The sequence below is a fragment of the Ochotona princeps genome, chromosome 17 (assembly GCF_030435755.1).
Source record: "Ochotona princeps isolate mOchPri1 chromosome 17, mOchPri1.hap1, whole genome shotgun sequence".
Lineage (NCBI taxonomy): Eukaryota > Metazoa > Chordata > Mammalia > Lagomorpha > Ochotonidae > Ochotona > Ochotona princeps.
The window spans coordinates 38,176,071-38,455,060 of NC_080848.1; the positions used below are offsets into that span (position 1 = coordinate 38,176,071).

Consider the following 278,990-nt stretch of genomic DNA (forward strand, 5'->3'; position numbering starts at 1 on the left):
ACAATGTGTAGCATGAAAAAGGCTTACCACAAATTTAAACCCAAACTTCCTGATGACAGTCAGGCTCAGGGACAGGGAGGCCATCCGCTATGGGACGGTGTAGGAGCAGGTGGGGACAGCTGAGCCACTGCCCTGCCCAACAGGTGGACAAGACGGAAGACAAGTCCCTGGAGGAGCGGGGCCGCATCCTCATCTCCCTCAAATACAGCTCACAGAAGCAGGGCTTGCTCGTGGGCATCGTGCGCTGCGCACACCTGGCTGCCATGGATGCCAACGGCTACTCAGACCCCTACGTGAAAATGTGAGTGAGCGACTACCCTCCTCAGTTCCAGGGAGGCCAGATTCGGGGTCTAGTGTGGCGGGTGGTGGGCGCTGCATCCACAGGGGCATCTTCTCTTACGTGCTATTTTGACAACTGCTGGGCTTGAAGGTGGCCAGCCCATTTCACAGATGGGAAAACTAAGGCTTGCAGCAGCTCAGTGCCTCTATAAGTTCATGCAGATAGAAAGTATTTATTTCTTGATGGTGCATCCAGGCCATGTCACAACCTCAGAACCTGGGAGGGCCAGGGCAGCTGCAAGAGGGTGGGGGGCAGTGCCAGGATATCCCAGAGGTCTGGCAAAGGAACCCTGTCTGTTGCCCATGAGTGGACCTCCCACCCATGAAAGCGACACTAACCAAGCAGGAGGAGGAACTGGGCGCCTGGCCAGGCTGCGGGGGAGCAACTGGTGGCCTTTGAGAAGGTGACATGGGTCCTAAAGGGTCACACTTGGCAGAGGGGGAGGCAGAGAGGGCAGGATTTCGCTCAACAGAAGGGAGGTGAAGGAAGAAGAGGGGTGGGACAGAGGAGTTAGGACACCAAGACAGGAGTGGGCCATGCCAGAAGGGACACTGCCAAGGTGCCATCTACCACAGGGAGCATCACTTGGGCACTGTTGCCATGGCCACTGTCAAACTTCTGTCATTTGTCAAAAATTTGTGCCAGAAATCACTGGCAGTCTCTGAGAAGGCTCAATGCCAAGTTCCTAGTTGACCCAGCCACTGCACACCCCAGGGATGCCCCCCCAAGAGTGACAAGCCTGTGTCCAGCAAGCCAAGGGCCTGTCCACTGGGTAGTGGGTGGACACGATGTGGCCTGCGCATGTGGCCTGCAATAGTGCGTGTCTGTCAGCAGGGAGCTGCAGCACCTGCTCGCTTGGGCACAGATGCGCCTTGGAGACTGGATGCCAAAGGAGAGAGGGCAGCCGTGCAGGGTTGCAGCTCGTGGGGATGGATCTGAACATCCACAAAGGCAGGTCCAGGGAAGCAGGAAGCAGATGAGTGATAACCAGCGCTGGGGGCGTTTGGGAAGAAGCAAGCATCATTCAGGGGACCAGATTTCTGCTGGGAATGACGAGTGCTTTCTGGGGGTCCCTGTGCAGCTCTGGGGACAAACTGAAAGCCACCTCACTGTATGCTATGAAAGGCTCATACCCTGTAGAGTGCATCTCAGGAGCACTGCTCCAGGGGCTGGCCTTATGGCCTGGGGGGTTAAGCCGCCACATGTGACACCGGCACCCTGTATCAGAGTGCTAGTTCGAGTCCCCATGGCCCTGCTTCCAATCCAGCCCCCTGCTGTGGCACCTGAGAAAGCAGCAGAGGATGATGGCCCAAATGCTTGGCCCCCTGCACCCACATGGGAGACCCACATGGAGTTCCTGGCTTCTGTCCCGGCCCAGGGCTGGGCATGGCAGCCATCTGGAGGAGTGAGCCAGCAAATAGAAGATCTCTGTCTCTGCCTCTCTCCGTCACGTGATTCTGCCTTTCCAAAAAGAAAGCTGTTGGCTGTAACAGTCTGACACCCGACTCCAGGAGAGGTGCTGGCACTGCAGGGTTTCCATGTGACACAACATTACCAAAATGATGTGTCCTGCTGCCTGGAGACTGGAGTGAGAGAGCACACTACATGCGGCTGCTCAAGGGAAGCTGGAAGGCTGTGTGTGTCCAGTCAGGTGCAGGGAGTGTACACCCCACACGGTATGACTGTCCTTGCAGTGTGCACCACCACGGAACCCCAGCACAGGAGGAGGGCTGCTCTTGGCAAGGATGCCTGTAACCATGACAACCTGGAAATGGTCCAACAGCCATCAGCAGAGGAAGAGATGAATAAGATGTGGCACATCCATAGGACAGCGTGCTGTGTGGTTACGAGGGACACAGGAGGCCCGGGTGAATTCACACAGGCAGCTTCCCCCAGGCTGAGCCAACAAGCACGCTGCCCATGTGCTGGTGCAGTCGGCTGCCCCTGCTGATTCAACAAGTGGCAGCTCACAAATGCTTGGAGAGGGGCAGGTGTTGCAGCTCCTAGCTGCTTGGGGCACCTGCGTGTCTGGGTTGCAGTCCTGGCTCCAATCCCAAATCAGCTTCCTATTGATGCAGGCCCTGGGAGGCAGCCAGTGATGTTTAGGGGCTCACCACTCTGCCAAGACCAAGAAATTCCCAGGTGCTGGGTTGGGCCTGGCTGTTTGAGGAGTACACTAACAAATGGGAGTGTGTGTGTGTGTGTGTGTCTCCTCTTACATAAGTAGAAAAAAAAAAACTTGTTATAAAATTTAAAGACTTAGGGCTGGTGCTGTGGTATAGCATGTTAAGCTATTACCTGCAGTGGCAACAACCCAAAATGGGCTCTAGTTCAAGTCCTGGCTGCTCTACTTCTGGTCCAGCTCCCTGCTTATGAGAAAACAGCAGAAGGTGGCCCCAGTGCTTAAGCCCCTGAACCCTGAGGACACCAGATGAAGCTACTTGCCACTGGCTTCAGGCTGACTCTGCGTCACTGGAGTGTGACTCAATGGACGGAAAATCTGTCTCTCCTCTTTATTTTTTTTTAATTGGAAAGACAGATTTACAGAGAATCTTCCATCCACTGGTTTACTCTCCAAATGACCTTGTGGCCAGAGCTGAGCTGATCCCAAGCCAGAAGCCAGGAGTCTGCTCTGGGTCTCCCAAGGGGTAGAAGGGTCCCGAGGTTTTGGTACATTCTCCACTGCCTTCCCAGGCCACAGGCAGAGAGCTGGACCAGAAGTGGCACAGCCAGGGCACGAACCGGCATCCATATAGAATGACAGCACTTGTAGGCAGAAGATTAGCCAATTAAGGCATCGTGCTCAACCCTGGCCCCTGTTCCTCTCTTTCTCTGTAACTGCTTTTTAGGTAAACAAATCTTTTCTTATACAGATTTATTTTATTTTTATTAGAAAGTTAGATACACAGAGAGGAGAATTTTCTGTCCAATGACTCACTCCCCAAGCGACCACGATGGCCAGAGCTGCACCAAACTGAAGCCAGAAGCCAGGAGCCTCTTCCAGGTCTCCCACGCAGGTGCAGGGTCCCAAGGTTTTGGGCCGTCCTCGACTGCTTTCCCAGGCCACAGGCAGGGAGCTGGATGGGAAGCAGGACTGCCAGAATTAAAGCCAACACCTAGATAGGATCCCGGTGCGTGCAAAGCGAGGACTTTAGCCGCTATGCTACCATACCAGGCCCAGTAAATAAATCTTTAAGAAAAAAATTGTTTGAAAGGCTTGAGCCAGGGTATAATTCTGCTAAAAACCCTTGGGTGGAAATGTGAGTTTTGCAAAACTGCGGCTTCCAGCAACAAGGGAAACCCTGCTTCCTAGCGGTCAGTGTGGGGTGGTCTAGGGACTCCTCAGGAGCAGAAGGTCAGCTGGTGAAGGGAGCAGAGTGGAGCTGCTGCTGGCCCCTTGTGCCTCGCACCATGCAGTGCTGGGACACGACGGGCCTGGCAAGGGCTCCCCAGAGGCAGACAGCTGCGCCCAGTCCCACCGCCCTGTCTGCACCCAGGGCTCCCCACAACCCTCTGCCTGGCCTTCCTGTGATTCCAGATACCTGAAGCCAGACGTGGACAAGAGATCCAAGCACAAGACGGCCGTGAAGAAGAGGACCCTGAACCCTGAGTTCAACGAGGTGTGAGGGGCGGAGTGCCAACAAAACCACGCACTGTCCCCCAGGGTCACTGTGAGAGCAGCACAGGGCTGGGGGTATGGGGAGGACAGCCCTGATAGGGTATGGGGAAGACAGGGCAGTGAGGGAGGGACTCACGGCCGTGGGGAAGGAGGGAGGGGTGTGTATAGACAACTCCACCTGGGAAAGCGCCTCAGCCTAGATTGACCCCATCTCCCTGGAGCAAGGGTGGCTGGGAACAGAGGGCCTTGGAAAGGCCCAAGCCACTCCAACCATGCCAAGCCAGCGGAGGCTGCTGGGAGATACTTCCAGAAGGGAAGGGGAGCAGTCCAGAAGCTTGAGAGCAGTAGACAAGCAGGCAGGGGGACAGGGTAGACCCTTGGGCAGAATTGAGCAGTGCGGGTGAGTTGCCACCTGTCACCCATGCCCTCTGCATGCCACAGCCCCTAGGAGGCTGAGCGCCTAAACCCTCGCTCTGGCCTGCAGGAGTTCTGTTACGAGATTAAGCATGGAGACCTGGCCAAGAAGACCCTGGAGGTCACCGTCTGGGACTATGACATTGGAAAGTCCAACGACTTCATCGGTGAGGCGCAGCGGGGACAGAGGGCAGCTGCTGGCCTGGCCTGGCTTTAGCCGAGGGCACAGGCCCTGCACTCATCACACTCGCCTTCCTGGCTACCAGGGAGGGCCAGGATCGTGAACCACTTGCCCCTGGCAACACAAGGGCCCATGAAGTAACAGATAGGTCCTGACAATGAAGGGGAGGGGGCAGTATGCAGCAGCTGGGATGGGTCAGCTCCTGGGCCCCTGTTGCCTGAGTTTGGGGGGGTCACTGCTGCATGCAGGGGTGTGCCAAGCCCTTCCTGGTGCCGGTAGAAGGAAGGCAGGGAGCCTAGCCCCTGGTCCAATTCTGTCCACACTCAGAGCACAGAATCCAGGGGGTGGGGGTCCACTGCCACCAGGGCACAGCCTCCCTGGGCTGCTGACGGCCCTCGCACCCCTCCTGCAGGTGGCGTGGTTCTGGGCATCAACGCCAAGGGCGAGCGCCTGAAGCACTGGTTCGACTGCCTAAAAAACAAAGACAAGCGCATCGAGCGCTGGCACACGCTCACCAGCCAGCTCCCGGGGGCCGTGCTCAGCGACTGACCGCCCCGCCCTGCACCTGCCAGACCCGGGGCTTCCTCAGCCGCCACCAAGGGCTGCAGCCCCCACGCTGGGGGAGTCCAGGACACCTGCCCAGACACACAGCGGCTCGGAGGACCCAGGGCGGGGAGGGCAGAGAGGCAGGCCAAGAGAAGGCCTCAGCCTCCATACTCCCGGACACACGTAGAGGTCCTTGAAAAAGCCCAGGCTTAGAGCACAGAGTGTGGAGCACCCAAGGGCCAATGAGGGCCCTGGAGGATATGGGCATGGGACTGCCAAAATGTCCCAAGAGTCCCAGGCGTGGCCACAGAGAGGTTGGGACACACACATTCCTCTCTGGCATCGCTGGGCCAGCAGACAGCAGCCTAGGCATGGGGCGCCAGCCCGTCCACTGAACACAGGCCAGCTGGCAAGAGCATCATCTGCTGGCTGCACCCGGGGCCCGCTCTCAGGGCTCCCCCATTGCCAAGCGAGCCAGGAGCAAAGCACCACCACAATGGACATGCAGTGTCCAGAGCAGCCTGACCCACCTGCCAGAGCCGGAACACAACCAAAGAGAGAGGCAGGAAGGCTTCTCAGAGGAGGAAGGCCAGCTAGTGAAAGGGGGCTGAAAGGACCCTGCAGGTAGTGAGGAAGGTGATGGTGCAAAGAGCTGTGCACACCCAGGATCTGCCCCAGGGCACATGTGTTGGGATAGAGGGCCTGGGGCGTGGGGCTGATGCTCCAGACACACTGCTGCCTTGCCTGCCCAGCCAAGAGCTCCCGCTGGTATTCTATGCTGCAGAGAAGAGCAGGGTGAACTCAGCTGGCTCTGCATCTGGCTTCAGGTGGAGGCTTGGTTACCCCTGGAATGCTGGCCCTCCCAAAGCCAGTGGGACTGAAGAAGGAAGCCTTGGCTGGTGGGCCTTGGCAGGAAACCCCAAACCTGGCAGCCCTGGGCCTTCAGCCACATGGAAGAAGAGACGCAGAATCAAGGGGTTTCGAGCCCACACCCTCATCAAGTTCAGCCCGCTGCTGTTTGGTGCCCAGAGAGAGTGTGATCTGAAGCCAACATCCACGGCTACGCCTGACCCCAGTGCTCCAGGGCACGTGCTGGCCCACATGGGAGGTCCACTGGCTGCCCACAGCGGGGCTCCAGAGCATGAGGACCAAGCTTGTGCTACAGACACACAAACCACGTCACTGCACGCAGCAGGGGTGATGGCTCAAATCCCACCAAGTGCCATTGGCTCCCACCAGCTGTGCAGGGGGAGCCCGGCCGCCCTCATGACCCTTGGAGCCTGGGATGCACATCTCCTGTGGGTTAGAGGGTCAGCATGCTCTCTCCCAGGGGACCTTTTGAGAGCGGGCTTGTCATCCCCAAGTGCAGAGAAAGAGGGCTGAGAGGCTGTAGAAGGGGTGATGCAGGGCTCAGCCCCAAGTCCTGCATCCATCTGGTGTGTAGTGAGATTTGGGGTTTTGTGCCTGTCCTGCTGCCCAGTCCCCTTGCTGGCTCTGAAGCCAGTCGTGCTGCTTAGGATATCCCTGGGAGTCTGTCCTTGAACCCTGCCCTTATGCTGTCTTTGAACCTGTGGCCCAGAGAGCAACAGTATCTCCTTTCTCTGCACAGCTGGAGTGCGAAAGCTTGTATGGGCCCAAGGGTGAGGGGTCAGGCACCCAATCCAAAGCCTGCAGTCGCTTGCAGTCTACACACAGCAGGCTGGTCCTGAAGATGGTTCCAGCTGCACAGGGTCAGCCTGGGAGGCGGGACTCTGGCTAGCACGCAGGTGCAGTGAGTGTGGGATGAGCAGGGAAGTGGGAGGCCCCCTACCGAGGTCTGCAAACAACCCTGCTTGTTTGGATATCAAGCTGGCATCTTAACTTTTTCTGACCTGTCAGACCCACAAAGTCGAGAATGATGCACACACACACACAAAAAAAATCCCAAAGTCAGGAATCGGTAGCCAGGGGACCCTCCCCACCTCCAACCCTGGGCTGCGCCCCTGTGCTCGCCGGGCCCTTCTTCCGCCCCTGAAGCGGTTGCCTTCTGACCCCTAGTGGCGGGAGCGGGGAGCTGCATGCCCTGCCCTTCGTCGCGTCCCGCAGCGAGTGACCCCATGCATGGACGCAGACTGCCCGGCTGCACAGGCCGCGGCCCCACAACACAACTTTTGTACTCTGGTCCGACCTCCCCGAAGGCGTCCTTTTTCTGTTTTACTTGTTAACATTTATAATGACATATAATCCAAAGTAAATGGAGGCATCCTATTGCGATCTTGGCTGGCGAGCCTCTTGCTTGAGTGAGGGGTGGGAGTGGCCGTTCGCTGGGGACACCCACCCCTGTAACGGAGGTGCCCAAGTTCCAGATGGGGCGAACTGGCCGCACGAGGCTCTGTGCAGACGCGCATGGCCGGCCTCGGGCCCGCGTGGGGCGTGGGCAGCACCTCAGCCCACAGCTGTGGGGCCTTATGGCCAATGTCCGGCACCTGCGGTGGAACCGGCAGTAAAGGCAGCGGTGATGTGAAACGATGAGGAAAAAAAGTATGGCAAAAAGGGATCCAGTGGAGCACGGTGACTGTCCCCTAAAGCCCATTCCGCCCCACCATGGGTTATTATGAGTTTGGTCCCTGGAATCATCATTTGGTGGCAATTAAGAGGGTGCAAACGCTCAATCCCGAGCCGCGCAGGTGGGCGGAGGGTGTGGGGCCGGAAGGAGGGCCGCGGGCTGTAATAGGGGCGAGCGCCCGTGGGGCCGGCTATAAGGGCGTGAGGGCGCGGCTGCGGCCGGCCTCGCTGCGTCCCACAACCCGGAGCCTCGTGAGGTTCCCCTCGGTGGCTGGGGGGCTCGGAGAAGGTGACCCGAGAGCGGAGACCCGGTAGGGACGAGGGGGTGCGGGAATGGGGGAGGGGGCAGGACGACCGACGGGGTGCGGGATTTGGGGGAGGGGGCAGGACGACCGACGGGGTGCGGGATTTGGGGAAGCGGGGCAGGACGACCGACGGGGTGCGGGATTTGGGGGCGCGGGATTTGAGGAGACGGCACGAAGAGGGCTGGGTGGCCAGGCTGAGGAGCGAGAGGCTCCCGCGGCTGGACGCGGCCGCCCCGACGGCCGAGGGTGCTGTCCTCAGGGAGGCCGCGGCGGGCGCGTGTGCGCAGGCGCCGCAAACCGGCCACAGCCGGCCCTGGGCTGAGCCGGCCGGCCTGAGCAGGAGGCGCCGCGTTCCTGTCAGCTTCGTTCCTGGCGGCCGGCCCGGGTTAGTGGGCCGCGGGTCACCGAGCCCGCCTGTTGTCTGAGGTGGTGGTCGGGCTACTTCGGAGATGTGTGTGTGTGTGAGGAGCAGGAGGGAGCGTGCCCGAGCGGCAAGGGTTCGAGGCCCGAGGGTGCCATGGCACGATGGGGGAAGGCCGGTGGGCTGCACCCCTTGGTGAGGCCTTCGCTGAACCGCCAGCGGCCCTCCCCGTCCCTCGCTTTCTCGTCCTTTTCACCCAAGTTGTGCGTGTTCACGTCTTCCCCTACTGACTGTGGAGAGTTACCCGACTCACAGGAAACCAAGGCCCGCCGTCCAGGGGGTGGCTGTGAAATGCAAGGGCACGACGCCAAGGGCCTGGGCTGCTGGTGGAAGCAGGCGGCGGTCAGGCCTGGGAGGAGACCCCCAGGGCCCCCCAGGACCGCCTCTGCCAGGGTGGGCGGCCCCTGAGGCGGTGGGCTATGCGGGAAACTTGCTGATGGGAGTCTCACTCGCAGCTCTGTGTCCTGGGACAGGCGCCGCTCAGTGGGGTGCACACCCCGTACCTCCCGGGGTTGCTGGTTGGCTTTGGAAGGAGTGGAAGGCACTCCCTCGGGAGTGAGCCAGAGACGCCACGTGGTCCCGGTCCCCTGAGCAGGTTGGAAACTGTACTCCCAGGGGACAGCCCTAGCCACTGTTGTCCCCTCTGTGCCCGTGGGTCAGGCTGTTAGCATCGAGTAAATGGTATCGGTGGTATCGGTGGTATCCGTGTTGGGGTGTGTGGCTGCCTGAGCTCACTTGACATTGTGACTTCCCTGTTGCCCGTGGTTGAGGTGGAACCGCTTTTTTGCAGTGTGGCCGGGCTGACCGGGAGTGGGTGGCCCTCCCATACGGGTGTTTGCTAGGTGTCTTCCTTCAACCCGTCAGGCAAGAAATGACTCCAGCTCCGTGGATTGAAGAGCAGGGGTGATGTCTTGTGGTGGAACAGTGGCTGTGGGCAGAGCTGGCAGTGTCACACATGCTTAGCCAGAATGTCCCTGAGCCAGAGAAAAGGGGGAAAGAAGCCGTGTCAGCTTAGGGAGAGAAGGGACAGAAGGCTAAGCCCTGGGCAGAAAGCAGGTGAAAAGCAGAGGGGCTGTGGGCATCTGGCCTGGCTGCAGGGCTGCCTGTGGGGAGTCCTGCGTGACGTGTCAAAATGCCAGGGTCTGACACCCGGCCGTAGTGCCTGGCCCCAGCCTGCTGCTAGCGCAGACGCTGGGAGGCAGCCCGGGAAGGCTCAGGTGAGTGGGTTCCTGCCGGCCACATGCGAGAACTGGCTGGAGTCCATGGAGTCCAGGTGTTGGGGAAGTGAAACAGCAGGAGGGAGCCTTCTCTCTGTCTGACCCTGTGCTAGTCTTTGCTTTTATTTTTATTTTTTAATTTAATGATACAATTCTGTAGAGTCTGGGATTTCCACCCCGCCCCCCAAACTCCCACGCCCCAGCTGATTTTTACCATATTAGAATCGTATAGTCCTTCATAAGGAGTTATAATTCCATCAATCTGTTTAGGTGTGCCCCAACATTGCTGGTACAGATAATGTCAGATAAGGTTATTTGTCCATCATCCCATTGCCTAGACATATCCAACAGTTTCATTGGGAGTCCACCTTTGATTTGGAAGTAGGGATGCATGTTGCGTTGTGTCCTCACATCAGGATATGGTAGTCTCCATTACTCCTGTACATTCCAGTTTGCATGATGGCTTCTTTAGATTGGAGAGAATACATGGTATTTGTCTTTTGGGGATTGACTTATTTCACTGAGCATAACGGTCTCTAGTTGGGACCATCTAGTTGCAAATGGTATCATTTTATTCTTTTTAATGGCTAAGTAATATTTCATGGAGTAGATATACCACAGTTTCTTTAACCACTTCTCTTTGGACAGGTAGCTGATCGTTCCCATGTCTTTGTTACTGCAGATTGTCCTGCTGTAAATATAGGATTACAGATCCCCTTCTCATACGCAGTTTTCAGTTCCTTTGAGTATATTTCTAGGACCAGGATAGCTGGGTCATATGGCAGGTTTATTTGCAATTCTCTGAGCACTCTCCATACTGATTTCCATAGTGGTTGTACTATAGCCTGCACTTCCACCAGCAGTGAAGGAAGGTGCCATTCTCCCCACATCCACGCCAGCGGGTGTTGTTAGTTGAGCTCTGAATGTAGACCAATCTCACTGGAGTTAGGTAGAAACTCAATGTGGTTTTCGTTTGTATCTCCCTGACAGCTAGGGAGCCTGAGCATCTTTTCATGTCTGTTAGCCTTTTGAATCTGTTCTCTTGAAAAATGTTCATTTCCTTTGCCCATTTTTTTCAAATGGTTTTTGTTTTTACTATCCCTGGGTTTCTGAAGTTCTTCATAAATCCTGGATATTAGTCCCCTATCACTTGTGTAGTATGCAAAAATTTTTCTCCCATTCTGTTGGTTGCTTCTTCACTCTAAGAGTTTCCTTTGCTATACGGAAGCTTTTTAGTTTGATGTAGTCCCATTTGTTTGTTTTGTCTTTGCCTGTGTTTTTGGTGTCTTTTAAATTTTTTTTAGATTTATTTATTTTTATTGGAGAGGCAGATGTACAGAGAGGAGGAGAGAGAGAGGAAGACCTTCTGTTGGATGATTCACTCTCCCAGTGGCCACAACGGCCGGTGTTATGCCGATCCGAAGCAAGGAGCCAGAAACTTCTTTCTGGGTCTCCCACGCAGGTGCAGGGTCCCAATGCTCTGGGCCGTCCTTGACTGCTTTTCCAGGCCACAAGCAGGGAGGTGGATGGGAAGCAGGGCAGCCGGGATTAGAACTGGCGCCCATATGGGATCTTGGCACGTTCAAGGCGAGGACTTCAGCCACTACGCCATCACACTGGGCTCTTGGTGTCTTTTCTAAGAAGGCTTTCCTCACTCCTGTTTCCTAGGCTATTTCCTAAGCTTTGCTTTAATAGTTTGATGGTTTCTGGGTGTACATTTAGGTGCTTGAACCATTTAGAGCTGGTTTTTGTATAATGTAACAGGTGTGGATCTTAATTCTTCAGGCTGTTGTTCAGTTGTCTCAGCAGCATTTGTTGAGTAGACCAGGCTTTTTCCCTGGGTTGTTTTCAGTTTTCTTGTCAAAGATTAGTTGGCTATACATCTGTGGGCTCCCTTCCTGCGTTTCTGTTCTGTTCCATTGATCTTTTCTGTTTCTGTGCCAGTACCAGACTGTTTTAATGACCACTGCTCTGCAGTATGTTTTGAGGTCTGGAATTGGGATTCCTGCAGCTTGATTTTTATTCTCCAGGATAGCTTTGGCTATTTCGTGGCCTCTTGTGTTTCCAGATGAACTTCTGTATCTAAGAATGTTTTGGGGATTTTAATTAGGATTATGTTGAATCTGTATATTACTTTTGGTAATATGGACATTTTGACGATGTTGATCCTGCTAATCCAGGAACATAAGTTTCTCCATTATTCAGTATCTTCTATCTCCTTTTTTTAATGTTTTATAGTTTTCATCATAGAGGTCTGCCACATTTAGTTTAATTCCTAGGTATTTAAGATTCCTCTATTTTAAAGGGGACTGTACTTACAATTTCCTTCTCGGCCATGAAATTATTTGTATACATTAATTTTGTATTCATTAATTTTATATCCTACTACTCTGCCAAAGTCTTTTATGAGTTCCAATAGTCTCTTTTTTTTTTTTATCCATTTTATTGTATTGTTGTTGACAATCTTTACATAGTTAACTATAGTTGAAGGAAAAACAAGAAAAAGAAAAAAAAAAAGGTTCAGGGGGATAGGGAGGTGGGCAATGCTATTATGTCCATATTGTTTCCATCATGTATCTGAGGTAAAGGGGGATATTGAGGGAGAAGCCCCACCTGGTTTCCCGCCCACCCCAAGTCCCGGATGTGGGGCATGCTCTGAGATATGTGCTCAAGTGGAGTTAATAGTTCTCCAGTTATGAGTCACTGCCAGTTTCGCTCGATGAGGTGGTCCACTGATTGATATGGTCCATCATGAAGTCTCCATTTGTCCCATATTTCGCTGCCAACATGTAGCTGAGATGAATGATTGTCCTATTCTGTCTTCTGTCTTTTCTTGGTTAGAATTCTGAGTCCAGCAGTTCAAGTGGGGAGATCTCCAAAGATACTTTGAGGTATTCCCAGATTAGTTTCTTGTGTGTTCTAGCAAGCACAGGGCCCGGCACAGTCCATCACCCTGATCAGCTGGTGGTTGCAATTGCTGTGTTGGTTCTGTTTTCAGTCCCGAGTTGCACTGGAACCAATGGGTGTTGCAGTCCAGTCTGGTTCGGCCCTTACATCAACCAGTTGGGAGCTGCAGCCTAGTTGGGGCGACCCACAATAACCCCCACCAGACCGCCCCCTATCCTGGTTTGCCAGTATGTGTAGCAGAAGACCAATCTGTCCCCCATCCCATTTGGCTCTGGTACTTGTCAATGGGTATTAAAGCTTAGTTTTATCTAACCAACTCAACCATCCAGCCCTCACAGATATTGTTGAGTACCTCTCTATCTAGCCATCCCAGCCCCCGTCCTAGTTTTCATGCCCTCCCACGGGACTAGTGACCCAAGAAGGGGGAACCCACTTTTTCCCTCCCAGGTCTCTCTGTCCCGGTTTATGCACTCTTTAGGTGGTCCTGTGATTTGACTCGACAGAATTAGTCCCCAGTGCCAGCTTCTGCCAGCTGATGCTGTGGCCCTGGTCTAGTCCACATGCAGCGCACAGGTGTTGTAGCCTTGCTTAGTCGTGTCTGTCTCTATCCCAGCCCATGCTCTCCAGTGGGAGTGCTGTCCAGCGAGGGGGCCAGCCCCTTAACCCCCCGCCAGCTTTGCCCCTCCCTTCCTGGATCTCACGTGTGCTGGATGGGTGCTGCATTCATATCCAGTACAGGCAACCACGCCCTGGCGTTCCATAATGTGTACTGGTTTTGTCGCAACCGAACCCGGCCCATTCCACACTCTGTTCTGGTGATCGGATTTGCCAGAGGATGACATGAACTGATTCAGCCTGGTCTGCTGCTGACCCATGCCGAATGCATGCCAGTGGGAAACTTTCCATGGCCTATTCTGGGCTGTTTCCAATCATGCTTCTCGCGCTTACCTGCAGGGACTGTGTCCTGCCAGAGGAGTTGCCCAGGCTCCTCCATCAGAACCCCTCCCAATGCCAGATTTTGCGCTTGCCAGGGGGTTCTTGAGCCAACCCTACTCAGTTCACCTCCTGTCCTAGCAGGAACAGTGGCTTTTCCTGGCTGGCTTTCACCCCATTCTGACTCTTGTTGTTGGATGTTTCAGCCCAGCCATGGCTCGTCCATACCCACATACAGCTCACACATGGCTCAGAAGGGGATTGAGACCCAGCCTAGTCAGTCCCACATCTACCCTGTTTCTCCATAACACCAGATGGTGCTGGGATCTGAACCGGCCTGGTGCATCCAATCCCAGCCCACACTAGTGCCTCGGGTGACTGCAACTGTTTTCTAGATAGAACGCAGCCCCCATTCCAGCACATACACCCCTTGGTGGGAACCTCATCCCAGCTGTGGCATCCCAGATTGGGACCGTTCCTAGCCGTAAATCACGCACCTGCACGTGGTTGCTCCAAGGACCATTAGGTGCCAGCCTGCTAGACAAGCCGGAGCTTATCTTTTACTTGATAGGTGTTCAAAGCTCAGCATTATTAAGGGATTGGAAGTTCTTCAAAGGAAGAGTTGCTGGTATTGGGAATCTTTGGGATTGACTCAGATCCCAGAAACAGTGGGGTCACTCTAGAGCTATCTCAGCAGCGATTCAGATGTCCAATACCCCAGAGCTCCCCGGCCGGGCGGCCAGCAGGCTCAGCCTGGCGCCAAATGGTGCACTGGCCGCCCGGGCCCAGCCCGCCATGAGCCATGGGCACATGGCGGACTGGGTTCGGGATCCGAGCTAGACGTCCTCTCCCGCAGCCCTCGGCTCGCCTCTGGCAGCCGGAGGTGTAATCCTGCAGGCCCGAGGTTGCGCCCCTCCCCAATCCCGTTCACCACCCAATGAGGGTGGCGGGTGGGCCCCGGACATGCCCAGTCACGGAGGCCTCCCCCCTCGGCGTACTCACCCCAGAAGGAAGCAGGCCCCGCACCCAGGCATGTCCGGGCCCAGCCCGCCATGAGCCATGGGCACATGGCGGACTGGGTTCGGGATCCGAGCTAGACGTCCTCTCCCGCAGCCCTCGGCTCGCCTCTGGCAGCCGGAGGTGTAATCCTGCAGGCCCGAGGTTGCGCCCCTCCCCAATCCCGTTCACCACCCAATGAGGGTGGCGGGTGGGCCCCGGACATGCCCAGTCACGGAGGCCTCCCCCCTCGGCGTACTCACCCCAGAAGGAAGCAGGCCCCGCACCCAGGCATGTCCGGGCCCAGCCCGCCATGAGCCATGGGCACATGGCGGACTGGGTTCGGGATCCGAGCTAGACGTCCTCTCCCGCAGCCCTCGGCTCGCCTCTGGCAGCCGGAGGTGTAATCCTGCAGGCCCGAGGTTGCGCCCCTCCCCAATCCCGTTCACCACCCAATGAGGGTGGCGGGTGGGCCCCGGACATGCCCAGTCACGGAGGCCTCCCCCCTCGGCGTACTCACCCCAGAAGGAAGCAGGCCCCGCACCCAGGCATGTCCGGGCCCAGCCCGCCATGAGCCATGGGCACATGGCGGACTGGGTTCGGGATCCGAGCTAGACGTCCTCTCCCGCAGCCCTCTCCAATAGTCTCTTGACTGAATCTTTTGGTTCTGCTATGTAGAGAGTTGTGTCATCTACAAATACAAAGAATTTCAGTTCCCCATTTCCAATTTGGATTCCTTTAATTCCTTTCTCTTGCCTAATAGCTCTGGCAAGGACTTCCAATACTATATTGAAGAGTAGTTGTGACAGTGTACATCCCTGTCTAGTTCCAGATTTTAGTGGAAAGGTTTCCAATCTTTCCCCATTTAGTAGGATGCTGGCATTGGGTTGGCATGTGTTGTAGAATGTTCCATCTATGCCTATCTTGCTTAGGCTTTTCAGCCTGAAGTGATGTTGGATTGTATCAAATGCCTTCTCTGCATCTATTGATGATCATACAGATTTTTTCAGTTTGTTAATGTGATGTATCACATTTATTGATTTATTTGTGAATGTTGAACCATCCCTGCATGCCTGGGATGAATAACACCTGTTCCTCTTTTTTTTTTTTTTTCTTTTTGATTAGTTGGGCTAGTGGGGAATCTAATTGTTGGTTTTCTCAAAGAACCAGCTGTTTTTTTATCTTCTCTTGGTCTCGGAGTTATTTCCTCCCTTATTTTGATTATTACTTTTTTCCTACTAATCTTGAGATTGCTTTTGCTGTTGTTTTTCTAATTCCTTCAACTGTACGGTTAGAAAAGCACTAAGTGCATGAGCTAGTTTCTCCCGTCCAAGTACTAAGCAGGCCTGACCCTGCTTAGCTTCTGAGATCAGACGAGATCGGGTGTGTTCAGGGTGGTATGGCCATAGAAATGAGCTAGTTTCTTAACATAAGCATCGAGATGAACTTTCCTCTTAAAACTGCCTTGATTGTGTCCCATAAGTTTTTTTTAAGATTTATCTATTTTTATTGGAAAGTCACATATACAGAGAGGAGGAGAGGGAGGAAGATCTTCCATCCATTGACTCATTCCTGAAGCAGCCACAGTGGCCAGAGCTGAACCAAGCCAAAGTCAGGAAGCAGAAGCCTCTTCCAGGTCTCCCACACGGGTGCAGGGTCCCAAGGCTTTGTGCCATCCTTGACTGCCTTCCCAGGCCACAAGCAGGGAATGGATGGGAAGTGGGGCTGTCAGGATTAGAACCTGTGCCCATATGGGATCCTGGTGCATGCAAGGTGAGGACCTTAGCTGCTAGGATACCTTGCTGGGCCCCCGTAAGTTTTAATATGTTGTGTTGATGCCTTCATTTGTTTCAAGCAATTTTTTAAATTTCCCTTTTGATTTCCTCTCTAACCTGTTGCTCATTTAGTAACATATTATTCAGTCTCCATGTGTTTGCAAGTCTTCTTTGGGCGTTTTGACTTCTTGGTTTCTAGCTTCACTCCATGGTGGTCTGAGAAGATGCATGGTATAATTTCAATTTTTAAAAAAATTTGCTGAGGCTTGCTTTGTGGCCTATAACATCGTCTATCCTGGAGAAGGTTCCATATACTGATGAAAAAAAAAGTGTGTTCTCTGTCTGTAGAATGACAGGTTTGGTAGATATCAACTAAGTCCATTTGTTCCAGAGTTTGGATGAATTCTGTTTCTTTGAATTTGTCTCTTCAATCTGTCCATTGATGTTACTGAGGTATTAAGGTCACCCACTATGATTGTATTGGAGTCTATTTCTCCCTTTAATTTCATCAGTGTTTCACATAGCTGGATGCCTTGGCATTTGGTGCATATACATTTATTATGAGTATCTCTTCTTGCTGAATGGATCCTTTAATCATTATATGGTGTCCTTCATCTCTTATAATGTTTTTCACATTAAAGTCTATCATCTGATATAAGCGTGGCTACACCTGCACTTTTTTCCTTGCCATTGGAATATTTTTCCGTCATTTCACTTTCAGTTTCCTCTGACCTTTGTTGGTGAGATGTGTCTCTTGTAAGCAGCAGATAGATGGGTTTTGTTTTTTGATTCAGTTCTCTAATCTATGGTGTTTAATTGAGTTTAAGCCATTTACATTCAGTGTTAATGGAAAGTGGCAGAATTTGATCCTGTCATTTTAGCAATTGGTTGGTCTTTGAGTCTTCTGTTGTCCTTTCAACGGGATGTTCTCCACATTTGCTTTTGGTTTTGGTAATTGCTATTCCTTTTCTCTTTCACGAGAACATCTTTAAGTATTTGTAGGGCAGGTTTAGGAGAGGCAAATTCTTGGAGTTTTTCTCTTATTACAAAAGAATTTTATTTCATTTTCAAAGACAAAGGAGAGCTTTGCTGGATGCATTATTCTGGGCTGATAATTTTTCCCTTTTAGAGTCTGGAATGTCACTCCATTCTCTCCTGGCCTGTAGTGTTTCCTCTGAGAGGTCAGCTGTGAGTTTGGGGATCCTGTATAGGTCACTTGATTTTTCTCACATGTATGTTTGTGTTTAAGGATTTTTTTCCTTATGTTCAACTGAAGAGAGCTCGATTATCATGTGTTGTGGTGAAGGTCACTTTTGATGAACTCTGTTGGGAATTCTGTGCCCCTCCTGTATATTGTTTTCCAATTATTTTTCCAGCTTATGGAAGTTTTCATCTATTTCATTGAATATATCTTTAACCCTAGTTTCTCTTTTTGTGCTTTCTGGAACTCCCATAATTCTTAATGTTGGGCCTTTTAATCATATCTTAATTCTCGGATACTTTTTTTTTTTTAGCTTGACCCAGCTATGCTTCCTTTTTTGATCAGTTCCCCCTGGTGACAGGAAATATCTTCCAATTCTGAGATTCTTTCTTCTGCTTCATTCTATTTTTGAGACTCTCCACTGTACTTTTAATTTGCTTCACTATATTCTTAACCTTTGAAATGTCAGCTTTCATTTGATTCATTTCCTGTGTGACATAGTCCTTAAATTCTTTGAACTCCTCTATTATGTGCTTCTCATGGTTCAGAAGCTTTATAATGAGTTTTCTGAATTCTGTGTCCCCCATTTTCTCAGTGTCTTCCTCAGGTAACTCTGAGGGTAGTAGAGACTTTTGCTCCTTTACCGGAGAGTTTTCAGTAACATTCATTGTGCCTCTGTCTCTTCTTGTAACTTTTTTTTTTTTTTAAGATTTATTTATTGATTTTTTTAAAATTTTATTATTTTTCCCGTTAATTACAATGTATTACGTGACACAATTCATAGGTACTGGGATTCACCCCCTTCACCCCAAACCCTCCCCCCGCCTGGTGGATTCCTCCATCCTGTTGCATAGCCACAGCTCAAGTTGCTCTAGGATTCCCTCATTGCAAGCATACACCATACATAGAGTCTAGCGTCCCATTGACCAAATTCAACGGCCTCTTAGGGAGGCCCTCTCAGGTCCGAAGGCAGAGCCAGCAGAGTGTCATCCCGATCAGCTAGAAGCTCCAACATATCATCAGCAACAATCCAGGTACGATGAGTCTGGTGTAGAGTCCACTGAGTGATAATCTTGTAACTTTTGACATTGCAATCCTGTTTGGCAGATTTTTTTTCTTAGTGCAGGCTTCTAAGGTGTATTACCTACAGGTCTACAAGTCAATTTTTGTGTCCAATCAGTGTCCCGGATTAGGAAGATGCCAATGCCAACTGTCACAAATAACTGGTTTGTAGGCGGTGGCGCTGATCTTGTCTGGATACATGAGATGGTACTGGGGCACTGCTGGAGAACCAGGGCTGTTGGCCTTCAGATCTGGGGACCACACAGATCCTACAGGAGGTGAAGCTGGCACTGTCTTCCTGTGGGATTAGCACAGCACGGCCGGCCAGCAACAACCCCACTCCAGCATTCAGTGCCCATGCTGTGAGCTCCGTCCCACCACTGATCTGCCTTGCAGAGTCCACCACTCCCTCTGTTCATTGCTGAGCCAAATTGTTCAGCAGGATTGGCTGGTCCCAGCCTCCCTTTACCTCTTGAGCTCCCTGTGTGAACCCAAGCTCCCACGTGGCCATAGCTGTATCTCTGGTTGTCACTGGAGTCCAGATTGCTGCTCACTGGTGGCTGGTGGGTTTTCTGTTCCTTGCAACACCGCTCTGTCATCACCACCTCTTCCGTGTGTCCAGGGGGTCTCCAGGTACCCCCCGTTGACTGCTTGACCCCTATCTTTTCCTGTAATCCGCTCCCTGTGCTTTACCCTTGTGTAGTGATGCTCCATCATCCTGAACATGACTGCACCCTATGCCGTCATCTTAATTCCCCCCAGTTCTCTTTGTCAAATTTTCTTATATCCACTTTCCTTGCCCAGCTGGGTTGTTTTTTTTTTTTTAAATGTTTATTCTGACTTACTTGCGAGCATAGGGACAGAGACCTTCATCTGCTGACCCTTTCCTGAGTGCCTGCAACGGACAAGGTTAGAACAGGCCTGAGCCAGGAACCTCGAGCTCATTAGCACCTCCTATGTGGGTGACAGGGACACAAGTTACTGACCCATCAGGACTACTCCCTCTCTCTTGCTTTGCGTGCACCAGGATCCCATATGGGCATTGGTTCTAGTCCCAGCTGCTCCACTTCCCATCCAGCTCCCTGCTTGTGGCCTGGGAAAGCAGTCGAGGATGGCCCAAGTCTTGGGACCCTGCACCCGAGTGGGAGCCCCAGGAGAAGCTCCTGGCTCCTAGGTTCAGATGGGTTCAGCTCTGGCTGTTGTAGCCATTTAGAGTGTGGATCAGCAGACAGAAGATGGGATGCAGCAAGGCTGGGAGCAGAGAGCTCTTGGCAATCTCTCCTGGGGGTTCCAGGAGTACCGCTACTGGAGCCATCCCCTGCTGTCTCCCAGGGTGTGCGTTAGAGGACACTTCAAGCAGGAGAGCCGATGGGGCTCAAACCCAGGCACCCTGATCTGGAATGCAGACTCCCAGGTGGGCTCCCCAGAGCCAGGCCAGCTGCTGCCCCAGATCACCACATTAATGTAGTGTGAAGTACCTTGAGGGTACAATGGAATCATCCACACTGGGTATTTCCAGACCTTTTTCTTTTTTTTTATTAAAGATTTATTTATTTTTATTGTAAAGCCAGATATATAGAGAGGAGAAGAGACAGAGAGGAAGATCTTTCATCCATTGATTCACTCCCCAAGCGGCCGCAACAGCTGAAGGTGAGCCGATCTGAAGCCAGGAGGCAGGAGCTTCTTCTGGATCTCCCACACTGGTGCAAGGTCTGAAAGCTTTGCACCGTCCTCGACTGCTTTTGGAGCCTTTAGAGAGTGAACCAGCAGATGAAAGATCTCTATCTACCAGTCCGTCTCTCCTCTCTCTAACTCTGCCTTTTAAATAACTTCGGAACAAACAATAAAACTTTAAAACAGGACACCCTACTGAGTATAGATGGTATTTTATTCTGGTTTAGATTTGCAGTTCCTTCACCGTGATATTCAGCAGTTCTTTTCATGGGCTATGTATTTCTTTTTAAAATAAGATTAATTATTATTGGAAAAGTAAATTTACAGAGAGGAGAGACAGAAAGATCTTGCATCCACTCGTTCACTCCCCAAGTAGCCTCATTGGCTAGAGCCAAGCCAATCCAAAGCCAGGAGCCTCTTCTGGGTCTCCCACACAGGTGCAGGGTCCCAAAGCTTTGAAGCATCCCCTACAGCTTTCCCAGGCCACAGGCAGGGAATGGGATGGGAAGTGGGGCTGCTGGGATTAGAACTGGCACCCATATGGGATCCTGGCAGTTGTAAGGCAAGGATTTAGCCGCTCATGTTCAAGTCTTGTGCTGTTTTGTGTCCTGGCTGCTCTACTTCCAATGCAGATCTCTGCTTGTGGCCTTGGAAAGCAGTGGAGGATGGCCCATGGCCTTGGGCTTCTGCACCCATATGGGAGAACCGGAAGAAGTTCCTGGCTTCTGAATAAATCAGCCTGGTGCTGGCCTTTGTAGCCATTTAGAAAGTGAACCAGTGATGGAAAATTTCTGTCTTGCTCTCTGTAATTCTTTCAAATAAAAATAACTATTGTAAAATGGCACTGATGGGGTGCTTGGATTGCAGGCAGCAACTTAACCTGCCATAGTGATGGCTCCCGTCTCCTGACAGTACTTTGATATATACACAAGCCTGTGATCGTAATGAAAGCTTTTTTTTTTTAAGCAATGTTGTCAACTTTTTAAAAAATAACTATTTTAGAACCTGGCATGGTGGCCTAATGGCTAAAGTCCTCGCCTTGAATACGCCGGGATCCCATATGGGCGCCGGTTCTAATCCCGGCAGATCCACTTCCCATCCAGCTCCCTGCTTGTGGCCTGGGAAAGCAGTCGAGGACGGCCCAAAGATTTGGGACCCTGCACCCACATGGGAGACCTGGAAGAAGTTCCAGGTTCCCTGGCAACGGATTGGCTCAGCTCCGGCTATTGCAGTCACTTGGGGGAGTCAATCAATGGATGGAAGATCATCTTCTCTGTCTCTCCTCCTCTCTGTGTATCTGACTTTCCAATAAAAAATAGAATAAATCTTTAAGAAAAAATTACTATTTTGTATTACTTTGAAAGGCAGAATTAGGAGGAGAGACTAGTATCTTCCATCTGCTGGTGAACTCCCCACGTGGCCACAATGGCCACAGCTGAGCAGACCCGAAGCCAGGAGCTTCTTGGGTTGAGTATGTTGTTGGCCCTGGGTGGTTCACGAGTCCTGTGTGTGTGCACGTGTGCAAACTTCAGATATTTGGAAAAATAAGTTTATTTTGGTATCAAACATTTTAAAATTCATCAATATTTTTTTCCTTTTGTCTGTCTCTTTCATTCTACCTTCCACACAAATAAATCTTAGATGATGGCTCAAGTGCTGAGGCCATGCCACTAGTGTTAGACCTGGATGGAGCTGCTGCCACCTCGCATCTGCCTGGCCCAGCTGTGGCTGCTGTGGCCATTTGAGGGGTGACTCCACTGAAGGAGCATATATTTCTCCCTCTTTCCCTGTAACTACTCTACCTTTCAAATCATTAAGAAAATTACAAATGAAAAAATTGTAAATGAATAAATGATATATGTACAAGAATGATTTTGTGCCAAGGGGCATTGTGGCATTGCAGGTTTAAGCCACCAGTTACAGCAGTGGCATCACATATTGAGCAGGGTTTGAGTCCTGGCAACTCCACTTCGGATCCAGCTCCCTACTAAAGTGCCTGGGAAAGCAGTAGAGGGTGGTCTGAGTGTTAAGGCCTCTGCCACCAATCTGAGAGAGCCAGATTAAACTGCTAGCTCCTGGCTTTAGCCCAACACATCCAGTGTGGCTATTTGGGAAATGGGTTAGCAAACAAAACATTTCTCACTCTCCTCTCCTCCCGTGTTGTCCCATACTGTCCCCCACTCTCCCCCACATCTGTAAGTCTGCCTTTCAGTTAAGCTAAATTGTTCTCAATATGTTGCACAAAAATAAACCTATGATGGTATTTTTTTAAAATATTTAATAACAGAGGTCCCAGCAAATGGTTCAGTGGTTAAGTCCTCGCCTTGCACATACTGGGATCCCATATGGGCGCCAGTTCATGTCCCAGCTACTTCACTTCCCATCCAGTTCCCTGCTTGTGGCCTGGGAAAGCAGTCAAGGATGGCCCAAAGCCTTGGGGTCTGTACCAGTGTGGGGGACCTGGAAGAAACTTCTGGCTCCTAGCTTTGGATTGGCTCAGCTCTGGCTGTTGTGGCCATTTGGGGAGTGAACCAGCAGATGAAATACTTGTCTTTCCTTTTCTCTATAGATATGATCTGCCTTTCCAATTCTTTTTTTTTAATTTTTTTTATTACAAAGCCAGATATACAGAAAGGAGGAGAGACAGAGAGGAAGATCTTCTGTCCGATAATTCACTCCTCAAGTGAGCGCAACAGCCAGTGCTGCGCCGATCCAGAGCCGGGAACCAGGAACCTCCTACAGGTCTCCCACATGGGTGCAGGGTTCCAAAGCCTTGGGCCGTCCTCGACTGCTTTCCCAGGCCACAAGCAGGGAGCTGGATGGGAAGTGGAGCTGCCGGGATTAGAATCAGCGCCCATATGGGATCCCGGGGCGTTCAAGGTGAGGACTTTAACCGCGAGGCTACCATGCCGGGCCCTCCAATTAATTCTTTAATTAAAAAAAAAAAGAGTAACAATGGGAGAACATTTTAAAAAGCATATTATACTACTAGAACTTTTAGCATTGTTTACGTAGTTGAGATGGATGGATGTCCATGTGGATCTCTGAGGCTGGGTGTTGTGGCTGAGCCCAGGGAGGCATGTTCCCCAGTACTAGCTTTGCATGCACCAGTTGGCAGTGGGCAATGCACTTAGTCCAGCCCAGGTCTCCCTAATGGGCAGGTGCCTTGACCTGATCCAGACCTGCCCTCCAGGTTCCCTCCCTCTATACCAGTTCGTCTCAGCTCCCTTGCCTACCTGTGAATACACTGGGCCAGGTCCATGAAAGAACCCAAAAGTCGCTCATCCCCTGTCTGTCATGCCTTCATCTACTCCCACTCCAATACATCCCCAGGCCCTCTTCTCTGAACAATCTGCAGCCCCCACCTGCCTGGGGTGGCATATCCTGAGCCCATCTGGGATCCTGGCCAGCATTCTCCACCATCCCTACATATCTTAAAGATTTATTTTATTTTTATCACAAAGTCAGATATACAGAGAGGAGGAGAGACAGAGGAAGATCTTCCGTCCCATGATTCACTCCCCAAGTGAGTGCAACGGCCGATGCTGCGCTGATCCGAAGCCGGGTACCAGGAACCTCTTTCCAGGTCTCCCATGTGGGTGCAGGGTCCCAAGGCATTGGGCCATCCTCGACTGCTTTCCCAGGCCACAGGCACATCCCTACATATCTTTTTTTTTCCTATTCATTTATTCATTAATTACATTGTATTACATGACACAATTTCATAGGTACTGGGATTCTCCCCCCCCCTTCACCCCCAACCCTTCCTCCATGGTGAATTCCTTCACCTTGATGTATAACCACACATCCCTACATACCTTAACAGAAAAAGAGAACAAGCATATGCTGGCACATTGGTCTAGTTAACACCAATTGGGCATTAACCGGGCCCGGAATGCCCACCAGCTATTGGCTGCTTTCCTCCTAGCATTGTAACAGTTGCCTATGTACAAGGCAAGCCAGCAGTTGCTTAAATACAGCTGGGGAGAAGGAGAAACTTTGAAACCATAACTGGAGCTGGCATTTCACTACAGGCTACTAACATCCAAGCAGTGACTCAATGCATAGCACTGTAACACTAGTCCCAGCAAAGCTCGTGTGTGTTTATTATTATTTTCTAAGATTTACTTTTTTGGGGGGGCCCCAGTGTGATGCGTAGCGGTTAAAGTTCTTGCCTTGAACACGTCAGGATCCCTCATGGGTGCCAATTCTAATCCCGGGAGTTTCACTTCCCATCCAGCTCCCTGCTTGTGGCCTGGGAAAGCAGTCGGGGATGGCCCAAGGCCTTGGGACCCTGCACCCATGTGGGAGACCCTGAAGAGGCTCCTGGCTTTGGACTGGCTCAGCCCCAGTCATTGCGGCAGCTTGAGGGAGTGAATCGGTGGACAGAAGATCTTCCTTAAAGGTTTATTTATTTTTATTGGAAAGGCAGATATACAGAGAGGAAGATCTTCTGTCCGCCGATTCACTCGCCAAGTGACTATAACAGCCGGTGCTGTGCTGATCCGAAGCCAGGAGCCAGGAACTTCCTCCAGGTCTGCCATGTGGGTGCAGGGTCCCTAGGCTTTGGGGCACCCTCAACTGCTTTCCCAGGCCACAAGCAGGGAGCTGCATGGGAAGCTGGGCTGCCTGGACACAAAGCTGAGCCCATATGGGATCCCAGCACAAGGCGAGGACTTCAGCCACTAGGCTATCATGCTGGGCTTGGCAAACATAACATGTATGGATATGGGTATGCAGTTACCTCACCTATATAACAAACATTTCAAAATAGATTTGAATATTTAAAAGTCCATAATTTTTTTTCATAATATTTTCTGTGGTTTGTGTTGTGTGTGTGGGTGGGTTTTTTAGATGTTCTTTGTTTGAGAGCTTGTTTGGAGGTTCTAGCAGGGGAGCGCAGCTACTCGTATTCCCTTGACCGAAGACCGGTCCTCCTCTAGCGGGGATGGTCGTCCTTTACGACCGAGCGCGCAGCTTCAGGAGGGACGCACATGGAGCGGTGAGGGAGGAAGGGGACAGCCGCCTAGCCGGCCAGATAGCCAAATCAACCCTGGCAATCAATGGGGTGACAGATGTCGCAGCCAGGTCGCCCTCACATCCGATTTTCTTTGTTTGAAAAGGCAGGATCATAGATAGAGAGAAGATAGATCCTTGGGCCCAGCGGCGTCGCCTAGCGGCTGAAGTCCTCGCCTTGAACGCGCCAGGATCCTATATGGGCACCGGTTCTAATCCCAGCAGCTCCACTTCCCATCCAGCTCCCTGCCTGTGGCCTGGGAGAGCAGTCGAGGACGGCCCAATGCTTTGCGATCCCGTGTGGGAGACCTGGAAGAAGTTCCTGGCTCCTGGCTTTGGATAAGCGGAACACTAGCCATTGCATGCACTTGGGGAGTGAATCATCGGACGGAAGATCTTCATCTCTGTTTCTCCTCCTCTGTATATCTGTATAAATAAATCTTTAAAAAAAAGATCCTGCATCAGCTGATTCACCCTGCTAATGGCTGCAACAACCAGCACTGGAGCAAGCAGGAGCCAGGAACAGGAGCTTCTTCCAGCTCTCCCACGTGGATGCAGGGGCCCAGGCACTTGAGCTGTCTTCTGTTTCCTAGGCACAGTAACAGGGAATTGGATCAGAATTGGAGCAGCCAGGACTCAATTAGCACCTACATGGGATGCCAGCACTGCAGGCCACAGCTTAACCTGTTTCCGGCACTATACCCTTAATGTTTTGAAATATCCTTGTGCAATGTTACAATTTCTTTTTTTTTTATATAATCTATTTTATTGTGGTGTTGTTGACAATCTTTTCATAGTTAATTACAGTTAAAGAAAGAAAAAGAAAAAAAATGTTCAGGAGGATAGGGAAGTGGGTGATACTATTATGTCCATATTGTTTCCATCTTGTATCTGAGGTAAAGGAGGATATTGAGGGAGAAGCCCCACCCGGTTTCCCGCCCACCCCGAGTTCCGGATGTGGGGCATGCTCTGAGATATGTGCTCGAGTGGTGTTAATAGTTCTCCAGTTATGAATCGCTGCCAGTTTCGCTCGATGAGGTCGTCCACTGATTGATATGGTCCATCATAAAGTCTCCGTTTGCCCCATTTTTCGCTAACATGTAGCTGAGATGAATGATTGATCTGCTCTGTCTTCTGTCTTTTCTTGATTAGAGTTCTGAGTCCAGCAGTTCGATTGGGGAGATCTCCAAAGAAACTTTGAGGTATTCCCAGACTAGTTTCTTGTATGTTCTAGCAAGCACAGGGCCCGGCACAGTCCATCACCCCGATCAGCTGGTGGTTGCAATTGCTGGGTTGGTTCTGTTTTCAGTCCCGAGTTGCACTGGAACCAATGGGTGTTGCAGTCCAGTCTGGTTCGGCCCAGCATGTACTTGGCCCTCACACTAACCAGTGGGAGCTGCAGCCTAGTTGGGGCGACCCACGATAACCCTCACCCGGCCTGCCCCTGGTTTGCCAGTATGTGTAGCAGAAGACCAGTCTGTCCCCCATCCCATTTGGCTCTGGTACTTGTCACTGGGTATTAAAGCTTAGTTCTATCTAACCAACTCAACCATCCAGCCCTCACGGGTGTTGTTGAGTGCCTCTCTATCTAGCCATCCCAGCCCCCGTCCTAGTTTTCATGCCCTCCCACGGGACTAGTGACTCAAGAAGGGGGAACCCACTTTTTCCCTCCCAGGTCTCTCTGTCCCGGTTTATGCACTCTTTAGGTGGTTCTGTGATTTGACTTGACAGAATTAGTCCCCAGTGCCAGCTTCTGCGGCTATGCCCAAACATCCCTCACCCACTCTAATTTATGCTTGCACCAGCAGGAATAATCAGCCCAGCCTGGCTTTTCCCTGATCTATTCCACATGCAGCGCACAGGTGTTGTAGCCTTGCATAGTCTAGTCTGTCTCTATCCCAGCCCACGCTCTCCATTGGGAGTAGCTGTCCGGCGAGGGGACCAGCCCCTTAATCCCCCCGCCAGCTCTGCCCCTCCCTTCCTTCCTGGATCTCATGTGTGCTGGTTGGGTGCTGCATTCATATCCAGTACAGGCACCCACGCCCTGGCATTCCATAATGTGTACTGGTTTTGTCACGACCAAACCCAGCTCATCCCACACTCTGATCTGGTGATCGGATTTGCCAGTGGGTGATATGGACTGATTGAGCTGGTCTGCTCCTGACCCATGCTGAATGTGTGCCAGTGGGAAACTTTCCATGGCCTATTCTGGGCTGTTTCCTATTATGCTTCTTGCGCTAACCTGTAGGGACTGTGTCCTGCCAGAGGAGTTGCCCAGGCTCCTCCATCAGAACCCCTCCCAATGGCAGGTTTTGCGCATGCCAGGGGGTCCTTGAGCCAACCCAACTCAGTTCACGACCTGTCCTAGCAGGGACAGTGGCTTTTCCTGGCTGGCTTTCACCCCATTCTGGTTCTTGTTGTTGGATGTTTCAGCCCGGCCATGGCTCGTCCATACCCACATACAGCTCACGCATGGCTCAGTAGGGGGTTGAGACCCAGCCTAGTCAGTCCCACATCTACCCCCTGGTTCTCCATGACACCAGATGGTGTTGGGGTCTGAACTGGCCTGGTGCATCCAATCCCAGCCCACACTAGTGCCTCAGGTGACTGCAACTGTTTCCTAGATAGAACGCAGCCCCAATTCTAGCACATACACCCCTTGGTGGGAACCTCAACCTAGTTAGGGTGTCCCGTTACCTCCCCGATTGGGCTTGTTCCTAGCTGTAAATCATGCACCTGCCCGTGGTTGCTCTGAGGACCAGTAGGTGCAAGAGCCTAGCTCGGTATGACCTGTGTTCCATGCTGGTTTCTAGTTTTGCTTGTAAACAAAGGTTTGCTCAGTCCTGCCCAGTAGATTACATTCCATTACCAATTTACACATTTTGGAGCTACTATGCCCTGCTTGTCCGACCCCCAGATCTGGACGGCGTGTTCACCAGCGAGAGCTATGACTCGCCAGGGGAGCTTCCCAAGTACCTCCACTTGATCCACTCCCAAACCCAGTTTACATACATGCCATTGGTTTTTAGGCCAGTACCCGGTGTACTCTGGCCTCCCATTTGGCCTTGTATGAGCTGGTGAATGTTGCAGCCTGGCCCACCCCACAGCCTATTCAGGATGCACATTTGGGTGCTGCTGCCTTGCCCAGTCCAGTCTATGGCGGATCCCTTTACCTGTGATTGATGGCAGGCTCCTTGGTCACACCTAGCTTAGTCCATAACCACCTAAAATTTAGGTTTACCAGTGGGGCCAAACTTTCTACAGGGTGTGGCCCACACATCCTGCACAGAGTCCACCCCAGGATAAGGTTCTAGAGTGCTAGTTAAAATTATGGACCTGCCTAATGTGACCAGTCTCTTGAACCAACATCATGTCAGGCAAAAAAATATCCTGCTAGACAATCTGGGGGTTATCTTCTGCATTATAGGTGTTCAAAGCTCAGCATTATTGAGTGATTAGAAGTTCTCCAAAAGAAGAGCCACTGGCGTTGGGAATCTTTAGGATTGACTCAGAACCCAGAAACAGTGGGGTCACCCTAGAGCTATCTAAGCAGCAATTCGGACATCCATTACCCCAGAGCTTCCCGGCCGGGCGGCCAGCAGGCAAAGCCTGGCACCACATGGTGCACTGGCAGCCCTGGATGAGGCCAAGGACTCGTTCACTGCCTTGCAGCAGTGCCTTTGGCGTGAGCCCCCAGCATTGGGTCCGACCCGGCAGGGGCACCCCCCACAGCCGCCACACTGTGAGGAGCGGCAGTTGCCCCCGAATCCCAAGGCCCGAACCAATGTTACAATTTCTTAAGACTTTTTTTTTTCTTTAAAAAAAAAGATTTTATTATTATTGGAAAGCCGGATATACAGAGAGGAGGAGAGACAGAGAGGAAGATCTTCCATCGGATGTTTCACTCCCCAAGTGAGCCGCAACGGGCCGGTACGCGCCAATCCGAGGCCGGGAACCATGAACCTCTTCCACGCGGGTGCAGTGTCCCAAAGCTTTGGGCCGTCCTCGACTGCTTTCCCAGGCCACAATCAGGGAGCTGGATGGGAAGTGGAGCTGCCGGGATTAGAACCGGCGCCCATATGGGATCCCGGGGCTTTCAAGGCGAGGACTTTAGCCGCTAGGCCACGCCGCTGGGCCCAAAGATTTATTTATTTTTTATTACAAAGTCAGAGAGGAGGAGAGACAGAGAGGAAGATCTTCCGTCTGATGATTCACTCTCCAGGTGAGCGCAACGGCCAGTGCTGTGCTGATCTGAAGTCAGGAACCAGGAACCTCTTCCAGGTCTTCCACACGGGTGCAGGGTCCCATGGCTTTGGGGCATCCTCGATTCCTTTCCCAGGCCACAAGCAGGGAGCTGGATGGGAAGTGGGGCTGAGGGATTTGACCCAGTGCCCAGATGATCCTGGTACATGCAAGGTGAGGACTTTAACTGCGAGGCCACCGTGCCGGGCCCAATGTTCTATGCCATTAATGGGAAAGAAAAGATAGGAATTGAAATAAGCCTTCCCGTATCGGTTTTTTTTTTTAAGTGTCTCATAACATTTATTCCATGAATCAGAACTTTGTAGACGGTGTCGGACTCTGTACTAGCAAACTCACACAAGAATCAGGCCTGGGATCATCTCAGATGAAATTTCTTTGGAGATCCCTCCAACTGAACTGCTGATCTTAGAACCCCAACCATGAAGACTGTTAGCCAGTGGATTCTGAATAGGATTCATTGCGATTGGAACTGAGAGATTGGCAGCAATCCAGAACTGATGAACTATCAAAACTGTATGAGCAGGACCCTCAGAGCGCGCCTCCCGTTGGGGATCTGGGATGGGTGGGGGGTTGGGTGGGGCTTTTCCCTTTGTTTTTTTCCCTGACCCCAGATACAGGGTAAAATGATATTGATGTGGAAACAATGGTATTACCCACTTTCACCCTGTAGCCCTTGACACTTTGTTCCCTCATCAACTAAGTAAGATTATTAAATAATTAAAAAAAAAAAACTTTGTAATTACTGATACTGAATTTCACAAATAAAATCTTAGTTCTTAATCATTACATAATGTTAATGGTTAAAGCATCCAATCATCCCAACGGAATGATCCGCTCTTCTTTACCAAAATGTAAGGTGGCTGAGATGAGGTCTCAGAGGACCAGGACTAAGCAGTACCAGACAGATGTGTGCCAAATGCCAGATGTTGCTGAGTAACTGGAAATGATGAAATGACAGCTTGAGACAGGGAGGGAAAAATCTCCTGGACACAATTCCTAGTGCCCCTGTTGTACAATCACAATCAGCAGTGTCACCACTGTCACAGAGCAAGGGCTCTGACCCTAATACACCTCAGTGGTTTGGAGGATTGAAGCTCCAATTTGGCCAGGTAAATATTTCAACTAGAAAACTTGTTGCATATGTATGTGTATGTAGTAAGGTATTTAAGTGTTTTAAGTTAGTATCGGGCCCGGCGTGATAGCGTAGTAAAGTCCTTGCCTTGCACATGCCCAGGATCCCTTATGGGCACTGGTTCTAATCCCGGCAGCTCCATTTCCCATCCAGCTCCCTGCTTGTGGCCTGGGAAAGCAGTCGAGGACGGCCCAATGCACTGGGACACTGCACCCGCGTGGGAGACCCGGAAGTCTCCTGGCTTCTGGCTTTGGATCGGAGCGCAGCACTGGCCGTTGCGGTCACTTGGAGAGTGAATCATCAGATGGAAGATCTTCCTCTCCGTCTCTCCTCCTCTGTATACATATGACTTTGCAAAAACAATAAATCTTAAAAAAAAAAAAAAGTATCCACACAGCAAGTTCTCACATGTATCCATTGGGGAAAAAAAAAAAAGCATAATCTCTTGGGTGTTTGTGTCATTAGGTGAGGGCACCATTAGCTGACAGGACCCATGACAAGGGTTTGATTTTCAGTCAGTGTTGAACCTGGGTATTCCTTCCTTCACAGATGCTCGAATTTACTTATGACTCATGTTGGATTGTTGGTTCTTGACAAAAAATGAGTTTTTCCAAGCTTGTCTTCATCCTAGTATTTCAGCATCCTCTACTATTCTAGGATCAACACTGGCTGACCTAACACCTGTTTAGAAATCCCACGCTGGCATTTGTCAAATGCAGGAACAAATGTTTAAAAAGTTCGATGTTCACATTTATTCCACACTTTCCTCTCTTCCAGTTACTTAAGTTTGTTCCTAACTTCCTATAAGCAGCAAAACCAACTTTGCAGATGTTTCTGGTCACCTATCCCAGCCCACAGCACTGGAATAAACCCACTTGTCTCTGCTAATGTAAAAAGAAAGTTCTCAGGTTTTATATTTCCTCTCATCTGTAATAAAGACAAACTGCGTTGAAGTTGGAACAGTAACTGCAGTTGGTGGATCCTACAGATTTCCCAGTGCCTTGGCTAGCTCTCCCCTCTTGCAGCCCTGAGACATGGGCCGTGGGAGTGAGCCATTCTCCAGGGCTCACCTGCAGTCGCCCCCCAACGGGACATGTAGCAATAACTTTTCTCCTTCAAAATTACCTTCACTAATTTCTCTGGGTGACAGTTTTTTTTCTTCAATACTCTATCTTTATTCACCATCTGCTAGCTTCCAAGGCCAACAACTCAATCCTTTCAAAGAAAGCCATACTCTGTAAGAACAAGATCATCTCTCTTGAAATTCAGATTTTGGGGACTGGTTTTGGTGGTCTGCAACCCAGGGTCGGGATCCAGTGTGTAAGGGAAGCAGGTCCACATTGTCCCTACGCGCTCTCGGAGGTCATGCCGTACTGAGGACTTCTTTGGTAATGGTCTTAGCTAGCAGATGACTGTGGTTCATAACACCATGACTCATGGGACTTGTTGGCATAGACTTTTGGTCAAAACCACCAGCAGGGTCATTCACCTGTTAGCTTCTTAGCTTCCCAAGTCTGCAGCTAAGAGCTTGTTTGATGTAGGGTCAACGTGTTGTTTCAGGAAAGTGTCTAGAAAACTGTTTACCCAAATTTTACAGCATATGTTCCTCAAGAACTACTTTACATATTACATATGCGATTATCTGGCCAAAACCACTACAAGGATATTCACTATAACACTGTGTCAAACTAAACTGGCTTCAAAATACCAAGTAAGTGGACATCAGCTGGATTTACAGTCCAATGTGAGGTGACCTCTAAGATCTCTCCTCTGGACACCCGCATGTTTCTGGGCGGGGCAGCTGGGAAGTCACTGGCCTCACCTGGCGGGCACCCCGCCGAGACGGGCTTCCTCTGCTCTGCCAGGGCGGGGAGAGGTGACCGGCCTAGAATGGCTGGGTCTGACATACTTGTCCTTGTTTTACTGGGTAACGGAGAATCCCATAATTATGCTTGTATGAAATATGGATGTTGTAATGGTAAACAGCATGTCACGTAATCAACTTTAGTGTTCTTTGGAAAGGACAGATGATTCAGGAAAAGGAATTTTCTTCCCCCCTCACATTCAGGCAAACAATACCGCCAAGGTATTTAGACTGGAGATTTTATTTCAGAAGTATAAAGGATGGAGGCGTGATAATATTTGGCATTTTTAATTTAGGTTTGTTTTTATTTAAGTTTAATGTTAATTCCATGCTGTGTTTCAGTAAGAACAATACAGATTCTGTATCTGTGGCTCCAGTCAGATATCCAGTAGTACAAATTAGCTTCAAGTTACACATACTGAACAAAAGAGGCTGAGCGAGCGAGGGAGGGGAGGGGGGAGGGCAGGGGAGAGGAGAGGAGAAGAAACAAAGAACTGAACACGCATGCAGGCTTTTCCATACCACCTTCAATGCTAACCTGCTTCAGGGAGAGGGAGAGAGGAGGCAAGAATGAGCAGCCACGGATTGTTGAACTGTTACCAGCACCATGCTTGTCAGAAACACTTTTACAGCAAAACCATTACAGCAAACTCCTCGAGCTAACATCCAATTAAGTTTAAACATTGGAGCAAGGCCGACTTAAACATTTCGAAAGAGTAAGATCCTACATATGCCTCTGTGTGCTTCACCTCTCGGCTGCATTACCTAGAAGTCTAACGGCTTTCCAATGGGACTTCCGTTTCTATGGTGACAGCTGGCATGGAGACAATACAGTCATGCTGAAAAAGCCTCTATGCAGTCCTGTTAGTGTCTTAAAGAACCTAAAAGCTGGGACCAGTAACATCCACAGAAATTCACTCTTGCCTTTTAAGAACTTTTGAAAACTGTTTAAAAAAAAAAAAAAACAAAAAAACAAAACAAAAAAAAAAAAAAACAACAAAAAAAACAGGGTAAGAACCTAAACTGAGACCAAATGTAAAAGTCAGATTTGTGGTTCTCAGTGACAACGGGGACCTCCAGGGGTGGGGAGGGGCTGGTCAGAGATGGTCTCTCGTTGGCTTTTGTCTCACTGATTTTCATCTTCCACATCCTGCAGCGCCTCTTTATTCTGCTCTTCACCTGTGAACCAGACAGACGGCGGTCAGTGGTCACAAAGGCTCCTTAAACGAGCACACGCAGGCGAACGCTCCCACCACCCTGGACACCAGAGACTCCTGAGCCAGCAGGGCTGCCGGAGCGCCAGCTGGAGGACAGCCACGGTGACGGTCACTAGTCTTACGTTATATAAACTCTTCACACAGCCAAAGTAACGTTACTCTTAAATGATTTTCAAGCTTTGTGTTTCCCAGGCCAAAATGCTTTTTCAGCAGCTTCACCATGCACCACATGTATTTTACATACAGAATATACTCCTTAAACTCAAGGACCAAGTGGAGCAGTGTTCCTTCAGGGGTGGGCTGGTAATATCTTGGTCAAACAGCAAGCTTTTAACCTGCAGTGAAGTGCACATGCAGAGGTAAGCCATCGCTCGGGTTATTGAAGGGCATTTGGGCCAGCGCTCTCGTGTTATTTCTCTTTACCTTTTGAACAGATGATTAGCCTGAGGAATTCTAGCTACACTCTGATGACATGCAACAGCAAGCCTAGATACTGAAGAATCATCTACCCATTTATACCACAAAGGAAAACATGCAGGCTTAAAGGATGAACAAATAAGCTATGTTCTTTTGTAATCATTTAAAATTCCATGTATAGCTGCTTCAAGTTTCCTGTCAATGCACTGAAATGTTAACTGAAATGTTGAATGCCTTATAATGGATAATTTCTACAAGTTTAAGCTTTATCGTGTTGAGGTTCTTAAATAGTTTCAATCACTTTAAAATCTCTTGTGATGAAGGTCTGACATTCATCTGGGACTAGAGGGCTTGTGTTCTGGTGTAGCAGGTTAACCCTACGTGAAATCACATCGGCAGCCCAGTATCCGCGCCCTTCCAACTCTGCTGTTCCACTTCTGACCCAAGTACTGTACGTCCTTGCCACTTTCATGCAAGACCAGGCTGGAATTCCTGGCCCAGTACTGGCTATAGTAGCCATTTGTTGACTGAACCAGCAGATGGAAGATCTTTGAAAGTGTAGAGTTACAGAAAGGGAAAAGCAGGGAGACATCCTCCATCTGCTAGCTTACTCCACAAATGGCCACACCGCCCAGCTCTGGGCCAGGCTGATGCCAGGAGCTGTGTTGGGACTCCTGTATGTGACCTGGCGATCTCCCGTCTTCCCAGGCACAGGAGCTGCGCTGAGCTGAGCCAGCGGGGGGACGCCAGTGCTGCAGGCAGCAGGTACAGCGGGTACTGAACTCCTCAACAAAACTGGACCAGCAGAAAGATGCCCACAAAGACGAGCATTCTACTGATGGAACTGGTATGCAAACAACAGGATACGTGGGAACAGGCCCAAGGTAGAGTTAACATACAACACTACAACACTCACACTTGAATACTCATAAGCAACCATTAGATTTGCCAAAAGCTCTAACTTTATACCAACGATACAATGAGTCACACCCAATCAGGAGTAGCAGGCCAGTACTGTCCCGGAAGGATTAGCACCCTAGAATGTAGAACAGGCAGTTTTGTAAGCAACTGATGGTCATATGCAGGCGTGATTAGTGAAGAACCAAAACTAAAAGCTGAATTCACTGTGCTATAATAGGACTTACAAAAGTTTTTAGGAAAGGAAGAGTTGGGTTTTCCTTTAGGAATCTATATTACAAAGGAGAGAGTGAAGGAGAACAATCATGAAAGCAAAGTTATATATGTGTGTCACTGACTTTTAAAATATCTACGGCCTTGGTATCCACAGAATCGTCTCTTAACATCACAACAAGCCTGCTTTGCAGCCAAGAGACGGAACCAAGGCCTGTGAAGTCATGTGGTTCCAACATCACTGCAAGTGCAAGTACACTCTATTCCCAAGACGTAAAACCCCCTGAACCTTTGCTTTTAAAATACTCAAGTACTTTATCGTACTGCTTAAGAGACGCTTTAATATTTCTTTAAATGGAAAAGCTCCCAATGATAGTAATTCCATGTTTCCAAGTAAACTCGAAAATTTTAAAGCGTTATTTATTTGAAAGAACTGGAGAACTTTCATCTACTGGTTCACTCCCCAGGGGGCTGGGCCAGTGAGAAGCCAGGAGTTTCCTCGAGGTCTCCCGTGTGTGTGGGTACAGGGGCTCAGCACTGGCCCATTTCTCTGCTGCTTGCCCCAAAGCTTTTTCAGTAAGCAACTGGAGAAACTGGAACCTGAACTGACATCACAGGTGGTAAGATGACCCACTCTGTTACAAAGCCAGTCCCAAGTAAATTCAATTTAGCTTAATATTGTTCTAAAACAATTTGAGAATGTCAACAGACTACCCCCTAAAAAATTCCATCAATAAATATTAACCTTGAACCTGCAAACAATATGAGCATCTCATATTTAAGTCCCAGATGTTCCACTTCTGTCTCTCCTTCTATTGCCCTTTCATCCTCCCCTCTCAAAAGCACAGGTGAGAAGCGAACAGGACCTGTGAAGAGTCTAGAGCTGTCCGACCGTTTCTGTCATTACACTGCAGTAAAATTTTAAAAGCTAAAAGGCACCTTAAGTCATTAGCTCAGAAATGACACCTTGCTTTTGAGCCTCAGTAGCTTCGTGAAACACAGTATTTTAGGTGAAGCATAGGTGAAGCATTCCTGCAGAAAAGTGCCATGTAGCCCATGCCAATCCTGAGTCAATCATCTGAACACTTCATACTGCTGGTGAGCTTAAGCTGAGTCGCCCAGCTCAGTTCTCCAAAGTCACCCACACATCTGACTTGATCAGGGCAGGGGTGCTACTGTCCGACAATGATCCCCGCCTGGAGCGGCATCTTTGAAAGTACAGCCATCCATTCCTGGCGCTGGCACAGATGTGCCATGAGTTAAGTCGCTGCTGACACCTATGTGCTGTCCTTATCAAGGCTGCCTTGGCACTGGGTTCCACGTCTCTGGTTCCTGCTGGGCACACGCTGGGAGGCAGCAGGTAATGGCTCAAACACTGCAAGTCCTGGTCTCTGGCTCGAGACGGACTCCGCTCTAGCCATCTCGGGCATGTGAGAAGTAACCAGGAGGCTGAAGAGCACTCATTCCTTTGTCTTTCAAAGACCAGACAGAATTGTAGTTTAACCAACAAACTTTATTCAGCCCTACACACACACACACACACACACACACACTTGGGTAACATTCTTAAAGGACTGCAGTTGGAATTGACAAACTACTTTGCTTCCCAGCACTTCCCACCACCAGCATCTCAATGCTAACAGGACATCACACCCACCTCCTTCCCACGAAACACTCCATAAACATGAGAGGCCGACTAAAAATTTGTCAACCGTTACAACACAGCCTCCCAAAATCATCAGTTTTGAGAGTAGCAAGCTGTCTGAAACTGAAAACATCTCTGACAGCACCAGACCTCAAGTAACAGTCTGGTTTTCAAAACAGTTCCTTTTCAAACTACCTTACGAAGAAGATATTCTTAAATACTATTAGCGTCAGCCCCCAATGTTGAATCTGAACAAGAGAAAATGAATCATTACCTACAATGCTATGAAAGTAAAGTGAGGTTAGCAATATTTTAACACTTAAATAAAACATTTTGAAATCTTTAAAGACTCCTTTTCCATGTAAGTCTTTGCCCACTGAACTGCACTCTTCATTTTTCTGAGTGATTATACCTTGCTAAAAAAAGGCCCGACAATGAAGACTGAGCCTCAGCATTCACTCACCGTCGCCCTGCATGTCTGAAGTCCATAGTGTCAGGTTATCACGTAACAACTGCATGATAAGTGTAGAGTCCTTATAGCTTTCTTCACTCAGCGTATCCAGTTCTGCAATTGCATCATCGAAAGCTGCTTTTGCCAACCTGAAAGCATTAAAAATGTCGTACAAAACAGAAGTCAGAAGATAGACCTGAGAACAGGAGTCAGCAGTTTCCTACTCGGCCTTTCAAATAAGATTAAAAAAAATAGGACCAGCGCTTAGCCTGGCAGCTACTGTTCAAGTCCTCATCTTGAACACAGCAGAATCCCATATGGGCACCAGTTCTAACTCTGGCAGCCCCGCTTCCCATCCAGTTCCCTGCTTGTGGCCTGGGAAAGCAGTCGAGGAGCTCTGTCTATAAATCTGCCTTTCTAATAAAAATAATTTAAGATTTATTTTTATTGCAAAGTCAGATATACAGAGAGGAGAAACAGAGGAAGATCTTCCCTTCACTGATTTATTCCCCAAGTGGCTGCGACAGCCGGAGCGGAGCCCATCTAATGCTAGGAGCCTCTTCCAGGTCTCCCACATGGGTACGCGATCCCAAGGCTTTTCCCAGGCCACAAGCAGAAAGCAGGATGGGAAACTGCACCTGGGTCATGAAGCAGCGCCCATATGGAATCACAGCGCTTGAAGGGAGAGGATTTAGCCATTAAGCTATTGCACCTGGCCCATAAACTTTTAAAAAGCCATTATGCAAGATACTTCACAACTTCTCATTCCCAACCCATTTCTAACCTGTCAGCTCATTCTGAAATCTACCATACAAAAGATTTCTCATCAATACAGTTATCTTAAAGGTTACTGTATATCACTAGGCTGAGATGGCTTTATACTCTTCAAAGCACTTTTTAATGGTTGTGTGGATAAATCTAGAAAAGCAGTCAACAGACCCAATGACATAGAGAAAGTAGCCGGTATATTTCTTGTACCCTTTTCACTTTCACACACAGAGCTTTCATTCTCTTTCATGACTTACCTGCAGGCACGGTCGGGGGAATTAAGGATTTCATAGTAGAATACAGAAAAGTTGAGAGCAAGACCTAAACGAATAGGATGCGTTGGTGGAAGTTCTGTCATTGCAATATCACTTGCCGCTTTGTAAGCCACTAGGCTGTTCTCTGCAGCCTCCTTCCTGTCATTTCCTGTGGCAAATTCAGCCAGATACCTGTGGTAGTCCCCTTTCCTAAAACAATACAAAACAAAGCAGAAATAGCAGCATTAGGAACAACACTTTTACAGCAAAATCTGTCCTATGAAAAAGGGACAAAGATACATTACTGCATCCACTTTAGGTTTCTGGGAATGACTGACTCATCTAGCTCTTACCACAAGCACATTTCACATTACCCGATACAATCAAGTGAAGTGGTTCCAAAGAACGGCAAACGAGTTTATTAATCATCACATAAAATTTCTATTCATTGTACCATGAAATATTTGACTGCTAATACTGGAAAGTAATCCATACACTCAAGGAACACATTTGCAAATCAGTACTCATAAATGTGAAACGCAATCTCATGTAATTATCCTCCTCCCATGAATACATTCCTGGGGCCAGTTCAAGTCCTGGCTGCCTCAACTCTGACCTACCTTATTGCTATTGCTCCTGCAAAGGCAGGCTCAAATAGCCCAAAGAACTGGGCCCTTGCACGCCCTGGAGGGCACACAGCACACTTCATCAAGTCCTAGGTGGCTTAGGCCTGACCCAACCCTGACTGCTTAGCTATTTGGGGAGTGGGATGTGTCTGCCTCAACTCCCTCTCTGAAACAAAACAATGTTGGAAATCCACTGAGAGGCAGTCGGCATTCTAAGCAAGGCAACTTTTAACCTTACATTTTCTCTTCTAATAGAGAACCTACATTTTATAATAGAAAACCTTGGACTCGCCAGTGTTAGCTGCTGGAATGAGGTGTTTGTCCAGTACATCCAGAATGTCACAACAAATTAACTTTAGCTCAGTCTCAACCTGCAGGAGGGAAAAAACATCAATTAAGTTTAAAAGTTCTATACCGTATTAGAGACACACAAGTGCACACTCACAGAGCTACTACAAAATTACCAGTAACACTGCTTTTAAGTGCTAGGCACTTGCATGAATTAACTTCTTTAATGAGGCTAGCATTTAGCAATCACTGTCTCCACTTAAAATAGATAAGTTACATTGTAGATATTTATAATCACTTGAGTCACCAAAAACAGTAATGCAACCACCATTGGCCATTGTATCAATGTGAAATGCTGAAAATGCACACCTTCCTATTTAGATATTCATTTGCTATTTTCCATTTACAGCCAAACTGTTGGAACTCTACAGAGCTGAACACTCCTTTCACTGTATAGGATCTATCTCCTCTCTAATTCTGTCATATAACTAACTAAAACCTGCCTGTTTCTAAATAACCTACCTCCTTTGCGGCTTCTGCTAGTGCAGACGACCTGGGCAGATCTCTTTGCTCTCAAACCTTCCTTACCTGGGTAACTCCTCTTCCAAACCCTGCTCGGGGCAGGTTCAACTGGCTAATCCTCCACCTCCAAGTGCAGCATCCCACAAGGGCACCAGTTTGTGTCCCAGCTGCTCTATTTCCCATCCAGCTCCCTGCCTGTTTCCTGGGCAAGCAGTTGAGGACAGCCCAAAGCCTTGGAGCCCTGTACCCACATGGGACACCCAGAGGAAGCTCCTGGCTTTGGATCAGCTGAGCTTCAGCTGTTGTGGCCATTTGCAGAGTAACCAGCACATCTAACTTTCCAATACAAGTAAATAAATTTAAAAAAAAAAAAAAGAACCACCCTACATGATTCAAGACTGCATTTCTCAATTTTTGTCATCAGAAGATTCCCAGCCTTGCTCCCACCGTCACTAACAATGCACCCTGGTGCACCTGTCATCACACACTCAACACATCTGTTCCATCTCTGAGATGCTTTAGTCTTCAATTACCAATACTCCTGTATTGCTCTTAACAGTCTTAACTTTTACTGTTGCATTACTGGCCTATAACTTCCTTGGAGACAGGTTCCTTTTAACTTTTACTCAGTAACACAGCAGACCTTCAGATTCTCAAATCATCTCCAGATTTTTCAGCTTCCTTCACGTACTCCACTCAAAAACCGAGTCTCCAGCATGGTCAACTTTGTTTCTTCACCCCACTGGCACAACAATTTACCAATTTAGCATATGAGGATAATGTTAACATCAATGCCAGCTCACCACCAGCTAGCAATACATGGCTTCAGGTGTTTGGCGTACCACCTAGGGTGATTTCCTACCCTCCCAGGACCATTTTAAAGATTGAATTCCTTGGTCAAGTGTATAAATACATAATCATACATAAAAATAGTGCCCTGCTCATAAACGCCTAACACTCGGAGCACAGCTGATGAGCCAGTAACCAAAGTGCCTGCCAACACCTGCCAATCACCTCATGCTCCTTCCAGCCTGCCTTATTCTGTGTTTACATGTGGTCCAGTCACTAAGCTCTTGGTAGTACAGAGCAGTACTACAAAGATGCTGGACAGGGCAACTCCTGTGGAGGGGACTGGCCTGTATACAGCACAGCAGGATGCTTAGCAGCAGCCATGTTTACCCAGTATCAACTCTCTGCAAATGGGAAAATGAAAAATGTTTCCAGACATTGTCAACTACACTGAGGACCAAAATCGTTCAGGTCCATGTTCTAGTTAATGGCTATGAAAATCTTTAGTGAGTTCAGCGCAAGAGCAGAGTGGCTAAAGTCCTCGCCTTGCACGCACTGGGATCCCGTATGGGTGCCAGTTCTAATCCCGGCAGCTCCACTTCCCATCCAGCTCCCTGCTTGTGGCCTGGGAAAGAAGTTGAGGACGGCCCAAAGCCTTGGGACCTTGCACCCGTGTGGGAGACATGGAGGAGGTAGCCTGGCTTCGGATCAGCACAGCACTGGCCATTGTGGCCACTTGGAGAGTGAAGCAGCAGATGGAAGATCTTCCTCTCTCTCTCTCCGTAAATCTGCCTTTCCAATAAAAATGCATCTTACCAAAACAAACAAAAAACACAAAAAACCTACAGCAAGTGCTCAGTGCAGCAGCCTAACCCACCAGTTGCAACCTTGAGGATCAGAAAGTCTTCCCACAATGCACTAGGGAAGGCCCTCGACTTAACTGGGACCCTGCCACCTAGGAGAAACCAGGATGAATTCTCTGGCTTCCGCATGGTTCAGTCCTGTGTGTCGTAGGCATGTAAACTTCAAGGAGTGAAGGTTTCTCTCTCACCCATTCTGTATTCCAATTAAATTAAACAGAACTTCTCAGAAACAATTAGTTGTTACCATAAGGATAATGACTATTTTTTCTCTGTACCCACACAACCTACCAAACATGTTACATACAGAAATTTTCCTCTATAGCGCTCAACACACACACACACCCTCTGCTCTTTCCACAGGTCAACTGTCCTTCAATATCTTGCAGCCTGAGATTTCTAATACAAATGAATAAAATATGAAAAGTCACAGAAGTATAAACACAACATTCTCACCATTTGCCGATACTCCCGAATCATTTTTAGCTTCTCTTCTCCTCCTTTGTTTTCTTCTTTCTGTTCAATGCTGCTGATTATTCTCCAAGAGGCTCTTCTAGCTCCAATCACATTTTTATATGCAACAGATAGGAGGTTTCTTTCTTCAACTGTCAGCTCCACATCCATCCCTGCTACTTTCTTCATTGATTCCACCATTTCTGCAAGGAAAAAGTCAGGTATTACAACACTACAGGCCTCATTAATACATCCTTCACAGCCAAGACACTTCTCACCAGAACAAGTTAATGGAAAACAGACTCAACAAAACCAGCTTCAAGTATGAGCAGAGGGTGTTAGGTGGAGCTGCCACATGCCTCACGTACTGTACTGTCTGTCTGGGCTCCAACTTTGATCCAGATTCCTGCTAATATGGTACACCTGTGGAAGTAAGAAGTAACAATTCAGAGTACTTGGGTCCCTGCCACTATGAAGGTTCCGATGGACGTTCTGCCTCTTAGCTTTGCACTGGGCCAATCCTGACTGCTGCGGGCATTTAGGGAGGGAACCGGCAGATGGAGTATCCACTTCTCTTTCTCTCTCACCTTTCAAATAAACACTTAAATACAACTTTTAAAAAAAGATTTATTTATTTTTATTACAAAGTAAAGACATACAGAGAAGAGAGACAGACAGGAAGATCTTCCATACGATGATTCACACCCCAAGTGAGCGCAACGGCTGGAGCTGAGCCAATCCAAAACCAGGAGCCAGGAGGAGCTTCTGGGTCTCCCACGTGGGTGCAGGGTCCCAAGGCTTTGGGCCGTCCTCGACTGCTTTCCCAGGCCACAAGCAGGGAGCTGGATGGGAAGTGGAGGCGGGGCTGCTGGGATTAGAACCGGCGCCCATATGGGATCCTGGTGCTTTCAAGCAGAAGACTTCAGCCGCTAGGCCATGGCGCCAGGCCCTTAAATAAAACTTTAATCACTGGTATGTAAAATAAAGTCAACATTTCGGGTATCTGTAATATTAAGTTTATGGAATAAAAATTATCGACAATATCCTAATATGCTTATCACAAAATTGAAAGAGGTCTTCTACCTGCTGGACCACTCTTATAGTGTAATATAATAATAGGATTGGAAATGGAGAGCTGGAATCAAAACCAGTGCCCACTTGGGAATGCCCACAGCGCACGCACGCACTCACTGCACCCCAGCCCTGGCCCGACACATCGTGTCCAGAAGATGCATCTCCCCAGCATTACAGAAAGATCCCTCTTAGGGTCTGGCGTCATATCTGTGTGTGTGTTTTAAACATAACATTTTTATTTTGCTATTATTTACCATTTTAATTTTACCTTTGGTAATGAAAATAACAGGCTTTTAATTACAGCTTGGTTAAGTATCTGAAAAATTCATCTTCATGTGGGTGTTTGGCGCAGTGGGGAAGCTGCAAACCTGGGACTCCAGCTCCCTGATGGGAGGCAACAGGGGATGGTTCCAGGACCTAGGCGCCTGCCAGCCACTTGAGCAGTCTATTCTGAGCTCCTGACTCCTGGTGCCTGGCCTGGCCCAGCTCTGACTGCTGCAGAGATTTGCACAACTAGTGATGAGAGATCTCTCTTTCTGGAGTCTTCTCTCTCATAAAGATATTAAGAATGCACACTCATCTACTGCCCAATAAAACTAACTGGAAGTTTTAAAGTTTATAGGTTCCCGGGTCCGGCAGCATGGCCTAGCGGCTAAAGTCCTCACCTTGAACGCCCCGGGATCCCATATGGCTGCCGGTTCTAATCCCGGCAGCTCCACTTCCCATCCCGGCAGCTCCCTGCTTGTGGCCTGGGAAAGCAGTCGAGGACGCCCCAAAGCGTTGGGACCCTGCACCCGTGTGAGACCCGGAAGAGGTTCCAGGTTCCCGGCTTTGGATCGGCGTGCATCGGCCCGTTGCGGCTCACTTGGGGAGTGAATCATCAGACGGGAGATCTTCCTCTCTCCTCTCCTCTCTGTATATCTGACTTTGCAATAAAAATAAATCTTTAAAAAAAAAAGTTTATAGGTTCTGGTCCCAGCATGATAGTGTAGTGGTTAGAGTCCTTGCCTTGCATGCGCCAAGATCTAATCCCAGATGCTCCATTTCCCATCCAGGTCCCTGCTTGTGGCCTGGGAAAGCAGTCGAGGACAGCCTTGCCAAAGCCTTGGGAACCTGCACCCACGTAGGAGACCTGAAGAGTTCTTGGATCCTGGCTTCAGATTGGCTCAGCTCCAGCCATTGTGGCCACTTGGGGAGTGAGGCAGCAGACAGAAGATCTTCCTCTCTGCCTCTCCTCTTTGTTATATGCGCCTTTCCAATAAAAATAAATCTTATTAAAAAAGTTTATAGGTTCTAAAATGTTTTGTCCTACAAATCCTATTTCCCAAAACACAAAGTCATGGGAGAAAAGATCATTCATGAATGCACAACAAATACATCAAATATTTTAAGTCACAAGCACAACTCTGGATGCTTGTACTCCATTATAAGGGCTTTAATTACAAATGCATTCACTAGCAACAGTTACTGCTTGTTACCACTAGATGGCAAGCAAAGAAAAAGGTCCAAATGATAGCCTGATTACAGAAAAAATGCACCAACATCTAAAAGCAAAGAGTTTTTGAAACCAAAATAACCCTGTAAAACAAAAAGCAATACATTAACAACCATGCTTTTAGAAAAGATGTCATCGGGCCTGGCGGCGTGGCCTAGTGGCTAAAGTCCTCGCCTTGAACACCCCGGGATCCCATATGGGTGCCGGTTCTAATCCCGGCAGCTCCACTTCCCATCCAGCTCCCTGCTTGTGGCCTGGAGAGGCAGTTGAGGACGGCCCAAGGATATGGGACACTGCACCCGTGTGGGAGACCTGGAAGAGGTTCCTGGTTCCTGGCTTTGGATCAGCGCCCACCGGCCATTGTGGCTCACTTGGAGAGTGAAACATCGGATGGAAGATCTTCCTCTCTGTATATCTGACTTTGTAATAAAAATAAATCTTTAAAAAAAAAAGCATAAGCATATTTGAATAAATGGAAGCAATGCAGACAGTGAGCAATAATGTCTCACTGCGTATCATAAAAGTACTTCCTAAAAGGGAGTCAGTCCATCCTTACATTTAACCCCAGGAAAACATTTCAAAAACCATCCCTTCAGGAGCGGAGACTCTAGGCTGGACCATGTTAACCAATGCATCTTGGAGGGATTTCCTCAACCTTGGAACAGTGAAAACAGCAGCACCTCAGAACCATCAAAACCACTGAAGCAGGATGACATCAAGAGGCTGCACCACCCCCTCCAGGTACTGATGTGGTTGGGCTGCTGGGAACCACCCCCTCCTCTTGTCTTCCTCCTTATCCCAGACACAGGAAGAAAAAAAAAGTGAAAGCAGCTACAACTATCTCATCCACTCCCCACCCCGTCCCAACCCTTCTCACCCTCACCCTAACAGTGGCCCCCACATGGGCACATGTCCTTCTCAACTATGGAAACACTGTCAAAAACAAATTTTTTTTTAAATAATTTTGAAAAATTAAAATCATTCCTTCAGTAGTAATATTTGGAGTTTCGGCCAATATGCCACTTGCGATGCCTGCATCACATCCACCTGCCCGGGTCTGAATCCTTGCTCAACTGCGACACTCCGTGGGATGCCTACACACGGGGCTGAGGCCCTGCTTTGCTTCCCTTTTAACTTCCTGCTAATCTGCTCCCTGGAAAGTAGATGACAACACTCAAGTAGCTGGATCATTGACACTCACTAGGACTTTGATGCAATCCTGGGCTTCTGGCTTCCACCTGGCCAAACCCCAACCGTTGTGGGCATTTACAGAGCCAACCACCATAGCTCTCTCTTGCGGCTGGCATGTTGGTGTAGCACATTAAGCCCCCAGCTGCAGCAATGGCTATATAGGTGCCAGTTTGAAGGAGTCCCCACTGCTCCACTTCTTTTTTTTTTTTTTTTTAAAGATTTTATTATTATTGGAAAGCCGGATATACAGAGAGGAGGAGAGACAGAGAGGAAGATCTTCCATCCGATGTTTCACTCCCCAAGTGAGCCGCAACAGACTGGTACGCGCCAATCCGATGCTGGGAACCAGGAACCTCTTCCAGGTCTCCCACGCGGGTGCAGTGTCCCAATGCATTGGGCCATCCTCAACTGCTTTCCCAGGCCACAAGCAGGGAGCTGGATGGGAAGTGGAGCTGCCGGGATTAGAACCGGCGCCCATATGGGATCCCGGGGCTTTCAAGGCGAGGACTTTAGCCGCTAGGCCACGCCGCCGGGCCCCACTGCTCCACTTCTAATCCACCTTCCTGCTAACAGCCTAAGAAAGCAATCGAGGATGGCGCAAGTCCTTGGGCCCTTGCACCTGTTGGGGAGACCTGTAAGAAAGCTTCTGGCTTCCAACTGGCCCAGCAAATGGAAACTGCCTCTACTTCTCTCTCTGTATCACTACAAGTAAATAAACCTTTCTTTTTTGTAAATACCTCCTGTAGGCCAAGACTGTCTGCTGCACCAGCATCCCACAGGGACACGAGTTTGTGTCCCAGCTACTCTACTTCCAAGCCCTCCCCTTGCTTGTTGCCTAGAGGATGGCCAAGTACTAGGACACTTGCACCCAGGTGGGAGACCAGGAAGAAGCTCCTGCCTGCAGAGCAGCTAAGCTCTGGCCACTGAAGCCATCAGGGGAGTGAACCAGTAGGTGAGGATAACCTTGCTTTTCTCTTCCTATAAACACAAGCAGGGAGCTGGATGGGAAGTGGAGCTGCCGGGATTAGAACCGGCAGCCATATGGGATCCTGGTGCGTTCAAGTCTGTTCAAGTCGCTAAGACACCAAGCAGAGCCAGAAAGTGTATCTTCACAAAGACTTTTACATAGGTTGATGATAAACTTATGTTAGCAGCAGCTGAAAAGAAGCAACTCAACCAAACGGAATAAACAAACACAGGCACACAGCTACACAAAGTTTATTGAAAAAAAAATTCTTACAGAATATGGATTTGGGCTGGTGCATTAGTTCAACTGGCTAACCCTCTAACTGCAAGTGCCATACCCCACATGGATGCCAGTTCCTGTCCTGGCGCTCCACTTCCCATCCAGCCACCTGGCCCAGGAAAGCAGCAAATAATGGCTGAAGTTCTTGGATCCCTACATCCATGTTGGAAACCTGGAAAAAGTTCCTAGCTCCTGGCTCTGGATTGGCTCAGCTCCAGTTGTTGCAATCATTTGGAGAGTAAACCAGCAGACAGAAGATCTTTGTCTCTCCTTCACTCTGTAAATCTGACTTTGCAAGAAAAATAAATCTACATCCAAAAGGTATCCATAGTCTCAAATATAAATCAGATGTGAATAAGACTAGCCTAAAATATACTTCTAAGGAAACTTTTTCAATTTTTTAAAGATTTATCTTGATTGGAAAGGCAGGATTTACACAGAGGAGAGAATACAAAAAGATTTTTCCATTTGGTGACTGACTCCCCAAGTGGCCACAATGGCTGGAACCGAGTTGATCCGGAGCCAGGAGCCAGAAGCTTCCTTCGCATCTCCCGTGAGGTGCAGGGTCCCAAACCTTGGGCCGTCCTCGACCGCCTTCCCAGGCCACAAGCAGGGAGCTGGATGGGAAGTGGAGCTGCCGGGATTAGAACCAGTGCCCATATGGGATCCTGGCGCTCAAGGCGAGGACTTTAGCTGCTAGGCCACTGCGCTGGGCCCCAAAGGCATTTAGAGTACTTCATTAAATCATCTGAATGTATTCAGTTAAAACATAACCAGCATTCTTTTGAAACCATGATCATTATGCAAGTAGTATAGAGATTCTCACTCCTACATTAGTACTAATGTTTTAGAAGATTTATTTGAAAAGCCAAATTATAATAAACAGCAGGAGAGATGGGGGGTTTAGAATTTTCCCTCTACAAGTTCATTGCCTAAACAGCCAAAAGACATGAACCTTTTCTTTGGTTCGGGGAACCAAACACCTGAGCCGCTCTCCACTGCCGTTCCCCAGGCCGTGAACAAGGAGGTGGATCAATGGAAACACAGCAGTCAAGACCTGAGCCCACTGCCTCAGGGATCAGAGTGTTGCAAGCAATGGCTTCACTGGATATGACAAACACCGCAACACACTGATTCCCAACAACCAAATTAAATATGCCTTAGAGGTAAACCCGTGGGAAGATCAGTCCAAAAAAGTTAATTCATAAAGTAACTGGGATATTATTTTAATTGTAGGGCTCTGCAATGTATGAAAAAGCTACACATAATTACCTAATGTTAGCCAAAATTTGAAGTGACATTACTCTAGGTACTACTGCAATTTTTCCTTGAGATAAATTTATTCGAAAGGCAGCGTTAGAGAGAGGGAGGGAGCGAGATCAGTTTTTTATCTCCCGGTTTACACCAAAATCAAGAGCTTCATCCAGGTCTCCCATGTGGGTGAAGAGGCTCAAGCACCTGAACCATCCCCCAGCCTTCCCTGGCACACTGGCAGGGAACTGCATTCCAAATGGAGCAGCACACTTGAACCACACCATCCATGCGGGATGCCAGATGGAAGATCTTCCCATCTCTCCTCTCTGTGAGTCTGACTTTCCAAATAAATAATTAGCATTTATTTACAGACCAACACCAGGGAGCAAAATATTAAGCCTGTGACACCAGCATATCATATACACACATGTTCCCACTGCTCCACTCAAGCCCTTGCACCCTTATGCAAAAGGAAGGGTGGTGTTCTGGCTTCAGCCTGGGCCAGCCCCAACAGCAGCAGCTATATGGGGAGTGAACTAGTGGAGGGAAGAAAACTGCACCACCAAACTGTCTACCATCTAACTCTGACTCTCCAAAGAAATGCTGTGTGTATGGGCCAGAAGTTCAAGACTCACGTGCTGCACTGCTGGTCCAACTTTCTGCTACTTTGGGAAAGCAGCAGCAGGCCCAACAGCTTTTGGGCACCTGTATACATATGGAATACCACAGTGGAGTTCCAGAATCCTGGCTGGCCTCTGTTGATGCTGGGAGTGAGGCTCTCTCTTACTTTGAAAGCACACACACCAGCAGAGAGGTGGCATCCACTGGTGGTGCCTCCCAGAAATGTGCCACAGCCTTGAGTTGTAGGAAGCCCAGAACTCCACACAGGTCTGTCCCACACTGATTGGCAAGGTCCAAGTACTTGGTCATTCTCCATTGTTTTCCCAGAGAACTCTCATATGGGATACCAGTAAAATCCACACACTACAGACCCTCCAGATCATTTTTTTTCATTTTCATTTTATTTGAATGCGGCACAGATGTCTTCGACCTCCTGGCTCACTCTCCAAAGCCCTGCATTAGCTGGAACTGGGCCAGGACAAAACAAAGAACTCAGAACCCAATCTGGGTCTCTCACATGAGCGGCAGGAATTCAACAGCTGAACCACTTGCTGCCACAGGAAGGAAAGGGAAAGGTGCAGCCAGGACTCGAATCCTATCACTCCAACACGGGATGCGGGTACCTCAAGCAACACCTTAAACTGCTGCCCCAAATGCCGGTTCCTTCATTTTGCTGTGCTCTACAAATTTTCAACAATAAGCATTCAATATTTTTGTGAGACACTTTAAAAACTTAACGATGGTCAATTATTCCAACTAACTACAGTTGCCTTTAGACATCCATAAAACAATGCACAAAAGATGGATGGCAAAACTACAGAAGCAACAGCGAACCTTTTATTCAATGGCAGCTTTATTGATACATAATTCTCATACCCTAACAATGCCTCCCCATTTAGCTTGTACAACTCAAAGTTTTCTGGTATTTGCAGATAATCCTAAAAATATAACAATGAATTTTAAAACATTTTCATCAGAAACATTCCAAAACCATCAGTAGATACCTTTAACATAGCCCATTTCAACTTTGATCCCAAAGCACTAATCTACTCCTGTCTACAAAGTTTACTATTCTGACATTTGCTATAAATGAACAATACGGTGTGCTACTGCTGTTTTTTTTTTTTTTTTAAGATTTATTCAATTTCATTGGAAAGGCAGACTTAAAAAGCAGGGAGGGAGAGAGAGATATCTTCCATCTACTGTTCATTTCCCAAATGGCTGCATCGGCAGGAGCTGAGCCAATCCAAAGCCAGATCTCCCACATGGTGCAGGGTCTCATGGGTGTGGGCCGTCCTCCACTGCTTTCTGTGCCAGCCACAGAATGCAAGTTCTTATGACTGGCCTCTTTCACTAACTGAAAGATGGATTCACAGTGGGGACAGGGAAGCTTGGCACAGTGGTTCAATAGGCTAATCCTCCACACAAAAGCTCCAGCATCCCATATGGGCATCCCATATGAACACAGCAGGTGTTCAGGCTGCTCCACTTCCCATCCAGCTCCCTGCTTGTGGCCTGGGAAAGCAGTCGAGGACGGGCCAAAGTTCCTGGCTTCAGACTGGCTCAGCTCCAGCCAATGCAGTCACTTGGGGAGTGAATCATCTGACAGAAGATCTTCCTCTGTCTCTCCTCTCTGTATATCTGACTGTGCAATAAAAATTTTTTAGAATTAAAAAAACCTGTCGGGCCCGGCAGCCTGGCCTAGCGGCTAAAGTCCTGGCCTTGAACGCCCCGGGATCCCATAAGGGCGCCAGTTCTAATCCCGGCAGCTCCACTTCCCATCCAGCTCCCTGCTTGTGGCCTGGGAAAGCGGTCGAAGACGGCCCAAGGATTTGGGACCCTGCACCCGCGTGGGAGACCTGGAAGAGGTTCCTGGCTCCTGGCTCCGGATCGGCGCAGCATCGGCCCGTTACAGTCACTTGGGGAGAGAGTCATCGGATGGAAGATCTTCCTCTCTCTCTCCTCTCTGTATATCTGACTTTGTAATAAAAATAAATAAATCTTTAAAAAAAAAAAACTGTCTTGAAGGGCTGATATTTATCCTTTACCACATGTGTATGTTATTTATACTAGTTTACCCAACTGTCTGTATACAGTGAAGGATAAGATCATGCTACATTTAGGGACTTATTACATGATATAGCTAATGCTATATAGTATGACCTTGAATCCTACCCATGAAATGATTTACTAAAGGAGAGTCACACTATTTCCTAAAGAGTAAAGATGGGGGGCCTGCTGCAGTAGCGTAGCTGTTAAAGTCCTCGCCTTGAACACACCGAGATCCCATATGGGCGCTGGTTCTAATTCCGGCAGCTCCACTTCCCATCCAGCTCCCTGCTGTGGCCTGAGAGAGCAGTCGAGGACGGGCCAATGCTTTGGGACCCTGTACCCGCGCAGCAGGTCGGGAAGAAGCTCCTGGCTCCTGGCATCGGACTGGCTCAGCTCCAGCCATTGCGGTCACTTGGGGAGTGAATCATCAGATGGAAGATCTTCCTCTCTGTCTCTCCTCCTCTCTGTAAATCTGCCTTTCCAATAATAAATACATAAATAAATCTCTGGGGGGGGGGGGGTTGTTGTTTTTCTTTTTTTGGTAAAACAAATCTTAAAAAAAAAAAAAAAAAAAAGTAAAGATGGGGTCAGCCAGCCACAGCAGCATCCCAAATTGGCCTTTCTTCATGTCCTGCTTGCCTACTTCTAACTCCGCTCCCTAATGTGAGTAGGAAAGCAGCCGAGGACAGCCTAAGTGCTTGGGCACCTGCACTCAAGGACGAGCCAGGGAACAAGTTCTAGACCACGAGCAGACCCAGTCTGCCAGGGAGCAAACCAGCACAGTAAGTCAAATCAGCAGATGGAAGAACAACATCAATCAATCAATCGATCGATCAATCGATCGACCAACCAATCTCTCTGTAATTCCCTTCCAAATAAACAAATGTATCTTTTTTTTTCTTTAAAGATTTATTTTATTTTTTTACAAAGTCAGATATACTGAGAGGAGAGACAGAGAGGAAGTGGAGCTGCTGGGATTAGAACCAGCGGCCATATGGGATCAAGGCGAGGACCTTAGCCACTAGGCCACACTGCCAAGCCCAACAAATGTATCTTAAAAAAAAATCAGGGGCACCAGTTCTAATCCCAGTGGCCTCACTTCCCATCCAACTCCCGGCTTGTGGCCTGGGAGACCAGCTGAGGATGGCCCAAAGCCTTGGGACCCTGCACCCTTGTGGGAGACCCGGGAGAGGCTCCTGGCTCCAAACTAGCTCAGCTCTGGCTACTGCAGCTGCTTGGGGAATGAATCAGCGGATGGAAGATCTTTCCAATAAAAACAAATAAATCTTAAAATTAAATAAAAATAAAATGATGGTATCATGAGAAAAAATAGGGAAGACAGAGCACATTCACAAATTATCGAACTATAGAATTAATCTGTTATATAAAAAAAACACCTTAGTAAAGAGCACCCTGAATCACTTGTTAGTCACAGCTATTTGAAATTATAAGTACTACATCTACCACAGTAATTCTACCTCACATGCACAGAACAAGACTGAGAAAATGAGTCTTTATCTCCCTGAGAATAACAGTGATTTTATTAAATCAGAGCACTTTTAAAAAGTAGATACACTGCTAGAGCTACCACTCTAATTGCTTTCCTTTAATCTCACAATTACAGTAACTGAACCTAAAAATACAAATAACATAAGAGAAAAAGTTAATCAGAGAAAGCCATTCTGCAATAGAAATGAAGAGAACACTTTAAAACCATTTCATTAGCTGCTGTGAGTCTGTAATTCAGTCTCCTTGACCAAGCTAGGCATCTTGGATAGTGAACTAGGGATAGGAGCTGGCTCTCTCCCTCAAACAAAACATAGACACTTCTTCATCTTTGGTATTATGAAAAAGAAAAAAAACAGCTGCTGTGAACAGAAAATGTAAATTCTAAGGCAAACCATGTAAAACAGGCAGTTAAGCCACCACTTTGGCACACCTACACATTTTCTCAGAGTGCCTGAGATTTGGGGGACCATCTCTGCTTCTAATCCAGCTCCTCGCTGTCAACCCAAGAGGCAACAGATAATGGCTTAAAGCACATGGGTTCATGCCACCCATGCTGGGAGACCCAGTAGGCAGCACTCTCAGGATCCTAGACTTACCCAGTCCTGGCTGTTTTAAGGATCTGGGGAGGACAAGCCCTCATTTATTTCTTTCAGTCACTGTTACTTTCACGTAACTTTTTTCTTTTCATTAAAGAAAACAGGGGCCATCCCTGGGCCAAAGCATGTTAACCCTCTGCCTGTGGCCTCAACATCCGATACAGGTGCTGGTTCCAGTCCTGGTGTTCCAATCATGAACCAGCTCCCTGTTAATAAGCTGGGAAAGCAGCAGAGCCCTCACACCCACATGGGAGTCCCTAAAGAAACTGCTGGCCTCACACAGATTCAGCTTCACTACTGCAGCCATTTGGGAAGTAAAACTGCAGATGGAAGACCTTGGCCTTTCAAATGAAAAAACAAACAAACAAACAAAAAAGTTCTATCAGTCACAAGGTGAAATGTTCCCTAGCCATGCTAAATAATACCTACTACTAACACAGTACAAGAAAGGACTTACAGAGAAAAAAGGTTATTTCATTGAGAAGGAAATTGTTGAAATCAACTGACTAAAAATTACATAAAATACAGAAATAGGTCTAACACAATGGCTCTGTTAGTTAATTTTTCCTTGCCAGTGCTGGGATCCCACATGGGTGCTGCTGGTCCACGCCCCAGTTGCTCTGCTTCCCATCCAGCTCCCTGCTTAAGGTCTGGGAAAGCAGCAGAAGACTCAAAGCCTTGGGACCCTGGCTCCCATGTGAGAAACAAGAAAAAGTTCCCGGCTTCAGTTCAGCTCAAGCCACCACAGCCATCTAGGCAGTGAATCAGCAGACAAAACATCTTTTGGCCTCTCCTTCTCACTGTAAATCTGATCTGCTTATCCAATAATATATAAATCTTAAAAAAAAAGACTGGTATAGTAGCACAGAAGCTAATCCTCCCTGTTGCACCAGCCACCAATATGGGAACCAATGCATGTCGCTGCTTCACTCAGTTCTCTGCTTATGCCTTGGGAAAGCAGCAGAAGACGGCCGAGACCCTTGGGACCCTGTACTCACATGGAAACCAGGCTCAGCTCTGGCCATTACGGCCACTGGGGAAGTGAATAAGCGGATGAAAATCCTTTCTATTCTCTGTTCAATCTGCCTTCCAAATAAAAACAAGTCTTTATACCAACATCTGACTTTATGGTACAGTGTGCTAAATTGTCACCTGAAATGTCACCATCCCATGTAAACACTGGCCAAAGTCCCAAAGCTTCACTTCCAGCTGTCTGCTAATGTGCCTTGGACAGCATGAGAGAATAGCTTCCGTATTTGGGCTCCTGCACCACCTGTAAGACATCAGGACGGAGTCTGAGGCTTTTGGCTTCAGCCTGGACCAGGCTCAGCCATTCAGGCCATTTGGAGGAGAAAGCATGGATAGAAGCTCTCCTTCTAATTCTACATTTCAAATAAATAAGTAATCTTTGAAACACCACAGAACAGACTTTTGACATATCTATTAACTGGCCAAGAAGGGTGCCCACATCTAACATCAGAGTGCCGCGGTTTAATACCAGGTCCCAGAGGATTCCACTTCCTAGTAAGACACACCTTTGGGCGGAAGCAGTGATAGTTCAAGAAATTTGGGTTCCTGTCACCTACACGAGAGGTAAGCTGACCAAGTCTGGCATGTTGTACACATATGGAGATTAGACAGAAGCTCTCTTTACAACAGGGCACCCTTCTTATGCTCCTTATTTAATTTCCAAGTTCTTTCATCTAAAAGAATAAATGTGAACATATTCAACAGTCACATTCAGCAAACTAAGAAGAGGATCAAGTCAAGACCTGATATGATATTAGAGAATCTTCCCAATAGGAGAGAATGGAGGACAACTCTAGGAAACACAGAACATGAAGAAAACTTCATGGTATCAAATGGCCTTTCAAAGGGCCCAGGGCGACAGCACAGTGGTTAAAATCCTCGCCTCGCACACTGGGATCCCATATGGACACCGGTTCTAATCCCGGTGGTCCTACTTCCCATCCAGCTCCCTGCTTGTGGCCTGAGAAAGCAGTTGAGGACGGCCCAAGGCCTTGGGACCCTGCACCCACGCAGGAGACTCGGAAGAGGCTTCTGGGTCCTGCTTTGGACTGCCTCAGCTCTGGCTGTAAAGGCCACTTGGGGAGTGAACCAGCCGACAGATGATCTTTCTGTCTCTCCCTCACTCTGTACATCTGCATTTTCAATAATAAAATCTTTTTAAAAAAAAGTGTATTTGAGAAAATTTTTCTAAGATTAGCATGTTTGCCAACATGTAGCCTATTACATCTTCAAAATACAGAAATAGCTCAAGACAGAAGGCAGAGCCAGCTCACCTTGTTTGCTGCTCTCAGATTGACCATCAAGCTCTATTTTCAGCAACTAACACACCCCTGACTTCCCATTTGGCTAGGAGAGGGCCCAGAAAAGGAACTCTCACACCTTATCTATTTTATGTTCTGTCAAATGCTAACTTCATTTGATAACAAAGTCAATCATCTGGGAACTCAGACCTCACCCCTGTACAGAGTGATGGACAAAGTTTTAGCAACTGTCCCCTGAATTTATGTAGGAAATCTCATGGCAGCAAACGGCCTTGCGCAGCATGACCATGAAAGGCAGGCCCTGCACAATCCCCACTTCTGCAGCCTCTCCAGCACAGCTGAGAAGGCCTGAGTGATCAAATGGAGACCTTAGCACTTGAGACAAATTTAGTACCTCTGGATGATCCTCCATAAACTGTGGGATGGACTGAACTACACATTTAATGAGCTCAAACCATTAAATTACACAACTCATCAATTTGGATAGATCAGTAATCAGCTCTATCAGGTTGTTAAACGACCACTCAGTAATTTTTTATTGCTACTCTTTATTACCCCTTAATTGGTTCCAATTGACAGCTATCTAGGCCACTATTTACAACATTTGTGAATCATTTGGCAACCTTTGATCCTCAGTTTTATGAGGACCCAACATTTGTCAGGAACAGGACAGTAGTTATTACAAAAGCACTTGAGGGCCCAGCGTGATAGCCTAGTGGCTAAATTCCTTGCCTTGCATGTGCCGGGATCCCATATAGGTGCAGTTCATATCCCAGCTGCTCTACTTTCCATCCAGCTCCCTGCTTGTGGCCTGGGAAGGCCATCCAGGACGGCCCAGAGTCTTGGGACCCTGCACCCGCGTGGGAGAAGTTCCCGGCACCTGGCTTTGGACTGGCTCAGCTACAGCAGTTGTGGTCACTTGGGGAGTGAACCATCGGACAGAAGATCTTCCTGTCTCTCTGCGTATCTGCCTTTCCAATAAAACTAAATGTTAAAAAGGCAACTGAAAGCAACGCACCGCATCAGCCATATATAGATAAAGCATAGTTTGTGAGGAAGGTACATGATAGAACTGAATTGAACCTTCTTACCTATTTCACCTAAAAGCCAAGAGAGAGTACAGAAGAGGAAAGGACTTAGAGACCTGCAATCCGGTGGTTCACTCCCCAACTGGCTGCAAAAGTTAGTGTTTGGCTAGTCCAAAACCAGCAGGGAAACCCCACGCTTGAGGCATCATCCCCTTCCTTTCCAGCCACATTAGCAGGCAGTTGGGCTGGGAGGAAAGCAGACACAACTCAAATCTCCAGTTACAGGGGCTGGCACTGTGGCACAGCAAGTTAGGCCTTTACCTCTTGCACTTGATCTAACCCTGGTTGCTCACCTTCTGAACCTGATACCTACTGATGCCTGGGAAGGCAGTGGAGGATGGTCCAGGTCCTTGGGACCCTGAATCCACATGGGAGAGCCTGATGAAGCCCCTGGCTGCAACCTTCAGATCAGCTCAGCTCTGGTCATTTAGGGAATGAACAAGCTGCTGGAAGATCCCATATGGACGCCAATGGCTGCTCCACTTCCTATCCAGAGCCCCGCTTATCATGGCCTCGGAAAGCAGGGGACGTTGACGTTACAGGGCTCCTGCACTCACACTGGGGACCCTGGAGAGATCCCAGCATCAGATTGGTTCAGCAATGACTGCTGTGGCTATTTGGAGAGTGAACCAGCAAATAGAAGACATTTTTTCCTCTCTCTCCTCTCTGTAAATCTGCCTTCCAAATAAATATAAAACAGGGCCCAGCGGCTAAAAGTCTTCGCCTTGAACGCGCCGGAACCCATATGGGCGCTGGTTCTAATCCCAGCTGCTCCACTTCCCATCCAGCTCCCTGCTTGTGGCCTGGGAAAGCAGTTGAGGGCGGCCCAAAGCATTGGGACCCTGCACCCGCGTGGGAGACCTAGAGGAAGAGGTTCCAGGTTCCCGGCTTTGGATCGGCGTGCATCGGCCCGTTGCGGCTCACTTGGGGAGTGAATCATCGGATGGAAGATGTTCCTCTCTCTCCTCCTCTGTATACCCAGCTTTCCAATAAAAATGAATAAATCTTTTAAAATATATAAATAAATAAATATAAAACAAAAACAAAAGAAAAAATAACCAGGGACAAGCATTGTGGCCGAGTGGGTTAAGGTTAAGAGTTCTGGCTAGCACTCTAGCCGTTCTGTTTCTGATCCATTTCCCTGGTAATGTACCTAGAAGGCAGCAAATTATTAGTCTAGTACCAGAATCCCTGCGAGCATCTGAGAACAGGATGGAGTTTCAAGTTTCTGACTTGCACCTGGCCCGATGCTGCTGTGGTGTCCATTGGGGAACCAACACATGAAGACTCCTTTTCTCCCTGATTCTATCTTTCAAATACATACATAAAGTTTAAAAACAATTTGGGAGGGCCAGCATGATAGCCTAGTGGCTAAATCCTCACCTTGCACGTGCTGGGATCCCAAATGGGTGCCAGCTGGTATCCCAGCTGTTCCACTTCCCATCCAGCACCCTGCCTGTGGCCTGGAAAAGCAGTCCAAAGCAGCCCAAAGCCTTGGGACCCTGCACTCACGTTGAGAGATGCAGAAGAGGCTCCATGATCCTGGCTGGCTTGGCTCTGGTCGCTGCAGTCACTTGGGGAGTGAACCAACAGACAGAAGAGCTTCCTCTGTCTCTCCTCTCTGTATAGCTGACTTCCCAATAAAAATAAATAAATCTTAAAAGAAAAAAACAACATATATATGAGCCTGATGCAGTAGCTTAGCAGCTAAAGTCCTCTCGCCTTGCACGAAGGGATCCCATATGGATGCCAGTTGTTGTCCCCACTCCGACCCAGCTCCGTTTGTGGCCTGGGAAAGCAGTCCAAAACAGTCCAAAGCCTTGGGAGCCCACACCTGTGTGGGAGACCTGGAGGCTCCTGGCTTCGGATCGGAGCAGCTCCAGCCGTTGTGGCCACTTGGGGAGTGAATCAGCGGACAGAAGATCTTCCTCTCTGTCTCTCCTCTCTGTATTTGTGTCTTTCCAATGAAAATAATCTTAAAAAAAAAAAAAAAAAGTAAAAAATAAAATTACAGATAAAAACAATCTTGGGTGCCCGGCTCAATGGCCTAGCGGCTAAAGTTCTTGCCTTGAACGCACCAGAATCCCATATGGGCGCCGGTTCTAATCCCTCAGCCCCATTTCCCACCCAGCTCCCTGCCTGTGGCCTGGGAAAGCAGTCCAAAACAGCCCAAAGCCTTGGGATCCTGCACCTGTGTGGGAGACCCAGAATTCCTAGCTACTGGCTTCGATCGGCGCAGCCCCAGCAATGCAATCACTGAGGGAGTGAATCATCAGACGAAGATCCTCTCTGTCTCTCCTCCTCTCTGTGTATCTGACTGTGCAATAAAAATCTTAAGAAAAAAAAAGAAAAAAAACTAAACAGTCTTGGGTACCTATTATCGTGAAACAGATTAAATCATCTTTAGAGACGCCTGTATCCCTCGCGAGGGTAAATCCACGCTGCTCCATGCTGCAATGCAGCTTCCTACCAATGCACACAGCAGAGATGGCAGTACAGGACTCAAGTTCCTGCCCCACACCCCTAAAGCAGTTCCTGACTTCTGCCTTCAGCCAGGCAGCTGCCATTGCATGCTGAGTGACAGTGGATGGAAGAAGACCTTTCTTTCTGCCTTGCAAACAAATTTAATGACACCTGTCATTACCGCTTAAACACAAGTCATTTCCTTGAGATAAGGAAAAAAATGCCTGACATTCAGTCTTATACATCTAATAATTTTTTAAAAATTTGTTTGTAAGCAAGACAAAGAACTTTCCATTCATAGGTTCCTAGTCTCCCACGTAGATACAAAGACCAAAGTGTTGATGCTATCCTCTGCTGCTTTCTCGGGTGCACTGGCAGGAATCTGGGTTGGAAACAGAGCAGTTGGGACTCGAATTGCTGCCCATATGGAATGCCAGCACTGTAGGCAGAATCAGCCTGCTACATCACAATGCTCAAAAAAACCATGCATTCAAGGGTGATAGGAGTTCTGGCACTGGCAAAATCACCACCTGAAACATCACCATCTTATGGTTGCCGATTTATGTTCTGGATGCTCCACTTTCAATTCAGCTTCATGTTACATGTGCCAGCAAAAAATGGCCCAAGCACTTGGCCACCCATTTGGGAGACCCAGATGAAGTTCTGGCTTCAGCCTTGCCCAGTCCCAGCTGTTGAGACTGAACAGTTGTAAGTGAACCAGTGCATGTTACATCTGTTAACAACACGTCAAATAAGTCATATTAAAATGTCATGCCAGGGCCAGTGCTGTGACACAGTATGTTAAGTCGCTGCCTGCAGTGCCGGCAACCCATATAAACACCAGTTCAAGTCTCCACTGCTCACTTCTGATCCAGCTCTGTGCTAAGACACCTTTGCAGGCAGCTCATCTGGCCCAAGTGCTTAGGCCCCACACCCATGTGGAATTAGTCCCAGGCTCCTGGTTTCTGGTTGTGGTTGCCAGTCAGAGAATGAACCAGAGGATATCTCTCTCCCTCTGTCGTCTCTCTGCATGTCTTCCAAATAATATTCCTTTTTTTAAACATTTCTGCATTTTTACTGGAAAATCACATCTACAGAAAAAAGGAAAGACAAAGATCTTCAGTCCGCTGATTCACCTCCCAAGTGGCCAAAATGGCCACAGCTGAGCAGAGCTAAAATCAAGAGCTAGGAGCCTCTCCCATGTCTCTCACACAGGTGCAGGTCCCAAGATTTTGGGCCTTCCCTGACTGCTTTCCCAGGCCACAAACAGGGAGCTGGATGGGAAGTGGAGCAGCTGGGAGATGAACTGGTACCCACACGGGATCCCAGCCCATACAGGGCAACAACTTTTGCCACTAGGCTACCATGCCAGGCCCTCAAATAATCTTAAAGAAAAAAATTCACCTCCTTTCTATAATGTGCCTTTCCAATAAAAATAAATTGGGAGGGGCCAAAGTGGATCACTGGCTAAGCCTCCACATACAAGCATGTGATCCCATTTAAGCACTGATTAATGTCCTGTCTGCTCCGCTTTCCAACCAACACCCAGCTTGTGGCCTAGGAAAGCAGTCAAGGACAGCCCAGGGCCATGGGACCCTGCACCCACATGGGATTACCTCGGCCCAGCCGTTTGCGGCAGCAAACCATTGAAAGAGCTTTCTCTGTATCTCCTGTGTGAAAATCTGCCTTTCCAATAAAAATAAATCCTTAAAACAAAGGGGGGGAGGGGGACATTTACCTTTCCCTCTTTGCAGTCTCCACTTCTCTTTCCTATGTGATTCAGATAGGACTGTAGGATGGGGCTCAGAAATGCTCAGCTGGATTTGATTAGCACAGTGATGATAGATTTACTCTTCAGCATGAATTGTCCCATGAACTACAATTTCCTACTCAAATCTGTCCTGCTCCTAAGCACATCTTAGCTCTAACTTCCACGTATCAAGTTAAACAATGCACATGAATCCATCCCAAGTCTCCAGGACAGTTAAACAGAGGTAAAAGCTTAGGCCCTCAGTTCAACACAGTCTATAAAATAACAGATCAGCATGCCTTGATATTGGAAAAAGAAAAATGAGCATGTAGAAAAGTAACATATACAAACACTGCAAAGCAAATCCCGCATCTCACAATTTTTGTCTGGTCACTAGACTGTAGGATCACTCTGTCACCATGAACAAAACTCGATTATCGCGCTCAATTAGGAGCAGGCAGGGGTGGGCGCTGCTGCCTGGGACTGGCTCACTCCCCCCTTGTCCCTGAAGGCCTACCTTATGCCCCATCACAGAAACACCTCTCCAGCTGGGCAGAGTCCACTTCCTTTCCCCTTTAGCTCCTGAAAGGGACACCTAACAAATGAGTAACTTCAGGATTTAGCTAAACAATCTTCAGCTGAACAACCAATAGGTATTTAGCAAAAAAAAAAAAAAAATTCTCAGGCAAACTCGCAGGCTTGTCACTGACCTGCCATTTATTATAAAGCCACAATCATAAGCTTCCAAATGTGCTTTTAAAACAATTTTCAAAATCAAAACCTTGACCATATGCTTCTTGGTTCCCACAGTGAAACGTATTCAGCCTAAATCTCCATAAAACAATGCATTCGAATGTCATTTCAAATTTCCTCCCAAGGGCACGGCAGGGCAGACCAGAGGGGGACCAATCTGGGGATAACGGAAGGAGGAAAGAGCCGCATCCCAAGCACCTACTTGCGCCGGTGCTTACATTTTTACACTGGAAAAAAAAGAAAGGTAAAGCTGACCTTGGGCCGCACTTGCCCACTCCCCCTCCCCCCGCCAACAGGAACCCCATTCACTACAAGACAGAATGCAGTACCTTTAATCAAATTTCAGGGTTAGAGGTCTCCTCGCAATTTCAAAACCCCTAAATCCAAATTTCTGATACTACACTGGGACATGCCTTGTGGCTATTCACATTACCAAATTGGCAAAAGCAAGGAAGGGGCCTTTAGAACACACGAAAGATACGGCGATTAGGTAATGAAGAACCAACAGTACAACTGAAACCAACGAGACCCAGAATCACAAACACAGTAACTCATTTTTCACAATAATGCAGTTGAAAGGATGTGGGGTAATGCAAATATCCAAAATGGGGGTGGGCACGGGATTTAAAGAAAAAAGGTCTCAGACTGACTAGATAAGGTACAACGCACGCTTAGGTAAGGAAGAAATACTTTAGAATCTTTAGGGTCTAAGGAGCAATGAAAAACGGTTATCAAAATCCCTTCCCACCCCCAAAAGGAAAAAAAAAAAAAAAAGGCCTTTGAAAGGAAAACATTTCAACAATTTGCTCACCTACATTCATAATGCAAAAACCCAAGCCTCAACTGAGGGCCTGACTAGATTGTAGGAACAAGCATCCCAAGCCTGGGGAAGTCAAACCAGAATACAAGTTACTTCAACATGTTGAATTTTTCAACCCTTTCCATTTGGCTGAAGGGAAGAGCCGTCGTGATGGCTCGGAGCCTGAGGCACGCACACACGACCCAGACGGAAGAACTCCCGGGAGTCACCGTCTCCTGGTCTCTTCCATGTCGGCCCCGCCAGAAGCCAGAAACACCCGGGCAGCTGGGCGCTCTCGGCGCGCCGAGGGAAGGGCGGCTCACCGAGGGGAGCGGGGAGAAGCCCCCCGAGGCGAGGCGAGGCGTGCCGGGAACCCCGACGGCCGCCCGCGGGGAGCGGCAGGGCTCCCCGCTCGTCCTCCACCCGCTGAGCTGCTTCTCCTTTGTCAGACTCCGCGGCCGCCGCCGCCCCGCACGGGGCCTCCCGGGAAAAGCCACCGCCCCCACCCGCCATATTTCCCTGAAAGGCGCCCGCGCTGCAGCTGCAGGTCCTCACGCCGCCCCAAGAGGCGGCTGCCGCCCTGCCCCCTCCATCACCCCACCCAAGGGTTCCCCACATTCCGACACTGCCCCTCCCAGAAGGCTCCCCGGGGGGGATTGTTCATCCAGAGACGGCACCCGCCATCTCCTCCCCTTCCCCCGCCCGGGGACGCGCCCTCCCCCTCCCAGCCGCCATTTTACAACCAACTCCTCCACCCAGCCGCCATGGCCTCTCGACTCGCCAATGCCCACACTTGAGGACGCCAAAGAGGTCAGACTCCCGGGTCTGGTGCCTCACACCGCCTCAGGAGCCCACAAGCCACCTCCTGCTCCCTCAATCCACATCCCCCTGGCCAGGCGCAGAGACGATGCCGCCATTTTGTCTCCCGTTCCCGGCCTCTGTGGGCGGCGGCAGAGGGTCCGAGAATGCCAGCCCCTCGCTGCCCCGCCAACTCACCGTCGTATCGCTCAGCCTGCTCGGCCAGCTTCGCCTGGTACACGAGATCCTCCCGATCATCCATAGCGGCAGCGGCTCCGGCAGGGTCTGCACGTCGGATGGAAGCGGATAGCGTCTCCGACTCTCACCCTCTCGCTCCGCGTCCGGGCAGCAAAAATGGCGGCGTCTCAATCCGGGACTTCCGCCTGCGCACGCGGACAACTGCTCAGCTCTATGGCAACCGCTCCCTGGCAACTGGCGCGGGGGGCGGGCCCTGCAACCACCTAGACGCCCCTCCTCCGTCCGCTCGGCCGGGCCCGGAGCTCCGAGGCGGGAACAGCGAGTGCTGGAGAGAGGGCCGGGCCCGGGGGAGCGGGGCCCGAGGAGAGTGGATCCCGAGGGAGCAAGGGCCCACAGGAGAGCGGGGACCCCGAGGGAGCGAGGACCCCGAGGAGAGAGCTGACCCCGGGAGAGCGACCACCTGGACTGCGCTGCCAGACAGCCTGGGTCCCAACCTCGGGCAGAGGCAGAGAAAGCAAAAAGCGCCAACTTTTGTCATGGCCAGGATCAGCTTGCTCTTTCCTACCCCGTCAGGGTCACGCTCAGTCCTTGGCATCTTTCAGGCTCTTGCTAAGCCCTGGATAAAGTTAAACATTGGTCCTGCTGCACTCCGCAGTACCAGTGCAGGAGGTGAGGGGGGTTGTATCTGAGCTCTATTATCTGGCCTCATCTTCCCAGTCCTGTACTGTCATCCTTTTCTTTAGTCTTCTTCCCCCTTAAAGCCACCATAGATAAAGAGCCAGGCAGGGGGCCCAGCATGGTAGCCTAGAGGCTAAAAAGTCCTTGCCTTGCATACACCAGGATCCCATATGGATCTAATCCCAGCTTCTCCACTTCCCATCCAGCTCCCTGCTTGTGGCCTGGGAAAGCGGTTGAGGACATTCCAAAGTTTTGGGACCCTGCACCCCTGTGGGAGATCCAGAAGAGCTCCTGGCTCCTGGCTTTTCAGATCAGCTTAGCTCCAGCCGTTGTGGCCACCTCGTGAGTGAATCAACAGATGGAAGATATTTCTATCTATTCTTCTCTCTGTACATCTGACTTTCTAATAAAAATGAATAAATCTTTTAAGAGGTTGAAATATTTAAGAATAAATTTAACCAAAGAACAGGAAGAAAAAATAGAAAATTTGGAAACAATGATTGCACCCACTTTTCCCTAACGTGATCTTTCCTACCCTGATCAACTATGTAAACAGCATCAAAAATAAATTTTTTTAATTTAGCCAGAGAGGGCCCGGTGCGATAACATAGTGGTTAAAGTCCTTGCCTTGAACGCCTGGGATCCCATATGGTTGCCGGTTCTAATCCCGGCAGCCCTGCTTTCCATCCAACTCCCTGCCTGTGGTCTGGGAAAGCAGTCGAGGACAGCCCAAAGCCTTGGGACCCTGCACCCACGTGGGAGACCCAGAAGAGGTTCCTGGTTCCTGGCTTCAGATTGGTGCAGCACTGGCCGTTGGGTCACTTGGGGAGTGAATCATTGGACGGAAGATCTTCCTCTCTGTTTCCTCCTCTCTGTATATCCGCCTTTCCAATAAAAATAAATAAATCTTAAAGAAAAATTTAACCAAAGAGGTGGAAGACATATATATTGAAAACTACAAAACACTGCTGAAATTCAAAACCTCTGAACAGTTCCCTTGTGTACCATGGACTGGAAAGTTTAATACTAATAAACTAATAATGTTTCCAAACATGAACTACAGATTCAATACAGTCCCAAGCAAAACTGCAACAGTGGTTTTAGTTTAGCTTGCAGGGAACAGGAACTGAGTTTGCTGAGCTCATAAAATGATGCGGGGCACCTCATGCTGGCCATGGGCTGAGCTGTTACATTCTTTGGGTTCAATAGCTCCTTCCTGCCCAGGAGTGTAAGATGTTAGTGGGGGGAGAGACAGGAACCAGGCAGAGCCTCAAAGGTGACTTCCTGGGAGCTGACTTTCCAGTAAAGCTCCCCTGGCAATGTGGTACTCACACACTGAGGGGAGCACCACAGACAGGAACAGTGGGAGAAGCCAGGCTGAATCCGGTCTCTGCACACACAGTGTATAGGAACAAATGTCCCAACAGCAGGAGCAGCAGGGGCTCCTACACCCCCTTCCCTGCTCCCCTAACTTGCTATCAAATCCTTGGCAAATTCCCTAGAGACAGTTTCTTTAGAGAACTCTACCTGTGGTCTAAAGCTTTCCTCTTGATAAATCCCACACCCCAAGCCAACAGACCCCTGTGCCTGCTAACATGAAGAGGGAAGCTTGCTCAGCCCCTATTTCAGCCTCAGCTTTCTCATCTGTAAGATGGGAATGATGTTTCCCTTACACAAATAACAATTGAGGGGGCCCGGCGGCGTGGCCTAGCGGCTAAAGTCCTCGCCTTGAAAGCCCCGGGATCCCATATGGGCGCCGGTTCTAATCCCGGCAGCTCCACTTCCCATCCAGCTCCCTGCTTGTGGCCTGGGAAAGCAGTTGAGGACGGCCCAATGCTTTGGGACACTGCACCCGCGTGGGAGACCCGGAAGAGGTTCCTGGTTCCCGGCTTCGGATCGGCGCGCACCGGCCCGTTGCGGCTCACTTGGGGAGTGAATCATCAGACGGAAGATCTTCCTCTCTGTCTCTCCTCCTCTGTGTATATCTGGCTGTAATAAAATGAATAAATCTTTAAAAAAAAAAAAAATTGAGGGATTATATGAAAATGGCTTGAGATCTGATGCAAAGTAGCTGTTTATGCATGCAAATCCTAACACAATTATGTTAAACGTCATAATATACAAGTGAGAAGTGTCTCCAAAATCAGGGCATGAGTCAGTCATATGAAATCCTGCAGACACCGAGGAAAGGCCCTGGACCTAGCGATGATGTCATCAGTACCCTTCAAAGCAGGAGCAAAGGGAGTGGGAGGCACAAAGCGGCAGCGCAGGGCTCTCCAGAGGAGACAGACGATGACAGTGTCAGAGAAGGACTAGCCAACAGGGATTTATTTGGCCCTTGCTCATAAACTCCACACTCCTGCAGGAAGAAACCAACCTCGCTGCCATGTTTGCCACAGCATGATGGCAGACATGCACAGAAAAGCCCAGAATCCTCTGCCGCCTTGGGTCTGTCTGCCTAGAAGCTGCTGGTCACAGTATCTCCCAAGACTTCTTCCTGAGTAACCAGTAGGTTCGCACACTGATTCTCTGACTGTACTGTCTGGTTTCTCTAAACACAAACAGAAGGAACAGAAGTTGTTGAGGGGGAAGAGGAGGATGACTCAAGCTATAGGGATTCTGCATTCACGTTAGAGACCCAGAGGGTATTCATGGCTCCTCTGGATTGGATTGGCTCGGCTCAAAAATACCTGCTGTGGCTATTGTGGGACTGAGCCATCAGACGGAAGATCTCTCTCTCTCCACCTCTGCTTACCTCTATAAATCTGCCTTTGAAATAAAAATAATACATCTTTAAAAATGTTTCTTAAAAAACTATATTTGAAAGGCAGAGATAGAGAGGGACAAAATCTTGCAGCTGTTGGTTCACTCCCAAAAGGCTGCGACAGCCACAGCTCGGGTAGGGAGACTCCAGGAGGTTCATTCCAGCCTCCCATATGAGCGACAAGCACTTGGGCCACCTTCCATTGCTTTTGCAGGCATATTAGTCAGGAGTTGGATCGGAAGTGGAGCACCTAGGTCTTGAACCAGTGCCCATAAGGAATGCTGGAACTGCAGGTGACACTTTAACCAACTTCATCCCTGCCCTGAAATACTTATTTAAATTTTCATTTATGGGGCCAGTGGCTTAGAACACGAATCCTCCACCGATAGGTGCTGGCATCCTATTTAGGTGCTGATTCTCATTCCAGCTGCCTCACTTCTACCTTCTTCCCTGCTTATGACCTGGGGAAGCAGTCAAAGATGGCCCAAAGCCTTGGGACCTACACCCACATGGGAGACCCAGAAAAGATTCTTGGGTCTTGGCTTTGGATCAACTCAGCCACAACCACTGCGGCCATTTGGGGAGTCAAGCAGCACATGGAAGATATTTCTGAATCTCCTTCTCTCAGTAAACTCTGACCTGTTTTTCCAGTAAAAAATAAATACATGTTTTTTTTGGCCCAGCGCAGTGACCTAGCGGCTAAAGTCCTCACCTTACACACGCCGGGATCCCATATGAGCACTGGTTCTTTTTTTTTTTAAAGATTTATTCATTTTATTACAGCCAGATATACACAGAGTACGAGAGACAGAGAGGAAGATCTTCCGTCTGATGATTCACTCCCCAAGTGAGCCACAATGGGCCGATGCGCGCCAGTCCGAAGCCGGGAACCTGGAACCTCCTCCGGGTCTCCCACGCGGGTGCAGTGTCCCAATGCATTGGGCCGTCCTCGACTGCTTTTCCAGGGCACAAGCAGGGAGCTGGATGGGAAGCGGGGCTGATATTAGAACCGGCGCCCATATGGGATCCCGGGGCTTTCAAGGCAAGGACTTTAGCCGCTAGGCCATGCCGCTGGGCCCTTTTTTTTTATTATTACACAGTCAGATATATAGAGAGGAGGAGAGACAGAGAGGAAGATCTTCTGTCCGATGATTCACTCCCCAAGTGAGCGCAACGGACCGTGCTGCGCCAATCCGAAGCCGGGAGCCAGGAACTTCTTCCAGGTCTCCCACGTGGGTACAGGGTCCCAAGGCTTTGGGCCGTCCTCCACTGCTTTCCCAGGCCACAAACAGGGAGCTGGATGGGAAGTGGAGCTGCCAGGATTAGAACTGGCGCCCGCCCATATGGGATCCCAGCGTGTTCAAGGTGAAGACTTTAGCCGCTAGGCCACGCCGCCGGGCCCTGGGCATGGAGTGACTCATCAGACAGAAGATCTTCCTCTCGGTTTCTCCTCCTCTCTGTACATCTGCCTTTCCAACAACAACAACAAAAAACTGGAAAGGCAGATCAGATTTACAGAAAGATCTTCATCTACTGGTTCAATCCCCAAATAGATGCCATGGCTGGAGCTGAGCCAATGCAAATCCAGGAACCAGGAGCCAGGAGCTTACCAGGTATCCCACACAGGTGCAGGGTCCCAAGGATTTGGGCCATCTTCCACTACTTTCCCAGGTCACAAGCAAGAAGTTGGATGGATGGGAAGTGAATCAGCCTGGAAAAGAACCAGTGCCCATAGTGCATCTTGGCGCCTGCCCCGAGCTATTGCCCCGAGCCCAGCCATCATGCTGTATGAAACACCTGACCTCCAACATTTTTTTTTTAACAATTTATTTTTATTGGTAAATCAGATTTACAGAGAGGAGCGACAACGATATCATGTCTGCTGGTTCATTCCCCAAGTGGCTGCAACAGCCAGAGGTGAGCCAATCTAAAACCAGGAACCAGGAGCTTCTTCTGTGTCTCCCACGCGGGAGCAGGTTCCCAATGCTTTGAGCCATCCTCTACTGTTTTACTTTGGCCTGGGAAAAGGCCACATGAAGTGGAGCAGCCAGGATATGAACAGACATCCGCATGAGATCCCAATGGATGCAAGGCAAGGACTTGAGCCCCTAGGCTACTATGCCTGGCCTTCCTGTGTTGCTTCTTGTTTGTTTTTCTGTTTTGTTTTTAAAGAATTTATTTATTTATTTGAAAAGCAGAGGTCCAGAGAGAGAAGAAAGAGCAGGTGCTATCAACTGGTTCACTCCCCGGAGAGCTCAGGATGAGCTGGGTCAGAGACAGAAGCCAGGAGCGTCTTCACGTGGAGCAGCTCGGACTAGAACTGGTGCAGTCATGGGACCCAAGTACCTAAGACATCATCTACTGCTCCTTTAGGCGCATTAGCAGGGAGCTGGCTCCGAAGTGGAGCAAACCGGAAGGCAAACCACTGCCCTTATGTGTGCAGCACCATGCCAGTGCTACAGACTGTGGCTCAACTCACGGTGCCACAGCACCAACCCCTAACATTTACTTCATAATATCTAACATGCAATCTATGTCTAATTTTGTGTGATGACCTCAAATGTGTTTTTCCAAATCAGTTTGCTTAAATCAAGAAACAAGTCCACTAGAGAAAAATCAAGCAAACAAGGAAAAAAAGGTTCCTTAGCACATTAATTGCAGGAACTCTAAAATTCTTTTTATTCGTAGTATCTTGCTGCTGTTTTTCACGCCATTTGACAGAATTCTAAGCCATTTGACTTGCAGACCATCTCCCATTCTGGATAGGATTCTTGGCTTCCTTGTGAGGCTATGTAACTAACCCTATACTTCACATTTCCTGTGCGTCAATAGCCGGATTCAAGTCAGAGTCAAAGTTTTCTGGCCCCAAGGCCCCAGAGGTGGGTGCTTGCAGCGAGTTTCCTGTGGCCTCCCATCAGAGGCACACCGTGTCTCCTTTACTTCCTGGGATGACAAGGAACAAATGGTATTTTCAAAAGCTCTTTTTTTTTTTTTTTGGCAATATAATGCATGCACCATAAAATCCATCCACTTTAAGCTCATGGTTCGATACACAAGTCAATGAATTTTAGTGTATTTAGACAGCGGTGCAACCAGCTCTACAACCCAATCTTAGAAATGTTTCCATCCTACTGAAATGAAACCTAGTCCCAGGGCACAATCAGGAGAGCTACCCTGCTCCCAGCTGGAAGTCATCACGAGTTCCTGAGTTTCTATCTCTACAGATTGTCCCTTTATGCAGGCCTCAGGGGTACACTTTGGCCTTCGGTGGCCTCTTGGGCTCCCTGCGGATGGTAAGGCCCGTCAGGCTGCACGGTTTGTCCTGCCTCCATTTCTCAGCATCCCTGTGCTCTGTGCTGCGGTTCTCGCAGCTGTCCCTGCGGTACACTCTTCTGTTGCTTTGTGCCTTCAGTGCTGTCCTGCATCTCCTAGTCACCAGTTTCCTGCTCCCTTGAGATGGAAACTTCTGTGAGGTCATAATAAGGCTGTCCTGAGGGCTGCTTGTGTGGTGAGCCCTGGCTTGAATCGGAAATGATGGCGCACGGCTGGCACTGCGGTAAACAGCAGGGTGATCCACCGCTTGCAGTGTTGGTGTCCTCTCAGGGTGCTGGTTCCGGTCCAGGCGGCTCTGCTTCCAACCTAGCCCCTGCCTGGGAAAAGCAGTGGATGATCTTCCCTAAAGGACTTGGGGCCTGCCACCCAGTCTGGGGCACCTGGGGAAGCTGCAGGCTCTTGGCTTGACTGCTCTAACTCTGGCCATTTGTGGAATGAATCAGCAGATGGAAGATTTCTCTCTATCTGCCTTTCTTTCGTCCTCTATAACTCTACCTAGCAAACAAAAAAAATGAAAACTGAGGGTTGTGTAGTGGCTCAATTGGCTAATCCGCCCCCTGCAAGCGTCAAGATCCCATATGGGTATCGATTCGGGTTCTGGCAGCTCCACTTCCCAATCAGCTCCCTGCCTGTGGCCTGGGAAAGCAATTGGGGATGACCCAAGGCCTTGGGACCCTGCACCCATGTGGAAAACCCAGAGGAAGCTTCTGGCTCCTGGTTTCAGATCGGAGAGCTCAGGCCATTACAACCACTTTGGGAGTGAATCAGTGGGTGAAGATCTTTCGCTCTGTTTCTCCTTCATTTTGTAAATCTGTCTTCCCAATAAATGTGTCTCCCAATAAATGTCAGGCGTTGTGACACAGTGGATTAAAGCACTGCTTGGGACACATGCATCCCATACCTAAGCGACGGGTTCAAGTCCAAGGTTCCACCTAATGTACTTGGAAAGGAGTGCATGACGGCTAGGGTTCCTACTACTCACAGGAGAGCCAGATGGAGTTCCCGGCTCCTGGTTTTAACCTGGCCAAGCTCCAACTACAAGTACATTTGCAGTATGAACCAGCAAGTAAGAGAACTCTCTGTTAATTCTAACATTTTTTTTTCCAAAAAGGATCAGGTCAAGTATAATTTCTTGCTTTATAAAATAAAAACATAGGATGTCATAGAGCAGACATTTGTGATAGCAGTTAAGATGCTGCTTGGAATACCTACAGCCCATAACAAAGTGCCTGGGTTCGAGTCCCACTCCACTTCCTATCCAACTTCCTGCTGAGGCATACTTTGTCATCAACAGCAGTTAGCTCATGTGCTTCGGCTGCTGAGATCCATGTGGGAGATGCAGTTTCTAGCTCCTGCCTTCAGCCTGGTCTAGTCCTAGTTGTTGTGGCCATTTGGGGAGTGAAGCATCAGATGATAAATCTTTCTTTCAAATAAATTCATTCTTTTTTAAAATAATAAAAAAAAAACATATCCAATTAAACTGAAACTTCAATTATTATATGAGGCATACCTAAAGGAGCAAATTATTTGTTGGTTATTTGAAGTACCCAAACATCTTACTGACTCTACAAAGCTGTAGCTTTTTGTGGCTGCAGCAACTTGCCAGTGGGCGAATTTCTCATCTACCCAGTTAAATCTCTTGTACTAGCCAGACTAGGCTAGCTGCTACAGTTTTTGAGGCTTCAGTAGTTGCAATGGCTGTTAATTTTTTGCCAAGCCAGTCACTACGCTGGAACAGCTGTTCTCCATGTAGTTTTAGGGACTGAGTGGATGAATGCTGGCAGGTATTATATCTCCTCTGGCCAGAGGGACGCAGGAGCATATAGCACCTGTGTGGGATTTCTACAGGCCTGGCCTGAGAGTGGTGTTGGCACTTCTGTCTGCAGTCCACTGTTTGACATTCAGTCACATGGTCACATGGAACAACAAGGCAGGCTGGGAAGTGTAGCGAGTGATACGAACAGAAAGAAGAGACCACGGATCTGGGAAAGCAATGGCCCACCCAGTGTGAGACCTAGGTATGGATGTCCTGGTGGCCAAAAGACGCTGGATTAATTAGCTTTGCTTGAAAAAGAAGAAAAAATTGCTCCTGGCAATGTGATCAGTAATAGAATTAAACCATTTCACATTCATTCCTTTGTTCTGGACACTAAGGTTGTTTCCAAAAGCTGAAAGTGGAACATATTAGAATAGGTCTCACCAGAAGGAATCCAAGTCCCTGCTGGTGTTCCAGTTCTGAGCTGCTGGCCCCCCAACATGGTGTTCTATCTTTCCACTATGATGAAATTTACCACAAGTCATTCCAAACAACAAATATTTTCCCTCAGTTCTTCCTTATATAAATGTCGGTCACCATGACAACAAAAAAAAGACTGCCCTGATCATATGGCTTATTAGGGAGCAAGGAGCTAAGAGCTAGTCCAGACATAAAACTAATCCCACAGGCGCTCTTAGCAAAGAAAGCCAGAAACTGAAGCACACTTTTATCCAGAAGAAAAAGTGAAAGTAGAGGAAGCATTTGATTCTAGTGGGAGAAAAAAATGTGGCTGAAGAACCTCGATAAACCACTTCCTCTTGTTGTATTGCTTCTTTGAGTCAGGATCTAGCTTTTTTCCCGTTTTTTTCTTTTGGTGTTTTATGTTAGGCTCTGAACGGACATGGCCAATTTTTTTTTTAATATTTACCTTTTTATTTGAAAGGTAGGTTTACACAAAGGAGTATCGTCTACCATCGACTGGTTGACTTCCCAAATGGTCGCAATGGACACATCTGAGCCTCCTACAGGTCTCCCACATAGCCACAGGTGTCTAAGGACTTGGGTCATTTCAGCTGGGTATTGGGTCAAAAGTGGAGCAGCAGGATATGAACTGGAACTCATATGATAGCAGGTGGAGGATTAACTTGCTATGCCACCATACTGGCTCTCAATTCTCCATTTTTTTTGAATTTTTTTTTTTTTTTTTTTTTTTTTTTTATTGCAAAGTCAGATATACAGAGAGGAGAAGAGACAGAGAGGAAGATCTTCTGTCCAATGAATCACTCCCAAAGTGAGCCAATCCGGAGCCAGGAGCCAGGAACCTCCTCCAGGTCTCCCACACGGGTGCAGGGTCCCAAACCTTGGGCCATCCTCGACTGCTTTCCCAGGCCACAAGCAGGGAGCTGGATAGGAAGTGGAGTTGGTGGAATTAGAACCGGAGCCCATATGAGATCCCAGTGCATTCAAGGCAAGGACTTTAGCTGCTAGGCCACGCCGCCGGGCCCTCAATTCTCCATTTTTAACTCTGACATTAGCATGCATTTCTATCCGTAACTTTTGAGCATATACACAATTCACCAGACTCCTGCCCCGCCGCTGCTGTCTAGAGTTGCTGCAGATGGGGGTCTGTAAAACCTTTTAAAATGACTAAATCATAGGGCCCGGTGCAACAGTGCAGCAGCTAAAGTCCTCACCTTGAACATGCCGGGATCCCATATGGGCACCAGTTCTAACTCCAGCAGCCCCGTTTACCATCCTGCTCCCTGCTTGTGTCCTAGGAGAGCAGTAGAGGACAGCCCAACACCTTGGACCCTGCATCCACATGGGAGACCCAGAAGAGCCTCCTAGCTTCGGATCAGTGCAGCTCCGGCCACTATGGCAGCTTGGGGAGTGAACTAGTGGACACGGAAATCTTTCTCTCTGTATCTTCTTCTCCCTGTACATCTGCCTTTCCAATAAAAAATATTAAAAAAAAAAAAGGTTGGCATAAAAAGAACATTACACAATACAAAGACACACACACACACACCCCCACACACACATATATATATACATATAAACAATATGCATCATTTATGCCACTCCAGCCCATGTAAGAGCTATTCCAAGTCTTGGCTACTCAGCTTCTAATTCAGCTTCTTGCAGGAAGGCAGCAGATGGCTCAAACACTTGTGGTTTCTGGCTTCTGCCTCTGGCCTGTCACGATGCAAGCTCTTTCCGTTGCCTTGCCTTTCGAGATGAAAATGCACAATACAAAAATGTTTGGAGGGGGATCTGACACATTGTGGTTAACCAGATATGGGGCAGGAATCCAGAACAGGTGGCCAAGTAAGACACCATGCCCAATGAGTTAGTATTCACCACCTTGTGCAATTATGCACAACAGAACTGTTAGGAAGGGCCTGAAATTTAAAACACATGTTTTTTAATTACTATAATAGTTGTGTTTTTATTTTTTTTTAAATTGGAATGACAGACCTACAGAGAGGAAAGACAGAGAAAAAGCATTTCCATTCACTCCTCAAGTGACTGCTATGGCCAGAGCTGAACTGATCCAAAGCCAGGAGCTTCCTCTAGGTCTCCCACATAGGACCAGGGTCCCAAGGCCTTGGGCCGTCCTCGACTGCCTTCCCAGGCTACAAGCAGGGAGCTGGATGGGAAGTGGAGCAGTCGGAATATAAATTGGCACCCACCTGGGGTACTGGCACAGGCAAAGTGAGGATTTAGCCACTAGGCTATCACACTTTCCATCCACATTCCTTATGCTTCGAGCCTGGTCAAATGCTTACCTTTAAGTCACTAGAGGCGCCAATGGATGTTAAAGATACGCACTTTCTTCCTTGTAAATGTTTATGTGAAAGGCAGAGACAACAGCTGGTTTACTCCTTAACAATTGTCCGTAACAATCAAGGTTGCGGCCAGGCTGAAGCCAGAAACCCAAACATTTTGGGTTATCACCTGCTGCCTCCCAGGGTCTACATTAGCAGGAAGCTGAAATTGCAAGGAAAGACGACACTTCAACTTCAGACCAAACAGTTTCTCTCGTCAATTGCCCACCCTGGGTGTAATTTCTTTTCCTCTCATTTCCACATTCTTATCACACTTAGAATTCTGGGCTGTGATTCGGTGTAGGTTAAGCCACTGCTTGGAATGCTGGCATTCCGTATCAGAATGCCAGGGAGTAAGTCCTGCCTTTACTTCGTACCCAGCTTCCTGCCAATGCACCAGAGGTAGCAGAGACTGGTTGCCTCTGCCACTCACATGGGCATTTGGGGAATGAACTAGCCGACCTAACAAATCTGACTTCTTTGCCTTCCAAACAAAAACATTTTTAAAATACTATTGATTCTTAGTTTCCATCACTCCGCCAGCCCTAAAAGCCGAAGTGCCACAAAATATGCAAATAACCCTTCATATTTATTTGATTTTTATACTATATATGTACACAGATTTTAATGCTTTTTTTTGTAGTTATTTATTTTTATTGGAAGTAAGACTTACAGAATAAAGGAGAGACAGAGACAAAGATCATCCATTCTCGATGTAGTCATAACAGCTAGAGCTGAACCAATCTGAAACCAGGAGCCAGGAGCTTCTTCCAGGTCTCCCATGTGAATGCGGGGTACCAAGGCTTTGGGCCATCCTTGACTGCTTTCCCAGGCCACAAGCAGGAGCTGGGTGGGAAGTGGAACAGCTGTATGGAATGCCAGGAGTGCAAGGTAAGGGCTTTAGCCACCAGACTACTGCGCCAGGCCCAACATTTCATATTTAAAGTAGCACCTTTGGGCCCAGCACGGTGGCCTAGTGGCTAAAGTCCTTGCTTTGAATGCGCCCCGGGATCCCACATGGTCACCAGTTCTAATCCCAGCAACTCCACTTCCCATCCAGCTCCCTGCCTGTGGCCTGGGAAAGCAGTCGAGGATGGCCCAAGCCCTTGGGACCCTGCACCCGTGTGGGAGACCTGGAGGAGGTTCCTGGCTTCAGATCAGCTCAGCACCGGCCATTGCAGTCACTTGGGGAGTGAATCATTGGACGGAAGATCTTCCTCTCTGTCTCTCCTCCTCTCTGTATATGTGACTTCGCAATTAAAATAAATAAACCTTTAAAAAAAATAAAGCAGCACTTTTCCTTGGCACTGGAGCTTATCTTCTGGGTTCATATGGATAGAAATTGATGAAGAATGAAGTCTAATTTGCTGTAACACCCTGTGAGGAGATCTCTGGATGCTGTATAACCAGCCAAAGCAAAACTCTGACAGGGTAATCAGCTACAGGACCCTGGGAACCTGTGGGTTCAGGCTGGACGTCTGGTAGGAGAGCAAGGTGGACCCTATGGCAGAGGAGAGCGACTTGGTGCAGCTGTTGAGGTTCCACACCACCCTACTTGGCTCCAGAGGCATCCCCCAGCTAGTGGCAAGGGTAGACATTTCCCCAGCATGAAGACTCAAGAAGCCCATCTTAGACTTCACCTCAAAATTTCTTAGCTCTGTTGCTGGAGCTCAAAACCTAGCCTTGACTAGCCACGTGCCCCTTAGAATGAGGGTAGGAGCTCCACGTTTTCCCAAAATATAGGCTGCTGACTAAATCTGTCTCCATGGGTTTAACATAGTCATACAACCATTCTCTTAACTCTAGAAAGCTAAAATGTCCAAAATTGGGTGCAGCACGATGGCTCAATGGCTAAATCCTCACCTTTGTATTGCTAAGATCCCACATGGTTGCTGGTTCAAGCCCCAGTTATTTCACCTCCCATCCAGCTTACAAACTGGGAAAGCAGTGGAGCACAGCCCAAGACTTGTGACTCTGCACCTGCACGGGAGACCCAGTAGTAGCTCTTGGCTTTGCATTGGCTCAGGTCTGGCTGTTACACCCATTTGGGAGTGAGCAAGATGGAGGATCTGTCACTTCTTCTCTGTAAACCTAATTTGACTTTCCAATACAAATTTTTTTTCCAGTTACCAATAATTCATCTAAGGCCGTTCTATGATGTATTTGAGAGCTCATTTAAATACTGATTTTTTTTTCAATAAATAAAAAGAAAGCCCAGCAAAGTGGCTCAGCAGATAAATCCTCACCTGGCAAGTGTTGGGATCCCACATGGGTGCCGGCTTGATTCCCAGCTGCTCCACTTTCCACCCAGCTCCCAGTTCATGACCTGGGAAATCAGAAGAGGACGGCCCAAAGTCATGGGACCCTGTACCCACATGGGAAACCCAGAAGAAGCTCCTGGCTTTGGGCTTGCTCAGTACCAGCTGTTGTGGTCATGCAGTGAACCAGCATATGAAAGATCTTTCTCTATCTCTTCTTCTCTAAAATCTACCTTTCTAATAAAAATATATAAAAAAAAATTCTTAATGTTCAAAATCTCACACTTTGAAGGATAGAAAAGCTCAATCAAACCCAGTTTACCTTTAAGTGTTAATTCAACATTTACATGTCCATTCCACTTCAATTCAACACTTCTAAAATCTAAGTCACGGGCCCGGCGGCGTGGCCTAGCGGCTAAAGTCCTTGCCTTGAACGCGCCGGGATCCCATATGGTCACTGGTTCTAATCCCAGCAGCCCTGCTTCCCATCCAGCTCCCTGTCTGTGGCCTGGGAAAGCAGTCCAGGATGTCCCAAAGCTTTGGGATCCTGCACCCGTGTGGGAGACCTGGAGGAGGTTCCTGGCTCCTGGCTTCAGATCGGCACAGCACTGGCTGTTGAGGTCACTTGGGGAGTGAATCATTGGACAGAAGATCTTCCTCTCTATCTCTCATCCTCTCTGTATATCCTACTTTGTAATAAAACTAAATAAATCTTTAAAAAACAAAACAAACAAAAAAACATCGAATAGTCTTTGGCAAAGACCATCTGTGTACACACTCAACAGTTGTTCTCTTTTCTCCTGTACCACAAAGCCTCTAGCATTTCTCTAGCTCCCTACCTCCTCTCCAGTAAATAAATTTAATCTGAAAGTCAGGGTCACAAACTGAGAGCTAGAGTTTAAGTACCTGACTATAGATCCAACATTCATGTTCAAACAAGATCTTGGCAGTTCATGTCCATCTGCTGCGGTTTCACTCCCCAAATGCCCACGGCAGCTGGAGCTGGGCCAGACTGATATGAGAAGCCAGGAACTCAATGGGGTGGCAAGAGCTCAAGCACCTGAGCACAAGTTGGGAACTTGATTGGAAGCAGAGGTGGGACTTGAAGCAAGGCATACTGACATGTGATTGAAGCTTCCCAGTCAGTAGCTTAACCTGACGTGTGCAGCCACACAGGAAGTCAATTATTGATTGATAAATCAAGTTCACTCAAATCATCATGCTGGCATGCCTGGATGTGGCAAAGTTGGATTCCTTTAATTTCCTTCGTGTAGCTTTGTGCTGACATCATGCTGTATGTAGAGCCCAAGGCACAATACTATATAAGTAACTAGCAACCCTGTTCCTTATAGGTTTATCAATATCTACATCTAGATCTAGAAACACTTGTATGCATGTCGCTTCAGAAGCACTGAGCTACCATGGCAACACATATAGAAATGTTTAACCTATTTTTTATTTTGTATTTCCTGTACTATCTGAGCAAATGCTCCCTGACTCAAAAGCAAAGAAATCATAGCCCTCTATGGTAACATTTAAAGCCCTACTGGAGACCATCCAAACCTCTCACTTGCTTGGCATGCCCCGACCTCATCTTCATCTTGTCAATGCCAGCTAGACCCACTTGTACATAAGTCTAATATTATCTGTCCTCATCAATCCAACATCCAGAGCTTCACATGGTTCTTCTTATGCTTTTCTCAAATCAGTATTTCATGTCGTCTGGAGACCCTAGAAAATATTACCAATGGTTAATTCCACCTTGACAAGCACTAACAGAACGTGCAGTTGTTTCTCTGATCATGTGACTGCTCCTAGGCTGCTGGGGACATAAACCTGCTAGGCCCTAGGAATTAAGGATTCTGTGAAAAACATTCAAAGATTACTCTTTCCAAAAGATCACCAAGCCAAGTATTTGGCCATATTTTTATTTACTACATATACTATAAACATATACAATACATGCTACAAAAAAACTTTTTAAAATTTAACTGTCAAGAAAGTGTATAGTGTTATAATACAATGGCACATGTTCATATTTTATTTCAAATTGGTTTGCTTGTCACCCATTTCAAACCATTAATAGTGAAATATTACTTGTGGATAATTAAAAATTATCTATTTGCATTATTAACAATAGACAATTCCAACAAATTAATAAGAATTAAACATGTCAAATATTAGTATCCAAAAAAAAATGGGCTTTTGCAGAAATGATTATATAAAATATAGCAGCCAATTTCAGTTCACTTTGCTCTGTGTCAATGTACATATGCACTTGAACAGGAGTCTAGCACTTTTTTGGGGGGTGAAAACACTAATAAGAAGTCCTTTGATTTCTTGAGGTCCAACAACTGCCACACACAGCTAAATCCAACCCAACAGTTCATGTAAAGGCTCCATACAACTGCTCACTGAGAAAGTCTCATGATTTGGGAAGAGTTGCTCACTCCACTAATATTACATAAGATGAAGAAGATATTACAAGGCAATGTCAAAGACAAAATAAAATACAAACATTCAAATAAGCTGTGACAAAGTTTTTCTACAAATATTTTAGATGCCATACTTTCAGGAAAACAAGTTTTAATGTGTATCTGAATGTTACAGTATTTATGCTCTTAATGAAAATTTAACAAAGGAGTCAGATGGAATTATGTCTAACATTGCATATCTGCCCATTTGAGCACCCACCATGTGCATAGCACTGTGCTAACATTTTAAAGTTGAATATTAATATCTTTATCAAGCATTACCTTAATGTGAGGTAAAAATAAATTAGCATTATCTCATTAGTTTCCTTACGGTGCTGTGTGTAGTCCTGTGCCAGCTGGCTTCCTTACGTCATGGAAGAAGCTTCTGCATCCCCCTCAATTACTCACATAAACACCTGCACATGGACTGTGTTCCAATGTGCTAGTCACTGGGATACCACAATTTGGTATATGGTTATAAAAAAAAAAAGGCAAATTCATCACATTAACCTACACAGGACAATTAGAAAGGTACATGATTTTCCTAAAATGAGGTCCAAAGCAAAGTATAAGGTGTTTTCATTGGTCACTCTACACCATAGACCAGGAAGTGCTTTTATAGACTGGGACCTAACTTTTAAAATTAACTTCTGGTGGCAGTCAAAAAAGCCAAAATATTTTTGGTCTCATAGTCTATTCTTTGGAGCATCTGACCCCATATAAACCATTTCATACTTAAAGAGTTTGTAAACCAAATGTGAAGGAAAAAAAAAAAAATTACGGCAGTTTATAATGTGATGTACTTTAAGAACTATTCCAGCCATGTGAAATGAATAATACATAAGTAATTCATGATTGGTTCATATATTTTTCAAAGTGCTAACCCTATCCCCCAATTCACGTAGCTCTACCTTCATTTTTATACAAGCTGCACATAACATAGAGGGCAGAATTTGGCCCCCAAACCTTCCAAGGAATATTCTAAGTGATTGGTCCTTCCACTCTAAACAGAATCTGAGGGTTCCAATCCAAACAGAACACTGCCACTCAGGAGAAACAGCCCTGCTGGGCTCCAAAAGCTGGGAGTCTAGGCAGCTGCTGCAGCAGAGTGAGCATACTGACCCCTCGGAGGAAGGCAGAGAGCTGGGGGTTTGGCTGTCCGCTTTGTGAGTCCAATACTGGCTTAAAGCTATGCACTCAATCAAGTGCTCTGCACATTCTGCTTCTCATCAGGAAGGAAAACACTTATCTTAAGAATTAACCTATTTGTAGTTGGAGGAACAAGAATGACAAGGGTTGAAAGAATCCCAAGAAAAAGTATGAAGCATTGACTAGGAAGGAAGACAAATGCCTCTAGTAGTGTTCTCAGAATTCTCAGGATTTGAAATGTCAGAGTGAGTCATACAACGGTCCCGATCCATGAATGGAACAGCAATCCCACTGGGTACTATTCACACGGTACATGATCACTTCACGGAGGTGGAAGGCAACAGGCTACTGCCATGTGACAGTGTGGTCTCTGAACGAACACAGACTGCTGAGTAAGTCAGGGCAAGCAGTGTGTAATACTCCTCTCCTGTCCATGAGTTTTCCACAGGTTCCTGAGGGAACGGAGGCAATGCACCTAACCCTTCCGGAGCACACGGCATGCATGACTGCTACCACCTGCTCATTCACAAGTTAACAACAAACCCTCCAGTTTCGTACCCTGAATATGGTCAAATAAGACTAGGAATGGAGTAGTTCAATTGAAGAAAGATCACAGGCATTAACAGAATGCTTATATATAAACTAGACTGCTTTTGACACCTGTAAGAAAATTGTATAGATGGCAGTTGGAAAAAAAAAAAAAAAGATTGTTCCCATCTGTCAGCAAAACTGTTGAGCTATACTCAGCTGAAGTCCTCATCAGGGTTCTGTTGATCCAGCAGACGGACATGTGTGAATGGGAAGTGACCTCGTTTGCCATTACACTCCCCTTCCCACTGACCACTCACATTAATCTTCGTAACCTTTACCAGCTCACCGACCTGCAGGAGGAGAATAAGGAGAACACTTTATTTCCAGTAAAGAATGCAAGCTACAAATCTCCATTCTCTGGTTAGGCATCCCCTGCCCACATGATTGCTCTAGGGCTGCTGTTACAGAAATTACCATTCCCTACCTCCCCAGACCCCTCCACCAGACTGATTACTTGTGGTTAATACAGGCAGAAGGAAGAAGTGCTTTAAGCAGTGCAGAAAAATACAGTATTACAGAAAGTAGAAAAGTCTACAGAAAATTACACTCTTCAGAAACCTCAAGTGTCTCTGGATGAGCAATGCCAACATAATGCATTACCCTTCCTTTACCTTGTAGACACTACCCTCAGCTTCCTAGAGGTGCTCGCCCAGCTCCACGGCACAGAGCAACAGCACAACCTACGAGCCCACTCTCTCCAACACATCCAGCCATGTCAGGGCCACTGCTGCTGCAGGAGACCATGGCAAACACATCCTACCTGGCACCCCAAAATGAAGTGTTCCTATCATTTCCCAACCAAGACAAACACCTTCCACTTAAGCAGGCATAGGCGAAAACTCCCAGTCCAATCAGAATCAAAGCAAGCTCACACCTTCTTCAGAAACTACTGGACCAGCTACTGCCTTCGAACTCCTCCCCATCCCACCATCTACTGGCATGTCTTGGGGCACCGCCAGCGTCACTTGACATCTGCACATTATCCAAAATGAGACAGGAAAAAAAATCAACTATCATATTTTCGCCTCAGTCATTTGTTGCCACATCAAACACAAAGTTCAAACAATATAGAATATAACCCTATTCTGCTAGCAAACTCAGAACAGGGTTGGTGTGACGGAAGTATTCACCTTTGAGAAGACAGTTGACAATGATGCAAAAAGGCCCCTTAACAACCTTGACTTCCTTGTGACCATTCCTGATCATCAACGTTTCAAGCTGTGAGCACAGAAGTGGTTTCTAACCACTAACTTCTCATTTTGTTTTATTAAATAACTGCTTGTTAGGTTACTATATAGTACAATAGAGGACACTGAATACAAACTATTTTCTAATCCTCATAATAACCTCATAAGAAAAGAATCCAGTTCATTTCACAGATGAGAAGATTGAGGCTCCGGGCAATCAGCTGACATCCCTGAAGTCACACGGTCAATAGCACAGCCAGGATTTGAATCCCAGACTATCTGGCTTGAAAGCTCATTTGTGTACTTTTTACTGTACCAGAAACTTTCCAGTTACAGTCCCAGGGCCCAGTGGGTCCATAAACATTTCTCCAAGCCAACTGCTGGCCAAAGTCAACTCCATTCCAGGCGTAGGTTTTTCACTAGAACCAGTTTGATCTTACAGAGGGAAAAATTTGCCTATGGCCTGCCTGTAATTTTTTTTTAAAGATTTATTTTACTTTTATTGCAAAGTAAGATACACAGAGAGGAGGAGAGACAGAGGGGAAGATCTTTCGTCTGATGATTCACTCCCCAAGTGAATGCAACGGCCAGCACTGCGCCGATCCAAAGCCAGGAGCCAGGAAATTCCTTCAGATCTCCCAAAGGGGTGCAGGAACCCAAGAGTCTGGGCCATCCTCGATTGCTTTCTTACGCCTCAGGCAAGAAGCTGGATGGGATGTGAGGTCATCAGGATTAGAACCGGAGCCCATAAGGGATCTTGATGTGTTCAAGGTGAGGATTTCAGCTGCTACGACACCGTGCCACGCCCCCTGCCTGTAATGTCTTTTTTTTTTCAAAGATTTATTTATTTTTATTACAAAGTCAGATATACAGAGAGGAGGAGAGACAGAGAGGAAGATCTTCCATCCGAGGATTCACTCCCCAAGTGACCACAACGGCTGGTGCTGCGAAGCTGGGGACCTCTTCCAGGTCTCCCACGTGGGTGCAGGGTCCCAAATCTTTGGGCCGTCCTCGACTGCTTTCCCAGGGCACAAGCAGGGAGCTGGATGGGAAGTGGAGCTGCCGGGATTAGACCCGGCGCCCATAGGGGATCCTGATGCATTCAAGGTGAGGACTTTAGCTGCTAGGCCACTGTGCTAAGCCCCCTGCCTGTAATTTCTTAAAGATCTATCTAAAAACCATAGAGGCCTCAAGTGCTGTGTGTGATGCAGACAGGTAAGGGAAGAGAGAGAAACGAGGAATAAAATATGGGGGATGACAGCGTGGCAGCTGCCTGTGTCCACAGGTGAAGGGAAGGCTGAGAGTGCAAAGGGAGAGCCTGCTATGCAGATGCACAGTCTGGCTAGGCCCAGCTCCCAACAAGCTGCTAGTGGGATGGTTCTTTTTATGTCCAGCAAACTTCAGCTCAATGCTCCTGACATCCAAGCAGGGCAAGAATGACAAGCAAAGACAAGACATCAAAGTATAGTTTTGCTCACTACAAAGATAACCTAAAATTTTACTTCTTTATCTCTGATTCTAGAACGGAGACTATATCTCATCAACTCCCTTTTAAAACACCTTAGTGTTGTGTGGGGGAGGGAGCAACACAATGGCTCAGTTGGCTAATCCTTCACCTCCCATGATGGCATCCTATATGGGTACCGGTATGTATCCCAGCTGCTTCACTTCCCATCCAGTTCCTTGCTTATGGCCGGGAAAAGCAGACGATAGCTCAAGTCCTTGGGACTCTGCACCCACGTGGAAGATTGGGAAGAAGCTCCTGGATCCCGACTAGCTCAGCTCCAGCCTTTGTGGTCACGCTGGGAGTGAACCACTGGATGAAAGATCTTTCTGTTTCTCCCTCTCTCTGTAAATCTGCCCAACAAACATAAAAATTCAGCATTGCAAAGACTGGAAACAAGAGCCCCAAAACTATATCTCAGTGAATATTCCTTATTAAGGACCTGTGATTCTCCATCTCACTCCCTTTTAAAGAAGATTTTAGGGCCCAGCACCGTGGTCTAGCGGCTGGAGTCCTTGCCTTGAACGCACCAGGATCCCATACAGTCACTGGTTCTAATCCCGGCCAACCTGCTTCACATCCAGCTCCCTGACTGTGGCTTGGGAAAGCAGTTGAGAATGTCCCAAAGCCTTGGGACTCTGCACCCACATGGAACACCTGGAAGAAGCTCCTGGCTTCGGATTGGCTCAGCTTCAGTCATTGCGGCCGCTTGGGGAGTGAATCATCAGACGGAAGATCTTCCTCTCTATATCTGACTTCCCAAATTACAAAAAAAGATAAATCTTAAAAAAAAAAGTTTATTTATTTGAAGAGAGCAAGAGAGATTGGTCTGTCATGTGCTGGTTCACTCCTAAATAGCTGTAAGGATTGGAGTGAGGCTGATCCAAAGCCAGGAGCCGGGAGCCAGAAGCTTCTTCTAAGTCTCCCCCAGGTATGCAGGTGCCCAAGCCCTTGGGCCATCTTCTGCTCTTCCCAGTTGCATTACTAGGGAGCTGAATCTGACATAAACTAGCAAGGACACAACCCAGTGCCCTGGAGAATCTGGTGGTGCATGTGGCAGCTGTCCTTGCTAAACCACAGCCCAAAACAAACAAACCTTCAAAAAAAAAAAGTGAGGGAGGGAGACAGCACCGTGGTGTAGCACACTTATCTTCCACCTTGGGCACTGGCATTATACATGAGTATCAGTTTCAGTCCCAGCTGCTCCACTTACAACCCAGCAGTCTGCTTGTGGCCAGGGAAAGCAGTGAAGGACAGCCCTAAGCCTTGGGACGCCATCACCCACATGGGAGACCCGGGAGAGGGTCCTGGCTTCCAGCTTCAAATCAGCTCAGCGCTGGCCATTGGGGCCATCTGGGGAGTTCAGCAGTGGATGGATGGCTCTCCCTGTAACCCTACTTCTCTAGTAAAAGAAATTAATCTTAAAAAAAAAAAAAAAAAGAGGTGTGTGGGCCACCTGATAAGACAACAGTATCCCATATGGCAATACTCAAACATAATTCACACTTCTGGTTCCCAATTCCAGCTTCCTGCTCATGCTGGTCTGGGAGACATCAGTGATGGCTCATGTAACTGGGTTCCTACGAGCCCACAAGGAAGACATGGATCGCATCTCGGCTCCTCATTTCAGTCCTGATTGAATGCCAACTGTTGCAGGAATTGCAGGAGTAAATCTACAAATGGAAGTTTACCCTCTGTCTCTAAAAAAAAAAAAAAAAAAGACACTTGAGAAAAGAGGAATGGTGTTGGTTCCAGGTGTGGCAAGGATGGGGATGGGCCAGTCCCTAGTCGGGCCACCACCACAGCCTTGGGAATCACATTTTTGCTTTTTTCTTTTTAAAAGCAAAAAGTTGTCACATACAAAAAAAAAAAAAAAAAAAAAGGAAACGGGCCCGGCTCAGTGGCCTAGCAGCTAAAGTCCTTGCCTTGAACACACCGGGATCCCATATGAGCGCCAGGTCTAATTCCGGCAGCTCCACTTCCCATCCAGCTCCCTGCTTGTGCCCTGGGAAAGCAGTCGAGGACGGCCCAAAGATTTGGGATCCTGCACCCACGTGGGAGACCTGGAAGAGGTCCCCGGCTTCGCAGCACCAGCCGTTGTGGTCACTTGGGGAGTGAATCATCAGACAGAAGATCTTCCTCTTTGTCTCTCCTACTCTCTGTATACCTAACTTTGTAATAAAAATAAATAAATCTTTGAAAAAAATTAAACTAAGCAATCCTGAGACTAGTGCTGTGGTGCAGCAAGCTAAGTCTCTGTCTATGGCATGAGCACCCCCAGATGGGCTGCTCCACTTCTGATTCAACCCCCTGCTGAAATGTCTGAGAAAGCAGTGGAAGATGGTCTAAGCCCTTGATGCCCTGCAGGCATGTGGAAGACCCTGTGGCAGCTCCTGTCTCCGGATCCACTTAGCTCTGTCTTTTGTATCCATTTGGAGAGTAAGCCAACAGATGGAAGATATTCTCTCTCTGCCATGCTGATTTAAAATTATGAATCATTAAAAAAAAAAAAACTAAATGGTCCTGTTCAGTGCCTCCCCCTCATTATGAAATGCTCAAAGCACACAGTGACTCGGAGTGAGGAACAGATAAATTCCTTGACACTTCAACTATCTGGCACAGAGGGACTGTCACCCAGGAAGTGGGGATGAAGAGTGGAGGAGAGCCGGAGGGAACAGAGTAGCAGAGGAACAACTTGCTTGGCCCAGGAAGGTGCAAATCTTGAACCTGGCAACAGGACGGAGTAGTGTGCTTTCTCCTGACAGGTCACAACTAAGACCAATGCCTTAAGCCCAGAGCCAAGAAGGTGCCTGGGAAAAGCAGCAGAACATGGTCCAAGTGTTGGGGCCCCTTCACCCATGTGAGACACGCCCAAGAAATTCCTGGCTTTGGTCAGACCCCGTCCTATCCGTTGCAGCCATTTGGGGAGTGAACCAAACTGAAGATTCCTCTTCAACTGTGCCAATCAAAAAAAAAACAAAGTTGATGGGCATGACCCTTGTGGAGTACCAACATAAGCCACCAGTTGGGAAGCCCCCATTCCACACCGGGGTGCCAGTTTTGCTTCTGATCCAGTTCTCTGTGAATGTGCCTGCGGTGGAGCGGTGATGGCTGAGGTCCTGGAATCACTGCCATCCCATGGGAAACCAGGGTGGAATTCCTGGCTCCCCGGTTCCTTGTGGCCCAGCCCCAGGATGTTGCAGCCCTTTCCCTGTTGCTCTGCTTTTTTTCTTTCTTCCTTTTTAAGATTTATTTATTTTTATTGCAAAGTCAGATATACAGAGAGGAGGAGAAACACAAAGGAAGATCTTCCGTCCGATGATTCACTCCTCAAGTGAGCCGCAACAGCCAGTACTGTGTCAATCCGGAGCCAGAAGCAGGGAACCTCTTCCAGGTCTCCCACACGGGTACAGGATCCCAAAGCTTTGGGCCGTCCTCGACTGCTTTCCCAGGCCACAAGCAGGGAGCTGGATGGGAAGTGGAGCTGCTGGGATTAGAACCGGCGCCCATAAGGGATCCCAGCGTGCTCAAGACGAGGACTTTAGCTACTATGCCATGCCGCCAGGCCAGCCCTGCTTTTCAAGTAGATGAAAATAAATCAGCAAATAAACATTTGAAAAAGAAACCATTTGTGAAGATGCCAGAGGGCTTGCCTTCAATGTCTGAAAGCTACCTCGGTTACTTCCGTAATCCCTCACACTGAGTGTCTCTGATGGAAAATCAAGATGACCAAAGAGAACGGAAGCAGCAAAGCAATGATTGTCTCCATCAACATTCTAGAAATCTACTGCTACAATTACAGAAAAAGGCAAAGAGAACCTATGAAGCACTTGCAGCTCATATTATCATACCTTCCCCCCCCCTTTAACGGAAGGCTGTATCTCAGGATTCAAATGGCTCTACACGTGAAGTAGAGTTGATGTCATCATTAACGCATGCCACCAAGGACTCAAAGCAGTTCGTATCATCCCCGGGTGCAGGTGGACCTTGGAGATTAGGGGCTAGGCTAAAGAAGATCCAAGACGTTCCTTGGTTACTCTCAAATCTTATCAAAAGCAAAATGCCAGGATGAATCAAAAAGTTACACAACTAGTACATTAAAGAAAAGGAGACTAAGAGGGCAAGTGAGATGGCACATCAAGCTAATCCTCCATTCTGTGGCTTTGGCATCCCATATGGGCGCCAGTTCTAGTCCTAGCTGTTCCGCTACCAAGCCAGCTTCCTGCTTGTGGCCTGGGAAAGCAGCTAAAGATGGCCCAAGTCCTTAGACCCCTGCACCTGCATCGGAGACCCAGAAAAAGTTCCTAGCTCACAGCTTTGGATCAGGTCAGCTTTGACTATTGAGGTTTGGGGAGTCAACCTATGGATGGAAGAGCTCTTCTATCTTTCCTTCTCTCTCTCTCCCTCTGAAAAATCTTCCTTTCAAATAATAATGAATAAATAATCTTTTTTTTTTAAAGATTTATTTTATTTTTATTACAAAGTCAGACATACTGAGAGGAGGAGAGATAGAGAGGAAGTGGAGCTGCCGGGATTAGAACCAGCGGCCATATGGGATCAAGGCGAGGACCTTAGCCACTAGGCCACACTGCCGAGCCCAATCTTTTATTTTTTAAGTGACTGGACAGGGCCCAGCACAGTGGCCTTATGGTTAAAGTCCTCGCCTTGCACACACCGAGATCCCATATGGGAACCAGTTCTAATCCCAGCAGCTCCACTTCACATCCAGCTCCCTGCTTTTGGCCTGGGAAAGCAGTCGAGAATGGCGCAGAGCCTTGAGACCCTGCGCCCACGTGGGAGACCTGGAAGAAGTTCCTGGATCCTGGCTCCGGATCGGCATAGCACTGGCCATTGCAGCCGCTTGGGGAGTGAACAATAAGACGGAAGACCTTCCTCTCTGTCTCTCCTCCTCTCTGTATATCTGACTTTCCAATAAAAATAAATAAATCTTAAAATAAAATAAAATGGTATAGGAGCTAGCACTGAGGTTCAACAGCCTACAATCCCAGTGCAAGAGGAGGATTAGCCAATTGAAGCATCACTCTAGACCCTACCCCACCATGTGTAAGACCTGGGGGAGGCTCCTGGCTCTAGAGCTACTCAGCTCCTTCAGTTGCAGCCACTTGGAGAGCAAACCAATAGATGGAAGATTTCTCTCTCCTGCTCTTTTTGTGTAACTTTGCCTTTCAAGTAAAATAAATAAATAAATAAATAAAACCGAACAATGCAAGATGCTTCTGCGCTATTCTGGTACTATTTCCAGAATTCTTCCTTGGCAACATTAGAATGTCTGAACTTATTTCACGCTTGTTTTCATCACAAGACACCAGAATGCAACTTAGGGTGTCTGTACCATTCATTATTCTATCTCCCCAGAACACAGCTTACTGAACCATCATGGCTAGAATGGTCCCGCGTTGGTAGTTAGTAGTTCATTCCTTCCTTCCACAGCCTTCAACCCTCGAGAGAAATGTGGATCATGGGAAGAGAGAAAACACCTAGTAGGTTGCATTACAGGCTGAGCGTTCTGGAGTAATTGGTTAGGTGGCCAGCCAGGACGCCCACATCCCATACTGAACTGAGTGCTGCCTCTGCTTCCAATCCAGCCTGCAGCTAAGAAGCTGCCACCAGACAAGGGAGACCCGGAAGAAGCTCCTGCTTCCTGGCTTTGGTCTTGTCTAGCCCTGGCTGCTTCAGCATTTACAAAAAACCCAAAGATGGAAGATGCCCTTGTCTCTCTGGCTCTCAGCTTTTTAAATAATAAATATACTGTTTCAGAAACATCTATATGCCAGATGAAGGCGGGAAATTCTTTAACAGTATTTTTGCAGGTCTGGCATGGTGGTCTAGCGGTTAAAGGGCTCGCAGCACACATGCCATGATCCCATATGGGCGGCGGTTCTAATCCTGGAAGCCCCGCTTCCCGCCCAGCTCCCTGCTTGTGGCCTGTGAAACCAGAAGAGGAAGGACCAAAGCCTTGGGACCCTATATCCATGTGGGAGACAGAAGCTCCTGGCTCCTGGCTTTGGATTGGCTCAGCTCTGGCCACTGCGGCTACTTGGGGACTGAACCAGCAGACGAAGATCTTTCTCTCTGTATTTCCTTCTCTCTGTGTATCTTTCTTTCCAATAAAAATGAACACTTTTTAAAAATCTTTTTAAAAAATAGATTTATTTATTTATTTTAAAAAGTCAGAGTTACAGAGAAGGAGCAAGTCAGAGACCTTTCCAACAACTGGTTCTCTTCCCAGGTAGCCACAATAGCCAGAACAAAGTCAGGCTGAAGCAAGTACCAGCAGGTTCACCCAAATCTCCCACAAGGGTGACATGAGCCAAATACTTGGACTATCTTTTGCTGCTTCTAACAGGCCATCAAGAGGGAGCTGAACTGCAAGTGAAGAGGGGAAACAAGCCAGTGCTGAACTGCAAACTTCACCCAATACTGACCACTAATCATCCTTCCTTTTTTTTTTTAAAGATTTATTTACTTATTTATAATTGGAAACTCAAATTTACAGAGAGAAAGATCTTCCATCTACTGATTGATTCCCAAAGTGGCTGCAATTGCCAGAGCTGAGCTGATCCAAAGCCAGGAGCTTCTTCTGGGTCTCCCATGCGGGTGCAGGGTCCCAAGGCTTTGGGCCGTCCTCGACTGCTTTCCCAGGCCACAAGCAGGGAGCTGGATGGGAAGTGGAGCAGCTGGGATTAGAACCAGTGCCTATATGGGATTCTGGCACATGCAAGGCAAGGACTTTAGCCACTATAGACTACCGTGCCAGGCCCTAAAAACCAGTCTATAATCTTATCTCCTGACATTACCCACAGAGATTAGAAACACAAGCGAGTTGAAGCTGTCAGTGAAATTTTACATCTCCCACAGTCAGGAGGCCAGCGAAGCTGTCACAAGAGAAAAAGAAGCAAGATGGAGTTTAAGTCTGACAAATGTTACCAAGATAGATCTGGGCTCATCACATCTCCATCTCAAATAGCTTGAAAATTTATTCAATTCATCTAGACAGTAATTTTTTTCTATCGAGTACAGACTTCTAAGATTATTTCCAGTTCTAGAATTCCATGGCTCTAACTTAATACCATTTTTGTTCCTAAGTACCCAAGAGAAGGTGTTTTAAAGCTATTATTTGGGATATTATTTAAAAGAAGCCATCTCCACCAATAAACATATCTAGTTAAAAATCAATATACAGGGCCTAGTGTGGTTGTCTAGCAGCTAAAGTCCCTGCTTTGCATGCACAGGGATCCCATATGGGCGCCGATTCTGGTACTAGCTTCCCACTTCCCATCCAGCTCCCTGCCTGTGGCCTGGAAAAGCAGTCAAGGACAGCCAAGGGCCTCGGGACCCTGCACTTGCCTGGGAGACCCAGAAAAAGCTCTTGGCTCCTGGCTTCAAATTGACTCAGTTCCGGCTGTTGCAGTCAATGGGGGAAAGAATCAACAGATGTAAGATCTTTCTGTCTCTCCTTCTCTCTGTATATCTGTCTCTCCAATAAAAATAAAATAAAAATCAATATACAGGGCCCGGCGCAGTAGCCTAGTGGCAGACGTCCTCACCTTTTACAAGCCAGGATCCTATATGGTCGCCAGTTCTAATCCCGCCAGTGCTGCTTCCCATCCAGCTCCCTGCTTCTGGCCTGGGAAAGCAGTCGAGGACGGCCCAAAGCCTTGGCTTGAACTTTGGTTTACACCCGCATGGGAGACCCAGAAAGGATCTGGGCTCCAGGCTTCAGATCGGCTCAGCTCCAGCTATTGCAGCTGCTTGGGGAGTGAATCAATGGATCAAAGACCTTCCTCTCTATCTCTCTTCCGTATATCTGACTTTCAATAAAAATAAATAAATCTTTAAAAAAAAAATGTATCCAAATGAAAAAGGAAATCTACTTATATTATACAGAAGTGTTCTACTGAAATCTTTCAAGATTTGTATTTCAAAGCAGCAAGAACAGCTCAACCAGTTAGCCTGAAATCAAGGCAAATGTCATTAAAAATATTTCTCTCAATGAGCAGAGGAAAACTCTGGCTTGGGCTTGGTGGGCTTGTTCCAGAAGGTGCTTTCTCGCTGCAGCAGAGCTAACCACCATCATGTGCAGAGCACATGACAGACCTTATCACCCACTCAACTCAACTGGAAACACAAGGCTAGGAACTTGTCTCCACATCTTCCAAACTTTTAAATGGGAAAAACAAGTGAGGTAATCAAGACAACACACATTTCATTTCACAACAAAGCAGAGACATGATATTATTATGCCAAAAGAAGACCAAAAAAACACGCCTTCAAAAAGTACTCATTTTCAGTCAAACTAAAAAAACTCAGTTCCAGCACAGTAGCATAGTGGCTAAAGTCTTCATCTTGCACAAGTTAGGATCCCATATGGGTTAGTGTCCTGGCTGCTCCACACTTACCATTCAATTTCCTATTTGTGGCCTTGGAAAGCAGTAGAGGATTGCCCAAAGTCTTAGGACCCTGTACCCAGAAGGGGCTCCTGGCTCCTGGCTTCAGATCGGCTCAGCTCTGGCCATTGCAGCCATTTGGGGAGTAACTAGAGGACAAAAGAATCTGTCTCTCCTTCTCTCTATATATCTGACTTTCCAAACAAAATAAAAAACTTAAAACAAACAAACAAAACAGAAGTAGCCTTCTACTTGGCACATTCTAGATCAGGACCTAAATATTTCCAATTCAGTAATGTCAGACTGGTTCAAATGAATCCCAGCTCATTCTGGGACTAATACTTCCATTTAACAGAAGACAGTGCCTACTCTTCAGTGAATGAAAATGTCTCAAAGAAAACAGACACTTAAAGAGGTTTCAGTTTATAAAGACATCTTTATCCTTCTCTGCTAATCTGGGCTCGTGTTAACTCCAGCCTGAGCTAATGAAAGCTGGTTATCCTCATACAGTCAGGTCGTCATATCAGTTCATTCTGAAAATGGAACAGCATGCCACTTCTCGCCTAGCTTTTGCGCCCAATCACTAGCTTTGCATATCTTAGAAAAGGAGGGAAGAAAAAAACAATGAAGAAGCAAAGCACAGTACTAAATAAATAAATAAATAAATGAACACAATGTAATAGTTGGTGAAAAAAAAAATACGGGCTACCAAAGATAACTATTCGCCAGTATGAAGGCAAAAACTAACCCTTGAAGAAGAGGCTGCCTTCTTTCTACAAAACACACTGAACGACAGAGACCACCACATCACAGTTCCCTTTTCTCTTGAATTCTTGCTCTACACACACAGCCAAAGGAGCCTGCTGTCCCTCCAAGTGAAACACTATGCTCTAAGTGCCCTGAGAGAGACCACTTACTACACTCAACTGTGTGAACTCCCCTTCTTCCAAGACAAGGACAGAGAGCAAGACATAGATGAGGAAAAATTTCAGGTTAATTACTAGAAATCATGTTATTAAAGTAATCAAAGTGTGATTAGTAGATCAATCAAAGCATTCCATTATGCAGTTTTAAGCTTATTCATTCATCCTAAAACAGGTTTTCTATAAAAAATAGAAAACCCAACATTAAATGCCAAAACAAGTGCTTAATGTTCAACATGTACAACATTACAAGGTTGGTGCTTGTATCAGAATTCCTAGAAAGCTCTAAGAGGCCTGAAAGGGAGACCTGCAGCAGAGCTCTTCTTTCTACATTTTGCACGTTATGTACCTCCAAAGCCAAGGCTGTCTTGTCGTAGGCATTAGGGACTCGCTTCTGGATTACCCTGGCATAAATGGGCCCATTCTGGAGGTTAGGGAGCGGAGTGTTGACGCTGGGCTGGGCATAGGGCCCAGGCTCCGGCCCACCCATTGGCTGTGGGTGGGAACCCTCCTGGTTACCTCCAATCAGGGCCGATACTGAGGCGGAGGCAGGTCTATACTTCTCGACGTAAGGGACTGGAATCATCCCCCTCTTGCCTTCGCTGTCCTCTGCATTCCACCACTGCTCTTCAGGCTTATCCCGGATTCTCAGGATGTCTCCTTTCTTAAACGGGAGATCTTCTTCATCATTCCCGTTAAAGTCAAAGAGGGCGCGTACATACTCTGCCTCCTCCGGCCTGAGAATCACTCCACTGCCCTGCCTGGATCTGGAAACTGGTTCTATCAATGTTGTAGTGTCCAAATAGTGTATTTTGTAGAATTCCAGTAAAGCAGGCAATGAATCAAACTCTTGATCTCCTATCCGGAGTCTGGAGGGGCTCACCCCTGGAAAAAACAGAGGAAGGTGTTAAAGACGTACTCTTAAATCAGATTTTAAGAATTCCTCACACATATTTAACATTTAATCAGCAAAAAAATCTACTGAAAAAAAAAAAAAAACCTTCTCTTCTGAGCAAACCAACATCAAACTTCAAAGAAACATCCCCTAGAAAAAAAAGACATCCAGCAATGCCTACCAGTCCTAGCAAGCTGCCAACCTACACCAAAGGCTCTGCAATGGGGGTTTTTCTCATCTTCTCGACCTTGGTTACCATCCCACTCAGAGTACCTTTTTTTTTGTTTCTAAAAGACTTATTATTTACTTAAAACACAGTTATAGAGACAGTGCTCTTCCATTCACTGGTTCATGGACAACGGCCAGGGCTCAGCAGAGGTGCCAGAACTCCATGTGGGTCTCTCACACAGGTGTCAGAGGCACTTGCACACCAGCAGGGAGCTAGATCACAAGCAGAGCAGGCTGGACTGGAACCAGAGACTCCCATATGGGACGTGGGCCTCTCAATCACTAGCCTGAGCCACTGTACTGCATGACCTGTCCCAGCAAGCCCTCTTTATGCATGGGTCTCCAAAACTATTACAAGCCAACGTGAGGAGAGTGGCACTATACATTGAGTTCAAACATTTGCTCCCTTCTCATCTAAAACATCTCCAAGGAAGAAAAACATTTAAATTTTTAAAAGTTACTTGAAAGCAGAGACCAACAGATTTTTTCATCTGCTGGTTTGCTCCCAGTTCCTAAATAGCCAGGGAAAGGTTAGGCTGGAGCCAGGTCCCTGGCCCTTAACCTAGTTATCCAGGTGGCAACCAAGCAGTGAAGCACCTGCAGCTCCCAGGCTGTGGATGAACAGGAAGTGAGCCCGGACTCAAACCCAGGCACAATATGGAAAGCAGGTAGCCCAAGCAGCTTTTTCAAAAGGTTTCTTTTATTTATTTGAAAGGCAGAGTTAGAGGGACAGAGACTCATAGAGAGATAGACCTATCTTCTAGCTAAGGGCTCATTCCCAAAATGTTCCCTTCGAGCAAGCATCCCAATCGTCCTCCCTTTTTTTTTTTTTTTTTTTTTTTTTTCTTTATTGGAAGGTATATCCACAAAGAGGGGCGACAGAAAGATTCTGCATCCAATGGTTTACTGCCCAAGTGGCCACAATGGCTGGAGTTGAGACGATCTGAAGCCAGGAGCCAGGAACCTCCTCCGGGTCTCCCACACGGGTGCAGGGTCCCAAAGCTTTGGGTCATCCTCGACTGCTTTCCCAGGCCACAGGCAGGGAGCTGAAAGTGGAACAGCCAGCCCACAAATTGGTGCCTATATGGGATCCTGTAAGGCGAGAATTTAGCAACTAGGCCATCCTCAATCTTCATTTAAAAAAAAAAAAAAAATGGGGGCCTGGCACAGTAACCTAGTGGCTAAAGTCCTTGTCTTACATGCGCTGGGATCCTATACGGGGACCAGTTCATATCCTGGCTGCTCCACTTCCCATCCAGCTCCCTCCTTGTGGCTTGGGAAAGCAGTCAAGGATGATCCAAAGCCTTGGGACCCTGCACCTGCGTGTGGGAAACCTGGAAAAGCTCCTGGCTTCTGGCTTTGGATCAGCTCAGGTCTGTCCATTGCAGCCACTTGGAGAATGAACCAGCAAATGTAAGATCTTTCTCTCTGTCTTTCCTTCTCTCTGTAAATCTGACTTTGTAATAAAAATAAATCTATTTTAAAATAAAAAAATGAAACTTGGAATGTTGGACTGGTGGTACAGTGTAGTGGCGTGAAGTACCACCTGCAATGCCAGTACACCATGTGGGTTTAGGTTCCACTTCTGGCTTTTCACTGTACCTTTCCAATGTGCCTGGGAAAGTAAGTTCTTGGCCCTCTGTCCATGTGGGAGACCAGGAAGAAGCTTCTGGCTTCAGCCTGGCCCGGCCTTGGGTGTTGTGGCCGACTGAGGAGTAAAACAGCAGATGAAGATCTTCTCTCTCTTCCTCTGTAACTCTACCTTTAAAATAAAGGGGCTGGTGCTTGTGCCAGCACAGAAGAAGCTTCCACCTGCGGTGCACACGTCCCATGTGGGCACACTCTGAGTCCCAGCTGCTCCACTAGTGACCCTGCCATCCATGTGGGAGAACCAGAAGCTCCTGGCTTCAGATCAGCCTGGTGCCAGCTGCAGCAGCCATATGGGGAATGAACCAGCAAATGGAAGACCTTTCTGTAACTTTTGTCTTTCAAATAAAAACTTCTTAAACTAAATAAATAAAAGATGATGTAGGATTTGTGGGAATCCTTTAATCCATGTTAACTCTGCCACAGAGCCAATCTTATCATGCACTTTAGATTATAATCTACCAGATTTTTTTCATTTGCTCTTTTCTTCCTTTTTTCTTTTTTTTGAGATTGGAGCCAGGAATATGACTGATACCTGATATTTGAAAAGATACCATTTCTCCTAATTAAAAAGACGGTGTGTATATACACACACATGACTTTGCAATAAAAAAAATAAATAAATCTTTTTTTGTTAAAGTAAATCAAGTCTTTCCATTCTTTCTTTTTTTAAAGATTTATTTATTTTCAGAGAGGAGAAGAGACAGAAAGATCTTCCATCCAATGATTCACTCCCCAAGTGACCGCAATGACCGGTGCTCTGCCGATCTGAAGCCGGGAGTCCGGAGCCTCCTCCAGGTCTCCCACATGGGTGCAGGGTCCCAAGGCTTTGGTTCCTGGCTTTAGATCAGCTCAGCTCCAACCACTGCAGTCATCTGGGGAGTGAACCAGTGTATGGAAGATCCTTCTCTCTGTCTCTCCTCTCCTTTTCTCTGTAAATCTTTCTTTCCCACAAAATATATCTTAAAAAAAAAACAAAACTGAAAAGACATGTCCATCACTGCTCGGCTCATTCTAATTCAGGATGATTTTTCAGGCTGTGGAGCAGGGACCAGTGCTAGCTGCAATTCAGCACTGTGTAGTCAAGAAAGCTCCCAGAAGGATGGCAGGAGCCCACCTCACACCAGCAGGGCATGCACAGCTTAGGAAATGGTCCCACAAAAGGGAGGAATGCTCCCTTGCTGAGTCAGTCCAACTAAATCCAAAGGTACAACAGCCGAAATGGTTTTCTGCTAATGGCCTTCTTCTCAATAGTTGGCAAACCACAGTCAGTGTTCACTAAAAGGCATTTTTAGGGGTCAGCACATCGCCTCAATAGTCTAATTCTCCACCTTTAAGTGCCAGCATCCCATGTGGACTCAGTTTTCTGTCCATTGTTCCGCATCCCATTCAACTCCCTGCTTATGGCCTGGGAAGGCGACAGAGGATGCTCCAAGTCCTTAGGACCCTGTACCCACATGAGAGACCTGGCTTCGGATTGCCTTAGCTCCAGTCACTGTGGCCATCTGGGGAGTGAACCACTGAATGAAGATCTTTTCCTCTGTCTCTCCTCTAAAATCTGCCTTGGAAATAAAAATAAATCTTAAAAAACTGTTTTAAGAGATTCATTATCTGGAAGGAATTAGAGATCGATCTTCCATCTGCTGATTCAGATAGCCACAGGTGGTAGTGGGGGGCCGGGCCAAAGCCAGGAGCTTCATCTGGGTTTCCCATGTGGGTTACAGGGGCGACATTTTTGGGCCATCTTCCACTGCTTTTCACAGGCCACATGCAAGGAGCTAGATTAGGAAGCAGAGCAGCACAGACACAAACTGGCACTCACACAGGATGCCAGCTCTGCAGGCAGAGGCTTTACCTGGTATGCCACAATGCTACCTCCTGCCCCCAAAATTTTGAAAGACAGAGAAAAAGACACAGAAATCCTTTTTTACCTGTTGTTTCAGTTCTGAAATGCTAGCAATAAAAACCCAAATTCTCTGTCACTACTGCTTCTTCCCAGGGTGTAAATTAACAGAAAGTAGAACTCCAAGTGGAGCTAGGACATGTACCCAGATCCTCTGATCTAGGGGTACACACATCACAAGTGGCATGTTGACCTCTGTGCCAGATTAACTGCTCCCAGAAATTATTCCTAATGAGCATAACTCTGAGTGAGGCAAAGAAGCCACACAAAAAGCAATTCCCAGCTCTGAGCAGCTCATGGTACAGTTAGAGACCCAAAGGCACGCCCAGTGTGGCTGGCGAGCAAGAAGCAAAGCTGCATGTCTCCCAGCCACACTGGAGAGGTGTTCTGACCACAAATGGTAGCAACACAACAAATTATGTCCCAATACAACAAAATCACAATGAAAAGGCAACTCTGACTATCCCTGAACATTTTTTTAAAATTTATTTTGAACATTAGAACTTTATGAGAGTGTGGGAGACAGCAGAGGAGTGGGGCACGAGAAGAGACGAGACAGAGAAAGAGGAAGGGGAGGAGGGAGAGCCACAATGGTCAGCACTGGGCCAGGGCAAAGCCAGGATCCAGGAGCTTCAGCTGATCTTCCACCTAGACCGCAGGGGCCAAATGCTTGGGCCATCTTCTGCTCTTTTCCCAGGCACGTTAGCAGGGAGCTGGATTGGAAGTGGAGCACACATGACACAAACCAGCACCCATATGGGATGCTGGTATCACAGCCTACAACTCAACCCACTACAACACAATGGCCCCTACCATTTCCTAGGCATTCCGCATTCCAAGAAGGAAAGCAACCACTCCCTGCCATCCATTGTTATGGTTCCTCTATTACTGTACTCAGCCAAGTCAAATGTGGGGTTTTTTTGTGGGGGAAGATGGGAGGAGGGAGAAGGGTGTTAGAAGAACAGCACTACTGAGCCAAGATTCCTTCAAAGATCAGTAAGGAAAACGGACAGCTCATCTGACACAAAGATAGGAAGCAGCTTAACGCACCTCTGTCCTAACGCCACATGCTGTGACCTGGACTATGACTTGTTTTTTTAAGGTGGGCCAAGGGGGAAGCTTGGTAATCCTCACAGACAAAACACAAGCAAAGCACTGAGGGAAAACCCTAGGCACGCTTTCCCTCTAAGCTATCGCAAAGAAGGCCTTCCCACGCCTGCTGCTGGCAGTCAGCTGCAAGGCAATCAAACTGCATTGAGCCAAACTCCAGAAGGCGAGAGGGGACCAGACTAGACGCCAAATCCCAGACAAGCCCAAACTTCACCACAGCTACCTGTTCCTTTCCCTTCTTCCACTCTGAACCACCAGCAGCTAACAGCAGGAAAGGGGGCAGAAAGGAAGGAGGAGATGCAGTCAGTTGTAAGGAGGACAGAACCAACAGAATTCTCACAGCCAGATGGAATGTGGAAAAGCTCTTGTTCCAAGCTCAAACTTCATGCAGGATTCTGAATTCACACATTCAGGAATCAAAATTAACACAAGCACTGGAGGATACGTCTTTGGTTTTTCTGTACTTTGAAAGGTTTCAGCCCACAGGTTACATCAATTTTTGCAAGTCACTCCTCAAGATTTCATGAATGCCTGAGGGCTTTCTGGGCTAAAACAGGCCAGGTCACTCCAGGCTCCACTGGTGGCCTCTCCTTTATCTCCTCCTTTATTTCCTCCTTTATTTCCTCCTTGCTGCATCTCCACTTCCTGTCCTCTCCCTGCTCTGCCTATACTGTTTACAGAGGCTGCTTAGGTAAACATGCACAACCACTTGGCCAAAACAAAGAGCCCAGCAAGCTACGACTTCTGAGAAGATAACCTACAGACATGCATGACGACCCAGGCAAACAGCACAGACTTCACAGACTGACTGGTGGTCAATGAATTCTAGCTGTCTTTATCTCAGCTACAAGGGCTGTTACCCAACTTCTCCATGCCTCAGTCCCTCATTCTGCAAAATGGGACCAACTCTAGATACTAATCTAGTAAAGATCCTAAAACTAGCTGGCACATTACAGATGCTCAATTAAAAAACAAAAATCCCCTCTCCTCAGCCATCTCAACTCCTCTGGAGTTAACTCATTTCAAAGCCCCAACTCTGCTGTCCTGGTGGCAGAAGGGAAGACTCCAGATGCTTCTCAAAGCTCTTAAACAGTCTTGGCCAACTCCAGCTCAGGGTTTAAGCCCTCCTCGTGCCAGGTGCCAGGATCCCATAAGGGTGCTGCTTCATGTCCTGGCTGCTCCACTTCCCATCCAGTTCCTTGCTTGGGACCTGGACCATTTTTCCACCCTGCACCTGTGGAAGAGACACAGAAGCAGCTCTAGCTCCCAGCTTGCCATCAGCTTAGCTCCAGCTGTTGCAGTCATTTGGGGAGCGAACCAGTAAAAGGAAGATCTTTTCTCTCCTGTTTCTGCAAAATCTGCCTTTCAAACAAAAAAAAATAAATCTTTTAAAATAACAACAAGACCTGCTCTTTGAGCAGTGCTCTCCAGCCTGTGCGCCTCTGGCTGAGGGTGATCGCCCCACAACTCAGTTACAGATAGACACTAAAAGATGGAACCCCTGCTGCGCACTTGCTCACAGGTCAGCCACATCCTGAAGTGCCAGACACACTGAAGCTCACGTAATCTTTACAACCACCATATGCAGTATTACTCTTTTCCTTCTTCCCCAGATGAGGAAACTGAAGCAGAAACCAGTTAAATAACCTGCCCGCAGCCACACAAGCCGGAAGTGCAGGCAAGAAAGCCCCACACCAGGCTCCACGGCTTAGGCTGTTACCTCACCTCCTCTCTCACACTCCTGGTGCCATCCACCCACAGGCAAGGCCTGGCTGGGCTGGGCCTTGGTGTTCCCAAGCCCAAGAGGCCCATGTGGAAAGTCACCCCATTACTACAGGCCGAGCATACCCAGCAGCTCTTGGCTATAGCCCCGGAGACACAGCGAGCAGATTCCAGGACAGCATAGGGACCTGCAGGGACTGAAGATCACGAATAGGTTTCCCAGAAAAGGTGAAGAATCTTTGCCTATTCTAGTCTTGGGTCTCTAAGGTATACCTAAGTTCTCCCATCCAAGGGAATCATACACACTGTAATCCTAAAACGCTGTCCATGCTCAGTGTGCCAAAGGCCTTTAACAGCCTTCCGCTCCCAGACTTTACAGAAGGTGTTTTTATTTATTTATACTGCCTGCATGATAAAGCCAGCTTTGTCAGTCTTTCCTTTTGGGTTTTAAAGATAGCTAGGGCTCCAGGGTAGACGCAAGGGGGTGAGGACAGTACTGGACAGTACTGGACTACTTGGGGTCCCAGAAGCAAGCTCCCACTGGGCAGCACAGTGTCCGAGGGTCAGCTTTTGGTTTTTATTTTTTTAAGATTTTATTTTTACTGCCAAGTCAGATATACAGAGAGACACAGAGAGGAATCCCGGCGCGTGCAACGCTAGGACTTCAGCCACTAGGCTACCATGCCAGGCCCACAGGGTCAGCTTTCTAAGGTCAAAATGCCAAGGTGCAGACTTGATCTCGGTCATTTACTTGTTAGGTAATCGTAAGCTCTAGTCATCGGATCTCAGATGTTTAATTTCTTCCTCCTTAAAATGGAGTCATTTTTAAAAAAACAGAGATTGTAATACTTGTCTCACTACATTGTTACAGACAGTAAATGAGAAGCACACACAGTACTCAGAGAAGGGGGCTGTGAGGAGCTGTAACCAACTGATCCTTAGCCAACAGCAGTGCCATCTCATTAAGCAAGGTTTGTGTCCCGATTGCCCTACTTTGTGATCCAGCTCTCTGCTTATGGCCTCTGCCTGCTATACCCACATGGGAGACGCAAAAGCTCCAGTCTCCCAGCTTCAGATCAGCCAAATTCTGGCCACTATGACCAATGGGAAGTAAATCAGCAAATGGAAGATTCTCTTAAATAAAATAAATTACGTTAAAAAGGGGGGGGCCTAAATCCTCATCTTACACATGCTGGGATCCCATATGGGCATCGGTTCTAATCCTGGCAGCCTTGCTTCCCACCTAGCTCCCCGCTTGTGGCCTGGGAAAGCAGTCGAGGACGGCCCAAAGCCTTGGGACCCTGGACATGCATGGGAGATCCAGAAAAAGCTCCTGGCTCCTGGCTTTGGATTGGCTCAGTTTCTACCAGTGTGGCTACTTGGGGAGTGAATCAGCGGACAGAAGTTCTTCCTGTCTCTCCTCCTCTATATATACCTGTCTTTCAATAAAAACAAATCTTGGACCCAGTGCAATAGTGTAATGCTTAAAAGTCCTCGCCTTGAACGCCCCAGGATCCCATACAGGCACCGGTTCTAATCCCGGCAGCCCCGCTTCCCATCCAGCTTCCTGCCTGTGGCCTGGGAAAGCAGTCAAGGACAGTCCAAGGCCTTGGGACCCTGCACCCGTGTGGGAGACCCAGAAAGAAGTTTCTGGCTCCTGGCTTCGGACTGGTGCAGCACCGGCCGTTGCGGCCACTTGGGGAGTGAATCATCGGACGGAAGATATTCCTCTGTACATCTGCCTTTCTAATAAAATAAATAAATCTTAAAAAACAATAAAATAAAAAAAATTTTTAAAAACCACACATAAATGCTACTCTAATCCCTGGAGATCTCTGTGTGGCTTCAAAAGACAGAACTTGATTGGGGGGTTATAGAGACAGCACCTGCATTAACTGGCTTAAGTGGAAAAGAGTTCATGAGGCAGCTATTACCTCATGCCCATGAACTTTCCACACCCCATTCACAAACCTTGGCCAGTCTTTTCCTTCTCTCCTGGCCCAACTCTTATCTGTTTTGAAAGGTGGCACTCAAACGGGTAAGTATAAAACTATCATGCCAAGATGTGAAGTATCAAGGTAACAAACCTGCCTTTGCTACAGTCGGCAGAATGTGTACAGAAACTCAAGGATGAGAAGTGAACTTGAGTGACAGTCTGCCATCACTACACAACTGCACCAAAGTGCACAACCCAGAGGACCAGACCGGCAGCCGCCGACCAGTACACAGGCTACATCCATATTCCTGGGTTACCTTCCGTTATAATGTTACTAATATAATGTTACTAAATTGCCAGGTGGAGAAAGGATGCTTTGTGACCTTGAAGACACACATTTGTTCTCCTTATGAATTGGTAGTTGGTAACAAGAGAAAGACTGCCTATCCATCTCTGCACTTCTGGTCAGAGTGAGTGGATCTAAATTAGGATGCCCCAAAATGGCAAGCCTGCAGAGGCCGGCTCTGGAGTCTGGCCCAGGTGAACTGCAGCAGCCCGGGGCTGAACAATGACACTGCACCCCTGACGCTGTCACACACACGGGAACCTGGGGATTCCTCCTCACCTCACAGACCACAAGTTTAAGTGCATGTATTTTCTTAGCATTCCAGAAGCAATTCCAATGGTGTTAACAAAGACAGTCACAGCTCAATGCTCCTTTAATGTACCTGTCCCACCTCCCCAATACCTAGTAGATTCAGGGACCCTGTCTGAACCCACCGAGCAGGCGGAGGTTCTTAAGCCCACAACTGGTAACGTTTTAAGTCCAAGGAACTGTCATGGTCCATTGGCTTTCCGGGAAGGAATCATCTCTACTGCTTATTTCTGGTTTGCTCTTTAACAGGTTAACAAAAAAAAAAATAGTTCTCTGCTAAACACTTTGAAAACAAGAAGCTCATAACTGCGGAGAAGTCTCCCACACACTAAGACCTCCTGGTCACAGTTGGCTAGCGACGGACTTCTGGGCTGGACCCGCAAGGTTGGGTTCACCCCTGAAGGCAATTACTTCGCCACCTCCGTCCTCCACCGGGGAAGAAGCCGGTGCAAGGGTTTTGGAAAAATGCCCAAGAAAGGAAAAAGCTGACCGGTTTCCTGAGGGTGTCTCCATCCCTCCCCGTCCGTGTGCCGAGTGACTTCCTACCGAAGGCCACCAGGGGAGTTCGTCCAAACCCTGTTCTGCAGCACTGCAGGAAACGTTTCAAGCCGAAAAGCCACTTGTAGGATTATCGGATTCGTTCTGGGCACCGCTGCCCAGTGATGCCCCCGCAGTGCCAACATCCCCCCCTCAGCTCTTTGTCCCTGCCCTGCCCTCGCGCCTGCCCTGGGCGCTGGCCCCACCCTGGGGCCCAGGCAGTTCCCCTTCCCCCAGGGCTGTCCTCCCACGGCACACCCAGAGGCCGCCCGCAGGGTGGTCAGCGCTGCCCGCAGCCCTCGCGAAGGCGTGTGCGTGTCGGGGGGAAGTGGTCAGCGCGCCCCGCGCAGCCGGCCCTCCGGGCGCTCCCGCGGCCCTCCGTCCCCGCCCGCCTGGCCTCTCCCGTCCCCGCGGTCCCTCACCGGGCGGAGGCTGGGCGGGCGACGGTGTCAGCGGCGGGCGCGGGCCGCTGCTGTTGATGATGTAGTGCGAGACGCGCGAGTTCTCGGAGACGCTCAGCACATAGTCCCCGGGGCTGGTGCTCGAGTCCCGCACCAGGAACACCCCGTGCCGCTGGCCCTGCAGCAGCGCCACCGCCTCCTGCCGGCTCAGCCGGCCCCAGTACCAGCTGCTCCGCTCCTCCGAGTCGAAGTTGCCTGCCATGGCCGCCGCCGCCGCCGCCGCCGCCGTGCGCGCCCCTCCAGCTCCGGCGCCCCGCCGCCCAGCGGACCGGCGAGGGTCTCAGCCTCACAGCACTGCCCGAAATGGCGGCGGCAGCCGCGGGCCTTCCCCACCGGAAATGACGCGCTCCCTGCCCGAGGGAGGCTGCCGGGAAGGCGACAACCGCCCGCCATTGGGAGAAGGGCAAAGGGAGCCCACGCGTGCGCACTGCGCATGCGGCCTCAGGGGCGTCGCCGCCTGGCCTCGACCCCGACTGCAGAGGTTGGAAGGGGCGGGGTCTAAGGCTGAGGGGCGTGGCTTCAGCCGGCAGGACCGCAGAGATTGCAATTTGCGCGATTGACCCTGGTGTCCTCAGCGGCAGGCTTCAAGTTGCTGGAAGGCCCGTTTGTGGACAGAAGTGGAGTGGACAAGAAGGACGTTGGGACAGAGCCTGAGCTCGCGGCGAGACTCCCTAACATGCTGGTCTTTTTCTGCTAGTTCCTCCAGTTGCCCCACAGGCCCGCTGAAGTTTCCATTGATTCATTCTACAAAGTTATGGACACCACAGTGTCCTGTGGGTACAAAGGTGACCAGGTTGGGCCTCACTCACAAAATTCATAGACGAGCAGGCGGAACCAGGAAACAGTCCATGACAAAGGCATGATGAGTGCTGTGCCGGGAAACTGGACCGGCGCAGCCTCCTGGTCCAACCAGGAGGGCTTCCCGGAACAGGTGACCTAGACTCCAAGGCCAGCGTCCAGAGACTGCCAAGCTTGGTACCAATAGGGATTCTCCAGGTGGGAGTTTGGGACAGGAATTAAGGGGCCCACCTCCCACATCAGAATGCCAGAGTTCAAGTCCCAGCACCACTCTGACTCCAGCTCCTTGGGAGAAAGCTGACCGACCAAGGTTCAAGGACGGGGTCCTCACTATCCACGTTAGAAACCCAGATTGAGTTGCGGGCTCCTGGCTTTGGCCTGGTCGAGGCCCAGCTGTTGGGAGACTTTGGGGAGTGAAATAATCAGTGGGAAATTTCTGTTGTTGTCTCCTTTTGTCTTTGTGATAAATTATACAGGAGCGTTGGCTCTTGGGTCCCCTGCCAGGTAGTTCCATCCCATCAGCATAGCCTAGAGGGCCCCTGTTCTCACTGCCTACGAAACCGTCTCTTAGCTATGTGCAGTGACCAGCCTGCCGGGCAGCACTCTTTACTCTGGCTAACCCTAACTGCACTGCCCACAGCTTCCAGTGGGAGCTGGCTGTAGCTGCCCTCCACAGACTGCCAGGCTATCCCCAGGTGTGAAAACTCTCAGCTGAGAGACGCGCAGCGTGGTTCCTCATGCCCTCTCTTCATGGACCACGCCAGGTCATGATTTCCTTGCCACTGATTATCCATCATACTGTTCTTTCTCTGTGCAGGCCTACCCATCCCATGGTCCTGTACCAGGGTTCTGCAAAGATCAAGCATCTAGCCTAGGAGGTACTGGCAGTATGCTAGGATAATAGCCCACGTAGCTGGGGGATTACTGCCTGCTAGGTGCCTTGGGAAACAGCACTCATGTGGAAGATCGGAAGAAGCTCCTGGCTCCTAGTTTAAAACTGCCTCAGGTCCAGTCTATTGTGGCCACTTGGGGCGGGGGTGAACCAGTGGATGCAAGATCTTTCTGTTTGTCTCTCCTTCTCTTCGTACATCTGCCTTCCCAATAAAAATAAATAAATCCTTAAAAATATATATTACGGGGCCCGGCGGCATGGCCTAGCGGCTAAAGTCCTCGCCTTGAAAGCCCCGGGATCCCCTATGGGCGCCGGTTCTAATCCCGGCAGCTCCACTTCCCATCCAGCTCCCTGATTGTGGCCTGGGAAAGCAGTTGAGGACGGCCCAATGCATCGGGACCCTGCACCCGCGTGGGAGACCTGGAGGAAGAGGTTCCTGGTTCCCGGCTTCAGATCAGTGCGCACCAGCCGTTGCGGCTCACTTGGGGAGTGAATCATCGGACGGAAGATCTTCCTCTCTGTCTCTCCTCCTCTGTGTATATCTGACTTTGTAATAACATGAATAAATCTTTAAAATATATATATATATATTACGTGCTCACTTGGGTAGCACATATACTAAAATTGAATGATACACAAAAGATTAGCATGGCCCGTGTGCAAAGATGACATGCAGATTCATGAAGCATTCCATAAAAGAAAAATCTCTCTCTCCCCATCCCCACCCTCACTCTCTGCCTTTCAAACTAAAAATTTAAGTAAAAAAATAAAATTAAGGACCCAGCATGGTAGCCTAGTGGCTAAAGTCCTTGCCTTACACATACCAGGATCCCATATGGACACCAGTTCTAATCCCAGCAGGCCGCTTCCCAGCTCCCTGCTTCTGGAGAAAGCAGTCAAATGATGGCCCATGTGGGAGACACAAAAGAGGCGCCTAACTCCTGGCGTTGGATCAGGGGAGCACCAGCCGTTATGGTCACTTGGGGAGTGAATCATCAAAAGGAAGATCTTTCTCTCTATTTCTCCTCATCTCTGTATATCTGACTTTCCAACAAAAACAAAGAAGTCTTAAAAAAAAAATGTAAGTCATCAGCCTGACACAGTAGCCTAGTAGCTACAATCCTCGCTTTGCATACACTGGGATCTCATATGGGTACCAGTTTGTCTTGGCTGTTCCACTTCCCATCCAGCTCCCTGCTTGTGGCCTGGGAAAGCAGTCGAGGATGGCCCAAAGCTTTGGGACCCTGCACCCGTGTGGGAGATCCAGAAGAGGTTCCTGGTTCCCGGCATCGGATTGGCGCGCACCGGCCCGTTGCGGCTCACTTGGGGAGTGAATTATCGGACGGAAGATCTTCCTCTCTGTCTCTCCTCCTCTATATATATCTGGCTTTGTAATAAAATAAATAAATCTTTAAAAAAAAACAAACAAAAAAAACTGTATGAGCAGGACCCTCAGACCGTGCCTCCCATTGGGGATCTGGGATGGGTGGGAGGTTGGGTGGGGCTTTTCCCTTTGTTTTTTTCCCTGACCCCAGATATAGGGAAAAATGATATTGGTGTGGAAACAATGGTATTACCCACTTTCACCCTGTAGCCCTTGGCCCTTTGTTCCCTAATCAACTAAGTAAGATTATTAAAAAATAATAAAAATAAATAAATAAATAAAATAAAAATTTTAAGTCATTCATTTATTTGAAAGGCAGGACCTAGGAGTTTCTTCCAGGTCTCCAGTGCAGTTGCAGGGGCCCAAACATTTGGAGCTTCTTCTGTTGCTTTTCCAGGTGCAATATTAGCAGAGAGTTGGATGGGAAGTGGAGCAGCCAGGATTCAAACTGGCACCCATTTGGATTGCCATTATCACCTAAGAGGTGGCTTTACTTGCTACACCACAGCCACAAGGTTGGCCCTTAGCAGAGTACTTTCCAAGGGCAATCAGTCCCATGCTAGGGTTTAGTGACTAACACAGGAACCACCTCACCCACCCTAGGCCTGCTCTGGGAGGAGGGGGACAAGGTGCCCTCCCTGCCGGGATGACTCATACTGACCCTGGTCGCTTAGTCACAGCGTGTCACTGGGTACCAGCAGCAGAAACCATCCCAGGGAGGCCTGCTCTCCCTTGACCAGGATGACTAGGCTTGGCTGTAGGACCTCACCCACTCCCACACACTGCCTGTGGGTGGCAAGCTCCATGCTATTTCCCTAAGGCATATGGCTATGGGAGAAAGGTTTTTTTTTTTTTTTTTTTTTTTTTTTAATAAGATTTTGTATTTTTATTGAAAAAAATCACATTTATAGAGAAAAAAAATTTCCACCCACATTTCACTCACCAAATGGCCACTACATCCAGGGGAGTACTGGCCAGGCTGATGTTGGGAACCAGGGACTCCATGGGGTCTCCCAAGTGGAAGACAGGGATCCAAGCAGTTGGGCCATCTGCTGCTGCTTCCCAGATGCATCCCCACAGATCTGAGTCAGAATCAGAGCAGCCAGAACTTGAATTGGTGCTCATAGGGAATACCAGCATTGCAAGTAGAAGCTTAACGCACTGGGCCACAACCACGTCTCCTGTATTTCTTTCTGATGTTTGCATATTCTATCTTTCACTGTCTGATTTAATGTGCTGTTTCTCCTGTAAGCTGTAAGCTCCATAACAAAGTCTTTAGGTTCTTTTTCCTGTTTCTGAAATATCCCAAATGCCTAGCACACAGCCTGGCACTATAGCACTGAAAATGTGAATGGATACATGAATGGAAGGCCCAGAGGAAGTGCTCCTCCATTGCCGAAGTCGACTGCCGGCAACTGGTTGTCTCCCTCGAAGGGCATGGGTTTCCTGCATAGAAGCTGAGGATGCAGACCTTTTTTTTGCCAAACTGGTCAGAGTGTCCTTGGCTGAGGTCCACCCATGACCAAGCTCTCCTGCACATCCTTCACTGCAGAAAGGAGTGCTGGTCAGGTTATAAAGCTGGTCATTGCACCTAACTCAGCGCCTATCTTATCTGCTCATTTCCTGGAGCCATTGTTGCTATCATTAGTGTGGGGGGAAAAAGCGAGTGTGAAGCTTTCACTTCTCTGTGAATTGATTCTAAATGACAGCTATCAGAATTAGGGTGTGTGCTCAACCTGGCCTCAAGCCCAGGGTAGCCAGACTTGCGCCTTGTCTTATTCCTCTAGAACGTCTGCCTGTCTCAGACGTAGCCTGACCCCACTCTGAACCTTGTCTTGCCTTTGAACTAGCAGGTACTGTTCCATCCACTCACAATTCACCTGCCTTTGAGCTGTCTGCCACAGGGTTCCATGGTGGCTGTCACTTGCCCCTTTTATTCTGAGGACCACCCTCTTTTTTTTTTTTAAAGAATATTTTAATTTTTATTGCAAAGTCAAACATACAGAGAGGAGGAAAGACAGAGAGGAAGATACGTCTGATGGTTCACTCCCCAAGCGGCCACAATGACTGAAGCTGGGCCAATCCGAAGCCAGGAGCCAGGAGCTTCTCCAGGTCGCCCACACGGGTGCAGGGTGTCAAAGCTTTGGGCCATCCTTGACTGCTTTCCCAGGCCACAAGCAGGGAGCTTGTGGCAAGTGGGGCTGCCAGGATTAGAACTGGTGCCCATATGGGATCCTGGTGCTTTCAAGGCAAGGTCTTTAGCAGCTAGGCTACCCTCTGGTTTTCTAGGCTGGGGCTTGGTCCAGTGGTGTGGCGGGCGAGTCTGGCATCCCCGTAAGCCCTGACTCCTGATTCAGCCTCCTGCTAACCCGCTCAGTGGGAGGCAGCTGATGAAATACTTGGGGACCTTGTTGCCCATGTGGGAGACCCAGAGTGAAGTTCTGGTTCTTGCCTTTGATCTGGCCCAGCCCAGCCCCAACTACTTGTGGTCATTTTAGGAAATGAACCACTTAGCTCTTTGCTTGCCTTTCAAATTAAATAATAATAATAATAATAATAATCAAAAACACATCCTGCTTTTCTTTTAAACTTTTAAAAAAAAGATTTGTTTCTATTGGAAAGGCAGATTTAGAGAGAGAAGGACAGATTTTCTGTCCATTGGTTCATTCCCCAAGTGGCCACAACAGCCAGAGCTAATGTGAAGCCAGGAGACAGGAGCTTTTTCCAGGTCTCTCACACAAGTGCAGGGTCCCAAAGCCCACTATCCTCTACTGCGTTCCCAGGCCACAAGCAGGGAATTGGATGGGAAGTGGGCAGCTGGGACACAAATTGTGTCCATATGGGATCCTGGCACACAAGGGAGGATTCAGCCACTCAGCCACTGTGCTGGGCCCCTCTGCATTTCTTTTGCAGGAAAGAACGCTTGAGCCTGGGGTGAGGGCAGTTCCTGAGGCTCCTGTGTGCAGGGCCAATAGCCCGGGCCTGACCTATCAGAAGATCTTCCTCACAGTGGCCCAGCCTGGAACACAGCACTTCCTCCGCGCTGGGCCACGAAGGATCTGCTCGGAAAATTTCAAAGCATGGGGGCATTGTCAAGAATGTGGACTTGGCACTGACAGTGGCTGCCAGCTAACACAGGAAGAACCTGCTTTGGAGAGAAGCCACCACAGGTGAGAGCTGAGCTGGGACAGTGTGTCATGAACAGCTGCCTGCTGAGCCACGAAGTCTCCTGAATTCCCTTTCCTGTCCTCACCACTGCCCAGCGGGTCACTGCAGAAGAATCCAGACCAGCTTGTGAATTCAAAAGACCTACCACAAATGTCAGCTTTGGCACCCCAACCTGGGCCCAGGACTGCAAGGCAGAAATATGTGGGGTGCTTCCTCTGGCTGTGTACCCCTCTGGAGTACTGGGGGTGAGTGGGTGGTCAGCCAGTGAAAGTGAAGCTGAGGCCCTTCCTGCTTTCTCTCCTTCCCCACAAGACAGGGAGCGCTGCCTGGAGACAAGGCGAACACTGTACCACCAAGCTCCATACTGCCTCCTAGGGACCCTCCTCCTCCCTCATATTCAGAGTCTGACCACATTGGCAAACATGTATTGCTTTATTTAGTGTTTCTCTGGATTGCAGAAGTGTCAGCAGTGGGCTAAGAGCCCTAAGAGCCTGTAGAGGCAGTGAGGCAATCCCCCATTCCACAACCCTCTGGGGTGTGGGGGAAGTGGCAAAAAGGGGTGAGACCCCTGCAGCCTCTCTCCCATGTTCCCAGACCAGGGCAAGGTCAGTGAGGACCCCACCTCTTTGAGCAGGGGCCCCCACACATAGGTGGGGTGTGGGTCATCCTAAGGCACAGACTTGGGCAGAGGTGCTTCTCCCAGCTGGTGGCCCCCCAGAGTGACTGCTGGTCAGGGAGCCAGGTGCCCACCTCCGACGTGACCTGTGTGTAATAGACTCCTGTCTCTGGGAGTGGCAGTGCAGCGTGCTGAGGGCAGGGCTCTGGTCCTGATTTGCCCCAACCTGAATTTTTGACCATGACTTCGGACAGGTCCCTTCCTGCTCCATCACACAAAGGCGTTGGACTGACTCGGTGATGCTTCTTGAGTCCTCCACATCTAAGGTCTAAGGCTGCTTCGCCCCCAGCCCCACTCAACCAGGACGCCCTCTGACTGGGATGATATGCAAGGGCATTCTTAATGTGGGAAGTAAGAGACAGAGGAGGATGGCCTCAGCCCCCAGGGGCTGGAGCAGGCTGCAGAAGGTGTAGGGGGAGGGATGGGCGGGCAGGCGGGCAGGCAGACACAGACAGACAAGGGGCCATGCGAATGAGGCAGAGAGGAATGAGCCTGGCCCAGGAGGAGGACTGTAGAGCCCAGCCTATTCAACCTCTCACCTACATTCCTTGCCCTGTTTTGAGTTGAGGAAAACACATCCAGTGTGTCTCGGGGCGGGAAGAAAAAATGGCTTTGTTAAAAAATAGTTTCCTATAAAGCATCAAAATATCATTGAGGAAAACCTCAGCAAAAATTCCCTTCTCTCAAATATTTGGCATCAGCAGTGAGGCCGGCACAGCTGGCCCTGGCCCCGGCATTCCTATTGCTGTGGCCCGGCCTGGCCCCCTCCTAGGGGCAGCTGCCTGGTTGCTGGCTGCTGCTCCCTTGAGAGAGGGCTGAGCAGGGGGCAGGTGTCAGCAGGTGCACTTGGAAGGGTCCCGGGATCCCTGTCAAGAAGCTCAAGTCTTTGGTAACTGGGAAGAGGAAGGGGAGGAAGCAAAGCACCGGGAGGCAGAAGGGGTCCTGGGGCAGGGGTGCCTTCATCACCGGGAGTTCAGCCGCGGGGCCACCTGTGAGGTCAGGGAATAAGCCCGAGTGGTGAGTGGGAGGCAGACACAAGATGCTCCCGGTGTGTGAGGGTCAGCCTCTGCCCACCCAGTGTCCCTGAGACCACCCTGATCTTCCCACATGCACACTGCCATCCTGGTACCCTCTGCACCATGGAGTTCCAACAACCCCTCTCTGGCTCTCACAGAGGGCAGTGGGATATAAAACAGGGTGGCATGCTTTCCCTTGGTCTGTGTCCCCACTCACCACAGCCAGGTGCCCGTTTTTTGCCTTGGTGATGAGCAGCTCAGAGCCTGGTGTAAAGTCGATGATGCCGTCCCTGCCGGGGCCTCCTGCAAACGTGATGCTGGAGGGGAAAGAGCATGTGAGAACTTCTTGCAGGGACGGAGCCCCTGGTGGAAGCCCAGGTGTGCCCAGGTGTGCCCAGGGGTCCTCACCTGCCCTGGTTGATGTTGATGTTGTTCACTCGATCTGCGCTCAGGGCTGTTTTGGTCAGTGTCTCAATCACGTGGTCACTCTGCAGCACCACATCCCCCTGGGGGCACAGGCAGGAGGGAGGAGAGCTCAGGCCCCGCCCACAGCCACAGGACCTCTCCCACCTCCCATATGCCAGAGGGGCACCTTCTGCTTATTGTCCTCCCGCTGCACGTGGAGCACAAACAGGCTGTCACTCAGGCTGCTGACAGAGATCCCTGCAGGGTGAGGGGGGAAGGGACTGGGTCAGGGAGCAAGGGTCGGAGCAACAGCTCAACCCTGAACAGCCTGGGACTCAGCTGACCAGTCAGGTTAGCGTAATCAATCCTCTGCTTGACTTTGGCGTCCTCCACAATGACCACAGCGTTGGGTGTGAGCAGCAGCTGCCGGGAGCGTGGCTTGTAGCCCTTGCGGTCGTACTTGACGACAGGCACGGCATACTGGAGACAGAGGGGCATGGGCTGAGGAGCTTAGACATCCACCCCTTGGACCGTGCCCTACCTGCCCCCACCTGCACCCGGTAAGGGACTCAGGCAGTCTCTCACCTGGATGGGCTCAGAGCCCAGAGCCTGCAGCACTTTGGGACTGATCTCATCTGCACCTGTAACCCCACAGGGGGATAGGAAGTTAGAGCCAGAGGGAAGGGAACTGCATGGCAGTGGGAGGGGGCGGGCCCACAAAGCCAGCGGCTCACCCAGCCTCGTGCTGATGAAGAGCCTGGGCACGCTCTGCGGGTAATTGTCCTTCTTGCCCTTGAAGATCTCACTCGCTACGGCCTTCTGCTGCAGCTGCAACAAGTAGGGGGAGTGTCTGAAGCAGCAGACTGTCACAGGGGCAGTAGCACTGGGGAGCACCCCTCACCTACTCTCTGGTCCCAGCACCAGGAAGAGGCTGAGTCCGGCCACCAATACTCCCATCAGATCCTCCTCTTCCTCAAACCCTGACCCCCATCCTGAGCCAAGACAGAGAGCTTCCCAGAGCTTCCAGGTCCAACTTCAAGTTTATGATTGCTCACAATGTCGGGCCCTGCAGCCCCAAGCCTCGGGTCCAGCTAGGGACCCCACAGGCGGCTGTACACCTGAGCCAGGAGGCTGCAGAGCAACATCACAGATTCGACAAACCCAAGGCACGTGGATCACCCATGTCTAAGTCCCTAAGCATGGCAGACAAGACCAGTCAAGCAGAATGAAGCTGCAGCCTTTTCCATGGGCAGCCCTGACGCACTAAGCAGAGATGGTCCCTCTTCATCCCTTTTTCACGGTGCCCAGGCAAGACCACTAATACTTCCCTGGCCCTGGGGCCAGTCCTGGGCTTCCTCCCCTCCCTGCCCTGCACACCTGCTGCTTCCATTCAGGGCTGATGCTCCGGCAGTACTTCCACACCATATTCTTCATGCATAGCTCCCGGAGCAGCTCCGAGGCCTGTGGGGAAGAGTGCGGCTGGAGCATCTGCACAGCCAGCCTCCCTTCCTGCTCATCATCTACCCACCCCTAGACCTGTGTGCAGGCAACACCCCCCAGTCCTCTCTAGGGAGGACTCACCCTCCAAAGCCCAGTCCTTGTTCCCCGCCAGCTGTGAGCCCTCCCCATCTGTTCCTCTGGTTATAAGAGAAGCAGACAGCTCAGCTCAGGGTTTTTGATGGGCCCTAACTCAGCAGGGAGGGCCCACATACCTCACGCAGGGCAGGTGGAGGTGTGGGCCAGGAGGTGTCCAGGACATTCCGGGGCAGCTGCCGCCGCAGGTTAAGCAAAAAGGAAGTGCGTACATGGTCCAGGAAGAAGGCATTCTCGGGACAGCGGGGAGCGTGCCGCAGGATGAAGCCGCGAATAAGCCTGGGGGCAGGGCCAGTCGAGGCTGGGGGTGAGCAGCCTGGTACTGGGCCACTGCAGCTGCACCCCCAGGCACCCCAGAACGCACCTGCGGATGGTCTGTGCCGCCCACTTCCTCTTGGCTGCCTTCCTCCGGCCCAGTGTTCCCCGCCACCATGACTGGATGCAGATGGCTGTGGGAATCACAAAGGGCTGACTCTATCTCCGCCTTGGGCAGCCCACCCTGGTCCTGGATGCCGCCCAGCCCCAAGACAGTGGGCGCCCCTTCATTCCCACACCTGAACGCTTCACCCGGAGGAATTTCTGCCGCCAGTGAAAGCCTCGCCAGGCAGCCTGGATCTTCGTGGCTGTGATGGGGACAGAGATGGTCAATGGGGACTCGGGGAGCCTGATTCTTCAGAGCAGCAAGGATAGGTGTGTAAGGGTTGGGAGAATGAACAGGGGAGTTTGTACCTAGGGGGGCAGATGGACAGGAGGATGAGGGGGTTGCCGGAAGTGGGTGGCATGGACTTCCTGGAGAGGCAGCCCACCTGCAGTGACTCCCCAGAGTGGGCCCCAGTGGGACAGGAAGGGTGGGTCCTGCTCACCCAGGCTCTGCCGCCGGACCTCCAGGGCATCCTCTGTGGCAAACAGGGTCTTGGGGAAGCGGATGAAGATCTTGGTCCTGGGGCAGAGGGAGGGAGGGCAGCAGCAATGAGCCTCTGAGTGCCACCCATCCCCACATTAGGTAGGAAGGGAGGGGGGCTGAGGAACAAATGGGAATGGGGGCGGTTGGATGAGTGAAGGACCTGAGAAGCATGCCCTGGAAGGAGCCAGCCTTTGTGCATCGGAAGCCTTGCCCAGGCCCCAGCCCTGCCCCATGCTGGGGGAGCTATCAGGTCCAATCACATTGTGTAGATAACTACCTGAGCAGCTCTCTGCCCAGCAGAGCCCAGGAGAGGGAGGGTGAGGGAAACTCATTGGCCCCCAGCTATTACCCACTGGGGATACACACTAAGTTCTCCATCCTCTGTTGAGATGCCCACGCTCTTTTTGCTACATTTTGCTACCTTGTTCATGGCCACTCTGTCTTGGGTCTGAAATTCTTTCCTTGTGTGAAGACAAGGACCTGGGATCACCCACACACCAGGTATGTGCCACACCACTCACCTGCCCATCTTGTACTCTTCCGGCTTGTAGCCCAGGTGCCGGACCAGCACGGCCACCCCATCCTGGGGCCGTCCTGCCCAGGTGGGCCATGTCTCCGGGCACAGTGACTTGTACCTGGGGGCAAGGGATGGAAAGAGTAGAAATGCACCCAGGCTGTACCCCAGCAGCTCCCTCCTCTCCAAGCCCCCCTCTTCTTTCCCTGGGCACCTGCTCTCAGAAGGCCCACAAGGTTGCTCTGCTACTGCCCCCATTTAAAGACACTCGTCCTCCTCAGCCTGAGGGACCGGAGAGTGACAGAGATGCAATCACTGCTCTGTGCGACTCCCAAGGCCCCAGCTCTGAGTCACCACATAGCTGTCCCATCCTCTCTCAGCTCCTTGGAAGCCAAGGCTTTCCATCCGCCCGGGCTTCTGGAAGGCCAGTGACCATCTGCCCCTGGTGGTGGGCAGCCATATGTCAGCCTGGTGCTTCAGAGCGAAAGGACCTCAGGCCTGCAGCATGGTCACGTCCCTAGGGCAGAGCCTTGATGTCCTCACCTTTAAAGGGGCCCAAGAGCACCTGTCCCCTCTCCTTGGACATGCCATCCCATTCCCCGAGCACTGAGCCAAGTCCCACCTCTGCAGGAAAATCTCATATTTGCGGCGGTAGGCAAAGCCAGCTCTGCGCACGCGCAGGTTCTCCATCAGGCCCAGGTACTTCACCTGGTGGCGGATCAGCACCTCGTCAAAGCGACCTGGGGCAGGGGTAATAACAGGACAGTCCCTAGGCTTGCAAGGGTCAATGGCCAGCCGGCTCCCCAGGTCCCCCAGGGCAGGAGGGGCCTACCTGGCTGTTTTGCATCATTGGGCTTGATGCAACGGATGTAGGCAGGCTCCTTGGACTTCAGGATCTCCACCAGCTGCAGCAGGCTCAGCTTGAACTGGGTGGCAACCTGGGAAACAAAGGGCAAGTGGAAGGTTGGTGAGGCTGGGCTGAGGCCCCATGCTGTTGCCACCGCAGTTTCCTGGCAACAGGGAAGGGACCAGCCTCCCACCCCACATCTCTCAGTTTAGGAACCTCCCTCTAGTTACTTCTTTAACAAACAGCCTTCCTCTTTCTCCAGGGCCCCAGGCCTCCACAATGGTGCACTGCACCAGCACGTCTCACTGAGCTCCCTGGGCCCGGCCCTGTAGGGCTGTGAAGCATATCTATGGCAGAAGCGGACACTTCAGCGGGCTCTATGATGCCATGGGGTCCACACTGAGACAGCTGCAATGCTGGCGGCCCCGGGGGTATCTGGAAGGGGTTTTCTGGACCATAACCCTTGGGGGAAACATAAGAAGACAGCAGGGTGGGTGTCTCTCCCTCTCTCCTTTCAAGAAGCACCCCACCTCCCGGATTCCTCATAGGAAGTGCTTTCTTTCCCTTTTCTTCTTTTCCCATTCACTTGGTCACTTTGCAAATACAACTCTGCAACCAAAAAATTAAGATGACAGCAGGAAGATGGCAGAGGGCAGGAGGGCAGCCCAAGCAGAGGGGACACCAGCATGCAAGGGGAGTCGGAGTGGGGTAGGGAGGCAGGCTGAGGCAGCCCCAGGGCCTGGGCCCATTAGGGAGCCTGGGTTTTCTCCTCCCCTGAGGAGTCTGGAGAGAGGGAGTGACAGATGTGCGTTCTGAGGGCATGTGTCTGGCGGATCATGTGGAGGAGGGGCAGGTGGAGGCAGAGGGGAAGCCGGGGAGAGAGCTGGCCAGCCCCAAGCAATCAGGGCAGGCTGACCTAGAGTGGTGGCTCCAGGGACAGGGCTGGCTGGGGTGAGCAAGTGTATGCAATGGAAAGAGGCAGCAACCAGTCGCTGGAGGATGGACGTGGGTCCCAGTCCTGCCTGTGGGGATTGGAGGAAGGTGCTCCCTGTCCAAAGTTACATCTCACGGGACTGACCAGCCAAGGGCCCATTCAGTGCAGACCAGCGGAGTGAGGTGCCTAGAAGCCAGGAATGGGTGTGCGGGCATCCTCAGAGGCAGGGGAAAGGTGGGGACAGACAGCAGGGGAAGACAGGCTCCAGCAATGCCTGTGCGACTGTACTCTTCCTGGCATGCGAGTCCCAACCTGCAACACCTGGGTTCCCATCTCCCTGTGGGCTGGCTGCTGGCCTGGGGCCAGCCTGAGCCCCTTCTGCCTGGCAACCAGGGCTCTCCCTGCCTCTGGCACTCCCTGCTGCCCCTGCCCCTCTGCTCTCTTGCTGAGCACTACTTGGGACTCTCACTCTTTGGTACGCACTTCCTCATTCCCAAGTTATTTCAAAGACTTCCTCCTCCAGGGAGTCTTCCCTTGTGCCTCTCACCCTCCCACTCCCTGGCTGTGTCCTCTTTTGGGGGAACACCCTATTCACCCTTGGATCCTCAGGGTTAAGTAATATGGATGACTGGTCACCACTGCTAGGTGAATGACCACATGGAAGCACCCATACAACCACACAGGCTTGTGCGGAGACAAGCACCATCACACATGGGCAGCACGGGTGGGAGGAGACCAAGGAGCTGCTACAGTCAGCCCCTTACCCCAAGCATCTGCTTACATGCACTGCTGGCTCCCGGGCTAACACTTGGCCATGCTGGGACACACATACTCACACACTTACAGGCACACTGCTAGCTGCTGGGCTCATATTTGGCCATACCTGAGCACATGTACACACACTCAGAACATATTGTTAGCTTGCAGGTTCACAAAGGCACTTGGCCATGCCTGGGCATGTGCGCGCATGCGCGCACACATATACTCTCGTGGTCTGCCAGGTTCCTCACCGTCTCTGGCCTCTTCTTGTCACTGAGCTCATTCCGATCAAAGCACTGGCTCATGATGGGGTTCTTGGAGCTGCACATGGTCTGTGAGGGCACAGCAGGGGTCAGGGTGGCAGCTGAGCAGAGGGGTACTCCGCCTGTCCCACACCTGAGCCCTCCTGGGTCCTCACCTCCTTCAAGTTCCGGAAAAGAAGGTCATTGTTTTTATCCAGAAACCCTGGCAGGAGAGAACAAACATGAGGCAAGGGAGAGCCTGCCTCACACCCCCACCGTGGGGACCTAACCTAAGGACCCTCACCGGTCACGTTGTACGTCACCTCCCCGGCATAGTGCAACAGACGGAACTCCCCGCGGTCAAGGGATTTCCTGGTCCGCTGATCAGCCAGCTTGTGCCTGAGGGTGATGAGGAGAGGAAGCTGTGGGTTGTGCACTTGAATGGCTCAAGTACAGGAACCAGCCACTTATAAGTAGCAGGTGCGGCTGCCAGGCACACTGGATGGAGGCTGCTTTCATTGCCTCTGGCTGCTATGTGGCTGCTCTGAAGGGAGCGGCCCACCATGTTTTCCGAATGGATTCTCTGGCTGCCGTCTGGGGTTAAGCAGCAGCCCGACATCAGCTTCCCATATGAGGCCCAGATCAAGTCCCAGCTGCTCCACTTCTGAGCCAACTCCCTGCTAAGTGCCTGGGAAAGTAGTGCCAGATGGCTCAAGTGCTTGGGTCCCTGCCACTCATGTGGGAGACCTGGTTGGAGTTCCTGGTCCCTGGTTTTTGCCTGGCCCAGATTTGGTACTACAGTTATTTGAAGAACAAACCAGCAGATGCAAGATCTCTTTCTCTAACCTCTCTTTCAAATTAAAAAAAAAAAAATGAAAAGAAATGGAATCTGTCCCTAAAGATTACTGAGGTGTTAAGCATGTTTAAACCCTTTACCCTAGTTTCTTCTTTTGAGAACCATTCCAAAAAACTATCTAGAGCCATGGCCCAAGATCGGAGGCCCAGCAATGCTTGCAGCAGCCCTGTTAATTCAGCAGAGATCCGGCAGCTGGCCAGAGGCCCCAGAGGTTGGGTGAGAGCAGTGTTGTATCTGTGGGTCAGAGCCAGTGGAGGAAGTGTTTTGAGGAAATTTTTGTGTTTGATGATACAGGAAAATACTCAGGATATAACATTATCCTGAGCCTTATACACAATAAGCTCTCCACTACAGGGGAAAAAAATGTATAGAAAAAGGCAGGAAGGAAATGCCTCAGATTGCTAACAGCGATGACCCTGGGTGTCAAGGTTACGAGTGGCTTTTGCATACTTGGAGCCTGTCTCTGGTAAGCACCATGGTCTTCTCAAGCAGCAGCCTGTCTTGAAGGCACTCTTTAGTAAAAATGCACCAGTTCCTGTACTCAAGCAGGGCACACAGTTCAAGTGCACATCCGGGCATCTGGTGGCCCTGGGCCAGGTCTCAGCTCTGCCACGCGAGGTGGGATGACCTCGGACCAGGGACTTCATGACTCCAAGTCTCAAACGGCCAGAATGGCTCTGCCAAAGGTCCTTGCCCATTAACCCCGGATGTGGTCCCAACAGGCAGGAATGGCCTGGGATAGAGGGGCTTGCTTCTGCATCTGCCCCTCCTGGGGATTCCTTAAATAAAGAGCAAATTCTAAAACAAGAAGCAAGAAACAATCCTGTCAAGTTTCATTCTCGGGCAAGACTGAGGGGAAAGCCGTGCGACCAAGCAGCTTGCTTTCCAGGGTGGAGGACCTGTGAGCTGTCCTCAGCTTAGGCCTTCTTCCCTGGTGTTGAGGACCCAGGGAATCCCCCAGCTTCGCACAGGTGCTGACCGAGTGGGGCACCCTCAAGCCTCTCGCCTACTCACGTCAGGAAGTGTGGGTGGTGCTTAACGGTGTCCTCCAGCTTCTCCAAGAAGGTTAGGTCTGTGGCCTCGCCGGGGCGCAGGCACTCCTCATCCTAGGGGCAGGGGAGAGGGCTGGGGAACACAGAAGGTGCCAGAGAGGCACAGGGGCAGGAGAGAGGGGCTGGGGGACACAGAAGGTGCCAGGGAGGCACAGGTGCAGGGGAGAGGGTCTGAGCCAGCATCTCACTTCATCCTCCACACTCAGCCCTGCCTTGTCCCCTTCTCAGTCCCCAGCGCAGCCCTCAGGGACCTGCCTATAGAGAAAGGGGGAGGCAGGATAGGCTCTTGGTGCTGTCACTGCTTGGGATGGCCACATCCCACATTCGAATGTCCAGTTGAGTCCTGGCTATTCTTCTGATTTTGGATCCCTGCTAATGCACGTCCTTGGAGGTTCAAGTACTTGGGGTCCCACCCACACAGGAGACCTGAACTGAATCCTGGCTTTGGCCCAGGCCAGCCCTGGCTGTTGTGGGCACTTGGGGAGCAAACTAGCAGGTGGAAGATCTCTTTGCTTTTCAAATAAAAATGGAAAACCAAAACACAAAACAAAAACAAAGAAAAAATAGGGGGCAGCGGAATAAAAAAGGGCAACATCTCCCACCACACCCTGCATGTGAAGCCCTGGGGGACAGAAAACTCACTAAGATGGAAATGATGCCTTTGAACTTCTCCTCCACCAGGTCACAGATGATTTTGTTGTTGAAATACTGCACAGGCTCCCACTGAGGTAGCACAAGGGAAGTGAGGCCTCATTCTGGGTCTCTGCTCCCTTCCCACTGGGGAGACCCCACGACCCAGCCTCCCGTAGCTCCTGGGTTGGCACGCACCGCGATGCCCTCGGCCTCATACTCCTCCTGTTCTGACTTGAGCGTCAGCTCGATGAAGAGCTGCTGCAGCTTCTCGTTGCAGTAATTGATGCAGAACTGCTCGAAGCTGCGAAGAAGACAGAACCACCCACGGGGGCTCAGGGGAGAGGGTGGTCTTCAGGGAGGACCCTGGGCAGCTAATGTGAGAAGCAGGAGGCAGAGGACAGGGGTGGGGCTGGGCAGCGGTATTGCTGTAGCTGACCTGTTGTGCTGAAACACTTCGAAGCCATAGATGTCCAGGAGCCCTAGGACCGTGGTGCTCCTCCAGCTGGGGCTGTCAGCGTCCTAGGGTCATTGAAGCCAGGGCGTGGCTGGCACTGTGCTGGCATCAGCCCTGCTCCCAGCCCCCCACCTCTCTCTGGCAGTGTGGATAAAATCCTCACCTTGGATGCCAGGGACCTATTGATCTTGCCAACCAGCCAGGTAAAGGTGCGACTGTACACGGCCTTGGCCAGAGCGTCCCGCGCATACGCGGCCTGCTCCAGGTTCAGTGGACTCAGGAGCTGTGGGCGTGAGGAAAGGGAAGGAGACAGATGCCAGACACCTGCCTCCATACCACCTGTCTGGGCTCAGGAGGAATACCAGGAAACTCTGACCGCCTTGTCCTTGCCCTCAGAGAGTCTGGGGGCTGGAGTAATAAAACACAGTGGTGTAGGGTACAGGAGCTGGTAGGTGCTCAGAGGGCCTCATTCCTAGTTGCAGTTTGACTCTGTCAGTCTCTTCCTGTGTGCCGTGGGCCCACTCACTGTGTGTCTCTAAGTCGCCCGCCTGGACTGTGGCAACCAGAGCACAGGAATTGGCGAGTGCTGGGTTGAGCTATAACAACACCCCAGTCCCCAGGTCAAGGCCTGGCCTCACCTCTTCTCCCTTGGCAATGATCTTCCTGTGCGTCAGGGCTTCCCGCAATGTCGCGCCTTCCACACCTAGGAGCTGCCGAGAGGGAGGTGGGCGGAGAGGCGGTGCTTGTGGCTGGGGGCTCTCCATCCCTCCCGCACCCGCCCCTGCCCCCTCCACACACCCAGCTCACCCTAGTCAGATACTTGAGCTGGTTCTCGGTGGTCACCTGGGCATTGCTCTCCTCATTGGCCACAAAGTGGATGTTGCCCAAGTGTAGGACGCTGGCCACAATGCTCAGCAGGTCCTGGGGGGACGAGAGGAAGGAAGGAGCAGAGCGTTGGTGGGCAACCAGGAGACAGAGGCAGCCATGGGCGTGGGTGCAGAGCATCTGAGGGGAGAGAGGGACTTTTGGGTGTGATGGGAAAAGAGGGGATGGCCCTCTCAAAGGGGCCTTACCTCTACTTCGTCCTCGGTGAAGTTGATGACTGTCAGGGCCTTCCTGACCACCTTCCAGTCACTCTTGTCATTGATGGAGGAGACTTTGGCACACTGGCCCTGCAGGAGGGGCACAGCTGCATTGTCGGCCCTGGCACCAGGCTCCCCTGCTCCAGGAAGGAAGGCCCTGCCCCACCCCGCCCCACCTGCCAGCCACTCACCTTCACCAGGTACAGATAGCTCTGGGCATTGCGCTCCAAACCCAGCCTGCGCAGCTCCTCCTCCTCACCACCCTCCAGCAGCTGGTAGAAGATGTGGAAGTTGCGCTCGCCATGATTCTGGTGAACCACTCGCGACTTCTCCAGGAGGTAACTAAGGATGTGGCCGCCCACAGGGGCCCCCTGTGTGGAAGGCAGGCCCAGGGAGCTGGTCACAGGGGCTGGGAGGTACAGCCTGTCTTCCCTTCTCATGCCAGCTCTGCCACTAGCTGTGTGGAGTCAGACACGTCAATCACCCCCTGCAGCCTCAGTTTCTTCTTCTGATAAATGGGGAGATGCCACCCTATACACGGGGTAGCTCTTCTCAGATACCTGACAGGCCTGAAAATGAACTCCTGCCGCCCCCCCCAACTCACTCCCCGCACACATCAGCTCCCTGTCTGGGTAAAGGGCAATGCTGCCTGACCAGTCATTCAGCCCAGAAGTTCACAGTTCTCCTGGAAGCCTTTTCAAACTTTTCCAGTTTATATCCAGCCAGACAGCCAATCCTGCCACATTCACCTTCAGCATATCCGGAACCCAAGGGCTGCTCACCTCCTCCACTGCCAACACTCTGGCCTTGCCACTCTCACCTGTCACCTGTGCTATTACATCAGCCTCCCAAGTGGCTTCCCGTTTGGCCCAGTTCCCCTGCCATCTGCTCCCAAGAGACGCACAATCTCTCTGAGAGGGAAGGCAAGCCGGACCCTTCTGTGCAAAGCTCTGTACTGAGCTAGTTCCACAGGGAGTTACGGAAACTCCACAGGCCCTACACCACCCATGGAAGGGCTGTACTCTCTTTCTCCTCAGGGCTCAGGCACCAGCTGTTCCCAGTGTGAGGACTCCACTCCAAGTATACACACACCTGCTCCTGGCTCCCATCAAGCCTTAGCCAAAGCGGCACCCTCTCAGCAGGCCTATTTAAGCTTCCTTAAAACGTCCCCAGCCCCCAATCCCTCATTTCCTGCCATGATCTGCTCATCATCCATCACCCCAAGAGGCAAAATGTTTGTCTGTCTGGTTCCATGGCTTCACCTCAAGCACAGCAAGTGCTCAATAGATCCCCCTGAACAAGGAAGCCCCTCCGTTCTGCCCTCACACATGCACAGGTACCTTGAAGTCAAACTGCACATCCATGTACTTCCCAAACCTGCTGGAATTGTCATTCCGGAGGGTCTTGGCATTCCCAAAGGCCTAGACATGGACAAGGATGTAAGGGCAGGCCAGCGCCCTCCCCACAGCTCCCGCCTCACCATGTACACACACACCCTGCTCCATGGTATGGGCCCCACCTGCAGCATACACACACACACACTGCTCCATATTGCAGGCCCCACTTGCAGCATGGGGCTGCTCTGCACACACACACCCTGCTCTGTGGTAGGGGTCCCACCTACAGCATACATACAAACACAGCTCCGTGGTGCAGGCCCCACTTCCAGCATGGGGCTGCTCTGCACACACACACTGCTCATACACACACACCCTGCTCTGTGGTAGGGGTCCCACCTACAGCATACATACAAACACAGCTCCATGGTGCAGGCCCCACTTCCAGCATGGGGCTGCTCTGCACACACACACTGCTCATACACACACACCCTGCTCTGTGGTAGGGGCCCCACCTACAGCATACACACAAACACAGCTCCATGGTGCAGGCCCCACTTCCATCATGGGGTTGTTCTGCACACACACACACTGCTCACACACACATCCCACTCCGTGGTATGGGTCCCACCTCCAACACAGGGTTGCTCTGCAGCAGCCGGTCTCTCACGGCACCCCCTCGCTCAGGGGCTGGACAGGTCTCAGCGTAGAATTGTAGCAGGCGCTTGGTGGCTTCTGTCTTGCCGGCTCCACTCTCCCCAGAGATCATCACCGCCTGGTCCCGGCGCTCCGTGCGCAGTGCCCGGTACACAGTGTCGGCCACCGCGAACCTGGAGCACAGTTTCATCAGGGGACTCTGGGGGAGGACTAGGGGGCTGGGAAGCACTTGTGGGTGGGAGCCAGGTGTTCCCTTGAGGAGGCAGGTCACTTTCAGAAGGAGGGCCGCCAGGGCCTCTCACAGCTGGGGAGGGCGGGCAGGGGGGCCACTCCTAGCTGTGAGTGTAGGTTGGGTGGGCTGGGGCTCCTGACAGGCAGGTGACGCCACTCACAGGTGGGGCGGCACTTCATAGAAGCTGACGCCGCGATAACGCTCCATGTGCTGCCGGCTGTAGATCTGTAGGTCCCGGTAGGGGTTGACAGAGACCAGCACTGGACCAATGTAGGTCTAGGGATTGGCAGAGGAGGGTTGGAAATCTGCACAAGAAGAAACCCCTCCCCCAGCCCTTGTCCCCCCTCACCCATGCCTCACGTAAATGAGGTTCTCCCGAAAGCGCCGCCGCAGGTTCTCCATAAAGGCCGCCTCGCTGGTGAAGTTCTCCAGCAGCACAAAGTCCTGCACTCCCACCCGGTCCCGGGCGGTCAGTGCACTCTCCATGGTCACCCGTACCCCGTCACTGCCCAGGGCCTGCAGGAAATGGGCCATGACAGAGCACCTGTCAGAGCCAGCAGGGTAGGGCCAGGCCGCAGTCTGCCCCTCCACCTGCAGGGCTGGGCAGGAATGCCAGGGCTGAACACAGGACACAGAGCTGAGGTCACAGGCACACACGCAGCACCCAGGAGCCAGTGGGCACTGGAATGAGCTTTGTAAGACACAGCAGGGTCCTGCGCAGGGCCACTTGGAAAGGCTCTGCTGACCTTGGACAAATCCCTTCGGCTCTCCCTCTGGAGCAGTTTCCTCCTCCTGCAGGAGGCGTGGAGACAGACCAGGTGACCTCAGGTCCCTGAGCTCTGGGCCACGTGTGACAGGTGCTTTGGAGGACAAACGGCTCACAATCTGAATTTTGCAGGCAGGGAGCGGCTGCCTCTCCCACTCCTGGTCTTAGAACTCTCCAGGGTGAGGATCCTAGGGACCAGGCCAGGCAGGGCCCCTCCTCCTGGGGCAGAAGGATTCCCCCAAGGGCCTCCCAGCCCAACTGGCCCCCCCCACCAGGGGCGGGAGCACCGGGCTTCCAGCAGCTGGGCACTCCCTCCCCTCCAGCTGCTGCCCTCCCCAAGTGCTTCATCCACTCCCAGTTCTGCCTAGGGAGTGGGGGATTTTTTTGGCCTCTGGGTCGGCAGGAATGAGGTGGCTGACAACCTCAGAGAGCTGCTTTCCACACACCCCGGACTGAGGCCCCCCTCAGTGTCCTCCGGGAAGCTAACACTAAGAGTGTCAAGGGTCAAAGACTCAAGGTGGTGGGCAGGTGGGTGTTGACCCTAGGGGCTGTGGTGTCTCCTCTAACCACAGACAGGCCAGAGCCAGGGGCTCCCGAGTGGGCCGGGCCTGCCTGTCCCACACTCGTCCCTCACCCCCCTCCTCCGGGCCTGTCCCCCAAGTCGCTGCCAAAGCTGGTCCAGTCCCCACCTCCTTACCCTCCCCTCCGGGAGAAGGGTCCCAGCGCCCCGCGGCCCTCCTCGCCCTGGCCTCTCCTCCACCCCCACCCCTCCACCTCCGCGCCTGCAACTTTCCGGGAGGGACGCTTTTCCACCCTAAATTCCTTGGCCGCGCCCACTTCCCGGCGGGGCCCCTGCAGCGCTGCAAGGCAGGGAGGGGCTACAGGGACCCCAGCCCCGCCGCCGGCCCCCGCTCACCGACGCCCGGTAGCGCATCCTGCCCGGCCGGCCTGGCGCCCGCTCCGCTGCCCGCGCTCTCGCTCCGGGGCTCGGCGGCGGCGGCGGCGGCGTCAGCGAGGGAGGGGCCGGCCCGCCCCCCGCACCGCCCTCTCCGCAGGCCCCGGGGCGCGGGACTCGGCGCCCCCCTCCCCACACCGGCTCGCCCCGGCCCCGCTGTAGCCGCACCCGGAGCCTGGCGGGAGCTGGGGCGCGGGGAGTGGGGGGCTGGGGACGGGATGGGAGAGGATGGGGGCGGCGGCGGGGTGGGCGGCGGCGGGCGGGGCGGGGCTGGCGAGCCGGGCTCCGCCTGACTCAGGTTTTCCAGGAGGGATCTCGATTCCAGGGTGGGGCCCGGAATCCGCGCGGCCCGCCGCGTCCACACCGACCCGGAACTCACTTCCGGGCCTGCGTCTACACTGTACGGTCTGCCGAGGGGCTGAGATCGCGGGTACGGGAGGAAGCGGTACTTCCCTCCCCCGCCCCGACCCCAACCTCGGGTCCCGGGAAAGTTAAAAATAGAGCGAAATGTCCAAATACGGCTGGCGCGCCCGGGCGGGCGGAGCCTCGGCGCGGGCCACGGTCCCCGCCGTCCTCTCTCCGAGAGGCGGGGGACGGACCCCGCGTCCTCCAGTCCCGATTAAATCCCCCGGTCGTGTCCCTTGACCGCTCAGAGAGGGACAGGGACGGCCCCAGGGCGCTCTCGCCCAGCGCGGGGCCTCCAGCTCCCACTTAGGTCTCCCCTAGGAAGTCGCTCCAGACCTCCAAAGGACACACTTAGGCCCTGGCACCCCAGAGTCCCTCCCCAGTCCCCTCCCTTAGCGGTCCCCTGCCCTGGATGTCCTCCGCCTCCAGCCCACACCCCCATGACCCCGAATTCGAGCCTTCTTTCGCCCGGGGTGTGGGAGGAGGCGGGGGCGCACTCTTGCTGGAATGGGTGCGCATGGGGGACTGTCGGCCGCAGCTCGCCAAAGCCTGGCCGCCACCGGCAGAGGGACGATGGACCGTTCTCCTGGTCCCCACAGCGAGGCTAGAGCTGGCGGGAAGTTTTGGAGGGTAAAGGCCAAGGCACCTGCCAGGCCTCCGGAGCCCTTCCCCCTTCTGTGCCCTGCACTGGCCGCAAACACGCCAGGGGCGGACCTGGAGTGGCCAGGCCCAGGGCGGACTGGTCACCCCGCTTATCTAGAGGGGAAAGCCCCTCTTGGGCGTCAGTTAACAACGAGCTCTACAGTCCTTTGCCTAACCCCCACCTGGCGGGCTTTAAGGAGCCTGAGACTCTCATGACTGCGCACATTGTCCAGCCCAGGAGGGGAGAGGCTGCTGGGGACCCGGGCTCCCTGAGGAGGCCCGAGGCAGAGGCAGGTGCGGGCTTCAGCCTCGCGGGAAAGGTTCACTAGCTCGGAACAACAACCTGGCCCGATAGCAGTCCGGGGGAGGGGCCGGGGGGCGGCAGTTGAGCGACCGGGCCCTTTGGAGAGAGCGAGGGGGCTAGGTGCCGCCAGGCGCGACAGGCAGGTGGGGGTGCCCAGAGCCGAGTCCCCCAGAATAAAAACCCAGAAGAGAGAGGGGAGTGCCTGAGGGGTCTTGGCGGGAGGCGGGGGACGAGGGTCAAGAGAGTCCCCGTCCCCCAGGAACCCGGCCCCCGCGGGGGAGGGGCGAGGCGGAGCTTCGGGTCCGCAGTGCCCGCCCGGCCCGCCGCCGCGTCAAGCGCCTGGAATGAGGGGAATCCGCGTGCGGAGGGGTCGGGCCGGCTTCTCCCGGGCCCGAGCTGCGTTGCCGCATTCCCTAGATGCCCGATGGCGCCCCCGCAGCCACCGCCCGGCGGCGGAAGGAGGGGGCGTTCTCCGCCGCCAGGGGCGGCCCCGGCCCTCGCCCCCCGGGCCAGCTCGGAGACTCGGGACGGAAGCGCGCGTCCGCGGGGGCAGGGAGGAAGGGGAGCCCCGGGTGCGAGAAGCCGCGGCGCTCACTGCCTTCTCGGCGCTTTCTAAAGTCGCGGCGGCCCGAGGTCGCTGTTCTTAACTCGGTTTTAGAAAAGGGAGCTCTCGCGACTCGGTGGAGGAAATGTCTTGTGGAAGGTAGAAAGACAAATGGAGGAGTGGGGTTGGAACCCCAACCCCCGCAGAGCGGTCCCTGCTTCCGCGGGCTGCCCTTCCCCAGTCGGGATGCAGTAGCCCTTAGCGGCAGCAGCTAGGACGGGTCAGGCTCCCCAGTGTGGCCAGTCTCTGAGGTGTTTATTAGAGGCACAGGGTATAGAAAGGGCCTGACTGAAGTGGGCCAGCTGATGCCCTTTAGCACTGGATGTGTGTGTGGGGGGGTGCGAAACATAACCTGCGGCGAGGGGCAGATATTCCCCAGCACCCCTGTCGCTGCTACAGGCGGATTTCCACGCAGCCTGGCTGGGGACAGACACACACAGCCTGCTCCCCTGGCAGCGCAGTGCTGCATACATAGCAGGTGCTCAGATTTATCCATTCAGCAGACCAGTCTTAGGCCTGGGACCAGGCTGCCCTAGCAGGCTCCAGGGAACTGGGGGGAGACATGGGGAGGAAGCGGGTGGCTTGGGGCTCTACCCTGATTGCTCACAGGTACCCATCAAGGGCTGTGCACTGGCTCCCCAACATCTCCAACATTTGACCACCTCCACATCTCAGCCAGGGGTCCAGCAAGAGACCCCCGTTCTCCTACCCTATTCCCCTGGTCCACTCAGTATCCTCTATGCAGAGGGGGCAACCCCTCCAGGCGCTCACCACGTGGTTCACACCCAGCGGTTACCACCACCTTTTGCAGTCTCCTCCTTGATCTCTCATCCATCCACAGCAGCCCGTGCAGTTTACAAAAGCAACACTTCACGTTCCATGTTCATGGGGCACCCTCCATGTGCCAGGCTTCCCCTCAGGTCCCAATGGGTCTCAAGTTGAACTCAACTACCCCTTGCATTCCAATCCCTTCTCTCCCCAGTCACACACAAGTAGGAGGCGCTGCCGTGTCCCTGGCAGTAGCCACATGGGGCTCCCTCCTTAAGCCTTCACACTTCTGCACCTGCAGCTGCTGGGGCGTGGCTGACACCCTCCCAGTCCACCTCACCTACTCTTAAGTCATCCTGGAAGAATCGGATCAGGTATCACCTCCTACAGAACAACACCTTCTTGAAGTCACCAACACACAAACCCCAGCTTATCACATCCAGCACTAATGGTCTGTGTCCTTGTCAGCCTACCCCAGACGCACACCCTGGCTAGGGACACTGCGGGGGGGGGGGGGGTGCAGGGGAGGGAGACTTCGCGACTCCCTCCTGGACGCTGGCGTAAATGAATGAATGAATGAATCTCAGAGCCGACAGCTGGAGGCTGGAGTTTTCCGGGAGCCACCATTCACTAGCTCATTCATCTCCAAGCGCCCACCCACCACTCACGCGTACCGCCGATCACGCAGGGGCCACTAGCGCGGCCCGAGCCCCGGGGGGCGGAGAACGGGAAGGGGCGGGACTCAGGCACAGTCCCTCGGCGGCGACTCCGGAACCAAGAGCCGCTGAGCAGGGCTGCGGGAGGGGCCCAAAGGGCGCGCTGGGTGCCCAGGTCCCCAGTTTCAAGCCTCTCTCTTCCGCGTCCTCACGTTACCCGTAAGTCATCTAAGTCCCCACCGGGCTGACTCCCCGCAGCTCCGTGGACCTAGGACTCCCACAAGGCAAGCTGAGCTGATCCTGGGTGCCACCATTCCCCGGCTGGCGACCCCCTGCCTCCTGCACGCTGTCTCGGCGCCCAGCCTCCCGCTTTCTTCCTGTAAGCCCCCGCCAGCACAGGCCTCCCGGAGCCACGCGGCCGCTTCCCACCTTGCGCTCTGCCCAGCGTACCCACCGGCTCGGCTCTTCGGGTGCGCTGGCGGGGGCCGGGCTGGGTGGCGTGGTCAGCTCGGTAGTCCGCGGGACCAGCACGCTCTCTCCGCCCAGGACCAGCCGGGGGCCGGGCAGCAGCCTGTCGTCATCCCAGGCAGGGCCCAGGCTCCGGCGCGCGCGCGCGCTAGTCGTCCGGCCCCGCCCCAGCCCCGGCCCCAGCGCGGGCCTGGCCCCAGCTCCGGCCCGGCCCCAGCTGCGACCCGGCCCCAGCTCCGGCCTGGGGAGACTGGTGTTCCCGCGCTCCTGCACAAGGTCCGGGAACAAGGCGCGTCACACACACACACACACACACACACACACACACACACACACACACACACACACACACCTTCTATCTCTGGCATAAAAAACAGCCCCTCCCCCATGCAGTGTGAGTGGGTGGGCGCCCCCATTGGGGTCTTCCCATCCTCATCCCCAGAGTAAGCCAGACTCTTGCTGTCTTGCTTGCAGGCCACAAAGGTTCTTTTGCTGAGCTAACTAGCTCTCCTCCCTTCACCCATCTCTCCGACGGTAAGGGGGGGCGTTAACTGAGCCTCTACCATGCCCTGCTCTGCAGCTCTGGATGCACTAGCTCTTTGCCCCCAGCAGCATGTCCTGCCTAGTTCCTTCCCCAGGGAGCTGGAGAGGGGATTCATATCTGATTCTCTGCTCTATCGGGCCCTAATCCCCTACACTTAGTGCCTTTTCTTCTTCGGGTACTCCCTGCCTGCTTGGTTTCCCCCCCAGAGGACCCACAACGCTCCTTACAGTACCTCTTCCCTGAGAGGGCTGCCTGGCACAAATTACAAGGTGACACGCCTCCCCTTCCTCCCCGCCTTCAGTATGCCACTTACCAGCTTGCAGGGCCGGTGGGGGTGAACCACACGGATGATCTCCCCCGTGGGGATGAGCTCCACTTGCAGCGCCATCCTGCCCGGGGGCTGTCGCTGCCCACCCTGGCTGCCTTGGCCGCTCGGGGAGCCAGGAGGCTATGGGCTGAGGCCAGGATGGTCACTAGGTTCTGGTTCAGCTCCAGCCCCAGGGGATGTGGCTGGTCCAGTGCCTCAGGACACAGCTGGGGCAGTGCAGGTCTGATTGGAAGGCCTCTTGGCCGGGGCAGGAAGAGGAGGGGCTGAGGGGATGGAGGAAATGCCTCTTGTCCCAGGTAGCCAGAGGAGCTAATGCAGTCACCCCTGGGAGACCCTGGGCTCCAAGGCATGGGCTGGAGGCAGTGCCATGGCTGGGCCTCTCCCCACTGCCCACTCTGTGGCATTGGCTGGAGAAGGGTACAGTGACCATTCTTGCCCTGAGCCAAGAGGCTCTCCAGCTAGGAGCTGTCTCTCTGACATTCCCAGGAGCTTGCTGCCTGTCTCTGGAGGGCAGCAGATCAGCCCCATGAATTTTGTCAGCCAGGGCTGCCATCCTGGGTTAAAGGGTTGTCAGGAGAGGTGGGTAGGGGGCACCATGAGGAGGCCCTGCCCCCATCCTATGGAGCCTCCAAAGCCTGAGAGGTTTGTCTCGGAGCTCCTTGGGTGTACACCACACTGAACCTGGTTCTTTCCCCTCTCCCCACTTGCCCATAGTCCCCTTAGGTACCCCCACCCCTTCTGCCCCCCAGTGTTCCTGTTTGTCTTCCTTGTTGCTAAATCACAGCTGACATTTTCCTGGCCTGGGCCTGAGTCCTCTGGCTCCAGCCATTCCTTGTAGGAAGTGAGAATGGGGAAGTGACTGGGGGAAACACGCTGGCACAAGAGAGGCTGCCAGCCGCCTGGGGTGCCTGTGCTGCCACCCAGGGACCCTCACCTCCCTCCTCAGCTTCCCCCGCCCAGGAAAGCCCAGCCAGGCTTCCTTCCTCCGGGAAGCACATCTATCCAGTGCAGCTCATCCCAGGCGGCCACACAATGGCCCTTATCAGCCGTGGAGCCAGGCGTGGAGGCCGAGCACACAGCAAGTCTCACATATTTCCTGTTTCCACCCAGCGGGTCAGGGGTGGGTCCAGAGCGGCCATATCCTGACTGGGGCCAAAAGGGAGGGCGGGCATTCCCCTTCCCCTTTCCGCTCTCTACCCCTGCTGGACTCACCCCTCCCAGGCAAGGAGGGGCCCTTCCACCAGGAAGTGAGGGCAGGGGTGTAGGAAGGCACCCACATGGGCAGGGGTGAAGAGGTGAAAAAAAGGCAGGGGGGCCACCTGGAGTCAGGAGGCACAGCTCCAGCCCCAGGGCCACAGGAACTGCGATGGAGAGGTGGGCAGAGTGCCTGTGGGCTGGGAGCTGTTCTCTTCAGATACACCTGTGAGCAGGGTAGGACAGAACCAGGATTCTAGCACAGGCCTCCAGACATGGCACTCCTGGGTCACTGGTCCCATGTGAAGCCATGCCTCTTGGGAAGTTGTGGGGTGTATCACACCATTGCTCTGAGCCTCAGGTTCCCTGGCTGCCAAATGAGAGGTGCCAGGTGTTTGTACCCATGAGAGGAAGTAAGGGAGGCATGGAAGGGCATTTTGGGTTGTCAGAGGGTGGCTGGTATGTATGTGTGTGTGTTTATGTGTGTGTATGGGGAGGAATAAATCATTCTCTGGGGAATGGTGGGGTAGAGGGAATGGGCCAGTTGTGGATGGCTTACCCCAGGACCCAGCTGCAGAGCTGAGTGGTACAGAGAGCACCTGCTTGGAGCTGTCAGGCCGAGACGCCCACTGCCCTCAGCAGCTAAGCAGGCCAGGACCAGAAGGAGAGGCCCAGCCCAGAACCCCACCCCAGCCACACGTGGCAGCCTCAGACCCAGGAAGTCTAGTCTGGATCCATCGGGCCCTGCAGTGGAGCAAGGCATCCCATGCCCACTGGCATGAGCCTTCTGCCCTTCTCCCCAACATTAAGGAAGCACACACAAGTGTCAAAGCCACACTTCTAATTGCCCCCCTGTGTAACAGACAGAACACAGCCAACCAGCATCTGCGAGCAGCTAGGGGACATTCTTCATACATAAGGTTCCCAGCAGGAGGGGTTGCAGAGCAAGGACCCTCAGCCTGTGGTCGCAGCATGGGCATGGCAGGCAGAGCAGGCTCCCTGAGGTATCTTGGGGAGGAGGGCAGCTGAGTTGCCACTGGCACGAGGCAAGCGGCAGGAGTGTCCACAAAGCACCTAGAAAATACTCTCTGAAGGGCCCCAAGACCAGAGCCCCCAAAACGGCTACATCCTGGTTCTCCCCATTGCCTGCCCCCACCCTCCACTTCCAAACGGGCCCAGAGAGAGGGGCAGCTTTTGATCAATATGGTCTGGCAAGGGTGGGGGTCGATGAGCTTGACATGGCAGTGAGCACCCTAGGAAACTGCAGGGGCTGCCCCGCCCCCCCTCCACTTGGGAACCCTTCCTGAGAGAGCAGGTTGGTAGCTGGGTCACCAACACAAATTGACTGGGGCCTTCCTACTTTTCTCTGCTTGGGCCCTGTAACTTCTGGGTCAGCTTCCCTGCAGCAGGCAGGGGGCAAGGCTGTGCTGGCGGGAGCCAGCCTGGGCAGAGGACCCCCTCCACTTAGCCAGGCAGCTTCTGTTGAGGCCTCTGCTGAGCTCTCATGGGCACAAGCCATGGGATGCCAAGGTTCCCGGACTCTATCACGGCTGGGCACATCTCTCCCACCCGGGCAGCCGGAGGCCCAGCAGGGCGTGACAGGAATGCAGGTCTGTGCCAGCTGGGGTAAGGGCCTGGCAGTGCTGCAAGTGAGTGGGGAGAGATTACAAAATGGAATGAGAGCGAGAGGGTCCTTCCCACCAAGGGTGGGTTGTCCCATGTCTGCACGGAGACGAGTTAGCTGGTTTTACTCACACCTTAGCAACCAAAACCTGTAAGTAAGTGGTACATTCCAGAGATCTGGACCAGAGAGAACAAAGAGGTCTGCTAGAGCTCATTCGGGAGGTGGGTACATGGAGGCTGCTTGGCTGCCGCCTCACTGGCTCGGCCTGGCCCCCACGGCCCGTGGGTAGAAGCCGCCAGCTCTCACTGATGCTCAGAGATCTCTGGGCTGTCATCAGCCAGTGTGTCCTCCTTCAAAAAGAAGCGAAGTGGGATCTGTGGGGACAACACAAGGGAGAGGGCAGAATGGGGGAACGGCAGGCCTTGCCCTGGGCCTCTCAGGCACCCACAATTCCAAGGCCTTTAGCTCAGTGACTCTGGGGTGTCCTGTACCTTGAAAGGTGTGCTAATCCCTGCTACCGAATTCAGAATGTTGCTGTAGTAGCAGAGTAGAAAGAAGTCCTCGGACTCAGGGATGTCGCTGAGGTTCATGTACACCTGGAGGGGAGGTAGGACGGCCAAGAGGTCAGCTCCAGGGCTCAGGGTCTCATTAGTCAGTGCTCTGTTCCTGCCAATCCAGCCCACATACCTGGTGGTGGTTGTTGCTGAAGGAGACCTGGTTGTCCCCGACCCACACATAGGACACATAGTCATTAATGTGGCGCATCCCCAGCTGTGGGAGGCAATTGGGTGGTCGGCCATCTCACCTGGTTCTGTCAGCCCCTCTGGATCAGCCCTTGCACCCAGGCAGCTGACAGTGAGCTCCTGGGTGGGTATCTATGCCCAGGCCCTGTAGCTCCACACCCCAGGGGACAGACTTGAGGCTGCGTGGCCTGCTGACTTTGCACCCAGCCCCCCCATCACCTTGTATAGTCCGATCCAGTCCCAGGGGCTGCTGAGGAAGTCTGGGTCTGAGGAATAGCTGATGAGCATGTCGTTCTCGATGGTCCACAGGCTGTCGGGCATCAGCGTGATCAAGGGGGCAGACACCAACGGCTTCAGCTATATACAGGGGCAGGCAGGGAGTTGAAACCCCAAAGTACCGACTCCTCGAATACAGCGGGGAGCCCCCGGAGTGGGTGCGAGAGCCCAACAGATTGTCTTAGCTGACCTGGGCTGGCCAGCACAAACGAGACAGGGTTTTTAGGGGCAGTGACTGGCTGGCCTGGCCAGGAATCAGGGGACTGAGAGCAAGGTGGGGGCTGGGAATATGACAAAAGCTATGGGTTAAAAAAAGGAAATAGGTAACTGCTCTCAGGCCTGTAGGGCTTCAGACTCAGGGTCCCATGATCGTTTTTTGGGGGAAGTGGGGGGTGATATGTGGGAACACAGAAAGGCATATGGTCGGAGAGCAGAGAGCGCAGCATAAAACCATGCAGGCCGAGCCCTCCACCCCCCACAACCCTGGTCAGCAGAGGACAAGATGCAAGGATGGAGGCAGCTTCCTCTGCAACTCGAGCCACAGGCGAGCTGGGACAAAGAAAAGCCAGCCCAGCTTCACACGGCAGGTAATAAGCGTAATGGAAGTCACCGGCCCCCAGGGAGAGTACCAAGAGGAAATGGAAACCAAGAAACAAAGGGCCTGCACACATTTGTGACAGAGCCATCAACAGCTCCTAAGGAGAGCCAGGATACCTGACCTGGAAGGAGCGGCAATCAAGTCCTCCTAAAGGTCCCCCCAGGGGGATTGGCTGACATCAGAATCCAGGCCTGCAGGGTTGGGGAGGTGGCCCAGCACTAGCTGCTCCTCCACCAAGTTCACCTCCAAGTCGAAGGTGCCAGTGACCGGCTTGTGGTCACTGATGCTGTACATCATGTGGCTGTTATAGCTCTTCAGATTCAGGGTGAAGTAGGGTGGCAGGCCGGAGATGGCCTGGGATTGCCGCTTCAGTCTCCATAGTATACGGTCGGTCCAGGCAGGCTTCCGTCTTTTCTCACTATGGGAAGAGGAAGAATGGGGATGGGGCAAGAGCGGGCATGAAAGCAGGAGTCTACTTTCCTGGGCTTGCAAGGACCACTAACTCCAGCGTCCGTCAGCAGCCAAAAGACCCCAGGCCAGAGCTGGAAGAGTGCCCACCAGTTGGTCTTCATTAGATTTAGCAAGGACCCTCTGTCTAGCCGACGTTTCGCTGAATGAAACTGTAGCTCAGAAATATTTCATTGAAAGCTCTTCTTGAACAAAAGGAGTAGTAGATCAATCAACGTAAGGCTTAGATCATGCAGTTTAGACTGGGCCCATCTCAGGCCTCCACACTATGCTAAATCCTGGCCTTGCACATACTAGGTTCCCATAGGGACACCAGTTTGTGCCCTGGCTGCTCCACTTCCCATCCAGTTTCCTGCTTATGGCTTGGGAAAGCAACAGGTAGTCCAAAGCGTTGGGACCCTGCACCCACATGGAAGATCAGGAAGAAGCTCCTGGATCCTGGCTTCAGATTAGTTCCACTCCAGTCATTGTGGCCATTTGGGGAATGAAACAGTGGATGGAAGATCTTTGTCTCTCCTTCTCTCTAAATCTGACCTACTTTTCCAATTAAAAAACAATACCATCTCAGTTTGGATCTGGCTTCCTGTTTACTAAAGGTTTGACCTCAGGAAAAGGCAGCCGGTTCCTGGGAAGAGGGGCTTATTACACACCTGGGGTCAGTACCATGGCCATTCTTTCTCTATATGTGGAGAAACTCTTCAAATGCCACACAGCCCTCAGTGTCATAGTTTAAGGCCAGGCAGCTCGGCCACAGAACACATGCCCATAACCACCTCTTACACCTCCTCCTCTCCACGGTAAAATAGGGATCATGACAGTTGCTTCTCAGGGCTGCTGAGATGGGCTCAGGCATGTAACCTGTCTAGTACAGTTGATGGCCACTACCAACATCAGTCACTGTTTCTAAGAGTCAACTGGAAGATGTCCCATCCTTCCTTTGCCAGAAGTGCGAGAGGCCACAGGGCCCCTAGGGACAGTCTTTCTTCTTAGAGGTAACTGAATTTGCTGAGGACAGGCAAGTCTGATCCCTAACCCAGTCCTGCCAATGCAGCCTCTAGGTCCTGCCCTTCCAGCCTCCCAGTGGAGACAAACCAGCTTGGAACCCTGTATCTGCACAGGAGCAGAGTCCACTTAGGTTTGTGAGTTCCTCTTTTTTGAGTGCAGAGTAGTAGAGCCCTAAATTATACAATTCTCTAAGATCTTCAGAGAATCCTGTTTCCAGAATGAAGGCTGAAGCCCCAGGCAGGGTGTCAAGCTGCCCTGGCATGCTCTACCTACTGGGAGACCTGTCTTGCCCACACCTGCCCTCCCCGGCAGCTTTGCTTCTGCAGGTTCTGCTGCCTAAAACACTTTCTCGCCAGGGAGAGCATGTTGGTCAGGAAGTCATCCCTGACTGCACTTTCTGCTTCGGGTGCATTTCACACTGGCCCTTATACAGAGGCGTCACACTGTAATTTTCTGTTCCTCAGTCAGCACATCTGTTAGTGTGTGAGCTGTTGGGCCAAGGTAGGTTCTTTTGTTACCTGTGTGTCTCCACTGCTAGCAAAGATCCTGACACACACACACACTCAATAACAGCCCAAAGGAATGAATAAGCCCTAAGCTCAATCTCTCCCCTTGAAAATGCCCACTGAAACTTACTGCACTCAAGTCTCACACCCTTGTCTCCCATGCAGAATGCTACTTTTGCCTTCCACCTTACTCAGTGCCTGCTGAAGGCACTACTGTCACTTAGGCAACCAAGCAGGATACTGGTGGGTGAGGAGAATGGTGTCATGGTGGTGAACTGAGACTCTAGCATCAGAGCCCAACTGGGGACAGGTTCTGTCCTGGTCATTAACAGCCAGTGCCCCTTGGCAAGGACCTCGCCTCTCTGAGCCTCTGTCTCTGCGAATGTGAGATGAAATGATACCAGGACTGACTTCAAAGAGCCACGGTGAGGATTAAAGCAATAAGGGTGTGTCAAGGGAATGGCCAAGAAGCAGTAAACTGGTCTGCTTGCTGACTCTTTGGGTTGTTTCCAAACCTGCACCTTCCAGGAGTGTGTGAAATGTGTCATTCCTATTCTAGAGTCTGCAAACAAGGGGTCCCTGAATCCACTGAACAGTAGGTTCCATCAGTACCACATCAACATACCCCTTTTCCAAACACCCTAGCTTCCAAACTTTCTTACCATGTCAAAGAGCCCAGACTTGGGCCTGGTGCAATAGCTCAACTGGCTAATCTTCCACCTGCAATCATGTCCCAGCGGTTCCACTTCCCATCCACTTCCCTGCTTGTGGCCTGGGAAAACAGTACGGATCCTGCTTTGGGATCCTGTACCTATGTGGGAGACCTGGAAAAGGCTCCTGGCTTCAGATCAGTTCAGCTCTGACCAATTTGGGGAGTGAACCAGTGGATGGAAGATCTTTCTCTCTCTCCTCTCTGTAAAATCTACCTTTCCAATTAAAATAAATAACAATAATAATAATAAAAGGAGGCCAGACTTGCTGTCACATCAAGATCTCCCTTAGTCCTGATCAAGACGGTCTTTCCTTCCCAACAAGGCTTTCTTTCCTTACATCTTTTTCTTTCTTACATGCCAGACAACGGAAGACATAATCAATAGGACTAATAAGTAAAACAAACATAAAAATGCTACTTCTGGGCTTGGCGTGTTAGCCTAGTGGCTAAAGTCCTTGTCTTGAATGCTCCAGGATCCCATATGGATGCTGGTTCTAATCCCAGCAGCCCCGCTTCCCAACTAGTTCCTTGCTTGTGTCCTGGGAAAGCAGTAGGGAACCGCTCAAAGCCTTGGGACTCTGGACCCATGTGGGAGACCAGCAAGAGGCTCCAGGCTTCTGGCCTACGATCAGCTCAGCTCTGGCCATTGTGGCCACCTGGGGAGTTAATCAGCAGATGGAAGATCTTCCGCTCTGTATATCTGACTTTCTAATAAAAATAAAATAAATCTTAAAAAAAAAAAAACCTTCAGCAGGACCCTCAGAGCATACATTGGGGACCCTGGGAAGGTGTGGGGTGGCTATCCTTCATCCCAAGGTACAGAGGCCGTTTGGAAGCTGGGTATGGTTTCTCCTCTTGTTTCCATCCTTCCCCCAGATACAGGAAGGAAAAAGAGAATGTGGGAACAACGGTCTCACCTACCATCCTGTAGTCCTTGACCCTCTGCACCCTAATCAATTATATAAAAATCATCAACAATAAAAATAATTATCTTATTAAATAAATGTTACTTCCATGCTTTCCAGGCTCTTCCACATCTGTAATGACAGCAGCTAAAATCTGGGTCCCTTCGGGCACTAAGTGCTGTGATAGGTACCAATGCTGGTGGGCTGTTGTAATGCAGCACGGGACTGAACAGCTTGACTCCTCTGCTTCTTACCCAGCTTTCCTGCTAATGTAGACCCTGGGAGGCAGATGATGGCTCCAGTACTTGGGTCCCTGCCATGTGAGGCACTCGGGTGAGTTCCACTCTTCTCATTTGGGCCTGGCCCAGGCCTGAGTGTCTCTAGGAATTTGGGGAGTGAACCAACAAACGGAACAAAGTTTTCTTGTTGTCTACTGACGCGTGTTTGCCTTTCAAACAAAAGTAAGTAAAAAGGAGCCAGGTTATTTACTCCAAAGCGGTGATGTGCTGAACTTCTAGCTCCAAAAGCACTTTTCCCTTCAGCTCCCTATAGAGTGCTAAACATCTCATTCAACTGCAACCACTGTTGACCAGATTTGATCATAATCTTCTCTACTCACTGCCTACATAGAGACTGGGTTCATTATAGGGATTCTGACAGGTTTCCAGCCCTGCCCTTGGCTGCATGCTATGCCTGCACACCAACGGCCACCCCAACCCTGGTACTTTGTGTGCTGGGGCCAGCCCACTGAGGCTGGCTCTCACCACGCTGCTGTTAGATGGAAATGCCTGTCTTTGCACCTAACTCTACTGCTTCCCCTGAGATACTCCTCTTGCCAATGAGCCTCCCCGACCCTTGCTGTCGTCAGCTACCCACCTCCTTACCCTCTGCTCCAAGATCCTGAATTATGTAGGGACCCGGCAGTGGTCATGTGATCCCTGCCCTTGGGCAGGCCCCTCTGCTAGACTGACTGCTCAGTAAGCATCATGTCATTCCCTTTTGTCCTCTCGGGCTCTCAATTCAAATATACACCAGCACCAGTCATGAATCAACTCCAGTCTCCACTCTCTGGCCATTCACAGCACACCAAGAAAGGGACTCTGTGTCCTAACAGCATCACTGACCAGGTGCAGGGGCAGCATGGGGCCCAAGAGGGCCTCTCAAGCTGATGAGGAGGGACCAGGAGGGACAGTGTCTGAACTGAGCTGGAGAATGCGTGAAGTTTAACTAGGCAGCAGTGTCCCTGTTGCATGTGGGCTCGGGCTCTGCCCACTACAGGACCTGTCAATCAGCCAGGAACTGCTATTAGGATATTCCTTGTAATGTCCGCTGGTCTTACCCAACATTCCTCCATTTCCTGGGCAAGGGGTAGGAGGACTGAATGCACATGGGTCTGAGTTCACATTTTTGCTTGATCACTAAATCTGTCCCTACCTGTCTTTGGAATACTCCCTGAGACTCAGTTTCCTCGTTTCTAAGACATCAGTAGTGACAGCACCCACAGAATGAGGACAGGCTATGAATTGAGTGAGTGACGCATGCAAAGCCCTTTGCACAAGGCCTGGCACATGGCAGATGCTCAATCATGTCAATGACAGGGAGCTATTTTGAGCATCTCTTTCCTCCAGAGTAAGCATCTGCTACCATGCCCAGCCTTCCTTTCTGCCAGCCAGACTGGCAATGGATTCCTAGGTGGTGTGGGCTGCAAGCACTGCAGAATGCAGATAACCGGATCTGAACCCCAGCCCCACCACCAGCGGAGCCAATGAGTAAGTCCTCCAATATCTCTGAGCCTCTATTCTGCCAGTGGCAACCCAGCCCCAGCGTCCTCCAAGGACTCTGGTGGACTCCCCTTCCTGCCTCCCCTAGGGGCAGAGACACCTGGCCACATGGCCTGTGTCCTCCCACTGGTAAGGTAGGGTCTGAAGTGAGCTGGTGGAGATCTCAGCCTAGACCCCAGCCTGTCCTGCGGAGGCCATGCAGCTGTGGACAAGGACCAGCCAGCCAGCTGGAGCCTGCCCTCTTCCCTCCTTTCCTGCGTTGCCAGCCTGGGCTCTGTGTGCAGTGTTCATGTCCTCTTCCTTCTGTGGACTGCCCTGCCATAGCCCCATCACGTCTTGCTTCATTCTCACCTTCTCCCCCTTTCCTTGGCCGCTGCGTTTTGCCCCGCCACATCATTCCCAGAACTGAGCTAGGTTCCGCCTTTTGCTCTGGCTTGCCCGTGGAGATTCTATTCACCTCTTAATTCCCAGGAGCTGGGATTCCCTCTTCTCTGTCCCCCTCCCCTCAATTCCTATCTTCCTAATAGCCCTGATACAAGGAAAGAAGCTGCTGCTATAGGTGAAACATAACAAGCTGTATAAGGGACTCGCCCTTCCTCAGAATAGGATCTTCAACAGAGATGGGGTCAGGCACCTGTTGCTGGAGCCTCAGGGATGGACTCCTCTCAGCAAATTAGAAAGGGATTTGATAAAACTACTGCGGGAAGACACAAATCTAAAACCATGCCCCAGGCCCAGTGATGTGCTTCCTGAGCCTCACGAGTGGGGTTAAGTACAGTGCAGTTTGCTCTCCATCCTTTGAGGGATGATAATCACCTCCTCCGCACCGAAGACAAAAGTGAGGTTTAAATACACTGCCCAAGGTTGCACAGCTGAGGAGAGGCAGAGCTGGTGTTCTAACCACGAGATGCACTGACTCTGTGCTGTTCCCCATGGAATTCTCCACTGCAACTACTTCCTCCCCTCCTCCCATGGGACTCCACCCATCCAAGGGCTGCGGCAGGGGTATGGCATGCCAACAACTTGTTGAGCCAAACTCTGGGAAGCAGAAGGCTGCAGAAAGTGGGAGGAACCAGGGCTTCCAAACACTGACATGAAGTCTGTTCTTGGGGAGGTGGGCTTCAGCTACCTCGGTCCCTTCCTCTGCTCTCTCCATCCCATCCCCATGCACTAACACCCACCTTCCTTCCCACTATGAAATGAGCTGGGAAGGAGCCAGAGGGACCATATCCCAGGAGACAGCTGAAGTGTGGTTCTGCCACTGCCAGAGCTGCGAAACCTCCTTCCTAGGCCCACCCCACCTGCCACTCCTTCTCACCTGGTGTCATAGTTGTTGGAGTCTATGTCAAACTTGTACGTGGGTGGGAAGAGCAGGGGCCCCTCCTGGAACTCCCGGAGCAGAGGGTCCTTTTTCTTGGCAATTCTGAGCTGTAAAGACAGAGTTCCCAATTCCCCACAGCACTAGCCTACTGGCCCGGCACCACACTCCATCCAGGGGGTCAGCATGTATCACTAAGTAGGTCCAAGTCACACGATGCCCTTCCTCTGCCCTGGCCCCAACTCTTCTAGAAACAGTACCCCACTTCTCAGTCCTTGACTACAAGGGACCATGCTTGGAATTCCTACTCTGTGGGACTCACTAGCAGACAAGTGTTAGGGGATAGCTTTCTATAGCCAGGATCCCCCAAAGAGATAGGGTCTCATCCACTAGGAGGAAATAAAGTGGGGGATGGAAGACAACAGGGACACACATGGGTTGGTACATGGTGTGGGGCCAAGGCAGGCCCAAAGTTGTGGGCTCCTATTCCAGCCTGTATCCAGCAGCAGTGACCTAGCTGTTCCCAGTGAAGTTCAGGTACCAGCAGGTGAAGCCCTGCAGGCTCTCCCCACGCCCACAGCTGAGGGAAGGCGAGGGCCACTCTTGGCAAACATACTTCCCTGGGTCTGCACAGCGGCTCCCACCCCCGCCCCAGGACCATCCAGCACTCAGTACCTGATCCTTCTCCCACAGGGGACTGAAGTACTGATTTGATATGCACTGTCGAACAAAGTGCAGCCCCAAATCCTGGATCCGAAAGTTCATGTCTCCAAACCAGAGAATGAGGCTTCAGAAAGACAGGAGGGTTGCCTGAGGGTCCGTGATGCAGTAAGAGAAGGGAGGCACTTCGGGGAGCTCCAGCCTGCTCAATCCCAGGGTGCTGGAGGGAAAGCCAGGGAGGGGGCCAGGGAGAAGCCAGGGGCTGGGGAAAGACCCTGTGGAGATGAGGGCAGCCTGGACCCGGCAGGACTGTGCTCAGGATCCCCGTCCCACCACTTGAGGGGCAGAGAGCAGCCCGGCAGGCCTATGGCAAATACAGAGCAATCTCCTGCTATCCGCCCCCTCCCCGCCCCAAACCCCCTGTCATCAGCTAGTCACGAGAAAGGGCTGAGAAACAGTCCTTCTGGTGACCCCAGGAGCCCCGTAAGTTCTCGATGAGGGATGCTAAGAAGGTTCCAGGGTTTGCAGGCAGGCTAGGAGGGCTGCAGGAAGCAGGTTCTAGGGAGGCTAAGCTGGGTGGGACAACAGAGGGGACCACAGGAAGGGGTCAGGGGAAGTTGGGAGGCAGAGCCCTGACAGGCTCTGAGGAACTGTGACTGGGCAGAAAAGGTGAGGCAGGGTTAGCCCCAGGGAGGGGAGTGGACAGTTACAGCTCCAGGCTCACTCATGGTCCAGGATGTTGGGGATGCCATGTTCCTCAAAATTCTGCATCTCCAGGATCCGGTCAAAGTGCTCCAGCCGCTTGTCATTGTTGGACATGTGGGGAGGTAGGTGGCAGTTGATAACACTGATGTAGTAGCCGTAAACCTTCAGGCAGATGTTGACGCCCCCTTTATTGCCCTGGGAGGATGGGTGGGCAAAAGGGTGGGAAGCCACTCTGGACTGCATCGAGACCCCTGTTTTGTCCCTCTTGGGTGTCAGGACAGAAAGTTTCAGGGCCAGCCAGCCGGCTTCCAGGGTCATCTCTTTATGTACCCAGGTTGGCTGATCCAGCTTTGGGTCTTGGATACCACGTTCCCTCTGAGGCAGGAGAATGGGCATGCAGGATTGTGGGTGGGACAATGTCCCAGGATTCATTTCACTGGGTGTTCCTTTTACCCAGTCCTCAAGCTCCCAGCCTTTCCTGGCCCAGGACTCAGATAGCTACTCCGTCCTTACCCAGTACCCGTACAAGCCAGTGGGGGTGGACTTCGTAGAGAGGATCTGGATAAAGGGCAGATGATGATACTTGACAAAGATCAGTAAGAGAAGCCCCTGCATGCGGACATGGGAGACCTGCAGGAGAGTGAGGACAAAGGTCATTTGCTACCTGTACAGATAGGGTGTCCCTGCTGGGGGTGCCGTTACACACAGTGTCCTGCTGCAGGGCCTTTGCAATCCTGGCTACTCCCTTCCTTCCATTAGCTGCCAAATGACACACTTCGGGCCCCAGGTTTCAGTTTTTGCTCCAAGTGGACTGAACTGCTCCCCTTAGCACCATCATCCTGACATCCTGGTTGCCCTCCTGGGCGGGCACCCTGCTGGTCAGGGCCTCAAAGAGAACTATGGTGATCCAGGACAGTGGCTAAAGTATTAGGAAGATCTAGGTCCACATCTCGATCTTCCTGCTTGGGATCTGCTACTGTGCAAGTGACTCCTGCTAATTTCTCATGGATAAAGCACGAATAACGCAATCAAACATATGCCGTGAGGATTATCTGACAGCTATTAATTTTTAGCTTAAAAAGTAAATCCCAGGAAGGAACATAAGGGGATCAGAAATATCCTGTATCTTCATTTGGTGAATGGTAACACGGATATGTAGAAACACCTGGAAAGTCACCATGCTGGGCAGGCATTTGGCATGGCGGTAGCTGCTGGTTGGAATGGCCCCAAGTGTCTGGACTGGAAGTGCCTGTCTTGGAGTCCCATATCTGCTGTCGATTCCAGCTTCCTGCTCATGCGCATCCTGGGAGGAGCAGGGGATGGCTCCAGCACTTGGCTCCCTGCCACCTACACCTTCCAGACTGTTTTCTTGCCTCCTGGCTTTGGCCTGGCCCAGCTTTGGTTGTTGTGGGCAGCTGGGGAGTGAACCTCTGGTGGAAGACCTTTCCTTCTTTCTGTCCATCTTTCAATTAAATAATTAACACAATCAGTTTTAAATTATAACAAGCGACAGGTTTCTGGCCCTTCTGGTTGAGCACCCGTGTCCCACAGTAGCATGGGGATGAGGAGGGAGACGGCCTTGATTAGGCTCCTTGCTCCCGGTTTGGTTGGGCCTCAGCTTGGCTGGGGTATGAGGATTTGAGGAATCATCAGACACATAGGAACTCTCTCTACTCCTCTCTCTGTCAAATTAACTAAAAAATAATAATAATAATTGGGCCCAGCACAGTAGCCTAGCAGCTAACGTCCTTGCCTTGAATGCACCGGATCCCACACGGGTGCCAGTTCTAATCCCAGAGGCCCCGCTTGCCATCCAGCTCCCTGCTTTTAGCCTGGGAAAGCAGCTGAGGACAGCCCAAAGCCTTGGTACCCTGCACCCGCGTGGGAGACCTGGAAGAAGCTCCAGTCTCCTGGCTTTGGATTGGCTCAGCTCCAGCCACTGCAGTCACTTGGGGAGTGAATCAGCAGTCGGAAGATCTTCCTCTCTGTCCTCCTCTCTGTATATCTGACTTTGCAATAAAAATAAATACAATCTTAAAAAAATAATTAAATTCACCAAATCATACACTTAATTTCAGCGCACTTTGGTGTACTGTGGGGGAAAGAAAGCTAAGACAGTGTTCCCCCCAACTCCTCATATATTGTAAGCAACTGATGTCCAAAGAGACGAGGCGTGTGGAGGAGAGTGAGGGTGCAGATGACACCAGGGGTCAGAGAGCAGCTAAGCACTACTGAAAGGGCTTCCCGTGTTTTCTCCTCCTCCAAGCCCACGGGCCACCAATGTCCCGTGCTGACTCCGGGGGGCTGAGGCCGGTTTGGGTAACAGTGTCAGAGCCTGGATTTCCCATAGCCCTACCCTCTGGTGGGAATGGGACACAGCCAGGCACCTCTCTCTCAGGATCCGGCTGTCTACACCCACCACTTAAGGAGCTGTTTCCGGAGCATGAAGTGTAGAAGCCAAGAAGGAAATCCCCGGGTGGGGAGTGTGTTCTAGGGCCTTCCAGGAATTATGAGACTGGATCCCCCAGGCCAAGAGCTGTAACGCGTTGCAGGAGGCAAAGCAGAAGGAACCACAAACTCAGGAGTGAGGTAGGACTGGATGTCAGGACCCAGGGTTGGCCAGTAGTCACCACTAGGTGCCCAGGTCCCAGCTACCCTTCACCCCAGGTTCCATCTCCCCCTGTGCAACCAGGGCTCTGATAAAAGGCTCACAAGTAGTTTCAAGTTGAACCTTAACTCACAGAGCAGGTTAAGGCCTAGGAGTAGGATCAGCCATGTAGACCACAGTCCATCTTGTGAAGGAGCAACAGGAAGTGGGGGAGGAACGGGTGGGGACAGGGCAAGGTCACATTAGCAGAAAGGGTGGGGCCTTGGAGAAAAGCAGGAGACTTTAAAGGGAAATGTCAGCTGAAGGCAAGAACAGCAGAGGAGTTAAAGAAAGCAGAGGCAGGAGGGGCTGGGTGTCCGGGCAACAGGCAAATGGGGTCGGCCTTGGGATGTTCAACCCGTGCCTGCTCTCACCCAAACCCAGGCTGGAAACAGGGTGTGCCCGTCACCCCACTTCTTGGGTGGGGGAATGAGGGGTGATCAGACCAGCTGATTGATCGCGGGAGGTCACAGGGTCACACAGGTTGTGTCCTTGCCACAAGCTGAGCTCATTTCCTTGGCCCAATTCCATCATCTCAACCCTTTGCCATTCAGCCAAGGGGCATTCAATCAGACCCTGGCAAGGGAGGCGACAAAAACAATTGGTTCCACCTTCCCCGGGGTACAGCTACAAGACTGCACTGGAGCCTTCCACATTTGATTTGGAGAGAACCAAGGGCTCAGTGGGGGTGTGTGGCATTTTCTAGCCTCAGGAGAACAAAACTTTGTATCCCTCCTTCCCATTCTTTCCACCATGGAAGGATACCGCCTTTGCCCCTATAGCTCCAGCCCCCAACCTTGCTCTCTGGGAAATCAGACTAACAAATTAATTCTAAAGATCAACAGTCACCCACCCAAGGAAAGGGCACAGAAAATTCTGGTATTTCCAAGTCGTGGGAACATGTTTTATCAGTCAGGTGTGCAGAAAAGAAACAAGGTAAAGATGCAGCAACCTTCAGCTTGCCTGTGGGTTCTCCTATGGGCTAGAGCGGGGGAGGGGGTAAAACAACTAGCCAGTATGACGGGCTAATTTTTAAGTTGATAATTTCGTATGCGCCATGAATGAGGTCATAAACATTCAAGGGGCCCTTGGCAGAAAAATGGCTTCCTACGGCCCAGCGCAGTAACCTAGTGGCTGAAGTCCTTGCCTTGGATCCCATATGGGCGCTGGTTCTAATCTCAGTGGCCCCGCTTCCCATCCAGCTCCCTGCTTGTGGCCTGGGAAAGCAGTCAAGGATGGCCCAAAGCCTTGGGACCCTGCACCCTTGTTGGAGACCTGGAAGAAGCTCCTGGCTTTGAATTGACTCAGCTCTGACAATTGTGGTCACTTGGGGAGTGAATTATCAGACGGAAGATCTTCCTTTCTCCTCCTCTCTGTACATCTGACTATAAAAATAATAAGTAAATCTTTTTTTTTTTTTTTAAAGATTTATTCATTTTTTTATTACAGCCAGATATACACAGAGGAGGAGAGACAGAGAGGAAGATCTTCCGTCCGATGATTCACTCCCCAAGTGAGCCGCAACGGGCCGGTGCACGCAGATCCGAAGCCGGGAACCAGGAACCTCTTCCGGGTCTCCCACGCGGGTGCAGTGTCCCAAAGCATTGGGCCGTCCTCAACTGCTTTCCCAGGCCACAAGCAGGGAGCTGGATGGGAAGTGGAGCTGCCGGGATTAGAACCGGCGCCCATATGGGATCCCGGGGCTTTCTAGGCGAGGACTTTAGCCACTAGGCCATGCCACCGGGCCCAAAAAAATAATAAGTAAATCTTAAAAACAACAACAACAAAATGGCTCCCTAACCCTGGTCTAAAGGGTCCCTAAAGGGTCCCCAAAAGTATATTGGTTTCTCTGAGATCCACTCCTATCTCCTGTGGGCTAACCACTGGGACCCTTAGAAACGTGGCATGCACTTCCCCCATGACTGGGGGACAGTGGCTATGAGACACCTGTCAGGTGTTAACACCCAGCAACATTAACATAAGTACAGATTTTCAGAATACAGCTTATGAAGACTGGAAGACTCGGCTTCCAGAAGCCCACATGGCTTCTGAGCCGCGGTTTCATTTGCAGAATACCCTTATTTAAAGAGAGTTATCAAGGTTGGTTTTTCTGTTTTCTAAGATTTTAAAATAATGTGATAAAGAGCTTATTTATGACACACAACACTAAATAACGAATTGACTAATGGCAAAAATTATTACAACACTATTAGAGTTCAGGATGGGTGCATGAATAGTGACTGGAGGCTCGGGGAGGGAGAAGAAGCCCCCGCCCCAAAAGTCCTCCAGGTTGATGCATTTCTAGGTATTAAAGGAACCTCTGGAGCCCCACCCCGCTCACTCTTGCCATGGTGCAAAGGCACAAAGCAGGGAGCCCAGTGAATCAGCAGTAAGCAAGCCTTAAGCCTCTCAGACGGGGCCCAGCCTGTGGTGCAGCAGATTAAGTCGTTGCTTGTGGGATAAGATGTAGGCATCCTGTACCACAGTGCCAGCTGGAGTGCGCATTGTTCTGCTTTGTGTTAAGCTTCTTGCTAATGAGTCTGGGTAGGCAGCGGACAGTGGCCCAAGTGCTTAGGTCCTTGCCACCTGACTGCTGGCTTCAGCATGGACCTACCTTGGCCGTTGTGGCCATGTGAGGTGTGAACCCAGTGGCTGGAATACCTATCTCTTAACTCTGCCTTTCAAGTAAATAAATCATTTTAAAAGAATAAATAAACTTTCAGTGACTGAGAGACATCATCAAAGGACTGACTGGGAATAACAGGAACACATCACACCAATACCTGGGGCTCAGCTGAGGAGAGACACATGTCTCATTTCTCTAGCCCCATGAACTTGTAAGTTACCTTGACGAAGTTCAGAGGGGAAAGCACATCCATGAAGAAACTGCTCCATGGGTCTTCAAAGGCAGTATCGGAAAGGAAGCTTACAATCCCCGAGTTCATTTCCTGCAAACTGACCATCCCGGGTCAGAGGCTTGCCCCTGGGCCAAGGTTATTGCCTCTGCCAGGGACGCACAGCACTGTTCTCAGTAGACTTCAACTCTCACGTCCTCCCTCCCCTGGCTGCCTGGCTACTGACCTCTAATTCCCTGCCACTGCTGACCCAGGACAAGAGACACTGGACAGGCAGACCCCCATCAGGTTCCCTGGCTCCTGGCCACAGTCTCTGCAGCGAGGGAGGACTAGGTCTCCATGGGGACACCTGGGGATTGCTCAGGCTCATCTGACCTCAGACACATAGGGACGGGAGAAGGGGGTCCTACAGACACCTACCCAATAACATACAAATCCAGGTTGAGGTCCTGGTTGTTCAGCTGAAGCAGGTCACTGAGGTCTTCGGGAGGTGCTGCTGAAGCCACGTTCCACGTCACCACGTGCACACTATAGAAACAATGCAGAAGGAAGTCAGAGAGGATGGAGGAACAGGGACAGCTGCCGAGGCTTGCCCCTGGGTGTCCCGCAGATAGCTGCTGTGCCTCTATCAGGTGGTGGGGGTGGGGGCAGTGACCTTCAAGCTTTGTCTCCTAAGGCAGGAAATCTCCACCCGAGCCTGGCTCCTCCAGGCAGTCCCACAGCTGCCCAACCTTGGCAGCACAGGTACTGCTGGCTCTGGCTCAAAGGTTGTTGGGTTAGGCAAGGGAAGGGATGGGGGTCTGGACAAATAGCCAGGGTTTCTGAAACTCACCAGGCCCTCTGGCCATCCACACATTGTCCATCCCCTTCCTACCCTAGCGAATTCTGAAACCACCAGGAAGGTGGGGGTGGGAACGGAGGAGAGGTCAGACATCTCAGCGAGGGGTCCAGATAGGAATATTTCACAGTAACAGAGAGAACAGCTCCACCTTCCCTTTCTCACTTACTGCTAGCATAGCCCCAGCGCAACCAGTGCTGCCCCACACTTAGGAGGAACTCGCGTAACTCTCAGCATCTTTCCAGAGTCTACTCCTACCCTGGGAAAAACAATCATGTGGGAGAATATTCTTCACCTTTGTTGGGTTCTAGGGAAGCAAGTGAACTAGCTCAGAGGCTGGGGAGACTGCCAACAGTCATAGGACTCTTCCCAGGCAGTCCCAGACTGGGCTACACAGCGAGCGATGCCGATCCTGCAGCGACCAAGCACAGGGGCCAAGCCTCAGGGGAGTCCTGGGTCCACTGTGCGGAGGATCGGCTGCAGCAGTGGGGACACGCTGCCCTCAAACACCTCTATCACAGGTCCTGGTTTAGAGAATATGACTTGAAGAAATTTTGGGCCAGCTTAGAGCAATTTCCTGCCGCACCCCACCCCCATGAAGGTACATAAACAAAAACACACCTTCCTCGGCACTGAGTGGCCTTTATTTGTTTACGATCTCCCCCTGCTGTCCATCTGAGGAGTAAGTAAGCCCTTTCACACTCAAAGGCTCCATGTTTGCATTGCCCTAAGTGGCTGCTGAGCCCGCGCCCGGGACCTGCGCTAAGTGGCTGCTGACCCAAAGTGGGGATTTCATGTCCTCCCTCTCAAGGCCCATGACTAGGAGCAAATCCATGCTCGTGATTTACACTAAGGTGGAGATTAGCATGGTTTCTCCTCAAAGCACTGGCATGAGACAGGGCAACAACGTGGGCTTCACTGAAAAGTCTTATCTAAAGCTGATTTCCGATTTCCGGAGGTCATAACGGGATCAGGCAGGTCCCATGATGTACGTGCTATTAACAGGCAGCAACAAGGGACGAATGCCGGGCGGGGGGGGGGGTGCTGTTGACTGCCACCGCTTCCAGAAACCAACCGGGACATCCTTGCAAGGAGGTGTCCCCGAGGAGCCATATTCTGCGGCCCGATTTTAGCAGCAGGCGCGAAGCCCAGACCCTGTCACCACCCCCCTTACTCGACACCTGTCCCCGCTCCTTCTCAGGCTGGTCAGACCCTAGATGCCCCGACCCCAGGAGAGTGAAGGCAGCGCCCGACTCGTAGCAGACCCCTCCGGCTCACCCGAGCTTCCAGATCTTCGGTCCGCTGTAATCCCCCAAGCTCAGGGTGGCCATGGCGCTCCCGAAGGGGTCAGGCGGGCTATCGTCCTCCGGCCGCAGCTTCTCGTTGTCGGCCCACTCGCCGGGGTCCGCCTCCATGGCTGCGCCGCCTCGCCTCGCTCTCGCCCACTGTTTTTCTTCCGGATTCTGGCCGTACGCCTCGGCTTCCGTAAGGGGCGGACCCGGAGGAGGCGGGTCCCAGGAGAGCGGGCAGCACGAGCCGAAGCGAGGGAGCGGTGGGAAGCGGGAGGTCGGCGAGGCGTGCCCGGCGCGCGACGTAACACTGGCCGCGACTCCCGGCCTGCCCTGCGCCGCGGCGGCCACGCCCGCGCCGGGGATCCGCGTCCGCCCCGCTCGGGCAAGACCTGTGGGGTCTGGGGTTTGTGCTGGCTGCTGTCGCCCCACGGGGCCCTGTCCGGGTGGCAGCCACGCCCGCGCCGGGGAGCTGCGTCCGCCGCGCTCGGGCAAGGCCGGTGGGGCCTGGGGTTTGTGCTGGCCGCTGTCGCCCCACGGGGCCCTGTCCGGGTGGCGGACGCGCCCCGGCTCCCCGTCCCCACCTTCCCACCCTCACGTGGCCGCCCTGGTGTTTCAGACTCTTGAGTTTGCCCGCTAAGACACGGCCTCCCGGGACATTAGGACATTAGGCATCAGTGGATGGACAGTAAAGCACTGCTTCTGTTGGGTCTACATTTAAGACCAAAATTACTGTGATTTCTCAGTCGCTTTTTGGGCGGGGCGTAAATGGAGGTGTGTGCATGGAATTTCTTTCCAAGTCATGACTTTACCTCAGGGGGAAAAAAAAACCCCAGTGTGCCCACGGTATTACATACGAACTTTCTTAGGGTCACTTGCCCCAAAGCCAGGTTAAGAACAACTTTATATTTTACTTAGTGAGGTGAATACAGAGGGCGGTGTGAAGAGGTTTAAAGCAAAAAGGAAATATTGTCAATGGAAAATGGCTAAATTGCATACAGCCATGCATAAGTAAATTGAACAAAGAAATGATTTTATTTATGGAAACCCACAGTAAAAATTTTCAGAGACCTCATTGTACCTTTTATCCTGTCCTGGTAAAAAAAAAAAGGGTTCAGTGGGGTCTGCTGCAATGGCTTACTGGCTAAATCCTCGCTTTGCAAGCACTGAGTCCATATGGACACCAGTTCTAGTCCTGGCTGCTCCACTCCCCACCCAGCTCCCTGCTTGTGGACTGGAAAAGCAGCCAGAGAGCTGCATCCGCATGGGAGCCCTGGGAGAAGCTCCTGGCTCCTCCTGGCTTCAGATCAGCTCAGCTCCGGCCATCGTGGCCATTTGGGGAATGAACTATCACACAGAAGATCTTTCTCTCGGTCTCCTCTCTGTATACCTGCCTTTCCTTTCCAATAAGGATACGTAAATAAAAATGGGGGACACATCAGTTAAGAGTTTGAGGCTATCTAAGTTGTAAAAACTGGACATAAAATCACCAATAAGTAGCTGGACTCCAGACGGCTCTGTCTAGGACTTTATTAGACTGCTTTCTTTTTCCCCCAATATAACTGTATTGGAAGATTGAGACAAAAAGGCACAAACTCACATTAAATAAACAAGGTGATCTAATCAATTCTACAAAGTGTAGTTTGTGAAAGAAGTAGCACTAGGAATCAACCAAAATGTCAGGGCATCCCAGGAGGGACTGTAAAAGAACTAGAGAGGGTAACACACGCCACACTGCCCTTGTCTCCGTCCACCAGAGCTCAGTGCCCCTCCTGTAACCCTGGGAGTCAAAAGGAACCAGCTGGTCTGCAGGGGAATGGCACACTCTCGGTTGCTATGCCCAGAGCTGAGCCTTTGATCCGAAAGCCCCTATGGTGCTAGTCAGGTTATGGGTCAGGTGGGAGGGGGTGCAGGGAAATTTAAAAGACGCAGATCCAAGCTGATCCCAGGAATTCTAGCCCCAGCTCAACTGGATGCTTTCAAACTGGGGCAGCAGGTGGGAGGTGGGAGGTGGGAGAGCCAGAGACAAGGCCAACAGAGAGCACGCCCCCACCAGGGCTGGTAAGACGCATGTGCCTCTCCAAGAGGGGCTGAAGCAAGGAGACCAGTGTCTGCTGAGCTGACCATCTGCTTAAGGTCAACTTAGTGGGCTTTTCCCAAGAGGACCCATATCTGGACTTCACCTAATTGATGAATGAAGAAGGAACATTTTTAAGCATGAGTATAATTAATAGCTAGTACAGAGTTTGTAGGAAAACATTGACATTTTTTTTCCCAGTAGGAATGCCTCTTCTCCAACATTCTCAGTCAGATAAATGCTACCAGCAGTTGAGATGCTAATAACCCACTGAAATGCTCCAGATCCATTATTAAAGACCCCCAAGGGGGAGGAACCTAATACAGAGGGAAGCGCCTGTACAGGACACTGTGCTGTTACAGGGAAGGTCAGAGCCAACCGTGCCGAGGGATCCGAGTCTGTCCGCCCTTGCCCCGGGAGAGCCACGGGGAAGCATCCAGCAGCATGTCCCAGGTGGAGTCCTGTGAGAACACCCCCTTATTGCACTTAGAAATGAGTAAGGCAAACATAAGGATCATTTATCCCACCCACGTCTCACTCCCCCATGGAAATCTGCTCTCTCGGCAGAGGCACCCAGGCCAGCCTGGGAGGGATCACTGCACACGGAGGCTGGGGAGACATCAGGTGACCCCACAGCACTCTCAGACTCGCCCACCGGAAAGGCATCCTGAGGCTCTCTGTCAAGCTGTAGGGAAACTCAAGCAGCTTTCCCAGGCCGCCGCAGCCTGGGCTTCCTCACCAGTCTGTTTTGGTTGAGTTCTACACTATGCTCGCTATTGGCTTTGGATTGTCCAGGACAGAACTCAGTGTAGGAGCAGAAAGGGCTGAGTACCTCAACCCCCAGACTCTTGTCCAGGAACTTGCAGAGGGAACATATTCTGCTGGAAAAAAAAAACAAAGCTTTTTTGCATGCTCATTTTTTGTGTAGCCGGTAAAGATCAGGACTCCCACTTTTTAACCAACCTCAAAGGACCTAAGGGAGCACAGGGGAAGGAGGATTATTGCTGAGTGGCAGCACCAGCCCGAGAGGGAAGAGGAGCTTGGTCGCATGGAGCTCCTTGGGGTCAGACTGATCAAGAGACAGGGGCAGACTCAAGCCTAGGGGGCTGCACTGGACAATTCCCTCCAGGTGGAGAGCTGACCACCCCAGTCAGGGGTGCTCTGTAGCCACTTCAGATCTATACAGGCTGGGCAATGGGAGGGCCTGGAAGCCATAGCTGTTCCTAAGAACAGCCATTAGGGATGCGATACCTGGGGCAGGGGGTGTTTGTACTTGTTAAATTTTCTACAGTGGAGACTGGCTGGGCCTTGGGGACCTCCGTGGTGCTCGGAGCACTCTAACCATGGGTTAATGGGAGCAGAGGTCAGAGTTAGGAAGCCACACTGCTCTGCTGTGGAACTGGTGGTAATTCTGTGTCTCTGCATCCTCTCCCAGGTGAGCACTCCAGATGGCAAAGATCTGCCCCAGGGGAAGCAAAGATACCTCAGCGTATCCCAAGGTCGAAGACAAAATGAACTTCAATCACCACATCGCAAAAGGCAGCTATTTTGAAAGACTAAAAATGTCACTTGGAAATAAAGGTGGGGCACACACAGCAACAGGGCCGGAACACAATGGAGAGAGGGGGAGGGGCTGTACATACAGTGATCTACAAGCCACGTGTCTCAGAGGAGCAGGCTCCCGCACACACGGGCTTGGCAATACCAGGCGGTCTGTTTGTTCACAATGGTAAAGGACATCTAGAATTCGCTACAGGAGGGGTCGAGAGTTGCCTGAAGAATGGGCACAGAAGGCTGTGTCCAAAGATGGCCTGTCACACGGGAGGGTGGAGCTGCTGGGCCTTCCTGCTGACCACTGTCTTGCAAAACTAGAAGAGAAAGACGATTATTAAAGAAGCTACAGGGGGAAACAGAAACAAACTATTCATCTTCCTGAGTGGGGGCATTTGAAAAGCAAGAAAGGATGCCAGCTGGTGGAGAGGGGAGTATGGGTTGAGGGCACCAGTCTGAGTGGTGACTGGGAAGCTACTGTTACCAGTCACAGTCCTGTCCTTCTATCCCCTAGAGGCTGCTCTAAGAGCGTGAGGGCAGGGAGAGAGCAGAGGGTAGCATCGCTGTGGCAGAGCCCTCAGGCCTCCCTGGCCTGTTAGTGTGAGCACAGCCAGTTCTTGATAAAAATAGGGGGGTTGATGGGTAACAGTACAAAGTCCACTCTGAGCTGCGGCTGGAATGAGGAGGTATATGGGGCACTGGGAAGCAGGAACACGGGGAAGGGGGGATACCCAGGTCCCAAGACCTGGGCAGAAGCGTGCACAGCACTGCTAGATGCCTCTGCTGGAGACAACTACTTAGCGTAGGACCAGGGAGGACCAGGGAGGAAAAGCAGCACACCAGGCTCGACGGGAGCTAAGAAAAGGTGTCTGGCCAGCGAGTTTCCTGAGGCTGGGGCAGGGCACACTCGCTTTTGGGAACTGGGAGCTGGCTCTGGTGTGGGGGCTACAGGTGGTGCCCGAGCATGGCGGCCTCAGCACTAACACAGCTTGAGTTGTATGAGTGACCAGCAGCAGGTGAACAGTGCTTTCGCCTGCCCCCAGCCTTTTGCCCCTCACCCGTGGATCTGTCTGGACAGTTCCCTGTAAACGTGTTCCCAGTCAATACGAAAGGGGAGCATGAGCCATGTTTTCTGACTCCTTGTGGAGCTGTGGGGACCCTGAGGACTCAGCCTGATTTGAGCTCCTAGGACATGCACAGTTAGAAATTCAGTACATACAGTGCAGAATGGGGAGGGGTGGCATTAGTCATCTGCTGTCATTCCTTTCACCGGATCCTTTTGTCTCATCTGTAACAGAAAAAAGAAAAATGGAAGATTCTGGCTCCACCATAAATAAACCTACCTTCTCCTCCTGCTGCTGCAACAGGTTGGGGTACTCTTTGGGCACAAAGCAGGAAATCAGACTAGAAGTCTCCATGCCTTGTAGCCAAAGCTGTGCTGTTTGCAGCAGTTACTGGTCCCACCATCGATAATTCTGCATCAGCTGCAGTTACTTCTCAGGCTCCTCCTCTCATTCATGTAATAGGCACTTGGGCGGCATCCCCTCTGTGCCAGGATTCCCACAGAACTGGGGGTACTTGCACAGACAGTGCCCTCCCCTCAGATCAGCAAGGCTACACAGAACCTGGGTGCAGGCAGGGGGAGGGCCTTGGGTGGGGCAGAGAATGGTCCTTCTCCCCAGGGACCATCTGACTTCTGGGTGACAATGAGGACCCTGGAGATAAGAATACCCAACATCTCAGCTTAAGCCTTCTGGCCAAGTTTACTCAAACTTGATTAAAAAAAAAAAAAAAAAAAACCTGTAGACTCTGGGGGATTAGATCTGATAAACTGGAATCCACAGGAGAATGGAACATAAAGTGAAGCAGGGTGGAGGAAGACTATACGTGTGGTAGGACAGAGGATGACTATGGGCAAGTGTTTCTTTTATTTTTATAGTAAGATGGGTTCAGTTGAAAGGCATCATTACACAGAGTTCCTCCATTTACTGGTTCACTTCCTAACTGACTTTAACTGTCAGGGCCGGGCCGGGCCAAAGCTAACGGGGCCTAGAAGTCCATCAAGGTCTCCCACCTGGCTGGCAGGGGTCCAAGGATGTGGGCCATCCTCTACTACCTTCCCAGGAGCATTAGCAGGGAGCTGGATTGGCAGCAGACATCTAGGACTTGAACTGGTACTCATATGGGATGCTGGCATTGTAGGTGGAGGCTCAAACTGCGCTGGCCCCAGCAAGTGTTCTTTGGTAAACTGGCCAAGGAAGGCCTCTCTGATAAGAGGTATTGTAGGAGCCCTCAGGGATGTGAGAGAGAAAAAACAAAAAAATTCCTGTGGCTGTCTAGGGAGCAGCATTCCCAGACACAGGGAAGACGAGTTCACATGGAGCTCAGATACAAGGTGGCGTCACAGCGCAGTGTCAGGACACAGAGGCAGCAGGTGTGAGAGGGGCACACGTCCCTGGATGCAACTGTGAAGCTGCTGGAGAGCAGGCGAGAAGCCTGAGGAGTCCCTGTTTGTGCCATCACTGAGGCTGAAGCATACATACCTTGCTGGGGGATACTGTGTCCGTGATCTCTCTCTCAAATTATCCGACTTGAAAATTCTTTTCTGTTTGCACAGTGTCAAAAAGTGAGTGCTTACTACTCATTCATTTCCTGCTCAGTTTTTGTTCTTCAACAAATTCTGGGCCAGGCACGGTAGCCTAACGGCTAAACCCTGAGTGCCAGGATCCAATATGGGTGCTGGTTCTAATGGCTGTTCCACTTCCCATCCAGCTCCCTGCTTGTGGCCTGGGAAAGCAGTCGAGGGCGGCCCAAAGCCTTGGGACCCTGCACCCACGTGGGAGACCTGGAAGAAGCTCCTGGTTACTGCCTTGAGATTGGCTCAGTTCTTGCTGTTGCAGTCACTTGGGGAGTGAACCAGTGGATGGAAGATCTTTCACTCTGTAAATCTGCCTTTCCAATTAAAATAATAATAATAATAGCAGTTGTGGGGCCCCAGAGTTGTGGCAGAGCAGGCAAAATTGTTACCTACAGTGCTGGCATCCCATATGAGCACTGGTTCATGTTCCAGCTACTCCAATTCTGATCCAGCTCCCCGCTAAAGTTCCTGGGAAAGCAGGACAAGATGGCCCAAGTGCTTGGGTTCCTGTGCCTGCTTGGGAGATTGGGAAGAAGCTCCTGGTTCCCAGCTTCTGCCTGGCCCAACCCGGGTCATCACATTCATTTGGAGAATGAAAGAAGAGATGGAATATCTGTCTCTCGTCTGTAAACAAATTATGTGTGTGTGTATTTAAATAATAGCTATAAACCCTCCTATAAATCTGTAGTTAATTTTTGCAGAATGAACCTATGTACCTGTCTCTATTCTCTCTAAAATCCTGACACAATGATAGCAAAGGAATTAGAAAAAATAATCTTCCTGTAGCCCTTGACTCTTTGAGCCCTAATCAGCTATGTAAAGATCTGAAAAAGGAAAAAGAGTTGAAAAAAAAAAAAAAGGAAAAAACCTAAAACCATAAATATATGGGTTGGTATAGTGGCACAGCATGCTAATCCACCACAGCTCCAGCATCCCATATGTGCACGAGTTCACGTCCCAGCCTTTTCTCTTCTGACTCAGCTCCCTGGTTGTGGCCTGGGAAAGCAGCAGAGGATGGTTTAAGTCACTGGCCCCTGTACCCATGTGGGAAACCTGGAAGAATCTTCTGGACTCTGACTTTAGATTGAACCAACTCCAGCTATTTCGGCCATTTGGAATGAACAAACAGGTCTTCCACCTTGCTCTCTGTCTCTCTCCAATGTGCCTTTCAAATAAAAATAAATCTTTTGCAAGAACAGAAAACCAAAAAGAAAGGAGACCACAGCAGGGCTGATGTGAAACATTCTGGAAGACGGAGGACAGTGAGTGGAGCAGTAACCACTAGTATGCTGAGCAGCAGCAGCCGAGACCCAGGAGCTGGCTAGGTGGACAGCCCAGGAAGGAGCAATTTATGCTGCAGCTCCTCACAGGCTTGGGAACCGGAAGCCCCAAAACACCTCTGGAGGTGGGTGTGCCAGGGGGGCTGAAAACAAGGGAATGCTTCCAACTCCAGACAGGACAGCTGGGCCACAGTGCTCTCCTCTCTGCCTCGGGAGTCAGTCAGCTATCCGCCTGTTGCCGCAACAACAGGTGGCAGAGTCATTCCGTCCAGGGAAGCTGCGACTCGTGACTCTGGCTTAGCTGAGGGCAAGGTGGGCGTGTGTAGGCTGAGAGGATTGAAGCGAACCCGGCCGGATGGCACGGCAAGCTGGCTGAGGCCCCTCCCCAGCATGAGACCCAGAAAGCAGGCTACTTTTCCTGTTCCTGGAGCCAGACACTGGAAAGTTCTCTTTAGGCAACCAGAGCAGCCCCCTAGGGGCTCCAGAAGCTGGGGCTGACTAGTGGCTGACTACCTGAGGGGAAGCCCACCTACTGATTAGCAGGAAGCCCCTCGGATCTACCACAGTCCAACAGACCCGACACATAGGGGCTCTGACAGCTCGAAAAGCAAAACCCAGCTAGCTTCACAAAGGAAAAGAATACAAGCAGGAATAAGGAAAGATACAATTAAAAACAAACACAAAACAAGAAATGCTTTAAAAAATTAAACTCAACGGGGGCAAGCACAATTGCTCTGCCTGCAAGCACTGTATGGGCTTCAGTTCATGTCCTGGTTGCTCTACTTCCCATCCACCTCCCTACTTGTGGCCTAGGAAAGCAGAGGAGGATGTCCGAAGCCTTGGGAACATACACCTGTGTGGGAGATCCAGAAGTGGCTCCTGGCTTCGGATTGGCTTAGCTCTGGCCATTGCTTGGAGAGTGAACGAAGGGCTGGAAGATTGATTCTCTGTCTCTCCTTCTTTCTGTAAAATCTCCTTTCCAATAAAAGTTAAAAAATCATTAAAAAATTTAAATCCAACAGAAGAGACAGAGTTAACTTGAGAGGACTCCCCAAGGGGAGGCAAAGTTAAGCTTCTGCTTGCAAAACTGGCATTGAAGCAAGTTCCAACTGCTCTGCTTGGAAGATGTCACCAATACCTGGGCCTCTGCCACACACATCAGAGAGCGGATGGAATTCCAGGCTCCTGGCTTTGACCAGTTCTGGCTCTTGTAACTGGGGAGTAAATGCAAGATAGATCTCCTCCTCTCTCTCTTTAACTTGCCTTTCATATAAACAATAGCTATGATCTGTAATGTTAACATCTCATATAGGCATTGGTTTGTGTCTCAGCTTCTCTACTTCCTATCCAGCTCCTGCTGAAAGTCTGGGAAAGCAGCGGGAGATGGCCCAAGTGTGTGGGCCCCTGCGCCCCACACAGAGATCTGCAGAGAGCTCCTGACTCTCAGTTTCTGCCTGGCCCAGCATGCTGGCTGTTGTAACAATATGAGGAGTGAATCAGCAGATGGAAAATCTCTGTCTGCCTCTCTCTGTAACTCTGACGTGCAAATGAATAAATCTCTCTCAAGTCAAAAACAAAAGCAAACAATTTTTAAAAAGAACAAAGTACACAGGGGAAGGAAATGATTAGGTTAAAAATACAGCAACGGTTTCCAGAAAAAAAATCCGAGCTTCTGATTAAGAGAGGCCTGGGAATGAACCAATACCAGCCACACACTATTAGGTAATGCCTATTGCATACCACCCAGAACAAATACTCCCTTGGAAAGACTCACAAACAGAAGTTAACACAGGGGCCCGGTGCAATAGCATAGCAGCTAAAGTCCTTGCTTTGAACATGCTGGGATTCCATATGCATACCGGTTCTAATCCCAGTAGCTATGCTTCCCATCCAGCTCCCTGCTTGTGGCCTGGGAAAGCAGTCGAGGACGGCCCAAAGCCTTGGGACCCTGCACCCAGGTGGGAGATCCAGAAGAAGCTCCAGGCTCCTGGTTTCAGATTGGCTCAGCTCCAGCCAATGCAGCTACTTGGGGAGTGAACCATTGGACGGAAGATCTTCCTCTCTAACTCCCCTCCTCTCTGTACATGTGACTTTCCAATAAAAGTAAGTACACCTGAGCCTGGTGTAGCAGCCGAGGTTTTTTGTGCATATGGGTACCAATGGCTGCTCCACTTCCCTTCCAGCCACATGGGAGACCCAGAAGAAGCTCCTGGCTCCTGGCTTTGGATTAGCTCAGCTCCAGCCATTGTGACGAAATGGGGAATGAACCAGTGGACAGAGGATCTTTTTCTTTCTCCTCTCTGTAAATTTGACTTTCCAATGAAAATATATAAATAAATCTTAAAACACAAAAACTGACTAATCAATTAACCAAAGCTTTTGACACAGAAAGCCAGAAGAAAGTATAAAGTGATGGGTAGGGGTGGCATGGTAGTATATCAGGCTAATCCTCCACCATGTGGTGCCAGCTCATGTCCTGGCTGCTTCATTTCTGATCCAGCTCCCTGCTAATGGTCTGGGTAGGGAGTGAAGAATGGCCCACGGCCTTAGGACCCTGTACCCATGTGGGAGACCCAGAGGAGCTTCCTGGCTCCCAGCTTTGGATTGGTCTAGTTCCGGCTGTTGCAGCCATTTGGTGAGTGAACCAGTGGATGGAATACCTATCTTTCTTCCCTCTCTCTGCAACACTGCCTTTCAAGTAAAATAAATAAATCTTCAAAAAAAAAAAAAAAAAGGAGAAGAATCAAGGGTTGTACCCCAAATCCTGCCATTTCACTGCCAAATGCAGCTGAAGGAATAATCCAAGCACCCACCTTCACCAGAACTAACAGCCCGACACTTGGCAGTGAGTGGGCTAGAATGCAGACTCCCAGCCTCCCAAAGGTGCTGTAGGACTCCAACGGAAGGAGGTGTGGGGGCCAGCTTCCACCCTGGGCCAGCACCAGGAAGCAGGGCTCTTGGCAGGGCCCTCCTAGAAAGCTGGGCAGGGCTGCAGCAGGCAAGGCCTCTGCTGCACGCTCGGGCTCTGTGCCAACCCCTAGCTGCGGCAAGCTGTGAGGAATGGACACAAGCTCTCAGGAAACACAGCTTCCTGTCCTCTTTCCAGCCCCAAGACAGCAGGAGGGCCTCAAACAGCATCTTGAGGGAGGTGCAGGGGAGAGCGATGGTCCCCTACTGTCTTCCTGACCATGTTCCAGCAAGGAATAGCATGGGCTCTGAGAGCCCCCATCCCTTGGCCACACTACAGCAGTGCTGGTCCCCCAGGGCACGCCTGAGTGTTTCACAGCCTCTCCTCAGGGGCAGCTCAGGGAGGCATCCTCAAGTAAGACAGTGGTGTGCAGTGGTCAGGGTTTCCTGGGATCCATGCCCAGGCCCCCCCAGAAAAGCAAAGGCTCCACACTCTCAAAGGAACCTTCTAGAACAGCAAGTTTCTGCCTAGGTTACCACTGTCCTCTGTGGGCAGTGGAGGTTACAGTCACAGACCAGCACGGTCTGCCTGCCCCAGGGCCATTTTCCACCTAGCTCAAGGCGGCCATTTCACTTGCTGGGCAGCATGTCAGTACCACCACGCTGGCTTCTGGGACAAGCCAAGGCCTCAAGCCCCCTGTCAGTCTGAGAGCACAGGCCCATTTTCTTCCTAAATGTGGCCATTCTATCTGGCATGTCCTCCTCCATGGCAGACCCTGACACGATCCTGCAACCACAGGGCAGTGTGCTCAGCCAAGTGCCCAGCAGGGCTGAGGCCTTCACGTCTGCTGGGTGCGCTGAGGGCTCTGTGCCGCCGGGTTCCCACTCACTTCGTCCAGCTGTCTCTTTGTCTCGTCTTCCATCCTCCGAATGTCGTCCATGGTCAGGTCGACCCACTTATCAAGCCAACAGAACAGCTGCCGGTGGAAGTTTGTAAACAGACGCCTCTCTTGCTATAAAAAGGAGAAATGAGTGAGGACACAGCATGGCCTAGGCCGCAGCCACAGCTCTCTGTCCCAGCTCTCAACGGACAACCACCCTCTGCCAGAGCTTTCTGGGTCAGCCATGGACCAGAGACTTCTGCCTCCATGCACCTAACAGGTAGAGCTTCCCGTGGGCTGCGGGAAGTGGGCTGGGGGAAGGAAGCCTCTACGTTGAAGCCCAGCACCTGCCCCACAGCTGAAGGGTAAATGAGGAACCTGAGAAAATCAAATTCCAGAACTCTGTCATGGTTTCTCTCTTTCTCTCTGGCTCTGCCTCTGGCAGGTAAGACTTTCAAATAAACAAATAAATAAATCTTTAAAAGGAAAAAAAAAATGTTCTTTCTCTTCCTAGAATGAAACCTTTACGATCACACTTACTGGCGGTGTGAGCTTTGTCCAATTCAGTCTCTGAGGCTCCTAAGTACCTGGCCCCGGCCCTTCACTTCCTACCACACTCCAACCAGAGCACTTCTCAGACGGGCTGTCCTTGACCTCCCAGCAAGGGCCAAACAGCAGGTTATGACAGGCCAACGGCTACAAGAGGTGGCCCAGGAGGGACACTCTAACAAGTCAGAGACTTTCCAAGGCCTGCCCAGCTGAGCAGCTGTAGCCTGGGGGGATGTGGCTCACATGCCTCTGGCCTATTGGCTTCCATAACAGTCTTGAGTTGTTGTCACACTTCTATCTTAGCAAGTCCTTTCCTGTTCCCTTTGAGGAGCCTCTGGATGGCATACCAAGGCGAGAGAAGGTAGGGTCTGGGAAACCAAGCTATGGAATGTTCTACTGTTGGCAACCCTAGGATGCAGATTACCTGACATGTATGATCCTGTGTTGGGCCAAGATCCCCACAACCTGTCCCTTCTATCTCTCCCAACCCCACACACAGGGAGGCCACTGGAGAGGCCGTTAACTCCGCACTCACCTTATGTATAAAGTTTTCCACTTTGTTCTGTAGGCCCCACCACTTGAACTTGACAGTAACCAGTTTGTACGCACACATATAGGGGCAGTCTTTCTGATTTACAAGTTCTTGCTGCATTAGAAACATACCCACAGGCAGGCCTGTAACTAAGGAGGGCAGACCTCAGGATGTCCGGACCGCAGCCCCAGCCACACCCCTTCTCCCACACCACAGCCAGCCCACCCACACCCTGGGGAATCCCCTGGAGGTGAGGGTGAGAACTGCACCTTCCAATTGGGGCCCAAGGGTCCTCGGCCTGTTTTGATAGATTTAAATTTTGCAGGGTCTTCCTCTGCCTTGTAATCCTGAGAGAAACCGTAGAGTAGGGATGGAGGAGAGAGGCAGAAAAGGAAAGGGGGAGAAGGGAAGACCATTAGTATACACAGCATACCGGCACACCCATTTTAAGGTTACTGGTGCAAGGTTACAAACAATTACAAACAAGAGGCGGACCGTTTACATTTGCCGGAAGGCTGTCTGAGTATGCTTCCCTGCCAGGGTCTGTTTTGTCTGCTTTCGATTCTTTTTTTTTTTTTTTTTTAAGTTTTTTTATTTTTATTACAAAGTCAGATATACAGAGAGGAGGAGAGACAGAGAGGAAGATCTTCCATCCGATGATTCACTCCCCAAGTGAGCCGCAATGGGTCGGTGCTGCGCCGATCCAATGCCAGGAACCAGGAACCTCTTCCGGGTCTCCCACACAGGTGCAGAGTCCCAAGGTCCTGGGCCGTACTCGACTGCTTTCCCAGGCCACAAGCAGGGAGCTGGATGGGAAGTGGAGCTGCCAGGACTAGAACCGGCGCCCATACGGGATCCTGGGGCGTTCAAGGTGAGGACTTTAGCCACTAAGCCACGTCGCTGGGCCCCTGCTTTCGATTCTACCAGGATCCTGGAGATGCAAATTTCCAGGGTAAGACAGAGCTTTCCACCCTAAATGTCCAAACACCTGGCAAGGCTTTTCAAAACACAGATCTCTGGGCCATCCCACACAAAACCCAGTAGTGAGAAGATCTACAGGTGAGGCAACAGGGATTTTTAAATGAAAAAAAAAAAATCTCTATACAGATAACTGCAAAATACAGTTAGGGGTGTGAACAAATAGCACCTTCTCTGAAGTCTTCCATTGGCTTATTAAACACAATCACCATTAGAAACGTGGGGCCAGAATATGGTTCAACAGGTTAATCCTGGGGCCCGGCGCCATGGCTTAGCGGCTAAAGTCCTTGCCTTGAACACGCCAGGATCCGATATGGGCGCCAGTTCTAATCCTGGCAGCCTTGCTTCCCATCCAGCGCCCTGCCTGTGGCCTGGAAAGCAGTTGAGGACGGCCCAAAGCTTTGGGACCCTGCATCTACGTGGGAGACCCGGAGGAGGTTCCTGGCTCCTGGCATTGGATCAGCACAATACCGGCCATTGTGGCCACTTGGGAGTGAATCATTGGACAGAAGATCTTCCTCTCTGTCTCTCCTCTGTATATCTGACTTTGTAATAAAAATAAAATAAATCTTAAAAAAAAAAAAAAGCAGGTTAATCCTCTGCCTCCAAGCACTGGCATTTCATATGGGTGACGGTTCTAGTCCTGGATGCTCCACTTCCCATCCAGTTCCCTGGTTATGACCTGGGAAAGCAGTGGAGGATGGTTCAAGCCCTTAGGCCTCTGTACTCACATAGGAGACCCACAGGAAGCTACTGGCTTCAGATTAGCCTATTTGGTTGTTGTGATCATTTGAGGACTGAACCAGAGAATAGAAAATCCTTCTCTCTGTAAATCTGCCTTCTGAGTAAGAACATATCTATTTTTTTAAAAAGTCTGATGTGAAGGGTAGCACAGTTGCCTAGTGGTTGAAGTCCTCGCCTTTTGTCCGTTGCAACCAGCACCATATGAATGCTGGCTCAAATCCTGGCTGCTCCACTTCCCTTCCAGCTCCATGTTTGTGCCCTGGGAAAGCAGTAGAGGATGGCTCAATGACATGGAACCCTGCACCTGTGTGGGACCTCTGGAAGAAGTTCCTGGCTCCTGGTTTCAAATCAGCTCAGCTCTGGCTGTTGCAGCTATTTGGGGAGTGAACCAGCAGACAGAAGATTTTTCTGTTTCCTTCATTCTGTAAATCTGACTTTCCAATAAAAATAAATAAATCTTTTTTTTTAAAGTCTGATGTATAGAACTTATCTTCTTGTACATTACTTGGTCAGTCACATGTCACTGATTAATAAAACAGTCAATTCTCCATGCTAATTAACCACAGTAAGAGTTTCATTGTGGCTGTCTCCCTACATTGACTAAGGTGGATTAAGGAGGAGCAAACTCAATACCGCATCTACTTAACAGTGGTAATGAAGATAGGGCAGGTGCCAGGAAGAGCAGCTAATGTCCCAGAGAATTCTGGCATCCTATACCACATCCCACATCAGGGTGATGTGTTGGAGTCCCGGCTCTGCCCTCATTTCCAGCTTCCTGCTAATGTGCATGCTGGGAGTCAGCAGTGATGGCATCCATGTGGGAGATGAAAACTGGGTTCTGGGTTCCTGGCTTTGGCCTAGGCCACCCTGGCCGCTGCAGGCATTTGGGGAATGAATCAGCACATGGGAAGTGGCTGACTCTTTGACACATTCTCAAATAAACAGATAGATAGATGGGTAGATGGATACATGACATAAAAATTAAGGGAAAAAAAAAAACCCTGAAACAATAAGCCATTTTTAACAGTGGTCTTCAAAGTTATGAAGATTATTATTGTGTGCTTTTTTAAAAACAAATTTATTTATTTTTATCGGAAAGTCAGATTTACAGAGAGAAGAGACATAAAGATCTTCCATCCTGAAGTGACCTCAATGCCCAGAGCTGAGCCGATCCAATCTGAAGCCAGGAGCCAGGAACTTCTTCCAGGTCTCCCATGTGGGTACAGCATTCCAAGCCTTTGAGCCATCCTCTACTGCTTTCCCAGGCCACAAGCAGGGAGCTGGATGAGAAGTGGGGCTGCCGGGACACAAACCAGTGCCAATATGGGATCCTGGTGCATGCAAGGTGAGGACTTTTGCCACTAGGTTGCCATGCCACACCCTAATGTATACTTTTAAAAAATACATCTTCTGGTCCTGGCACAGTAGCCTAGTCGAGGATGGCCCAAAGCCTTGGGACCCTGCACCCGTGTGGGAGACTGGAAAGAGGCTTCTGATTCTTGGCTTTGGATTGGCTCTGCTCTGGTTGTTGTGGCCACTTGTAGAGTGAACCAGCAGATGGAAGATCTTTGTCTCTCCTCTCTTTAAATATGACTTCTCCCAGGCCCGGCGGCGTGGCCTAGCGGATAAAGTCCTCGCCTTGAACACGCCAGGATCCCATATGGGTGCCAGTTCTAATATCAGCGGCTCCACTTCCCATCCAGCTTCCTGCTTGTGGCCTGGGAAAGCAGTCGAGTACGGCCCAGAGCACTGGGACCCCGCACCCGCATGGGAGACCCGGAAGAGGTTCCTGGTTCCTGGCTTCGGATCGGCACAGCACCGGCCATTGCGGCTCACTTGGGGAGTGAACCATTGGACAGAAGATCTTCCTCTTTCTCTCTCCCCCTCTCTGTATATCTGACTTTGTAATAAAATAAAAAAAATCTTTAAAAAAAAAATATGACTTCTCCCTTATCAATGTATCAACAGGCAGTTAAATTCCCGTGTCCTAACCCTAGCAAGATGTCTGTTAAACAAGAGCAGCCCTAGGGCCTGGCGGCATGGCCTAGCGGCTAAAGTCCTCGCCTTGAAAGCCCCGGGATCCCATATGGGCGCCGGTTCTAATCCCGGCAGCTCCACTTCCCATCCAGCTCCCTGCTTGTGGCCTGGGAGAGCAGTTGAGGACGGCCCAATGCATTGGGACCCTGCACCCGCGTGGGAGACCCGGAAGAGGTTCCTGGCTCCTGGCTTCGGATTGGCGCGCACCGGCCCGTTGCGGCTCACTTGGGGAGTGAAAACATCGGATGGAAGATCTTCCTCTCTGTCTCTCCTCCTCTCTGTATATCCGGCTTTCCAATAATAATAATAAAATCTTTAAAAAAAAAAAAAAAAAAAAAAAAAAAAAAAAACAAGAGCAGCCCTGACAGGGGAGACGCTCCCTGGGCACTTCCTGGACACATTCTTCCTGGGAACCCCACAGTGAGGCAAGCAGGAGCAGCCAACCTGGGGCCTGTTCTCACCTAGCTATGAGCCAGCAACGAGGTGCTTCTGCAGGCACCTGCTGCAGCGTCTGCTACTCTGAAAAGTCACCGCCTCCTGGAGGGCAGAAGCTTTGTCTTCTCATACAGTCTGTATTCCTCACTCATAGCACAGGCATCCTAAGACAGCATTCCAAAATAAGCAGGAAACTTTTTTCACTAGAATATTTCACTGTATTTGAATGGTAGAGACAGAGACGGAGACGGACAGACAAGCTCTTTCACTGGCTGATTAATTCCTTAAATGCTTACAACAGCCAAGATTGGGCTAGGTCTATGCTAAGAGCCCAGAACTCAATGCAGGTCTCCCAGCTGGGTGGCAGGGACCCAGCTACTTGAGCCATCGCATGCTGCCTGCCAGGGGTGCAGCAGCAGGAGGCTGGAATAGAAGCAGAATAGCTGGGACCCAGACCATGCACTCCACACAGTATGTCACACCCCGAGTGGCATCTTAACCACTGTGCCAAATGCCTGCTCCAGGAAGCGTTTTTTAACTATTCAGTTGGAAAAATACATTTGAGAACTAGAGCTCTGGGTTTTTGGGCTAAGCATCATTTCAACAGGTAAAACACTCTCACAAGTAGCACCTATATTATCCACTAATCATTTGCAACCACCAAACAGGACACATAGATTGGGGTCACTATTTTTCTCTTAATACGATCAGTAAAACATAAATAATATCCGCCCAAGAGAACTTGCTTTTCAGCCAAGCTGGATATGGGTCCCTGGTGTGTCTAACCATTTAGAGCCATTTCTGCATCAGAAGGCTTTTCACATCTGTAAATAGCTCCTACCTTGCTAAGTACTTGGCTTCGGTCTGCAATGTCTATATATATGGCTTCCACATGCTTCCATGTCTCAGGCTCCAGTTTATGCACCTGCAGAAAGAAGGGAGACCGTGCTGCTTTGTGCAGTTTTAGCTCAGTATGCACAATGGCCAGCTAGGAAGAGCTACTACTGCAACCCCCGGTGTAAGATTGGAACTGGTGTGAAGAACCCGACACAAGCTGACCATCTCCAGCCAATGTGAAATGCTCCCCAAAACTCTGAAATATTTTGCAAGCCAACACGGTGGTACAAGTGAAAAGTTACACATCTGACCTCAGGTAATGGGTCACAGCCAAAACTCAGGTGTGCAAAAAAAAAAAAAAAAAAAAAAAAAAAAAAAGTAGAAAATTACTTTTAGGCTATGGGCATAAAAAACAAGAATAGGCTGTGTTTAGGTGTGGGTCCTACCCAAGATGTGTTACTGTGTCTAGGCACATATCCTAAAATTGAAAACACCGTTGGTTCCAAGCATTTAGAATAGGGGACACTCTGTTTGTACCAAACAATCCCCAGCCATGCAAGAATGGATTTGAAGTAGGCATAAACCGGAGAACAAGCATGCTGACTCCACAGGCCAGCACCATGCCAGCAGGTCCAAACACCCACAACACTCCCTCCAGCACCCACACTGTGGGTAGGTGCCTGTATTTATTCCTGTTGGAGACACTCCTGGGCACCCTGCCTTCTCAGCCACGCGTTTCTTACTGTGGTCAGGTTGTACACAAACGTAATAACAAAATTCAGACCCAAGTTCAAAATGTCCAAAAGGGAGGACATTCAAGTGTGGCTCCTGCTGTTGCTTGTCCCTGGGTCCTACTCTTGAAGAACTGCCATGCCGCCTGGCACGCAGCATTCATGCATGTGCACTTGCCTCATTACAAATGATGAGAAAGGTAAAACACAGAAACACTGTTTTAGAGCTTGCTCTTTTCACTGAACAACGTAGCATCAAAGGCTGCTCCCTCTGCTTTCTTGGTAATGACTGCACCACAGACCACTACTTGGCTGCAGCAGTTTCTCTGCTGGTGTTCTGCTGAGGAGCTCTGATGTTTTTCATCTTTGGCTATACAAAGGATGCTGGAAACAACTCTTCTTGTAGATGTGCTATTTTTACACATGAGAAAGGAAGTGTCTAACAACGTCTGGGGAGTGGAAGGGCATGGGTACAGGACAAGTATCCTCAAAGTGGGGGGATTCCTGTGAACTGTGCTCTAAACAAGCTGCAAACCCTAGGTGTACTTTAGGCCACTCCAAGCACCACAGGAAGGCTCACAAAGTGTCCTGGAGATCACAATTTGCAAATCACAAACGAACAGAGCAATCCCATGCCGCACAGGAAGGTAATGGCCTCTGCTCAGACCAGCACAGAGGACCCTACAGCCAGGTTAAATGAGGCACAGTCTTAAGACCCTGCCTTCAATCCTGGAAGTCCTGGGGCTCTTGGGAAATACTACTTACATTCTCCTGGGTGCCAAGATCCGGTTTGTGCCAGGTTTCAATTTTAATCAAAAAGTCTTCTTTCATGTATTCATTCTGGAAGAGGGGAGGGAAGAAAAACCACCTTACAGTGTCCAGGCTGCAGAAATCACAGGCAGCCAGAAGCTTCCAGCTGGGCCTCCCCCAGTCACTGACTTGACTGGGAGCCCACGCTGTGCTAAGCATTCATTGTCCCCACCCCATCTTCGCCCTGGCCTCAGAGGTCTGCAGATTCACCCTCATTTTCACAGATGAAGAGAGTGAAATTCCCAACAAACAGGTTATGTGACTTGTCCACAGCCAAAGACAGCATCACAGAGCTGGGCCTCAAAAACAGGTCCGACTGACTTCAGCATAGCCCAGCCCAGCAGCTGACACACACAAGTCATGGGGTAAGGGTTCGGGAACTCATCCTACCCAGGTGCCTGGCCCCTTTCCCTCCAGCGAGCCTTTGCTGGATGGAGTTCCCTTCTCAGCAATCCAACCCCCGTGCTGGCTATGTTCTCTCTCCTTTAGGGCCTCTTAAAAAATCCAAACTACTCAAAGGAGGAAAACGTAGGGACTCCTCGGCAGGAGCTGAGCTTTCCAGAAACTACTGGCTGCATTTAGCAGTAGGGAAGAGGCTCTGGGATGAACATGACCATGGAGAGGAGGGGCCAGGGTCATGGGATGGCCACGGGAAAGAAATTTTCCCAATTCTGCTGAGGGCCAGGCCCCCTGGGCTGCTACATACTCATCTCGGGTCAGCTGCCACCCTGGGGAAGGCATAACCTTGGGGGGGGGGGGGCGGGGGAGCACAGGAGCAGCAGGGGAGGGACTCAAGTCACTCTGAATGCAAAATGTCAAGGGTTGGGATGTAAGAGATAAAGCCGCACAGGCGCCCACCATGCCCTTCATTGGGACTGAGCCTCAACAACTCTACTGTTGCTTGAGAGAGGAGGCCACTCAGCTCCTCTGGTGCAGTGGCAACATTGTTTCTTCTCTTCTTATAGGTCACCTGCACACACACACACACACACACACACACACAAACACACCCGACAATACTTACTGTAATAACTGCTCCAAGGCAGGGACATAGAAAGAAAAGAGAAAAAGATTAATGAAGATGAATAAATACCTGTCCTGCTCCCCAGGGACTTTGAAGAGCAAAGAGGTTTCAGTTCCCCATGGCTCAAGCCACCATCACCTCCAAACGCCAAAAAGGGAGGAGTACATCCACGCACGCCAACCCTCAAGTGTCACTCCTCCTGGAGTCCCAAAAGACCAAACTGTAACTTAATTAAAGTGATACCACTCTGGGCTTCCTCTTAGCAGGGCAAGGAGATGCTAGTTATCTCCGAACACATGGCCCTCAGGGCATCACCTGGGCACGCCCTCTCCTCCACCTGTTGGAGCAGGCTACTCCAGCCCGGTGCTGACATCTGTCCCCTACCCTTCCTCTCACTGTAACCAGACCTCACGCGCCCCACGCTCCAGCTCATTGTAATGGGACGCGCTCGGAAAGCGCCGCGGCTACATTATTTAAGAGAGAAAATGACTGAGGCTCCCTGGTCACTGGGAGCAGACTGGTCAGTCCTCCCCTCAACAAAGACCTGGCTCATTCAGGACCCTCCGATGATGGGGGCTGCCTCAATGTCTGGTGGGTGCTCCTCTGCCATGTTTGCAGAGTTTATGGGAATAACAAATTCTTTAACCCTGAAACTGAGACCGGGGGAGCTCTGAGACTGGCCCACGGCAAGGCTAGAACCTAAGGAAGGTGATCTGTCAGGCCGTTAGTAATTTCCCGACCCCTGACAGACATCTGAGGAAGCATCTGTGAAAACGCCAGCAAAGAGGCATGGGACTGAAGTCACTGTCCTGTTGTCAGTCTGAAGAAAAATTCTATTTTTTTCTTTTAAAGATTTATTCATTTTATTACAGCCAGATATACACAGAGGAGGTTAGACAGAGAGGAAGATCTTCCGTCCGACGATTCACTCCCCAAGTGAGCCGCAACGGGCCGATGCACGCCGATCCGAAGCCGGCAACCTGGAACCTCTTCCTGGTCTCCCACATGGGTGCAGGGTCCCAAGGCTTTGGGCCGCCCTCCACTGCTTCCCCAGGCCACAAGCAGGGAGCTGGATGGGAAGTGGAGCCGCCGGGATTAGAACCGGCACCCATATGGGATCCTGGGGCTTTCAAGGCGAGGACTTTAGCTGCTAGGCTGCGCCGCCGGGCTCTGAAAAATCCTATTTTTAAAAAAAGAAACTAGGTGGGCCCGGCGCGGTAGCCTAGCAGGTTAAGTCCTCGCCACATCAGGATCCCATTTGGGCACCAGTTCTAATCCCAGCAGCTCCACTTCCCATCCAGCTCCCTGCTTGTGGCCTGGGAAAGCAGTGGAGGACGGCCCAGGGCCTTGGGACCCTGGATCCATGTGGGAGACCCAGAAGACGCTCCGGGTTCCTGGCTTTGGATTGGCTCAGCTCCAGCTATTGCAGCCGCTTGGGGAGTGAATCATCAGACAGAAGATCTTCCTCTCTGTCTTTCCTCCTCTCCGTATATCTGACTTTGCAATAAATCTTAAAACAAAAACAAAAACAAAAAAAAAACCAGGAGTGAGCACTGCGACATAACAGGTTAAGCTGCCACCTTAACATTGCATGGGATGCAATGCTGGCATCCCATGTGGGCACTATGTATGCACATGGAAAGCAGAAGATGGTCCAGGTCCTTGGGTCCCTGCACCTGTGTGGGAGACTTGGCTAAAACTCCTGGCTCCTGGCTTTGGTCTGACCCAGCCCCAGCCATTACACTAATTTGGGGAGTGAACCAGTGAATGGAAGCTCTTGCTCTCTCCCTCTATCTGTGTTTAACTCTGCCTTTCAAGCATATAATTATTTTTTAAAATAAAAGAGGGTGAGTGACTTGTGGACAAAAGACCCACAAGAACGAAGTCCAGGGAAGCCAACTGGCATTCATTTCCCATCACTGTGGCAGGATTGCAAGCCCGGGGCTATGGTAGGTGCAGCAGCCCTGTCCCTGGAGGACACAGCTGTCTCAGGCTGTCTCATGATGCTGGCACTAAGCTTCCCAGCCAACCACCTTGTTCTCAATCCCTGTTCTTCTAGTTTGGCCCCTGTAGGGAGCGAATGTGCTAATCAGTGGACACATGAATGTAATATCTTAACCAGGTGAATAGTTTTCACTATGCATTGCAATTGTTTTACTTTCTTCTTAAAAAAAAATTACATGTTTATTTGAAAGGTGGAATTAGAGACAGAGATCTTCCATCCACTTGTTCATTCCCCTAACTGGTCACAAAGCCAGAGCTGAGCAATCTGAAGCCAGGAGCCAGGAATTTCATCTGGATCTCCCCTGTGGGTGCAGGGACTCAAGTACTGTACTCAGACCATCTTTTGCTGCTTTCCCAGAAACAGCAGCAGGGAGCCGGACTAGAAGCAGAGCAGTCAGGACTCGAACCAGTGCTCATACGGCATCCTGGAATTGCAGGCAGTAACTTAACCTGCCATACTGCCACACTGGCCCCTGTATATGGTTATTCTGGTTTTAACTTGGTTTTCCGGGTAGAAGAATCCACAAACAAATAATGCCCTGGTTAGCAAATAGGACTATCTGGTTTTACTAGCAACACCGTATTTCAGCGCAACTTCACAGACTGGCACCTGGCATGCATTCATCTTCACAAGCCTCTGGATGTCTGCGATGATGAATGCGATGATCTGCCTGGCCTTCAAGGCCAACATGGGCTACCCAACAGTCCACCCAACCTCTTATCCTCCCGGCCCCTCCCTGCCAGCTGTGCAGTGGCAGCAGCCCCCAGGTTTTCTGCTGCAACTCCAGGTACATGGGGAATGTCTTAGGAAACCCACAAAGTATGGCTCTGGTGAAACTGTATCCAGTTAGAGGCCAACCTAGCAGGAGAAACCAAGACTTCCCTCTTTCTTCCCACTTCCCTGCCCAGACCAACTCCCATCTTACCCCAGCCTCACATCACAACCCATCAGCTGCTGGTGCAAAAGAGAAATAAGGGAAGAGAAAACATCGAGGATGAGTAAGACTTCCCGAATCTGTTTCCGCCTGACTCAGAGAGGCTCAGACGCTCCAACCAATAAGCTCCCTCTCACCCCTGCAGGCAACTGGAAAGAAGCCCTTTCTTGCCTGCTTCCATCTTTTACTTAAAAAGAGCAGGTGTCTAACTGTGCAGGTTCGAGACTCAACAGATCCAATCTATATGAAGGTGGATTTTTAGTAAGTTATCACCCCCTGATGGCATCACACTATTCTCCCCCCACTCCATCTTTCTTCTTCATGGAATATCTACAAATCCTATGTTTATTTTTCTTGTGCTTGTGGTCAAGAATTAACATTTGCTTTGTCTTAAAAAATTAAAAAGCCTATGACAGCTGTAGTGCTCTCTCCCTAGAATTACAGAGGACAGCAGCATCCCCCAGTTGGCACCAGCTGTGTACCCAGAACCCTGCCCAGACATGGAGAAGTATATGCTATCTGTTTGCCTTCTCTGTGCCACGTTGGCCAAGGTTCTTAGCACGCCTGCCCACTGCAGCTCTTTTGACTATCAAGAAAATTCACCTTTGGTCTCAGCCCAGCCGCACCCAGTCACACTGCACACTGTCTTTAAGGACAGGTACGCATGCCTCATTTCCAGTAATTGAACAGTTTTGTGCTCAGGGTTTCAGAAGTGGTGAGGTTTGCGTTTTTACCTAAAGCAATAAAACTACGTGTTACACAGTTGTCCAGTGCCTACTGTACATCTCCTGATACGCGCGAGGCCCTTGAACTTGTCTGCATAGGGCCACAGAAGCTTACAAAGAGCAAGGATCTCCTGTTCTGAGCTTCAGCTCTTCCCAAAGTCCCAAAATAAGGATCACAGGGTCACATAAGGACCACTTTGTCACCAGATACAATCTAGCAAGTGCCGGGTCTCAGCAAATCAAACAAGTGAGGCAGCAGAGGCCAGCAGAGGCCAGCAGAGGGACCCAGAGGCAGGCCGCTCGTGCTGATAGAGGGAGGTTACTGGGGAGAAAGGTCACTCACCTGGTGCACAAGTCCCCGGGGACCTCAAAGGACTCCTCTGGGACATGCAGCAGGTTGGGCTCAGAGGTCTACTCCAGAATGGCCCTTGAGCCCTGGGAAGCTTGGGAAGCTGAGAGTATGAACTGCCCCAAAGGAAGTGGTCAAGCTCAAATCTTTCCTTTTCTTTTTACCAACTCCACACAGGAGAGTAGCCGAGACAGACAATAAGTCCACAGCCACCCTCAGCTGTAGCACGTGTTGCCTCAGTATAAGCCATCAGCTCAGAGCTCTGGGACAGCAGTGCCTGTCTGCCCAAGAGAAAGTTATGTACACTCTAGGTAAGCACAGCCAGCTGCCTTTAAGTCCTGGGTCATCAAAAATTGGGCTTGTTTAAACTTTCCCCAAACAACCTTACTGTTTCCCTTGACGCCTTTCCTCAGGGTTTCATCCAAGACAGGAAGGTCACTCCACAGGCCCTTGCATGGGACCGTCTTGCCAGAGAGTGCCTGGGCTCAGGGGTGCTTTTGAAGCCCAGTGCAAATACATCACACGACAACTGGCAAGGTCAGGGTCGGGTCACATGGGAGTGCCAAGGTATCATGGCACACTCCTAGGATGGAGTATTAGGCAGCCATGACCATTCAACCATTTGGAATAACAGACAACCTGGCAACATTTGGAGTCCAACAAATGGAATCCATTCTCCATTTATTGGAGGATAACAGGTAACTAAAAATTTAGTGATTCCCTGAAATTTGTTTACAAAATATGTGTGGAGAATATACATGTCCATGAAAAAATGGACTACTAAACTACGCCAGAATTTTAAATATTTTTCTTCTGCTTTGATGTATTTTCAACATGCGTACAGAGAACCTCTTCTAATATGCAAGCATAATCAGAATTCGCATACCCTTCCTTGGAAAGAGGGCTGGCCGTGAGCTAACGGAGGCCATGATGGCTGGTGGCTCGCACAGCCGACTGCTGAGTTGAATAGAACACACGCACCGCAAGCCTGCAGGAAGCCCAGCTTTCCCCCTTCACCGGCTTACCCTGGGAAATGAGGGTGGAACATAACTCCCACCTCTGCCCTACTCAACCACACTTACTACACTGTGGGGCCCTCAGCCCCGTGGCTGGCCATACCCACACTCACCAGTTCTGCAGTAAGGGTAGGCATTCCAAGCTTTCTCGTGGATGTTCAGGGCTCCTTCTGGTGCCAGCATTCGAACAAATGTGGGTACTTTGCTACAATGAAACAAAAACAAATGGATGATGGAGAGAAATGGAGGAGTAAAGGTGGTGGCAACAGGCTCCAAGGAAGCTTTCACACACCCAAGCTTTGGGTCACAGTCCAGCTTCTCCAGGAGGGAGCTAGCCTACAGCACTCTGCGAAATAAGCAGGTTACTCTTGCGTGTGAGAAGCTACTTGCCTGGTCACAGTCACCCAGCCACGCCTGCCCAGCCACCTACCAGAACAGGACAGGGCATGAGACCACGGGCTACCTGTCGGGCCTATCATCCATTATGTTATCATTACCCAGTTATCCAGAGCTCACTGTGGTCAGGGTATGACACCACACAAGCCTGAGACACCAAGGAAAGACCTGCAGGTGGGGACCAGGCTAGGCTCAGGGACCAGGGAGATTGGCTAAGTTGGAAATGCAGAACCCAAGAGGATCCAGTGTCTTTTTACCAGTTCTGAGTGTCCAGGAAGGCCTCAGCGCCATTGGCCTTCTACTCAATTTTTATCTCATATTGCAGAACAACATGTAGGCTATGAGCCCAGTTGTGTGTGTGCTTGTGTTTTAATGCATATTTTCTTTTTTTCCTGTTGTCTCTTTAAGAAAACAATTCATCTGAGAGTTAGGGAGATGAACAGAAAGAAAGACTTAGTGAATTCCTGTGTGCCAGTCTACTTCCTAGATGTCTGCAATGACCGGGGCTGGGCTGAGCGGGAGCTGGCAGCCAGGCACTCAATCCGGGTCTCCGTGGTGGGTGGCAGGGACCCAGTGACTTGAATCATCAGCTGCTGCTTTCTGGGGTCAACACAGGCAGGAAGCTGGAAACAGGAGCTGGAGCCCAGTATCAAAGCCAAGTCCTCCAGCACGGAATGTGGGTTTCCTAGCTGTGAAGGGGGCACATGCTAGCTCCCGGGTTTTCCAGGGTAACCTCTTGAGTGCTCAGCAGGCTCTGGCTACCTCGTCAGCTTAAGGGCCTCAGGCCTCAGAACTCAGAGCTAACCCCCACGAAGAGCTAACTCAGAACATTCCTGATGGACACATGCCCATGCCACTCCTGTGGGTAAGGATTCCTGTGTACCAGGTACACAGAGAGGTGCCTTCCCCGGGAAGAGTATGCAGTCCAGCGGCGAGGAGCACAACTCAGCAGGCAAGGCCAGCGAGTCCCGGGGGAACCCAGCGCAGGCAGCGCTGCACACAGGGGCTCCCCAGGCACAGTTGGGCCACAGCAGAGACACTGAGGAGCGCTGTGCTGGACAAAGAAGGGGAGCGACAGCACAAAAACTAAGCCAAGGGAAGAAAAGACAGAGGGGTGGCGCAGGGCCCAAGGCGGGGGACCTGGAGAACACTGTGGCCGCATCATGAAACAGCTTGCACACCATGTTTGAGGGCATAGGTATCACCCAAGGGCAGAGGGAAACCTTGTGCAACTTTAAAGCTGGGAGCAACAGAGCACGCAGGCAGCATGCTGGGAGCTGGGTGGGGTGTTGGGAGGAAGCGAGACCAGTCAAGAGCGTGAGAGAGGACGGAAACATGAAATCCACAGTCCATGACTGGGCAGAGAGGGGAGGAGGAGTGTGGCAGCAAGTTACCGTCCCTGTCCGAGCAGCCACTTGGCTGCCAGCACAGCATGGCTTTGTCCTTGCCAGAGACAGCAGCAGCCATGGTGGCTTTACTTCCTCAAGTTGGATGATTTGGTGATAAGAAAAGAGTAGTGTAGCAGCTCAAAGCTTCTACTCTATTTACTCACTTATTTGATAGGCAGAGTCAGGGTTGGGGGGATGGACAGAGAAATATCTTCCATCTATTAGCTTACTTCCTAGTGGCCTGCAACACTCGGCTGGGCCAGGCCAAAGCCAGGAGCTGGGATCAATCCTGGGTACTTGGATAGGGTTGTAGTGTCTCATGGGGCAGTTTTACCAGCTAAGCCACAACACACACACACACACACACACACACACACACACACACACACACACACACACACACACACACACACACACCAGCACTCCCCAATACCTCTCTGGTAGGAAAGCCTCACCTTGCCACTCTGACACATTGGTTGGACAAAGTAGAACCAACTGGCCTGGCTCTTCCTGCCTAAAAGACCAACGTCACCACCTCTTTTTAAAGTCTTCTTTCAGGGCCCAGCGCCATGGCCCAGTGGCTAAAGTCCTCACCTTGAATGCGCCAGGATCCAATATGGGCACCAGTTCTAATCCTGGCAGCCCCACTTCCCATCCAGCTCCCTGCCTGTGGCCTGGGAAAGCAGCTGAGGATGATCGAAAGCCTTGGGACCCTGCATCCACATGGGAGACTCGGAAGAGGTTCCTGGCTTTGGATCAGTGCAGCACTGGCCACTGCGGCCACTTGAGGAGTGGATCATCAGACGGAAGATCTTCCTTTCTGTCTCTTCTCCTCTTTATATATCTGACTTTGCAATTAAAAAAAAGTCTTCTTTCAAAAGAAAGAGGGGTAAGCACTTGACTCGGCTGCACAGATGCTTCTTGGGAACCTGCATGTCCCACCACAATGCCAGTGTTCAAATCCTCGTCCTGTTTCGTCTCCAGCTTCCAGGCAGGAGGTAACAGGTGAGGACTCCAGTGTTTGGGTCCCTGACATCCACACGGGAGATGTGGACAGAGTACCGGGTTCCTGGCTTCAGCCTGGCCCAGCCCAGGATGCTGTGGGCACCTGGAGAGTCAGTTAGTGGATGGGAGCTCTCTAGCTCTGTTTTCAAATAAAACAGGAAAAGTATATAAACACACCACAGGGACAGAGCAATCTCTGCTAACTCTGCAGGGAGCAGCTGCTGATACTCAACTCAGTGGGGACGGAGGAGGAGGAAGAGCAGGCCAGAAGGAAAGCGAGCGTTGCCAAGCAAACAGGGTCCCGGGGAGGGCCTCCCTGCTCAGTATTGCTTTCCTCGGGGCTTCAGTGCTGCTTTCCTCGGGGCTTCAGTGCTTGTGGCACCGTGGCCCGAGGTGGCAGGGCACTCCTCGCGGGAGCTGGGGATTCCACCAAATCCAAGAGAAATCACTTCCACTTCTGTTTTTGTCTCCAGGAATCACCACTCAAGTTTCAGTAGCAGAGAAGTCACTGCACTCCATGTCACTGTGTCACTGCACTCTTGAAACTGCTTAAAACGTTGTGATGGGAGGTGCTTTTACCACAATGAATTTAAAACAAACAAAAAAGGTTTCCGGTGTAGTCTTTCCAGCTCTGGGTACTTCCTCACAGTGGCTCACTCTGCCCTGCTGGCTGGCTGGTCTGTGTCAACTGCTTTCAGCGTCCCGTGGTGAGAGACTCAGCAAAGGCGCATGGTCTGCTGTGGATCTGGATACACAAATCAGTTCACGCTTCCATTGAACATATTCATGCTTTTGATCCAAAGACAGGTACAAAACCTCATCGGCATCTGATTTTTACAGAATGAGGATTGAAATATTAACCTAATCTTGATTCTAACTTCAGAAATAGTTCCTGTAGATTTACACAAACAAGCACATGGACAGATCCACGCAGAAGGAATTTTACTGGGACATGTGGACCTCTGGAAATGATTATGAATGTATATCAAGAAGAGACTGCTGCGGTGACATCATGCAGCCTGTCTACTTCCCAATGTTCTGATGACTGTGTGTACCTTACAAGAGACAGAATATGGCAGCTCTAGGAGAAGCATCCGAACAGCAAAGAGGTAGGCTTCGGATGCTGCAGTTAAGACACTGCTTGGGAAGCCCTTGTCCCATGCTGAAGCGTCTGAGTTTCTTTTTTGTTTTAAGATTTATTTATTGGGCCCGGCGTGATAGCAAAGCGGCTAAAGTCCTTGCTTGAACGCCCTGGGATCCCATATGGACATGGTTCTAATCCCAGCAGCCCCACTTCCCATCCAGCTCCCTGCTTGTGGCCTGGGAAAGCAGTCAAGGACGACCCAAAGCCTTTGGACCCTGCACCCGCATGGGAGACCTGGAAAAGGTTCCTGGCTTTGGATTGGCACAGCTCCAGCCGTTGCAGCCACTTAGGGAGTGAACCATTGCACGGAAGATCTTTCTCTCTGTCTCTCTTTCTCTCTGTATATCTGCCTTTCCGATAAGAATAATAAATACATCTTTTAAAAAAAGATGTATTTATTTATCTGAAAGGCAGAGCAACAGAGAGGGAGAAAGAGAGAGAGAGAGAAGGAGAGAGCGCACGAGCGCTTCCATCTGTTGGTTTACTCCCCAAATGGCCAGGTCTGAGTCAGTAAAAAGTCTGGAGCCAGGAACTCAATCTTCCACTGCCTTCCCAGGCGCATTAGCAGGAAGCTGGATCAGAAATGAAGTAGGGTCTGGCATGGTAGCCTAGTGGCTAAACTCCTTGCCTTGTATGCACCAGGATCCTATGTGGGTGCCAGTTTGTATCCCGGCTGCTCCAACTCCCTTCCAGCTCCCTGCTGGTAGCCTTGAAAAGTAGTAGAGGATGGCCCAGTCTTGGGACCCTATACTCATGTGGCAGACCTGGAAGAAGCTACTGGCTCCTGGTTTTGGATCGGCTCAGCTCCAGCCATTGTGGTCACTTGGGGAGCAAACTAGTGAATGGAAGATCTTTCTGTCTTACCTCTCTGTAAATCTGCCTTTCCAATAAAAATAAATAAATCTTTAAATTAAAAAAAAAAAAAAAAAAAAGAAGTGGAGTAGCCAGCGCTCAAACCAGCACTCCAATTAGGGCTGCTGGCAGTACCGTGCCACAATGTTGGCTTCAAAGTGCCTGGGTTCAAGGACAAGGCTATGTTCCCATTTTCAGCTTCCTGCTGATACACTCCCTGGGAGGCAGGCAGCAAGTGATGGTTCATGTCACTGAGTTCTTGCCACCCATGTGGGGAGACCCAGATTGAGTTCCTGGATTCAGCTGGCCTAATCTGGTCTGGCGTCAGCCATGGCAGGCATGTGGGGAGCGAACCAGCAGACTGAAGCTCTGTCTTCCTGTTTCTCTCCCACTGTTTCTCTGCCTCTCAAATAAATAAAATTCCCCAGATGAACAAAGAAGTACCACTGGGGCCTGCTGCCATAGAAGTAGCAACGTGAGTGAGAGACCAGCTAACACCCTGGCAGCACACACACCCACTGTCCCCCAGCCCTGGCCGTCCCATACCTCTGCAGATGGTAGATCTTGTGCGTGTACTGGCCTCGCTCGCCGTCCTTCTCATATGGCTCGTTCACCAGCACCTCCACGCCCTCGCCGCCGCCTGTCTCATTCTTGCTGGCCTCAGCCACAGAATACAGCTGCCCTACTTGGTACTACGGGAGCAGACAGAGAGATATTACTCCTGGCAGCTACTCACTGCACACCTGCTGCAACCTTTCCCATCAGATCACCTGGAACTCTCCCACTCAGAAGCTTCTTCTGGATAGAAGAACTCTCTCTAATTCTTTCTTTCAAATAAATAAATCCTTTGAAAAAAAAACCACAATGCTAAAACACAATTCATTACCAAAGCTACCTATGGCACTGTGAAATTCTCAGACCTTTGCTGTTCAATTCCTTTCCCATGTTGGTCTACTTCTCAGCCCGGAAGCGTCTCTGAATCTTACAATGGTGGCAGCCCAACCTCCTCGGCACTTCCAACCCCTCAGTGCGCCCACATCCCACTCTGAGCACACTCTCTCCGTGGGCAGCCACTAGCCGCAGAAGCCTGGTTCCCCTGTACTTGGGTTACACGCCACCTTAGCCCATCACCAGCCTCCTCTGACCTCCAGCAGTATAGTTCAGGGCTAGGGCCAAAGGGCTGGGCATCACCCAGCCTGGCCCTCCTGCCCCTTCTCAGAAAACTGCATGGAGGGGAGAATAAAGTGAAAAGCGACCTGAGAGCAAGAGCCAATGCAGGCAGTGCTGCCTGGCCAAGCAGGCACTGCAGCTTCAGGGGGATGAGAAAATGAAAAGCAGTCAGGACTTGCCTAAGGAAAGGCCTGGGCTGGAGCAGGGAAAAGGAAGGGTTTCTTCACCTTCTACCACCCCTTGCCTCAAACTCCTGGCACCCCAGGGGTGGACAACAAGAATGTGTCTCTCTCCAAGAGCAGGACAGAGCCACTGCATCTCTGGGCACCTGCTACCTGACCCCTGCCTGCCACAACAGGAGTACAGCAGGAACATTTCTGCACAGCAGAGCAGGACACCACAAAGTCCCTGCTCATCACAAAGCTGCAAGAACCCATCCCCCCTAAGCAAACACTCAGCACACAACACCAAGGCCCGGCTTAACCCCATAAAGGGGGACCTCTGGGGGACAGCCAGGCACCTCGACCTGGCAGATCCTGAGTAACACTGGTGCTACCTCAGCCCCGTTCACCCCACCTGGAATCCCTGGACTGTCCCCATGCCTTTCCAAACCCAGCATGCCCCTAGCTGAGGGCACACTTGAAAATCCCTACCCAGTGGGCCAGGGTTTGGCTGAGCCAGGACTTCTTAAGAAGGAGGGTGAGTTCCGTTGCAGAGAGCAGCCAGAAGCACTTCCAAGCACTGACTCAGCAATCCTAAAGGGCAGCGAGGGGAGAGGGCCGGGGGACAGGGGACTGCTGGTGGCTGGCTGGCTGGCGCTACTGCTGGGGGAGATCCCCGCAGCACCCCCTCAGGCAGCAGCTAATCACTTTCCTTCAGTTTCTCTTCAGCAATCAGGGGGTAGGCTCTAAGAGGATAGGCTTGTTGGCTGGCATCTTCTCCCCTAATCTCTCTTGATATTCTGATCCTTTAATCCCAATGAGAAAGTGAAGGCAGTTTTGTTCACCCAAGCGGATAAGCTACAAGTGAGGGACACTTCCCCTGTCACAAGAGTTCCCTTGGGCATAGCTGCTCTGCATCCTAGGGAAGCAGCCAGAGGTAGGGTGGAGGTGGGGAGGATCAGACCAAAGAACGCCACAGAGCTGGGGTTGGTCTTCAGGGCCCTAGCGCCATGCTGCCTGACCCTTGAGATTGATTCCCAGTTAAGAAAAATGAAAATCCCCTCACCCCTTACTGCTGCTACCTCCCCAACACCAGCTATCTGGGGTTAGAAGATGGCATGGACAGCCCAGAAAGTCTAACCTGAAACACATGAAACCCAGTACAGCTGCAGGTCCCCATTCCCCTCCTGGGACTCTGTAGGGTCAGGCAACCCTGGGGGATGGTACCAGGAATCAGGGAAAAAGAGAAGTCCGATGGCCCTGCCCACACTAGCAGGCTGGCAGATCTGGGCCACAAGCCACTGGTGGGGCACGCCTATGTCAAACAGCCTGGGAGCTGCAAAATGCCTTGAAACCCTGCATGGTAGCAGGCCAGGGGTGCTGACCAGCTGGAGTCAATTCTGCCCCTAAATATTGATCCAGGCAACTGGATGATTCTAAACGTATGACCTGTTCTCTCTACCGCCCAAATCAGAAAGTTCCAGGGGCCTCAAGTCATCACCTCCAATGTCTGAAGTGAAGCCACCTGTCACATGATGCCCAGCTGTTCCCATGGGAACCATGAGTCAGGATGGGCTGATTGACAAAGACAGAGCAGGTTGATCGCGGCTTGCTTATCCTTTGGCCTCCGTACTCTGGATTCCTCTCTAGTCTTCTTGAACTAAGGTTCGAGCCATGATAAGAGCAGCTTCCACCCTACGGGGCTGGGTACGGCTCTCTCGTTCACCATTTCTTGCTGCGAATGGGCTGACCACCACTAGACAAACAGATGTAGCCTCACTAGAGCTCAATCTGACATCTTCCTCATCCCGCCCAGCACTTCCTCAGTGCTACCAAAAAAAAAATATATATATATATCTCACAAGCCAGAAAGTGCGGGTGGCAGGCACTCCCAAGGCAGGGAGGCAGTGTTCCCATTTCCACCCTCTCAGGGCCACCCCAAAGGCATCCTGGCCCCTGCAGCCTCACCACAGAGCAACCGAGAGGTGCTAGGGGGACGGCTCTGATGCTTCCTGACTCCCTGAGTCCAGGCCCAGTTTACAGTCCCACCTTCCTTCCATCAACGGTATCCCTGTAAAATGATTAATTTCAGCCCTAAATAGCCCCTTCAGGAAATGCAGAGTTCCTGGGGGACCCATGGGGTAGGGGGAACGGGGAAATCATCCTATATAGCAGAGCTCACTGGATCCCTAAGAGTTAAGTTCCCAGGTAAGGAGCCTGCTGGCTGAGCCTGGCTGAGTCATCTGATTTGGGGGAAAAAAAAAATCAGAAAATCACCACCTGCTCTTTTGATTAAACACAGCAAAACCCCCAGAGGAGGTGGGTGAACAGGACACCTGCCCCAAACCTACACCTGCCAGCCCAGGTACAGGGGCATTACAGCTTCTGCCCAGCCACCCCTCTTTCCTCTGGGATCCCCAAGCTCAGTTCTTCCATTTGTCATTCCCAACACTCCCAGGTCATGTTCAAGGCACACTTTTGTGGTCCCTGCCCAAGTCTCCCCAGTTCCCATCAGACATGAGCCAAGGCCTGCGCACCACTCTTGGGTGCCAGGAAGCTTGGCACGTGTCTCAGCTAAGGGTGCTGGGGGCTCTGCTGGCCTGCTATCCTTTGCCAAAGATGCAGTCCACGTTTGGAACAGAGTAGAAGTTAGCATGGGAGCTTGCTGCCAGCACTGGAGGAGAGAGAGACAGAACTCGGTGGCTGAGGGCACTGCTCTGGCTAACTGGCCTCACCCAAGTTCACGTTAACCTGGAAGCTGGGAGATGCCTGTGCAGTTGGGAGGAGGCGAGGAGTGAGGGTGAGCTGGGAAAGGCAGGTGGAGGAAGCTGAGAGGAAGGGTGGGACGAGGAAGGTCCTGGCTGTGGGCAACAGCAGCTCTGAGTCAGCACGGCCTTTGAACCTGCTTGTGGCAAGTGCTGCCAGATCCCCACATGAAGGGATGTCAGGCTGGGGGACCATAAAAGGCCTGGGGGGACCGGCCAGCCCTTAGTAAGAGGAGGGCTCTGAGTCAGGCTGGTCAACCATCCTGGGAGGGCCTCAGAGGGTTCCTGCCCTGCTGGGCTGGTAAGCACAGCCAGAACCAGGCACTCTCCCCAGCATGTCTCGGAGTGTATCAGCACACACACTTAATCCCTTCAACAACAGGTCCCAAACGGAACGGCTGTGGTAGGGCACAGGAGTGGCTTAGAGTCTATTCAAAGCACCCAGCATGCCAAGAGCTTGGCCAGACTATACACTGTTGCTTCAGACGCACAGACAAGTCCCTTCTTTCCACTGGCGGCAGCACAGGAGCAAATGCACTGAGCCCTGGTCATCCCTCAGAACAAAACACAACACTACACAAACAGCGGTGGTTCCTGGGGGCCCAAAAGCACGCGTGCGGGACGACGGAGGAGGAGGAGGAACAAGGACTTACCTCATCTACAGACACGGGCAGGATGACTCGACTGCAAGACAGGGAGAAGAGTGTCAGCACTGGGCTCTTAGACCTGCCCACAGCAGCCCCTGGGGTCAGCAGCCTCGCTTTTGTTGCATGTGCCACTCCACTCACTGGCAAAATCCTGACAGCGACGCACCCTCTGGGGACCTTGAGGTCAGGGGGACACAGGCCTCCTGAAAAGTCAGTGCCACTCTGTTCCCTGGTCAGTCCTGTCTCAGGCCCAGGGCTCACATCAGGCGCTCTCTTTTGCATCCCTGTTCCTCCCTCACCCAATATCTTCCACCGAAACACCTGCCAATGTAAATGCTAGGACCACCAGGAATCACAGCCAAGGGCATCAGGTCCCAGGAAACCGTATCTCCACAACCCAGCCTCCTCACTTCTAAGGCAGAGGGCTAGCGCCAGGCTAGGTCCTGTGGAAGGTGAGTCACCCTGACAGCAGGCGCCCCCCACCTCCGCTCACGAGTGAGGGGAGCGGGTGCTGATCATGACAGCACACATGGCTACTGTGAAGCCACCATGGATGACCAGAAGCTGGCTCAGAGAACCCAACACACATACTCACTTTCTTCACTTCTCCACCTCAAAGACCATCAGCTGTCTGAGATACCTGATGAAGTCACAGCCAATGCCAGGTCCCCACAAACTTCAGAACTCCATGCTTGAGGTAGGCTAAGGTTTATCTCCAGGTGGCTTGTGTTTGTAATGCAAACCAATGACCACCCCTCCCCGCACCCATTTCCAAGCTGGGAGCTCAGAAAGCTAAGACAGAGTCTTAGAGCCAGAGCTGTGGAGTAGTAGGTTAAGCTACTATCTGTGAAGCTGGCATCCCCTATGGGCGCCGGTTCAAACCCTGGCTGCTCCATTTCCAATCTAGCCTCCTACTAATAGTGTGGGAAAAGCAGTGAAAAATTCTTTGAGTCCTTGGCCCCTGCACCCACGTGAGGGATCCGGATGAAGCTCCGGGTCCCAGTCAGAGAGCCCAGCCTTGTCCACTACAGACATCTGGGGAGTGAATCAGCAGATGGGAAGATTCTTTCTCTGTTTTTCTCTCTCTTTTTCAAATAAATGAACGGAAGGCAAGCTTTTGTTATCTTCATACAAGTTAAGCCAGGCCCCTCCTATGTCAGGTGTGCTTGGTGGAGCAAGAGTGGCCAAGCCTCCGGCCCAAATGGTGGGTCCACAGGCCAGGGCCCTGCTTCAAGCTGGCTGCCAGCTTCCTGTTCTCTGGCTGCACATGGTCCACTGGGAAGCAAGCAGCACACAGAGACAGGGGCCTCGGGAGCCAGCACCACGGCGAGGTGCCACAGCAAAGTGGCAGAAAAAACAAAATGGGCTCCAAGTCCCCTGTGCGCTAACACACGACTCAAGGAACAACAGCCTTGTCATTCATCCTGCCGTGAACATAGACAGCCAGCGGTGTAGGGTGAAAAAAAAAGCTCCCAAGTTAGAGACCAGAATTCCTGCACCCTCAGAAGAAACTTCCTAGAAAACAATAAACCTTTTATCTTCAAGAGCACAGCAGAAATCACATCCAGGAATTTGTAGAAATCAAATCAGGGGGAAATCTTGTTAGAGGAAGTGTCAGAAAAAATAAACAGGGACAACGTGAGGCCCCGGGGCGGCCACAAAGTCTCTCTCCCCAAGCACCCCCAGTGAGAAACAGACAGCAAGCATCCAGCCACTGACTGCTCACTCGGGAGCCGCACATCCAGACCCAACTCCGTTGCTGCTGGGCACTGAAGCACCACAGCAGGAGTGGCAGCAGCAGCAAGAGGGTACAGCTCCAAGACAGAGGCTGGAGCCACGCTGACTTCAACGTGACCTTCACACACACCCTTCCCGCGCCGGTAGCCTGCAGCCACAGTTGGGGGCCTAGGAGGTCCCCTCATCATGCCCTGTGCCCCGTCTGGGGATGCACACACAGGCCACATGTTGGGCAGGAAAGGAATGCAGATGCCAAGCAGGGTCTGCATCCCTGGCCCCTGGGACCTTATCCTAGCAGCCTTCAAGGGGAGGGGAGGAGGTACCAGAAAAGAGGGTTTCCTGCCGAGAGCCACTCAGAGAAGACTTCTGTGGGTCCCTTTCTTTTCCTGCGGTTGCTCCATTCTATGGTCCATCTGGGACCAGGGGAGAGGATGCTCAGGATGAACACGCCAAGCGCCCCGGTTTTCCGTGCGCCTTCCGGGGTGCTGGGCTCAGCCTGGCTGACATCAGCCTGCCTGTCCACACACAGGTGGCAGAACCTCCGTATGAGAGGTCCAGCTGGGGTGACAGCTGGCTCTCTGTGGCCTTTGCTTGTGGGGCTCTGTGCGATGTCCTGGATGCCCTGAACATCTCCCAGGGAGCATGCCTGCTGCGGGCAGGCAAAGCACCTGCAACTACACACGGGGAAGAGCCCTGGGCACTGCCGCCTGACTGCCCAGAGAACTACACACTCTGCGTCCTCCGTGGACATCATCCACCGCTGCCATGCCGGGGGGGGGAGGGGGCTTCCAGCCCAACGAGGCCCACTTCCTCCTCCTTGAGGGAAGCCAGGTTCCTTGTAAACCCTGCAGGGACACATCTAACACCTCTCCCCAACTCCGTGTGGAAGTAGAGGTCTTGGGGTGTTTACTTGAAGCCAGGAGTCCCAGGGATGGGTCACCTTGTATTTGAAAGATGTAGCACTCCCGACACGGCTGCCTGTCATCCAGGCCCGGGTTTCAGGCACCAGCCCAGCTGCCTGCGGCTTCTCCCCAGGCGCCACTAACTTCGCCACCCTTCACTGCCTTTCTTCAGCTGATGGCTTTACGGGAATCTCAATTCCTCAAAGCAACTGTCCCAAGTCTGCACCAAGACTAAGAATCCCCTACAGACCAGCCGCCTCTGGCATACTCCCCCCACCCCTCCCCATACTAGGTGCATTCACTGACAAACACTTTCTCTGCAGCCCTCTAAAGTTATCAGCGTTAACTTCCCGGCCCTCTCCATCGTCACGGCGGGATGTCAGTCAAGAGCCCTCCCAGCATTTCCTGCATCCCCCCACTCAAGTGTCCCCAAATCCCAATCTTTTCTCCAGACCTGCCTTGCATCCACTCATAGAGCATCCTGTCCCGCCAGCGCTTCTAGGCGCCCTCAGCCTCGACTCCGAGGCCCTCCTGCTGCCACCCAAGCCTGGCTCTGGTTTCCCAGCCTTCTTCCCAGTCCTCCTCCCCCGCCCCAGGATGCCTCACACTCAGGTGTCCTCGCTCCTCCTGCCCAGCATCTCAACTTCATTCCCCAGCTGTCTTATCTGATCGTCCCTGCCCCTTCCTCCCGTTCAAGCCCCTCCCCAACCACGGCAGCTCACCGGCCCTGCCTGTCCTTGCTCGACTGTCCCTTGCCCCTCAGACAAGTCCGTCCCTGCCCGCCGGGTCCGCTGGCCCCTCCTGCAGGTCTCGTCTTGCCCCCTTCCTCTTGCTCCTCGCCCCCGCGGTGGACCACCCTGCATCTCATCCAGCGCCCTCCGTCCCCCTCTCCTCCTGCTATCGCTGTCTCCTTGACCCTGCCACTGGCCCTGCCCGGCCCTAGCTGGCCCCCTGTCCTCTCCTCAGGCCTGCTGGGCCCTCACTACCCCTTGGGCGCGCCACCTCAGGCGCTGTCCGGCACTCAAGGTCCCTGTCGCCTACGAGGCGCTCTCCATCCCCGCCCGCCGGGCCGCCGGCCTCCAGGCTCGCCATCCCCGACAGCACCCCCTCCCTCCGCCGCCCTTCCTTCTCGCTTCCGCACGGCCGATCGGACACTCACTACTCCTTGAGCAGCACCATGTCGCTTCGCGGCTCGGCGGCTGCCCGCTGCCCGCCCGGCCTCCCGCCCGCTTCCCGGCGGCCGCTGTCCCCGTGGCCCGGCCCGGCCCGGCTGCCTGTGCGTCCTCGTCGTGGTCCGCTCCGTCCCGGCTGCTGCCCGCCCGGCCTCGCCGCCTCCCGCGCCGCTGCCGACGCCGCCCGGAGCTCCGGGTCCGCAGCGCCGCGCGGGGGCGGGGCGTCTCTGCGGCAACCAGAGCGTCACACGCAGCCGTGCGCGCTGACCTCAGCGAGGCGAGGCGGAGCCTGCTCGGGCCCGCCCCCTGCCGACCTTAAATGGGCCGCGGCTTCGCCAGCTGGAGCCCGGGCGGTGGAGACCGCGCCTCCGGGCCTGGGTAGGAAGGAGGCGCCACAGGCACGGAGCTGCAGCCACAGGAACGGATGCACCTGTGCACGCTTGGGCCTCTGCAGTGGTGGTGGTGGTGATGGTGGTGGTGGGGAGTGGAGAAGCCGGGAAAAATTACGTAAAAATAATCATAGTGAAAGTATGCAAATGTTCCTGACACTGCAGATGGCCACAGCAGTCAAGGCTGGGCCAGAGCTGCTTCTCCGCCCTCAGGAGTGACAGGCTCCGCGCACTTGGGTCATCTTTTGTTGCTTTTCCCAGGCGCATTCAGCAGGGAGCTGAATCGAAAGTGGAGCAGTTAGGATTTGAACCAGTGTCTGTATGGGATGCTGACATTGCAGGCCTTAGCTTTACGCACTACGCCACAGTGCAGGCCCTGATGCACTTCCTATCCAGCTCCTTGCTAATGAGCCTGGGAAAGCAATGGAAGATGACCCGAGTGCACGGGCCTTGTACCTTTGTTGAAAGACCCTCATGGAGTTCTAGGCCCTGGCTTTGTCCTGGTACACCCTATCTGTTGACTGCCATTTGGGGAGTGAACCAGCAGATGGAGATTGTCTCTCCCTCTCTCTTTAACTCTGCCTTTCAAATAAATAAATATGTGTGTATATATATATATAATGTTACATATATTAATAAAGATTTAATTATTTGAAAGCGTTGTGTGTATATATGTATATATATACACATCCCATAACCGGCTTGTTCTGACCAGCTCACAGATACGCAGACCTTGCTCTTGTGTAAAACCATGGGTAGCAGCCCAGGTAACTTGCTACTCACAGGGTGCAGTGGCAGAGGCTTCCAGAGGGCATGAAGGTAGTCAGGACATGGAGATCTGACCCAGAGGTGGAGGAGGCAGGAACAGCCTGGCCACATGCCCTTAGGGATGCCCCATGCGTGGGCTTCTGGAGACAGGGAGGCCAGGGCAGAGCCTGCTGGCTGGAGTGTAAGTGGAGACTGGATGGTCTCCTCTCACGCTGGAAGACTCAGCCAAGGCTGCTGGAGCTTGTGATGGTCTTACGAATGCCCCCTCTGCACCAAGCTGGTTTCTGTGACCAGCCATTTACACTTTATGCTTGATCTCAGGAGCCAACATTGGGCACGGGGGTTCAGCCACCATGTGTCCTGCTGGCATCTGAAATCACAACTGCTCTACTTGTGATCAGCTCCCTGCTGAGGTACCTGAGGGGAGCAGAAGATGGCACAGTGCCTGAGCCCCTGCACCCACACGGGAGACCTAGAGGCAGTACCCTGCTCCTGGGGACTTCAGGTGGCCCAGCCCTGCCCATTATGGCCATTTGTGGAGTGAACCACTGAACAGAAAATCAATCTATCTCTCTTGCTCAAGTTATCCCTTGTTCTCTCTGTAGCATTGTTTTTCAAATAAGTAACCAGATAAATCTTTAGGTATTTTATAAAGGAACATAGCTTTAAAAAATAAATAAATTAGAAGGGTCTGGGTGTTGAGTCTGCTACTTGTGGCGTGGGCATCCCATATCAGACAGCTCATTTGATGTCCAGCTGTTCTGCTTCCCTTCCAGCTCCCTGCTAAAGTTCCCTAGGGAAGCAGCTGAGGCTGGTCCACGCCCTGGGCCCCTGGCCCACGTGGGAGACTCAGCTGGAATTCCAGATCCTGGCTGCAGCCTGACCCAGCCTCTGTCCTCAAGGCCATTTGGGGAATGAAGCAGCAGATGGAATTGCTCTGTGCACCTTCTCCATCCTGCCTTTCAAATAAATACGTACTTTAAATATTTTAGTTTAGGGTCCGGTGGCGTGGCCTAGCGGCCAAAGTTCTCACCTTGAACACGCCAGGATCCCATATGGGCGCCGGTTATAGTCCCGGCTGCCCCACCCCCCATCCAGCTCCCTGCTTGTGGCCTGGGAAAGCAGTAGAGGATGGCCCAAAGCTTTGGGACCCTGCACCTGCGTGGGAGACCCAGAAGAGGTTCCTGGTTCCCGGCTTCAGATCGGCGCAGCACCAGCCGTTGCAGTCACTTGGGGAGTGAATCATCGGACAGAAGATCTTCCTCTATCTCTCTTCCTCTCTGTATATTTAACTTTGTAATAAAATAAATAAATCTTTAAAAAAATATATTTTAATTTAAAAATGTAACACAAGGGTGGGTCTCACTCATTGTGCCGGCCCAGCCTGCAGGTTCCAGGGGACATTTTCGAAACATGAGCATCTCTTTCCAAACCCACAGCACATTACACAACTGACAGAACCAACAGTTTCGGGGAAACTTTCTTCCACAACTCCTACACAAATTCCCCTGTTGGATATAAATTGTTATCTTATAGTTGACTTTTAGAGTAGTTCTGTATGCAAACAAAGGCCCTTTCTCCCACCCTCATGTTTTTAGTAATGTTTCTTACATATTTTCTGTCTCTTTGGCAGCTTTGCTTGAAGTGTGCCTAGGGGCTGGCCATCTCATGCCAAGACCACCCCCTTCTGCAGCTGAACCCCGCCCCCACTATGAGGGACAGACCCCCAGGTGCTGGAGTCTATGGCACCTCAGCCCAGCTTCTTCTACCCGTGATGTCACCTTGTGCAAGTGACATGACCTCTCAGGGCCTCAGCTTCTTCACCTGTGGACTGGGGACAAGAGCAGCACCTACTTTGGCAGGGTGTGTATGTGTGCTGCTGCGCTCCCTGGGCCAGACGAGACACATGAGCAAGTGTGGGTACTGGGGACAGGTGCTGGAAGGAAGACAGGACGGCCAGGCTCCGCCCCCAGAGCGGCTTGCTCCAGGATTACCAGCAACTGGAGAAAAAGCGGCTCTTTCTTGCAGGCCACAGTCGCCTGGCTCCTGGGGTCCTGCTCCCTGTTCTGCCTGCATCTCTTCCACCCTACCTCTTTGGCCCCACTAGCTCAGCGTCAGTGCCAGAAAGCCCCTGCAGCTACTCCCTGGAGGCTGCCTGGCTCTGGCTCCTGCCTGGGTGCCCAGGGCGCCTGTAACCCATCTCTGGATATCTGGGGGAGACTGAGTTTCACTCTTTCCATCTTCTGCCCTGTACTGTGCCAGCAGGCTGCTCTCCCAGTTTTGCCGTCTGCTGCGGCCTCTTTTGTTATTTCTGCCTCACGTTCTCTCTTAAAATAAATAAATAAATATAAAATAAAATAAAAGCAGCACCCCCTGACATTCCTTGAGCAGCTAACTATTCCATTCCAGGCATCAGCAGAGGCCGGGAGACTTTGCCCCACTTCCCAATTCTCCCCCCTCCTCCAATAGGGTTAAAATCTGAGCAGCTGTGGTATTTGCCTGAAAAAAAAAAAAAATCTTTTTTTAGTGAGCCTTTGAAAATGAGATCTTTTATATAGAACTCAGGATTTCCAGCTTCTCTTGGCAAAAAGGGAGAGCACACAAGGTTGGGCTCTTTTCCGCATGACCATGACTGATCGGAGCTGTGTCACAGTTGTCCCCTTGGATTAGGGCCAGGTCCTCCTGTGTCCCCGGCTCCCAGGTCAGGGTCATGCTGTCTGCCAGGGCTCTCCTTATGCTAGGCAAGCAGCTCACTGTGTCTCCCTCACAGGTGGGAACCTGGAAGGTGACAAAGCCCCGCTTCTGTGTCTACATGCCAACCAGGGGCAGCCCTGTGTACCTCCTTCTGGGGCACAGCTGCTCATACCTTCTCAAGTCGCCTGTGCCAAGTAGGATCAGGGCCTGACAAGGCAGCCCCCCACAGGCCCAGGTGGGAGTCCTCTGGGGACAGCCAGTGGCTCACTGCTGCTTGCTGCCACTGTCTAGGGCTCTGGTAGGAAACCTGTGGAAGGGACAGTCAGGTCCCCAACCACTGCCTCGGGATAAACGGAGAGGGGTTCTCTTCAGAACCAGAATTCTGGGGCTCACATTGTGGCGCAAATGGTTAAACCGCTGACTATTAAGCTGACAGCCTATATGCATGCTAGTCTAACCCAGGCTGCTCCATTCCAAACCCTGCTTCCTGCTGATGTGTCCAGGGAAGGCAGAAAACACCTCTGCCACCCATGTGGGAGACCTAGTGGCCTAAATGGCTCAGGCCTGTCCTTTGTGGCCACTTAGGGGGTAACCAATGGGGACGTCTGTCAATCTCTCCCTTCTACTCTATGCTGCCTCCCCCCCTTTTTTTAAACTGGATTTTTATTTATTTATTTATTTTTTTGTTGGAAAGGCAGATATACAGAAAGAAGGAAATACAGAAAGATCTTCTGTCACTAATTCACTCCCCAAATGGCCACAACAGCCGGAACTGAGCTGATCCAAAGCCAGGATCCTCTTCCGGGTTTTCCACGTGGGTGGATACAGGGTGCCAAGGCTTTGGGCCGTGCTTGACTGCATTCCCAGGCAACAAGCAGGAAGCTGGATGGGAAGTTGGGCCACTGGGATTAGAACTGGCACCCACATGAGATCCTGGCGCGTGCAAAGCAAGGACTTTAGCCACTAGGTTACTGAGTCAGGCCCACTGCCCTCTTTTTAAAGCAAACAATCTTACAACAGAAAAGAAGGGCTGGGATTAAGTCCAAACTTGGCAGCACTAACACCCCATATCCAAGTGCAGATTTGAGTTCTGGCTGCTCTGCTTCTGATCTAGCACCCTGCTGACATGACCGGGAAAGTAGCAGAAGACGGCCCAAGTGCTTGGGCCCCTGCTTTCCACAGGGGAGCCCAGATGCAGCTCCAGGCTCCTGGCTTTGGCTCGGTCCAGGCTTGGCTGCTGCAGTCATTTGGGGATTGACTCAGTGAGTGGAGGATATGTTTCTTGCTTTCACTGTGCAGTCCAGCCTTTCAAATGAGAATAAATAAGCAAATCCCAGGGGGTGCTTAAAAATTAAACTCAGAATTCCCAGCAACCCTGGTCTCTGCACCCCCACCCTTGCACAAAAGCAGCAGACACAGGCTGGAGCAAGAGTGGGGTCAGGAAACCCAAGGTTGGATGGAACCTAGAGGCGAGGCCACGCACAGTGACCTGGGGAAGCAGTAGCAGGTCTTTCTGAGTGCACGTTTATTGAGGACTTCTGGTGTGCCAAGGAGCAAGCCAGGTGCTAGAAACAGCCAGGGGGCAGGGCCAGTGACCAAGCTGTCAGTGACATGGCACGGCCCCATCAACACAGGGGACAGCCTGAGCATTCAGGCACCTCGGAGGATTCCTTCTGAAACACAAAGGCATTACACCAGGCAACATTGTTTCCTTGTTCTCCCTGTGGGAAATCAGGCACGTGGAGGAGCCCCCAGACATCCTGAGGTGCCCAGGACACTCCCTCCCACCCCCCCCACACACTCCACACACATGGAGCAGCCCGGCTGTACAGCTTCATAAGCAGCTGGCTGGAAGCTGATTGAAGCTGCCCCACTCAGCGAACATCCGACTAGCATTTACTCATTATCTTGAGATGCTTTGTTTTGGCCAAACATCTTATGAAGACATAAAAAGGCAGCAAACAATGTGAACAAGGGTGCCACAGCTTAAGGCTTCTGCTTAAACACGGGGGTGTGCAGGGACAGGGGCTGGGGCTACAGACTTAACTGCCCTGGTCATGCATCTCATGGTCAGAGCCACCAGAAGTGGCAGGTATGTGGTCATGTGGCTGGGGGTGGGGGACTTCACACCCAATGCCATCTGCACTTTCAGGGTCACAGGGGTGCAGCTGGCATGTGGCGGGCCAGCAGGGTGCAGAGAGCAGTGCCTGCAAGAATCCCCTGGTAGTAAGGGTAGGCTGGCCTCTGCCATGTTGATAAGGAAACTGAGTCACTAACAGGACCCGCGGGGGCCTCTTGCTTTTGCTCCTCCCTCACTGCCTCCTAGGAGCAGCAAAGAGACTGGGAGCTACTAGGGGCTCTGTGTCCACCTTAGGGTGAGCGAGACCAAGGGACACAGGCTATGGCTCGGCGCTGGCAGGGGGATGCTGCAGCTCCTTACGACACTCGGGTCGGGGCGGAGGCTGTCCTAATCCAAGGGCAAGGGGGAATCTGGGCATAGGAGTAGGGGCACCCTGCCAGGGCAGGCCTGCAGCCTGGCGTTAGGGGTCTGAGTTCCTAGAAGCACAGTATTTATTGAGGGGAAGAGGCTACCAGCCACAAGGTGGCCCTTGGTCAATAGTACAGACAAGGCAATTCCTGCTTTTGGGACCCTGCAGACTGCCTGGTGGGGACTACCAGAACTAGAGTGCACCTCTCACCTCCGTTTATCCTCACCTTGTCACCGACCAACGTGTGAGGGTCCTAGTCCTACCACCTGTCTGAATGACAGTTACCCAATGCCAGGCACTCCCTGGCCCACAAGGTCATAGGGTGCCTCCCTCACTCTGCACAGCCCAGGACCACCTGGAGGGTTCCAAAAGTTCTGACCAGTATGCTACTGGCAAGAGATGGTGGTGAGGAGAGTGGACTGCACAGCCATAAACTTGGCCTTGAGGAGGCCTGGAAGTTTGTAGAAGGCCAAGCCTCAGGGAACACGGTCTCCCAGGACTGGTAAGACTGAGGAGGGGCTCCTGGCACTGCCCGCCACCCCCCCCCCCCGCCGAATGTCGAGGTTAGAACATAGCCATTGGTGCCCACTACTGGGAGACAGCCCATGGCTACTTCTTCAACTTGGGGGCCTCTGTAATCCTCCAAGGCCAAACAACTGTCCAGGCCAGGCTCACCCCACTCCTGGCCCCTAGGGATCCAGAGCCAGAAGGCCCAGGCAGACAGTTCTGACCTACAAGATCCTGGCTGCCCCAGCAGCAAGAGGGCCCTGGGCAGTCCTGCTTCCAGGTGGAGCTAGTTGCTCCCCCTCTCTGAGTATCAAGTTTTTCCAAGCATAAAAATCACAAAGATACTATATAGTGAACTCCAGGCCTGTTACCCACTGCTAGGCCTGAGGGTAATGGGTACAAATGTCACCTTTGCACAGAGCAGGACTGGTTTCTGACAAGGGGTGTAGTGGGAAAAACACCGATCTGGCTAGCTCCAACCTCTGGATCCTCTTTCATTCCGATGCTTCTGATCTCCACGCCCCATTGGTCCTGGCCAATCTCCTGCCCTCAACTGGCTGGCAGGAAGAGCACGCACTTCCCACTCTGGCTAGGTCTGAGTACCACGGGGGACAGTACTGGCTGTGCCTGCCCAACTGTGACACTAGTTCTGACCTGTCCTCTTCGTCCTCCCAGGGAGGGTTGGGAGGACCAGCACCATAGGTGAGGCTGACAGCCCTAGGCCAGAGAGCGTCCTGGCAGCTTCTGCAGCGGAGGGGGCCGCCCTGGGCCACTCCAGCAGCAGCGCGTAACCCCTGCTGGTGAGCGGGGGCAGCACATCACAGAACCAGCATCGGCGGAGCGGTGGGCCTAGTCCTCCTTCCTCTTGGGCTGTGATGGTTTCACATGAGCAGTTTGGAGCCTCGGGAGTTCTGTGGGCTAAAGGTGGGGCACTATTGTGCCCGCAGAGCTAGCTGGGGCGCTGCCCCTGTCCATCTCAACACCGCCCCCAGACCCACAGCTGCTGTTCTGTTTTGAGCCTGTGGCTGCCCAGGGTCACGATCAGAGTTGTGGGATGGCGACAGGACACACGAGCAGGAGCCAAGGAATAGGGATAAATGGGATGTGGGGTTGGATTGCACCTGTGCAGGCCCCATTTGCCAGGGAGGCATGACAGGGAGGTCTTCCCTGGCCGCCGACTGCTCCCAGACGGCAGCTGCCCAATGGCAGCTTATCTTATCCTTTATCCTCTGACCTAGGGTGCCGTTAACTGACACGCCAGCAGGGGGCGTCCCTTTGCCAGGAGCAAAATGGATTTATTGCTTTATAAAAAAGAAGAGTGGTAAAACTAAAAGAAACCTGAAAACCAACCCAGCCCCATCGGCACACCGAGGTCTGAGTTTGTCCCGCGGGCACAGGTCCCCCACTCCGGCGCCGTCTGCCAGCAGGGGGTGCTGTGACCCCGCGGCCCTGAGCGAGGCCTGGCCAGCGGCAAGCCTGGCTGACTCCCTTCTGGGCGGTGGGGCATCGGCAGACACCCAGAGCCCAGCTCTCGCGGCCCACAGCCATCTCATACACACATACATACTTGCACACACACTCATCTGCCCCTCACCCTCCCATTTGCTTGGATCTGATTCTGAGGGGGGGGGCCTCACTCCCCAGGGACCAAGCAGTTGAGGGGAAGGGGTGGGAGGGGCTGCCTTGAAGGTCCCTCAGGCTGCAGACCCAAACCGAGGTGGCAGTGGAAATGCTCCCTGCTTCTAGGCCCAGAGGGAGGAGGTTAGGGGCAACCAGCTGGCCTCATCCCCGGCTCCTGGAGTGCTTCGTGACCTGCCCACCCTCCTGCCCCTGCCAGACTTCCCCATTGGCCTTGAAAGGGAGGCCAGGCTAGGTCCAGGCCACAGGGTGCTGGAATTACAATGGAGTTAGCACCAACAACAGGAAGTGGGTCCTTCCTTCCTCAGGCAACTTCAGACTGGCCAGGGGAGGAGGTGAAGGCCAGGCAAAGGGGTACAGACAGAGCAAGCTTTGTCCTCGGTGGGCGTGGCTGGTGGGCATGCAGCCAAGGGACAGGTGGCAGGCAGTGGGTGGCAGACTCCTCTGCTTTGGCAAGAGGTGGAACGCAGGCTCGGGAGGGTGAGCGTCTGCCTACAGACGCCCCAGAGTCCCCCAGCTCCCCGGGCGGGGGTGGGACAGGGACAGAGTGAAACCAGGGCAGACCCCCCTTCTGGCAGCAGGGGTGCACCCTTCCTGAGCCCTCTCGCACTCCTCCCCTGCAGAGCTTCAGGCAGCGCCCTGGCCCCGGGGCGGCCGGTGAAGGAGGGTCCTGGATCGCGCACAGGTCCTCAGGAGCAGGCAGAGCGGGCAGGAGGACAGGGGCCGGTCCGAGAGGCACGGGCAGCGGTGCTACACAAACGCCTCGCGGTTGGAGGAGCCGTTGATCTTGAGGAAAAGCTTGTCGTCCTCCTGCTTCTGCTGCAGCTGCCGCTCCAGCTGGCGCCGGTAGCAGACCAGGTAGAGGGGCAGGCAGAAGCCCAGCATGCTCACCGCGAGCAGCCCCACATTCACCTGTGGGCGGACGTGGGGCGGAGGGGAGCGTCACCGGGTGGGCCACTGGGCCCTCCATTTCCCCCAGGTCAAACTAGGACAGGCTGGATTCCCCAGCTTTCCAGGCCCCCATCTCAGGTTGATTTCATTTCCAGAGCCATGGGGAGGGAGGCGGGGCAGGTACTCCAATCTATTTCTGTCAGGTCTGCCATTGGCAAGGTGACTTGTGCTCACCACAGCTCCCACACCCTTAGAGAAGCCTCCCAGCCCACTCTGCCAAACCTTACCCATAGGGGGTCACCCTGGAGGGGGCCCATCATGGCCAGAAACAGCGGCTGCTGCAGGAGAGCGAAGAGAGCACTGATGAGAGACTGCAGGCCCGTGAGGCTGCCGAACTGGGTGGAGGGGTACCTGTCGGGGTGGTGGGGGATTGAGACTGTCAGGCCTGCGCCCTCCTTGCCTCGGCCTGACCGCAGATGGGGCCCAGGCTGTACCCGAGGCACTGATGAAGGGAGAGACAGGAGCAGACAACAGGATAGGGTGCCAGCACCTGGTGTTCTTGCTGACAAGCAGGTATGTCTGCCAAGTGCTTCTCTTTCAGAACAGCCTGCGGGTTCCTCAGATTCTGAGGAGGGCAAGTCCTGACCAGGGGTGCCCCGGGCCTGTGGGTGTCTGGCCAACTGAGCAGGAAGCACAGTGCCAGCCTGAAGCGTGCGGCTCAGGAAGTGGGCCCCGTGAGCAGCTCGGAGGCTGGCCAGGCTCTGCAGTGCTCTAGGCCAGAGGAGTGTTGTGCAATCACGGAAACTCAGCATCACAGCTCCTGCCCGATTCCCCCAGGCCTAGCCAGGGCAGCCACCACTTCCTCCGGGCCCGTGGGAGCCAGGCGGGGGCCAGTGGACCTGGGATGACCCCGTGGGATGCTGCAGGGACATGGAGAGCTCTGGGATGCATGTTGACCAAGAGCGGGCTCTGCTGCCCCAGATGTAGGACGGCTGCGAGTCATTCTCACCCAGTGTCAGCTCTGGTTTGGGAATCAGGCCCTGGGCCAAGGAAAGGACAGTGTGGTTCCTGCGGAATGTGTAGCCTTTCAGCAAGAGGCGGCTGCATTTCGGCTGTGGCCTGAATAGTTCGGGGATGGGACCCTAGCATGTTTGGGACTCAGTGATGCATGGTCCAGGCTCTGCAGATAGCCGTCTGATCGCACCATGGAGACCTGGGCAAGCCCTGGGACACGGATGAGCAATGGCCCTTGAGGCCATAATGCACTGCCCCGGGGGCACTGGCTGGGCCAGGAGCTTGATCCGTGTGAATCACTAAGGCCTATAAGCACCCAGCTGTCTGCCCACTGAACTATCTTCCTGCGGGCAGGAACCCAGGCCCTGGCCTCTGGTCCACAAGGACAAGCCCTGCTGGAGCCACCTGGTCCTGGCCTCTGGCCCTTGGTCCCACCAGCGACACCCCAGGGACACTTGATCCCATAGCTCTCAGGACTTACACGGCAGCATAGAGGCCCCCGACAGCCGAGTGGATGAACCCTCGCACGATCGTGTGCAGAATGAAGGACAGTATCTGAGGAGAGAAAAGAGAGTGTGAGCAGGGTCCACGGCCTGGCCTCAACTCCATCCTCTATCCAACTCCAGGTGTCCTAGGCAGCAACCATGATTTAACCTGGGGACGCCTGAACCAGCTCCCCAGAGATGCCTGCTGAACCTTCAGGAATTTTCTGAGCCAGTAGTTAGAGTCTTTTTTTTTTTCCCCCTAAGAATTTATTTATTTACTTTAAAGACAGAAAGAGCATCTTCTACCCACTGGTTCATCCCCTAGATGGCCATAACAGTCATGAGTGGGGCGAGGCCAAAGCCAGGAGCCAGGTCTCCCACGTGGGTGTAAGGGCCCAAATAACTTGGCCATCTTCTGCAGCTTTTCCAGGCGGATTAACAGGGAGCTTGATCTAAAGTAGAGCAGCCAGGACTTGAACTGTACTCATACAGGATGCTGGCATCACAGGAGACAACTTTGGCCACTAATGCCACAAGGCCAGCCCCAAACAGTCATTAATGAAAACCAAATTACACAGGGGCTGCTGTTGTGGCATAGTGAGTTAAGCCTATAATGCCAGCTTCCCATATCAGAGCATTGATTTGAATCCTGGCTGCTTTGCTTCCTACCCAGCTCCCTGCTAATGTGCCTCAGAAAGCGATGAACAACGGTCCAAGCACTTAGGCCTCTGCTATCCCAGCTACTGCAATGATTTGTCCAACCCTACTGGTATTTCCTCTCACTTAATCTTTCAAATAAACAAAATAGACTCTTTAAGAAAACTAAATTATACAAACTTACAAGGGTATACCATCAGAATGAGGATTGGGACTGACATTGTGCCATAGCAAGCCAAGCTACCCCCTGTGATACCAGCATCCTATAAAAGTATCACTTCAAATCCTAGCTGTTCCACTTCCCATCCTGCTCCCCGCTAATGTGCCTGGGAAAGCAGCGGAAAAGGGCCCAAGTCTTTGAGTCCCTGCACCCACGTGAGAGAACCAGAGTTCCAAATTCCTGGACCCTCACTATTGCTGCTATTTGGGAAGTGGATGAAATCTGGCTTTGAAATAACACATAACTCCTAAGGACAAACAGAATAAAGTAACAAGCACTCAAAACCCATCAGTGCTTAGTCTTTCAGTATTGCCTGTGTTCTGAAGGGTACTGCACCTGCAACCTGGGACTCCTCCCGTCTCGGTGACATCATATTGTTGGCTTGAAGTCAGCACCTCCCAACAGGGAGACGTGTGACCTCCAGGCGCCTCCCCCAGGTACATGCCCTGCTACGGATCTGTAGATAAACACCAATGGGCAGAGCAGAGAGCCCAGGAACCATCACCTCCACCTCCTGCCTCTGCCTGCCTGAGCGACCCTGCCGGGTGGCCCAGCCCTGCCAACAGGGAGTTGTCATCGCCCCAGCCAAGCGGCCCAGAAGCCCTCGAGAGGCCCACTTGGGACCCTGTGCTTGTCATTTGTACCTGGCCCTGCCATGTTGCTCAGCAGCAGGCACTGGCTCATTGGAATGCAGGTGGCCTGCTTCTAGGATGGCTGAAACGGAACCAAGCCGGATGCACACTCACACATATATAGGCTCCCCTGTCCCCTCACCATGCCCAGTGCTGTGTTTTCTCAGCTTTGGTGGGTGCCTGTGCCCCTAAATGGGACAAGGTTGTCAGTGCCAGGGTCTGCCAGCTATACAAGGAGAGTAACCCAAGAGAAGGCCACTGGGATGTGGCAACACTCCCACTCTCAAACCTGGAACAAGCTGCAAGGAACCACTGTTGACACACACAGGTGACAGTGCCCGTGGGTGGTGAACACCTGGGTGTTTGCCATATCGCAACACCCAGGCACGCGTAAAAAGGGAGGGGCACTTATTTTCTTGTAGGACTTGGTCTGAGATACCATCTGGCCTCGGGCCACACCTACTTGGAAGCAGTGCCATCACTCCTGTCCCTGTTAGGTTTACACATTTGGAGACTGCGGCCCAAACCTACTGCCAGACCACTTTCGCTGCCCTAAGGGTGGAGTTGGACAGGTGACAAAATCAGCCTTATTCTCAATCTTGCCAGACTCTGGGTTTCAAAGTCATCAAAAACCCTTGCCAAGGTAGGAAGATCCTGATCGCCAACACTAAGCCAGCAGTCTCTCAGGGCAGAAACCCTGTGGTCTTGTGCGGACTGCTACACCACAGGTGGGGTCGGCCCCCACTGGACAGCCAACTGCAGCCATGTGAGCCAAGACAAAACAAGTTCCCACACTGGGCCACCCTACCTAGCTCCAAGCCAGGGTGCTCACAGCCTACCAGGTGGCCAAAAGCTTGGGTACAACGCATCTTCACCGGGCACTGGGGCAGGTCTCTGGGAAAGAGAGCTGGGTTCCCTCCACGGTCAGTTCCAATTGAGCACAGAGCTTTGCTAGCTGGCTGGCGACACCCTATGCCCCTTCCCCTCACCGTCTGCCACCCACCTGAAGCTTTAGGTTGGGAATGAGGCAGGTCACCCCGAAGCCCACCAGCAGCAGGTTGGTAAAGGCGAAGGCTCGCATGGCGTTGGTGATCTTCTGGATCTGCCGGTCCCGCTTCTTCTTCTTCTTCTCGCCTCTGTGGAGACATGGAGCATGCACAGAAACTGGAGATGAGGGGGTGCTCTCTTCAGGAGTGGAAACTGCCCAGGAAGTCAGGCCTTGGGGGGTTCCAGCCTGAAGACTGACACTTGACTCACATGCCACCCGAGTGCATTTTGAGAGCCATGTGGGGTGGGGGGTTAGACCGGCCCTGGAGATCCTACCCCCGGCCTCTTTCTATACCGAGCAGGAAGATGCTCCGACACATGGTGCTGTGTCAGCAAAGGTGAAGGGGCACATGCCTGGGCAGGGATGCCCTAAAGCCTCTCCACACCACCATCCCTTGCTTCACCCCAACCACACAGGAAGTGAATCATGGGCCTGACAGGGAAGTCAAATCCAGGAATGGATGGGTTTCCCTGAAGGACAGGAGAGGGTGCAGGGGAAATGAATATGTAGGAGATGGAACCGGAATGGGCACTAGTCTCCTCTGGGCCAGCAAGCCTGATCTGGATAACAGCGCACACTTTGTAATTACTTCCTAGTGAGTTAACAATCCCACCCACGCCGACACCCCACTTGTGCTTGCAGGGAGGGGTGACAAGAGCTCGGAGCCACTTCCTCCCAGCGTGTCCCAGCTCCAGCACCTGACCTATAGAACAAGTGCAGTGCTCACACAGACCCCACTATAACATCCTTAAAGCTGAATTAGGCACAGTACACAGGATCCCTGGCCTGAGACATTGAGCAGGGGCAGGAGAGCTGGCACTAGACTCGGCTTCTGACCCGAGGACCAAGCTCTCACACACGGCAGGGCTCCAGCACTTTGCCTAGGCCACATGATCAGCAAGAAATCAAAGAAGGCAGTTGTGACAGCCTGGGCTGGGTTTCATGGCGGCGGCCACCTAGACAGGGCTTGCTGGCTATCTGTGACCTGCACAGGCTCTCCCACTCCTCCATAAGCATGACCCAAGCATGAGTGCTCTGGGATGCCCCAGAGACCAGACCTCACACATGTACCGGCTGGCTGAGCAAGTACCTTAAAGGACTCGCAGCAACAGCTTTTTAGCCACACTTGCCTCTCCTGCCAACAACCAGGCTAGTACTGTGGCACAGAGAGTCAAGCTGCTACCTATGATATTGGCATCCCATATGGGCACTGGTTCGATCCCAGGCTGCTCTATTTGCAATCCAGCTGTCTACTAATGTGCCTGGAAAAGCAGCAGAGGATGGCCTTGGGCCCCGGCACCCACGTGAACATCCAAAAAGCTTCGGGCTCTTGACTTTAGTCTTTCCCCGACTCAGCCATTGCATCCATTTGGGGAGTAAACCAAAAGAGGGAGATCTCTCTTTATAACTCTGACTTTCAAATAAATCCTAAGGGGGGAGGAAGCACCCACCCACCCAGCTTTCCCTGCCCACTGCCCGGGTTCTCCAGGGCCAGCCGGCTACGCACTGGCTGGCATCCTTGTCCTCGGACTCCTCGCAGACGTCCTCACACTCCTTCAGCCGCCAGTCCATGATGTAGCCAATAACAGGTGCGGTCAGCAGGCACAGCAGCTGCAGCACGCCAAAAATGGACGTGTAGAGGGCCACTGTGGGGGAGAGGGCCGCATCACCAAGGCTGCCGGGTCGGAAGGAGCTCCAGTCCCGAGGGCCTTGGCCAGAGTGGCCAGGAGGGAAGCCCAGAAACCGCAGCCAGGGTGAGCAGCAGGTCCTCTGATCCCCGCTCCAGATTCCCTCTCCCTGGCTTGTTTCTGAGAAGTGGCTAATGAAAGCCAGTGTGTCACAATAAATGACCTCCCCAGAAGCTCCAAGAAGTCGCCATGACTTGGGAATCACATAATTACCAATGCTCATTACCGGGTCTCATGACTGGGCCTTTGTGTGAGGCAATTAGTATTCTGCTGCCCCACGCAGCAGGCAGGCCTCTGACGTCAGTCCCAGCGAGGCGGACTGCTCTACTCCACCCCCACTTGCCCAGACAATCATCCAGGGCTCAAGACCAGGGGCTTTTGGCTAAACAGAGCCAGGTGGGAAGGGCCTGAGCCACATCCACAGATAAGCCCCCTACTCACCGGTGGCCATCACTGCTCCAAGGAAGCAAAGGTAATAAAAGCAGAGAGAATATAGAGGTTACTGGAGAAGTAGCCACATTATTGTGCAGAGATGGTGAAGAGGGTGGTAAGCCTGGGACCCCAACACCTATATTTGCATCCAGACCCCGCTCTGGGAGTGGAGGTGAGGCCAGGAGGGCTGGGCTGTCTGAGGCCCTGTTGACCTCCTCCCGCCTGCCGGCGGCCCAGAACCGTGCAGCTGATAAATCAGTGACTGGTGTTGGCCTGGCCCCAGGCTGTGGCAGTGGCATGTTGCCTACAGAAGATCTGGCAGGGGCAGAGTCCCCACTCTCAGGAGGCGTTGCTCTCCCCCCAGGGCTGCACACACATTTCAGCAAATCTTTCCTAGTGGCAATCTCACATGTGCACGAGACGCAAGGACAAGGAGTCCGCCCAGGACACTGGGCCACCACAGCTGTGCCCTTCCTCCACCCATGACCCCATCATGCAGGGCCCAGCCAGGCGCTGGTCCACTGACCACGGGTCACGGGAGCAGCAGGGGAAAACCAGCCCTCTTCTTGCCACAGCACAAACTTCCTGGCCTCGTTTCCTCTACTTCTCGAAGCGGATTTTGAATACAGAAAGGCGCTGACAAACAGTCCTCTTGGACAGCAAGATTTCTGAGACTTGTAGTAAAAGGCACAGCTCTGGGGCTGGAGGGGCACCTTCAGGAGTAGCGGGGACAGGGGGCGGTCCCCAGCCACCTGGGCCTAAGTGGCTTCAACAAGGGGAGTTGGCATAGACTAGCCCAGCTTTCTCCATAGGATGCCCCACAGATCTGAGAGCCCCCCAAAATGGGGGTCCCTCTAGTAGAAACTTGGGGCGGATGCTGCTGGTCTAAACAAAGCTAATGGTGTGGGCAGTGGCATTTGGTACAGTGGTTAGGCTGCCACGTGGGACAACAGCATCTCTTATCAGAGGGTTCAAGTCCCCGTTCCAAATTCAAGTACTCACTCCACATCTGAGCAGTTTCCTGCTTCTGCATACCCTGGGAAGCAGCAGGTGACGGTTCAAGTGCATGAGAGGCCTGGATTGAGTCCCTGGCTCCAGGCCATAGCCTGCCTGGTCCAACCCCAGCATCTGGGGACTGAACCAGCACATGGAAGATCTTCCTCTCTCTCTCTCTCTCAGTGGTGTTTTTCTCCACAGGAACCCACAGCAGCAGGCTTCTCAACCTCATGCCCCTAGCAGCCCCATCTTTGTGGTAGAACTCATGTGACCTGGTCCTTTGGGGAAAGCTGGCTGTCTCACCCCCTGGAACAGCTGACATCTGATCCCTCCCCGGGTCAAGCTGGTGAGTAACCCCAGAGCAGCTGCTCCACAGCGGAACCGACGGTGGGAGGGAACAGCCCAGTGTTCGTCCCGCTTGCGGCTGACGCTGACTCAGCCTGGGCCCAGGGAACAGGACTTTCCCTGTGGGTGCCCTCAGCTGTCGGCCTCCTGTGTTGTTTGGGGAAAGCGTGTGTGGGTTATCAGCTCAGCTGCCCGGAGTTAGCAAGCCTCAGCTGGCCCACACTCCTGGGAGCCTCCAGCTCTCCCTGCTTCAGTGGAACATGAGGACGCAGGGACGCCCAGGGCCCAGAGGACTGTGCAGGGCTCCTGTCAGTAGACACGTCTACCACCCCTCCAGAGCTGGAAGATGCACACGGAGGTATTTCAGTCCTTCCCTGCCTCCTGCGCAGGGACACCCTGATGCGGACACGAAAGGACAGGCGGGGCTGGTGGTGATGAAACCTCCCTGATGAACTAAGAGTGCCTGGCGCACTGCTGCTATCAGTTTGGAAGGCTAGTGCAGCTCCCACCCAGTGGCCAGCAGCGCCCTCTTTTGGGGCCATGCCCCGAGGCCCAGGGCCCACCTACCTGTCTTCTGGTCGCCACTGACCAGGAACTCGAGGATGCTGTTCATGGCCCCCATGTAGAATATGAGGCGCAGCTGCGTGACACACATGGTTACCAGACTGAGCAGCAGGATGGGGCTGAACACGCTGTGCATGAACGAGGGGGCCGCTGTGGGGGAGAAAGTGGGTGCTCAGGGCCAGGCCCACTGCCACCTGCCATCCAGGGCATGAGCGGCTGATAGGCAGGTGCTGGAGGAGGACAGATCCCTCTAACCCCTTTGGGCCTGCTCGCCTCCCCTTCTGGGATAAGGTGGGGATGCAGGAAAAGGATGCCCCCAGAGCCTCGGCTGACTCTTGCAGACACCAACAGAACCCCAGAAGGCAGCAGCTGCGAGGGTGGGTACCTGTGGCATCCGGCTTGCACTTCACCTCCAGGTCGACAGTGGACAGGCACAGCTTGTGGCCCTCCTGCAGGGCCGCCTGCTCCTTGGCACTCCTCATGGAGCTGCCTACACTTAGCCGGCGCCCCACCGTGGTCACCTGCTTATAGAACTGCTTCCCTGTGATCTTGTGGTCAAAGCCCAGCCAGCTGAACTTGATCTTCACCCTGCAGGCCACAGAAGAATAGGCACTAGCCCCTCCTGGGACCCTGGCTGCAGCGTGAATGGGGGAGGACGGCGTGTCTACTTACGAGTAGTCCATGTCCTCCGGACCAGGGAAGGGCTCCAAAGGCCAGTTGAGGAAGCAGTTGAGGAACACCAGCCCAGAACAGGCAGCCCAAACCACCAGGATGAGGATGAACGAAACTCCAGAGTCATAGATGAGCTGACGGCACCATGGGGCAGGGTCAGGAGGAAGGGTAGAGTTAGCAGAAGACAGCTGGAGTAGGCAGCAAGCTGAGGGGCAACCTGGCGGCCCTTCCCCCCGCGCCCCGCCCCCGAGCTGCACAAAGAGGCACAGGCCTGGCAGCCCATCTGCTTGGTCACCAAACACCCTGCATAGCATTAGTTGCAGCTCGTCTGCACCTGCCAGCTACCTGCCTGGCACAACGGTAATCTCTGTGCCTTCTGCCAGGATCAGACGTCACCACCTTGCAGAGGCCAACCACGGCTGTCACGACTTTGTCTCTTGGTGCCTAGCGGCTAGGCTGGGCAGACCCCGAGCCTCGTGACTCATCTGCTCGTCTGTTGTTTCTCTAGCACAATGAGGGCAGGCACCTGCCAGCCTTGCCCACCTGGAGGGATATGGAGGGCCTTCAAACAGTTCGTGGAAATGCGTCTGATGACAAAAACTACAAGTAGACTTCAAAATCATTTTGTGTCAAAATAAACTTCTCTTTTTCACTCCACTTTCCCACAAACTGAGGTATCCCCCTGTCTTGTAGGTGTTGAAAATACACCCAAGGAACAAACAGGAGGATGTGTCTCCCTTTGCTCCGTTGTGAAAGAAGCTAACCCTGTGTGCTCTGGTGTGGGGAGCAGAGGGCAAGGGACTATGGAGGTGTGGCCCCGAAGGCAGCTCCCTGTGTGGGCCTGGTGGGCAGGAGCGAGACCAGACCTCCACCTCTCCTCACTGGTACCCTCCCCTGCACTCACACCCCCAAGGGAAGGGCTTGGACCTGGGGCTGCTGCCGGGGGAGCGGGCGCTGCCAGCAAGGGAAACATCTGCACCCACTTGGCTGAGGGCAGAGCTCTTGTGCTGGGGAGCAGCAGCCAGACAACAACAGGCTTGGGGGTGGAGTGAGCATGAACGTTGGCCAGACGCAGCTCCCCCACCTCTGCCCTGGCCTGCGGGCAGTAACACCTGCAGCAAGGAGCTCAAGCGTTTTTCTGGGCTGCTGCCAGTGACGCCCAGGTGCATCCTGTCCAGGTGGGCGTGACACAGAGGCCCCTCCAACCCCTGGGTGACTAGTTACTGCTCTGTGCTGAGAGGGGCTGAGAGAGCCTGTCGGGGGCCTCTGCTCAGCCAAATGTGTCAAAGGCATGGGCACACGCTTACCTTGATCCCTGGGAAGGTGACGGCCGAGGAGGCATAGGAGCCTATCATCAGGGCAATAAATGTGGAGCGAAGGTCGCCGAACATGTTGGGCAGCTGGAGGACGAGAAGGGGAAACCTCAGTGGAGAGGGTACAGGCACCCTGGGGACTAACTGCTCACAGAACTTTTCCCTGCCTGGGTTAAGGCTGGTGAGCGGGGCTGGGGGCAATGAAGGAAGGCATGACACTGGCCTTTGTAGGGGGGTGAGCGTCCCAGCTCTTCTCTCTGCAAGGCTGCCCTGGGAGGCTAGCCAGCAGCATGAGGAACCGTAGGTACCCTTTAGACAGAGGAGACCAGTGACGTCCAACTGGGTTTAAGCGTGTCGATTTACAAACAACAAAAGCAATGGTGTCCCCAGGGGACCAGGTGCTGGCAGAGCTGCTCTGGGTTGAGAGACTGAACCAGTCACTAGAAGGTGCTGCTCAGAATCCTACAGCCCCCCGAGGGCTGTGGAGGGGCCGGTCTGGGATACCTGCTCCCAGATTCCCAAGGTCAAGGAGGAGATTTTCTTCCCACCTGGAAAGGGCACAGGCTCTGCTCCCAGTGAGGTCACCCTCGGAGGCTCACATGTGTCAACGCTGGTGCAGAGTGAGAGGGGTCCCATGGGGGCCGAGGCCGACGACTCTGTGACGCCAGAGAAATCCAGGCCTGGACAAATCTCTCACCATGAGAGAGCCTCATAGTAGGCTGGGGAAGGTACTGGCAACAATCAGATATGGACGCTGATGGATACAGTTTCTATTTGGGGTGATAAAATTGATTGTCTGCACTATTCTGCAAAGACAGATTGAAGCTGCTTTGGAATCTTAGGATTAGATAGGTATGAGGAGGAGAGTGTTTGGCACAGGGGTTAGGTTGCCTCTTGTGCTGCCCAGGTCACATATTTGAGTTCTGGCTACTCTGCTTCCTATCCAGCTTCCTGCTAATGCCTGTCCTAGGAGGCAGGCACCGGGGGTTCAAGTACCTAGGTCCCTGCCACCCCCTTGTCAGACCTGGACTGAGACCATGGCTCTTGGCTTCAGCCTGGCTCAGCTCTGGCTTTTGCATACTTTGGGGGAGGGAATCAGCAGGTGGAAGATTCCTGGTTGGCTGTTTTTATTTTTCTCCCTTCCTCAAAATAACTAACGTAAAGGGAATATGAACAAATCCACAGTGTGTGAGCCACTGGCATAAGGATATAGGAGTGGTCAACAGGCTCCCCTCAAAACATCCAAACACACAAAGAGCTCTTTTTTAACTGCCTGAATATAGCAGGCCTCTTAGATTTCTCAGGGAAGGACAGAGGGGACCCAGGGCCATTCAGAAATTCCTTCCAGATGGAGACAAAGGAAATGTGATGTGTTCCTGTGTGCCTGGCACACCCAGGTAAGCACTGAAAGTGCACGGTTCTCCTCCTCAGCAGTGCGCAGACTCAGGACATGCCACTCAGCTATGTGGGCTGCTCTCTGCTGGTCACTCCAGCCAAGCAGCCTTATTGTAGAGGAGATGCCTCTGTGGCCATATCCACGCCAAGAACTGACCAATTAGCTCAACATTCTGTGGAAGAAGGGAAGCCAGCCGGGGAGGGTGAAGAAAGCCATTAGGGAAGTCTTTCGGAGTCTGCGGAGCAGTATACACTGAAACCAGTTAAACATCAGCCAACCCTGGGCACAAAGAGGGTCTGGAACTTCTCAACAGGACTAAGGAATGCTCCAGAAAAGAGGACAGCATGGAAGCAAGCCCTTTCCTTTGCTTTAACCCTGGTCCAGGCTAGACGCCAAAACAACAGGACCCACCCGACCTCCCAGCACAATATCAAGAATGCTCCATCTTTGAAGGTCCTTGAATGAGACCCCAGCCCTTAGGTAAGGATAAGGACAGGAGCCTTCCAGATCTGCCGGAGGGCCTGCCTCTCCCTGCCTGCAACATTCTTATCAACATCAAAAAAAATTCTCTCCGACAGGGAAGAACAGAGCCTCAGGATGGCCACATCACACAGCCTTCCCGCCAGCACCTGCATCACGTAAACATTCCCCCACATTAGTAGTGGTATGTGCCTGTCATAAAAATACTTGGGACAAAAGTACAAAGTAAAAGTCGCCCTGACACAGCCATTCCAATGCATTAAAGGGAATTTTAATTATTTTCTTCTTTTAAAGTTTTATCTATTCAAAAGGCAAACACAGATTGATCGTCCATCTCCAGGTTAACTCCCCAAATGTCCACAACAGTTGGGGCTGGGCTGGGATGAAACCAGGAGCTAAGAACTCAATCCAGGCCTCTCGTGCACTTGCGCCATCCCCTGTGTGGGCAGCAAGGACCCAAGCCCTTGAGTCCTCATCTGCTGCCTCCCAGGGTGCACAGTAACAGAAGATGGATTGAAAGCAGAAACGAGACACAAGCCACTTTCACATGGTATGCAAGTGACCCAGACAGAGAGGCTCAACTGGCTGCCCCACAGTGCCTTCCCCTCGCTGTAACACTTTTTCTATACATATCTATAGTTTTTTCAACATATTTGGGACCACATCGTTTTATGAACCTTTTTCATTTTTACGTGATATTTGTCTTCCAATATTATTTCTTCTTCTTCAACATATTTTATCATGAATGCCTCAAATCTTGTTTGCTGGATAGTTTGCATCATTTTTTTTCTGATATGGACCTCAAGTCCTTTAACATCTATGATACATAACAATTCAATGAGTATTTTTGAGTATAAACTTATGTCTACATTATTATTATTTTCTTAACATAAATTTCCAGAATCAAAATAGGCAGAAGGCAATAGACAGGGGCAGGTGTTTGGCCAGCAGGTAACCTGCATTCCACAAATGGAAGCCTGGGATTCAAGTCCCAAAGTCCAGAGCTGAGAACTCAATCTGGGTCTCCCCGCTGGGTAGCTGGGCCTACTACTTGAGCCCCCTCCACTGCTTCCCAGGGGGGCACAACAGCAGGGAGCTGGAGTCAGCAGCCGAGCCCAAACTCAAACTTGGGCACTCCAGTGCGGAACATGAGCATCTCAACTGGTGACTTAGTCACGAAGTGAAATGCTGGCCCCAAGGACTTCGATCTGTCACTTCAGCAGTGGCCTTCTTTTCAAGTCCATTTCTTGGTGTTCACAGATAATTAAAATCACATCTACTTCAAATCACCTGGATGGTAAGCAGAAGCAAAAATAAGCAAGACTGGGGGCCAACAGGATGGTACAATAGGTTTAGGCACTGCTTACAACACTGACATATGAGTGCCAGGTTGAGCTGTTCTGCTTGCTACCAATTAAGGTGCTTGGGAAAGCACCAGCAGATGACCCAAGTACTTGGGGTCCTGCCACTCACGTTGGAGATCTAGATGGAGCTCCAGGTTCCTAGATTTCACCTGGTCCATGTGGGGAATAAACTAGCGGATGAAAAGATCTTTCTCTGTCTCTCCTTTTCTGTCACTCTTTCAAATTAACAAAATATTTAAAAAAAAAAAAGTTTGTCGGGATACCTTTATCCCATACTGGAGGGCCTGGGTTTGAGTTACCTCCAACTCTACCTTCCAGATTCCTACTGATGCACCTGACACACACCCTGGGACAGAGCAGGGGATGGTCCCGTACTTTGGTCCCTGTGACTCACACAGAAGACCTAAATGGAGATCGTGGCTCCTGGCTTTAGTCTTACTAGCCCTGGCTGGTCACGTGGGCATTTGGGGAGTATGAACTAGTAAATGGATGATCAATCTCTTTCTCTTTCTCACTTCCCCTCCCTCTCTTACTCTGCCTTTCAAATAAATAAACCAGTTTTTTAAAAAAAATGTTAGGGCCTGGCGCAGTGGCCTAGCAGCTGAAGTCCTCACCCTGCACACACCAGGATCCCATATGGGTGCCAGTTCGAATCCCGGCAGCCCCACTTCCCATCCAGTTCCCTGCTTGAGCCCTGGGAAAGCAGTCGAGGATGGCCCAAAGCCTTGGAATACTGCAACCATGTGGGAGACCCGGAAGAGCTCCCGACTCCTGGCTTCGAATCGGCGCAGCTCCAGCTCCAGCTGTTGCGGCCACTTGAGGAGTGAATCATCGGACAGAAGATCTTCCTCTCTGTCTCTCCTCTTATCTGTATATCTGTCTTTCCCATAAAAAATAAATAAATCTTAAAAAAAAAGTTTTAAGGATATTGGCTAGGAATTGGTAAAAATAAAAGTTGCAAGATAGGTACTGATTTTGTAAAGACATTAGTAATTTGTCCATATATTTCAAGTATGCTTTCACGTTTGTCGTTTAACTTCTTGGTCCAAGGTGGTTTTCGTCATTTGTTTTGTTTTTGGCCAACAGACATCTTCACACAGGCAGTCAAGCTGTGTGTGTTTTAGCTGGAGAGCATTCAGGCTTTGTGTCAGATGAACGCTGAAAAGCAGTGACACCTGACAGCAGTCAGTGCGTGGTCACAGAACAGGAGACGATGGGGTTTCCTTGTGGACATTCGCTGTTTGTTTTGATGATAATACTGATTTTCATCTCTTCCTCCTAAAGCCACCATGCCTACCAGAGATTTCCTGCGGAGCCTAGGAGCGGCCTGGGCAGGTTTCCCTCACTACGTGACAGGGCACACAAAAACAGCAACCACTGCTAACACCTGCGCTATGTAGTATCTTTTACCTTTTTTTTTTTTCTTAATAAGCCAGAGTTACAGAGAGCAAAGATAGATTGTCCATCTGCTGGTTCACTCTCCAAATGCTCACAATGATCTGAGCTGGGCCAATCCGAGGCCAGGAGCCAGAAGCTGAGAGCTTCCTCCAGGTCTCCCAAGTGGGTATAGGGTACCAAGGCTTTGGGCCATCCTCTGCTGCTTTCCCAGGAACATGAACAGGGAGCTGGAAGGGAAGTGGAGCAGCCAGGCCTTCAACTGGCATCCATATGAGATGTTGGCACTATAGGTGGAGGATTAGCCTACTACCATATGGCTCTGGCCCTGTTTAACATTTTAAATATCTATTTATTTGAAAGGCAGAGAGAGACAGACCGTCTATCTGCTCTTCTCTTTCCAAATCCAAACACAACAGCCAGGCTGGGTGAGGAAGTCGGAAGGCATAACCTCAGCGAATACCAGGGGCTCAGTCGCTTGAGCCATCTCCAGCTGCCTCCCAAGGTGAGCCTCAGCAGGAGGCGGGGCTGGCAGTGGGTCTGGGTCTGGTCCACAGGCACTCTCAGGTGGGATGCAGGTGTCCCAGCTGGCATCTCAGCCACTAGGCCAAACAGTCACCCTACACATTATCTCTAAAATACTCAAAGCAATCACGTAAGATAGAGATCACTTACCCTCATTTCATGAATACAAAATTCCAGAGTCTCTCGGAGGCAGGCAAGGGTCAAGTGTGAGAGTCAAGTCAAGGTGACATGCAGGGCCACCAGGCCACACGGCCTTTGGGGGTGCTGCTGTGGCACTGTCTGCTGTCCACACATTTCAGTCCAGGCACCAGGGCAGTTCCTTATTAAGTACCCGGTTGCTCTCCCTACCTGCAGATGTCTAATATCTCCCTTCAGAGGTCAGACCCACCTGTCCTTGGCGGTCCTTGGCTGGCCTCCTCACAGGGCAAAGTCACATCACTCAGTCAATCTGCATTTGCCCCTATCTCTTCTGAGGGGGGCTGGCCACCTCTCTGGCACCCTCTTTGTGTCGCCTCTCCCCTGCCTCTCTGGCCTCTAAGGGTTGCTCAGTGGCCGTGCTGACAGACGCTGGCCAAAGGCTCAGCACAGACACCTCCTATAGCCGCAAGGGCTAGGGAAGGAGGACCTAGTCCTGCTGTCAAGAGGGAGCTGGCACCGAGCTGCAGTGGCAATGCCAGGGGAAGCATGTGCAGAGGCTGTTTGCTGACTCAGAGCGGAGCTTGCAGGTGGGGCTCGCAGGCCCCTCTCCCAGCTCTTGGGGCCCTCCCACAGCCGCCCAATGCCTGGAGTGGGCTCTGCAGGGCAAGCCCGCCCTTCCAGCCTGGCCTCTCTTCACTCGGGGAAAGGTGAGGGGAAAGGTTATGACTCATTTGCTCGGTCCCTCCACTGCACCATAAACAGCCGGTTGGTGTGACCTTCCCACAGATGAAAACAGCAGCTGCAGGCGGCTCCTCCCCTGCAGCTTAGCCACAGAACCGGGTCACTGGACAAGAGTGCCCTCAGGCCTCCACCTCAGGATAATAAGAATGGGACCCCCTCTAAGCTGCCCAAGGGTGTGTGCTTCTGCCAGGGTAGGCTGGGAGGCTGTGGGCAAAGGCAGGGCCTGAGGCCCAACATGCAGCATCCCCGGCAGTGACTTTACAAATCCATGCCCCACGGAATCCACCAGCCCTCAGGGCATACCCTAGCTTGAGGGAGATGTCACCCGGGCAGTCTGGGTGGGACTGGCACTACACGCCCAGTGCAGTGTGCAGAAGTGACTGGAGTGACACACCTGAGTGTTTGATGACCCATGCAGGCCAAGATCCAGGTGCTAACCTGGATGAGTACACTCAGCAAAGCTAGGCTGTTGCTTAACACAACCAGAGGGGAAACAGAACAGAAGGTCCCTGTGGTCACCTTTCCGCCTCATTGCCAAAGCAGTGGGGAGGGGTTGTGCCTGCCCTTGCCACCTCCCTCATCCTGGCAGCTCGGTCAGGCCCCGCCAATGCCCCCACTGCACTCTCTGTCCACCCATGAAGATTGATGAGGCGGAACCCTCTGATGGGCAAATTCCTCCCAAGCCAATGGCAATCAGCTGATAGCTCCAGGCTCCCAGGCCCAGGACAGACACCGGGAAAGGGAAGGCATGGTCGGCTATGGGATGGGAGTCCTGCTCCCGTGGGACCCTGCGTGGTCTGTGAATGGGGACTGCTGAGTGGCCATGAGTCCCCTTCCACAGGAGGCTGAGGGCAGCCTTGCCCCTTTCTCTTTACACTCAGCACTGACTCCCTGTTGAAGAACTGAAGACCAGTCTTCAAGTCCAGAGAGGAATCCTTTCACACGTACCAGCATTCCCTAATCCCCTGGTTGTGGGGATCCCACCCCCTGACAGGGGTCAGGGCAACCCAACTGGAAAAGCCAGGGTCACAGTTTTGGCCACATTTGCTCCCAGCTCTAAGCAACCCAGGGCCCAGATCACAGCGTGGCCGCCCGGAGAAGCCAGCTCAGCCAGCAGCCAGTGTTTGCGCTCAGGGTGCTGAAGCGAGTTAAAGGGCTGGACAAACGCACAGCATTGAGCAAACAGATCAGTGTGGGCGGCCAGATGTCACAAGGGTGAGACTGTAGCTCCATACCACAGTGGGGGGCCTGGCGCCTGCCCTGCACAACTCTACCGGCTGGCCTGGGCCCTGGGCTGCAGGGACCTGGGAGAGCCAGCGCTGCCTGCCAGGCAGTCCTAGCATGAGACCTTCTCTTGCCCCTCTGGGTCTCCACTTCAGAGGAAAGAAGCATACAAACCCCTTGCATTCGGGAAGGGCTGAGATCCACCTCCCCTGTGCTCCATGGAACCAGAGCATGTTGCTAGCTCGGGGGGAATCCCCTCCCTGCCAAGGGGGTGACAGCACCCAGTCTCTGTCTTCACTTACGACGATGGCCCGGGCAACATAAAAGCCTTCTGGACCCAGAAAGTTTCCAAATTCTGGTTTCCCAGGGCAACATGTTCACCCAGATTCCCAGGTGGTAATGGAATCATTTGATTTAGGAAGCTCCTAAAAAGCAAACCTGAAGGCTCTGGTGCCCCACACAAACCGAAGGTGCCATGTGCCTCCAGCTGAGTGTCCCTGGGCACTCATCCCCGGGGTTCTGCTTTTTAAAGGCCTAGGCTGGGCCGGAAGGGGATCCAGCTCTGCTCAGCAGAAGCTCCAGCCAGCCTGAGGCCACTGCCCAAGAGCACCGGGCCTGGCCCTGCTGACCACTCTCTCGTTCCCCTCCCGGCATCTGTTCTCAGAAGAGCCCTCAATGGAGGCTTTGCAGGACAGGAGGATGTCCTAGGGTTTCCCTCCAGGCAGCAGCAGGAAGGGGCTGGGAAAGGAATGACTTGGAAAGTGCTTAGATGGCAGTGGGGACAACAAGGGAGTGAGCAGATGCATGTTAGTCCCAGTCCTCACACAGGAAGTGACTGACAGCTTTGTAGTAGGGCCGAGGCAGAAGGCCAGCCAACTTTTTCCATAAAGGGCCAGAGGCTGTATAGTAAATACTGCAGGCCACATGGCCTCTGGTCACAGCTACCACAGACAACACGTAAGCAGTTAGGCAAGGCTGTGTTCTGGCAACATACTGTTTACAAGGACAACCAGTGGTCTGAGCCTGGCTTGGGAGTGGCAATTTGCTGCCTCCTGCTCCAAATCCCACAGCAGGGACCTCAAGGATAAGTCCCAGGCCTCCCTGAAAACGCCCCCTAACGACCCACTCTCTCCTGCCCCTTCTCCATCCAGCCCACGTGGCCTTCCATCTCCCAGTGGGAGAACCAGGAATTACTGACAGCAATGTACCTGCCGCCATGGGTTTCAGCTGTGACAGAGACCTAGAGGAGGGTGACGGAAGCAGGGCCCCTCTCCTTCCAGAGACATGCATTTGAACTACACATACCAGGGGACTTTGAAAAGCTCACAAAAATATGTAATTAAAGTGTTTGTCTTGAGGCAAAAGCACCGTGAAATTCATGCACAGCTATTTCATAATGGGTATTTTTCAGAAATTTCTTAAGTATCCTACATACATCATTCTTTTTTTTACAATGTCTTTTTACTACTGTTTTATATTTTTTTCCCAGCATTTTATTAAATTCACTTCAAATGAATACAATGTCAAGGTGGTACACAGCCCTGCTGAAGGTAGAAACCGTGAACCATCCTGACCACAAAGTGCCCCAAAAATCATAGGGTAAATTTCCTGCTTATTCAGAAAGTGAGCTAGCCACTTTATATTTGAAAGAATTTTTACAAATCACTTTTTAAAAGAGATAAAGGATTTAAAAAAATAAACAAATGACAAAAAAAAGCAACTCACAGAAGAAATATGAATAACCGGGCCCGGCAGCATGGCCTAGAGGCTTAAGTCCTTGCCCTGAACACTTGGGATCCCACATGGGCGCCGGTTCTATTCCCGGCAGCTCCACTTCCCATCCAGCTCCCTGCTTGTGGCCTGGGAAAGCAGTCGAGGACAGTCCAAAGCCTTGGGACCCTGCATCCACGTGAAAACCTGGAAGAGGTTCCTGGCTCCTGGCTTTGGATCGGTGCAGTACCGGCCGTTGCAGTCACTTGTGGAGTGAATCATTGGATGGAAGATCTTCCTCTCTGTCTTTCCTCCTCTCTGTATATCTGACTTTGTAATAAAAATAAAATCTTAAAAAAATATATGAATAACCAAGGAGATGAAAAGATGTTCCCTGTCACTGACATGTAAAAGAATGTTCAAGATGTTGCAGCTGGTTCTGTGGCGTAGCTGGTAAAGCATCCCATACAAGTTTGTGTCCTGTTTGCTCCACTTTCAACCCAGCTGCATGTTACTGGCCTTGGAAAAACAGTGGAGAATGGACCAAGTGCTGAGGTCCTAGATGGGAAACCCAGACATAGCTGCTAGCTCCTCGTTTCACTTTAATTCAGTCCTGGCCATTGAGGTCACCTGGGGAGTGCACCCAGGAGTAGATGAAAGATCTGTCTCTCCTCTTCTCTCTGTAGCTCTGACTTTTAAACAAAAACATACATCTTATAATAATAACAGCATCTCATTTTCCACCAGATCAAATGTTCAAAGGATGCATGTGGGATACTGGAAGGGCATGTTGGTCACACTGGAGCAGCATGTGAGCTTTCCAGAAGGCCTTGTGACAGCATACAGTAAACTTAAACTGTGCTGCTCCTGTGGCCCACAGTTCCACTTCCAGGAATTTACTGCACAGCAATGCGTTCACAGGGAGACATGCTTCAGCAGCATTCATAAACTGAAAAAATTGGAAGCCAACCAGAATGTCCATTAGTAGGAAGTTGGTTGAATAAATTATGGTGCATCTATATGCCAGACTAATATGCAATGCTTAACAACCAGGCAGGTCCCAAGAGTCTTTGAAAACAAGGCAACTCTCTAAGTACAAACAGGAAGAGGTGCAAAAGATACATTAAGTGAAACGGCAAGTTTTAACAGTTCAAAAGAGACAGAAAAAGAGATTTTTGGGCCTGATGGCGTGGCCTAGCGGCTAAAGTCCTCACCTTGAACGCCCCGGGTTCCCATATGGGCGCCGGTTCTAATCCCGGCAGCTCCACTTCCCATCCAGCTCCCTGCTTGTGGCCTGGGAAAGCAGTCAAGGATGGCTCAAAGCCTTGGACCCTGCACCCGCGTGGGAGACTCGAAAGAGGTTCCAGGATCCCAGCTTTGGATCGGCGCAGCACTGGCTGTTGCAGTCACTTGGGGAGTGAATCATCAGACAGAAGATCTTCCTCTCTGTCTCTCCTCCTCTCTGTATATCTGACTGTGTAATAAATATAAATAAATCTTAAAAAAAAAAAAGAGATGTTTAAAAAATGTTGAAAGGATATATTCCAAATTGATTAAGGTACTGTTACATAATTCATAATTTTTATTTCTGAAATTTTAAATTTTTCAAGTGAAATCATTTAAATTTCACAATCATAAAAAAATGAAAAGAGACAAAGAACCACTATGGCCTGTTAGTCTCTGCCTAGTTCAGGTTCAAGGCTTTCTTTTTTTAAAAAAAGATTTAGTTATTTTTATTGGAAAGTCAGATATACACAGAGAAGGAGAGACAGAGAGGAAGATCTTCTGTCCAATGGTTCTCTCCACAAATGGCCACAATAGCTGGAGCTGAGCCAATCCAAAGCCAGGAGTCAGGAGCTCTTCCAGGTCTCCCACATGGGTGCAGGGTCCAAGGCTTTGTGCCATCCTCGACTGCTTTCCCAGGCCACAAGCTGGATGGGAAGCAGGACTGCTGGGATTAGAACTGGCACCCATATGGGATCCCGGGTGTGCAAGGAGAGGACTTTAACCACTACTCTATCACACAGGGTCCTTAAGGCTTTCTTAAGGGGGCTCACAGCAGGGTGCTTTTCCCCATCTGTCTTACACTTCACCATGAGAAAGCATCTTTTTGCATTTCAGACCATAAGCCCCTATCTAGAGCAGCAGATGCTAAAGCACAGCAGGTTAAGCTGCCTCTTGGGACTCCTCACACAGGAATGCCAGTTCAAATACTGGCTCCTCCACTTCTGATTCAGCTTCTTGGTGGTGCATGCTAGGAGGCAGCAGATGATGGCTAAGTGTTTGGGCCCTGCCACTCATGCGAGAAGCCTAGATGGATTCTGGGATCCTTCCACAGGCCTGGTCCAAGGCCTTGAGACCCAGAGGAAACTCATGGCTCCTGATCAACCCAGCTCCAGCCATCGCAGCCATCAGCCATCTGGGGAGTGACCCAGCAGATGCAGGATCTCTCTCTGTCTCTCCTTTCCTATAACAGAGGCCCAGTGTGACCAGTGTCAGGAAATGTCAAGTTTGCATCATTCACCTTGGTGACAGTCAGCAGTTCTCATGTTCTCCAAGAACAAACAGAACCATGATTCCTGTTTCACAACTCACTCCCTCACTGGAATTTGTGCATTTCTGACAGTGCAAACATCTCTTTCAGTTACAACATCTGCTTGCCGCTGCAGACATGAGAGGAGGAACAAACCCATTTTCCCTTTCCATTGACCCGGCTGAACATGGACTCACAATGCCCCAAGGAGCACAGTGCTCGGTTCAGGGCTGGGCACGCCCCAGCAAACCCACAGCTGCCCACACAGCTCTCCTCACCCAGGTACACCACAACGACCTTCCACATTCACGGGTCCAGACCCACAGTTGATCCTCCCCATAAGGCAGGACACATGCAGGGGAATTTGAAAAGGCATTGGGCCAGGCCTGGCTTGCTGCTCATGGAGATGCTGGCATCACCCCCAGCAGCCTGCAAGAGGACCAAAGTCCCAAGGGTCCAGAGAGTCAAGCCAGCGCCTCTGAGCAGGCCAGGCCTCCTCAGCAGGGTGTGAAATCAGAAACCACAGCACACCATGCATGACAGAGGCAAGTACTGCCTTAAACACTGGGCAAGGGGAAAGCTTGCCTTGTCTAACATTGGGCACCTTTCTTACTTCTTACCCAACAGCCACCTCTGAGCAGCACCTTGGCAGACAGCAACCTTCCTCCCTTGGGAAGCCCTCTGTATCCCTCCTCTGACCTGACTGCTCTCAAGCAGTGCCTGCCTTCAGCCTCCCCATTGCAAGAAGCAGCATATTGCAGGGCCAGTGGTGTGGCAATGCAGGGTAAGCCACAGCCTGTGCCGCAGGCATGGCGTCTCAGAGTACCAGTTCAAGTCTCAGTTGCTCTGCTTCCAGTCCAGCTCCCTGCTAACACGCCTGGGAGAGCAGCATGTGAAGACCCAAGTGTTTGAGCCCCTGTCGCCTTCAGGGTGGACACGGATGAAGCCCTAGGCTACTGGCTTTGGCACAGCCCTAGCTATAGTGCCCATTTGGGGAATGAACCAGTGGATGAAAGACCTCAATTTCTCTTTCTCTTTCAAAAACACTTTCTTTCTTTTTTTTTTTTTTTTAAAGAAGGCAGCACATTTTGTGGCATCCCAGAGCTCTAGGAGGGGTGGGGCTCACCATCCCAAGGAGACACTGCAGGCCATGCCCTGCAGGCTGTGTGTGTCCTGCATGTGGCAGCCGAGAAGGGGACAGCACATGGCCCTCCCAGGCTACACTGAATGCAGGCTCAGCTGAGGGAGGCCGCTTTTAAGTTTGCTCTGTTGGAGACTGTGGTGACAGCTGCCCCAAAAAAGGAGAACAGCGAATGGGCAGGGCCTTTCTTTGTTTTCCTGGCTACTGTCTCCCCAGGGTACAGAACAAAAGCCAGAAGGCAGGGGACGAACTTACTGCTGCCTGCAGGACCTGGTGGCAGAGGCCGTAATTGGCTCTGCTGCCAGGCCCCTTCCCCACGCGGTGAGGGGAATGCAAGGAAAAGGAGGCTGGTGAAAGCAGCTCACAGAGTAGAGATCTTAAAAAAACACAAACCGCTGCTTACCGTCAGTGAGGTGAAGGTCATGCACATCCCGCCAAAGCCGTTCAGAGCCAGGGCGATGAAGATGAGCACAGACAGCGCTGCAGGGAAACACCCAGAGAGCTCAGACGCCTAGGGCCACAGCCGAGCTCCCACAAGGAAGGCGAGGCCCAGCAGCCTGAACCAGCGCCAGGCCATGAAGGTCGCTGATGGGCACCTGAGGCCTAGGGAGCCTCCCCTCACTCCCCACTTCGCATCTCCTGTGTGGAGCTCTGGCTCCTGCAAAAATACACCCTCACCACTCATCCTTTTCCCATCTCCCTTGGCAGCAAGCAAGGGGCCTAAAGAAGCTGCTTAACTGAAATCAATACAGATCCCCTCAAATTAGCAGAGGACCTAGCTCTTGCCCCTTGAACAGAGGAAATTGGCAAGATGGGTGGCTTAGCTCAGGGGCCTGGCCGAGCCCCTCCCTCCAGGTATACAGGTGTCTCCCTCCCGTGTGTCAGGAGAGCCTTCCTAACAGGGTTGGGGGAAAGCCAGGGATGGGAAGGGAGGGTTGATGAGAGGAGCCTTCTGGAGGCCTATAAAGTCCCAGTCAGTTCAGTCCTGCACCTCCCTCTCAACAGAGACCCTGCCTGGACTCTGTTTTATATGACAATCAGACTGCATTATAAGCTGGCACTAGAGAAGTCAGTGGATCAGCCTGGCTGAGATTTTGAGGAAACTAATTAGAGTCTGTTCTCAGACTTCGAAGCAGGGCCTGGCACGGCGCCGTGGCCTAGTGGTTAACATCCTCTCCTTGAACACGCCAGGATCCCATATGGGCGCTGGTTCTAATCCCAGCAGTCCCACTTCCCAGCCAGCTCCCTGCTTGTGGCGTGGGAAAGCAGTCGAGGACAGCCCAAAGCCTTGGGACCCTGCACCTGCGTGGGAGACCTGGAAGAGGATCTGGGCTGCTGCTGGCTTCGGAGCTGTGCAGCTCTGGCCGTAGTGGTCACTTGGGGAGTGAATCATCAGATGGAAGATCTTCCTCTCTGTCTTTCCTCCTCTCTGTATATATCTGACTTTGCAATAAAAATAAATAAATCTTAAAAAAAAAAAAAAAAAAAAAAAAGACTTTGAAGCAGAGGCCAGTGCTATAGCATAACAAGTGATGCCTTTGCCTATGATGCTGGTATCCCATAAGGGTTCTGGTTCAAGTCCCAACTATACCAATTCCTATCCAGTTCCCTGCTTATGCACCTAGGAAAGCAGCAGAGGATGGCCCAAGAGCTTGGGCTCCTGCACCCACATTGGAGACCCAGAATAAGCTCCCAGCTTTGAAATGGCCCAGCCCTGTCTAGCAGTTGTGGCCATTTGGAAAGTGAACCGGTGGGTGGAAGATCTATCTCCCTGCGTCTCTCCTCCTCTCTAACTCCGCCTTTCAAATAAAAACCTGTTTTTAAAAAATAAGTTCTTGCAGCAGCTGCATCTGGACAGGGCTGAGGAGCGTTGGCACTCCAGGTCCTGGCCTGGGCTGTCGGGAGCCGACGCTGCCTTCTATGCCCCTAGAGGACCACGGCCTGCAGCTGGTCTGGCTTGCAGGACTTGTCACTCAGCCAGCCTGAGTGAAGCTGCCAGGGGCTGATGGGGTGTGCCAACAAGATGGGAGCTTCACACACAGTGGGGACTCTCCTCAAACTTTTGCTGAGGGCAATAGCTCTCAGAATCAGACACCCACCTGAGACAGGCAGATAAGTAAAGGCCTAACAGGGGCCCCTTCAAATAGAGCAGTATCCAGGAACAGATGAGTCTGGGAGCCCTCTGGGTGCCCTCTCCCCAGCCCTGCCCAGGGGAGGAAGAAGCGTACTTACAGTCCGGGTTACTGGCTCCATATGCAATCAGCAAGCAGGAGACGGCAAAGCAGGCACTAAAACCAAGCAGGGGCCACATTAAAAACTGAGTCACATCACCGGATCTCACTGCTGCTAACACTGCAGGGTAATTGGCATGTATCAGAAGCTTCAAGAACATTACAGTTTAACAGTTCTAAGAAGAGTAACTGGCTCTCTTTTTCTGATGAGGAAATAAATCTCATTTTAAAAAAGTATATACAAGGCCCGGTACGGTAGCCTAGCGGCTTAAGTCCTCACCTTGCATACACCGGGATCCTACATGGGCACCACTTCGGATCCCAGCTGCTCTGCTTCCCATCCAGCTCCCTGCTTGTGGCCTGGGAAAGCACTAGAGAACAGCCCAAGGACTTGGGACCCTGCACCCACGTGGAAGACCCAGAAGAAGCTCCTGGCTCCGGGCTTTGGATCAGCTCAGCTCTGACCATTGCAGCTACTTGGGGAGTGAGCCAGCAGGTGAAAGATCTTCCTCTCTGTCTCTCCTTCACTCTGCAAATCTGACTTTTCAATAAAAATAAATAAATCTTTTAAAAAACAATAAGCAAATACAAAGGGTTGGCATTGTAGCCCAGCAGGCTAGGCTACTGCCTGCCACACCAGAACCCCTGTGAGTGCCAGTTTGAGTCCTGGCTGCTTCACTTCCAATTCAGCTTTCTGCTAGAGCACCTGGGAGAGCTGCAGAAGATAATTCAAGTGCTTGGGTCCCTGACACCCATGTAGGCGACCAGACTCCTGGCTCCAGCCTGGGCCATTGTGGCTATCTGAGGAGTGATAAAGAATCTTTCTCTGCTTCTCCCTCTCTCTATGTCATCTTGCCTTTCAGAAAAAGAAACACAGAACTTACCTCTCTTAGGTTTCCTGTTTAGCATGCAGCTTTACTGGGAGTCTAGCCTAACAGACAGATCCTGTACACACAATGCTGCGCTGCCCTGCTCCCCGGGAATGCAGCAGGCCAAGGGTCTGAGGCTTCAGGATCCCATGCCCACTTGGCGAGGCATACACAGAGCCCCAGAAGGCAGGGGAAGTCGAATGGCACATCCCCAAACTCCACCCTCTGCTTGATTGTGCCCTAGAAGTCACTCCCTCCAGACCTCCCCCATTGCAAACCACTGCCCTGCAAGGCTGGCAGGGAGGCCCCTGGCCTGGGAGAGCCAGACTGGCAACCTGGAGCTGCACAGACCAGACACACACACACACACACACACACACACACACACACACAGAGCAGGGGCTGCACGTCTGGAACTTTGTCCATACTGTTTCATCTCATCCAGTTTAATCCATTTGTGTGGGGGGATGAGGGTTTTCAAAACTCCATACTCCAAAAAGACTATGCACAGATTTCAAAATTTTTAAACCAAAACAAACTTTGATTTGATTTCCCACTAACTTTGAAGTATGTTCATATCCTGAAGCACACAGGACATTAACAATGGCACACAGTAGGGTGGGTGCTTGGCCTAGCAGGGAAGACACCAGTGCAGATGGTCCAATGCCAACTTCTGCCTCCTGACTCCAGCTTCCTGCTAATGCAGATCCCCAAGAAGCAGTTCAAGGGCTTGGGTTCCTGTCACCCACACGGAAGGCCTGCAGTCATCTCCTAGCTCCTGGCTTCGGCTCTGATCCAGCTCTTACTCCAGCCATTACAGGATTTGGGAAGTGAATGTGAGAATGCCCCGTCTCTATGGCACTTTGCTTCTTTCTCTCTATCTCTCACACACACACGCACACACATATATTTAAGATTTTATTTGAAAGGCTGAGTTCTGAGGGAAGAGCTTCCAACCACTGGTTCACTGCCCAAATGGCCACAATGCCTAGGACTGGGCCAAGCCAAAGCAGCAACACAACCTTTTACATCACAGTGCCACCCACTGCTTTGGTGGCAGATAGGACAAAGACCTGCCTCCTGGTAATGCAAACTTCAGGAGTGCCACAGTACACCTGATGGCAGAAACCAGGCTCTCCAACAGGGATCCAATTAGGGATCCAGCTGCACAGCCCCCACCATCACCTCCAGGAAACCCCACTGACCTGCCCAGCAGCCTGAGCTTCCTTGGGCCATACTTGTCCATGACGATGCCCAGGGGCAGGGTGATGGCACTGAGCAGGAAGGAGCCCACGGTGAAGGCCAAATTTAGAATCTCGTCCTGGGCCTTGCAGCTGAGCCAGCCGTTCATCCAGCTCACCTCCTCGTGCTCGGGCACTGCGGTGCCCTCCACCGTGGCATTGGAGACAGAGATGTTCTCTGGATATACAGGGAGGGAAATCAGACCCAGGGTCACGGCAGGAACTCCCAGCAATCCGAAAGGCAGGAGCACATTCAGCCACCTGTGGGCCCCATGAGGGCTCCAGCAGCCCTGCCGCAGGCTTTGGCCCAGGCTCCCTGGAGTTTCAGCGCTGAGATTCTTATATTTTGTCGGGGTCACAAACCTCTGGGGCCCGGCGGCGTGGCCTAGCGGATAAAGTCCTCGCCTTGAACACTCGGGATCCCATATGGGCGCCGGTTCTAATCCTGGCAGCTCCACTTCCCATCCAGCTCCCCGCTTGTGGCCTGGGAAAGCAGTCGAGGACAGCCCAATGCATTGGGACCCTACACCCGCGTGGGAGACCCAGAAGAGGTTCCTGGTTCCCGGCATCAGATCGGCGCATACCGGCCCGTTGCGGCTCACTTGGGGAGTGAATCATCGGATGGAAGATCTTCCTCTCTGTCTCTCCTCTCTGTATATCTGACTTTGTAATAAAAATAAATAAATCTTAAAAAAAAAAAAAAAAAAACCTCTGGAGCCCCACGAGGAAAGATACACTCCTGCTTGCACCCCAGGTTGGGATCCCTGTGCTATACCCGGCTGGGCACAGGAAACCCTGACTGTGGCGCCCCAGGCCAGCTAAAACACTCTGGGCAGCTGCATCCACAGTGTTGGCCTCCCCACACTGCCCTGGCTCTCCTCAGAGGCAGCAAGGAGACCACAGTGGGGGCCTCCCTGCCTCCCTGCCTCCTCCCCCAGACCAAGCCGCTGGCCACCCTCCCCTGCTACTTCTGGAGTAGCAACTGCCAGCTGTGCCACATCCCAGAACCCTTTAGTTTCGTTTCTTTAAAAGTCTTCAGTTATTTGCTTTCACCTGTTGAGATGCCCCTTTTTTAGCTTTCTCTCCCTGGGCTCTCTGTGACCACGCCCATCAGACCAAGCTGGGTGCTGAGCTGCCACACCTGCTGGGCAGGCACCGCCCCAGGAGGTAAGTGGAGCTCCTCAGGGCCCCCTTGGAGTTCACCCAGCACAGAACCACCCAAAGAGGAGGGAGAAGCACTGTGGCAGCCGTGGGCGGGAGACTGACTTTGGCTGAGGCCCTCTCTCTGGCTGCAGCTGCTAGTTAAGAGCTGCTGACTAATCCTGCAGGGACAGACTTTGATTAGAAGCAACTTAGGCAAGGAAGTGCTTCTCCCCTGATAACGGCCTGCCTGGCGATTGCAGCCGTGTGGCGCCAGGGCTGTAAAGCTCAAGTCTGTGAAGGCTTGCCTAGGCTGCTCCTGCTGTTCCAAGGTCATTGGGAAGAATGCCCTCGGGGAGATTCATTCCATATGCCAGCCTCTGCCCAACAGGCCCTGCTGGAGGCAAGCTAATGGAGAGTGCAGTGCCAGGAGCTGGCCTCTGGCTTCAACTCTGCTTCCTCCACTTCCTACTGGGATCACCTTGGCAAAATGACTTCTCCTTGCTTACTCTCAGTTTCGTTATCTGTAAAATGGATGTAGTAACATCTACCTCCTAGAGTTGCAGGTGAGAAAGTCCATATCACATTCTGGGGTTCACATAGGACTAGAAAGGGCTAGACAGTAGTTCAAAGTCGCTGCTGTTATTACTGCTGTAGGAGGGGTGGTGTCCTCGGATTGGGGGAACAGTGCTGTGTCGGCAGAGCGAGGCCAGGATGTGCCACTGGACACCTATGTGTGGTACGTGTCTGGCTTCCCCATGGACTGGGGTCTGGCAGAGCTAGGGCTGTGTCCTGGTCACAGCTGTCTGTGTCCCTGCACCTCACCCAGGCCTGGCCCCCAGAGGCTGTTGACAAACCAATGAGAACAATGGAACCAGATCAGCTTGGCCCAAAGCACCCAGAAAGAGAAAAAACAAGCAGATTCACCCAGCATATGGAGGGGACGTGCGGGTATTATGACTACAAGGGTAACTGCCCACAGCCAGAGAAACAAGACCCAGCCAGGCAGGTCCCTGTCCCCACTGCTTTCTCTGGTTTCCTCAAGGGGCCCCACCACATGGGTGGCCCAGGGTCATTGGTACCCACCAGCACGCATTGTGGGACATCCCAGGCACCACCTGGGTGAGCAGGCCTGGGCCATGGAAAGCTCCAGGTGAGTGCTGGATGCCCTCTGCCTCAGGAACTATCCCAGGAGCGGGACCGGGCCTCCGCACAGACACGGCCATTTCTAGATCACTGGGCAGACAGGAACCAGACAGCACAGAGGCAACAGGGAATCGGGTGGCAAAGGCGACCTGGGCCCTGCAGTACCAGTAGGAGGGGGCTTGAGTGTGGGCATGCAGGCTGCACATCCAGCTATTGCTGAAGCAGGCCCTGCCACTGGGGACTGGACGAGGAGCAGAGCGGGGAGGCTGCAGGGGTGGTGGGAACTACCAGGGCCACTGCCATGTTCCTCCAGGGAAAAACCAGCACTGGAGTACCAAATTGTGCCTTTTCTCAGGATGAGACCAGATGACCCTGACGTGCCTGAGGCTGACCCTGAGGTGCAAGGTCTTACGCTGCTGAGCAATCACTTCACCTTTGTCACCTGGCTGGGGGTGGATGACGGGGAGAGTAAGAGGGACTCACGAAGAACGGTCATGGTCAAGGGTCAAGTTGGGTGAGATCTGTTCCCCCCCTCCCCTTTCCTTATTCTCCCTAGAACCACTCCACACAGGAGTAGGGACTGACCACATGCCTTCCCACCTTAAACAAATCCCCGCCAGTGGCCAGTAGGCCCTCTGCTCCCACCTGTAGGCATTCACCTCCAGCAGCTGACAACCTGGCACTGAGCGAAGGGGGAGCCAGGGGTGAATATCCAGGGAGCAACCTGAGAGCACCCCTGGCTCCTGGAGGGAGCTCTCCTTTGGCTGGGCCCCAAAGCTGTGTTGGCAGTAAACAGCCCCATGGACACACACTGTCCTAATGCCCAAACAGTCCCACACAGGCCTCCACCTGGCCGTGTGGGCCAGAGAAAAACAAACAGATAAGTGTACCCAGGCAGTGCCAAGCCACCAGGGGACCCCTTGTTCCTGGCCTAGGACTCAGCATCCCCTCCCACTGGCTACTCACCTGCACCTGTTTATTAAACAGATGCCTCCACAGCAGGCACCCAGGGCAGCCCAGCCCAGCCCGGCCTGGCCCAGCCCAGCCCTGGGGGAAGGTGGCCCGAGAAGAGAGGAGGAATTGGGCGGCCAGAGTGTGCTGAGAACAGGCTGCTTGGGCACCCTGGAGAAAGGACAATGCTTCCCACTGTTCACCCAGCTTGCAGAGGCTCCCAAACAAGCCCTCACAGAAAGAGCAGGCGAGAAGGAGGTACTGCCAGCTCTGGCTCCTCCGGGGCCTCCCTCTCTCAAACAGGGGCTTCCCTCGCCCCAGGGAAGCCAAGGGGGTGGGGAGCCTCCAGGACAGCCAGCGGGCCCCCTGAGTCTCAAGCAGCCCCCTCCTCTGTCCAGCTGCCTTTTGAGTCCCCTCCTCTGCAGGCTGTGTGCCATCCCCCCGCCCCAGCCTGGCCTGCTGATGGTACCTGCCCCCCCACCCCACCCTGTCTTTCAAATCCTTGGTCTATCCGGCAACAGGAAGCAGCATCTCAGGCCAGCAAGAAAGATGTAGGTGAGAGGTCAGTGCAGACACACACACACACTCTGGGAGTGCCCAGGTTCTCAGTGTGGGCACAGCAGCCCAGCTAGTGTTGGCAGAGGGCCTGTGGGAGGTTGATTCTGGTGTCACTTAGTGCCCTCCCACTCGACACCACGATCCATGTGAGCATACAGGAGGGGTAGAGCAGGTGAGCGGCTAGCGCCCAACTCACAGATGGTACATGGGAAGCTGACCAGCAGGCTGTGTGCAGGTGGCAGTGCTGGCGCGTGATGGGAGGCGTGCCACGTTTCACACAGAAGGGGCTTGAAGGGCTGCCACACCATGCCATGGCTGCAGCACTGCCTGGTGAGAACCGGGCTGCCCCAGCACCACACCTCACCACAAGGTCCCCCAAAGCCACCCTAAACCACACAGGACACCAAGATGGCAGCAGGGTCAAGAGGCCAAGGGATAGGGGCAGAGACCTCGGGCCATGAACCAAGAAGGAGGTAGGTAGGGGAGCTGAGGCCCCAGGCTCCTCATGCCATCTCCCCAGGACCAAAGGCATGAGCCCTGAGATGCTCCCAATCACTGGGGAACAACAGACCATGCAGCATGACGGCGAAGCTGCCAAGCACCAGCCTGTTGGCGTGGAGAGTACCCAGAAAGAAGGGCCTGGCCACAGTGTCCATGTGCAGGGATGGCAGTCCCTCTGCCCCAGCTTCCAGCTTAGCGCAAGGCTGAGAGGCTGAATGACAGAGGCTGTGACAGCGCCACCCACACAGGGCGGCCCACCCACCACCAGCAAGGGGCCGGTCTCCAGAATGATTGAGTCTTTAACAGGGGATGCACAACCTCTGCCTCCAGGGTTCCCCCCGCCACCCCATCCGGGGGTTTCCCTCGCTGCCAGCACCTCCAGGACCAGAAGTTTCCTTGGGATTCTCTGCCCCACCTGCTCCCTCTGCCGGCTCCAGGCTTCTGTCCACATGTCAGGGAGCAAGCCCACCCCAATTGCCTGTGGCATGGCCCCTGGCACCCTGCCCTCAGGACCTCCCCTGGAGATGGCAGAGGTCCACCTAGAGGGCCTAGTTTGCGCTGCCCAGCCCCTCCAGCAGGTTGGAGGAAGAACCAAGATGCCCAGGAAGTGCAATCCCTCTGAGCTGTCACAGCGGCCCACTGGGTGACAGAGGAGTCGGGTGTGAGGTCGCAGTGGCTGTCCCAGAGGCCAAAAGGACACAGGCTGGGAGTCCAGTCCATCCCCTGTGCACACCAGAGGTGCATGTGCAAGAGCCGGCACCTGCTGGGCATCACCCAGAGCTTGTCAAATGCCAGGCCTCAGTCCCTGCTCTTCTCCAATCTTCTGGTAGGGAAAGGCAAAACGAGCTGAGGGATCCCAGGATTGTGGACCCCAGCTTTCCTCCTGCCCCTCCATAGGTGCACCCCAACACTGGGGCAGTGGCTGCATTCTGGCTGGAATCCCAAGAAAGAGAACCTTTCAATAGGTTCACAGGAATGTTCTTTATGGAACAAACTGAACAAACTCAAGCAACTGTCCAGAAAACCAGCAAGAGCTCTGAGATCTGCATCTCAATCGGCCACTGCATCCCTGGGGTGAGTGTAATCTGGTGAATAGCCTAGCTGCCTCACTGCAGTTCAGCCATCCCCCAGCCCCTCGCTCCCAGGTGGGGAGTCTGGGCCCAAAGACACAACAGGTTCCAGGCACTCCACGAAGCAGGGAGATAAGTTGTGTGGACTCAGCAGCCTTCCCAGGGAGGCTGGCTCAGCATCTTTACCTGATAGAATCAGGAAAACCAAAAGGAGAGGCGGCAACAGGGGCAGCATGGGATAAGGAGTTGATGTTCAACCCGCACTGCTGCCCTTTCAACTTCACTCTGGCGTTCCCAAGTGATCTATGTGGGGCTCGAACACCGCGTGGGCACCGCACGCACACGGGCACCATCATGGCCCCTCCCCCCCCTTACAAGCAGAAAGCCAAGCTGGCACTAGGCAGGGCATGACCACTGCTGCCTAAGTTAAGCCAGTGGACTCTGAGGGGAAAATATCACCTAGAACCTGACCTTCTCAACTCCACCCCGAGTCTAAAAAAAATAAAATAAAATAAAATCTGGCCACTGCAGCCGTCAGGTCTGAATGGGCTCCTGGAGGCTTCTTGCGGATAATTGGCGGGGCGGGGGTGGGGGGGGACTTGTGCTGTTTGTGGAGCTCTGCACAGAGTAAGAAACAGGGAGAAGTAAACACTCAACCTGTTCCCTCTGGAAGAGTCACTAAGCTCCGATCATCTCCAGAGCAAAACAGAAAGCTGGTTTGGGGGCCAAGGTCTGCCTCTCCCATCTCCCAGGGTTTCTTGCTGATGTGGGGGAAGGCCTGCCAAGAACCCTTGGGCTATTAGGAAATGCTTCTGAGTGGTTAAAGGCTAAAGGTTGGTTATAAAGGACTGACGTGCTCTGCCCTCTCCGATGGCTCCCCATTCCTCCCCCCAGTCTCTCCCTCGAGGCCTGCCCAGGGGACTCCCCCCACCTCGCCTCACCCCTCTGAGACCTCCTAGGCACCTAGCAAGAAGATGGACACAGGGAGAAATTGCGCAGCCCCACCACCTGCTCTGCTGGCAGGAGAGAAAGAAAATACAAGCACCCAGCAGCTCAGGGTGGGCAGCCAAGAGTGAGGAAGGGGATCAGGCAACCACTGTGGGGGCAGGGAGAGGCCCCCAGGAAGGCACTGGCTAAGAAGCGGGAGAAGCGGCCCACTGGTTTGGTCCTGCTGCTGGGTGCACAGGGTGGGGACTGGGCATGAGCAGCATCCTGAGCCTGCCTCCAGCAACACCTGCCAAGGACACAGCTAAGCACAGCGGTCCCCCTTCCCCCTTCCCCGGGGCTTGAGGGCCCCCGAGATGCTGTGAGAGGAAACAGCCTTTGGAGACTCACAAAAGCAGCAGACAAGCCGTGCATCCGGCAAGCCCGCAGAAGGCTCCACGCCCACCCATCCGACCCCTCCGCTGTCCCCCGCTTGAAAGATTCTAGCATCTAGAGGCACCACCCGCTTAGGATGGCGGCAACCCACTTCCTGTTTGTTGCACCCCAGCTCCTGACTCAGGGTTCCTCTTTCTCACAGTCACCCAGCAACGTGTTTACTGCAAGGCTCTGGAGGAAACGAGGCCGCTCGCGCTGCTGGGCGGCGGGAGGAGCACCTACACGTGCAGAGGGGGTCTGAGTCCCTGCACCAGGCCCGGTAGGGCGGTCCTGGGTGAAGGCAGAGCTCCAGTGCCGGCCGCGGTTTCTACATTCACCCAGCAGGGCTGGCACAATATCCTCGGCTCGACATCGGCCACCATCCCACCCTCCACCCCCATCCTGTCCCTAAGTGCCTGGCAGCCCCCAGGAGCCCACCTCACCTGGCTCGGTACACAGGTAGGAGTAGAAGCCTTCAGACTTGAGCATGATGAGCAGCGACCCCCAGCCCAGGAGGACTGCCGAGAAGAAGAGGTTTTCCACCACGGCGGTGCAGGCCATCCACCAGCGGCGCTGATGGGCAGTGGCCAGGGTGGGCGCCATGGTGTGGCGTGGCGCGGCCGCCTGCCTCCGGCTCCGGCTCCGCAGCCACCTGCTCGCAGAGCTCAGCGTCAGCGTCGCCTTGCCCAGCCCACGCGGCCGTGCGGGAGGAGCACGCTGCAACCTGCAGCCCTGCAGGGCACCCGGGGCCTTTGGCCCCTCTTCCCGATCGCTCCAGGCCGCGCTGCCCAGCGCCGCCTAGCTTGCACCGCCCTGGCCTGGCACGGAGCCTTCTGTCCCTGCTCACGCCCAGGGACACTGAGGCATGGGAACTGGAAGGGGCGAATGCATGCTCAGGGACCCCGTCCCTACTCCCCGGGGAGCACTGACATCTCTGGAAGGGGCCGGAAGGGAAGACTGCTGGAGGTCCGGCCACCTGGGCAGGGGCCTACCTGAGGGGCAGCCACTCCCAGGGACCCTGACAGTCACTCCCGCCCGCCCGCGCGCAGGACCCTTCCTCAGAGCTGATTCCTTCAACCACAGAATCAGCTCCCGGAGAACCGGGATAGCCCGCCCACGGCACGCTCATTGGCCCGACGGCACAGGAACTGCCTGGCCATTGGCTGCTGCCTAGGTCGCTAGGCGCTGCGGCCACGCGAAGCCCGCATGGGTGAGGCGAAGCCGGTTCAAACCGGCGGCGCGAGCCAGCCGCGACACCCGCGGTCCCTGCCGGTTACCTCAGCAATTAGCCCGTGTCCCGGGAGGCCCGCGGCCGGCCCTCCGGCCCCCTCTGCCCTCCTCCGCCCGGGCTCGGTCCCTTCCTGGTCAGCCGTCCTCCCGCGGTCCGGCAGCCCCGCGCCCTCGCCCGCGGCCCTGCGCCCCGGGTCTCCCGGCTCACCCGGCGGCTCCTCCCGGGCTGTCACAGGCCCGCCCAGCGGCTTTTCTGCCCTCTTTTATTCCAGCCCTTTTATTCCGACCCCGAGATGAAAACACTGCCGCCCGCTGATTGGCTGGGCGCGGGCTGGAAACAGGCGCCGGCCAATCAGCAGCCCCCCGCCCGCCCCGCGGAGAGCAGAAGCCGGTTCCGGCCGGACTGGAAGACAAACAAGGGAGCTGAGGGGTCGGGGCGGCAGCGGCCGGGCCTCGGGTTCTGTGGGGTAGAGGGTCCGCGCTGAGCCGGGCGGGAGCTCCGGGGGCTCCGGGCCCGGCGAGCCAACCACCCCCACAGCCGCCCCCGAGTCCCGCCGAATCCTGCGCCTTGGGCTCGGCGCCTGGATGCTCCGGCTCGGTCCTCCTTTCGAGGTCCTTCCATTGCGGCTGCATCGCGCTTCGTGTTGGGGTCCCTGGCCCTCCGGCTCCCGGCGCCGATGCCCACTTCGGGGGGCCTTCTGCCCGGCCCCTGGCAGGTGTCCCTTGAAAGTCTGGAGCGGTCCCTTCCAGGACGCCGTCTCCTTCGTGCTCCCTGCCGGCGCTGGCCGTCCGCTGCCCACCGCCCCGCGCCGTCTCTCGGGTGAGGGGCGCCTTGGGTTCCCCCGAGCCCGGCGTCTGGGGGCAGCGCGGGGCGTGCCGGTGTGGTGACGAGCCAGCCGAGCTGGAGCCACCAGGGGCATGGGATGGAGCCCTGGCTCCCAGCCAACCTCCCAAGACCCTGAGTCGGCCACCTGCTTCGGCTCCTGGGCCGAGTCCTCCAGGCCGAGGGCGCCCTCTGCCGCCGAGAACCCCCTGCAAGGCCGGCCTCTCCCGGAGGGGGCTTAGCAGGTCCCCTCCTTTGCACAGCTACACCTACCACAGCTGCAGGCCTTTCGCTCTCCTCCTTGAGGTAACTGCACGCCTCAACAATATTCTCTATGACCATCATGCCTACTTTATCCATGGAAACTGGTTTCCCTGTTCTCTCAGCACCACTGTGTGGGGGAAAGTCCTATATGAAGTTTTGTCCTTCCAACAGATTCTTTGAGCACCTGCTGTGGTCCTCCCTCCCCCACCTCCACCAGCCCTATTTCCTCCTAAACACTATCTAATCTGTGCAGCTCTGTCCCTAAGGCTGGGACCAGGCATCCCCACCTGATCCCAGGGAGCTGTGGGCAATTCTAATCTGACCTTAGTACAAGTGACCTCTGTAAAAATGCTTCTGAAACTGCTGACCACTTGTGCTGCAAAGTAAAATCCAAGTTCCCCAGGCTACAGAAGCTCCTCCCCTCACCCTCTTCCTTCCCTTCTCCAGATGCACCAGTCACAGGATGGTGGGTGCTCCCTGCACCTGCTGTGTTCTGGTCCCAACATAGCCCTTTCTTTTTTTATATTTTTTGGTGATGTTCACATAGTTGAGAAGGATGCATGCTCATGTGGGCCACTGATTAGGGTGGGAAGGGTCAAGAATTAGAGGAAAATGGATGAGACCATTGTTTCCAAGTTTCTTTTTCTTCTTTCTTTATCTGGGGGAAGTGGGGAGAGAATGGGATAAGCTGTACTCAGCATCCCAGCCACTAAAGTACCCAGGGATGAGAAACAGCCACCTGATGTCATCCCAGGGCCCCCGATGGTGAGCATGCTCCAAGGATTCTGCTCAAGTGGTTTTGATAGTTCTGTCTTGATTGTGTTACTCCAAGAATGAGGAAATCCTTCCAAAGTCCATTGGCTGACATAGTCCACCTTAGAGTCTCCATTCCAGATGTTTGTTATCAACACTTGGCTGGGGTACTTGTCCAGTTTTTTCTGCCTTCTACCCTCTGCTTTGGTACTAGATGTCCTCTGCAGGCCCCAGTGAACTGCCGTATTCCCCATGTGCATCTGGTCATGCTGTTCACTGCTCTGTCTTAGCTACCGAGGAGGCCCGGTGCTGACTCATGCACTTCACAGTCAGATCACAGATCCTGTGATCCTCATCATGGTTAGAACTCTGAATCCAGCAGTTCAGAACCAAAAAAACCTTGTCTGAGGTGACCCCAGACCCGACTCTTGTGTGTGCTAGCAGGTCCAACTCAGTCTGTCACTCACATCAGCCTGCACACACAAGATGGTTGCAGTTGCTGAGTCAGTTCTGTCCCCACCCCCATCTCTTACACAAACCAGTGGATGGTGTGGCCCAGCCCAACCCTGCCTATCACACACTCTCGGCTCTTACAAACACCAGTGGGAACTACAGCCCAATCAGAGTGACCCCCCAATAACCCCTGCCAGGCCTGCCTGCTTCCCTGGTTCCTGTGCATGGCAGTGAATGTAGCAGACTTGTGTGGTCTGTTCCACATCCCACTATCCCACTCAGCTTTTGAACACACCAATGGCTGCTGCAGCCTAGCTCAGCCCAACTAACCCCACTGTCCAGCCCACACTTATGTTGACGGGTACAACTGCCTGTCCAGCCAGGTCCACCCGCAGTTCTGGTTCTTATGCTCACTGGTGGGAGCTGCAGCCCATCAGAGGGGTGCCCACAGTTTCCCTACTGGGCCTGCTCCCAGTCCTAGATCTTGCACTTTCCAGGTGGCCCTGTAATCTAGCCTGACAGGACCTGCCAGCGGATGCTGCGGCAAAGCCCAACTAGCCTGTGCTTTGGCTCATGCATGGACCAGTGGATATAGTCAGGCCAGTGTGGCATAACGCTTTCTTAAGCAGCACCTTCTTTGAGAATCTTCCTTAAGCATGCCCCAAAATACTCTCACGCCCTTGCACTGCTTTCATTGTTCTGGGACTACCTGTTCATTTGTTGTCTTCCCTTGGCCCACTACCTATGAACATAATGGTGTGCGGGGGTGGTGGGTAGGAGCTGTGTCTGGACTTTGCACAGATGTCAGCAGCAACCATCAAGGGGAGTTTGTGGAAGGAAAACATGGACAGGTGAAAGAGGTCACAGAGTTCAAAGCTGGGAGAAAGTCTTACCTGGATTGAGCTTCCACCGGCCATCCTTTGTGTCACATCATCCCCACAAGGAATCCTGGGAGATGGCATCTTATCCCTGGGCTTTCAGTAACTTTTTCCAAGACACCAATCAACGGAGTGGAACTGAGACTGTATCCCAGGTCTGTCTGAAGGAAGAAGTGTGTTTCATTCATTGTTTTGGTTATTCCTCAGAGTGTCAATGCCCTGTACCAGCCCTGATGAAATCATAAGACGTTGAGAGCTGCAGAAGGAAGTGGGGATTATTTCATTGATTTTTTTTAAAGATTTATTTATTTTTATTACAAAGTCAGATATACAGAGAGGAGGAGAAACAGAGAGGAAAATCTTCCATCCGATGATTCAGTCCCCAAAGTGACTCCAAAGGCCGGTGCTGTGCCGATCTGAAGCCAGGAACCAGGAACCTCTTCCAGGTCTCCCACACGGGTGCAGGGTCCCAAAGCCTTGGGCCATCCTCGACTGCTTTCCCAGGCCACAAGCAGGGAGCTGGATGGGAAGTGGAGCTGCCAGGATTAGAACCGGCACCCATATGGGATCCCAGTGCGTTCAAGGCGAGGACTTTATCCACTAGGCCATGCCGCCGGACCCTATTTCATTTATCTTAAGGTAGAGAAGACTGTCCTACAAGCAGCACCTGGCACACACAGGTCATGGAAGACACAGACTGTCTAAACTAGGACGTTAACCTTCCATAGAGCAAAAGATCAGACTGTGCCAAAAATTAATATCCTTGATGTGAACAAGATGAACATCTGCATGACAAAATTGGATATTACTGGATACGCTATAGGAAAAATACAAATTGCTACTAAAGCTATGAAAAGGAGGGGAGGGTTTAGACAACCACAGAACCATGGGAGTTCCATTGCTTTGTGTTCCATTTGGCTTCCTGTGAATGCACCTGGGTGCTTGGGTCCCTGCCATGCGTGTAAGAGACCTGGAGGGAATTCCAGGCTCCTGACTTAGGACTGACCCAGCCCTGCCTGTGGAGAAAAAACAGTGTATTGAAGATCTCTCTCTCTCATAGATGAAAAAAAAAAAAATGACTTAAAAGATAGAAAAAAAAGAACCCTAACACAATCATAAATTAAAATTGCCATTTTGTTGAAATTTTTGATATGTAATAAAATTTAGATTTTACTGAAATTTATCTTTTGAAAAAGTAATTTTATTTGTCCAAAGATTTTAACTTAAAAAATACTTTTTAGGGCCTGGTGGAGTAGCCTAGTGGCTTAAGTCCTTGCCTTGAATGCGCTGAGATCCCATATGGGCGCTGGTTCTAATAAAAATAAAATCTTAAAAAAGTACTTTTTAATTTGAAAAGGCAGAGTGATGGAGAGACAGTTACCTTAAGTAGGCATAAAGGATGAGATGTGAGGCAGCATAAGCTCAAACTAGCAGACCAGGACAGGGGACAGGAACACAAGCAGTGGCTTCGCCCACCACGTCATTGTGACTTCCCATACGTGCACAGGAGGAAGTTGCAGCTGCTCCACTTCTGACCCAACACCTTGCTAGTGCGTTTGTAAAGGTGTAGGATGATGGCCGAAGGACTTGACTCCCTGCATCCACATGGGACCTGGATGAAGTTTCTGGCTCCTCGCTTCAACCTGGCCAAAACCTAGCTATTGCAGCCAGCTACAGGAAGAACTCCCTATCTCTCCTATTGTCCTTGCAACTCTGCCTTTCAAATACATTTTTTAAAAAGATGTATTTACTTTTATTGGAAACGCAGAGATACAGAGAAGAGGAGAGACAGAGAGGAAGATCTTCCGTCCGTTGATTCATTCCCCAAGCGGCCGCAACAGCTGGAGCTGCGCCAATTCGAAGCCAGGAGCTTCTTCTGGGTCTCCCACAAGGGTGCAGTGTCCCAATGCATTGGGCCGTCCTCCACTGCTTTCCCAGGCCACAAGCAGGGAGCTGGATGGGAAGTGGGGCTGCCAGGATTAGAACCAGTGCCCATATGTGATCCTGGTGCGTTCAAGGCGAGGACTTTAGCCACTAGGCTACCATGCCAGGCCCTCAAATACATTTTTTTAAAATCCTTAAAATCTAAAAAGAATATATTGACTTGAAAGGCAGAACAGAGAGAGAGGGAGAGCAAGCTTCCATCTGTTGATTCACTGCGCAAATGGCTACAGGAGTGAGGAATGAGCCAGGCTGAAGCCAGGAGCCAGAAACTTCATCCTGGACCTCGACCTGGCTGACAGGACCCAAGTTCTTGAGCCATCTTTCTGTGTTTTCACAGGTGTATTAGCAGGAATCTGGATCAGAACTGGAGCTACGTCATCAAATGACCATCTCCCCAGGTGCTGATGTAGTTTGTTAGCAAGAAGTGGCCCCCTCCTCTTCTGTCCCTGTGGACACAGGAGAAAAAAGTTAAACTTTTGTCCTATCCAAATTCCTCCACACCTCAACCCTCCATACCCTAATCGGAAACCCACATGGGCTTGCATCCCTCTCCACTATGTCAACAATGATAAAAATAAAATTTAGGGCCCAGCACGATAGTGTAGCGGTTGAAGTCCTCATCTTGTACGTGCTGGGATCCCATATGGGTGCTGGTTCTAATCCAGGCAGCCCTGCTTTCCATCCAGCTCCCTGCTTGTGGCCTGGGAAAGCAGTCAAGGATGGCCCAAAGCCTTGGGACCCTGCACCTGTGTGGGAGACCCAGAAGAGGCATTGGTCTCCTAGCTTTGGATTGGTACAGCACCAGCCATTGCAGCCACTTGGGGAGTGAATCAACGGACAGAAGATCTTCCTGTCTCTCTTCCTCTCTGTACATCTGCCTTTCCACTTAACTCTGGCTCATACATGCACCAGTGGATATAGTCATTCGGGTCAGCCTGGCTCTCTTCTTAACCCAGCTCACAAGTAGGCCAACAGGTGTTATAACCCTTCCCAGCCTGGCCTTCCCAAAGTCCCAGCTCTTATGTTCACCAACTGGAACAGTGGCCCAGCAGGGGACTTCCTGCTCAGGTCTTGCCCCCCAGCCCTGGGGGCCTCGTGTGTGCTGGTGGGTGCTGCAGTCCAGTCTGGCATGTCTTGCCTCACCTCAACTCTCACCAGCAGTGGGTGCTGCAGCCTGGTTTGACCCAGCCTGCCCTCAGTTCCAGCTCCTGCTGGTGGGTACTGCAGCCTAGCCCAGCCTGGACTGCCCCCAGTCCCAGTCTTAATGTGAATTGGTTGACCTTGAGGCCCAATCCAGCCTATCCTATCCTGCACCCCTTCTGCTTGTCATAACTGCCAGTATGCCAGCAGGTACTGTAACCTGGCCTGGTCTGGGCTGCTCCCAGCCTTGGTTATTGTGCTCATCAGCAGGAATTGCATTCTGGAGGAGTTCCCCAAACTCCTCTGTAAGACCACCTCCCAAACGCAGATCTCGTGCACACTGGTGGGTACTTGGCCCACCTCCTGTCCTGACATTCACTGTTAGGTACAACACAGAGCCAGGCGCTCCAATACAGGAGCATTGGAATACACAGGTGTTCCAAGTGGCACTGTAACCTCTATACCAAACACCCACTCTGAGATGCCATCTTTTTTTTTTTTTTTTTTTTAGATTTTATTATTATGGGAAAGCCGGATATACAGAGAGGAGGAGAGACAGAGAGGAAGATCTTCCATCCGATGTTTCACTCCCCAAGTGACCGCAGCGGGCCGGTACACGCCAATCCGATGCCAGGACTAGGAACCTCTTCCGGGTCTCCCACGCGGGTGCAGGGTCCCAAAGGTTTGGGCCGTCCTCTCCTGCTTTCCCAGGCCGCAAGCAGGGAGCTGGATGGGAAGTGGAGCTGCTGGGAATAGAACCGGCGCCCATATGGGATCCCGGGGCTTTCAAGGCGAGGACTTTAGCCGCTAGGCCACGCCGCCAGGCCCTCTGAGACGCCATCTTTAACCTATCAGATTAGATGTGGGCAAATGGATACCCCCATAATTGATGAACACATACAACTTTTTTTGGAGACGTTGGAAGTACAGAAATATCTACTGTTCTTACCCCCACAGCTTAACAATTTCATTCCTAAGAATCTTCTTTAGGGGAAAAAAAATCACCTGCATAAGTACAACTAGAATGACAGACCAAGTCCCATGCCACATCACTGTTTATTATATAAAACCATCAGAAACAACCCAGTTGTCCATGGGCAGGAAGACAGCTGAAATCACCTGTTATTTCACAAGATGAAGTCCCAAGTAGTTAATTGTTATACCGAGAGGTAGCTTTAGGTGAGTATTTGCTACATGGAAAGCTCTCCAGGACATTAAGAACAAAGGCACAGCCTAGGGATGTATCGTGCTGGCTTGCAGCATGAACTCGTAGGTGCCCAGATCGGGGCTCTAGGGACCCAAGTGGTTGACATGACAACATGATGTTGGAGTTGAGCCCACAGCTAATAACGCACTCGCTCAGCCTTGCTCTGGCTCCCAAGCGGCCCATGGGGGGAGGATGGTCCCAGCTTCACTTTCTTCAGCTCTGTCATGTTAGCATTTTTCATTTTTAACAAACAAAATTGGTTTTTTTATACTTTGTTTTTTAAATTTCAATCTAGTGAGAAAAGTTTAAAAGAATGCTCACTAGGGAAATTTGCTAACTGTAGCAAAGCTCAAGAAAATAAATAAAACCCCAATCTCTTAACAGAGAAAAGTGGGATTTCATGCCTTTAGGCTGTCCCTCAAATCATTTTTATGAGCATACATACTTTTTAAGTTCATAAAACCATCATGAAGTCTAACAAAACAGTAACATTCTAACAATGTATCCTAAGAACTAAGAAAACAGGGTTAACCACAAGGCATGCACCCCCTCCCCTACTAATTACTGTTCCCACTCAGTAGCCCAGTCTTCTTGCTTCAAATCCTTAGATTGTTTCCCATTAAAAAAAAAAAAATGCTTGGTAGATGAAGGAAAGTACAATCCTTTGGGGGTAGACAGAGTGCAAGAGCCGCCAGGGCCCAGGTCGCTCCCTCCCTGCTTGCCGAGCCCGTCCTGCGAGGCCTCTGCCCGGCCACAGCCAGCTGGCCCCTTGGCCCAGGGCACTGGCTCTGGCTGGCCCGGCCTTTGGGTTCTTTTTCATCACAAAGCGGAGTCTGTGCATGGGTGGGCCTGGTGCCCCCTGCCACACCCAGTCTTCCCACTCCCCTGGGTGAAGATGCTCAGAGCCCTGGTGGCACAGCCATGGGTACAACATTCTCATACGGAGACTCCCCCTGCCCGACCTCTGTAGCCTGCTTCAGGGGATCCTGCTCTGATCCAGCCCCGGGGGCCTCTTGGGCCCTCCCTGAACTCTCAATGCCATCGCCCAGGCCTCTAACTGCTTCCTCTGGCCTGACGTCTGCAGACTCTGTGGCCCCAGTGTGCTCAGTACTGGGGCCTGGTGCAGGGCTGCCCTTGTTTCGACTCAGGGCCCGACGTGGAGGCTTAGGGATGGCACTCTTCACCTTGGGCTCTGCCTGGCCCTTCTGGAAGCTACCAAAACGGCGGAGGACAGACCGGACAGGGCTCTCTGGTCCGCGGGGTGTCCCTGCCAGCATGTAGATGGTGGTCACGGAGCCCGAGTTCTCCTGGATGTTGCCCTCGATGGCTTCCACACGTTCAGCCACTGTCCGGCCACCAAGTGGGGGGCGACGGCGGCTGGTGGCCGGGTCTCTAGCGTTGGTAGCAGTGGAAGGGGCCTCGCCTGCTTCTGTTGGCCCTGAAACTGGGGACTCCTCTGCCTCCTGACCTTCAGGACCAGGCTGTGCACCCCGGGACAGCCTCTTGGGCTTTCGAAGCGGGCTGGGGAGCTCCCCTGAGCTTTGGCGACTCTGAGATGTAAACTTGGTGCCCTCAGCAAAGGAGACCGATGGCCGCTTGGCTCGTGCCAGGCTGGACGTGCGCGGGATGGGAAATGGCGTGGAGGCGTCCTCAGGGGGAGGGAAGGTGCTGCCGGCCAGCTCTGAAGAGTCCAGTTGGGCCCCTGGGACCACTGCTGGCAAAGGAGACACAACAATCTGGCTGGAGCTGGGACAGCCACCCCAACTCACTCTATCTGCAGTTCAACAAAATTGGGTGAGGAAGAGAGTGAGGAGGGAAGCAAGGCAGAGGGAAGGAGGGAGGGATGGTTCAGGGCATGTTGCTGCCTCTGCCCCTTCTCATCCCTCCCTATGCTGATCATCTGCCACGCTCTAACCACACACAGCACTCTCAATGGTATACTACCATGCCCATCTCCGAAACACTACCCTGTACTGACAGGACCAGACACAACCCTGGTACGCCCAGCCCAGCCATCCTCCCTGACTTGGCTGGAGGACCAGCCGCTGGTTCTCCATTGATCCATTGGATGTCCCCATTGACCCAGGTGTCACTTGTCCCCACCACCCCACCTGGCTGCCTCTCGCACCAGAAGCCTGGGGAGGACAGGGACCTGGCTGTTTTGTGCTGCCAGCTGTGCCTGGCACAGAATGAGCACTCAAGGAAAATGTGCTAAGGGATGGGGCCGGCGCAGTGGCGTGGAAGATGAAGCCTCCTTCTGTAACACAGGCATGCCACATGGGCACCAGTTCAAGTCCTGGCCGCTCTGCTTCTGATCCAGCTCTCTGATAATGGCCTGGAAAAGCAGCATAGGATGGTCCCCAAGTCCTTGGGCCTCTGGACCCATGTGGGAGACCTGAAAGAGGCTCCTAGTTTTGGACTGGCTTAGCTCTAGCCATTGTGGCCATTTTGGGAGAGAGTCAGCGAGTAGAAGATCCCTCTCTGTCTCTCTCTGTAATTGTGCCTTTTAAATAAATAAATCTTAAATTTTTTTTTTTCGCTAAAGGAACAGAAGACATTTTGAGGGGGGCAGGGCCAAGTGGGCTATTGGGGGGCTACCTTCTTGCGGAGGCACGCAGTAGGCAGGACCCTCTTCTTCCTCCCCAGCAGACTCAGGATCAGAAGAAAAGGAGTCATCGGAGACCCAGCCGGTGGAGGGCGGCTCAATGAAGCTGTGGTTGAAGGGGATCTCCGGGTCGTGGTGCGAGACTGTGGGAGCAGCAGGTCAGGCTCTCCCTCCCCGCCCAGACCCCTTCCGCCCACCCAGGCTGGGTCCACTCACCAGTCACCCAGGGCAGCTTGTGGCTGCTGAGAGAGCCACAAGGCAGCAGGGCTCCCAGGTTGGCCAGGGCCCCCCAGGCCTGCAGCTTCATCCTAGACAGCAGCGCTCCGTCACCCGCTGGCCTGAGGCGGGTAGGATGGAAGACCTGTTTGAACTCTGACCTGGCAGAGTGCGACAGGGCAGCCTCACCCGTGACTACAGAATGAAACCCCAACCACAGAGCATCAGACACGAGTACAGAAGGTCATATACAAGGTGGCTTTCAACCAGGCTTTGGCTCAGACCAGGCCTTGGCCGCCTCAGCTGTAAAAGGGGGCAGCAGCCCTACCCACCGGAGCTTCCGTTGGGAGCCTGTTCGATACCAGGCAGCTTTCCAGTCACCATCACACTGTGCCCCAGCTCACCCAGGGAGCAACACCTCCTCCTGGAAGCCTACTCTTGTTTCAGCTGCAAGTGAAGGCTCTATTCCTCGCTGTTCTTCTGACAGCCACATGGGTCCTAGGAGGAGCCATTCTCCCACCCCAGGACTCTAGTACACATGGGAAAGCGACAAAGGATGGCCCAAGTGCTTGGGCCTCCCCCTACCCCAGGAGACTGGAAAGAAGCTCCTGGCTCCTGGCTTTGGCCTGGTCCAGCTCCAGTGATTGTGGCCATTTGGGGAGTGTCTGCCAGCAGACAGAAGATCTCTGTATGTGTAATGTAACTCTTTCAAATAAATAAATGAGTCTTAAAAAAAAAAAAAGAAAGAAATCCTCGCACCCCACGTGCAGGTGTTCCAAATCTCTGCCCTGTTATGCCTCAAAGCGGCTGAGAGGTGTGAAGAGGTTTTGTCAGGGAGCACAACAGCTCTGGCCAGGAAGAATGATGTGCTCCGCCACACCGCCCGGGGGACTGGGTGTTTTTTAACCTACTCGAAAGGCAGAGAGGTACAGAGAGAGAGAGAGAGTGGAGTGATCTGACTGTCCTGAGTCAGGGTTGGGGAGTGGCAGGCTGGTCCTCACCTGTCCTTGGGGTCCAGCCGGGCAGCCCAGCAGCAGCAGGCGCAGCAGGCAAGGCCCAGGAGCAGCAGCAGCAGGGGCACGAGGATGCCCGCCAGCAGGGCTGCCTCCTGACTGTGCGGACCTAGGGGAGCCAAGAGGTCAAGGTCAGGGTCTGCCTGGTTCCCACATGGCCTGTTTTCAGCTCTGGGCGACCTCCTCCCTGGGCTTCATCCTGTGTGTGTGTGTGTGTGTGTCATCTCTGTCTTCCTGGTACCCTCTCAGCTGTTCCTCCCCTCCTGCTGGGGCAGGGTCCCCTCCGCAAGCTCTTACACCCCGTTCTCATGTCATACCACCAGGAACCAACCCTGTCTGTTTTCTGGCTCCAGCCCAATTTCTTAGGGGCAAGAAACTCTGTCACATCTTTAGGGGATCCAAGAAATGCAGGGAGAAGTTAGGCATGGGGGATGCCTCTGAAGGGGGCCTGATCTCCCTAGCAAGGGACAGCTCCTGGTGCTACCATGCCCCCACCTGCCCTCTACCTTACCTGGTTGGCAAGCCCCAGACACAGGGTGGCAGGGTCCTTCTGGGCATTCACAGGGAAGAGAACAGTTGTGTCCGTGGAAGCCCGATGGGCAGGACATGTTGCAGCTGCGGGAGAACAGGGAGGCAGGCTGAAGGCTGGGTAGAGAGGAGAGGGTGGGGCCATGCCTTCCCTAGATGATCCCTAAGGAGACCCCTCCATCTTCAGAGCCACATTGTGAAAACTTTCAGTCCCTATGCCCATGTGCCAAGAGGACACCCATTGCCCAGCTGGGCACTGGGCTGTGATCAACCCTGGTGGCAGGTGCACCATTGCCTGCCTGCCTGAAGGGAGCCTGGCGAGATGCCAGTGGTACCCCAGGTGATGCCTGTAGGACCTAGAGGGCTAGGGCAGGCCCCTTCCCTCTGACACTACCTGCTATCCAGGAAACCCTACAAGAGACACTGGTGACATTACCCACTCCCCCATTCCCCATTCCCCAGACCTCAGGGCAGAGAGTGGGTTTGAAGTCCCTTCTTTCACTAGCTCCTCCTACCCAGAGTGCCCACACAGCAGGAACACCGTCACTGGGGGGCACTGGGGAGGTGAGGTGGCACAGGAAGGGAAATTTAGATAATGTAGGGCATAGTAGCTTGACCTAGGCTCTGGGTACTCTCCTGTTCCCTAAGCCCCAGGCCTTACCTGAGACCCCAGTAGCCAGCACTGCAGACACAGTCCCCTGTTACAGCATCACAGGTCCCCTGAACACAGGGAGGACAGGCAAAACTGCAGCCCTCCCCAAAGGTGCCAGTTGGGCAGGGCTCATCACACCTGGGAAGCAAGACTCACTCAGATGGGAGGGCACGGTGGCCAGGCTCCCTCTGGGAAGTGACCAAGGAGTCACTCTTCCCCAGTGACACATAGGTGCAAGCAGGGTCTTGAACCTGTGGCCAAAGCCAATCAGCAAAAGGACTTGTACTCTGGAGCGGAGGAAGGCAGGACTCCAGGCACAGGAGCTGGGAGGGAATCTCTCACATCCAGTGAGTGACTGCAGGTAAGGTGCACTCACACACCTCCCCCCAGACTGAGGCAACCCTCTTACCTGGGCCCCACCCAGCCAGGGTCACAGTGCTGGCAGTGGCCACTGTCTGGCTGACAGGCCTCCCCAAGCCGGCAGTGGGGACACTGCTGTCTACAGCCCTCACCAAAGGTGCCAGGTGGGCAGGGCTGGTGGCACCGAGTCCCGTTCCAGCCAGGCTCGCATGACTCACAGTCTCCCGTGTCTGGAGAGCAGGGCTCCTTCTGCTTGCAATGGCCGCAGCTGTGAAGAGAAGGGGTCACAGGAGCACTGTGGGGGGGCTGGCCCCAGCAGGCACTGCCCACCCAGGTCTCCAGGACCCTAGAGGGAATGTGGGGTCCACAGACCCCATCTCCCCTTGTCGCGGGACGAGGAGCTCAGGGTCTCATCCCTCTCCTTTAGGCCCCAACCCTGGGACAGCCTCCCTGGGTCTCTGCCCTGCATTGCTTCCACTCAGCTCCGATCCACCCCCTACCTTTTACCCTCCCCTACACACCAGGCATGAATAGAACCTGGCTGTGCATCTTCTACCCCATAACATGAAAATGTAGAAGAACAGGAGAACTGTGTGCTTCTACTACTATGATTCAAGTTTATCTTAATTTCTCCCTGTGTCTGAGCAGAGACTGGAAGCTTCCTCCCACAGACACTGATTATACAGCGTTATAAACCTAATCAGCCCCATTAGCAGGGTCTACAAGGCAATGCAGCTGACCCTGGCTACTTATTATTATTATTATTAAAGTAAAGAGCGTTATGCCATGTGTGCAGCTGCTCCAAGCAGCCATGGGTTCTGCACTTGTTTTAGCCAAGCTCGAATGGAAAACAGTGGGGAAACTGAATCTGTACCAAGCTATACAGGAGCTGTTCTCTAGTCACTGTCTTAAGCGGACCTTGCCTCCCCTTGGGCACGTGTCTCCCTCCCTGCCTGGCTTACTAGTGCACAGCTGCTGTTGTTCTGAGTAAACAGACCGAGACGCGCGAAGTGTTTTCTTTCCTCCCTGCCTTGTGCATTCTCTTTCGGTGTTTTTCCCTCCCCACCATCTCACTCCCCCTCAACCTGCTTTTCCCTCGCCCCATTCCTTCGCCCACGCATCTTCCCCAGGCACCCATTCCCTCTTACCTGTTACGACACTGCAAGCCATAGCTGCCGGCGGGACAGAGCAGCTCACAGCGCGTGCCTCGGAAGCCGGGTGGGCAGGTGCACTGGCCCGAGGTGGCGCTGCAGTGGCCACGCAGGCACTCGCACCGCTGCCGGCACTCGGGACCCCACCAGCCCGGTCGGCAGGTGCAGCGGCCTGTGTCCTGCACGCAGGGTGAGCCGTGACAGGAGCAGCGGAAGCTGCAGCGGCGACCCCACCAGCCCGGCTCACACAGACAGAGGCCATTAGCCTGCTCACAGCGCGCTGCTGCCGGGTTGCACTGGCATGGGCGGCCACATGTGGAGGACCACCAGCCAGGGTCGCAGCGGCACACGCCTGTGGCAGGGTCGCAATGCCCATGGGAGCTGCAGGTGCACGGAAACTCACAGTGGGTCCCCCAGTGGTCGGGTTGGCACTGGCACTTGCCGGTGGCTGGCTCGCATTGGCCATGCATATGGCAGGGGCAGCTCTCACGGCAGTCCGGGCCCCAGTACTGCTTGGGGCAGCCTATGGGGTGTGAGGGATGGAAGAGTCAGGGCCCGCCCTCCAGCAGCTAGGGACAGACTCTGGGAAGGTCTGGCCTCCTGGGGCACAGTTCATTTCCTGCCCCAGTCTCTGAGCAACAAAAACCCTCCCGTGGAACCAGCCTCCCCATTCCCATTCTGGAAAACTCACAGAGTCCCGATCAAGCCACCCAAAGGGAACACAACTTCATCTTTTTTCCTCTTGGCTCCCAGCTGAACTCCCCCTAAGCCTTTACTCTGCCCTGGGGCCTGTGTGCAGTCCACCCACCCACCGAGACAGTAGAGGAGACCACACATTCCCTCCCAACATCTCCAGTTTGGCCTGGGCCCTCCTTCTCATCCACCTGCCACCAACCAGGGACCTCTTCCTGCCTCCGTGTGTGTGTGAAAGCAGCAGGGGAAATTCACTTTGTAGTGAGGGGTCACAGCTGCCTTGTCCCAGAGGGTAAAGGGCTCAGGCAGGCAGGGGGTTGGAGGTGACTCAGGACATCTCCTGAGCAGGGCGTCACTTCCTGTCTCTGCGCCTCAGTGGAATTCTCCTTAGACTCTGCCTGCTCAGCCTGCCTTCCCCCACCCCACCCGGCCCGCTCCCAGCTCGGCCCCATTGCTGAGACTCACGGGAGCTGCACTGGGCCCCAAAGAATCCAGGTTTGCAGCGACACAGGCCTGGCTTCACACACACTTCGCCTTCCTTGCAGGCATCCAGCCCCTCACAGATAGCTGAAAAACACCCCCACCCCACCTGGGTCGGGGTGACGAACACTCGCCACCAGGCAGCCCACCTCTTGTTGGCTCCCAGGGCCCTCAAGAGCCAGGGGTGCCTCAAGATGGAGTCGCTTCCAGGGCTCAGGTGTGGAAAGCAGCAGGGAGGGGGAGAAGGGAAGGAAACATTGTCTCCAGGCTACGGGGTTAAGGGGCTGGGGACTCTCTCCTGGGCTACTCACGGATGGTGCATTCATGGTCCTTCTGCCTCCAGCCTGGGCAACACTGGAGCTCGGAGGGGCTGCAGGGCACAGAGGACTCAGCGGGGGCAACCTGGCTCCCCAAAGCAGAGCACCGTCCCTGGCCAAGATGTGGGACGTGGCCTGAGCTCCCCCACCAAAGGGCAGCCCCCATGTCCCTAGTCCCTAAGTTTCCCTCTTCTTTCTCCAGGGTTTTCTGGACAACTGCCCTGACTGTCTGCCACCTACCAGATGCCCTCCCCTCTCCCACCACCCACCGAGCTCTTCCCTGCCTCCTTCCCCTGAAAGCCGCCACCCTCCTCCTGTCCCGCGCACACCCACCTGCTGCCCACACAGACATGCTGCCCACTGGGGTCCAGCAGGGAGCCCTGGGATCCCCACAGCTGGAACACTAGCAATGGGAGCAGCAGCCTGAGCCCCATGGCGGCCAGTGGAGTGGGAGGGCTCGGGTGGATCTGGTCCCCCCACCTCCCAGCCCCCCCTCCAGCTTCCTCCCAAGGCTTTTCCTGAGGAAGCCAGGCCGGCTGGGCGGGCTGCCATGAGGCACCTCCCCGGGAGGGCGGGCTGGCGGGTGCTAGGGGAAGCCCTGAGCTTTGAGCATAGAAAGGAAGGCAGAGGGGGACAATGGCTGGAGCTTCTAGGGTTGGCCTCAGCCTACAGGGGCCCAGGAGCAGCAGGTCCCTGGCTGCCAGAAAGAGGCAAAAGATGGGTAGGGGTGGAGCCATGGCTTCCCAAGCAAAGCCCCCTACCCAGGGACTGACCAAGGAGATCCTGGGCAAAATCTCAGCCTGCCTCCTGCTTTCAATGCTCTGGGAGGGGGCTGGCCACTGAGAGACAGACAGGGAGCCATCCCTGGGTGTCAGGGCTTTATTCCATTCGTTCAAGGCCATTTGGAAAAATCCCTGGGAGGTAGGAAGTCAGTTCTGTGTCCTATGTGGGTGGGGCAGCTGGCAGGGTGGGCCAGGTACCCGGTCACGCCCTGGATCAAGGAAGAGTTTGAGAAAGGGCGCAAAAGATGAGGCCTCCTCTCACATGAAGTCACACATCTGCCCACATCTGCCCCCAGCCAGCCACCAGGTCTGCAGGACAGCAGAGGTCTGCCATCAAAGTCATGAGGTTGGTCAGGAGCTGGGAGCTGGGGGGCTCCCCCCAGGCTCCACAGCAGCTGGCTGTGGGGTCCCTCCTTCTTCCGTGCTGCTGGTCTCAGGTTTGGGAGTCTCGGCTTCACCCCGATACCACGGGCTAAAGCTGGGGGAGAGCCAAGAGGTTCTTTGAGTTGGGAAGACAGAGTCAAGGCCCCGGGCTGAGAGCAGCGAGTGAAGAGGAGGAGAGGCTCAGAGAGAAGAATGGGCAGTGCAGAGGGCGGGGGCGGGGGCGGGGGGCTGCAGAAGCAGGTCAGGGAAGCCCCGGGCCCTCCCCAAGGTCCCTTCCTGCCCGCCCCTCCCCCAACATACAAGCTTTGGATTCTGGACTCAGGGGAAGGGGGCCGGTCTTCCTTATCGCTGGAGATCAGGAGCCAGGAGCCATCCTCATCATCACTGAAGACAGAGAGGCAGGGCCACCAGGATGGGTGGGGGAGCAGTGACTACAGTACTGCTGGAACCGCTGGGGAGGTGGGGGCCTCTTTCTTCCTTCACTAATTGACCTGCAACAGGCCAAAGCTGGGAACCCAGAGCGCAGCTGTCCAGGTCTCCCACAGGGGTGGTAGGGCCCCAAATCCTTGAGCCATCAACCTGCTGCTTAGCAGGAGGTTGGATCAGCAAGCAGAGGAGCCAGGATGGAAGCCCAGGCTCCCATCGTGGGATGTGGGAGTCCTAAACAGCCTCTTCGCTGCACCAAATGCCTACGACAGGCAGGACCTTCCAAGGAGGCTCGAGGTCTGCCATTCTCATGGGCCTGGACAAGGCTGGAGACGAATGTGGGGCAGCCGTATGCACAGAGAAGGGTGCAGGCTGGGTGGCAGGCCTGAGGTGGGGGGGAAGCTGGTCAACCTAGCATGTACAAGATGTGATCAGGCAGGACTGGCGTTGTGGTGCAGCAAGCTAAGTCTCCGCCTGTGACATAGGCATCCCGTATGGGCGCCGGTTCATATCCCAGCTGCTCCACTTCCCATCCAGCTCCCTGCTTGTGCCCTGGGAAGACAGTCAAGGACTACCCAAAGCCACGGGATCCTGCACCCGCGTAGGAGACCTGGAAGAATCTCCTGGCCCCTGGCTCCAGATTGGCTCAGCTCTGACCACTGTGGCCATTTGAGGAGTGAACCAGGGGGATGAACAAGCTCTCTCTCTGTTTCTCCTTCTCTTCATAAATCTGCCTTTTAAACAAATACATATATACATATATATATATGTATGTGTGTGTGTGACAAGGCTAGGTGGGCTCAATGGGGCAGCCAGGTGAAGTCAGTCGCCTGTGAGAGCCAGGCCAGGTCACTGGCAGGACGCCATGAGAGGTAAGCACTTACCTACTCTCGGCTTCCTCTGGCGTTCCCAGCATCTTGGCCTTGATCTTCTTCCGCTGCTTCCTGACAGCCACCTTCATGGCATCCAACAGTAGCCCAGGGACTCGGTGGTCTGCGAGCAGCTCCCTGCAGATCAGGACAGGAACGTACTGGGGCTGTTAACTGCAGATCAGGACAGGAACGTAGTGGGGCTGCTAACTGCAGGTCTCAGCCCTAGCCCCCGTGCCCACGGTGTTCCCTTGGCGGACCACTGAAACGCTCATTCCAGCTAGTACCCCTCTCCTAGGATGGCTGCTGATTGCTGCTCCTCCTCCCATTTGGGTCCAGCTCCCCGAGGGCGGGGGCTGTGTCCTTCGTGGTCTCTGGGTGCATGTGCTCATTGGGGCCCTCACCGCTGGAAGTAGGCCAGCTCCTCCTTGAGCAGGAACACCTTGGCTTTGAACTCGTTGCGCTCCTGAAGGATCTGCTCAAGCTCCTGCCTGCTGAAGCCGCACTGTTCTGCCTCCGAGGAGTGCCCCACCTGCCGCGGGGCAGCAGCCTGTGGAAGGATCAGGGTGTCCTGGCTTTCCCACTACCCCAAGTCTAGGGCCATCGTGGGATGCAAGAGGAAGAGTCTGGCAAGGAGTTAAGGGTACTCCAACAGGTGCCAGAGGAGTTCTCAGACTCAGAATGGAGTCAGTCCCGGACCACACAGCACAGCCGACCTTGTCAGGGCATCCTGAAGCGCCAGAAGCCCTGAGTGCCGGCTAGCTCCTCTGGCCTCCTCCTGCACTCACCGGGCTGTCCGGGCTGGCGTGCTCGGGCTCCGGCTGCGGCCCACACGTGTGCTCTCCATCGGTGTGGCCTTGGTTCTGCAGCTCTGGGGAGTCTTGGTGCTGCACCTCACGCTCCCTCTCCCGGTCCTGCGCTGCCCGAAGCTGGGTCTGCACGGCGGCCAGCTTGTGCCGCAACTCGGCGTTCACCAGCAGGAGGCGCTGCAGCTGCTCCTGCAACTGGGGGCGAGCGGAGCGAGAGGCGGGGCTGGCGAGCTGACGTCAGCGCCGAGCCCCGCCCCACGCCCGCCGCCCCGCCCTTACGGCCTCGGTTTCCAGGCTGCGCTGCTGCAGGTCCCGGCTGTGAGCCCGGAGCTCGTCCCGCTGTCTGTCAGTCACCTCCTTGAGCTGCCGCAGCAGCGCGCACTCCTCTGAAGAAAGGGTGTTGTGAGCGGTGGCCCCAGCCCGCCTGCCCACCCAGGTCGGGGTGTGCACTCACCCTGGGGCCGAGAACGCAACTCCCTGCGGAGGTGCTTGTTCTCCTCCCGCAGCTGCCGCAGCTCCAGTTCAGCCTGCTGAGCTGACACCTGCAGCTGGGGAGCCTGGGGTCTCAGGGTTACATCATTCCCCACCCCAACCCACCAGCCCCATGGGGAGGGAAGGTAAGGGACTCACCGAGTCCGGGGTGGGCCCCACCACGGCTTTTTCGAGAAGTTCCAGCGCTCGCACTACTAGTGGCACCAGCCCGGCTGCAGCCTCCGGCCCGAAGCGGCGCGCCAGCTCCTGGAGCTCTGTGCCCAGGGCCCCGGCTAGATGATACACAAGCTCCGCGGCTGTCCCTGACCCCGTGGGCACTCGGGGACCCCAGCCTTGTGCCCCTGGCACCATCTTTCTGGGCTCCATGTCCCTCAAAGGTCCAAGGCAGCTACTATCCGCCCCAGCCCTCCCAAACTGAGAAGAGGCAAACCACCACAGTTCTGGCTTAAGCAGCAGTTCAGGGTAGAAAGGGGCGGGTAAGAAGAAAGGGAAGTACAAAAGAGGGGAAAAGGCTGGCGGGGATGGTGCCTACAAGGCCTGGGCCCTGTGCCGGTTCAACCTTCAAGGTCATGGGAAACAGGACAGCCCACTGCCAGCCAGTCGTCCAGGAGCTAAGGCCCAGGGCTTTAAGTGGTCACTCCAGTCAAGCCCTGCCCTCAGTGCCCAGTCCAAGCTCCACCCCCAGCCCAAGTCATGGGGCAGATTTGGCCTCCAGGCACTCCAGGCAAGAGGTTAGAGGCCAGTCCCTGGATCCCACTCAAAGTCAACAGCCCTCTGCCAGCTCGGCCTTTCCCCAGTCCAGCTAGCCAAGGAACACTTCCGAGGGGCGAGGCCTGGCCCTACAGCCAGAGAGGAAGCCCCTGACCAGGTGGCGCTCCCAGACCTGGGACCTGGTAGCAGAATCTCCAACAGATGTTGAGAAGAGTGACTGTGTGAAGCCTGGGGAACATGGGGGACACAAGCCCACTTGGGTTCCAGGTGAGGGCTGCCCATCCCCACTGCCACAAGTCAAGCTTTTAACAACTTCCCCAGTCCAGCTTCCAGCCACAAGCACACACCCACAGTGGGAGTTCAGAAAGGAAAAAATACAGTCCTACACTCCTATTTATACAAAATTTATTATTATCGTTTTGTTCAGGGTTACAGGCTATCAGGAGGCCAACAACACAACAAGCACAAAACACAGGGCAAGGTGGCCAAGCTGCTGAATATCACCAGCTCGTCTGGGGCTCGACAGGGTCCAGTGCCAGGAGCCAGGACCCACTCAGGCGTAGAGGTCCTCGCGGTCGGCCGAGTAGACCTCACCCTCCTGCAGGAGGGCAAAGTTGAGGAAGTGAGAGGGTCTGTGCACCTCGTGGTAGAACTCCTTGGGGTTTGCCAGCTGCAACTCATACTTCATGTTGGGGTCATGCCGAACACCTAGGGGAGGGGGCAACATTGAATGTTAACAAGGGTCCCCTGCCTCGCACAGCTGGGGTCCCATGTGTTAAGGGTGGTGGCCTAACCTCAGCCCCAACCTGACCGAGGCTTCCCCAGGCTCACTGAACGTCCACACACAGAGCCATACCCATGAAGTTGTAGTTCCACGAGGACTGAGCAGGGACCATGAAAAAGCCGAGGAAGCGGTCTGACAGCAGCATCTGGACCCTCTCGTAGTGCGAGGGGAGGTAACCCTTGGGGTTGTTGCCCTTGTCTGTGTTCTGGCGGCCCCACTCGTAGCCACTGGGGGTCAGCTTATAGGCTGTCAGCGTGCACGAGCCTGGTGTGAAGCTGAAAGGGAAGAGGGGAACAGAGACCTCAGGCCACTATTCTGGGCCCAGCCTACAAAGCCTGCCCATGGCCTTCAGGGGCCCAAGCACACCTGCAGGTGATGATAATGGTCTTCTCACCATCCCAGGATGGGTTGTCAGCCATGATCTTGGCATGGGTGGTGACGTCCTGGGGTGACAGCTGGGGGGACTCATTGGGCTGAGTGTGGATCCAACCTAAGGGCTCCATCTCCTACAGGGAAAGAGCAGTGAAGGCCTGTCCAGAATCCCGACTGCAGCAAGAACCCTGACCATGGGGTAATGTGCCTGCCTTCCCTCCAGCTCTCTGCCCACACAATGCCCAGTTCTGCACACACCTTGAGGTACTCGTGCTGGGGCAGCTGGCTGGGCAGGTGTACGGTCTGGTGAGTGCCCCACTGTGGTACCATGACGATGCAGCGGATCTCCTTTACCTGGGGGTTGTCTGGCGGGCTCACCCCATACAGGTATCCTGCAATCTGAAGACAAGGCGGTCAGGAACCCACACTCCTCTCGGCTGCACTTGGAGTTTTGGAAGTCAGCCCTGTTTCCTTCCCTCTCGTCAGGAACAGTAGGGAGTTTCACAAAATGCAGGCAGAACGTCCAGCTGCAGAATCAGCTGAAGTGTTTGCTCAAAAGCTGCTCACAGACCTCACCTCAGATTCATCACCTCAGAAGCTCCTGGGTGGGCACCCAGGAATCCGCACTGTTACACGCTCCCCAGTGTCCACAAACACTCGAGCCCAGGCCCTGACAGGGACTGCTGTGTAAATGCTTGCCAGTGGGTTTTGTTTTTGGAAATGACAGGAGGCAGGGTTTTAACATTTTCCCAACTGCTTCAGCATCAGAAGGCATTCTTAATTTCAGATCCAATATGCTGCACTTATTATATGCTTAAGAATCTGTTTCTTATTGCATGTTCTTTCTTTCTTTTCACGTCTAACCCAGTATTATAGCCTCCTAATAAACAACTGTTATTACAATAGGGTTCGGTATCTTGTGGAGGCTAACACCTTCCTCACCTCACTGTTTTGTCTATCTCCTGGAGTTATTTGTCCATGACCCTGAAACAGCATCTTGAATTCCAGGAAATCTCACGTTTCAGGCACGTAGCATGTTGGGCACCCATCATGGCCTCACTGGACACATGTACTCACTTGGGCCCGAAGGTCAGAGATGCAGATGAACTTCTTCAGCACGTTCTTGGGCAGGATGTAGGTGTACCCCGTCTCCTTGATGTCATCAGATGAAACATAGATGTGATTGGTCCTCAGGTGTAGGTTGGCAGCAGAGATGGCCCTAAACACAGCACAGTGTCAGGATCTCAGGCCCCTAGGTAGCGCCAGGGTCTCCCTGTCCCCATCCCTTTAGTCCTTTCCGGTACCTGACCCTCCACTCGGTCTTTGACGAGAAGGTCTGGGTCTCGTAGTTGCTGGTGGTGGAGGTGATGATCTCATCGCCATGCTTGTTGACGGTGCGAGTCTGGGTGGCAGTCAGCTGCGACTGCTCCTTGGTCTGCTTCTCTATTTCTGCTATCTGCTGCCGCTGCTGCGAGGGAGCCGAGATCTCCATGCCCAGGATGATGTCTCGGATTTCTGACTGTGTCAGCGATGCCACGTTCACGCTGTGTGGGGACAGTGTGGGTTACACAAGGATCCCTTCCCTGGTCCCGCTTGCTTCAGTGGCAAGTGTGAACTGGGTACAACAGGGTAGCGCTCATCCTCATCCCAGCCACTCAAGTGCGCTTCAAAAGGAAGTGTGAAATGGAGATGCATTCACACTTCTACGTTGTCATATCCCAAGCCGTACTCCTAAGAAAGTGCACCTTTCAGTGATCTGACATCCAGGAAATGTGCCCTGGCACACGACAGTTCTCAGCAACAGAACCCCCAGTGCCCTGAGACACTGCTGCTTATTCAGGGTTGTAATATCAGTTAGCCTAGGGAGCCTGGAAATCTACAGACATTACAACAGGGAGAGGCAGGGAAAGTGTATGCTATTATGAGTGGATGTTAAAAATTTCCTTTAATTTATGAATAGAAAGGGCAGTCCTCCTCAAAATGGCAAAAATGCCTCTACTGAGAAACTGTGGCCAGGAGTCAAACTGAAGCCCTGAGACATGAGACTTCCTATACTGTTAGGACAAGTCCTTGAGGAATCAGGAGCCTAAGGGCTTCAAAACCACAGAAGCCCAATCACGGGCCACCCATCCACCTCTGATGAACCTCTGCCTCCCAAGCACTGCTGCTCACTTGTTTTTCTTGCCGTAGTCAGCCAGGATAAGATCCTTGAGCTGCACCTCCACCTTGATCCACTCCTCATCGGTCAGGGTGGGCCAGATGTGGTGGGGCTCCGTAATTGTAGTCTTGTCTGGCTTTAGGATCACCTTTGCCCGATCGTTGTTCACGTGGAGAGCACGCAGAATCAGGATGAGACGGGAGAAAGCCTGCGAAGAAACGTGGACATGTTGGTGTGTGTGGTGTGGAGGGGCCGGGGAAGTCAGTTGAGGTGCTCCTTTTCCATCAATTTCCCCATCCTACCCTTTCAGGAAACTGAACTCATTTCAAACCCTCTTAAGCCAGCTGAGTTCTTGCCCACTTGCAGGTGGAAAAATAAAAATGGGGCTGCAGCTGTGGTGTAGTGGGTTCCAATTTGAGTCCAGGATGCTCCAGTTTCCTGCTAATAGCCTGGGAAAGCAGGGAGGAATGTGGCCCAAGTGTTTGGACCCCTGCGCCACGTGGAAGACTCAGAAGAAGCTTCTGACTCCTGGCGCTAACTCCAGCCACTGTGGCCGTGAGGGAAGTGAACCAGTGCATGAAGATCAATCTCTGTTCCTTTCCTCTTTCTGTGAATTTGCCTTGCATCAAACATAACAACGGTCCCAGGGACTGACTTCCCAGGGTAGCTTCATACCGTGTATGACGAGATGGTCTTGAGCCAGTCATCGTAGAGGTTGAAGAGGACCATCTGCGGCTCAGTGGCTTTAAGGATGAGATCCCCAAACTTCTCCACCTTGAGACAGGCCTGGAAGGGGAGCTGGAGCTCGGACCCTTTGATGACAATGTTGGGGAAGTCCAGCAGGTGCACCTACGACCACATTGAGTCCAAAATTACACACAATCTGGGGGTCTTGGGCCTGCCTGCTGCTACCTTGTCCACCCTTTTACCTCCAGTGGGTCCAGCATGCCCTTCCGGGTGACAATGATCTGCTTGGGCTGCTCTTCCACAGGCAGGGACCGGATCAGGGCAGCCACTTCCTCAGCAGTCTTCCACTTAGCCAACTGAAAGGCAAGAGAAAAAGGATGGAAATTCAGTTTCTACCCTCCTCAATCAACTAGAACAGAAGATCCTACTAGAAAGCACTTAACAAATAAAGTATCAAATGGCCTTGCCCCAAAGGATATTCAACCTACAGAAGACAAAACACAAAGCCAGAATGTGATCACATGCCAAACGAGGAGGTATCACAGAGTTCAGGAATTAAAGAATTAAGGCAAAACAGTACAAAATAAATAATAACAAAAAATTAAGGATACTAAGGGTCATAAAATGCTGCACGAAGAAATGATGATGGCTAAGGATGTAAACAGGAAAACAGGAAGTTCATTACAAAGAAAACTATGAGCAAAGCCACAGAGATGAACATCTGGGTTCTAACATTTATATACTGGAATTACAGATGGAAACATAAAGACATCCATATGAGACTAAATAGGTACAGCCCACTCAAACAGCAAACAGCGAAAAGCCAATGGAGGAGGCTGCTGCCCAAGAGTTTGAAGGTAATTGTGAAAATGATGTTTTAGGAACACTTATTCTGGGGCTAACGTGTTGGCTGAATTGGCTGGTCCTTCACCTCCAAGTGATGCCAGTTCATGTCCCAGCTGCTCCATTTCCCATCCAGCTCCTTGCCTGTGCTCTGGGAAAGGAGTGGACGGTGGACCAAAGCCTTGGGACCTTGTGTATTCATGTGGGAGACCCAGAGGAAATCACTTAGGGAGTCTTTCCTTGCTAAATCTGCCTTCCCAATAATAATAAGCAAAATTTTAAAAAAGATTTATTTATTTTTATTGGGAAGGTAGAGACACAGAGAAGAGAGACAGAGGAAGATCTTTCATCTGCTGGTTCCCTTCCCAAGTGGCTGCAATGGCCAGAGCTGAGCTGATCCAAAGCCAGGAGCCAGGATCCTCTTCACATCTTCCATGCGGGCACAGGGTCCCAAGGCTTTGGGCCATCCTCAATTGCTTTCCCAGGCCACAAGCAGGGGAAGCGGGGTGGCCAGGACACTAACCAGTGCTCATAAGGGATCCTGGCACACTTACGGCAAGGACCTTAGCCACTAGACTACCACAACAGGCCCAAAATAAGTAAATCTTGGGGGAAAAATACTGCTTGTTCCCTTTGGAGAAAATTTTTTTTTAGTGCTGTTCAAAATGGATCAGATACAGTAAGCAAAGACCAGCTAAAGGGTAATAAAGGACCTCCCACACTCTAAAACCTCTCCTATAGGAAAACATTCCCCAAGTTAAGTTCAAACAAGATGTTCTTCGGCCTGATGCTGTGGCACAGTGCATTAAGCCACAGTCTGCCACATGGGAAACAGCTCTTAAGTCCCAGCTGCTCCCCTTCCGATCCAGCTTCCTGCTTATGTGCCGGGGAAAGCAGCACAGGATGGCCCAAGTGCCTGGACTCCTGCACCCAGGTGGTAGACCCATGTGGGGACCTCAGCCCAGCTCCTGCAGCTATTTGAGGAATGAACCAGCAAATGGAAGATCTTTATTTCTCTTGTCTTTCTCTCTCTCCAATTCTTTCCGATGAAGGAGTTCTCAGTCTTTCAACAGAGAAAAACAGTATCCCCCAGCTAGAGCAACAGGCAGCAAGCTCTGCAGCCTCTGCATGCTTTCACTTGCTCACCTGCCCTAATCGCTTCTGTCCAGCCCACACGGACGTGTGGATGATCTTCAGGAACAACTGCCCTGTGCGTGGATTGAAGATGAAGATGGCCCCATTGATGGGTTTGGTTGTCAAGTTCCCTTCAAAAGTCTAAAGAACAATGACACTGTTACCCCGGCTGATATACAACCCTTTTGCCTCCATTCCGCTTGCCCTGCTACCCTCCCACGGGCAGAGGTAAAATCCCACACTCACCTTGTGAATTGTCACTCTGTAGACGTTAGTGTCATCCACAAACCAGATAATCTGGTTGGAGAAGAGCTCACCGTAATTCTGAGAGGACAGATAAGGCTCAGTGGGCTCTGATGAATAGAGCTGCAAACCCTTGCGGATCCGTTCACGTAGCACATACAAGGCTGGGTTGGCCTTCATGATCTTGGCCATGGCCTGCTGTATGAGGGGCTTGCTGCCTGGGAACCAGTTTCCGTAGGCACTGCGAGGGTGGAGAGGGCAGCATAAGGCAAGTCCAGGCTGAAAGCGTCAGGACACAGAGGTGACTCTACAGGGGGAGCAAGACCGTGGGCTGGGGCTGCAGTAGAAGGCCACTTGGTTGGGCCCGTCACTCACATGGGAGACCTGAGATGAAGTTGGTGGCTCAGCCTGGCCCAGCCCTGGCCACTGAGGCAGTTTGGACAGTCAACCAGTAGATGCAAGATCTCTCACTCTGTCTCTCCCTAACTATGGTTTTCAAATAAGTATCTTATTATTATTTTGTTTTAATCTACTTGTGTGAATCTATGCTGGAAGAAAAGTGAACAGTGACTAGAGATGATGGCCAACTTCATCCCCATAGAGCAAACTGAGAAAGCACATCTACATGAAGTGTAGGGCTGACAGAAAACATACTTCTGAGCCCCAACTCACCTGTGCAGGTTATAGGCCAAGTCAATGGCAATGAGCACACCAGTGGGTGACGGGTAAATACTCATGTTGTCCGTGGTGTAGTCCAGAAACTTGGCCCGTGCGTAGCGTTCTATGTCATGGGAATCGTAGTCTCCCCATCGCAACTGGATATCAATCCAATACTTCTGAGTGGTGGTGCTGTCCATCACATCCCTGAGGGTGGAGAGTGGTCAGGCTCGCAGGTTAACTATGAGCACAGCCTATATTCCCAGAACCACTAGAACTCACAATCACCACCCCTAAATCCTAAAACTATCCCTGCCTACCTGTACCAATCGTAAGACACACACCCCCCCCCACCGAGAATCAGACCAACGGAGGGTACTGACAGGACCCAGTGTTACTACTGGCTCTGGGTTTGAAGGATGGCAGACAGGAATAATTCTAAGAGCAGGACTATTAAAAGAACAGTAAAACCAAGACTCCTGGGTTGCTAGGTTGGGCCATTAGGCACTTACTTGGAGTCTGCTAGCAGTGATGGCCGGGAGACATTCCACTTATAGGAGGCAAACAGCAGTATATCTGCACAGGAAGAGTTCATCTTATAGGACTTTCGAGGGTGGATTGTCTCCTTCTGCACTGTCTCAATTTCTAGTGCATCCAGTTCCTGGTCAAACACCTTAGATCAAAAGCAGAAAGGTTGTGATGTGTTTTGGAAGCCTTTGAGAATGAGGGATTGTAAAACTTGAGACAATACAGTAACAGGAGTCACATCCCCAGAGCTTCCGGAGAGCAAGCTGACCTACCTGACACAAGTCCATGACAATGCTTTCATGGATCTTCTGCCACAAGTGAGCTCGGAAGATCTGGATGAGCGAGATCTTCAGCGTGGGGATCTTGCCATGCATGAAGATACCTGTCAGGTCCAGCTGCACCTGAAAGCCTACATACACCTGCCAGGAAGAAGAAGGTGACACTGGAGATGGAGACTTGGGCTCTTATGGACAAAACACTTGCAACTGCCCTTGTCTGTCCGTCACACTCACATTAGCTCGGTTGATGGTCGGAGACCACCAGAGGGTGAATCTACGGTTGGGAATTTGGTTCAAGCCTGATCGCTGAGCATTAGTGAGCTTCTTCCACTTCATAGATTCTTCAAAGCCACTGGCCTTCTCCCTGGGGAGCAGACAAAGCAGGTGACGTGACAGCCTGTCCTCTCCTAGCACACTACTGACCTCCTTGGGGTGGCTGTCTGGGAAACATCACAACAGACACCACAAGGCACACAAAGGACATGCTCAGGATTGTGGTAGGTCCTTTGGAAGGAAGTCAAGTCTCACCAGAAGAGACCCTCCCAGGTAGGGAAGTAAGTGCCCTTGAAGAGAGTGTGTTCCAGAATGCCTTCCACGCCACCCAGCGCCTGGATCATGTCTGTGCGGTAGTTGTTCAGGTTCCAGAGCTTCCCGTCATGCCGCTGGTGTGTCCACCAGAAGGGGTTCTGTTTCAAAACCTAGACGGTGAGGCAAGCATTGTCAAGTTTCTGGGTAGGTCAACCCACTGCCCAGGTTCCCAGGAGACTCAGGGCTTCTCCTGAATTGGGAAGAACCTCTTAAGCATCCTCTCCACGTACCTGGTACTGCTTAAAGTCAGTTCGGACACGCCAGCCCTTATCGTAAGCCAATGTGTGCCGGTCCTTTTGGAAGAGGGTGTTGATGCGAGGGATGCCACGATCCCATGAGTCTTCCAGATCTTCCAACGTCAGCCGTCTATCAAAAAAAAAAAAAAAAGGGTAAAGAAGATAAGAAGAGCTCTGCACATCTTTCTGGCTAAGGACAGTCAGGGTCAGAAGTAGGACTTGTTGGGATGCTCTGACCCCAAAGACCTCCCAGCCCTTGTCCTAGCACTGCCATGCCTCCTAGATGCTCACCTGTTCTGAGCAATGGCCTCTTGTCTCTTAAGTGCATACTCAGCCCACACCCGCTGAGAATCAATGAACTCGCTCTCCCAAGGCTGTATGTAGCGGTACAAGTTGGGAATCAGTTGGTCTTCTTCATGGCTCATTCCAGAACGAAAGTGTGTAATACCTACATCTGTTTGCTTGGACCACCTGTTTTGGGGGCACAACAAGATTAGAGAAAAAAAATCCAAAAGCAAAGCAGCACCGCATTTGGGTGTAAGCTACAGCTCAGCCTGATTTCCTACCTGAGGTCAGACTGAGGGATGAGCACGTGGCCCATCGACAGCATGCCGAGTCCCCCCAGCTCCTTAGGGGTATAGAACACGACCGGAGGGAACCGACTTGGCATCTTAGAATTGAGTCCAATCTTGATTCGGGTCTGGATCTTGTTCTCACACTTGACCAGCAAGTCCAGGAGTTCCTGAGTATTCACCACAGCCTCCCGAAAGTACGTCATCAAGCCGATAAGCGCTGTATTCCACTTATTCACAATCTACACAGTGGGAAAGAAGGAAATACTAGATGAGCTTTGGTAGGGGGTGGGCAGTAGACCACTCAATCCAGCTAATTACATTCCTAGTCCTCAACAAAGATTGCAGCTGAAATCATCAGTCATTAGAGAACTATCAATAACAACAAAAATGATTTACCGCTCTATATTCCACAATGGGCACAATCAAGAGAGGTAAAAAGTGCCAGAAAAGCTGTATGAAAAATAAAACTGAAATTTTAGGTGGTTATGGACTAAGCTAGGTGTGACCAAGGAGCTTGCCATCAATCACAGGTAAAGGGATCCACCATAGACTGGACTGGGCAAGGCAGCAGCACCCAAATGTGCATCCTGAATAGGCTGTGGGGTGAGCCGGGCTGCAACATTCACCAGCTCATACAAGGCCAAATGGGAGGCCAGAGTACACCGGGCACTGGCCTAAAAACCAATGGCATGTATGTAAACTGGGTTTGGGAGTGGATCAAGTGGAGGTACTTGGGAAGCTCCCCTGGCGAGTCATAGCTCTCGCTGGTGAACATGCCGTCCAAATCTGGGGGTCAGACTAGCAGGGCATAGTAGCTCCAAAATGTGTAACTTGGTAATGGACCGTAATGTACTGGGCAGGACTGAACAAACCTTTGTTTACAAGCAAAACTAGAAACCAGCATGGAACACAGGTCATACCGAGCTAGGCTCTTGCACCTACTGGTCCCCAGAGCAACCACGGGCAGGTGCATGATTTACAGCTAGGAACAAGCCCAATCGGGGAGGTAACGGGACACCCTAACTAGGTTGAGGTTCCCACCAAGGGGCGTATGTGCTAGAATTGGAGCTGCGTTCTATCTAGGAAACAGTTGCAGTCACCCGAGGCACTAGTGTGGGCTGGGATTGGATGCACCAGGCCAGTTCAGACCCCAACACCATCTGGTGGCATGGAGAACCAGGGGGTAGATGTGGGACTGACTAGGCTGGGTCTCAACCCCCTACTGAGCCATGCGTGAGCTGTATGTGGGTATGGACGAGCCATGGCTGGGCTGAAACATCCAACAACAAGAACCAGAATGGGGTGAAAGCCAGCCAGGAAAAGCCACTGTTCCTGCTAGGGCAGGAGGTGAACTGAGTTGGGTTGGCTCAAGGACCCCCTGGCATGCGCAAAACCTGCCTTTGGGAGGCGATCTGATGGAGGAGCCTGGGCAACTCCTCTGGCAGGACACAGTCGCTGCAGGTAAGCGCAAGAAGCATGATAGGAAACAGTCCAGAATAGGCCATGGAAAGTTTCCCACTGGCACACATTCAGCATGGGTCAGGAGCAGACCAGGCTGAATCAGTCCATATCACCCACTGGCAAATCCGATCACCAGATCAGAGTGTGGGATGAGCCGGGTTTGGTCGCGACAAAACCAGTACACATTATGGAATGCCAGGGCGTGGTTGCCTGTACTGGATATGAATGCAGCACCCAACCAGCACACATGAGATCCAGGAAGGAAGGGAGGGGCAGAACTGGCGGGGGGATTAAGGGGCTGGTTCCCTCGCCGGACAGCTACTCCCAATGGAGAGCGTGGGCTGGGATAGAGACAGACTAGACTATGCAAGGCTACAACACCTGTGCGCTGCATGTGGACTAGATCAGGGAAAAGCCAGGCTGGGCTGATTATTCCTGCTGGTGCAAGCATAAATTAGAGTGGGTGAGGGATGTTTGGGCATAGCCGCAGAAGCTGGCACTGGGGACTAATTCTGTCAAGTCAAATCACAGAACCACATAAAGAGTGCATAAACCGGGACAGAGAGACCTGGGAGGGAAAAAGTGGGTTCCCCCTTCTTGGGTCACTATTCCCGTGGGAGGGCATGAAGACTGGGACAGGGGCTGGGATGGCTAGATAGAGAGGCACTCAACAACATCCGTGAGGGCTGGATGGTTGAGTTGGTTAGATAGAACTAAGCTTTAATACCCATTGACACGTACAAGAGCCAAATGGGATGGGGGACAGACTGGTCTTCTGCTACACATACTGGCAAACCAGGGTAGGGGGCGGGCCTGGTGGGGGTTATTGTGGGTCGCCCCGACTAGGCTGCAGCTCCCACTGGTTTGTGTGAGGGCCGAGTACGTGCTGGGCAGAACCAGACTGGACTGCAACACCCATTGGTTCCAGTGCAACTCGGGACTGAAAACAGAACCAACCCAGCAATTGCAACCACCAGCTGATCGTGGTGATGGACTGTGCCGGGCCCTGTGCTTGCTAGAGCATACAAGAAACTAGTCTGGGAATACCTCAAAGTTTCTTTGGAGATCTCCCTAATCGAACTGCTGGACTCAGAACTCTAATCAAGAAAAGACAGAAGACAGAGCAGATCAATCATTCATCTCAGCTATATGTTGGCAGCGATATATGGGGCAAACGGAGACTTTATGATGGACCATATCAATCAGTGGACGACCTCATCGAGCGAAACTGGCAGCGATTCATAACTGGAGAACTATTAACACCACTCGAGCACATATCTCAGAGCATGCCCCACATCCGGGACTCGGGGTGGGCGGGAAACCGGGTGGGGCTTCCCCCTCAATATCCCCCTTTACCTCAGATACAAGATGGAAACAATGTGGACATAATAGTATTACCCACTTCCCTATCCCCCTGAACCTTTTTTTTTTCTTTTCTTTTTCTTTAACTGTAATTAACTATGTAAAGATTGTCAACAACACAATAAAATAGATTATTAAAAATAAATAAATAAAAAATAAATAAATAAATAAAACTGCACTACTGGTGGCAATGTCAGACAGTACAGCCCCCCTGCAAGGCAGTGTGGTATTCCTCAGCACGTTGAAGAGCTATGACTGGGTAATTGCATGCCTAGCTACATACTTTGGAGAAACGAACATGTATGTCCACAACTTTCACAGCAGCATTCTCAATAGCCAGAACTGAAAACACTCCCAATCCCACCAATTGACCAACGGATAAACACAGAGGGCACACATCTACACCGTGGAACGACACTTCGTCCATAAAGAACATACTGATGTGCTGCGATGCTACGTGAATAAAAGCCAGACCAAAAGAAAAACACCATATGTTATCCAGAAGAGAAATACTAAAAAGATTAGCAGCTACCAGGGGCTTGGGACGGGGGCTGAGGGGAAGGAGGGACGGCTGGTGGAAAAAGCAACTTCTTCTGTGGTGATAAAAATGACCAGGACTTAGACAGTGCTGATAGTTTCACGATTCATGAATCTACTAAAAGTCACTGAATTTTATTGCTTATGTGAATTTTTTTTTAAGATTTATTTATTTTTATTACAAAGTCAGATATACACAGAGGAGGAGAGACAGAGAAGAAGATCTTCCGTCCGATGATTCACTCCCCAAGTGAGCGCAAAAGCCAGTGCTGCGCCGATCCAAAGACAGGAGCCAGGAGCTCCTCCAGATCTCCCACATGGGTGCAGGGTCCCAAGGCTTTGGGCTGTCCTGGACTGCTTTCCCAGGCCACAAGCAGGGAGCTGGGTGGGAAGTGGGGCTGCCGGGATTAGAACTGGCAACCACATGGGATCCTGGCGCGTTCAAGACGAGGACTTTAGCCACCAGGTCACCACACCGGGTCCCAATTTTGTTTTATATTGCCATTGGAAAGTCAGATATACAGAGGAAGAGAGACTGAGAGGAAGATATTCTGTTCTCTGATTCACTCCCTAAGCCAGCTCAATGGCCAGAGCTGAGCTGATCTGAAACCAGGAGCCTCTTCCGGGTCTCCTACATGAGTGCAGTGTCCCAAGGCTTCGGGCCGTACTTGACTGCTTTCCCAGGCCACAAGCAGGGAGTTGGATGGGAAGCAAGGCTGCTGGGATTAGAGGCAACACCTATATGGGATCCTGGACGTGTGCAAGGCAAGATTTTAGCCATTAGGCTATCGCACCGGGACCGAGCCCTTCAAGTTCTGGGTTGAATGCAATCTACATGTGGTTAAAGTTCCAGAGAAAGCAATGAGTAGAGCAAGTCCCTTAATTCATGTGAGACTAAGCTCACTTTGTATTCCCAGAGTGGTGAGGCCTGAATATACATGGAAGTCAGGTGGTCTCTAGGAAGATCCTAACTTTCCTGTGGAGGTAAATTAGCTCCAAATCAAAGGATACTCTGGATCCTCCACAACGAGACCTTCAGGTAGGTATACCAGGTTAACCCACAACCTGAGATGTCCACATCCAGTGCTGAGACGCCTGGGTTTGGGTCCTAGCTCTACTCTTACACTCTAACTGCCTGCCAATGCATCCTGGGAAACAGCAGGTAAGGGCTCATGTGCTTGGGCCCTTGCCACTCACATAGGAGACCCAGACAATATCCGAGGCTCCTGGCTTTGGCCTACCACAATGCAGATCGCAGCAGGCATTTTGGAGAGAACGGAAGATCTTGCTCTCTGTCACTCTTTCTTTTTCAGGTAGATCAAATAAACCAACAAATAAAAACATGGGCCAACTGGCTATTAAGATGCCCACATCAAGGCCCGGCACAGTGGCCTAGCAGCTAAAGTCCTTGCCTTGAACGTGCTGGGATCCCATATCGGCACCGGATCTAATCCCGGCAGCCCCACTTCCCATCCAGCTCCCTGCTTGTGGCCTGGGAAAGTATCGAGGATGGCCCAAAGTCTTGGGACCCTGCACCTGCGTGGGAGATCTGGAAGAAGCTCCCAGCTCCTGGCTTCAGATCAGCTCAGCTCCAGTTGTTGCAGTCACTTGGGGAGTGAACCATCAGACGAAGATCTTCCTCTATGTAACTGACTAAGCAATTAAAAAAAAAAAAAAAAAAAAAAAAGCCCACATCGGGGTTGGTGTTGTGCCACATGAGATAAAGCTGATTTCTGCGATGCTGCCCTCCTGTATGTGCGCTGGTTTGAGTGGCTGCACTACATCCGATCCAGCTCCCTGTTACTACTGGGAAAGCAGTGGAAGACAGCCCTTGCACCCCTGACCTGGATGGAGTGCCAGCAGAGCAGAACTGCCCGGACTAGCCCAGCAGGTCATTGTGCTGATTTGTTGAGTAGACCAGCACATGGAACATTTGTCTCCCCCTATTCCCTGTTATTCTGATATTCAAATAAATAAGTAAATCTTAAAAAAAAAAAAAAAAAGCAAGCAAGCAAGCAAGCTGTTGACAGCAGGAGGAAAAAAGCATTTGATGTTTATTATGAAACAACTATGCACACATTTTCAAAAATTTTTCCATCAAATCAAAGTTATCTTTTAATTCCATTTTCCATAAAAACTTCAAAGTTCCCATGTATTAATATCTGAGGTATAGAGCTAAACAAAGCTCAGAGGAAAATTTATTGCACTAAATTCATTTAGGGAAGGTTTTTCTTCCTTTGTAAAGGATTCATTTATTTGAATGGCAGCACGGCAAATATTCATCTGGCAGGTGCCAAGTGAGTCTAGCACCCAAGTCATCTGCTGCTGCCTCCCAGACACGCCAGCAGAGGGCAGCAGTAGTACAGTTGAGAGTCAGTATGGGATGTAGGGAAGGGGGCAGATACACCTGCCTCCAAAAATCCTACACGTTCATGTGTGCACGCACGAGCCTGTGTGTGTATCTGAAAGGCCAAGTAAGGGGCAGACAGACATCTTCATCTGCTGCTTTACTCCCTAACCGCCTGCTACAGCCAAGACTCAGGAACTGCATCAGTCTGTCACAGATGACAGGAACCCAGGTTGGAGGGCCTTACTCAGCTGCGTAACTAAGTGCCCGAGCAGGAAGTTGAGTCAAAAACAGTCAAAGAAACAGTCGAGTAGCTGAGACTCAAGCCAGCACTGAGAGTAAGTGGGTGTGCCCAGATGCAGCAATCTGTGCCACACCTGCCCCTGAATACTTCAATTTAGTTCAGAAAGATGCAAAATTCATCTAAGCTTTTACCTTAACAAACTTCAGAACTAAGCCCAAACTAAGAGCAATCAACCCTAAAGCAAGCAAAAAAAAAAAAAAAAAAAAAATGTTAGGAGCAGAAACCAACAAGATGAGAAAAACGATAATAAGACCAAAACTGCTTCTTCTGAAAACAACAGTTAAACAATTGGAAATTACAAGATAACAACTGATATTAACCAACACTTCAATGTAAAGAATGCATCTTCTGGCCTGGCACGAGGACCAAGTGGCTAAATGCTCGTCTTGCATGTGCCAAGTCCCGTATGGACACCAGTTCCTGGCCCCTTTCTTCCTTTTTTTGAAGATTTGTTTATTTTTATTGTAAAGTCAGATATACAGAGAGGAGGAGACAGAGAGATGGTTCACTCCCCAAGTGATCACAAAAACTGGAGCTGAGCCAATCCAAAGCCAGGAGCCGGGAGCTTCTTCCAGGTCTCCCATACAGGCGCAGGGTCCCAAGGCTTTGGGCCGTCCTCTCCTGCTTTCCCAGGCCACAAGCAGTGAGCTGGATGGGAAGTGGGGCCACTGGGATTAAAATCAGCGCCCATATGGGATCTTGGCACATTCAAGGCGAGCACTTTAGCTGCTAGGCCACTGTGCCGGGCTCCTGGCTTTTCATCAACTCATCTCTGGCCACTGTACCAACTTGGGAGTTAACCAGCACATGGAAGGTCTTTCATTCTCTCTGTAAATCTGCCTTTCCAATGGAAAAAACTAAATCTTAAAAGAAAAAAGCAACTTCTGGAAAATTACTGATACCAAAAATCCCATTAAATGGAGTTACCGTATAAGCTGCCTAGATAGAGCAAACAGCAGTACTCAGACAAGCAGGGAAAAGGATGGCAAAGGTGTTTACTGGGCAGATGAAATCACACAAGCGCACTCAGCACGTGAAACAACCAGGCAGCAGCTCTACGCGAGAGAGCCAGTGGCCATGGGGGCGAGACGCCGACAAGGACAACAGCTCCCACCAGGCTTAGCAAACGCTATACTTGGTTCTCAGGACTGTCAGTGCCATGATTTATACCATAGAACACAAGCTCTGCTGCAGGACTCAGTGCTTATGCCTGGAGAAGGAGCAGGAATTCCCTAGAAGTCTAATATTCCTTTCAAAAGAGCAGAAGCTCCTGGGGAAAGGGGAGGCAGGAAGAAAAGGATATTTACTGAGGTTTAATGTACTAACCATCATAACCACCATGGCCATAACCACACGTATACTATGCAACTGAGTCTTCACAAAGCAAATCACAAAACTTGGCCATCACACAGCTTTTAACTTGTAAATTTAATAGAGCTGTCAACCGGGCCCGGCGCTGTGGCCTAGCAGCTAAAGTCCTCGCCTTGAGCATGCCAGGATCCCATATGGGAGCCGGTTCTAATCCCGGCTGCTCCACTTCCCATCCAGCTCCCTGCCTGTGGCCTGGGAAAGCAGTCGAGGATGGCCCAATGCATTGGGATCCTGTACCTGTGTGGGAGACATGGAAGGGGTTCCTGGTTCCCGGCTTTTGATCGGCGCCCACCAGCCGTTGCAGTCACTTGGGGAGTAAATCATTGGACGGAAGATCTTCCTCTCTGTCTCTCCTCCTCTCTGTATATCTGACTTTGTAATAAAAAATAAATCTTAAAAAAGACTGTGGGGAAAAAATGCATCAAGAAGATAGGACTCTGGGTCTGTTCTTCATTGCTAGTATGCAATTTACTTTTACTGTAAATGAAAAAATTAACATTGGAAAAATAACACCAATTTTTACTGTATCCTTCTGAGTTTTGGTATATGATACCATCCGTGTGTGTCTGTGCATGTGTGTAAATGTATGGACAAGGCTAAGGAACCTAAGGTGTGAGCACCTCAAGCCCTACTGGAGTTTCCTTCATTACCAACCTTGGAAGAACAATGTACATTCTTATAAGACCAACCACTTCAGGAAACAAATTTCAATATTCTCAACCTGATTATAACCTCTGATCCTTGGAATTAATGTTTACTAAGCAATCTTCAAGATCTATGACTTACTACATGCATTACTTCATTTAATTCTTTTTTTTTTTTTAAAGATTTATTTTATTTTTATTACAAAGTCAGATATACTGAGAGGAGGAGAGACAGAGAGGAAGTGGAGCTGCCGGGATTAGAACCAGCGGCCATATGGGATCAAGGCGAGGACCTTAGCCACCAGGCCACGCTGCGGAGCCCTACTTCATTTAATTCTAAACAAAGTCCTGAGCAACCAACATCAGTATCTTCATTTTACAAATAAAAGTAGAGGCCTAGGGCAGCTAACATATCAAATTCCAATATGACAGGGCTGTGACATGAACTCAGTGCAACAGGTCCTGTGTCTCTAACCATTCAGACAACTGTCTCCCTGGTCTCTTAAGGATTCATTCCTACATAACTCAGGCACTTAGCATTCACACATATAACCCCTTGGCCGCTACATTTAGCCTCAAAGCTACCAAAAGCCAGTAGCCTCTTCCTTATCTCAAAATCCAGGAGCTTGGACTGGGCATGGTAGCCTAGTGGCTAAAATCCTCACCTTGCATGCACCAGGATCCCATATGGGCACAGGTTCTAATCCTGACAGCCCCACTTCCCATCGCATTCCCTGCTTGTGGCCTGGGAAAGCAGTCAAGGATGGCCCAAATCCTTGGGACCCTGCACCCGCGTGGGACACCCAGAAGTATCTCTGGGCTCCTAGCTTTGGATTGGCTCAGCTTCAGCCATTGCGGCCACTTGGGGAGTGAATCATAGGACGCAAGATCCTCCTCCTCTCTCTTCCTCTGTATATCTGACTTTACAATAAAGATAAAAATAAACCTTAAAAAAAAAAAATAACCCAGGAGCCTATGGGCTCCAATTGCTGATTCTTTGCATTTCATCCCCTACTGTCCCGTCACTGCCTATGAGCTTTCTCCACCCGGCACAGAACGTCAGTACTGCTGTGGGGCACACTCCCTCACAGAGTTGGCAAAGCCTACCCAGGCCCTGGATGTGTCGGTCAACCCCCAGCTTCATCAATCACTGCCATCCTCCCACCATTGCCTCAAGTTCACTACACTCTGCAGGTCCAGCTCCAGCTCAGGCCAAACTGAAACAATCAAGATCCTACTTTGATTTCCAACTGAGCTCAACTATCTCTACGTCTACCCAGACTCGAGGATGTTTTCCTCTGCCTGCTTTTTATTCCTGGCGAATTCCTCTGCGATTCTGGCCCAGGAATTATCCAACTTCTCTGCTGCAACTTCAACTGTTCCTGGCTCCTCCTTAACTCATACCTAATCGAACTGTTCTCATTCAAAAGGCCTGCCTTGACCGACAGCTCCCTCTAGGTGGCATCTGAAGCTCTTACTCCAACCCTGGCTGGTGGCTCTTGCAGTCCACACTCACTTCCCATCAGGCCTCACCCACTGCCATCTGGCTTCCATCCCCACTATTTCTGTAACAGCTCTTGCTAAGGTCACCAATGACGTCCTAACTGCCAAATCCAATGGATACTTTCCAGCTCTTATCTAACCAAAATGCTCTTGGGCGACTGACACGGTTAAGCACCTACTCCAATTCCGGACATTCATTCCTGACAGCTGTGGCTTCGGTAACCCAGCACTCCCTGGCAGGTCTACCCACGTTGCCTCTTGGCCTTCCCTGTGGTTCCAAATACGCCCTCTGAGTTTCCTCACTCCACACTCCTCCTGGGTGACTGCACCCACTCCTGAGCTTTCTATCCTGAAGTTGGCTGACTTCTAAATCTACATCTTCATCCCAGCCCTCTCCTCCACCTTCAAGTTCCCAATGATGCCTCTCTTTTAAGAAATTACTTCAAGTTACCTAACTTCCCTGAACTTTCTTACTTTCTCTCCTTGAAGAGTCAAACTCATGTTTTTCATCAAATCTAAGACACTCAATTTAAAAAGCACCACTAAGGGCCCAGTGGCCTGGGAAAGCAGTCGCGGTCAGCCCAAAGCCTTGGGACCCTGCACCCACGTGGGAGACCTAGAAGAGGCTCCTGGCCACTGGCTTCAGATCGGCTCAGCTCCAGCTACTGTGGCCACATAGGGAATGAACTAATGGATGGAAGATCTTTCTCTCTGTGTCTCCTCTTAAAGAATTTTCTGCTCTCCACTGGAATTAACTGAAAACAACCTGAGATACGTACTAAGAACTTTTGGCTTTTTTTTTTTTAAAGATTTAATTTATTTTTATTGCAAAGTCAGATATATAGAGAGGAGCAGAGACAGAGAGGAAGATCTTCCATCCAATGATTCACTCCCCAAGTGACCACAACGGCTGGTGCCGAGCCGATCTGAAGCCAGGAGCCAGGAACCTCCTCCAGGTCTCCCACACGGGTGCAGGATCCCAAGACTTTGGGCCATCTTCGACTGTTTTCCCAGGCCACAGGCAGGGAGCTGGATGGGAAATGGAGCAGCCGGGATTAGAACCGGTGCCCATATGGGATCCTGGCATGCTCAAGGCAAGGACTTGAGCCACTAGGCCACAGCGCCGGGCCCAGAACTTTTGGCTTTTTAACAGGTATTCTATGTTACTGACTACAAGATGAGCTGTAAAACTTAGAAAATGCTGGGAAAATGTAAAAACTGGATCCCAAAATCATCACAACTCCAGACTCCTCAGAAAGTGACTGAACTAATCTCACACGCTAAGCTGACACCCTGAAGAGCAGACACTAGAACACTGTACGAAACCAGAAAGCAGAGGCGATGATCTGAAAGCAATGCAACATGCAGAGGACACGGGGAGCCTGGGGCCGAGGGCCTCAGCCTACCTTAGTGAAGGTGGTGGAGCCGGAGGCCATCAGAATCTGACGCACACGGTTGTGGAAGCGCTGCATTGACTCATCATCCACACGTAAGAAGCACTGAGCTGTCCGCTCCTTAGTAACCTAAAGCACAAAGGCCAGGTTAGCTCTTCTCTGCAAAGGCCACAAGAGCAAGGACCTACTCTGACCGCGAAGCCCCACCTACCCATTCCCACCCTGCAAGGCTGGCTGCGCGGATGACCAGCTAGGCCTGTGGTCCTCAGGCCCATTTACCCACTCCTAGTCCCCTCCCCAGGCAGTACCTCATTCTGTAGGTTCCACACTCCGTCCTTGTGGGTAAACTCCTCATAGCTCGTGCGACATTTAGGCAGGATGCGACACTCAAAGCCACACATGTTGAACAGCAGGTTGGGGTTGTCCTTACTGTACACGGACACAAAGCTGTTCTCCCACTGCACCGTAGTCACCGACCGTGGCAGACGGTTCTTGATGTCCCAGAACACAGCCCGACCCCTGCAGACAGACACAACACTACCTTCAGTCTCCTGGGAGCAATGTCCCTTTGAGGTCCAGACAGAGGACACCCCATCAGACAACACTCCTACCTAGAACACCACCTCATCACCCCCATCCAACTGCTCTGTGGGTCCCTCAGGCTGCCCTTCAGCCCCACAGCCCCAAGTGAAGACTCACAAGTTGACATCATGCTTCATCAGGCGCATACGGGCATCTCGAGGCCAACACTTCTTGTTATTATAGCCAACGATGTTTTCGTTGTTGGGGTCAGGGTGCTCTGTCAGGTAACGCTGGATCAGGTCCCGAGCCTCGTCTGCTGTGAACCTAAATTAGGCAGGTACTCTGTTGAAGTTCAAACACCCTGGGAAGCCAAGTGAGCTTCAGCGCCCCAGATGGAAAGAGGGCCCATCCCCAGACATCATCTCAACCATCCATTAAAGTGCAACAGCCACTTCCGGGAGGCAGGGCATGTGCCTTAGTGCCCTGCAGGCCCAAGAATCCAGCGAGCCCTCACCTGAAGAAAATGTGGATGCGATCAATGTATCTGCAGAAGAGACGGATGGGGTGGGCGGCCTCAGTGGCGATGTCCTGGAAACTGAGGAAGTCGTTTGGCATCTGAGGGGGCCCAGCCATCTCACTAGCTCGGTGCAAACCCAATACCAGCAAATCCATGACCAAGCCATAGTACTGCACGATGAAAGAGGCAAACTGCAGGCCTCTGATGATCCCGTAGGAATTCGTGTGGTTCATATCCTGGAGAGAAAGAATTGCAACTCTGAACAACCCAGCATGGTGTCGTAGGCTTATCCAAGCCCTTCTGCTCTCCCCTCACACTCCGTGGGCCAGTCAATCCCTTCCCCTCACACCTTATAGTTGATGACAACATTGTTCTTTGCTGTCATATAGTCAGCTATGTTGTGGTCCACAATGAGTCGCAGAAGCCTATTGAGCAGTGTCAAGTCTATCTTTTCATACATCTTCTCAAAGCGCGATTCCAGCATGACATTGCACTCGCCTTCACTAGTCTCCCAAACGTCCTGCAGGTTATTGATGCCTGAGGAGGGGACAGGATCCGTTTCCAGTAGGTTAGAAACGCCTTGTCAGGACCGGTGACCCACACGGCTACCATCACAATCTATAATCCAGTCCCACTAGATCTGGATCGCTAGGAGAGCCGGCTCGGCTCAGTTTCCTTGCTACTGTGCCATCATGCTGCCCAGATGAGCATTGTTATGGAGAACTGGCGCGTGCACACACACACACTCTCTCTCTCTCCTCTTCCTCAGGAGAAATACCAAGCATTTTACCTTGGCACCACTTGTAAACGAGCAGTGGAGGAGGTTCTGTATCGGCAGGTTTGATCCAGGGTGGGAAGAGGCGGCGTTTGTCAGCTTCATACCACAGGTACTGGTCCAAGTAGGCGTCGGTGATCTTCTCCAGGGGCTCCACGTCATATACGGGCACTAGGTGGCTATACAGATCCATGAACTCAATGCCCACCTGTGGGACAAGGAAGCTGGCTTACATCAATCCAACCCTCCGACAACCTGCACCCTGGGTGCCAGGAACGGGCAGCATAGCCCACAGAAGTTGGGGGGCATCTCACTTACTTCCTTAAAGGCTCTCTGGGTGAGCAGGTGACGCTTTATGCGAGACAGTGCTTCGTGGGGGTTGTCATAAGCTTGCTCGATCAGACCCAGCTCCTCCCTCTGAGACTGATTTAATCGAGACTTCACACTGACAAAGCAACAAATCCAGTGAGTGGGAAACAAGAGGAAGCCAAAACCAGGGAACTGAAGCTGATCCTTTCTCTGGACTGCCAATAAACATGCCCTTCCCCATCACCCTCTCAGCAGGAACCTATCCACCCAACTTCTCACTCACCTGTATGCTTCCTTGAGACGCTCCAAGGCCAAGATGAGCAACTTTGTGTCATGCTTGTAGGAAAGTGGGGGGAATGGGATGGGTGAGAACCTGCGGCTTTCCAACCAATGCACAGTGGTGGTATATACGGCCACTGCTTCCTCTGCGGTGATGTAAGGCCCGTCCTGCAAGACAGACAGGAAATTAACTTCCCCAACAGCCCAGTCCTTCCAGGACAAGCAATGGTCCAAAATCTGCAGTCCATCTTCCCTCACTGCTCCCACACAGGCGCAACCAACTCTGCCCCACCTTCAGGTAGTTGTGCTGCCGCTCTTGTTCTGCCTTTAGGTACAGTCGGGTGAGGCGCCCCAGGTTCTTTTTGCAAACAGTCTTGTCCACCGTGGCCCCACGGCGGATCCGCTCTCGGTTATAGTGGGCAGTATTGGTCCACCAGTCGGCCTTGGCCTTCACATATCGAAGGATCATGTTCTCTATGGGGGTTGGCAGCCCTGGGACCTGAAAGAGCAAAAGGCACGAAGACAAAGTGATGGGAGAGTTTCCTATGGGAACCCAGGACTAAGAACCTCAACCTCACGGAAGCAGATTCCCACACCTCCTTGGGGGTGCACACACTCACCTTCCAGGGAATGTTGGCCTTCCAGCAGCGCCAGGCTTCACTGAGGTGCTGCAGGATCGTCCGGGCCTTGTTCTGTTTGATCCCCTCGGGCATCATGTCCAGAATGTCATGCATGACCGCTGCCCGAAGCTCCAGGTCAAAATGGGACTCCACTCGCTGTTTTGTCACTGTCTTTGCCACCCCCTTTGAGTGTCGACCTAGAAGTGAAGTAGTGGCCCAGAGAGGAAATCAGTTAACTAAGAAGCGTCCATTTACCCTGCGTAGGCAAAAATACAACATATCACAGATATTCACAAATATGACCTCAAGTAAGTCTCACTCCCATAAATGTACATACTTAAGACTCTAGAGAGCAACTCAACAAACAGAACATCAGAATTCAGAACAGTCATTCGTGAGCAAGAGAGTAGGAAGGGTTTTTCACACAAGGACAGAGAACAGGTGAGAAACAGACCCTAGTGACCCTTGAAGCAGTAAGAAGTCGGACACAGAGAAAACCACTCACCTTCAAACTGCCGGGCCAGGAGGTTGCCCAGCCATCGCTCCAACAGAGGAGTAATGCCTCTCATGAAAAACAGCCAGACTCGCCAGCCGGCAGCCCAGAAGCCACATCCAGGGCCCTTCCCTACAGGGCCCTGCGGCCCCAAACAAAGGTAAGAACATAAACACAGTGTTCATTAAAACCTAAGGGTGGGCCCGGTGGCGTGGCCTAGTGGCTAAAGTCCTCGCCTTGAACGCCCCGGGATCCCATATGGCTGCCGGTTCTAATCCCGGCAGCTCCACTTCCCATCCAGCTCCCTGCTTGTGGCCTGGGAAAGCAGTTGAGGACGGCCCAAACCTTTGGGACCCTGCACCCGCATGGGAGACCCGGAAGAGGTTCCTGGCTTCGGATCGGCACAGCACCGGCCCGTTGCGGCTCACTTGGGGAGTGAATCATCGGGCGGAAGATCTTCCTCTCTGTCTCTCCTCCTCTCTGTATATCTGACTGTAATAAAATAAGTAAATCTTTAAAAAAAAAAAAAAAAAACCTAAGGACAATTTGGACTTCAAGGTAGGTTTCTGGTGTAGGGTGGAGATTCACAAGGTGATGGCAATAATGATACAGTCACAGACTCCCCAAGCAGGTGCCGGAAAAAAGGGATGACGAGACCTGGAAGGACTCCAGCTGGGACGTCCCCGAGGACAGGCCCTCACCGTATTGAAGCGGTAGTAGATGAGATGCTTCAAGTCCTTGCACATGCGAATCTGCCGCATCAGCTTGTATTTGTAGCGATACATGCCAGTCAGCTGCCCCACGTGTGCAAATATGTACTGCAGTCCATCTGCCAGCTGCAACGCAACTGCCCATCAGATGCGGAGCCCCAGTCAGCCTGACAGTGTGCAGGCTTCACCCAGCCTCTCCCCAACCCGAGTGAGGATCAGGGACACCTCAGGCTCACCTGGAAGGCGTCCACATTGCCCAAGCGATACTGCACATGACTGTCCACAACCAGCTTGGTTAGACGCAGGACTTCCCGACACAAATGGAAAGCATTCCCAAAGCGAGATTTCTTTCTTTCCTGAAGATGCCAGGAAGAGAAAAGAACGTTAATGGGGCTGAATATATGTCTTGTAAAGGACCAAAGCAAAACTGGTAGCAGCCCACTCCTCAGGCCCAGGAAACTCGCCCCCTCAGGTCCACTGCACACACCTTTGTGGTCAGTGTCTTGACAGGTTTGAGATTGAAGTTGTAGTCCAGGTGCAGGTAGTTGAGGTTTTTCCGGTGGATGAGAAGGTTGAGCATGTTATAGCCCTGGCGGCACACCTGCAGCCCCACCTCCACCCAGTCCAGCTTTGTGGACTGAAAGAATTTGGTGGCTTTGAAGGAACGGAACAAATACCTGGGGAGGAAATGAAGTGAGAGGAAGAGTTGGCCATTATCATTATCATTGCCTGATTATCATTAGGGCAGAAATCAGGAGGAACCTAAAGGAAACCCACCTCTTCTTCTGGGCCTTCGGCGGCCGATGCTTCAGGGCATTTAGGACATAGTACTTGAGCAGCTTCTGGTAGGAGACCCGCACTTTCACAGGCTGTCCAGCAGGACAGTGCTCTCGATACCTGGGAAAACAAGCCCATCCAAACCTGCCAACCATTCCAAAAAGGCCAAATGCCACCACCTGTTTCAGTTCTTCTCTCTGCTATGAGGGCATCCTCAAAATTTTCATAGAAAATATGTATCTATGCTAGCACATATCAACATTTTTATGCACCAAAACACACTTCTAAATTTCATTTTCCCAAAAGTTTCCTT

The 278,990-nt window shown here is 51.9% G+C and overlaps 10 protein-coding genes, 1 long non-coding RNA gene and 1 other non-coding gene across 23 annotated transcripts in view; 3 read left to right on the plus strand and 9 right to left on the minus strand.

The window, feature by feature from the left end:
- Positions 1-5,852, plus strand: part of DOC2B (double C2 domain beta) — a 20,521-nt gene extending 14,669 nt beyond the window's left edge. For both annotated transcript variants that reach the window (XM_058675812.1, XM_058675813.1), the window contains exons 6-9: positions 144-301; positions 3,879-3,960; positions 4,444-4,540; positions 4,967-5,852. In XM_058675812.1, the coding sequence (XP_058531795.1) occupies positions 144-301; positions 3,879-3,960; positions 4,444-4,540; positions 4,967-5,103 (474 nt within the window). In that variant the 3' untranslated portion in view covers positions 5,104-5,852. The remainder of the gene's footprint in view (positions 1-143; positions 302-3,878; positions 3,961-4,443; positions 4,541-4,966) is intronic.
- Positions 5,853-32,687: 26,835 nt separating this feature from the next.
- YWHAE (tyrosine 3-monooxygenase/tryptophan 5-monooxygenase activation protein epsilon) lies at positions 32,688-63,192 on the minus strand. Its single transcript, XM_004593950.4, has 6 exons — positions 63,010-63,192; positions 41,835-42,034; positions 39,184-39,290; positions 38,297-38,503; positions 37,284-37,420; positions 32,688-33,589 (listed from the first exon to the last, which is right to left on the minus strand). The coding sequence occupies exons 1-6, from the start codon at positions 63,071-63,073 to the stop codon at positions 33,537-33,539; spliced, it is 768 nt and encodes a 255-aa protein (XP_004594007.1). The 5' UTR covers positions 63,074-63,192; the 3' UTR covers positions 32,688-33,536.
- Positions 63,193-70,423: 7,231 nt separating this feature from the next.
- On the plus strand, positions 70,424-81,595 carry LOC131482356 (uncharacterized). The gene is made up of 3 exons (XR_009246915.1): positions 70,424-70,551; positions 70,648-70,850; positions 81,459-81,595. It is a non-coding gene; the product is annotated as an uncharacterized LOC131482356 (long non-coding RNA).
- On the minus strand, positions 78,048-104,340 carry CRK (CRK proto-oncogene, adaptor protein). 3 transcript variants are annotated; one of them, XM_058675815.1, is made up of 3 exons: positions 103,918-104,340; positions 93,382-93,747; positions 78,048-78,357 (listed from the first exon to the last, which is right to left on the minus strand). In XM_058675815.1, the coding sequence occupies exons 1-3, from the start codon at positions 104,156-104,158 to the stop codon at positions 78,332-78,334; spliced, it is 633 nt and encodes a 210-aa protein (XP_058531798.1). In that variant the 5' UTR covers positions 104,159-104,340; the 3' UTR covers positions 78,048-78,331. The 3 variants fall into 3 exon arrangements, with proteins under 3 accessions (XP_058531798.1, XP_004594008.1, XP_004594009.1); XM_004593951.3 differs by lacking the exon at positions 78,048-78,357 and adding an exon at positions 78,515-81,130 and having other exon boundaries at positions 93,212-93,747; positions 103,918-104,336; XM_004593952.3 differs by lacking the exon at positions 78,048-78,357 and adding an exon at positions 78,515-81,130 and having other exon boundaries at positions 103,918-104,325.
- Positions 104,341-106,240: 1,900 nt separating this feature from the next.
- LOC118759696 (U6 spliceosomal RNA) lies at positions 106,241-106,346 on the plus strand. Its single transcript, XR_004996353.2, has one exon. It is a non-coding gene; the product is annotated as a U6 spliceosomal RNA (small nuclear RNA).
- Positions 106,347-110,611: 4,265 nt separating this feature from the next.
- MYO1C (myosin IC) lies at positions 110,612-131,033 on the minus strand. Of its 4 annotated transcripts, none has more exons than XM_004593954.2 (32): positions 130,817-131,033; positions 124,752-124,907; positions 124,552-124,667; positions 124,134-124,332; positions 123,506-123,586; positions 122,357-122,536; positions 122,157-122,255; positions 121,891-122,004; positions 121,722-121,793; positions 121,247-121,366; positions 121,066-121,148; positions 120,825-120,930; positions 120,639-120,719; positions 119,959-120,050; positions 118,393-118,487; positions 118,265-118,311; positions 118,098-118,178; positions 116,139-116,244; positions 115,929-116,046; positions 115,314-115,427; positions 114,752-114,828; positions 114,443-114,511; positions 114,253-114,337; positions 114,008-114,167; positions 113,673-113,756; positions 113,030-113,123; positions 112,881-112,936; positions 112,640-112,775; positions 112,483-112,553; positions 112,299-112,396; positions 112,108-112,207; positions 110,612-111,863 (listed from the first exon to the last, which is right to left on the minus strand). In XM_004593954.2, exons 1-32 carry the CDS (start codon positions 130,889-130,891, stop codon positions 111,837-111,839), a joined length of 3,192 nt encoding a protein of 1,063 aa, XP_004594011.2. In that variant the 5' UTR covers positions 130,892-131,033; the 3' UTR covers positions 110,612-111,836. The 4 variants fall into 4 exon arrangements, with proteins under 4 accessions (XP_004594011.2, XP_058531384.1, XP_058531385.1 ...); XM_058675401.1 differs by lacking the exon at positions 130,817-131,033 and adding an exon at positions 129,946-130,082; XM_058675402.1 differs by lacking the exon at positions 130,817-131,033 and adding an exon at positions 129,921-130,063.
- A 1,818-nt stretch (positions 131,034-132,851) lies between these two features.
- INPP5K (inositol polyphosphate-5-phosphatase K) lies at positions 132,852-151,231 on the minus strand. Its single transcript, XM_012929470.2, has 12 exons — positions 150,945-151,231; positions 149,249-149,356; positions 148,820-148,928; positions 143,840-143,956; positions 143,346-143,521; positions 142,637-142,748; positions 141,962-142,071; positions 135,510-135,684; positions 134,612-134,749; positions 134,337-134,420; positions 134,141-134,245; positions 132,852-134,023 (listed from the first exon to the last, which is right to left on the minus strand). The coding sequence occupies exons 1-12, from the start codon at positions 151,079-151,081 to the stop codon at positions 133,952-133,954; spliced, it is 1,443 nt and encodes a 480-aa protein (XP_012784924.2). The 5' UTR covers positions 151,082-151,231; the 3' UTR covers positions 132,852-133,951.
- A 3,331-nt stretch (positions 151,232-154,562) lies between these two features.
- PITPNA (phosphatidylinositol transfer protein alpha) lies at positions 154,563-189,567 on the minus strand. The gene is made up of 12 exons (XM_004593955.2): positions 189,322-189,567; positions 185,530-185,560; positions 181,327-181,472; positions 176,109-176,200; positions 170,967-170,974; positions 169,898-169,972; positions 168,406-168,489; positions 163,640-163,717; positions 163,374-163,484; positions 162,299-162,421; positions 155,803-155,871; positions 154,563-154,900 (listed from the first exon to the last, which is right to left on the minus strand). The coding sequence occupies exons 1-11, from the start codon at positions 189,339-189,341 to the stop codon at positions 155,827-155,829; spliced, it is 813 nt and encodes a 270-aa protein (XP_004594012.1). The 5' UTR covers positions 189,342-189,567; the 3' UTR covers positions 154,563-154,900; positions 155,803-155,826.
- A 7,888-nt stretch (positions 189,568-197,455) lies between these two features.
- On the minus strand, positions 197,456-234,034 carry SLC43A2 (solute carrier family 43 member 2). Of its 4 annotated transcripts, none has more exons than XM_058676735.1 (14): positions 233,928-234,034; positions 232,933-233,141; positions 225,729-225,942; positions 223,656-223,711; positions 221,827-221,903; positions 208,771-208,863; positions 207,464-207,597; positions 207,177-207,379; positions 206,795-206,941; positions 204,274-204,412; positions 202,722-202,854; positions 200,206-200,279; positions 198,998-199,121; positions 197,456-198,731 (listed from the first exon to the last, which is right to left on the minus strand). In XM_058676735.1, exons 2-14 carry the CDS (start codon positions 233,090-233,092, stop codon positions 198,570-198,572), a joined length of 1,716 nt encoding a protein of 571 aa, XP_058532718.1. In that variant the 5' UTR covers positions 233,093-233,141; positions 233,928-234,034; the 3' UTR covers positions 197,456-198,569. The 4 variants fall into 4 exon arrangements, with proteins under 4 accessions (XP_058532718.1, XP_058532719.1, XP_058532716.1 ...); XM_058676736.1 differs by lacking the exon at positions 233,928-234,034 and adding an exon at positions 233,767-233,894; XM_058676733.1 differs by lacking the exon at positions 233,928-234,034 and adding an exon at positions 233,482-233,699.
- Positions 234,035-241,026: 6,992 nt separating this feature from the next.
- Positions 241,027-250,098, minus strand: SCARF1 (scavenger receptor class F member 1). 2 transcript variants are annotated; one of them, XM_058676604.1, is made up of 11 exons: positions 249,530-250,098; positions 249,191-249,249; positions 248,865-248,966; positions 247,704-248,229; positions 246,605-246,823; positions 246,205-246,333; positions 245,527-245,630; positions 245,004-245,124; positions 244,003-244,124; positions 243,780-243,929; positions 241,027-242,892 (listed from the first exon to the last, which is right to left on the minus strand). In XM_058676604.1, exons 1-11 carry the CDS (start codon positions 250,096-250,098, stop codon positions 242,081-242,083), a joined length of 2,913 nt encoding a protein of 970 aa, XP_058532587.1. In that variant the 3' UTR covers positions 241,027-242,080. The 2 variants fall into 2 exon arrangements, with proteins under 2 accessions (XP_058532587.1, XP_004594095.2); XM_004594038.4 differs by having other exon boundaries at positions 241,027-242,895.
- RILP (Rab interacting lysosomal protein) lies at positions 250,061-253,579 on the minus strand. Of its 2 annotated transcripts, none has more exons than XM_058676606.1 (8): positions 253,097-253,579; positions 252,921-253,008; positions 252,746-252,852; positions 252,446-252,661; positions 252,062-252,207; positions 251,673-251,795; positions 250,663-250,746; positions 250,061-250,456 (listed from the first exon to the last, which is right to left on the minus strand). In XM_058676606.1, the coding sequence occupies exons 1-8, from the start codon at positions 253,322-253,324 to the stop codon at positions 250,330-250,332; spliced, it is 1,119 nt and encodes a 372-aa protein (XP_058532589.1). In that variant the 5' UTR covers positions 253,325-253,579; the 3' UTR covers positions 250,061-250,329. The 2 variants fall into 2 exon arrangements, with proteins under 2 accessions (XP_058532589.1, XP_004594013.2); XM_004593956.2 differs by having other exon boundaries at positions 252,921-253,014; positions 253,097-253,578.
- Positions 253,580-254,057: 478 nt separating this feature from the next.
- The window catches only part of PRPF8 (pre-mRNA processing factor 8), a 29,594-nt gene continuing 4,661 nt past the window's right edge, over positions 254,058-278,990 (minus strand). The window contains exons 9-42 of the mRNA XM_004593957.3: positions 278,678-278,797; positions 278,388-278,577; positions 278,137-278,256; positions 277,892-278,026; positions 277,203-277,332; positions 276,698-276,894; positions 276,370-276,576; positions 276,082-276,245; positions 275,808-275,934; positions 275,505-275,697; positions 275,064-275,251; positions 274,712-274,950; positions 274,375-274,521; positions 273,984-274,194; positions 273,688-273,804; positions 262,744-262,991; positions 262,469-262,648; positions 262,172-262,307; positions 261,882-262,051; positions 261,588-261,717; positions 261,348-261,494; positions 261,060-261,220; positions 260,563-260,754; positions 259,894-260,131; positions 259,660-259,788; positions 257,913-258,026; positions 257,659-257,832; positions 256,998-257,191; positions 256,130-256,369; positions 255,903-256,044; positions 255,084-255,224; positions 254,820-254,959; positions 254,526-254,728; positions 254,058-254,377 (exon numbers count right to left, since the gene is read on the minus strand). Coding sequence (XP_004594014.1) covers positions 254,223-254,377; positions 254,526-254,728; positions 254,820-254,959; positions 255,084-255,224; positions 255,903-256,044; positions 256,130-256,369; positions 256,998-257,191; positions 257,659-257,832; positions 257,913-258,026; positions 259,660-259,788; positions 259,894-260,131; positions 260,563-260,754; positions 261,060-261,220; positions 261,348-261,494; positions 261,588-261,717; positions 261,882-262,051; positions 262,172-262,307; positions 262,469-262,648; positions 262,744-262,991; positions 273,688-273,804; positions 273,984-274,194; positions 274,375-274,521; positions 274,712-274,950; positions 275,064-275,251; positions 275,505-275,697; positions 275,808-275,934; positions 276,082-276,245; positions 276,370-276,576; positions 276,698-276,894; positions 277,203-277,332; positions 277,892-278,026; positions 278,137-278,256; positions 278,388-278,577; positions 278,678-278,797 — 5,719 coding nt within the window. The 3' untranslated portion in view covers positions 254,058-254,222. The remainder of the gene's footprint in view (positions 254,378-254,525; positions 254,729-254,819; positions 254,960-255,083; positions 255,225-255,902; positions 256,045-256,129; positions 256,370-256,997; positions 257,192-257,658; positions 257,833-257,912; positions 258,027-259,659; positions 259,789-259,893; positions 260,132-260,562; positions 260,755-261,059; positions 261,221-261,347; positions 261,495-261,587; positions 261,718-261,881; positions 262,052-262,171; positions 262,308-262,468; positions 262,649-262,743; positions 262,992-273,687; positions 273,805-273,983; positions 274,195-274,374; positions 274,522-274,711; positions 274,951-275,063; positions 275,252-275,504; positions 275,698-275,807; positions 275,935-276,081; positions 276,246-276,369; positions 276,577-276,697; positions 276,895-277,202; positions 277,333-277,891; positions 278,027-278,136; positions 278,257-278,387; positions 278,578-278,677; positions 278,798-278,990) is intronic.

What these genes read in the sequence shown, in the direction of transcription:
- YWHAE (XM_004593950.4), bottom strand. Translation starts at nt 63,073, where the DNA reads ATGGATGATCGGGAGGATCTCGTGTACCAGGCGAAGCTGGCCGAGCAG. An exon ending in TTCGGGAGTATCGGCAAATG is followed by an intron (nt 39,291 to 41,834) that starts GTGAGAATGTTG and finishes TCCCTCCTGCAG; the next exon opens with GTTGAGACTGAGCTAAAGTT. An exon ending in TTCAGACATGCAGGGCGACG is followed by an intron (nt 33,590 to 37,283) that starts GTGAGTGAATGC and finishes TCTGGTTCACAG; the next exon opens with GTGAAGAGCAGAATAAAGAG.
- CRK (XM_004593951.3), bottom strand. Translation starts at nt 104,158, where the DNA reads ATGGCAGGCAACTTCGACTCGGAGGAGCGGAGCAGCTGGTACTGGGGC. An exon ending in GCCCGCCCAGCCTCCGCCCG is followed by an intron (nt 93,748 to 103,917) that starts GTGAGGGACCGC and finishes TGTTTTTTCCAG; the next exon opens with GGGTGAGCCCCTCCAGACTC. An exon ending in AGACAGCCTTGGCTTTGGAG is followed by an intron (nt 81,131 to 93,211) that starts GTACATAACGTG and finishes CTCCTCCTGCAG; the next exon opens with GTCGGTGAGCTGGTAAAGGT.
- MYO1C (XM_004593954.2), bottom strand. Translation starts at nt 130,891, where the DNA reads ATGGCGCTGCAAGTGGAGCTCATCCCCACGGGGGAGATCATCCGTGTG. An exon ending in TCACCGAGGACGAAGTAGAG is followed by an intron (nt 122,005 to 122,156) that starts GTAAGGCCCCTT and finishes TCGTCCCCCCAG; the next exon opens with GACCTGCTGAGCATTGTGGC. An exon ending in CTCCACCTGCCCTGCGTGAG is followed by an intron (nt 113,757 to 114,007) that starts GTATGTGGGCCC and finishes TCTTCCCCACAG; the next exon opens with GCCTCGGAGCTGCTCCGGGA.
- INPP5K (XM_012929470.2), bottom strand. Translation starts at nt 151,081, where the DNA reads ATGGAGGCGGACCCCGGCGAGTGGGCCGACAACGAGAAGCTGCGGCCG. An exon ending in CCCCTCTGAACTTCGTCAAG is followed by an intron (nt 143,957 to 148,819) that starts GTAACTTACAAG and finishes ACTCTCCTGCAG; the next exon opens with GTCTCCCATGTCCGCATGCA. An exon ending in CCCTGTGGGAGAAGGATCAG is followed by an intron (nt 142,072 to 142,636) that starts GTACTGAGTGCT and finishes CTGTCTTTACAG; the next exon opens with CTCAGAATTGCCAAGAAAAA.
- PITPNA (XM_004593955.2), bottom strand. Translation starts at nt 189,341, where the DNA reads ATGGTGCTGCTCAAGGAGTA. An exon ending in AAGATCTACCATCTGCAGAG is followed by an intron (nt 176,201 to 181,326) that starts GTATGGGACGGC and finishes GTTTCATTGTAG; the next exon opens with CAAAGTACCCACATTTGTTC. An exon ending in ATCTTGGCACCCAGGAGAAT is followed by an intron (nt 168,490 to 169,897) that starts GTAAGTAGTATT and finishes TTCTTTCTGCAG; the next exon opens with GTGCATAAACTGGAGCCTGA.
- SLC43A2 (XM_058676733.1), bottom strand. Translation starts at nt 233,618, where the DNA reads ATGAGCGTGCCGTGGGCGGGCTATCCCGGTTCTCCGGGAGCTGATTCT. An exon ending in TGACCTTCACCTCACTGACG is followed by an intron (nt 208,864 to 221,826) that starts GTAAGCAGCGGT and finishes CTCGTCCTCCAG; the next exon opens with CTGCCCAACATGTTCGGCGA. An exon ending in GAGGACAAGGATGCCAGCCA is followed by an intron (nt 202,855 to 204,273) that starts GTGCGTAGCCGG and finishes ATGTCTCCACAG; the next exon opens with AGGCGAGAAGAAGAAGAAGA.
- SCARF1 (XM_004594038.4), bottom strand. Translation starts at nt 250,098, where the DNA reads ATGGCCTTGAACGAATGGAATAAAGCCCTGACACCCAGGGATGGCTCC. An exon ending in GGACCATGAATGCACCATCC is followed by an intron (nt 248,967 to 249,190) that starts GTGAGTAGCCCA and finishes GGTGTTTTTCAG; the next exon opens with CTATCTGTGAGGGGCTGGAT. An exon ending in CCTGGCTGGGTGGGGCCCAG is followed by an intron (nt 246,334 to 246,604) that starts GTAAGAGGGTTG and finishes CTTGCTTCCCAG; the next exon opens with GTGTGATGAGCCCTGCCCAA.
- RILP (XM_004593956.2), bottom strand. Translation starts at nt 253,324, where the DNA reads ATGGAGCCCAGAAAGATGGTGCCAGGGGCACAAGGCTGGGGTCCCCGA. An exon ending in ACGCCAGCCCGGACAGCCCG is followed by an intron (nt 252,208 to 252,445) that starts GTGAGTGCAGGA and finishes ATCCTTCCACAG; the next exon opens with GCTGCTGCCCCGCGGCAGGT. An exon ending in CCAGAGGAAGCCGAGAGTAG is followed by an intron (nt 250,747 to 251,672) that starts GTAAGTGCTTAC and finishes CTCTGTCTTCAG; the next exon opens with TGATGATGAGGATGGCTCCT.